Below are 243,339 nucleotides of genomic sequence, written 5' to 3' on the forward strand. Positions count from 1 at the left end.
AAGTTGCTCAAGATTCATATAAGCATAGCATATATTGGTACCATTTTATTAAAAATAATCCAACTGTTGGTTTTCATCTATTCACATCCATACATTTTCTATGCCATAATATTTGATATGGCATGAACAACTGCTAACTTCTTCTACATTCAAATATGTTTAAACTAATAAAGAACATCTGCTTTCAAAAATAGGTCAGCAAAGCCAACTTTAAACAGAATAGACTATCACATCGTTTCAAGTGTCTAACTGAAAGAGAGGGCTTTTAGATGCAAATAAATCTAGAGATGTTTGTAAACATTTATTGAGGAATGATAGTGATGTATTGATAATGTCACAAAACTGGTAATCCAGAGGCTAAATCTCTAAGGATATAGATCGAATCCCATCACAAGTGCTGATGCAATTTAATTTCAATTAGAATTGAAAACTAGTCAATAGTTCAGCAAGAAATTGCTGATGGTCAAAAATCCATCTGGTTCACCGGTGCTCTCTAGAGCAGAAATCTGTTGTTCTTCCTGGTCTGGCCTACACTTGACTCCAAACTGCTCTCTGCCCCTGTAATCCACCTCGGTCAAGGTGGGCAATAAATGTTGGCTCAGATAGCAATGCCCAGATACCAGAAAAGAATAGAAAAACTACACTATATTGGAAACATCTTCTCTCACCAGATTATTTAAAGAGGGTTGGCAGTGGAACAGTGCAGGAAAAGATCAAAGTGTTAGGATATTACCTCAGGAAAGAAGAGGGTATTATCATAACATTTAACAATGCAATGACAAGGAGAGGTTAATTAATGCATTATTTCAGACTGGCTTACCAAAATCAAAAACAGGCCTTATCAATGCATTATTTAAGAAAGCTCAATAAAATGGACTGTCATTTGATATAGGGCTGAGGAAGTAAAGATGCCATAGAAAGAAACAGTCTTGATTTTTGGAAGAGGTCAAAGTCATGACCAATTACCTTGTATAGGCAGTCTAAATTTGCAGGCAGTTTTCTGATAGTTTATTGAGCATCTTATGCAGCTTAGAAATGATATATTAGTAAACTAGACAAAGGCAGATATACAACCATGACTACTGGGGATGGTTTATTGATATCAGAAGATTAACAGGCTGTTAGTATGTCTATGGTTGCGGAGGCAGTATCCTGCTCTCCTGCCGAGGTGTTAGGGAACTCATCCGAGTCTTCCTCTGGTCCATCTTCCAGCTGATGAAGACAGCTGAGGACCACTGCCGACAAGGTTTGCCTGAAGAGAACTGCCCTCTTGATTAAATTAGATTACTTACAAGTCCACACCAATCCTCCGAAGAGCAACCCATCCAGACCCATTCCCCGACATTTACCTAACACTACGGCCTAATCTGCACATTTTTGGACTGAGGGGGGAAACCGGAGCAGACACAGGGAGAATATGCAAACTCCACACAGAGTTGCCTGAGGTGGGAATTGAACCCGGGTCTCTGGTGCTGTGAGGCAGCAGTGCCAACCACTGTGCCACCATGCCGCCCACTTGTGACAATATTCCCTTTTGATTTTCATTACAGCTACATAGGTTCAGAGTGGCAGGAACCAGAAGACAATACCATAATCAGAATGCATCAGAACTGCTGTGCACATGCATCCATGCAGCTTAGAGGGAACATTTCTATTTCTACATTTACTCTGTCAATCAATTGTTTGAATTCTTTTGGCCAATGACCATGGGACAGCTACTTGTGATGCTTGCATAACCATTGTCTCCTTGCCCACCTTCATCTGGGCATCAGTTTACCATTCTAAGAACAAATATTTATTTTTCCCAAACAGTACACTTATAATAGGGTATTACTGGATGCCAGCTGAAATTGTTGACTCTAGTTCAAAGGGCATAGTGACCTTACTGCTCCTTGTAATTCTTCACATTTTAAAAAAAATGCTAAAAAGCTTGGAAAAGTTATTGCTGCTGTAATAGCTGTAAATGAAAATTTCCAACTTCACAGTAAATACTAGGTAAATTCAGTTTTTAAAGGACTCTAATTTCCAAAACGATTTAACTAAATAGCATGATAAACTGCATTTTAAAAAAAAAACTTATTCATGGAATGTATAGGTCAGCATTTATTGAAGACAGCTGAGGACCACTGCCAACAAGGTTTGCCTGGAGAGAACTGCCCTCTTAGAGTCATAGAGATGTACATTCATAATTGCCCTTTATCCAATAAAGATCTTGTATTCCTGATCAACCTCTGAAGCCAAAGACACTTACTACAGATCTCAGAAATGATACTACAGTTACAGTTTCCTTTGCTATTCCATTATACTTCAGTTGCTCCATGGCTGCTGGCGCCACCCCATCCCATTCCATCTGTTCACTTTAGCTCTGTGGCTTCCCACTAGATTGAAAAAGACATGCCACTGCAACTCACTAACCTTTCCATCATGCTTGAGGAACCTGACTTATACTCTCTATCCCCTTTCTAAAACTGAGATGGGTAATCTCAGTCTGGAAATTGTAACCTACAAATCATTGTACAATTTGTTTGTTCTTTAAAAAACAACATCCTTTTACAAGCTGAATTTTGTGATTTCTACTTACCCATGTGGTATGTACATATTTTCAGAGCGGTTGGTTTTGCATTGAAGACAGTGGTATGAAGCAACCCTGGTGTTGTGAAATAGCCGGATCGTAGCAGTTGCTTTTTACCGGCCTGATTCACAACACCAGCTGCTGCACCGATACCAAGTTTCGCATGGCAATGGCACGTCATCCAGCTATCCTGACACTTCCACAAGTCTCTCCCAAGGCGGCTATAAAACTGGGGTTATCTAAATACACATTTTATTTGAACAAAATTTATTTATTCACTTAAAGATAAAAGGGCAAAAAAAAATTTCTAAATGTAAGAAAAATACAATCAAATACATCCCTCCAGATTACTAAAATACACAACTGAATTCAAGTTAAAAAGCAGTTTCCATTTAACAGTCTTTAGTTTATCAGATCTAGTTTACAGCTTAGTTTAATGTTCTTCAGCACTAGGCCAGTTTAACGCAGGATCTTACCTTGAAAGGTTGAAACCAAGATATTCTTCATAATACTAATTGACACTTCGCAGATAACTTTGAAGTTTGTACAGTGAGTTCCTGCACTCTACAACTCGGGAAAATTCTGAGCTTTCGTTCCAGTTTAAGGTATTGTAATTTGAAGCTCTAGTAAGGTGCAAAATGATCTTTGGCATCCCAGTTTGGAAGACAGTGGTGGAGGAGATTTGTGGGGGGTGCAAGTATAGGCATGGTTTCTGCTCCTATTGTCTATTCAGTGAATCCTGTGCAGGGGCACACTGCACATGCCCTATTAGCCAGACATTTATTCTCAAAGCACAAATAATAACCACCCAAGCGTGGGACCAAAGGAGAAGTTGCAAAGATTGCAAGGTTCACCACTGTGTAGATTTGTCAGCAAGGAGTCAAAGCATTCAGGAAGGCAAGGGAAATGAACTGACAATGAAAGTTGACAGAAATAAGAACCCTCACAAGTAAATTTCCAAATTGTAGTAGCATCCCAGCAGAAGCAAAGGTGGCAGTACAGGACAGATGCCAAGCTTCTGCCAGCCACTCTTGTTCAATCTGCATCTAAACACAAATATAATAAGAGCATTAAGACTGCTCCTTGTCTAACCAGAGGGGAAATTAGGAGAAATCTCACTTAAAAGCTTGTTTTTGAAATGAGTCATGTTAATTCAACATGCACTGTTATAAACGACGATGAAACATTTGGACACATTTGAATAGTAAATATCCACAATAGTCATGGGGAATAAGCAAGGAAGTGGGACTAATTGGATTTTTTTTCGAACTGTTGGGCAAGATGACAGGCTGAATAGCCTGCTTCTGTGTCAAAAGGTTTATAGGAATGTATGAAATTCCTGAAGAAAATCAGTTTCTTACAGGAGGCATATTAGTGCTTTTATAAGATCAAGGGGCAAAGAAATATTATTGACCCTATTAGACAGCACTGAAATTTCATATCCAACTCACCCAAGAAGGCTAACTTTCGTTTTAATAAACAAAATTAGACAGAATAGCAGTCACCCAATTTTCATAGACAAATTCTCAGGTAGATAATCCCATTTCTTTCTGCCAATTTGGTCAGAGTTAAATGATCCACAAAAACCAACAGCTGATCAAAGAAGTGATAAAAAAAACGACAATTACATTTTTGATCAAAAAACATTATATCACAAGAGTTGATGACACTTTCATGAAACAATTCAGAGCTGTGTGTAATTTAATAAAATTAATCACAGTTTCTTGGTTTGCATTATTGAGATAACAAAATTCAAACCAAATGTTTCTGATTCACCTCCAGGTATTTAAATGAAAATGAACAAAATATTCCAAAAATCATGTTAAGCAGGAAAGATAATTTTATTTCCAATTTGAAACATACAAAAAAGAATTCTGAATATAAAAATCTATTATTACACCACCGGGTTACTGCTCCAATATTAGAATTCCACACAATTGTCAGTTCATGAGGACTTCCATCTGTACTAGGCGTGCATTTGTATCACCAGCCATTCTATATGGTATCATTCCAGCAAATGTTATCAGGGCACGTGCCTGGCTTCGGAGTTGCTGACAAAAAAACAAATCAAACTGTTAGAGATACTCCATCAAGGCATCAAGCAAAATGAAACAAAAACAGCAAGATGGACTTTTTTATTTGTTACTGCAAATACAATTCACTAATTTCAATCAAAAGAAAGTTTTACATCTACAAAAATATTACTTTCAGCACCACACAGACAATACTGTGAGATACTATTTCTTGTGTTCTTTTGAAATGACACTCAAACTGTCTGCTTCCCTGTATTGAAATGCAAGTACCAATGGCTGTTAGGTTTGTGGTACATGTTTCCACACATTGTCTTTTCCTAGCCATAATTGGCATAGTAGTGGTATCTACTCTCATGAAAGGTCAAAATTAACATATAATACTCTCAAAATGTCATCTAATTATCTAAATAGGTATACTGATGGAGAAAGAAGATTTTCTTCTGGAATTCTATTCCTCAGTCTGCAATTTCTGTTCAATTCAGTTATGTCTCACAAAAAGTTTAGCCTCCCTCTATTTCTTTTATGAATTGTGAAGCTTACAAAAGAAAGTTCTATTTTGCTTATGAAAATGAAACTTTGACATCATGTCATTTAAATTGTTTAACATTTCTCAACAGCTCAATCACATCCTAAAGCTCTCTAATGAAATCTTACCGAGTCTCTATCCTCCATTGCACGCTGAGGTCTGGTTGGGGTGGCTGGGCTTTTGCCCTTCAATCTCTTGTACTGGGTATACAGAATATTCATGGTGGCAAGCAGCACTTCTGACAAGTTGTGTCGAATCTGTATAGAAGAGATTTGCTCATTAGCAATGCCATTTGTTGCTGTACAAATGTTATCAGCAAGAATACTGTCCTGCTCCTCGGATGCTGCCTGACCTGCTGTCCTTTTCCAGCACTACTCCAATCTAGACTCTGGGGCCCAGCATCTGCTGTCCTCACTTTTGCCTAGATACAAATGGCAGCCATTCAGATTTTACTTTTCTCGTAACAGATTTCTTAATGTCAATAGTATTGAAGATTAAATTGTTTAAAAAGAACTGCTACCATCACAGGCTGTTAACGACCAAGCTCAATTGAGAGCTTTTCGTAATAGTGGGTCAAACGGAAAGATAGAAGAGTGAGCAGTGAAGGGGTTTACCGGAGAATGCAGCAAAGAACAATGTCATTGCCCTATCCTGTCTGTGAGCTTCAAACAAGCTTACTTAATCAGTCCCACTCTGTCCTTTACCACCTACTGCTGTGCAGTATGCTACCCAAGTATTTCTCTAATTTCCATTTGAAAGTTATTAAATGGGCTTCCACTGCCCTTTTACAAACAGTACTAGGATAAATGCATTTTTAAAAATCTTTTAGTGCATATTAAACATGTACTGCTTGGATCTAAGAGAAGCCCCCTCAAAAAGAACTTAATTTTCCCCCATTTCTCTTATTTGGTGTCAGTTTGCCTCAACAACAATGTCCAAATGGTAGGTAAATTAATGCTACAATCCTTTGCCGGAGAGGAAAGCTCAAGTTTATTTCATACAGGGCCTTTACAACTAGCAGACTGGAGATTCTTTCTGAATTTAGACACGTGTCCCAGAACAGAATGGACAATGGATAACAGCATTAATCCAGTCATAATCATTGCAATCTTTTACTATTCTGGATATCACAAATAAGGTGGAGTCTCTCCATCAAAAACAAATATAACTGAATTCTATGCCATGTTAAATTCAGACCCTTCTCAAATATCTCCGAAACAGCTACAGAAATTCGGACTTTGAATTTATTATGCATAGCTTTTGCAACATAATCCCAATGACAGGCCAGAAATTTCACATCATTTTAAGGATCATGCACAGTTATATTAAAGGAAACTACCCCCAACAAAAGATTTTCACCTCATCACTGAAATTTCTGAAAGCTGCCACTCTCTCCTCAACACATTCTTGACTGAGAGGCACAAGTTTCAGTCTCTCCATGACCTATAGGGGAAAAAGGGCAAACGCAGTTAGGCAGAACATTAAAATCAAACATGACAAAGTTGATAGAAAAAACAGCAAGATTCATAAAACAGGACTGGATAATCAAGGAGTGGTTACAGGTCGCTTAAAACGGTATTTTAACTAGAGGTTCAACATTAGAGAGAGTAAGAGAAGTATGAGTTTGTGTTATAATTTAAATGAAAAAATACCCAGTGAAATCAACCTGATCAACATTACAGAAAATGCAACAAGAAACTTGCTAGTATGAGAGTCTATGGAATTAATCAGAACTCAGGGAGAAAGAGCAGCATGTTACTGCTGCCCTCCTTAGGCTGCTGTTGAAATTACTGCTTAACTTATGTTTCAACTACAAGAGAGCATCCAGTGTGAGGGCAGAAATAGCTTGTAGTGATAAATCTTTACCCTCTTGTTGGTTTATGGAAGGGGAATTGGGGGAAAAATGGCTTGTATTTGTATAGCTGTTTTCGCACCATCAGTTGTTTCAAAGTGCTTCACATAGTTAGTTAAGGAATCTTTGAAGAGCTAGTCACTTGTAATTTAAGAAACACAAGGAACTCACATCGATTGCTCTGTCAATATTGCCAGAATGGTACTCATCAAAAAAGGTAATTAGGTCCAGAAGGAGATAGAAAGTGCTGTCAACTGACTTTTCTGCAGCAACACCCCGATTCCGATACCTACCGAAAAAGGAAAATGTAATCATTATCTGGACGCTAGTGTTTCATAGATCACTACTGTGCTGTCTGTGCCAGCTTATCTTGCCTAAATTCTCCAAAGCATCACATAATCTCCTTGCCTCCAACAACAACCCAAATACTTTTACTGACATCCGACGGTGCTTTACAGAATAGTTCCAAAATAAAATTTGACTCCAAGCCACAAGAGGTTTTAGAACCACTTGTTGATCAAAGAAGCAGGTTCTAAAAAATACTTTAAGTGGAGGAGGACTGAGGAGGGACAGAGGTAGACACATTTAGGAAGGGAATTTCAGAGCTCAGGCCTTAGCAGCTAAAAGACTAGTTGTCAATGGGATGATCAAGCATCCAGAATTGAAGGAACACAGATAGCTTACTGGATTGTGGAATGGAAGGACATTAGAGTTAGGGAGGGGAGATGTCATGAAGGATTTGAAAACAGATCAGAATTCTAAATTTGAGGTATTCCTTAAATGGGAGCCAATGTAGATTAGTGAGCACAGGAATAATATGCAAATGGAGTTGGGCATTAGATACAACAGAATTAGTGGGTTAATTCAAGTTTGCAAGAGTAGACCATGGAAGGTTAACCAGCAGCAGTGTGTTAACTAGGCAGGTCTAGAAGTTAAAAAAAAAACGATGCAGGCTTTTGTACCTGGAAATGGATCATGTTAACAGAGTAGAAACCAATGATTTTAGTGATGGTGTAGAAGTGGGCTCAGAACCACATTTTGAGATTAAAGGATGCCAAGATTACCCACAATTTAGTTTAGCCTCAGACATTTGCTTGGGAAAAGGATGGTGTGTGTGGTTTAGACTAATGACAGCACTGATACAGTTGGAAGAAGAAACTTGTGCTCATTCAGTACTGGATACAGCTAAGCAGTCTTTTAATTTAGAGACAGCGAAAAGAGGTGGAGGGGTGATGAGGAAAAATCTGACATCATCAGCATACATGTAGAAAAAGATGGCATGCTTTTTGATGGTGTCATTGAGGAGCAGCATGTCTGTAAGAAATGAGAGAACAAAGAATAGATCCTTGGGCCACATCTGAACCAACAAGTTGGAAGAGATATTATAGAAGCAATTTCATCCATAGAAATAGAATCACAGTCCAAGCGCAGAGTCCCAGACAGCTGGATGACAGTAAAAAGGGCATTGGAAGAAAATTATATGCACAAACATCAAAAGTTGGAGACTAGCTGGTAGTTTGCAGAGACAGAATTAGTCAAAAAGGTAGGCACTATCCTACAACCCACAGAAACCCCTCAATTCTTTTGTGCACCTGACTCTAGCCACTCCTACCAGGAGCGGAGAGAAGTGTCTAAGCCATGCTTTCAAACACTCAGACCTTCTTCTGCAGAATTCAAGTCAATAAACCCGTTCACCCCTCATTCCTCCTCTTAAGCCTTTGCAATCCTACCTTTCTAAACAAGTCCTGGATTTACCACTACTGCATAGCTAGCCTGCACATAGCCATGTGAACAAGCTCCTGTTCTCCAGAAGGATCTATCAAAACAATTTTATACTCTGTTTCTCAAAATTATTTTTGATGCTTTTCTTTATGCAACAAACAATCTGGAAATGTAAATTAACTTTGGAAAAATTAAAGAAATATATTCTGTGTGGAAACAAATTATTTTCATATACACAAGCACTGCCATGAACTGTTTGAAAAATTACTGCAATTACTGAATGTAGTTAGTTTACTGGTATGTTATAAAATCTAGAATTGCTTAGCAATTAAGCTTTACCACAGGTCAATATAGAGCCCAAGCTATTGACTGTTCTAAAAGTGGTCTATATTGACAAGTCAAGCATTCAGAAGAACAACGTGACATTTCATTCTAGTCACCTTATTTTAAAACAAAAATCGATTCTTAGCCATTTTAAATCAGATAAGTTTTAAATTGCTGAAAACTCAACTCAAAATATGCTTATGAGCTGCTTGAGACAATTAAACCCAACTGAACAAGCATGCAATGCATTTTCAATGGGACATTGGAGAAAAAGTTATAATGCATTGGTAAATAATTTACACTCTACTTTTAAATAGGCATTTTCCATTACCTTGACACAGGAGTTACAGTAAAGACAGAATTATCCATAGAACCTACAACTCTTACCTCTCAGCTACTAAAAGTGCCATGTTTTTCAATCGTTCTTTATTAGACTGGGGTGCGCTGATTTGTGGTATCACAGGGCTCAACAGTTTGTTCATTAGCTCCAGGACCTTGTCTGGATTCTACAGACAGAATGTTAACAAAATATTAATCTACTGGTTAAAAGCTTCTGTACATATAAAATTGTGATAGATAATTTTGCTCTATTGGTTGACTAGGCTCTCGAGCTGTGCCTGCCACAGATGATAAATATGGCAGAATGCTCTTACCTTAACATAAAACGACAGAATGTTCTAGTGATATGGAATACTGAGGTGACCAGTTTTACAGTCCAGCCATAAGCCCTAAAGGCTTGTACAATTGTGCCCTGTAACATCCACTGGAACTTTGCAACATCATAAAAGTATTTTCACTTTTAACAAACAGTGGTAAACCGGAGCAGGAGACTAGTCATGACTTGAATTTCCATCCAGATCAAGGAGGTCACTATCACTGGTTTTCCACAAAATGGAAGTGAAAATTTTACCCCATCAGCTGCCGACATTGATAAAGATAAACTGACTCCAAGAGTGGTGATTGGCCAGTTTTAGAATGCAGAGTTTTGTTTTTATCTTTCCATTTCACCAGCAGACGAGAGCAAACTGACTCCAGTTTCTTACTGCCAGTGACAAACAGATACCAGGATAATTTGTGGTAATTCCTTCACCTTGCCCACTTGCACAATCAGTCCACAGCAGTATGGGGAAAATTGAGAGCTGGGAATAGCCAAGTCCAGGCACAAAACTATGTTCTGATATCCTTTGGCACAATGCACAGAGGCTCCAACAGTCCGCTGTTTGAGTATGGCTCACATGTGCTTAACAACCTCATGGATCTTGCTGCACAAATGTAAAACATGCTTTCTCTACGGGTCACAAAAGAAGAATGATTGCAGATGCCTGTAACCAACTGAAGAAACTCTTATTATAGTAATTCACAAATAGCAGACTCAGTGCTTTAGCACTTTACTAAAGCTGATGGAACCTTCCTGGTGAAAAGGACTGAAATAAATGTGCAGCTATATACAGCGAAGGAACTGATCCGCTCTTAGAAAACAATTACAGCCTATTCCAAAGTTCAGGGACACAAGAAACATCAGAGTCAGCTCTGCCAAGGATATCTACCTTTAATGATCATTTGTGAGATTTAGATCCTTATGCCTGGGAAAATTAAAGGCTGCAAAAACTGATGTCAGTGAAGCATACAGACTGCACTATTAAAATTAAATGAACTGGAGAGTCACTAGTAAATTATGTCTGTCTGTGTCTCCATTCAAAATGGTGAGATGCCAATGATAATTATTTTAATCAGGCCAAGCACCCAAATAAATGTCAGGGAGAGTACTGGTGGACTAGATTACCTTGTTAGAAAAACGAGAAGACAAATCAAAAAATATGTCCGATTGATGAAAACTGAGATCAGTCAGTTATAATTTAAAATGTGTTTTAAATACTCTTAAAATTGATTCTGTATCAGAACGTTTTCAGTATTTTCAACATATAGTACACAGGGCATTAGATGGACAACAAACTAGTTCACCAGTAGGCAAGGACACAGTCAGATAGAACAGTTCACTTATTCTCAGAGCTTTTGTATAAAAATCTACAAGATCCTATCACTGTGTTATTGAATAGTAAGAAGGACCAATAAAATTAATTCTCACTGCAAGACATACTGCACAGTTAGTGGCTGAGCCTTCAGAATTTACCCACTCATTCTCCATTCCAATACCTCACTCCCAAGCTGGGAAAAACTGACATAAGGCACCCAACAGAGCATAGAGAGTTAAATCAAAATATCTGGGGAATTCTAAACTGGAAAGGATAGCAAAACAAAACAAAAAAATTCCAAAAAGTTAGAAAATACAAATTGCACACTGCACATTTATCCCAACAATTTTAAACAGTTATAAAATCTATACTATACCACTATAGATTGAATGCAGTTTGGCAGACATCTCATTTATTTCACATATAGTACACTTCGATACTTTGTAGGTCCTGCCTACCTGAGCCAAGTCGTAAAGCTTCACAGCCTCCTCGAATAGGCCTTTATTTTCAGCCACTGAAGCTACTTTACTGATGACAGCTCTTGTGTCACCAGCAAACTTGTCAATTACACCAGGCTGTGCAAGGAAACAAAATTGAAGAGGTGAGAAATGACATTCTGTAATTTGCTTCAAGTATTTACATAAATCTGTTGAATATTCCACAGCAACCAGGTACCAAAGCTAGATAAGAAACCGCATTTGGGATAGTAACTGAAAATCTACCCCAGGAAATGAAAATATTGTGATCTCTGCTGCTGCACTGTTCATCTTCTGAGACTGGGGGTAAACAGATTGAAGTGAGAATGAAGCAAATACTGCTTTACATCTAAGCCTTGCTAATTGCTTAACTCAATCACTGGGGGACTGAATACAAATCAATTCCAATAAAGCATTTTCAGAGTGCAAAAAAAATTATACATTTTTAAAAAGAGTTCAAGTAAAATATGAAACTTTTCTCACAACCACTTCACAATACTATTACTGAAGAAACAGTTTAGCTCCAACACCTAATTAAACACTTGGGATTCTGCGAAAGTTGTACTCAGGCATTTCTTGAAAATAGGTTTACTAAGCAAGTTTTTTGGTCAACCATATATATGGTTGAAACACATCAACTTGCTAAGCAGTCTCTAAAATAAACAATGGAGAAATCTACAGAGCTAGAATTCCTGTTTAGTCAACAATTTTACCCAGAGGATGCTTCACACTTACTGCAGAGTAGTACAGGTGTGCAAGGTTTAAGACTGATGCATTACAATACAAAGAATATTCAGTTTACCAGTAAAGAAAACTGGACAACTTAAAATATCTATCAACCATGATATCTTCCAAGATAAATAACTCCAAATTAAAGCTCTGGCCAAAGTTATTTTGACAAAACTATATTGATCCTATAATAGTGCAATATCAATACATAACAGGATAAGGTTTTTTGTTACACAGAATAGGGTTTCTTAATAGGATTAAAGTTTACATTAATAGCCATTCGACAATACAAAAATACTACATTTTTATTGATTATAGGCACACTGGTGCAATGGTTAGCACTGATGCCTCACAGCGCCAGGCACCTGGGTTTGATTCCACCCTTGGGACAACTGTGTGTGGAGTTTGCATGTTCTCCCTGTGTCTGCGTGAGTTCCCTCCGGATGCTCTGGCTTCCTCCCACAATCCAAAGGTGAACAGGTTAGATGGACTAGCCAAACTAAATTGCCCACAGTGTTCAGGGATGTGTGGGTTAGGTGTGTTAGCCACGGGAAATACAAGGTTACAGGGAAAAAGGTGGATGGGATGGTGTGGACTTGTCAGGCCAAATGACTTGCCTCCACACTTAGGGATTCTATGAAAATAAAGCAGCAAATAACATTTTCTCCATAAAGTTGATCACCTGATATAAATGCATATTCAGTGAGAATTCCCTTTCCCTTGCAACTTCATCTTGTAATAATAGATCACAAAGTACATTAATGGTTCAACAGATTCATACCAATCGATATGTTACTGAGCCATTAAGCCAGGCTTCTATTTCTATTCAATGTTGAATTAGAATGGCGACATGCATGTCAGTCCTGAGTCTCCTTATACACTGTTTTGTAAAGTGCAGAGGGTAGTAGGAAGGTTTGCACAGTGGCAACAAAAATCCATGGCCCTTCTGGTACTGAGCAAACACCACTGCACGAGTGCGAGAAGGTCAGAAGACTCGGTAGTAATGTCTAAACTCTCTGACTAGACCTGCCACATCTGCTTGGACATGCAGCCTTAATGCTGCCAATATCCATAGGTTTGTATTGAGCATTAGTTGCTGCCCTCTGAAAAATCATAAAGGCAGGAAACGGGAAGGGAAAGAAGCAACAGAACAAGCACCACCAATGTGAACCAATGATGGAACTACAGGCAACTTTTATATCTATGTTACGCAGTAGGATGCAGCAAAACTGACCAGTCTAAACACCTTCTTACACATCAATAACACATTTAAAGACAGCAAGGGAAAAAGAAAGGAATATCCTGCGCCATAGTAAAACTCATCTCACCTTTCGACTGCCATCCTTTTCTAATCGCCCAAGCAGCATGTCAAACTAGAAACAAGGGATAAAAAAAAGTTGATTAAAATAAGGAATCTCCCATATAATGCAGGGATAAGGAAAATATTTTTCTCAGTGGGTTGCAAGCCCTTGGAACTCTTCCTCAAAAGGTGAGGAAAGCAGAGTCTTTGAATATTTTAAAGTCAGAGGTAGGTAGATCCTTAACAAGCAAGAGAGTAAAAGGTTGTCGGGAGTATCAGGAATGTAGAGTGATCAGGTCATTCATGATTTTAATGCAAGGTAGAACAGCTTCAAGAGACTGAGTGGCCTATATCTGCTTCAAATTCGTGTGTACACATGCATGCAATTAAAGAAACAAAATGCACCATGCTACAATTTTTTGCAGTACGTCTCAGTAGGTGCATTACTTACCTCTCGACTTTCAATGACAAGCTCACTGACACATCTCATGAACATGTTTTCTCCTTGACTGTCTTTCTCATTCCTGTTAGAAACAGCAAACAGAGTTAAATAAGCGTCGATCCAATGTGACAGTTGAGTTAAGAGCGAATTGTTCAGGTTCAAAAGCCAATTTCTAGCTTCTCTCTCCCTTTGTCTTCAGCATTTTAGTTTATTCTGATTTACCATTGGCTATGGAGTGCAACTGATCAAACCCCAACAACGATCTTTAGCAACTTAACATGCAGGTTCAGTCATGTGACTTGAGGTTGCTTCTCAATTTATATTCAATTCTCAAATCAAATAGAAACATCTGCAACAACTGCATGCTCAAAATTTACAAACGTGACACCCAAAGAGCTATATGCTTATTCCATAATTCCACAACCATATCAAATCCTGTGGAAATTCTCTGTAGGGTGAACATTATTGAGCAACAGATGGTCATTTTCCAACCAACTTGCAGTAATGATACCACTAATGATCGCCTTCTGTGACCATCAATTTAAGCCAAGGACAAGAAGCTCAAATAATTAATATCTGCACCTTTTATTATTTTTTTGGCCCCAAATCTTCCTCTAAAAATGAAGATATGGTATAAATAGACACTAAGGCCATAATGGCTTTCAAAGCTGTTGAGTTACTGTAAACTTCAAAACTTTTAACAACTGTTCACAGATTGCAAGGATCAATAATAACACTGTCTGGAATACACTGTAAAAGGGACAAGGACAAATTGTTATCCAGGAACTGAAAGCAATTGGTCATGCCTGGGAAAGAGAGACAAAACGACATGAACAAAACTGTTTTGACATCTGCTTCATGACTGGCTGCCTTATATCATAAGGACAAATTATTGCCCTGCTAAAGAATTTAAGGAGCTAATCTCGGAAGACTTGTGTGTCTTCAAACAGATGGTTAATGCCGAATGTAACAAGAAACAGGGAAGCTACTTCTGATAAGAAGGCAAGCTGCAGATTTGATAGTTCCAGAGGAGTAGTCAATATTGTGGATGAAAGAGTCAAAAGGATCGTCACTAATGTCACACAGTAAACTTGAAGGACAGAAATCTGTATAAAAATTCATGTCTAAGAATCTTTAGCAGCAGAACTTTGAAGTACACCTCTCCACAAGGATTGAACCTGGACTCATCTAGACTCAGCTGTTGGCTGAAATCGTACATTCCACCTTCAACTGGGGAATCATCAAGTTAGGTTGTGGGGCTTAACTTGCTTAGTTGAGGAGTCATATTTGGTTTGCTACATTCAATATTGTTTAAATAATTGTTTCAGTATTTGGTTGTCTGAGAAACTTATTAAGAAGTAGCTGAATTAAAAAGGTAGCTTGTGGTATCTTAGACACAACATTGTTAGGCCAGTTTAACAATAATGGTTTACTATTCCAAAAGCCTTGGTTTTAGTTTATTCCTGACTAGGTTAGGTGTTTTTTAAATACACATTTGGATTTCCACAATTGAAACTGTCCCAAATGAATTAAAAATTGTTTTGCTGTTTAAGCATTTCATAACTTGCTTAAAGGAATAGAGCATAAATTATGCCCCTGAGTTTTCCTTAGATTGCAATAGATAAATATGAAGGAATATTACCTGAGGAAATAGAAATATTGGAGTGCTTCTCTAGGATCAGTGGGTTCAAATTTTCTGGTGTACAGCATTAGCAGACGGATGAAATTAAGGCGTCGTATTGGACGGGGATCAGCAGCGTCCTGACTCACTGTTAGAAGATTACAAATTTCAAATATAAAAGACTGAAAATAATAACATAGAAACAGAAAAGAATTTTAAAAAGTGAAATTCAGTATTCTCACTGAAAAAGTATATGACTGGTCAGTAAAATCTCAAGAGAACATGAAATGCCAGCTACAAACTAGTATAAATTAGACAGCACGGTGGCTCAGTGGTTAGCACTGCTGCCTCAGTGCCAAGGACCTTGGTTCAATTCCACCCTCGTGCGACTGTCTGTGTGGAATCTGCATTCTTGTAGTGTCCTTCTGGGTTTTTCTACATTCTCTGGTTTCCTCTCACAATTTAAAGATATGTAGATTAGATGGATTGGCCATGCCAAATTGCCCATAGTGTCGAGGGATGCACAGGTTATGTGGATTAGCCATGGGATATGCAGGGTTACAGGGATAAAAGGGTGTGGGAGTGGGTCTGGGTGGGGCACTCTTCAGAGGTTCAGTGAGGACTCGATGGATCGAATGGCCGGCTTCCATGCTATAGGGATTCTATGACTCTAAACATTAGGAAATCAAACTCAAGGTATACCATTGTTTGCATTTTGAAAGATTAAGTTGAGATAATATGACTTTCTCCACATCATAAATTATAGGAAATATTGTACTGAGTAGAGTCATACGATATGAAATCGACCATTAGAACAAAATTTTATGGTTTTCAAAGCACCAAGAGAAAGTTAAATGATGGAATAAACAGTTTTGCTTCATGTTACAAAGACATCTGCAAACAATATAGGATTTTTTCCAACAAGAGTTGGAAAAAATCCTAAGTTACAATAATGCTGAAAATTTTATTATTGAGCTTTTGAGCAAATGAAACATACACAATGATTCTTGAACAAACTAGACTAATTGTATAAGGATTAAGTTGGTTCAGGACTTCTTTAGTTCCTAAATCATTTGACTGCGAAGAGATATCCAGCCAGATCACTGGATTGATAAACTGGAGAAATAGCACATTATTTTGTACCTGAAATTTAAACTGGGACACCTCTAGTTTCAAGTCATGTAAAGAATAAGGAGATAAAACTGTTTTGACTGTATTCAAGTGTTTTGTGATTTTATCATTTTCCCCCTTTGGCAGTAACATACATGTCATTATACTAAGAAATCTCCAAAACTATTCAAATGATTAAAGCAATAAGGGGTGAGCCACACAAAGCATGAAGAACCCAAGATCAATACCAAGGTCTATACCAAGTCACTGAACCCGAATATGGTCAATCCAATTAGCCTCAACACACAAGTTAGAAACGTGATAAACTGATAAGTGTTTTAAATCCAGCAACACTCACCTACTGTCAAATTACTACAAACTGTCACCATACAGACTCGAATATCCAATGGCCAGTTGAATAAAATACTCAAGTGTGCTTCGAGTACCAATCCCCAAGTGAGCATAAAAAGCAGCGATAGGAAAAGAGTGACAAATTGGACCAGAACTAAACTGCCTGTGTCCAAATACTTGAGCCAAAGCTTCATTTCTATGATAATTCTCTGCTTCTTTTACACAGAGCCTGGGGAGTTCTTTTCAAGATAAGTATAGTGACCTCAGATAGTGCAGAGTCACTACACTGATACCACAGTTTAAAAGGTGTAAGTTAGGATAACAGATTCAAGTCTACAAAATTGAAGGGTGATCTAATTAAGATCTCAAGAATAATAATCTACTATAAATGGTGCTCATGTGTGGGGAAGGCATGCACCTTGCATTTTTTTTAAAATGGTGTTCTACTGGAGCATTCTGATGTACAGTGTACAAATGATCATTACGACTCCTGAGTTGGTTAAGCTAATTACAATTCAGCTACCATAATCCTCCAAATAAAAGGAACTGCAAAAACAGTTTAGGTATCTGAGTACAGGTTTTTAACTGGGGCTTTCCAAAGGGGAAAGTGGTACACCAAACTGATCAACTTGAGCTTCAACATTGATTAGGCTAATAAAAAATTTAGCGATCATAATCCCTGGATGAAAAATAATTTTCTTTGTGTCAGTATCTTAGCACTGCATTAGCTACTGTCCTGCACTTAGGAATAGTGACAAGTGCAGGAGTGGTTTAGGGGATTGAAAAATTGAACTATTTCATAATTGTTAACATGCAAAAAGCTGAGGAAAGAGTAGATAATTTGCTTCTCCCAATCGAAGGCTCTTTTCAATCAACATTGGAAGAAAGTGGAGCAGACTTGAAAACTTAAAAAAAGGTGCGGGAATATCTATGACAACCTGGGACTGTATAGCATGATGCTGTTCCTTTGTTACAACATCCAGATTTTCAGGTTACACATGTGGATAATTTGACTTTTTCTTTTAACCTGGCCTGCACTTCTGTGGCCATGATGTGGGCAGCTTTTAGTGGTGCATGACTAGACACTATTCTCAGTAAATGATGATCCCTGACAGCTGTCTGATCAATGGAGTTCTCATTCACTATAAACATCAACACCATAACTTTGGTCCAGTGGATCAACAGGCCAACTAGTGGATCGTTTTAAGTAATAATTCTGTCATTCAAAGGAAAAAGCACAAGGTCTTTTTCTACATAAAGTATAGTGGAAATTTGAAACTCTGCCCCCCAAAAACTGCTTATTGCCATTTTTAAGTGAGATTTTTGTTATGAAAGAGCATGAAGGTATTAGATTAAAGGTGCAAAATGCAGTTTCAGTAGAATCTCAAGGGTCTGATTGGACTAAACTGCTCATATGTTCAATTATCACAATCCTGTTATTAAGTATGCTGAATTCTGAAACTTAAAATATTAACTGGAGAATCACAATGAAGAAAACCACAAAATAGTTAAAGGGCCTATTGAAGACAGTTCTAGCATTGTACTTACACAGCTGTGCACTCTGAGCAGAGGATTTCAGAAGTAGTTTTAACTCATAAAGAACCAGGGCCACTTGCACTGCATGACAACGCAGTCTTTCCATACGGAAGAGAAAGGCAATAGCTGCCTCAAATTGGGCTGTAAGGAAAAGGACTTGGAAGTACAGGAAAGGATGCCGGTTGGCTGCAAAGTGGGTTTCACCTGGAGGAAGAACAATACATTCAGGAGCATGATCATAATAAAAGGTTTGAATGACTGCAGCTTTGTGGATCTACAATTAACAGAACATTGAAAATTAATACAGAAGTTGAATAATGCATTTATTTCTATAATTCACTTACTGTAGTTGATATAATAATCGAATCACCCTAAATAGAAACACAGTAAAGCTGTAATTGAGAGATGGCATGAATAAATAGTTACATCAATAAAAATTATATGAACTGTTTAAAGACCCAAAATCCTTGCAACTGTCAAGAACACCTTACAGCAAGCATTCACTTTCTAGTTATCTGACAAATGAATTTTGCTGCAGGTGATATCTACCTTCCCTGTAGAAGCAACAGAATATTAATTTACAGAAGTTAGACATTTCCTACAAAAAAATACAAATCACTTACCAAACAATATTTTAAAGTTACAGCATTTGGTATACTGACCAACACAGAGACTTAAGTAAACCAATCACCAGAATTGTTCAGGACCAATAAACAGCTGGGTTGATAATTGTTTAGCGCCGGAAGCTTACCATATTCTTCCAGCAGCTGACTCTGCAATTGTGGTAGGGTTTGCCTGTCCTGCGGAGAGCTGCTACCATCATCGTCAAAACATACTTGATTAAGCTGAAAGCGTAACGAAAGGACACAATTAATGCATCATACAAAAGTTCCAGCCGAAATCGGAAATTTACTCACTGGATAACACATGTAGGGAATAGAAACCTTTATTTACCTCTGGAGCAGGTAGAAATGGAGCCTGGGCCTTCTGGCCCCAAGTAGGATAATTCTCCAGATACAACAGCCCAACAATAAAACCAAACCCGTAAGAGTATTGTCATATTTCTTGTATTGTGCACTAAATAACCAGTTTGGTGAAAAATAAGCAAGCTGTGCTCAAAAAACTAGATCAACACTGCACAAGTCAAAAGCACTCAGGATCTTTTATAATTGTGCTCCAATACATCTTTAATTCCTGTATTTATTTGAAAGCAAGCTTCAAATGATTGTGTAAGATATTTCAGATATCTCTTTTCACTGCCTAAGTCAATCAAAAGTAACTTTGTTTTTAAAAAAATATCGCAAGCAAAGCTGCACTTCCAATTTCCATTGCTTGTTCCAGGTTATTAATACTTCAGATTCTTGGTGTGCCTAAATTAAGCTTTCTGCTGTTGGTACCAAGCATAATAAATTGGTTCATTTTCCAAAATTGAAACTATTTTAATAAACAATTTAACTCAAACAAGCATTCAAGGTGCATATAAAGATTTGTAACTCATTATGCTGGTAGTCATGGTTGTGGGTATATTTGCTGAACTGGGAAGTTGATTTGCAGGCATTTCACCCCTCATCTTGGTGACACCTTCAGTGCATTGGAGCCTCCTGTGAAGTGCTGAACTGCGACTTCTGGAATTTATTTGGTTCCGATCTTGCTGCTTCCGGTTGTTCATTGCAATGGTTGGCATGTTGGATCGGTATAATAGGGCAAGCACGCAGACAACTAGCAATCCGTATCCATGACCACCAACTTTCCACTAAGCACCATGACCAGCTGTCCAAATTGGCAATACACACAGATGACAAGGACCAAAAATTCGACTGGGTCAACACAACGATATTAGGACAAGCTAAACAGGGGACAGCCAGAGAATTACTAGAAGCATGGCACTCAGCCATTGACTCCAACAACAAACACATTGACTTAGACCCCAATATACCAGCCACTACAATGAACAACCAGAAGCAGCAGAAACAGAACCAAATAAATTCCAGAAGACACAATACAACAGCTCTTCACAGGAGGTGCCAAAGCACTGACGATGCCACCTAAACAGGGGACAAAATGCCTGCAAATCAACTTCCCAGCTCAGCAAACATACCCACAATCACATCAAACATTATAGTTGAAATTGAAACATTGTTGTCTCCATATTTTCCACAGTCCAATAATACTTTACAAGGCTGCAATGAAAATACAGATCCTGCATATATCCAACAATTTTGAACTAAGTAGTCACAGGGCCAATGGTCATAAGCCTTGAAGGAGGGGAACTGATCAGGTAATACCAAAGTAAAACCTGTGACACCAGGATAGTCAACACTTCAGCCACATGAGAACGATAGGGAAAGAATGAAGTGAGTGCCTTTACCTTTAACCAGAGATAGTCGTCTGTTTTATCAGCTATTTCACTGTGGTTGTCAGTAACATCACATCGACCAATCAGACAATAAACTGCTCTTTTATATGGATCTGTGCTGTTCCGCAAAGCACGTCGGTAATGTAGCCGAAGTTTATTCTCTGTTGTGGGAGGCAATCTAGGATACACAATGTAAGTTCAAACAGAAAGCTAAGCCTAGAGGCAGAACAACATTTTGAGTGTGTGTAAGTAAATACACATTAAACCTTCAACCTCGTCATTCATATGCAAAAATATTCAATCATTTTAGCTGAGCTATATAGTATTTTTCCTCCTGACTTTTCCATCACGCTGTTGAAATATAAATGGGGAAAACTATTCCAATTCAAGTTAATGCTGGTCTACAAAGGGTCACTCTCCACCCTGGATTTATCCCCTACAGACTCACAGAGAAGGTGTCTGCAAAGAATTAGTTATATTGTGTACCCAACACCCTTTCAGCTTTTAATAAATGGATCTAGGTCAAAAGAAATTTAAATCTGGGTAAATGCATCTTTGCATACTGCACGTTAAAAATCTTTTGTTTTAAAAGTAGCCCCCTCACAATTCCACTAGGTAGGTAGCAAGCATCAATTTCAAAATGTACTTTTCAAGAATGATTGTTAGAAATTGGTACTTGCCTCCGGTCATCACTCTGAACGTACTCTTGGAACCAGTTGCTAAACTCCCCCAGCTGATGCTGTGCACGGTTCACCACCTGCAGTGCTGCCATTAAGTCTCCACAACGTAAACAGTAGTAAATGAGGGCCCAGACTGGCTGGCCTTCAACCTCACCATCCTAGATTTGAAAATAAAAAAATATTTTAGAATGATGTACACTAAAATTTCTGATCCTGAGTTTTTATAATACAAACATTACAGCCATCAATAAGTATTGTTATCACTGGATTCTATCCAACAACCTACAAAATGTACCAACATATGAATTAGTAACAGGGAAAGGCTACTTGATCCATTGAGCTTGCTCTGCCATTCAATAAGGTCATTGCTGATCTGACCATGGCCTCACCATGAGATTCCTCCTCACCTCCACAATATCTTTCAATGCCTTTGTTAATCAAAAATCGTCTTACCTCTGCCTTAGAAATATTGAATGTCTCGGTTATCACAGTTCCCTGGAGGAGAATTCTAAAGATTTGTTACCGTCAAAAAGAAAAAAATCTCAATATTAAATGCAAGTGCCTTTATTTTCCAAACTATATGCCCCAGTTCTGGTTTCTTCTGCAGGGGGAGCATCCTTTTACAATCCATTCTATCAACTCCTCTCAGAATCTTAATGTCTCAATAAGATCACTTCTTATTCATTTCAGCTCCGAGAAATACAGGAGCAGTCTGTCCAACGTTTCCTCAAGGCCTCCTCATCCTATGAGCCAGTCAGATGAACTTTGAGTTTTATTTTAGGTTAAACTGGCTCAGCTAACTTCAAAATGGTAAGGCGCCGGGCCCAGATGGTTTTCAAGCTGAATTCTATAAAGAATTTACAGAAATACTGGCTGGCCCACTTATGGATATGTATAACTATGCATATAGTCAGGGCTGTCTCCCGCCTTCGCTGAAAGAGGCAAATATCTCTCTTATCCTTAAAAAAGGAAAGGACCCAGAAGATTGTACATCATACAGACCAATATCCTTGCTAAATGTAGATTTTAAAATCTTCTCTAAAACGTTAGCACTGAGACTAGAAAGGATACTGCCACATATTATAAAGGAGGAGCAGACGGGGTTTATTAATGGCCGTAGATCATCCAATAATGTTAGAAGGGCTCTGAATATGATTCAAGCTTGTCATCAGGGAAAGATACCAGGAGTAGTGGTTTCATTAGACGCGGAAAAGGCATTTGATAGGGTCGAATGGTCATATTTGTTTTACACATTGGAGAGGTTTGGCATTGGACAGGTGTTTACCAAATGGGTCTCAACATTGTATAGTGATCCCAAAGCAGTTGTGGTTACCAATGGATTAGGTTCGGATAGCTTCAGTGTGGGTTGGGGCTGGCGTCAGGGATGTCCCCTCTCGCCATTGTTATTCACGCTAATAATTGAACCACTAGCAGAAGCTATACGAGCTGATCCTAATATAGTGGCCCCAAGGATTGGTACAGGTAAACATAAAATTACCCTTTATGCAGATGACGTTCTTCTATTCCTCAGTAACCCTTTGATGTCCATACCTCGCTTAATCCAAGTTATTAATACATTTAGTGCATTCTCAGGCTATAAAATTAATTTTTCAAAATCGGAGGCTATGCCAATGGGTGGCCTTGCTATGATACCCCGCTTAGCGGACGGATCCCTTTTTCCCTTTCGCTGGTCCCTGGAGGGCTTCTTATATTTAGGCATTTTTATTACTCCAGTATTTGGTCAGTTGTAGAAGGCTAATTTTGTGTATTTATTGGAAAAGATAAGGCAGGACCTCCAGCGATGGGGAGACCTACCAATTTCCTGGTTGGGTAGAATAGCACTAATCAAAATGAATGTCCTGCCCCGTCTCCTATATCCTATGAGAATGCTTCCGGTGATGCTGCCGAGGACGGCTTTATGTAAATTATATGGCTGGCTGGGTTCCTTTATCTGGAATCATAGGCGACCCCTCATTAAGCTGAAGAAGCTACAGCTTCCACAGGCAAGGGGAGGATTGGACTTCCCAGACTTTAGGAAATATCAGTTAAGTTCCCTACTAAGTTACATAGCTGATTGGGTCTTGTCTGATCCACAATCAATCTGGTTGGACATCAAAGCTTCTCAAGTAAAATACCCACTTATTAACCTTTTATTCTCAGACAAGAGGAAAATGATTACAGATCACTGTAAAAACCCTATAATACTAAATACAATCAAGGCTTGGAATATAATGCAGCAAAATGAGGGCAATTCACATAAAACATCCCCCTATGCACCGATAGTGGGAGCATGGGGATTCCAACCGGGGTTAACAGATGCCACTTTCAAACTCTGGAGATCCAGGGGTATCTCATGTCTAGGGGATTTATTTAAAGATGGGGTCCTGATGTCTTTCGAACAGCTGCGTCAGAAATTCGGATTACCCAATGGAGACCTCTTTCGATACTTCCAAATTCTAGATTATATACAGAAGAAGACTACGTTATTAGATAGTCTTTATAAATCCGATAGAGAATGTAGTATCCTACGACGAGTGGGGGTATCTTCCGTCAGTACTATTTATCATTAACTACATGATGAAGTATCGGGAGATATGGATAATCTGCTTAAAACATGGGATCAGGATCTGGGACTAGAAATCTCCACAGAAACGTGGAATGATATTTGGGAAAATGCTAGAAGAATTACTATTTGTAACAGAACCCAGGCTATCCAGCTGAAGATACTTCATAGCGCCCATATAGCACCGGTTCGATTGGCAAAATTTAAGGCAGGAGTATCTCCAATGTGTCCTAAATGCAAAATAGAGGTGGGCACTCTTGTACATTGCTTATGGACCTGTCATAAGATCCGTAGATATTGGACTAAAGTAGCAAGTACCCTGACAGAAATTTTAGGAACTGAAATTAAAGTGGACCCTGTATCTCTCCTCTTGGGCTTTTCGAACTTTCCCTCCCTGGACACGTACGGGAAGAGACTATTTTCTATTCTTTCTTTCTGTGCAAGGAAAAATATTTTGGTGAACTGGGCGGCTGAGGGTCCCCCTGGACTTTCAAATTGGCACAGACTAATTATGGAATGTATTCCCCTTGACTTCCTTACAAATATGGTGCACCGAAAGACCGAATTATTTTATAAAATATGGCAGCCCTTTTTGAATTACATAAATACAGATATTTCGGCTATCCTAACAAGGGCTTTTATTTAATTGAGATTACAAACCTGGCTGGTCCGGGGCCCCTCGGGGGAGGAATCCCGCACGAATACGGGTTTTATTATATCTGAGGCTAACACATCCCGAGCATGTAAGAGACTTAAATATACACTCTGGTTAGTTGTAGGTTAGATTAGTAGATAGTTGAGTTGTGTTTGTTTTTTTTTCTTTTTTTCGGGTTTTTTTTGTTTTGTTTTTTTGTTAAATTTTGGCTATTGTATATTTGAGCTAATTGTATATCAATGTTTATAGCTGAGAGTTTTTTTTATTTTTGTAAACTTGTAAAAATGTTAAATTTCTAATAAAAATATCTATATAAAACTGGCTCAGCTTTCCAGCTCAGCACCGTTCCAATGACCTGTCCTACCTCCCCATCCTCCTTTCCACCTATCCACTCCACCCTCCTCTCTGACCTATCACCTCCATTCCCCACCGCCATTCACCTATTGTACTTTATGCTACTTTCTCCCCACCCCCAACCCCCTCTCATTTATCTTCCACTCTGCAGGCACCCTGCCTCTATTCCTGATGAAGGGCTTTTGCCCAAAACGTCGATTTTCCTGCTCCTCGGATGCTGCCTGACCTGCTGTGCTTTTCGAGCACCACTCTAATCTAGACTTTGCTTATATGGTGCAATTCCATCTTCACAGATTCTTGTATCACTGTATTAAATGTTAAGTGTGTCAAGTAACCCCAATGCAGACTCAAATTCTCTTCAACCTCAAATTAATTCAAATACACAACAATTATTTCAGTTTGTGTGTGTTTAAAAACTTGAATACTTAAAAGCATCACAGGATAGAAGCAAATTTTTTAAAACTGGTTATATATTGTCTATGGACACAGGACCAAAGTCAATGTTTCAGATGTCATTTTGGCAGAACTGGAAAATTTTAAGAGCTGAAACTGGTTTAAGCAAATGTGGGCAGGGGGGGGTGGGGGGGTGGGAAAACAAAAGGGATAAAATGACAAAGGGGTGCTTGTGCATCTGTAATAAGGAGGTGCGCATCTTCAAGCTTACTTTGAACTTAACTTGAACAGCAAAGGAAGCAGAGTCAATGATGACAAAGTGTAAGTGAGGCAGTAAATTACAATAAGTGACTGGATTCTCAAGGTCTCCCTTGTGGGCTGAATTCAAGTATTCCTAAAAACAGCCACCCAACGGATGGTGTCCCCAGTGTACAGATCTATCAGGAATGGCAGTTCAGGATTGCCTATAATTTAAATTTATAATTTAAGATAAGTAAATGGTTATTCCAACTGGATGGGATATTTGAAATCCTGAGTAGTCATAGAGATGTACAGCACGGAAACAGATGCTTCGGTCCAACTTGTCTGTGCCGACTAGATATCCCAACCCATTCGAGTCCCACCTGCCAGCACCCAGCCCATATCCCTCTAAACTCTTCCTATTCATATACCCATCCAGATGCCTTTTAAATGTTACAATAGTACCAGCCTCCACTACTTCCTCCGGCAGCTCATTCCATACACGTACCACCCTCTGTATGAAAAAATTGCCCCTCAGGTCTCTTTTATATCTTTCCCCACTCAATCTAAACTTATGCCCTCTCATTCTGGACTCCACTATCCCAGGGAAGAGACTTTGTCTGTCTATTTATCCTATCCATACTCCTCATGACTTTATAAACCTCTAAGATCACCCTTTAGCCTCCGACACTCCAGGGAAAATAGCCCCAGCCTATTCAACCTCTCCCTATAGCTCAAAACCTCCAACTCTGGCAACATCCTTGTTAATCTTTTCTGAACCCTTTCAAGTTTCACAATATCTTTCTGATAGGAAGGAGACCAGAATTGCATGCAATATTCCAACAGTGGCCTAACCAATGTCCTGTACAGCCGCAACATGACCTCCCAACTCCTGTACTCAATACTCTGACCAATAAAGGAAAGCATACCAAACGCCGCCTTCACTATCCTATCTACCTGCAACTCCACTTTCAAGGAGCTATGAACCTGCACTCCAAGGTCTCTTTGTTCAGCAACACTCCCTAGGACCTTACCAGTAAGTGTAGGAGTCCTGGTAAGATTTGCTTTCCCAAAATGCAGCACCTTGCATTTATCTGAATTAAACTCCATCTGCCACTTCTCAGCCCCAAGACCCCAAATATTGACAAAAGTGCTAGAACAGCAGCTGCAACAACTCAATTTGCACTGGAAGGTGCTGTGATTGGGAGTGGGACAGGAGATCATTGCAGGCGTTTAAGGAATGGGCTGGGTATCTTGGACGGGACTGCCTCATGAAACTACTGCAAAGGGCAAGGTGTGTATCTGAGTGCCATCATGCTGGGAAGGGGTGCAAATGACAATCCACTGAATGTACAGATTGGTGGAGTGGGAAGTGAGGAAGAGAAGGGTTACTCCTGTATTTGGGGGGGGGGGGGGGGGCAGGGTAAGAAAGAGAGCAGAAAGGAAATCAAAAGACCATGATCAAAGCCCTTATCAACCGCACTGAAATAAATCCTTGGTTAAAAGAAAAATAGAAGCTTTTTGAGGTACTGCTATGGAAGATGGCATTGCCAGAACAGATGCAGCAGAGAAACTGGACAAATGAAATAGAGTTCTCAGAGGAAGCATAGTAAGGAGTGTAGTCAAGGTACTTAAGGGAATCAGAGAGTTTAGTCGAAAACTAATTGAGGTATGGAGAGAGATTAGGGATAGTCAGCATGGCTTTGTGAGGGGGTAATTGTTTCACAAACTTGATTTGAGGTTTTTAAGGCAGTAACCAAGAAGATTGAGGACGGTAGAGCAATAGATATAGTCTGCTTGGATTTTAGTAAAGCCTTTGACAAAGTTCCGCATTGGAGACTAATTAGTAAAGTTAGATCACATGGGTTTCAGGGCGAGCTTGCCAATTGGATACAAAATTGGCTTTTGGTAGGAGGCAGAGGGTGGGGGAGGATTTTGTTCAGATTGGAGGCCTGTGACCAGTGAGGTTCCACAGGGATCAGTACTGGGTCCACTTTTGTTCTTCATTTATATAAATTACTTGGATATGAATATAGGTGGCATGGTTAGTAAAAATTGGTGGTACAGCGAACAGTGAGGAAGGTTATCTAAGATTACAAAGAGATCTTAATTAATTGGGTCAATTGGCTCAGCAGTGGCAGATGGGAGCTTAATTTGGATAAATGCAAGGTATTGCATTTTGGTAAAATAAACAAGGACAGGACTTAATTGTAGGGCCCTGGGCAATGTTGGTGAACAGAGAGACCCAGGGGTTTAGATACATCATTCTTTAAATTTTTGGCACTGGTCGGTAGGGTGGTTAAAGTGTTTGCCTTCATTGATCTGACCTTTGAGTATAGGAGTTGGGACGTCATGTTGAGGATAGTGATGCCTATTCTGGTGAGAGTTCAGAAAAGATTTCTAAGGATGTTTCTGGGAATGGAAGGTTCAGGATATTAAAAAAATAGACTGGAAAGGCTGGAGCCTTTTTCACTGGAGCATAACAGGTTGAGGAGTGACCTTATTGAGGCTTATAAGGTCATGAGAGGCATAGATAAAGTGAATGACAAGGGTCTTTGCCCTAGGGTGAAAAAGGAGTTCAAAACTAGAGGGCATATTATGAGGAGAAAGATTTAAAAAGGACACAAGGGGCAACATGTTTTTATAACACAGAGTGGTTAGTGTATAGAATGAATTGTCAGAGAAAATGGTTGATGCAGGTCCAAAGTTTAAAAGACATTTGGGTAAGTACACGAATAAGGAAGGTTTGGAGGGATATGGGCCAATCTCCGGCAGGTTGGACTAGTTTAGTTTGGGAACATGGTCGGCATGGACTGTTTGGACTGAAAGGTCTGTTTCCATGCTGTATGACTGTATGACTCTAATGGATTCATCCTCCAGCCAAAAATGTGCACTAACTGGAAGTGGTAATGGCCATCACACTCATGTAGCTTGCAGAACCATCAGCAGCAATCTCTATTTTTATATTAAGTCTATGTCACAGATGCTTACGAATATCCTAAAGATCTTTAAATTTAGATGTTATTGTCATGTGCACCTGAGTACAGTGACAAAAGCGTCAAATCGCCATTCTCTAGCACCATCTTAGTATACAAAAGACGGGATTAAAAACACAAGCAGAAATAAAAGAAACATCCAAGAGAAAAAGGAAACGTCCAGATCACTCCCATGCCTCTGGCAGGAGTCTTCGTCACCAGAACAACAAAGCTACAAAGCCTATCCCTCAAATCAGGTGTTCCAAGTTCCCACATGCTGCCACCTCAGCAGTCAGGTAGCTGGGCCATGCCATATCCTGGAGCCTCGCCATATCCTGGAGCCTCGCCACCGTGCTGTAACCATGTCAGCTTTCATCGGCGCCATCTTGAACCCACTGACGTGATTGCTGTCATGAGTCCGTGGTGGGCCGATCGCGGCAATACAGCCACAGCTGAAGACGCAGTGTCCCAAACTGGGCTCAAACCCAACACCAAAGCCACCAGTGCTTCATTTTGGCTTACATTGCAGCCACTACTGCCTCCTAGGACCGTCATTTTAGCAAAGGAACCTGCCACTGCCGACACTCTGGGAAAGAGACCGAAACAGCCAAGAAAGGCAAAAGTAAAAAGAAAGTGTGGGAAGAAAGAAAAAAGAAAGGCAGACGAACCCCAGGCATGAACTTTGATACTCTGCTGCTATCTTAAAATATTTTATCATAAGATCTTTTATCATCAGCAACAAATAAAAGGAAAATGATTCGGAAATTTAAAAAATCTTGAACCTTAAAATGCATGATTTCTGGTTATGTTTTAATACTGAACAAAATACAGAAAGGATTACCATTTGAGAATAAATACCTGAAGCCCTTGCAAGGGAGCTGGCAGTTTAATATTAAGAAAGCTACGGACTAGTTGGTAAGTTCCGGGTACACCACCTAATTGAGCCTGGTGCAGGTTTCCATAGACAGTTGCCATTACATAATTCTTGTAGCTATCAATGGGAACAAAGAAAATAAGTCAGGCAACGGGTGGCACTGAAGCTTAAGTTCCAACTCTTTCATAAGACCTTAGAGAAAGAGTAATCAAATTAAGCTAGTTTGTCACAAATTAATAATCAACAACTACAAAATAGTTCTTAGAACTGCTTCTAATTAGTAATCCTAAGAGATAACATAAACAGGCACATGTCAAATTAGCAACAAGATGTTAACCATTCCTCAATATGCTCTCTCTCACCTCTGCTCCAGAAAATTTAGGGCCTGCCGTACAAACGCCATTTGCATTTCCAAACTGGTCCGGCTCTTCAGTGCATCAGCAGCAGGTACCAACAGCACATCAGTCATTTGCTTCACCATCGCCCACAGTTCAGAAACATTCTGCAATCAAGAAAGTAGTCAAATGAGTACCAAAGTCTTTGATCGCTTCAGAAATAATGAGCTTGAGGCAGATACATTATTTTCCAAGAATGTATCATCATTTCTTCCTGGAAACTTTATATTATCCTAGCAGGTGTTTGTATTGAATTATGTATATCATACCCAAAAGATGTTTTTCATTACATGCCCAGATTTTTGCAATGTTGCACAATTACAGAAAAAATCAATTTCAAGAACAGGCAAAATAATACCTTCCCCAGTTCCAGGTTTTAAAATCTATTTTTATAACTTTTTAAACTCCTTTACATAGCATTTGATTTTATTCTCTAAGCAAAGGGGAAGAATAGCAACCTCTTAAATCAACAACTAGGATACAATGGTACAAAGGGTTGGTAATGGGATTATTCTGTCTTCACTATCTAAGATGCAACAAAATTCAAACACAAATTCATTCCACGGTTGGAACTCTGAGCCATTAAGTGGACTTGTGTAACCAAAACACAAACAAGCTATTTCAAGAGCTTATATTTATACAGGTTATGCTTTTAATGGAATAAAAGGTCTTAAGGTCCAAGACATTGCAGAGAGGGTGAATAACTCAAACAGCACAATTGTAAGCTAAATCAAGCAGTCTCTAAAAGGTTAAAAGATTCTGAGGTTGTAATGAATCATATGAAAGGAAGTGCAATAAAGCTACTGCATTCCTTCAGGTTTGGAAAAGATCTATTATCTCGAAGTCTCAGTGACACCAATCTTTAAAAACATGAATAATAAAGTTTGGAAATCTACGACTGCTTAAAGCAAGCCAATTTGTGGGTATTGTTTAACTATGAATCGCAAAATGTAAATTAATATGATAGCTTAAAGTTTTATATTTGGGTACCTTGTCATCCAAAGATTCAGCTACAGTGCTGCAAAGGTCTCCTAAGTTTGGTTGTAGATGTCCATTCACCACTTTCTCATTATATATATAGATCTACAATAAGCAAAAGAATTTTTCCACATGTTTAAATGCAGTTTTAAGGCGGGTGAATTTTGTTTATTTTTACATTTAAAACGTACAGAATTACACACTGTTTATAGCTGCAGATTATATTTTAGCCTGGATTTTTTTTCTGTTCATTTACAGCATGTGGACATCGCTGACCAGGCCCATCCCTAAATACCCACAGGCCAGTTAAGAGTCAACCACATTGGTATTGATCTGGAATCACACAAAGGCCAGACAAGTAAGAACAACAGTCACCTTCCTGACTTTTTCCAGGTTTCATGATCATCGTTGTATTCTCACTTTTATTGAATTCAAATTTCACCATCTGTCACAGTGAGATTTAAATCTGGGTTTCCATATTAATAGTCCATGATAATATCACAAAGCTATCACCTCTTGAATGCATTTGTAGTGACAGTGAAATTATCAATGTTTACTAGTATTAATAGAATCAGCGGCACAGTGGCTCAGTGGTTAGCACCGCTGCCTCACAGCACCAGGGTCCCAGGTTCAATTCTAGCCTTGGGTGATTGTGCAAACTCCACACTGACATTCTCCCAGTGTCTGCGTGGGTTTCCTCCAGGTGCTCCAGTTTCCTCCCACAGTCCAAAGATGTGCAGGCAGGTAAATTGGCCATGCTAAAGTGCCCATTGTGTTAGGTGCATTTGACAGAGGGAAATGGGTCTGGGTGGGTTACTCTTCGGAGGGTCAGTGTGGACTGGTTGGGCTGAAGGGCCTGCTTCCACACTGTAGGAAATCTAATCTAATCTAATCATGCACAGTTAATGACAGAAATCCAGAAGCTTCTGTCAGTGCATCCTTCTTTCTGCACAGGGTGCACCAATGCAGTCCCCACAATTGGAAACACTTTCAAATCATTGATTTGACACTTCTCCACTATGCAAAGTTTCTTTTTAACAAATCATAAAGTACGCCTTGTTGAATAAGGTGAGATAGAGTTTTTAAAAATAGTGTACCGCGTCATGAATTTTGCTGATCAATCTCTTAGACCTTGAAAAGCTAATTTTATATTTAGTGGATTAATAAAGCTCTGCACTCAGTGATATGTTTTAGTAAATCTTGAAAGCAATCACTTTGCTTTTAAAAAAAGTGTTTTGATGGTTCACCTTCTACCTTGAACTTGTATTTCAAACATTCACTGCATTTTCTACAAAACGTTTGCTTTTTTCCAAACGTATTTCTTACAACGTCCTAGGCCACTTTTTAAAGTTTAGCACATATCACACTGGATCTGAAAAGACTACATGCATCTGAAGAAACATCTGTAGACATATCTCAAGACAAATTTAAACCATGTGAAAATTACTAAGTTAATTGCAAACTTTCCTTTTAGCAAAGACTAGTGCGAACCTTCAAACATGTTCCTGACATTAAAAGTGAATATTTGCACATATAAATAACGTATACACACCTGCCGTGCATATGCCACTTCCACACTGTCCATTGCACTCCGTCCTGGTGGTCCCATTTCACTGACAAAACTTGGCTGTTAATAAAAAATAAGAAACATAAACAAAGCTTTACTAAAGCAAAACAAGTTTTTCATCACCAACCAGAAACATTTTTTTTTAAATGAATGAATTCTTATTCTGTCCTCTTAATTTTGGATTAATAAATGAGAGCCTTTTCTAAGATTAGCAATAATGTATCACTACACTGCTCTTGTAGGTCATCACCTTTTATTGTTGACCGTCATTGCTCCTCTCCAAATCTAAGTAATCTTTGAGGCAAATCTCACAGAAATGAGCAAAAGCATGAAAACTGATCCACACTTCATGTTTACATAAACTGTAAGATGCAAGATACAAGACACTGCAACTTAGCTCAAAACATCACCTAACATCCACACATTTGTTAACAAAAGGTCACTTGATAGGCAACAGAGGTACAGGATGTTGGGCAATTATCTTTCCTTTCATAGCCAGAACATAGCGTCATCCACTATAGCAATTTAGTGGTGGCCGCAGGAGATACCAGCTTGCTCGTCACAAGCAGGGAATTGATGTGATGTCTACAGTTCACTGCTACCTTTATTTACTCTTATTAGGAAGGATTTGCTTAATTAGCATTTTAGCTGCTTAAACAAATTCAATGTGAAAAGAAGAGGTAAATACCTTTGTTACAATTTTACGTGAAGGATTTGCACACAAATGTATTATTAATATCAATTCAATTTTGACATAACAGATGCAAAGAGTTAGCTAGATGCATTATTTTCAATATATCGTAAATGAGATTTTCTTGCCTATCTTCATTTTTGTGTGGATGTATCATAAAAGCAGAACGACACAGCTTCGGGGACAAAATACTTTATCACAATAAATTGTTTAAAAGTATACCTGAAGATTATCAAAAATGAGAAGAATGGCTCAGAGAGTATTAATTTTGCAACAAGTAACTTATCGCCAATCTCCCAGTGCTTTTCCACCATCGACAAGGCACAAGTCAGGAGTGTGATGGAATATTCTCATCTTGTCTGGTTGGATGCAACTCCAATAACACCACCAAGGACCAAACCATCTGCTTGATTGGCATCCGATCCGCAAACATTCCAGCTCATTACTTCCACTATCAACGCACAGCGGATACCATCAGCAAACAGCTTCGATTTTGAACTACATCAACGTTTCTTCACAGTCATTGGGTCAAAATCATGGAAACTCCTTTCTTAACAACATAGTAGGTATATCTATATCCAAAGAACTACAGCAATTCAAGGCGGCAGCTAGCCACCACCTTCGCCCAGGCAATTAGGAATAGGCCCAGCCAGATGAATGCCCTCATCCCATGTAGGAATAAATAAGTAAACAAAATCATGACTCTTAGTGTGGAATTAAAAGCATCTCTTACTTTACGTCCTAAATTTCTCAAGCTACCTCTCAACTTACCTCTGCTTCCTGAGTGAAGTCAAGAGCATCCTCCCCTGATGTCAGAAGTGTATGGAGGATCTTCTGTTTCTCATGTTCCCATTCCACCAGCATGGACTCCCAGTGATACTTCTCTGCCATTGCAAACGTCTGTCAAAATATATATGCAGTCAACCTACAGGTGTGATTTCAAGTTAAACTTGAACAGTAAAACCCAATTTCCACTTATGATTTTCCAACCTTTAAGCACAATTTATGAGAAATTGCAGCAGAATAATACTCAATCGTAGGAAGTTATTTTTCACGGAAGTTGGAAATCTGTGCAAGTACATTTAACCTGCAAGATTGAGACGTTCAAACTCCTGAAATGAAGTGAGAACCAGACCAATGTTGTCCGCTTCATAAAAATCTAAAAACCATAAACATAACAATTTAGAAGACCTACAGAATTAAAACATAATAGCAATGCAGTATCAAATTTCAAAGTTGGATTTTAAAATAAATCTGTTTGAATGAATGTTTTGGTTCAATGATAACCTCATTGGGACACATTTAACTACCATCAGTAACCTTGCTGGCATGTCAGAAAAATTAGTCATTGATCGGACAGTGAAAATCTAGTTGAATGGTGAAGCAGGCTTGAGGGACTGAACAGCCTACTCCTGTTCCCAACCTCCTGGGAAGTACGTCTTCACAATCAGAATACAGAATAACTTTCGGGAGACAGTAGTAATGTAAAAGCCTGGAGTAATTAAAGAGGCAGTTGGATGCAGCAAGATTGCGGATTCTTCAGGAAGGCAGGGTGAGCTAGATGGGCTAAATATTGAATCCAGTCATTCAAAAACAAATATTTCTCTTTTTACACTAACAAATATTTTGATCTATGAGTTTTAACAAGATATTTCCTCTTAGCATTTCTTTTTATCTCAAAGCAGAATGAGTTCATTGAAGAAAATACCAGTACACCGTCATAATGCTCAAAAAGATTTTTTTGAGCTTTTCCATTCACCCATGCTTCTACAAACTTCAAAAATATAAATCACAGCCAGGGGTTTTCTTACAACTGTTCTATTTTATTTAATTTAGTTGGCCAATAGGTTTTGCACACCTGCTATCCTCCAAATTTGATAGAAAAACCGAGCTGTTATCCATTTACATCAAATACGCCCTAACTTCTCTCTCTCTGGTTATTGTAGAGAAAATTCTGCATAGATTGCATCAGTAGTGAAAATACCCAAATAGTGCAGCAAAAACTGATTATTCCTTTACCAAACGAAGTAGTTATGTTTTTTTAAAAAAATCACAAATTCAGCACATTTTACTTTCCATTCATTTTACTTCATTTGCAATTCTCAATTTCTGCTATTTTCTGGTTTGAAAGCTACAGTTTTAGTACAGGGATGCTAATCTGAATAGTAGAATTAGAATTCAGAGATACATTATAAAATATGATAAAAGTCTACAGTTCTAACCTGGTTGAGTCAAGAAACAACTTGTGGTGAGCATTTTGGATTTCTCCACTGCTGTGATCTATTCATATTAAAGTTGTGCAGTAAACATAATTTAACCCAACAAACCAGACGCTACATCAAATTTTAATTTATGTGATCAATAAACTAATTTTTACAGTTGGATTAATGATTCCAGGACACAAAACTTCAACTTAAATGTTCTGAGGAAGGATCACTTGACCTCAACTCCAATTTCTCTCTACAGATGCAGCCAGATCTGCTGAGTTTTTGCAGAAATTTCTGTTTTTTTTTCTGATTTAGAGCATCCACAATTCTTTTGGTTTTTATTCAATTTAAATGTTAATTTATTCACAAACCAGTTTCCACACACCAAGCACTGTTACCGTCAGTGTCAGAAAGCAAGGATTCTTGACAATATGAGCTTCAATCCTACAAACATTTGTGACTAATACCAAAGGGTACATATATGTGTGAGGAGTGCTGGGAGCACCCTTTTAACTATATGATCCATTAAAAAAAAGAAACAGCACCCTTCTCAGGGAGATGGTAGTGTAGTGATAATACAACTAGACTAGTGACTCAGAGGGCTAGGTTAATACTCTGAGAACAGGGATTCAAATGCCACCATGGCAGCTAATAAATCTGGTTTTGAAACCTAGTCTCAGTAATGGAACTATAAATGATTATTACAACCCATTTAGTTCACTATCCTTTAGGGAAGGAAATCTGCTATCCTTGTCCTGTCTGTCCTAGGTCTGGAACAGCAGCATTATGGTCAACGTTCAACTCCAAGCCACTCTGTTATAAAGGGTGATAAATACGGTCTTTGCCGATGATGCTCACATCATCTCAAAAGAACAACAAAAATTTTAAATGCCTAAAGTATACTATTTAACATTTTAGTGACAATGTCAAAACCCTGGATTTCATATTAAAATCAAAATTTAACTCAAATTAGTTCATACTTTAGCATGGAGATGATTTGTGGCCACATTTCAATCTGATACCCAAAACAAACTTTGTCTCTAAATTAGATGAACCAGACTGCATGTCAATACAGAGAATTATAAACGCAGGCTCTCCAAATGGATTTTATAAAGTTATTTAATTGCTGTCTTAGCAAATATATGTGGTTAGTGGTCCTGCAGGTGGTGAATGAATTGTTCCATTTAAACCTCAAATTGCTCTGCACGTCTTTAAAGATCAATTAGAAATATTAAAAGTAAAATAGTCAACCAACCTTGACACCAAATTGACAATTCAACAGGAATGCCTGATTTTTATTCTTGCACTTCTAACAGTATTTTACTGATCAACTTGCTTTCTAACTTGGAGAAAATTAGGTTCAAAGCCTGTTGGAGTTTTGATCAGCATGATGCCACCATATTTCTATGCAAAACTGGTGTTCTTATGAATTGCCCATTATGAATATTCCAATAACTTTAATATTCAATAGAATTGTTACATTTTATTTGGTGTTGCTCTCAAATACTCCACTATTGACAAAGTTCAGTTACCATTACAGACATAACCAATGCAAAACTCTGAAGGACACACATTACAGCCCTGGAAATATTCAACATTTCTGTAGAGGGAGAAACATACAATAGTCTAAACTGTCTCTTTTGTTTTGCTAAGTGTCATTTTCAGAGAGCTGTATGAAAAATGTCCTCTCATGGCCTCTAGTCATTTAATATTTCAGTGGCCATCTCGTTCTTTACTCATCAAGGCTCCACTTTCAATTGTGTAGTCATTGTCGTGAGAGCTCTCACCACTGCTGGCATCTTTCTGTGTTCACATTGTGACAGCTATTTTGAAAACCCAGCTCCACAGCATTTAGCCACTGCAAGCAGGAACTGGCCTTCACACACTATGCTACTCTAACATTATTAGCAGGGGTGTGGCTGCGAAAGGGCAAGTTGACACCATGCTTTGCCAACCGGGACCCGGAGTCCTTGCTGGACTAGGTGGTGGAGAGGAGAGCCATACCTTCTCCTCCAGACTTCCAAAGAAACCTACACCAAACTCGCTCAGCTTGGAGATAGCCAGCCACTCTAGTAAATGCAGTCTCTACAGTGAAAGAACACCCAGCAATGTCTAAAAAGGATCACTGACTTTCTGTGTTCTCCAAGTGTAAATGCCACCATCCTCTCTGCCGTTTCACATTCATTAAAGCACGGTCACTGCACACACTTCCCATCTAAGGTGAACAGTTTGCTGCTCATAATTGCATGTAGCATCTCCATTTTACAGCTCTCACCTACCTCAGCCACTCTGTTGTACCTCAACACTGGAAATGTTAAAACATTCTCCCCAAAAATTCTGTCAGACAGGCGGAGTTTTGCCAGCGTTCTCGTTTGTTGCTGCTATACTTCCTACACACTCACTGGCAACAACTCATCACCGTTCCTGCTGTTGCATTATCATGAACTACTCTTTCAGCCACTTTCATTTCACTCAATTCCTCTTCTCGTCTCATTCCAGGAGGCAATGCTGCACTATAGAGTGGAGAGAGTAGGCTGGGTGATATTAGCATCCTCACCCTCCACAAGGAAATCCCTGAAGTGGATCAGGACCACTATTTTCTCTTCCCTTATTCTCTTGCATAAGTGAGTGCCCTCTGTTCTCTTGTGCAGGTGCTAGCACAGCTTCAACCACAAAGAAGCTAGCTCCTTACCCCCATCAGTTTCTCTTCCACCTCAGAGAAAACAGCAACAGATCCTGCAGCCTCCATTAGTTCAGATACGTTCAACTCGCTGAGGTCCCTGGCCGAGTTGGATTCGGGGGCAGGTTCTGGTGAGCACACCTCTGGCTTGGTCCTGCAGCTGGAGGGTTACATTGACGCTGGAGGTCAGGCACTTGCTCAGGCCCAGGCCATCAATGTCCTGTGGCAGTAGTCTTTAATGACTTTGTGCAAGTGTGCAGACAGATTGTCACAGGTACAGCAGGCAGGTTTGTTGGAGATATTCTGTAAACTGGACCAATGTCTGGAGGAAGTGGGTACTGCAGATGCTGGAGATTAGAGTCAAGATTAGAGTGGTGGTGGAAAAGCACAGGTCAGGCAAAAGTCCTTCATCAGGAGTTTCTGATGAAGGGCTTTTGCCCGAAACGTTGATTTCCCTGCTCCTCAGATGCTGCCTGACCTGCTGTGCTATTCCACCACCACTCTGATCCTGACACCAAAGTCTGGAGGAGTCCACCAATGTTATCAGTACCAAACTGACTGGTACCAACCAGGCAGGCATATATCCTAACATCTCTATAAAGGGTGGTAGCTGCCATGTCAAGTCAGGTCCTGCAAAATGCGTAATGGCTGCCAGAAATGTACAGAGGAACCTTGATTATTCGGCATTCGATTAACCAAATTTCAGATTATCCGAACAAGATCACATGGTCCCGATGCGTGGCTAGGTTATCTGGCATTTGATTAACTGAATGAAATACTCCCTTCCCCTGTCCTTCAGAAAACTGAGGTTCCTCTGTACACAGAACTGCATTCCATTGCTCTAATCAATGGTACTCAGCATCAACAGCAAGTTGAAAGGGGCGACGAGGGACTTTAACCACATTCTAGGTGGCCCTTTATCTTGAGCTAAGGTGATTTCAGCAGACACTAGGACAGAGTAGGAAGCTCACACAGGCCCTTTCCAGAAGCCTTTTCTCAGAACATTCTAGATGAGTCACATCTCTCCATGTGAACCCTAACTGCAAACCCCAATCCTGTAGAAGTCACCAAGGAAACTAAGCCTGCATCTGTACAGAACATTCTCAGTGTCCACTAGCCACAAATGCCATGGGGCTGTTCACCCAAACCTTTCATGTCTCCGCCCCAGCTAGATGCAGCAGGATGGCAAGGGAAAAAAAAGCCCTCTGAAGACACACAGACAGCATGGGGATAGTTCTTATCTCTAGAAATATATATGCAGCTTAGTCACTGTGTGACGGACTGTCATTTTAGCTTAAGGACCTGGTTAACTAGATTCTATATCACCGTTGAACCAGATGATCGCACATCCCATTGAGGATAGAAGTTATAGTGGTAAGATGTTGCTCATCTCTGAACAGCATTCTGGACAGCAGCAGATATTATACATCTTACATCCCACATCCCTTACGTTCACAATACTGCCAAGACCTAGCAATTTTAACAAGGAGACACCAATATCAAAGTTAACTTGAACACCTTGTAATAGGCCCTTGCCTCCATTTGTTGCTTGGTTGGGATTTGGTGGAAGAGTGCATGTTGTCCAGGTCACATTCTTGTGTGCGAGTCCCAATCTCCACCTTCAAGTCAAGAGTCCCCACCCACCCTTCATGCCAATCTTATATTTGCAGTTGCTACTTCACAGTCATTATCGCCTCCACTTCAGAGTGTAACAACACTAATTCCCACACTTGAATTTCCTACTTCCTGCTACAAAGCATGGACTTGACCCCGATAATTCCTCCTGACATGTGCTACCCAAACCAAATGGCCATGGCTTAGCTCTGAGACATCTCAGAGGGACTGCCCTGACTGACCACTGACTGGCGACTCTAATACTCCTCAGACTGACTGGGCCTGATTCGCAGGTCAGATCATGGCCCAAACTATGGACTAGAAAATATTAGGATCCTGATCAGATCAAACACCACATTAACAGCAGCAAAACCCCTGGGTGGAATTCAACTGAGTGTAGCCACACCCTCAAATGATCACAGTCCCCATCACTCAATTAAGGACTGCTCCTTTACAACTTTCAGTCATGCCCCTTTAGCTAAAGCACATGCAGAGCATTTATTATGGAAGCAGCAGGCACATGTTGTAAGTGTGATATCTTTCCTGAAGAAGGGCCTGTGCCCGAAACGTCGAATCTCCTGTTCCCTGGATGCTGCCTGACCTGCTGTGCTGTTCCAGCAATAAAGTTTCAACTTTGATATCGATGTAAGACTGTGCCATATAGCAACATGGTCACTCTCTTGACTACTTGGTGATATCAATCACAACAAGGCAGCTGCCTTTCTACCTGTGCTAAGAAGCAAGTTAATGCAGAAATAGTGAGCCTCTATGTTCTGAAATGAAGCAGCAATGTGCTAAAAGATAAGGTAGACATGATGAGAATTTCCAAGTGCAGAGTCAATGATTACTAAGAAAGCCAGCTACGATGTGCCCTGTTCAGGTGCACAAGATGGCCATGTGTGTGGAGTGGCCTGGCTGGAACTCTGCAAGATGAGTGCCCATGGGCTTCAAAATGCAGTGGTGACATGCTGAAGTGCCTCGAGTTAATCCAAGACAATGATGTAGGAAGGCTGGCGATTTGCTACGGCCGACTTCTGTGAACAAAGAGTACAGACAGTCAATGGCCATGGAGATACTGCTGAACAAAGCTGAAGATGGAAATCCAGAAGGGCAAGCAGTCAGCTGCATCTTGAAGGTAACCAGTCTGACTTTCCAAGTTGAAAATTACTGCCATCTAGTTTCTCACCAGCGCCCTGAGACAACTGCAAATTACATATAAATGAGGTGGGAATGCAGATGAGATATAAATACTTGAAATAAGGACCTTGTCACTAATGAGTAAAATTCTCACCTCGTCATTAAAACCTGAAGGGAAAAATGAGACTATTGCTGTTGAGGATTGGCGTTTTCCCAATCTCAGTTCTTCCTGTAGCCCAAGCCTTCTAGAGCTGGGGATACTTGATCAAATGTTTCAAATTGAACATGACTCTCTCCCTCCATCACAAATGATATCCAGCCCAACTATTCCTTTCACTGTGGTGTCACATCGTCTAAGACTAACTTTTATTTTTGACTTTTCAAAAGTAAAAATGAGTACCATTGATCACATAACCTTCCGATGGTACTCAAAACAAGGTGAAAATCTGGCTACACTTGGAAGTAAACCAAAGGACAACAATGCTCATCCTTACAATAGGCCATGAACATGCAGAAAATGAGAAGTAGCACTAATCAATATTAACATATCCTTTCAACATCATAGCTGTGTGCATTCAGCTCACAGTATTAGGAAGGGCACTAATTAAATTGCGGTGAAAATTACATCATCTGCTAAACTACATAATGGGAGGTTGTTCAAGTTGAATCATTTTCAAAAAAGTCAAACCCTGAAAGACGTGACTCGGCGACAGCCAATAATCCCATTTTTGGGAAAGATTGTTTTTTGCAGTTATCAGGGCATGACTTCCAATCACAGTTGCACTGCAGACCCACAGCTGCTAAATTAGGATTGGGACGCTAACAGATTCCAATACAAATAATATTGGCTGTAATAACTCAGGAAGCCTGACTGGAAAGGATTTTTTTTGTAGAACACCAAAATAGAGATACTATTTATGGCATACACAAGCTAGTCGCTGAGTGGGACAGACAGTTCTGTAGACCCATAGCTGGGTCTGCTTAATAGTTTTTTAAAATCAATTGGTTTACAGACGTTATTACACACTGCAGGAGCAGGTGGGACTTGAACCCAGGCTTCCTGATTCAGGTGTATGAACACCACCACTGCACCACAAGAACCCACTGTGTCAGCTTCATATTCCTTTTTTTCCTCAAAAGATCTGGAAGTATTATCACACAAAACCAAACAACTTCCCACCACCAAAACATTTTTGTTTGTTTTTAATTATTAACCATCACTAATAATCACCCGTGCAGCCAATTAGAAGTTTACATGCAAAGGCAATTATGGGCAATGCAGGCCATCAAAAGTGAGGGGGAAACTGCTAAGGAGAGCAGGAAGGGACTAAACCAAAATGGAATTCGAGTGGGAAGTAAAGCACTGTATCCCCTGTAGTGCCCACCTTGCTGTAAAGACATCAAGAACACTAATGGATATTGCATGCTCCCTCTCCAGGGACACCCATGTATAAACATAACTGCAAAACAGGAGCAGTCACTGGGTCTGTTTTTTTTTAAATCAATGTTTCTAATCAATTTGTTCACAAATGTTATTACACACCTCTGGAGCAGGTGGAACTTGAACCCAGGCCTCCTGACTCAAAAGGTAGGGAGACTACCATTGTACCACAAAGGATTCAAGTAACAAGTTATAGCAGGGCTGCTGCCAAGGGAACTCACTAACAAGCTCCAGAAGGACATTAATTAGCGACCCTCCTTATAGGAATCATCATGACCCTCTTGTGGCATGGTATCATCCCTATCCCTGGACTGGGAGGCCCATGTTCAGGTCCCACCTGCCCAAGAGTTCAAGAGTATCTCTGATAAGTTGATTCGAAAAACAGGTTAAATTAAAACTGTCAGGGTTATCACAAAGATTCCCATTGGAATCAAATCTGAAGACTGGCTAGCTAATTCAAGCACTTACAAAGCAATGAGCTCCAGCTCTTTATGAATGAGAAACAATGATCACAATATTGGAGATCAGATTTACACGAGTACCTTTTGAAACTGCTCCCAAGCACATGAACTCTGAAGCCAATCACAGGGCACCCCAGATCTTCTTAAAACTTTGGGTCAACTGCATTAATTGCCTCTTGGATTGTCATACAATTTTCACCTGCAAGATACTGGACTTCCATTCAATTATTTCAAAACCACATCACAGAATCCCCATAGGATGGAAACAGGCCATTTGGCCCAATATGTCCACACCGACCCTCCGAAGAGTATCCTACCCATTCCCCGACCTATGCACATTCCTGAACACAATGGGCAATTTAGCATGGCCAATTCACCCAACCAACACATCTTTGGACTGTGGAAGGAAACCGGAGCACCCGGAGAAAACCCATGCAGACACGGGGAGAAGGTGCAAACTCCACACAGACAGTCGCCTGAGGCTGGAATCGAACCCGGGTCCCTGTGAGGCAGCAATGCTAACCACTGAGCCACCATGTTGACCTGATGGTATTCCAAAGAAAGATCACCGGTCTGAACCATGAACTCTCTTGCCCTCACTGCAGTTACTGCCAATTCATGGTAATTACATTTTCTGTTTTTATTGATGAAATCATGGTGAATAAAAGCTTTTCTTTTACATCTTGTGGAGCATGGCAAAAATATATTCCTTTCTGTTTTAACTTCCACTCCAATACCCATCGGTCTCCAGTTATCTATTAAAGACATAAAACGGTGATACTCTATGCATCTTCTACTGGAGGATGAGATTTACGATGTGCAGCTTCAGGAAATCTAACATCAGTCTACAGTTGAGCACTGCCATCACAGATCTACTGAAAAACAATTTATTTCAACTTCATGAAGGAACAGTGCAGCCCATTGGGTGTCCTTTATTCCCAAATTTTACACAGCACAAATTTATTGTTCAGCAAAAGTGCTGAATCTGAAATGGTAATAAGGACAGATTACAGATCAATGGTATAGAGTTACTACATGAAGGATATAACACCCACTAAAGTTCTGGTTAATTAATCTGATATTTTATTGCTTATCCGTTCACGCATGCTCATAAGCTGCTTAAAAATAAACATGATTTGGAGATGCCGGTGTTGGACTGGGGTGTACAAAGTTAAAAATCACACAATACCACGTTATAGTCCAACAGGTTTAATTGGAAGCACACTAGCTTTCGGAGCGACGCTCCTTCATCAGGTGATTGTCACCTGATGAAGGAACGTCGCTCCAAAAGCTAGTGTGCTTCCAATTAAACCTGTTGGACTATAACCTGGTGTTGTGTGATTTTTAAAAATAAATATTCCATTTAATTGAAATAAATAAAACCCACTTTTAATCCATTGTATCACAACCCATCAACATTTGTTGAGACAATATTAAAAAATCCCCATTTCTTAGAACAGGACTTTTTGTTGAGGGATGATTCCATGGGTGGTGAAGGGATGTAGCCATTTGTCAGGTGAAGGTTGTGACTGTCAGTGTTAGTATTTAGAAGGACATGTTAACATAGAGGGATTAGTTAAGTACCTTTGATCTAAACTTTCAAAAAAGAATTTAAAGTCATTGCCTAGATACTTATGCGGGTTTTTTTAAAAAAAATAATTATATGTAGTAACATTAGAAGATTAGCAGGAGGAGGCTTGGACCATTCAGTCCTTTGAGCTCACTCCACCATTCAATAAAATGACAGCTGATCTGAACGTGATTTTAAACATCCACTTTTACACTTTTCCCCCATACCCCTGGACTCCACTGTAAATTAAATATCTATCCAATTCAACCTTGAACATATTGAAGGTTCCACTGTTCACTGGGGAACAGAATTCCAAGCACCAAATCCACAAAGAAAACCTTCTCATCTCAGCATTAAATGGATGACTATTTTGTTTTAAATTGTGCCCCGCCTAGTTCTAGACTTTTCTGAAAAAAAAAAATGCTCTCAGCATTTAGCCTGTCAAGCCTCCTCAGAATTGTGTGTTTCATGAAGATGATCTTTCATTCTTCTAAACTCCAACAGGTAAAGGATCAACCTGTTCAACCTTTCCCTACAAGTCAACCTAATGAACCTTTTCTGAACTGATTTCAATGCAATTATACATGTCAGAAGTAAGGAGACTAAAGACTGCCCGTGATAGTCTAGAGTTCAGTCCCAACACTGCCCTTTACAGATATTGCAGGACTTCCAGACTTTTATATTCCACTTCCTCCTAATAAAGGCCAACATCGCATTAATGACTCACCTACATGCTGACTTTTTGAGATTCACGTTCAAGGACACCCATATCTATAGAACACTGTGATAGTTTCCAGTTCAATAATATTCTACTTTCTTATTCTTCCTGCCAAAAAGTGAATAACTAACCACATTTGCCCACATTATATGCCATCTGGCAATTTTTTTCCCATTCACTTAACCTATCTATATCTCTTTGCAGACTCTTTATAAGCTCACAACAAGTACTGCTGCATATCTTCGTAACATTAGCAAATATGGTTAGAATACAATCAGGTTCCTTTATCCAAGTCATTAATGGAGATCAAATAGTTGATGCCCAGCATGGACACTTTGGCTCATCATTACTAACAGCTTGCCTTCCTCAAAGTAACCCATTTACTCCAATTTCACGTACTAAAGCAAATTCTGCAGATTTCAGAAATCTGAAACAAACATGGAGAATGCTGAGCATCTCAACAGGTCTGCAGCATCTGGGTAAAGTACAACTATTCTTACATTAACCGGACTTAAAACTATAACAATTTTTCAACACAGATACTGCCAGATCTGCTGAGTTTCTCCAGCATGCTCTACGTTTACCCTAATTGCTTCCTGTATTCTATTGAGTCCTCCATCTAGAGTAACATATCACCCACAACATGCTGAGCTCAATGTATGCTGTAACCCTTTATCTGGAACCTTACCAAATTACTTTTGCAAATCAAATTGACAACAGTTACTGGCTGCTCTATCCAGCCTGCATATTACATCCTCAAAGAATTACAATAAACTTGTCAAACAATTACCCCTTCATAAAATGTGTTGCCTCTGATTATATTATGATCTTCCAAATGTCGTGTTACTACCTCTTTAATAATGGATGCCAGTATTTCCCCAATCATATATGTTAAGCTAATATAAATGTTAAAGTAGCATAAAATGCATATGTAATATAAGACAGGGATATCATGCTAAAACTATAGAAGACATTAGTTAGATCACAGCTAGAATATTGTCAACAGTTCTGGTTCCTTTATCCAAGGGAAGATACACTGGTATTGGAGATAATTCAGGAGAGGTTCACTGGGTTGACCTGGGGAATTTTCTTACGAGGTGAGATGGAGTAAGTCGGGCCTGTACTCATTGGATTTTAGAAGAATTGATAGGGATGATACAGAAGAGTTGTTTCCCCATTGGGAGAATCTAGGGCCACAGGGCATAATTTCAGAATATGGGACTGCCCGTTTAAAACAGAGACAAAGGGGATTTTATTTCTCTCAAACAGTAGTGAATCAGCATAATTATTCACTGCAGAATTCGGCAGAGGCTGTACATTCTAGATGGAGGTTGATTCCTTTACTGATTAAAAATCTAAGGTTATGGGATGAAGACTGGAAAGTGGAGTTGACTGTTTTATGGAAAGCCAATTCTATGATCTCTGCCAGCATAATTTCAATGAACGTGCACTGTTGGTTGACTGAGCATTATTTCTTATTCTAATTTTGTGCCAAGTAAAGGGGCTGCATTTATAGAAGGTCTCAATAGTATCTGATGCCAAGTCAACTGATAGGGTTTCTCCTCCACCCTGCTTTACTTTCTTTTTTTTTAAAAAAATTGTGTATAGCTCAGCGAGGGCTCCTGCGTGTTCAAGCAGCTAAGGTGTTGTCAATCAGTCTCAGCAGCACCTACCTCTCCCCATAGGGCTGCTGAGGTCACAAATCAGCTGATCCTCTAATTAGACTGCCAGCAATGGGAGCTCACCCAGAGTCTTTAATAGGACCATAAGCACAAACAAGGTGCTGGCTAATCAGGAGGCTGTGGCTTGGATGATGATTACACTGATCTTGCTGGTGTCTGGCATGGGTTTGGAATACCCTTTTGGTCATGACTTCAAGGTCCCAACGTCCAAGGAAAGATGCAATATTGGTAAGAAACACAAAATTGTTGTGTTCTACTAAAAACGTGCTGACAAAATAAATGAGACAAATTGAAAAAGGCCAAACAGGTTTTTATTAAAAACAAATCTTAAATTTTTAGCATCTTTGACACTGAACCTAGTCATGGCAGCAAGAGTTCTGCAACTGACTTGAAAATGTTTAAAGACCGGGAATGAGAAAGACTTCAAGACAAGTCAATAGCTTTTAGCTCTCTGGCGACCCCTGCTGGAAAGTACACTTGCATGGATGCATGAAATAAGGAAACACTGGGCTTAGTTACGATGCCACTCAGCGGATCAATATTTTCTCTGCACACAAGAATGACAACTTGACTCAGCTTTCAAAAGGCTAACAAGTGCCAGTCAAAGCATGCCAGTAAGAGCAAGACAGCTGTTGGAGAGGAAGGATCAGAAATATTCTGCTTTAACACAGCCATGCCAGTAACAAAATGAGGCCATTAAAGATATTTCAAATCCTGTGTCTATAATTTGGAAAATGAAAATATCAAACAACAAAATTCAGCTAAATTTGATTTCATTGAATTATTAAATGTTTAAAAATCAGCAAAGTTCACTAAACTTTACTTAATACTTAAATTTCACAATTTTATTAACAGAGACTGAACTGAAGTGTTAAAGAATGTGGCAATATTCACTTTCAAACATTACCACGTTCCAACCTGTTGTCTCTTTCATACACTGTATTACAAGTGGTTTTGAATATCTCCAAAGATTTTCAGACTCAATGTATTAAATTTAGTGAAAGGAAACAGAATTCATCCCTTAAATGAAGATGTCTAGGCCTTTGGCCCAACCAACTTCAACAACAACAATGTTACCTGAATGGAGCATTTCATCTATGAACAGCCTGATCAGCTTGGGTTGTTTTCTTTAAAGTAGTGATTGGAGGTTATAAAATTATAGACAAGGTGGATTGAAAGGAGCTGTTCCCCTTAGTTGAAGGCTTAAGAGAAAAGAGGCATACTTTTAAAAGTGTAAGGAAGAAAGTTTAAAGGAACGTGACGTACATAGATTCAACTGAAGGGCCTCTTCTCTACTTTATGATTTTATGAACAGTATAATTGTGTTGAATTAACAATTTACAATGCAGCAAGGACTTCATTTGCCAGCTCAAGTACAATATGGTGAGCCACCTAGAGACTTTATACAGAACTGAATGCTGCTGCCATAGACTAGACCGTGAGCTCATGCGCCACCAACCGCAGACACTCAAATCTTCAATCCTGCTGCTGTAATAGGATGTATCCATTATCATTCTACCAACACTGCCATTGTGTACAGTTTTAGATCTTCAAAATGGTTGCACACTGCATAACACAAGAATATAGCTCAGTTTGCAAAAAAAAGGGCCAAATCTTTTGATTCAAAAGTAAACCAAAATCAAGTTTATTTTGACATTACTATGAAAGATATTCAAGCTTAATCTTTTGAATGTAAGCCAAAACATTGTTATTTTATCAGAGGCCGAGAATAATTGAAAACATACATGGCACATATGTAGCCTCAAATTGTTTTGTTTTGACAGGTTGATCAATTCCAACAAAGTAGCATTTTGCAGTCTGATCGCCTTAATATACAGTATTAAAATGTTATAGCCAAATTTTATTTACCCTCTTCCTGGACTCTTCAATGGCTGACAGCAGTGCATTATCACGCTCATTCTTCAGAAAACCCTAGAGGGTAAAGAAAGTCACATCAATGCCAGTGCTTGAAATGCTGTCACACTAGGTTTCACCACGGTATGAACTAACAGCACATTGCTGCACAGTCTGCATAATTAGTAAATCCAGAGAAAGGTCTTAAAAAATCCATAGCATATTATCAACCTGCTGAAAGCAGTTATCCACAAACGCCTTGAACAATCTATTTCGTACACATTCTGCACAACGATGAAAAATTTAAAATTATATTCTGCTAAATCATTATTATTTGATAATGTAGCCCAATAGGAATGCTGAAATACCTTAAGAATTTAATCAGGGGTGCTTACCATTAAATTTATATCAGAGAGTTGTGAATTCAGTCTATTTAGACAACATATTCTGATCTATCACTTCATATTTGTAACAAAGTCATTCTGGCATGCACAAAATATTATTATGGAAAAATGAGGAGAAATGGCAGTTTCCCACAGCCCCTCTCTCTCTCTGCAGGCATCTCCTTAACCTGCATGAAAATATACTGTCAATGACAAGCGAAAAATAATTCTAATTAAATCTATCTTCTTCTTTGTCGTTTTTCACCCCGAAACTGTGCAGGGTGTCTTCATTCACTGTCCCCATTTCTTTGCAGCATGTGCTCAATGGTGCAGCAATCATTCAAAAGACCCCACCCCATCTCAGAAGTCTGTTGGACAATGACTTATGGCTTTGAATAGCAATTATAAAGGATAACACTGCAAAATTGTGGGATTTAAATTTACTGAAGGAAATGGTGATTTTAAATGACCACTTCTTCCATTTCAAAATATTAAGCACCAGATAAAATAACTTTAGTGCTCCATATCTTTATCAGTTTTGTACATTTCTAGGAAAATTGCAATGTGGAAATGCAAAAAAAAAAGTATTGGGTTAATAATTAATATAATTGCATGTTCTCCAAAAAAAATTTATCTACTCTAGTTCTTCCTTCATACAGAGGTAGTTTTTCTTTCTTAATCTTCCTAATATACTGGAAGCAAGAATGGAGAAATGGGTTCAAACTGCAAACAGGCAATATATGACGCAGTTACTTGACACACCCATGTCTTCAGAGTCAAGTCCTTTGAAACAATGGATAATTAGAATATGTTTGAATGGATACATTTTAAAACAAAAGGGAAGAGTGCAGACAAGACACAGAAGACAGTCACAATGCACAATCATATGTAGGCAAATAAAAGTTAATTACAAGCTTTAAATGACCATTTTACAAGCCCATACGCTAACAGTAATATTTTGTAATTCACATTTATAACCAACTAAATGGAGAACAAATTCAATTCAATTATTTCTTGCAGATGACTAAATGACACCAAGATTAATCAACTCTAAGTTATTGTCCATTTGATTATAATAAAAAATTGCCAAACATTTGCATTTGATTTTTCTAAATTATAAAAACATCTGAAACTGTTCAAACCTTGCATATTGTAACTCAATAATTAAAGTGAGATGATGCATTTCACACAGCTATTTCTTTGCAGAGTGCTGTTAAAATTAGAATTTTCACTGATGAACTTAAAGCTTAGGCAAATTTAAGAAACATCTTCCCGTTAGCTTTCCTAATTTACTAAACTGGGGAAAATAGTTCAGTACTAAAAATAAGAAACAAGCGACCACAGAGGAGAGCAAATTCAGCATTAGCAGTCTGAGCCTTCGGTACAGTTTACTTCTGTCCATTGGGGAAGACTGAGAAACAGGGAGAAAGTGAACAGATCACTTGAAGTGTATTAGGGAGCAGGATTAACACGACTGGTCTAGCATCCATACAGCTGCCATTTCCAGTTGTGAACAAGGTCGGACAAAGAATTGCTTTTAAAAGCTCTCAAAAGAATATGTCCCAGTGTTAAGCAGTTTAAAAATACTTAATTCAATTAGCCCATTATACTTATTAGTGAGTAAACTTCACGAAACAGAACAATTGAAAATGGAAACTGATAAGCATACGCATTACGAAGCTTGCGAATTCAGGCGCAGCATGACCCCACCCTAAATTAGCCATACATTGGTTCTTCGATGGTCAGAGCATAACTAAATACATTTAAAAATCAATTTCCTTACCTGGAGAATGAGACCGCTGTTTACATATATAAAGAAAAGGAATGTAAATGGGTTCAATGGATGCACCTGATGGAGTTTGTTCGCTCAGATATACTGCAATGCTCTACTTAATAATATATCTAAAGTACTCAAGGTTTTCTGGGATGCTTCATACTCCTGATCAATTTCTGATACTGTGTAACGTACATCTCATTGCTATAGATTCCCTTGTACAGCAAAAAGAGCACAAAGATTCTTAGAACTGTTGATACAGTCAACAGTCCAGGAGCATAAATAACAAGCAGCTCAGTGTCTAGGGAGCTGAAAATCAGCTGAGTCTATTTCAGGAGTGCATGCACCGCAGTTCACCCATTCCACAGCAGTGAAAAACATGCATTCTATAACCATCCAAGCAGTCTGAAGCTGGCTGCTCTGATGTGTGCTATGATTTTAGGGTTACACTGGATTTTTTTTTATTGTTAAAGGACTGTACCATATCAATTTGATGTGGGGGGGGGGGGGGGGGAAAAGAGGAGAGAGAGAGAGAGAGAGAGAGAGAATGTGGTGCGGGGAGGGGGGGGGGGGGGGGGAGGGAAAGAGGAGATGGAAAGATGATTCAAGCTTTTTCCCTCCTTTGGCCCACTGCAATTTATGCTAATGGGAATTTTTGATGACTTCCGACATCCTGCCTTGAAATCAGGCTAATAATCCTTTTAGCTGTCATGTTTTGTTAATGAGGTAAATGCGGCTGCAAAAATGAAGCAACACTGGGAGCTGTGCAATTTAATCACAGATGTGAAGCTATTTTCTTAAGCTAGCGTCCTTTATTAGCATATGTCATGAAGCACGGAGAGAAAATGTAGTGTTTTCTCCCTTCCCTTATCCAGTGGGAAGACTTACCAGCTTCCGCCATTTAAACAAGCAATATCACAAAAGTGTCGTTTCTAACTGCTAAGTGCAGACGAGAATCGCAGCAGAATTAATAGTCACTGCCCAAGTATGATACAGAGCACATTAATATGTTGTCATATGAGAACTTGATTGTGATTCCTTGCTAAAAAATAAATCAGCAGGGCACGCCACATTAAAATAACTGCACATTCTTGCGTTCGGTCTGCAATGATATTCTTTCTAATACTGCGGATATTGCAAAAATTAACCTTTATCATCAATGATAGATGACTGTACATTATTACACCAGATGCCTCAAGATAAACACAGTTATGTCAACATTTAAATTATGAATCAAAATTAAATATAAACTAAATCGGTAGTTTTATTTAGTGTAGATGCACATTACTTAGTATAACAAAAGGATCTCAGAGTACAGTCAAATTGCAGGTTGTCAATAGCCTAAATAGTGTCAATCAGGCTATTAAATGCTAATAAGAGTTTTTCAGGTCAAATGTGATATTTATGCTGAATCAGTTCGGGTTTAGCCAATAAAGCTGCAATTTTCCCAGTTACCCATTACTGGAATATTTTTATATAATGGTATTGTGGAAAGGTAAATAATAATGTCTTACATATCAAATGGAGGGTTGCATCTGGATCCAAAGCTATAGTGTCAAGATGCAAATTAAGAGCTAGTCTCAAATGACCAAAATTAGGTCAGGTTATTTGACACAAATCATGCAATGGCACTGTCAAATTGCAGAGAGCTACAGAAACTTCTACAGACAGCAGCACTCATTCAATGAAATCAAAATGAAGCAACTAACTACTGTACAGAGCTGGTAGAAGTCTTTTTTTAAGGTTGAAATTTACAATATTTATTTTAACCACTGAACTACTTCCGAGGTGAATGTCATGTTTTTAAAATTTGTGGAAAATGATACAACTCTCTTTTTGGTGTGAAATGTATTAACAATAATCTATTTTGATTTCCAGAAACTAGTGCAACTTAAAAATGTCCTGTAATTTGTGTATACTTTCTCATTCTCCATTAATTTGCAACAGCCAAACTAATTTTATTTATTAAATTATACTGTGAATCTTGCTGTGCAATTATTATGCAATGTCAGCAGTTTCTCAACTATGAAACCAGCAGCAAAGCCAGAATAATAGGTTTACTTTCCTAAAGACAGATTCAGAGTAAAAACTCAACAGGATTGGTTTCTGGGAGCATTAGGCACCAATTTAATATTAGGGTTCAGTTGCCAATGAATAGGACTTGCTTTCAGAATTGATGAAGTCATCTGAACCCTTGGTTTAAAATACAGCTTCACTATTTAATCCTCAAACAGCCAGAGCATGCAGTTCTCATTGTGCTTTGCTACAGACACAAAAATTCCTTTCATCCAAATCAACAGGCCAATTTGGAAGACTAGACTAACAGAATTTCTGCAAATAATTACAACTGTTCTAACATCATACCACCTTCTCAGTCTGTACAATCTCAAAATCAAGTACTTATATTAGGGTATCATTCAGCTGTTTATGAATTCACAATACATCAGAAATATATTCACAAATATGAAAGCCTGTTTTATCCCCAAAAGAAAAGTTAAGCTGAAATTAGCTTCAATTTTAAACATATGCCATTCCGAAACGTTCTATATTCTCAAACTCCAGAAAAATGCAACTTTAGAACCTGCATAGGAACCAGCAAATCTAACATTTATAGCGTGGGTTGATTGGAGAGATGGAGGCGCATAAGAGACTGGGTGATGCCAGCTAACATAGTGCTTCTTCAGCTTTAAAAAGTGTGATTTGTACCTCGTCAACTCTAATGAAATATATCTTCTCACAGAAAATTGCCTATAGTTCTTCTTCACTTCTTCATGAGATGGTGTTGTGCAAGAGTTGTCACACCAACATAGTAGATGGTCCACCGCAGTTTTCTAGGACAGCCTCAGTAATCTTCACCTATTAGTACTCAGTAATGACACTGGGCATCCAAAAAAAACTAATAATGGAGGTCAGGGGCCCCTCATCTCAAATGGCAAAAAACCTCATCAGTATCCCAATCAGATTCAGAGGTCAGTAGTAAGAGTAAAACGTTTCTGGTAAAGCTGCTTTCCAGGTTACAATTTCAATGGTGATGAGGATTAGTATTAACTTTACAGTCTGTAAGAGAAGAGTAACCCTGGCCTCCATTCTAACAACTAGCCGAAGCAATCCTGAGTTTAAAGGAGGTGGGTGCACAGTGTGATATGGGTTTCTGTGCTGTCTTGTCAACCCTATAACCTAGCAAAGAGAAGCGTGCGGAAATGATTAACCTGGGCAATTTCATACTCCTATTACACATGGACCAGCACAAGGCAGGAGACATTAAAATAATGTATTAAAAAAGCTAGGCTCAACAATTCCCGCCTCAGGCGACTGACTGTGTGGAGTTTGCACGTTCTCCCCGTGTCTGCGTGGGTTTCCTCCGGGTGCTCCGGTTTCCTTCCACAGTCCAAAGATGTGCAGGTCAGGTGAATTGGCCATGTTAAATTGCCCGTAGTGTTAGGCAAGGGGTACATGTAGGGGTATGGGTGGGTTGCGCTTCGGCGGGGCGGTGTGGACTTGTTGGGCCGAAGGGCCTGTTTCCACACTGTAAGTAATCTAATCTAATCTAACAAGTTACTTGAAGGGACACCAATTCAAAAAAGTCTGGCTTCAAGGAGGCAAGAATTTGTTCCTTCTTTGCCCTCTCTACTACTCAGGTCTGACAGCATTTGGAAACTGAATAATAAGTATTTAGGCTCAATTCAATAAAGCTTTGAAGGCAAGACAAAGATCATGAGAATGCATTCAAAAACCACTGCATCTCTTTGAAATTAAAGGAAGCCTATTAAATTTAAGAAAGTATGTATAATATACTAAAGTTGACTGTCATCGGTTTATTCCTGTTTCTATCTTCAATGCCAATGACACAACAACTTTTGTCATGCTTCAATCGAGCAACTACATGCTCCAGCTCAAAGTGAGCTTGTCTGCACATCCACATCAGCAACTAATGAATCTGACCTGGCAGCAGCTTGAGGCTACTATTAAGTTATTAGTGTTAATGTAAATCCTCCCCACCCCCCAACCCAACCCAACCACTCCAACTCAATTTTCTCCATATACTGTGGGTAATACTATCCTTCCGGCTTTTTCCACCATCTCCGATGCATCATCTGCCTCTTTCCCTATTAGAAAGGCTTTTTCATCCCTAGTGGTTTATTAAAGGCTCGAGGGCGAGGTCGATGCAGCCACTCTGTGTGTGACCTGCTGAACGTCTTTTCACTATTATAAATCCCACAATTATACCAAGTGATCTAAGGTAGTTTACTTAAGAAACAGAAAAAAGGCCGACATCCCATTTGCAATCTACTCTGGAGATGCAGCCCATTATAAACATCAGCAACCACACCATATCCAGTTACTATTTCCCTTGCTGTTTTTAAAATTCGGTCAAGAGGAGACTGCTGTTTGCAAATGGTTGAAGACGCCATATAAAGTCAAAACTCATATCTAAACAACAACCGCCATCTTGTTGATTAGGCAGACCAGAGTAAGATGTACAGCAGTGCAACACTGGAGTTTCAGCAAAAGACTTCTATACCTTTAAAATTAATGAGCATGAGCAAAGACTTGCACTAAACCTGGAATCAGATGGTTTGTTTTTGGAAAGAACTATTGTATAAAAACCAAAATCACAGAAATATATGGAAGAACATGTTGAAGGTTTTGCAGACATGGCCGCAATGAACACGAGGAACTGCCATTGCTGCAGCAGCAGCTGCCCGAAATATTCTTGCTCCACCTCCATCGATCTCGTCTCCACTAGTGTAGCAGCTGATACTGAGTCCCAGTGTTTGCTCTTCTCCTAGCCCCTGTCTCTTCAGTCATCTAACACCACCCTATAAGTCAAAAGGGAGACTGAAACATTGCCAGTGACTCCACAATTTCCATTTTCACTTTCCTCAGCGTGAGACAGCTCAACCTGTACCAGTGCCTGGTCAACATTAAGTACAGATAGACAAATAAATCATGAATTTTGAACTCTTTTAACCCTTCTTGAATTTCCATCTCTTTCATAATGACCTCTTTCACAATGGTTTTTTGTTCTCTTTGGTAAAGACACATGCACAGTCAGCCCTCTCTTCTGCCTGGGTGTGTAAATCGTCTTTTTACCACCTTTGATAATTAACATGTCAAGAACTCTTTGGAATATTTCATATTCAGCCTGATTCTCAATTGTATTTTCCAGCCAACATCTGTTATAAGCTTACTTTTTCTTCTTTAACATAAATCTCTATCTCATTTGGAAAGCTCTGGGAATTTATTTGTCCTACCTTTCCCTTTTGACGAGATTTTCCTTGACTGTACCCAGATACAGGTGGCTCATTGTTTAGCTCTCGCATCTTCAACCAGACCAAACCCCCTCAAAACATAGGAGATAGCATAACCCTAACTTGTAGCTCATTTAAAGGCAAGTGTATGGTGCTGCATTCCAGCTGTGATTTGATTGGTCAAGCTACTAGACTTGAAGCAAAACACTAATTCTTACACAACAGTTAAATGACAAAACAAATTAGCATAACGTTAACTCTATCAAAATACTTAAAATATGATTTAACTACTCATCAACTGTTCCAATATAGCTACATCCCATAAACACACTCTTAGCAGAGGCAAATTCAGTAAAATAGATTTCCTTCACTTGTGATTGTCTTCAGTCCAGAAGAAAGGAAAATCAGAAAGCATGAATCTAGCAGCAGAGAGAGGACGCAAACTGTTGCAGCAGTAAAGAGAACTGTAGTTTGCAGTTAACTAAACCTTAACTTCAACACCCGAAAGCATAGCTAAAACCCTGGGCCTACCTGAGCCTGATTCCACTGACTCATTCTTTTTTGTCTAATTTACTCTGCTTTCCACGAAGTAGGCACCTCAGCACCTGGGTTACAATACCCCTTCATCAAGAGAAGCCGAACAGAACAAATCCCTCTTGAAGGTGCATATCGTCACAAACCTACGACTGGAATTTGTTCCATCCCCCAGATCCATTCTTACCCCAGTAAAGTGAATTTTCCTTCAATTAATTATTTGCACTCTGGATTTCTCATTATCCTTTTCCATAGTCACCATAATCCTTCTGACGGAGTGATCACTATCACCTAAATATTCTCCCACTAATATTTTGTCTATTTGGTCCACTACATTGCCAAGAAAAAGTTGAGCAGTGCTTCCTTTCTCACTTAACTAATAATATACGGCTATGGAAAAGTCCTCTGCACAAACTCTAGGAACTCTTGCCCCTCCCTGCCCTTTACGCTACTACTATTGGAGTCTACACTCAGATAATCAAAGTCCCTCATTATAACTGCTCTAGTTTTTGCACCTCTGCAATTGCCTTGTAGATTTGTTCCTCTACAACCTTCTCAGAGTTACTGGTTTATAAGACTATCCCGAACCATTTAATTGCACTTCCGTTTGTTTTTTGCTCTGAATTAGATCTGTCCATGATCATTTTGTGACCTTTTCTCCAGAAATGTAATGATCTCCTTAGTCAATGCCACCACACCCCCCGCCCCCTTTTAATTCTCTTTTCTTTCTTGAACATCTTATATCCGTGAATATTTAACAACCACCCTGCTTTCCAAGAAGCAGGTGCGTGCTATAGCCACAATTTTAACATGACCCCTTAGCAATTACCTGCAAAACAGAAATCGTATTAACCATTCTGCATGCAATCATTTACCTGCAAAGCAACCGGAGTTAAAGCTTCCTTACTCTGACCCCATCTGTTAACTTATTAATTATTCTAGAGCTCTATCTCCACCAGTATTATGGACCTAGTGTATCAGTAAATTCCTTCTATATCTCCAGGAAAGGAGTGGTCAGGAGCACAGAGAATAATACTGAACAGAATAGGAGCCAAGACAGTCCTTTTCATTCTATTCAGCACTTTTAAACTGTCAGAAATGGAGGCAATGTACACGCCGTCATGGAAGGAATGGATGAAACAGGAGGAGCTTTGCTGGCTGGCCTACCTTTGCCAAAATCTTGCAGAGCTCTCCTTCTGTGAACTCTGTTGAATGCCTGTGTGGGATCTTAAGAGAGGTACACCTGATTTCTTACAATTTTTCTTGTAGCCAAAATATGAAGATGATCATGTCCACATCACACAAACTGGACTCCACTTTTCAGTAGCAAGTAAATGGGAGCCTTTTGAGTAAAACCCTCATTAAAAAAAGGTCATCCACATGATACTATAAAGAGTGAAATATCCCTGTAGTTAATGCAGTCTATTCTTTTGTTTCCAATGTGATGATTTTGGTGTCCCGCGGGTCCTGACTTCGAGCAGATGTTTATTTTAATACATTGTTCATGGGATGTGGGTGATACCTGCTCCACCAGAATTTATTGTTCAATCTTAATTCTCTCTTGATTTGACAACAAAGAGGAGCAGAAATACATTTCCAAGTCAGACTGGTTTGAGGTTTGGAGAGGACCTTGCAGTTGAAGTGCTTCCGTGCATCTGCTTCCCCTGTCCTTCTAGTCGATACAGTTGGAAGGTTTGGAAGATGCCGTCAGATGAGCCTCGACGAGCATCTTGTAGATGAAACACACCTCTATTACTGTGCATTGCTGGTGGAAGAAATGAATGCACAATGTGATTGACAGGATGTCAGTTAAGTGGAATGCTTTATCCTGGATCACACAGAGCTTTAAGCGCTGTCAGAGCTGCCCAGGCAAGTGGAGAATATTCCAACAGACTCCTCATTTGTGCCTTGTGGATGGTGGGCAGACTTTGGAAAAGACAGGCAGCAAGTTACTCACTGCAGGATTCTGAGTGTTAAACTGCTCTTGCAGCCAGACGTTTTATATGGCTAGCTCAGTTCAGAGTCAAAAAGTGTGGTGCTGGAAAAACACAGCCAGTCAGGCAGTATCCAAGGAGCAGGAGAGTCGTTGTTTTGAACATAAGCTCATCAGTTCAGATTCTGGTAAATGGCAATACCCATGGTGTTGATTGCTGAATTCCCCCACTATGTTAATGCCATTGAAAATCAAGAACTGATGGTTAGAATCTCTCATTGAAAATGGCCACTGCCTGGTATTTGAATCACAAATACCACTTTTTAGTCCAAGTTTGGTTATTGCCCAGGTCTTGCTGTATGAGATTACCAATGAAGCAGCTGAAAATGTTTGGGCCTAAGCATTTCCAAGGAACCCCTGCACTATTGTACTATGAATGAGATGATTGAATTCCAACAACCACAACAGATTCCTTTTGTGTCAGACTCCAACCAGCAGGGATTATCTTATGACGAGGAAGTGAGTAACTACCTACATACTCCCTAGATATTAGAAGGCGATTGCATTGGAATATATGAAGTTCTTGAAGGGCTCAAAAGGAAAGACAAGAGGAGAATATTTCCTCTAATTGGGTGGTTGAGAACCAAGTCTTTGGGTTATAGGCTCAGAATAAGGGATCAGCCATTTAAGACTGAGATTATGAGAAATTTTATACAACAGGCTGTGGACCTTTAGTTAAAGGAATTGAGGGATAGGAATTGTGCAGGAAAGTGGATTTGACATAAAAGATCAGCCATGATCTTGCTGTTTGGCATCTTGAGCAGGCTCAGAAGGTCTATACCTATTCTTTTTCCTGTGTTGCATTCCATTATGCAATCCTACGATTATTTGAAACAGAAATGGCATTGCCATAATTGAGGTCTGTCTTCTAGGCAGCTATACAGGTTGTGCTTCAGGACTTGAACAGATTTCTGAAACAGGATCTTTGATCTGAAACAAGTTGTCCATAGCTGAGCCCATCCCACTACGACATATTAATAATGACCGGAACAGAGGGACTTCGATTGAAACTGAAATGAAATTTAATTTTCACTTTGCAGATGTAAGCATTGTTGTTTTCAGGTGAATGTCTACCAATTTCCAACTAGCACTCAACAGTCTTACATTTGTGGGTTTTCATCTTGAGCATCTACCAGTATAATGTAAGTTCCAGAATTCAAGCACTATAAAGCTGGTGCTTAATATGGCAACCACAAACAACTGCTGTGATGAACTACAATGACAATACTAGCTAATCAACCAATGATGACGTGCATTGGGAAGGCAGTGGAATGGCAATGTCACTAGACTAATAATCTAGAGCCACTGGCGACTGTGGTGGGGACAAAGGTTTGAATGCCACCATGGCAAATATTGGGAATTTTAATTCAATAAAATTAAATAGAACTAAAAGCTAGCCTAATAGGCAATCACTTGAATATTTAGGTTCATCTTTAGGAGAGAATTCGGCCAACCTTATCCTGGTTGGGTCTACATGTGAACTCCAGACTCTCAGTAATGCGGTTGACTATTAAATAAGGTGGGTGATAAATACTTGCCTTGCCAGCAATACCCACATAGTGTGAACAAAAATGAAAATTTGACTTTACACTGCATGGGTAGTGCCGTATCTATGACAGGGTGAATGGGCACTAACTTTCTCCCACTGAACAAATTGTGAATTGTGGGTTTGTAGAGAATGGATAAGGAAATTACATTAAATCATATAACTCCTGGAAAAAAAAAGAAAGGACCACACAGACAAGTAAGATTGAAAGGAAGAAACAGGCAGTAAGAGAGATAAATTACAGATAGTAATTGAAGTTTATTAAAGATGACTCAGTGAGTAATTCGAAATTTTATTTTTCACCCTTTGGTAAAGAACAAGATGTATTTTGCTCTGGTTCCAGCTCGCCTAAACCATTTACGTTTGGCTTCAAAAAGGATCAACTGAAGGTTGTGTCCCAAGCTCAATGAGAGGATTCTGAAGATGGCGGAGAAAATATGAGTGTGGCTGGACCTTACACGCACCTCGTAAAGTAACACATTGGCTTTTACTGAGTGCCTTCTTAGGCATGATTAATTGCAATAAGGATGGGACAAAACTAATCACTTCAAAAGGCGAGATGATCAAAATGTTCAAACCACAACCACCTTCAAAATACCCTGCCTTCATAATTTTTTTTTATTCTAACATGAAGAAGGAAAATGAATACAAATCTACAAGTGCTCAGAGCCCAATGTACTCTGGAGTAGTGGCAAACATTTTCTGCATCAAAAATTTAGGAGAAATTGGATCGACAATGGTTTTAAAGCTTCTTAAAGGAACAGTTCTGTCAGAAACTGTTGTGAAAAGGTGCAGCTTGAGAGTCTTCAACAGAATGTAACCTTGCAGATTCTGTGCATATCAGTGTCCAAAATTGGAACTGCATCCTGCTTATGAAGAGTCAATGTTGACTAAGTCTAATCCTAAGACTAAGTGAAACTAATATTGGATTTTCCATTTCTGAAAACTTCCAGTTTATCAAAACCCAAAGAAAAAGAGCACAATTGTTTGCTGTGAATACAAATATATTGCTTGATGGCTAGAATCCATACTTGAATTGTACAACAGTCACAAAAGAAACTTCCTCATCAAACTTTTAAATACTTTATTCTTGGATGGGTGCGTCGGTGGTGGTGGTGGGGGAGGGGGGGGAAACATAATATTGACAACACTACCTTAGATTTAAAATCAATTCAATGTTAACACAAACAGAATAATTAATTCATTACGCTGGCTAATTTGAAATAATTTCAGATGATTCAGCAATAGTTATGACTAGTTTATCTCAAAATAATAGGTCTCATAGGTAATTGTAACAACACTGCTATTTAAAATATTGTCCTGTAACCTCTGTGAACCAGATTTCAATCCAGCGCAGTCTAGTGGAAATAAAATCCTGCGTCCCTCAGCTGTAAGGATTTCATAGAACATAAACAAACGAGAACACTTCAGCAGAGGTACAGGCACTTTGGCCCACCATGTCTATGCTGACCATGTCACCATTCTAAACTGATCCCCTCTGCCATGTGAAATCAGCTATTGCAGGCTCAAACCTTACTCTGTATTGTCGACCAGACTTGTTTTGCTCCATCAACTTCACTCAAAGATTACTAAATAGTTATTGTCAAAATTGTAAAATGTCATACCAGCGCAATGGGGAGTGCTTTTTTGGAAATCAAAAGCAAACTGAAACTTTAAACTAGGGCAAGTACAGAGCCCGTCTGTCTGCATCTGTAAAGAAAAGGATTAATCAAAATTTCAGGCATAGACCTTTCATGAGAAGTGAAGTTCATTGCAATAAAAAAAGTCACTGCAAACTGACCCAAAAGAAAGCACATAGCAAAGGCTGGAGGAACACAATAATTCAGCCAGCATTGATAAAGATGTGGGGCTACATTTCCATTACATACCCTTCTTTAGAAGAAGGAAACAGCATTCAAAAACAAATCAGGAAAAACAAAAAGAGAAGGGTGAATGCATATTCAAAATTACAAATTCCTACATAGCAAGGACAATTAAATTACATGTCACTGAACAGAGCTACTGAAGAAATTAATAACTACAAAATAAAAATGAGCAAACTACTGTGCATGAGGGGGATCTGGAATCCTTTTCTTGCTCATTTACATCCTCAGAGGCAAGGTTCACCTTTCACTGGCAGCACAGCTTCATGTCTCCAAACAGTGCTCTTGACACCTCCAAGGACACCGTACAACCAGATTGTTCATTCAAAAATTGCATAAGTACCAGCCTACAGTTCTTCTTAAATCCCAGTACAAAGGATGTAGTTGATTAGATTAGATTTCCTCCAGAATGGAAACAGACCCTTTGGCCCAACAAGTCCACACCGCCTCCCCGAAGAGTAACCCACTCAGACCTCAACCCTATGTTTATTCCTGACTAAGCCACCTAACACTATGGGTAATTTAGCATGGCCAATTCACCTGACCTGCACATCTTTGGATGGTGGGAGGAAACCGGAGTACCCGGAGGAAATGTGCAAACTCCACAACAGCCAGTTACCCAAGGCAGGAATTGAACCCAGGTGCCATCCCTGATGATGTAGTTGATAGCATGCTTGCTAACTACATCATCTCATGATCAATGTTTTAATCTGTGTGCATATTTGCAACACCAGTCAACCCCCAAACTAAGTTTCCAGCATCATTCTTTCAATCACAAAAAAAACTTCTTCCTCCTCCATAACATCTCCGTCCCCAACTTCCACCTCAGACCATCCACCACTCAAATCTGCTTTCACATCTTAGAGTTTGACAATTTTCATGCTTTTCCTGGCAGGTTTGCCAATCACCAATTTAGATGAGTTCCAACCATTCAAAAATTCCATCACTAGTTTGTCTCAGATCTACACCAATTCAATTTAAAACCTGTGAGTTGAAATCTCTTCTTGCCTTCATTGCTCCCATTATTATAATCTCCTCCAGCACCACAGCCTGAAACGTGTCCTTCTTGGCACCCCTGGCTGCCTTATAGCCCATCTCCTTTGCTCCATCACAGATAGCCGAGACTTCAGTGGGCTGATCCATTGTTGTTTTCAGAGCTTTCTCAGAGACCATCCCTTTTGGAGATTCCGAAAGCTAGCCCTTTGACTGATCTTGTGGTCATGTGACTTAACCTTTTGCCTTTTGGTTCAGCACCTTTTTCTTCTGACATTTGAAACACTTTATAATGTCTTTCTCAATTACATGCACTAAATATGCAAGGTGTTATTGCCACAAGCAGGTAACAGAAAAGGCAGGAGATGAAGAAAGCAAGCATGAGAGTTAGAGATAAAATAAATGTGGGACTTGTTACTATAGTGTGCCTGAATAAAGTAGTATGGGTGCAAGTCTACCACCAACTGATTTATAAACTTAATTCCGGTTCACACAAATATAATTGAGTTTGATTTTATTGACATCATTCGTCCACTTGCGTCATCTGATTTTAATATCAGAGATCAGCATGGACCGAACTGGTCCATATTTCATCAGTTTCTGAAACATGGTCTTAGGATGGCCACTGTGGTGCCTTGACCAGGTTGAGCCAAGCTCATGAAATTAAAGATAAACAATGATCAATGACAGTCCAAGCCAAAATTAAATTTTATCAAAAGGCACTGAAACTCTGTCAGAAGTGAAGAAATCCTCATCTCTTTTTGATTTCTACTTCCATAGTGTGGACTGCAGCAGTTCACTGCCTTCTCAAGGGACAGTCATTAAATGCTGGCCAGCTCATGATACCCATGTGCCATGAGTGAATTTAAAAATTTACATTTTCCTGGAAGTTTCACATTGTAGGGTACAAGTCATCTGTGGATTATTCAACTTGAAAAAGTAATGATACCAGGTGTGGGAATATGCCAGCGAACTGCATTTCACAAAGCCAGCTTTTGGGCAGAAGTGATTTTTAAAAATTGATACGTAAAGAATCAAAAGACTGACTTCTTGCCCCATTTCCTCCTCAAGATCTTGAATGCCAGCATTGGTGATAGAAAGCTGAAACTTTATTGCTGGAACAGCACAGCAGGTCAGGCAGCATCTAGGGAACAGAAGATTCGACGTTTCGGGCACATGCCCTTCCTGAAGAAGGGCATGTTCCAGCAATAAAGTTTCAGCTTTGATCTCCAGCGTCTGCAGACCTCACTTTCTCCTTGGTGATAGAAAGAAAAAGAAACATCTATTCACTAACAACTCAAGGATTCTACAATTTTCAATATTGCTGAGGCTACGAGACATCTATTAAACAGCCAGGTTCTCAGGTTTAAACGCAATAACTCAAGTGCTCCAAGAACCTTTAAAACTGCATTTTTTCCATCTTTCTACTGTAATAGATACTCCGCTCTTTAAAACTTTATGCCTCCAAAAGTCTGATGTTACATTTATTTTTTGCCATGTTACTAAGTATTAAAATTCCTCTTTCTTTCACTCAAGAAAACCTTGCAACGGGTACTTTAATTTTGACTAGTATAACATTTTAACTGAAGTGTGGTATAGCTGTTGGCTACTTTTATTTTAATATTTGTTACAACTGACTGAAGAGGTTAAGAGGAGAGCTGATTCATCCCTCCTCACTTGGTCATGATAAAAACAAAACTTTCCAATTCCAAAATTAAGCCATATCCAAAGGGGATACAACACCACAGATTTTAAAGCTAAAGCGACAGGCATTGCTTATTATTTGGTTTTCTCCACCCACTTAAGATTCAATAAAAAATGCTTTATCTGCAATGTTACCATGATCAACTTGGGCCTATACAGGCAAACATACCAAATTCAGGCACCTACTATCCAGCTGACTGAAATGTTGAGAGATGAGCTAATTGGGAAAAAAATTGACTGCAGTGGCATCTACACAATAAGCATCAAGAATTAATTAACATAACAAGGCAATAAAATGCTAATTTTAAAATTTGTGCAATGGCACATATTTTTAGTCAGCATAGTCACTGACTTGTGCAAGAGTAGAAGCATCACCTCAGATCATATTCTGGCTAAGTCAGTATTAGTTATGTAGAGACATTCAACTTGCATTGACCTAGCAACTGATTATTGATTGCAATTTACTGAACTTGGGAGAACAGACGCTTAAATTGTTGATTAAGACTTGTGCACTTTAAAAGGTGACTTTGCCACCATGGGAATGGAAAACAATCAAGTCACATGTTTGGGTATAATGAAAACCCACTGGGCAAAAGTGAGAACTGCAGATGCTGGAGATCAGAGTTTAGATTAGAGTGGTGCTGGAAAAGCACAGCAGGTCAGGCAGCATCCAAGGAGCAGGAAAATTGACATTTCGGGCAAAAGCCCTTCATCAAGAACCTGATGAACTTCCTGATTAACCTTCCTGATGAAAGGCTTTTGTCCTAAATGTCGATTTTCCTGTTCCTTGGATGCTGCCTGACCTGCTGTGCTTTTCCAGCACCACTTTAATCTGGATAATGAAAATGCAACCTAGCCAAACAAAATAGCAAGGTGGATCAATTATTTTGTGATCTCAGCAGTATCATTTAACTCTTGCCCAGCAGAGAGTTTATTGCAGTATACCAAGGAATACTGAGTCCAGTAACTTGACAGGTTGCTGACAGTGCACTTATCTGGATATTAGAACTGCAGATTTTCATAATGCACCAACCTATTAATAAATAAACAATTCAGGGCTTAAGAGTTGCACTCAGTTGAAATGCCCCTCCCCTATATTAAGCTAAATACTTTGGGAGTAAGAGATCATCAAAATGCATTTAAAATAACCTTGAATGATAGCACAGAAAAATTATTCACTCAAGAGGCATTATCTTAGATTTAAGATTATGCTCCCCGATCAAGATCACTATACTGCAAAATACTGTGTAATAGCATTTTCGTTTTGATTCCATATATTAGAAGAAGCATTTCCATACCTTATTTCTGAAACAATTATTAGTCCTGTTCAACAATAGGCCAAGATCCTTTGAACTATACTGTATTGGTTTTTAAAACCAGGTATAAGTAGTGTAAATATTTCCTTTTGATCATTAATGCTTTCCTGTTATTGGCAAACTTTGAAAGTCAATTATGTAGAATGTATCGTGAGGATTACTAGCTGTAGTCAGCATGCATTTGTAAAACAAAGGTCAATCTTGATGAACTTAAAGGGAGGGTAGATAGATTTAAGATGACAGATGTCAAGATATCACTAAGGCGGTTGGTTACAAAAATTATAGAAGTATTAAAGAAAATGCAGTGACATGAAAAGAAGTGACAAAGAAACAAAAGGCAAAGATTTAGACAAGTGGACAGCTTTCAAATTGCAAAATCTTCATAGAAGTTTGCCTCAAAAATCACACTAAACAGACATTTGGTTTGAGATAACAGAATTGAATAGGATATAGATTTTTTTTAAATCAACTTGTTCAGTTGCGTCATGAGACACCTGTGGAACAGGTGGGATTTGAACTCAGGCCTTCTGGCTCAGAGATAGGTGCTCTTATGGTACAGTGTCAGTGACCCTAAGAAATAATGAAACAGAATCAACCTGCAGGTAAGAATCACATCAATAGGTATAGTGATAACAAATGAAGATGCTTGCTGAACTGAAGGTGTCAATCTTGGGCCAAATAGACTCTGAGACATGAAGATGGATGACAGGCGTGATTCAAATGGAGAGAAATTACAGGTAGTACATTTGGAGGAAGACATGAAACAACTAACAGCTTAAAGAAAATTCTCAAAAATGGGGCCAGAGAAATCTCAGGATAAAGGTGGAAAAATAAGAGCCAACTCAGAAACATATTCTAGAGAATCTTTACTATTAGGAGCAAGTGGTTGTGATCTTTTTAAAATCGCAAAAGCAAAAATACTCAAATTCAAATTCAACAGATTGCATAAAAGTTGCCATCTTAAATAACAAATTATATATTAGACTTAGAGGTGCAGGATCCTAAAGGAGAGGAAAACGAGAGACCCCAATATTTGGGAAATTTTAAACTACAGTTAGATTGAGCAAAAAAGTACAGCTAGAAGGGAATAGGTTTATAAAAAACAGTAAAGATAGTTTCTTAAAGCAGCCAGTGAGGAAGATGATTGATTGTTTGCTGTCACATGTACCAACGTACTGTGAAAAGAGTGCTGTTTTGTGTGCTATGCAGGCAGATTGTACCACACAAAGTGCATCAGGATAGCAGAATACAGTGCAGAATACAGTGTTAGCTGCTTTCCTGAGGCAGTGGGAAGTAGAGATGGAGTCAACGGATGAAAGGCTGGTTTGTGTGATGGACTGGGCTGTATTACCACTCTGTAGTTTCTTGTGGTCTTGGGAACAACAACTGTCAAACTACGCTGTGGTGCACCTGTAAAAATTGGTAAGAGTCCTTATTGGCATGCCAAATTTTCTTAGCCTCCTGAGGAAGCAAAGATATTGTCATGCCGCCTTGACCATTACATCGGTGTGGGTAGACCAGAACAGGTTGTTAGTGATCAGCACTCCCAGGAACTTGACACTGTCAACTATCTCCACCTCAACACCAGTGATGCAGACAGGTACACGCTCTCCACTCTGCTTCCTGAAGTCAATGATCAGCTCCTTCATTTTGCTGACATTGGAGAGATTGTCATCTTTGCACTATGCCAGGAAACACTCTCTTTGCTATATTCCAACTTATCATTGTTTGAGATCTGACCTACAATGGTGGCATCATCAGCAAACTTGTAAATGGAGTTGGGGAGGAATTTGGTCACATAGTCGTGCATGTACAAGGAGTATAGTAGGGGTTGAGTGTGCAGACTTGCAGGGTACCAGTATTGAGGACTATGGTGGAGTAGGTGCTATTGCCTATTCTTACTGATTGCTGTCTGTGGGTCAGGAAGTCAAGGATCCAGTTAGAGATTTTTGATTTAATTATAACTAATAAACCAGAAATAATAACACCTTACCTTAGATTTTCAGTGTGCCCATGAAGTAGCTCTAAAATGTTCCACGAACATTCATCCAGGCCAACAGGCAAATTATTGCTTGGGATTTGGTGGGGGTTGGCAAGCGATGTATTTGTTTTGTGTGAGGCAGGATTTGAAGTATATGATTTAAAATGTTAATTAGAAATCCTAGACTCCAGAGAATGAAACAAACGAACTAAAAAAGGGATAGGTGCTCACAAAAGTATGAAATTGGGAATCATATAAAGCTTGAAACACAGATTCTGTTAGGAAGATTATTCTACAGAGCAAACCTAAAATATAAAATTACTAGAATTAAATTATTCCTTTATATCAATGAATACAAAATATTTCTCAATGTTGATCATATGAATCTCCAAATTCTTCAGAAATTGGTGGACCTTTTGAGTTTAGCTGCACCACTACCCAGTCTCTCATGATTAAATTGCTGAAACATTTTTAAGCTCTCAAATTTCTTTTAACAAGTGTCCCTTTTCACTGACAATATTTTGACAAACAAAATTTAATCTTGTTATTTGTATGCATAATATTAACATTTTGATGACCGTGATACTGATATGCGCCATTCATAGAATTTAAAAAATGTCATGCTTGTAATCCTTATAAAGTTTCGGTTTTTGAAACAGATGTCTCAGTTTGGTTAATTACCCCAAGAGATTTAATTTGTGTTGGAGACCTAAGTTAACAATTCTCCACATCAGCAGCTCCAAAATGTAGGGAAAGCCAAAGGTTAAAAACGGTTACATACCAAGTGATATATGGTAACTAACAGTTCATAAAACTCAATCACCAACTTTTATCAAAGATCGTGGAGATTGGGAGGTTGGAGGAAGAGAAGGGGAGGAGGAGTTGTCATTAGATCACACATTGGTTCAAAAGGGTAAGTTTTCTTCTGGCAGCTCCAAGAATTCTATTGAAGTTCTAAAAATATATGATTCATATATGTGACATTTTATACTTTTTTGATCTTTTGTATTTATCTTAAAGCACTAGGTTAGATGTAAGTTTGAAATTGCATGGGACAACATTCACATCGGCTCATGTTCCAGACAAAAACATGAAACTGCAGTTTTCTGAAATCTTGCTTTATCAAATAACTTTGCTGTCACCCAAAACTCTCCCTCGCTAACCCAGATGCTGGATTTTCTCCCCCACCACAGCCCCATTTAACATGTTTGATGGAGACTGCAAAGAAAATTATTAGACACATGCTGAGCATTCCCAGGGTGCAAAGCAAAATATGGGGCTAGCATGAAATGCCATACGTTTTTTTTAAAAAAAAACACCAATGGACACACACTTGAACATATATTTTTGCTTCCTGGGCAGATCTGATGCATATTTACATGTTGTGCACTTGGGTTTCAGAATCAACTTTGAAGAACCATTTGTTGTCTTAAAGCCATCTCAAGATCACTACTTCCACACCAAATTCTACAAAAATGTAAAACTTATAGAAGGGGTTTCCAATGCTCAGCACAACAACTTAAGCAAACTGAACCACATCTTTTGAATTAGGGCAATTTTGCACTTAACTTTGCACATTTTTTTTCCAAAAGGCAAATCACCTGCCTTGCATACATGTATAATTCTCTACTACATGTGCAATGTCTCAACAAGTTTTGGCTCTTACCTTCTCAGATTTGCATGGAATTAATAGTGTTAAAACAGTGGCCCTGTAGTTTAAGGCTGGTCGTCATGCTAATAACTGGTGAGAAAATGTAATGTTTCTCAAAACAAAAACCAAAACTGTCAGAACAGTACACTTTACAATGTCAATGCCAGGACTCCACCATGGGGGACACAGACTTTTAGTGCCTGGCAACAAAAACATTTAATAAAAACTAATCCATGACATCTTTAAAAGTACTAGAAGTATACTTGACATCAGTTTAGCTGCAGAAATATTGGTTATTAAATAGCGAAACCACTGAAATTTATGAGAGAAACTGAGGACCGCAGATGCTGGAGAGTCAGTCAAAAAGAATAGCAGCATCCGAGGAAGAGAGTCGACGTTTCGGACACAAGCCTTTCATCAGGAACGAAGGGCTTATGCCCGAAATGTAGACTCTCCTGCTCCTCGGATACTGCCTGACCTGCTGTGGTTTTCATGTGACTTACTTGAACACTAAGATTTATGAAACTCGTGACAATTATAGCATACATACTTGAGTAAAAGATTTGTTAAGATCATTTTTTTAGGCCAAATGTCTTGGGGCTATCTTTCATATGTGCAATGGTTTGAAAGGACGGTGTGCAAATTTGATTCGGGCCTAAAAGGGAGAGTTGCAATTCAAAAAAGTTTTCTTTTTAAAAATCATATTAAATAAGCATTAGCAATAAATTTAATAATTTGAACAAATAAAAAATGTACTAATGCTTTAGGTTTTTACTTACGAGTTTCATTTTCATTCATTTGCAATGAAGTCATTAATATCTCTAGGATTATTCTTTGGTTCTGCATTCTTATCCCTGATATACTGCATATAGATGATCACCCTAATTTAATGAAAAATGACAGTGGTTTAAGTCAAAAACCATGGGATCAACTTCTACAGGATTGACTTTCAGATGAATAAATATGGCAAATGGTCAAATTGAACATCTGCATTTTGCCACCTATGAAGGTGGCAACTATCTGCTAACAGCAATGAGATACATTTACAATACAGAGAGTGTGCAGTAATCATCACCAAGCTTCCAATGATGCCAGATCAGCAAGCAAATTAGCAGAATATCTGAATCACAGTGTCTATAGTTCTTTCAGTTTTTAATTAGCAGAATATCAATGTTCACTAACTGAGCAGCTGTAGCTCTCCCAACCAGAATTTGGAGTTCTTTTTGCTTTTGACGATGTATAGACCTTTCACAGTTTTTGAAGGGGTTAGCTGGACCCAACAAAATTGGTACCATTTATGCAAACTGCAATTTCAATAACAGAGCCAGTGGGAGCCAGAAGTACATCTCTATTAGAAAAACAGCATCAATTCAAGCAGCACACACCATATACTCACTAGGACATCATTGTGACTGCTTAGAATCTTTTATTTATAAAAGGACTTGACAACAGTAACCTAGTTAAGAAATTCAATCTCATTTACAAGTTTCAAATGAGGATCATAAAAATTACTCATCGAATCATTCTGGTCTGGCAGAACTGAAGATAATTTTTGAAATGCACCTCAACAGCTGAGACACAGCCAGCAATTTGCAATGCTAATGACGCCACTGGTCACACCATCGCAACAGCCAAATAAACAAGGAGATCAGCCACACGGGGACCACATAGCACTCACATGATTCATGGCCACCTTCCTGGAAATGCAAGTGATTCATCTGTCAAGAGTCATAAACTCAGCAAGCTGCTCTGAATGTTCAAGCCGCTTTGAATGCGCAATGCAAAGAACGCTTCTGCAGCCTATGCAGGCTCGCTAAATTAAAAATTGTCATAATCAGACATCATAGTGAAGCTCTAATTTTTGGGTCTCCAAAGCACACTATCGTGCACTTCAGAACTATTCAAAATATTTATATTCTGGCACCTCGTACATGAAAACAGCAAGGTCCACTGATTGCGCCTGCAGTGAAAAAAAGGAAGCGGAATTAAAGATGTAAGCTGAAAAAAAAAAATGTGCCTCTTCTGCAATTGAAAGGTAACTAGAAAATGAAATGGTAAATATGCTAAATATTCCCATTTTGTGCATACTTGTTTCTTTATAATAAATCAAAATTCAGTCACAATCTGTCATTTTGAAAAGAAGCATATTTCAAACAGCAATTGGAAATATAATATCAGTCTGTGGTTTTCAAAGAAACACAAATGTTTGTGCCAAAATACACCTGTTATCTTTGATATCAAAGAGGGACAAGAAAAAGCCATTTTAAGAGTGCACATATCTTGCTCATTATTAATCCCATTAACACTTGTCACAATGCTGCCTTTAGGATGACGATACAAGGAAGAGAATTATATGGTGAACCAGTCGCAGGAATTCTAGTTTTACTGCACTCCAATGTGTTAGTGTATAAATATTATAAACCATCAATGTCCACATAAAATAGTGCCACTGTATGGAAAGACAACTGCATTGTCATTATATCCCATGTTATTTTCATAATGTATAAATAGATATTAAAAACAGAATAAACTTCTAATAGATTCTTTCTTTGCTCATCCTTGCGATGAGATTAGCAACAGCACCAGAAGTGTCTGCATGGGTTTCCTCCGGGTACTCCGGTTTCCTCCCACATTCCAAAGATGTGTAGGTCAGGTGAATTAGCCATGCTAAATTGCCCATAATGCTAGGTGCATTAGTCAGATGGAAATGAGTCTGGGTGGGTTACTCTTCGGAGGGTCGGTGTGTACTGGTTGGACCGAAAAGCCTGTTTCCACACTGTAGGGAATCTAATCTAATCTAATCAAATCAAAGTTGATCCTACCTTGTTCTCCATCTGGTTGTGGAAAGATGAACAATACTGGGAGGGGAATAAGTGACAAAGTAAACACTCACCTGGATACATTTGGTTCACAGTAAGAATCTATGTTGTATTATTTAGTTTCAATAATCTTAAGTCATTTTTGGAAGCAATCCTTCGTATTTCCAAATAGTTTCGTTTGTGGTGGAAGAAAACCAGAGTCTCCCTGCTATTGTTTCCTCTAAGATTTCTTTTCCTGTCCTTAACCTACCCCTTGTGGCTCAGGCCAGAGTACAATATCAATGAAACCAAAAGACAAAGTTCACAGTTCAAGTGAAACCTTTTTTTGGAATGACAAACCATTGTTGGACAAAAAGAAAGGACAAATTAAAAAAGCAGAATGAAATATCCCAGGCAAAATGCACAAGAGGAAAATAAGTTAGTCATGTCACTGCAGTAATAATATTAAACAATAGGAAAAATATAACTTGTGGGACACAGGGATAAAACAAAAACAGTTGAGCCAATTTTGCAGGGACTGGTGAGTGTGACAGGGAAGTTTTGAAATGGAAAGAAGTGCTAATAAGTGGAATAAAATCCAACAACCAAAGAGAAAATGAGAGAGAAACATTGGAGAGTGAAGACCAGCAGTGTATGATTGCCAGTCCAATGATCAAAGATTCATGTGATGTCAAACTTGTTTGCTCCCTCTAAAAGGTGTCAGCTGCTGTGCTTCCAGAATTTAAAAATTCAGCTCAGCTATTCAACCATGAGAAAAGAGATTACCACAGTCAAATATGATCTCATCCTTGTTTGATAACTGCATAATTATATTTCCTTCAGCCATCATTGTACAGTTGCAAGAAGGGGTAAAAAGCCTTCTTCAACCTTAACATCTGCAAATCATAGAAAATGAAGCCAATTATACCACTCCAATGTTGCCTTGGTTAACAGAGCAAAGAATACATTTGGGATCTGCTTCATCTGAAGCTTGTTATGGTATAGTCCTGCAGCTACAATTATTTACCAGTTCTTTGAAAAGCATCTCACTTGCAGAAAACTCTGCATGTTATTTTCCTTTATGGATGCGCAAAATAAAGTATTTGAAATTATTTAAGTTTCAAGCATTTGTATCATATATGTAAAAAACACAAAACTGCAAGTCCATTCACATGATGCCACCAATTATAACCTAACAGCAATAAATAAACTGAATCAACTCTGAACAAACTATATTTGTGCTGACACACAAAGATTAGAAAATTTTATCCCAATTTCAATTTTCCCTTTCTGCAATTACCAGTTTGCATGAATAAATAAAGGTATTAGATAACATCTCTATCCAAGTTTCATCACCAGATTTCAGATTTTCAGAGCTAAGTAAGGTGTATTCATTATGCAGCCTAACAGCAACTTTTTAAATCTTCCAATACACAGCAATGCTGGTGAAAAGGTGGGAGAGATTCCTGGTCAGCCATGTGACAGAAAGAAATTGGAACTTCTACCATCACAATGCATAGCACCAGCTTACATGTTGCCACACAAACTCAAAAAGGTTCGGTGACTCAGTTGGCTGGATAGCTGGTGTGGATCTGATTAGCATCTTTAGTTTGATCTCCACTGTGGCTGTGCTGAATTCAGGACGCCTCAGTTTTCCTTATCAGTGGTTGATATCATTGCAGTGGGACGGAAGTGGCTTCACACATAAATCTCAAAAAGAAGCCTTTTATAAAAAAAGTAATTGTGCATTACATGAAGCACTTGCATCTCCGGTATAAATTAATCTTATAACATCAGCACTGTTGTACAACAATGTACACAGGAAAAGTGAAAATGACTCACCACTTCACATGGCATTGCCTCCAACTGTTAATACAAATTCCTCCAGAGTCATGGAAACCAGTTCAAATAGCTATGTTTCCAAGGACTTCCAGAAAAAAACAGATATCACAACCTCTGTTGCTGAACATAACTGACTGTCTTTGTTTTAAAAACAAACTCTCAGCACAAACTCAAGGCTTTGATCATTGGTTTATTGGTCCCTCGGAAATATGGAAGAAAAAACTGCAGCCTGAAAATCTCAATTGCAGCTTTTCAGCAACTGATCATTTTAAAAATGGTGCACATGCAGTTGCTCAAACAATATTGCTGTTCCAAGCACAATTCTCCATTAGAATCACTGTATTATATCAAAGAGTAACAATGCTATGTTTTAAATATACGAATGACAATATTTTTAAGATGAGGACAACCCAAGCTGCCCAACAGTAAATTTTTCATTATATGAGGCTATTCAACTCATATTTATTGAAATTAAATATCTCCAGAACTAAACTATATACTTCCAAAATTCTCCCAACTTAATGAAACTGCGATTGAATGTCACAGATCCTTAAATAGCAAGCAGACGTTTGTCATTGTCTGGGATTCCATGGGTTTTCACCATAAGGAATGCTCGGCCATGTCTTATCAAAGTATAGTCCAACAGGTCTATTTGGAAATACAAGCTTTCAGAGCACTTCTGCTTCAAGTAACTAGTGGGGCAGTATCATTGGGCACAGAATTTATAGTAAAAAGACCAAAGTGTCATACAACTGATGCAAAGTATCATACAAATAATGTGCTCCAAAAGCTTGTACTCCCAAATAAATCTGTTGGACTATAACCAGGTGTTATTTAATTTTAAAACTTCATATCATGGCTACCATCGACACCAGCAAGAAGGTCATACATATCGACATGGACACCAAGTTGTTGTGGTTCTGTTCGCCGAGCTGGAATTTTTTGTTGCAAACGTTTCGTCCCCTGGCTAGGCGACATCAGTGCTTGGGAGCCTCCTGTGAAGCGCTTCTTTGATGTTTCCTCCGGTGTTTATAGTGGTCTGTCCCTGCCGCTTCCGGTTGTCAGTTTCAGCTGTCCGCTGTAGTGGTTGGTATATTGGGTCCAGGTCGATGTGTTTGTTGATGGAGTTTGTGGATGAATGCCATACCTCTAGAGGCATGGCATTCATCCACAAACTCCATCAACAAACACATTGACCTGGACCCAATATACCAACCACTACAGCGGACAGCTGAAACTGACAACCGGAAGCGGCAGGGACAGACCACTATAAACACCGGAGGAAACATCAAAGAAGCGCTTCGCAGGAGGCTCCCAAGCACTGATGATGTCGCCTAGCCAGGGGATGAAACGTTTGCAACAAAAACTTCCAGCTCGGCGAACAGAACCACAACAATGAGCACCCGAGCTACAAATCTTCGCACAAACCATGGACACCAAGTTTCTGCAGAAATGCAAGAAAGTAGGAAAGATCCTAAAAGGACGACAGATCACGAACACATTCATGTCGACCTACAACACAAACTAGCTGAGAGACTTTGTTGTCACACATCCTGGAAACTCCTCAATCATCTTGCACAACAACTCTACAGCAGGCATCATAACCGTGAAATCGAGATACAGTCCATACTCTCAGCTTGCACTCAAGATACAGCAGCACAGTTACGAGACACTGCCAAGCAGACAAGGCAACAGAACTGCACCACCTACATTCACACCAAGAACAAGCAACTTGGCATCACCACCAGCAGTAGCCAAGCCTCCCTGGCACCACAGTTGAAAAATTGTACCACCACGGGGAAATTGATCGTTCACTTAATCGGACCACACCCTTCAACCAGAAGAGATTAAAGTTCTCAGCCGAGGGCTCAATTCTGTCCCACCACCAATGTGGACCCCTTTGGTCTTGTGCTAGACACTGAGGAATTCTTCACACGAATGAGATTCTGGGTGTTCTTCCAAGATGTCAGCAGCGAGCCCAATGAGACAACTGACAAACCAGAACAGTCGTCAGAGAGATCCGTAGTGGAGCGACCAAAGTAGTGGTCGATTTGGACCCCTTGGGAGAGCCGCTGCCCTGGGTTTGACACATATGCTCAGACCATCAGGAAATGTGTATATGCCCGATTCATCAGCCACACCCACAACGTAGGGCAAAACATCACCCGGTCACAATGCAACCAATTGCAACATTGTCATCAAACCAGCAGACAAAGGAGGAGCTATTGTAATTTAGATTGGAACTGACTACTGCAAGTGTACCAACAACTGAACAACCAGGAACACTACAGACCAAACCAAAGAACACACCCGTGAACTAAACAGATGCTTAGCAATGAAGACGTTTGACCCAGTCCTCGAGGACCCTACCACTCTCATCCCATATACATCTTGCGTAGGGGACTTCTACTGCCTTCCAAAGATACACAAAGCCACCACACCTGGGCATTCATCGTATCAGGCAATGGGGCCCTTCTTAAGAATCTCTTTGGCTATGTCAAGGGTATCTTGAAATCCAGCTCCTGTCGCAACTCTACATATTTCTTACAGATACACAGTACCCACGGACCAGGTGAACCAGGAACATTCCTCCACACCAGCATCCCCCACGACAACAGCATCATGGCAACAACCTCCGCACTCAATACCAACAACTGTCAGTCTCCAGGCACCATCCTACAACTCATCTGCTTCATCCTCGACCACAACACCTTCACCTTTGACAACCAGTTCTTCATCCAGATACATGAACAGCCACAGGGAATGTGCACCCCAATATGCCAACATTTTCATGCACAAGTTCGAACAAGACTGCTTTACTGCACAGGACCTCCAACAAACACTATACACCAGATATAGTGATGGCATTTTCTTCCTCTGGACCCGTGACAAGGAATCACTGAAACAGCTACACAGTAATATCAATAAGTTTCATCCCACTATCAGACTTACCATGGACTACTCTTTAAAATCAGTCTCATTCTTGGACATGCGCATCTTCAACAAGGATGGGCACCTCAGTACCTCAGTCTACTGCAAGCTCACTGATAAGCTCAACATGCTTCTCTTCGAGCTTCCACCCAAAACATATTAAAACAGCCATTCCCAACAGACAAGCCCTAGGCATACACAGGACCTGTTCAGATTAGGAGGAACGTGACGGACACCTGAAGGTGCTGAAGGACGCCTCGTAGGAACAGGATATGATGCCCAACTCATCGATCACCAGTTCTGACGTGCCACAGTGAGAAACAATGATGATTCCCCCTGGAGACAGGCACTGGAAGTCCGCCTTGGAGGATCTTCAGGTAACTGCCCTCCAAGGCTGACCTCAGGATACGTAACAACGCAGATTTGCCAAGCAGAGGCTGATAACCAGGTTCTGTACCCATGAGGATAGCCTCAACTGAGATCTTGTGCTCATGTCACACTTCAAGTGATCCCACTACACCACAGACACACTCCGTCACTCACACAGACTCACACTCCGTCACTCACACAGACTCACACTCCGTCACTCACACAGACTCACACTCCGTCACTCACACAGACTCACACTCCGTCACTCACACAGACTCACACTCCGTCACTCACACAGACTCACACTCCGTCACTCACACAGACTCACACAGACTCACACAGACTCACACAGACTCACACAGACTCACACAGACTCACACAGACTCACACAGACTCACACAGACTCACACAGACTCACACAGACTCACACAGACTCACACAGACTCACACAGACTCACACAGACTCACACAGACTCACACAGACTCACCCTCACACACATGTGCACACAAGTCTATGGGTGAATTTGTATTTGCAGATTGTGCTTTTTGAACAAAATACACTGTCAGTCCATGTGACATTTTATAAATTGCCGTTTTGGAAATAGAACCAGTCTGACTCAAGGTTGGAATACAGAAAGACTCTAATCTCACACCTTTGATGTATTGTATTAGCTGAGCTGTCACTTTTTTTTTAAAACCTGAATGTTATCTTGGGAATGTGACTTGAAAGTAGTTCTGAGATTTACATATTAATGCATCAAAACCCACAACCCATTCTAAGTGATTAAAGACTTAACAGCCACCTAGTATTGTTCAATACATCGCATCAGTTGTATGACACTTTGATCTTTTACTGTAAATTGTGTGTCCTATGATCCTGTTCACTAGCTCCCTGATGAAGGAGCAGTACTTGGAAAACTAGTGCTTCTAAATAAACCTGTTGGACTATAACCTGGTGTTGTGTGATTTTTTTTAAACTTTGTCCACCCCAGTCCAACATCAGCACCTCCACATGTCTTAACAAATGTGAGACTAAAATCCATATAGATAACATCAAACGCACTATTAACTTTCGTTACCTTCTCCCAAAACTCAAAATTAGTCAGACTTAACTATCCCTTAATAAGTTGGCATTTAGAGTCTGTGATTAGATTAATCAGTGCCTTTCTCAATTATAATCTCAATCTTTTCCAATAATTTTTGCAGTTTGCTTGCAAAGTTTGAAATGGTTCTCCCAATCAAGCATCTGGCTCCCCTTGTGCTCAACTCATACATTTCCACAACAGTCATTCTGAACTCTGTCAAAAGTTTCAACTGCAATGGCTTTAGTTGAAGTGCTATTTTTATGTTGGCTTTTAAATCTAGTTGTAATACAATCTATTATGATGACCTCCTGAAGCATGTAATCCACACAAAAAAGTCAGTCCAACTATGGGATAGAATCAGTATATTGGTACTCATGTCTTCTATGTGCAGCATCCTTTCCACATCCACCTTAAAGTCTCCTCAGGATCTTACATGCTTCAATCAAGTCATCTCTCACTTGTCTAAACTTTATCAGATACAAGCTGAACCTGTTCAACTCTTCATTAGGATAACAACCTCTTCTTTCTCTCCCCCTCCTTCAAAGTGAAAGAGAACTGCAATCTCTCACCATTCAATGATGCTTCTTTATGTTCTCTACCAAAATAGCAAATTTCACATTTTCCCACATTATACTCCATTTGCCACATGTTTGCTCATTCACCTCACATAACTATATTCTTTTGTAGCTTACTTTTCTACCTATGTTTGTGTTATCAGCAAATTTTGCAACAATACCATTGACCCTATTATTCAAGTCCCGTGTAAATTGTAGAGTTGAGGGCCAGGCACTGATCCCTGCAGCATACCATCAACCAGATTCATTCATGTGCCTACTCTACTTCCTGTCAGTTAGCCAATTTTGAACTTTTATTTCCCACAATAACCGTTGTGGCACCTTATCAAATTCCTTTTGTAAACCTATGTACATCAATTAGTTCCCCTTTATCCACAACAGATACCACTTCCTCAAAGAGCTCCACAGTTGGGTTAAACAGGATTTCCACTTAAAAAAAAAGCCAGCTTTCCCTCTAATAATAGCTTGTAGTGTTTTCACTAATTCAGATCTCACCAGCCTGCTTCCCTTTTTGAATATAGGAATTAATTATCTACTTTCTAATCTAAAGGAACCTTCCCTGAATCTTATGACTTTAAAAAAGTTAATTCAATATAATTATCTCTCAAGCCACTTTTGAGATCTCAGGATGAAAACCATCAGGACCCAGGGATATATCAGCCCATGGTTTCAACAATTTGCTAATTACTTCCTCCTTGGTGACTAATTTTCTAGAGTTTCTCCCTTGCTTCCAATTTCTTTGGACAGCTTTTTCTGGGATGTTTCACAGTCTACAGAGACAACCAAATCAAAATACCTTTTCTCATTATTAATTTCCCAGAGTCAGCTTTTATCCGACCACTCACTTTGTTAACACTGTTTCTCTTTAAACAGCTATAGTAACTCTTACGGTGTTTAAATTGCTGGCTACCACACACATTGTCAATTTTTCCTCCTTAATCATTTAGTCATTCTTTGCTATTTTTAAATTCTGTCCAATTTTCTGACCTGTCACCCATCTTTGAGGGATTATATTCCTTTTCTTTAAATTAATACTAACTAACCTTTTTCAATTAATTGTGGATAGTAGGCAACAGCCTTGGAACTTTTCTCACTTTTTGGAATGTATCTATTCAGTGGATTCTGAAATATTAAAGTGTATGCCACTGTGTTTCTATTGATCTGTCCGTTAACCTGAACTGCCAGTTAGTTTCCACTAGCTTAGTTTCCATGCCCTCATAATAACTCTTATCCAAGTTCAAAATATCATATTAGAGCCACTGTCCCTTCCCTCAAACTGTACTTAAAATGAATTCATATTATGTTCACTGCACTTAGGGGTGCTTTCATTGTGAAGTCATTAAGGATTCCTACCTGATTGGTCAATACCAGTTTTAGTCTAGCCCATTCTCTGCGTCTGGTTGGCAGCAGAGCATGCTGTACCAAGAAACTATCCTAAAGACATTTTAAGAAATCATCTCAGCTACTATTGCCCTCCAGTTTCTAAGAAGATCAAAATCACCACGATAACTATTGTACCTTTTGACAAACTTCCATTGTTGCTTCTTTGATAGCCCGTCCAATCATGTAGTTAATGTTAAGTGGCCTCCGCACCATTCCCACAAGTTGTTTGCTTTTATCATGCCTTCTCTCTATTCAAACAGTTTAAATGAATTCAAATCAAGCCATCTCTATTATGTTAAAAATAATCACTTATTAACTTTTATCTGTTTTCACTCAGGAAGATATCAGCAATCAACCTGAAGATATGGGCGGCACGCTAACTCAGAGGGCTAGGGACCCGGGTTCGATTCAAGCATTTGGTTACTGTCTGTGTGGAGTTTGCACATTCTCCCTGTATCTGCATGAATTTCCTCTGGGTACTCCAGTTTCCTCTAACAATTCAAAGACACGCAGACTATGTGAATTGGCCATGCTGAATTGCCCCATCATGTTCAGGGTGTGTAGGTTAGGTGCATTAATGAGGGGTAAATGTAGAGTAATAGGGTAGGGGAATGGGTCTGGGTGGGTTACTCTACAGAGGGTTGGTGTGGACTTGTTGGGCCAAATAGCCAGTTTCCACACTGTAGGGATTCTATGAGGATCTGTGGCTAGGAAGAAGGAGAAGCTGAAGGAAATTAGCATCAGTAAGAAGATTGTACTGGAGAAATTAATGTGATTGAAAATTGATAAATCCTCAGGAGCTGATGGCCTACACCCCACAGCAATTGAGATAGTGAATGCTTTGATGATTAACTTCCAAAATGATTCCAGCGGATTGGAAAGGCACAAATACACTCTCACATTTAAAGAAGCAAGAGGGAAAACGGGCAACTGTAGCCCCGTTGGCCTTATATTAGTAATAGGGAAAATGCCAGAAACTACTACGAAATATGGGATAATCCAACTCCTTGTTGATAATGATCTGATACACGGATCAGTGAATGGGAAATTGAGTTTATGAATTGGGAGGTTTTCCTTTGAAGATGCCCCGAACAAAACTGATAAAAAGAAAACCAATAGATGTAGTATATTTTTTAGAAGGTTTTTGATAAAATCTCCCACCAGTGGCTAGTTAGAAAAATTAAAGTAGTGGATAAGTGGTGATATACTGGCATTGATTAATCATTGGCTAACTAGCAGAATACAACGTAGGAATACACAAGTCATTCTCGCATTGGCAGGTTATAATTAGCAGGATGGCACAAGGTTCAACACTTGGACCCAGCTACAAATCTATGTTGTGAAGACCAAATGTAACATCTCCAAATTTGCAGATGATACAAAGCTAAGAGGGAATGGGTGTTGCGAGGAAGATGTAAAGTGTCTGCAGAAGTTGGATATACTTAGTAAATGAGCAAGAACATAGCAGCTGGAATACAATATGGAAAAATGTGAAGCTATTCATTTTGTTAGGAGAAACAAATGTGCACAGTATTCTTAAAAGGTAAGGAGGTTGGAAAATGTAGATGTACAAAAGGTACCAATGGTTCCGGTCGTTAAATGTGTAGATCGAAGACGTTATTGGGAAGGCAAATGGAATGTCAACATTTTTCCCCAAGAGGACTGGAGTACAGGAGTAGTCTTGCTTAATTACACAGGAGCTTGTTAGACAGCACCTGAAGCATTGTGTACAGTTTTGCATTCTTTATCTTACAGAAGATATTATTGCCATTGAGGAAGTGCATCGAAGGTTCATCAGACTTGCCCCCAGGATTTTGGGTGGGAAGGATCACTGAACCTAAAACATTAATACTGATTTCTCTCTGCGGATGCTGTCAAACCTGCTGAGATTTTCCAGCAATTTCTGTTTTTGTTTCAAATCTCCAGTATCTGCAGTTCTTTTAGTTTTTTTTGTCCAAGTATTATCTTAGCTCATCTGTTTTATTTTAAATGCGGACTGCAATCAGTTTTACAGCCTGAAACCTTTTCTTATTACGATTTCTGTAATCTTTAGTCCTATTGCTGATTCACTCTTGAATTTGTACTACTTGCACCATTTTATCTGCTTTTGATTTCCTGCATTAATGCCTTCAATTACTAGTGGTGTACTGCAAGGATCTCAGTTACTAGTTGTGTACCGCAAGGATCTGTTTTGGGTGCACTGCTGTTTGCCATTTTTATAAGTGACCTACATAAGGGCTTAGGAAGATGGGTTAGTCAATTTGTGACTCAAACTAATGTCAGTGGAATTGTGGATAGTGCCAAAGGATGTTGCAGGTTACAGAGGGACACATAAGCTGCAGAGCTGGGCTGAGAGGTGGCAAATGGAGTTTAAATGTGGAAAAGTGTGAGGGGATTAATTTTGGAAGGTGCAGCAGGAATAAAGAATTTGAGCTAATGGTAAGATTCTTGGCAGTGTAGATGAGCAGAGAGATCTCAGTGTCCATGTACATAGACTCCTCAAAGTTGCCACCCAGGTTGATAGGGTTGTTAAGGCAGCATACAGTGTGTTAGCTTTTATTGGTACAGGGATTGAGTTGGGTTTCGGAGCCACAAGGTAATGTTTCAGCTGTACAAAACTGTGATGTGGCCGCACTTGGAGTACTGTGCACAGTTCTGGACACTGCATTACACGAAGGACGTGGAAGCGGCAGAAAGGATTCAGAGGAGAATTACTGGGAGGTTGCCTGGTATGGAAACAATATGAAGAAAGGCTGAGGGACTGGAGGCTGTTTTTGTTGGAGAGAAGTTTGAGAGGTGACTTAATTGAGACATATAAAGTAATCAGAGGGTTAGACAGCGTGGACAGTGAGAGCCTTTTTCCTCGGATGGTGATGGCTAGCACGAGGGGACACAGCTTTAAATGGAGGGGTGATAGATATAGGACAGATGTCAGAAGTAGCTTCTTTACTCAGAGTAGGAGGGGGATGGAACACCCTGCCTCCAACAGTAGTAGACTTGCCAACTTTAAAGATATTTAAATGGTCATTGGATAAACATACTGATGAATGTGGAATAATGAAGGATAGATAGGCATCAGATTGGTTTTACAGGTCAGCACAACATTGAGGGCCGAAGGGTCAATACTGCGCTGCAATGTTCTATGTTCTCTCTTGCCTTGTCCCTACTCTTTGATTTACTACATCTTCCCAAATTTGATCCCTTGTTCCTTTGGGATGCTACAAAATATTGCAATAATAAAACTAAATGAGTGAACAATTTAGTTATCAAAAAACTATTCCCACAGGTTTACTATGATGAAGTGAGTCATCTGAAAGTTGTGAGAAACTGCAGCTGGAGTAAGGAAAGAAATTATGTTCAGGGACTCCACTATACCATCAGATAGGCATCAGGTTGGTTTTACAGGTCAGCACAACATTGAGGGCCGAATGCATTTCAGTTGTGTTTATATTGGAGGATATTTATAATCAGTTCCCTTCAGCGCACACAAAAGTAATTCACTAGGAACTGGGTTTGCTTTGTGAATCTTGGAAAACAAAAGCAACATGGGGTTTGACGGAAGGGGAGGGTTTGAGTGGGTAGAAGATAAGGAACCCAGAAACAAAAGTAGCACTGGACCTGATGATTTCTCTCCCTTCCCTTTAAGAAATCAATTTTTTAAAATGAGAAACTAGACTGCGTGTACCCTCTAAGCAAGTAGTCTTAAATGGAAATCTTCAGTGTGTAACAGTCACTCAGAATATTTGCTTTACTGTACTTCATGTTATATCAATTAAGTAGAATAAGTGGAGAAGTAACTACAATAAAATTTTTAACATGAGGAACGGCTCCTTTCATTCATTGCTTAAGAGGCTAAAATCTATTTTCAAGTGTAACTTTGCCTGCAGTCCAAAAAGGAACTTAAAAATCAAATGTAAAATCGAAGATCAAAATCAAAAAATTAAAATGCCACAAGGTGTTCTATTGGAAGACACATGGAGCAAAAGATTCAGAATTGGTTTAAGTTCACAGTTAAAGGAGGCAAGAGTGGATGTACATTGTGCCATATTGTAACACTATTGTCACGTTAAACCTATGCACATTGCAATTAAATGAAGTGTTAAAACAGAGACAAAACTATGCCAGGATACACAGTAAGAAGTGTCTTTAGATGCTAATAAAGCCTCAGGGTATCATTGTGGTTATTAGAAGAGGAAGTGAGCAACTATTAGGACACAATTTTAAACAGCAACTAATGTAACAGTACACACATGTGGGCAGTTCGGACACCACAACACCCATTAGCAGTTGCTTTGGCTTACGTGAATTGAACATTAAGGTCAATGCACTTCCCCCATTAGTAAACTCCTGAGCACCATTCATTTCTATCTAGGATATACTGTTCCCCCCACCCTCCCTTTATTTTATCCTCTCATTCACTAATGAGACTTTAGTCCAGGCTTTGTAGCCACTTATGCTTCATTAACAATGAGCAAACTGGGGAAACTGATATTACATTAGGCTGTAAATCACTATGACAGTGTCTGTGATTTAGTTGATTTAAGAACACCCTAGGAAGGAGAATTTAGGATAAAGGCAGTTTAAACTTGAAAGTGACCTTTAGCTAATCAGACACCAAATGCAAATATGATTTTGATCAGAAAAGGAATGAATGAATTGGTGATAGCACAGAAAAATAGGCACGCTTAATTAACAAGTAGAAATATGAGAACATCCCTTGGACAGGCAAGAGGTAGATGAGGAGGAGTAGAAGTCTTACGTTGCTTATGTAAATCACTGTAGAATTTTGATTTTTAACTCTGGTGACTTGTCAATTATTGACAACCATTTTACTGAAAAGTTTTTCCACGTTGAGAAGTTTGTGTCATTTTCATGGCAGCTGGAATTTTCTAGCTCAGAAGTAGGGACACTATCACTTCACCACAAGATCCCTTTGATGACCAGCGTATGTTAAATTGTCAATTTCTTCACAACACCCTTGTACAGTGAACTTGGTTTTGATGAATACGTTCGACTCCTCGCTCTCTAAGCGCGTTTGCATTCTGACCAGTCTAAGAAAAGGTTAGGGCACTAGCTAGGCCAGCACAAGATTTAAGCCAGTCCTCAGTGCTTTTGGGGCTGAATTCTAGCATACCTCAACAGTACTCATTGAAGAGTTCCATGAAAAGCCTTCAGGCATCACTTGGGACAGCATGGTTACCAACATCTTTGGTCAAACAGACAACGGATGGAAGCGTATAAAAGTGTAGTTACAGGCATATCTTTTCATCAGTTTCAACAGCCTGAACGCAATCAAGGTCCTTTCAAAAAGCACACTAGGGTTTGTAATGAAAAATTATCCATTTACTGTGTAATTATCCATTTATTTGTAATTAATTATACATTTATTGTGAAATTTAAAGAGGTGATCACCTGATGAAGGAGCGTCACTCCGAAAGCTAGTGTGCTTCCAATTAAACCTGTTGGACTATAATCTGGTGTTATGTGATTTTTAACTTTGTACACCCCAGTCCAACACCGGCATCTCCGAATCATTTAAATTTCCTGTACAACACTAACAGGCCAGTTGATTCTTGCTATCCCCATTCCCGATCACCTCATAAGCACCATCAGGAAAGAAACATTTTTGCACTGAACATGCAGAGAACATTGGTTGAAGAACAAGTATACATTTAGTTTAATCCCTCAGCATATTCTAATCAGTACATTTGAAAACACAGCAGTGCAGCAACTTCTTACTGAATGCTTTTGTTTGCTGCTAATTAGCACGGACGCACTCTAAATGAGAGGAAAAAAAAAGTGTCTTAAAGACCAAGCTTTGAACCAGCCTATTGAATTCTGGGAATTCCAGAGGGTTAGTATCCAGAATGGAGAGAAGTCCAGAAACCACCCTTAGAACAAGGGTTCTTACATGATGGCTGGGTTGTACTCAACGCAGGGTAAAAACAAGGACTGCAGATGCTTCCTGATGAAGGGCTTTTGCTGCTCCTCGGATGCTGCTGACCTGCTGTGCTTTTCCAGCACCACCCTAACCTAGACTCTTGTACTCAACACAGTTAATAACAAATATCAGAGAATTTCTTGAAAGGAAGGCAAATGTTATCTTATGCTGTGTTCTATTAACGGCTGAAAATTTAAAGTGGCTACACAAACTAACATTTTTCTTTCATTCAATAACTAAGGTTTGGTTTATTACAAGTCCCCAACATCCATCTGTTTAAGATGAGTTAAACCTAAAGTGAATCTGTGAAATGGGGGTGAGTCACCTTGGTGTGAACTTTTATGGAACCAAAAGATAAATATATGCAAGGTTTCACTTAACAGGTCAAAAACATGTTAGAGAACAGAGAAGCAAGAACTAGGAGCAAGGGTAGGAAAAAGTGAGGACTGCGGATGCTGGAGATCAGAGCTGAAGAGTGTGGTGCAGGAAAAGCACAGCCGGGCAGGCAGCATCTGAGGAGCAGGACAGTCGACGTTTCGGGCATGAACTCTTCATCAGGAATGTCAGAAGCAAGGGTAGGCAATTCATCCCTTCAGCCTTCTCCGCCATTTAATATCACTATGTCTGATCTCATCTTAGCCTCAACTCCACTTTCCTGCCCACTCTCCATAAATCTAAAAACCCATTACTAATTAAAAGTGTTGATCTGCTCCTTAAATTGACTCAGGTGTTGCAGCATCCACCAAACTCTGGGGTGGTGAATTTCAAAGATTCACGACCCATTGAGAGAAGTAATTCCTCTTCAGCTATGTTTAAAATCTGCCACTGCTTAAGCTAAAACTATCATCTCTTATTTAAGATTACCCCACAAGGAAACATTCACTCTACATTTACTTTAATCAATTCCCTCAATTAGATCTCTCATCCTTCTAAACTCTAGTAAGTAAAGGCCTAAACCACTCAATCTATCCGGAGATCAGACTCCTATTTCTGGAGTGAATCTACTGAACCTTCTCTGAACCGCATTATCATCCTTCGAGTAAGGGGACCAAAATCGTAAACAGATGTGGTCTCACTAATGCCTCCAACCATTACTACAATACTTTCCTACTTTTTGCTCTATTCCTTTAACAATAAATGCCAAATTTCCATTTGCATTCTTTCTTACCTGCTATATCCGCATACTAGCTTCCTGCGATTCATACCAGAACCCTCTGACCCCTGTGCACCAAAGCATTGTAAAGTTTCGCTCATTTGGAGAACGAGTTGCCTCTTTATTCTTCTGATTAAAATGGACAACCTCACACTTATCCAGATTAAACTCTATCTGCCAAATTTTGGTCCATTCACCTAGCCTATTCATATCCATTTGTAAATTTCTTATTTCTTCACTGCAACTTGAATTCCCATTTGCTTTGGCTATATCACATACTATGCCTGCACCCAAGTCATGATATTGATTGTAAACAGTTGGTGCCCTGAGGATCAAACCCTATGACACCTCATATATATCTGCATATATACACAGTTTCCCTATTTTTCATCCCTTCCTTCCCCCACCTACCTTTGGCCCCAGCATATTCTTCAGTGATCATTTAAGGTTAAGCTTTCAACTATCATAAGTACACTGGTGACACCAAGCTCAACATCACCAGCAGCTCTTGACATGTCCACTGTTACTAAACCATCACCGTATCTGTCAAGCATCCAGAACTGAATCAGCAGAACTTTCCTTCAATAAACGTCCTCCAGGGAAAGAAACTGCCATCCTTACCCAGTCTGGCCTACATGTTACTCCAAATGCACAGCAATGTGGTTTACTCTTAACTGCCCTCTGGGCAATTAGCGATGGACAATAAATGCTGCCTAGTCAGCGACATCCTCATCCCATGAATGAATTTGTAAAAAAAAAACTGGAAAGTGTGAAGCCATTGTTCTTGAATCCCATCCATGACCCATTTCCTCGCTGCCCATTCCATTCTTCTCCCTAGCAACAATCTATAATTATAATCAGTCAGTTGGTGTCACACTTGATCCAAGAGATGAACCCTACCCCATAATCTCAATTTACACTGTCACTAATAGCCTATTTCTACCTCCTTTTAAGCCTTCATGTATACCTTCATTATTTATATATTCATCACTATTTCAGCACATCACTAGCTGGTTTTTCACATTCTGTCTCAAGGTCATCCAAAACTTTGCTGCCTCATTCCAATCACCTATCATCCCTTGCTTGCTGGCATGCATTGGTATAGATCTTGGAATTCATTTTAAATTCTTGTCCTTGTTTACTGATCTTTACATAGCTCCACCTCTCCCAATTTCTATTCTCCTCCAGCACCACAGCCCACAAATATCTGCAGTCCAATTCTGGGCTTGAACATCCCCAACTTTACTTTAAACCTATGGCGGCTGCAGCTTCAGTTAATTGGATCCAAAAGGTCTAGAATATCCCTGCTACACCTCTGTCTTTCTATCACACTATCCTCCCTTGAAGACTTGTCTAAACCTACAACTGACCAAAAATTTAAAGCTGGCTCTTAAAAGACAACCTGTATTTTCCATGACAACACCTCCATTAATTGAAATCCACTTACCGACTAGTATTCGCCTCTCATGCAAATTTATGTTTTTGCAAAATGTCCTGATGAATGAAAGTTAAAAGGTTTTTTCAAAATGTCTTTTTTTTTTAAGCAATTTTCAAGTTCTGCACGACCAAACAAAAGTAAGGACTTTATTGTTTCTGCAGATACTTGCTGGCTTGAACTCTCAGAACACCGAGATTGGAGTTAACTAACATGGTCAAATTCAGAGTGCTCTCCATGAAATGCATGTCTTCCAGCATTTAATATACAGTTGCAACAAAAGCATAATACATCAACCTTTAGGTATCAGTGCCTCAAATTACACTGAACCTACTACATAGTGGTAGTTTTGGCTATATTAAAATGCATAAACTATACATTTCTCAATGTGTAAATCATTATAAATAAAATGCTAAAATATAATCAAAACAAGCCAGATAAGAACAGAAGAAATTCTAAAGGGTCACTGAACTCAACATGTTCCTGCTGATTCCTCTCCACAGAGGCTGCTAGACTTCCTGAGTTTTCCCAGCAATTTTTGTTTCTGTTTCACTGTTAATGGTTAAGTCCTATGATCAAGGTTGCTACATTTCAAATTACATTGGAGCTCAACAGTAAACATTAATTTCTATATTCAAGCAGAACATACTCAACCTAACCAAATCAATAGGCTATGGTCTCAATGTGCTGGTAGTTGGGGTTGATTGACTCTGACCTTGTTTTGCTGAAAAAAAAACTTTTATAAGAAGATGCTGACCAAAAGATTTCTTCACTTGATTACTAAAAATAAATCTACTGCAGAAGCCATGGAGTCACAGCACAGAAACAGACCCTTTGGTCCAACCAGTCCATGCAGACCATAATCCCAAAGTAAACTAGTCCCACCTGACTGTACCTGTCCCCTATCCCTCCAAACATTTCTTATTCGCATGCTTATCTAAATGTCTTTTCAATGTGCAAACATCTGATTTCCTGACAATTCACCTTTAACATGATAGCAAATGCCTGGTTTTCCCGAGATAGCTTAGCTCCGCAGGAAAATAAGAGCATGACAATTGTGTTAATAAGTTTGAACTATGGAATTATTCCTGCCAGCCAGCATGTAACCTTGAAAGCAAAAGGTATACGTTGCAACTAGAAATATTCTAAATACTTTGTTTTGGTCACTGCTTTTTATCAGTTACAGATGTTAATACATTTCTAAAAGTATCTAACTGGAAAGTACTCGTGTGTTGTGAAGACATAATCTGGCTCAAGTGAAGTGAATATTGATATCTCAAGTCTACTATACTGGTGATTCTCTACCTTGAAAAATGTCTACTTGAGCAAGATACAAGATGAAAATACCACAAGTGCCAGTAACTTAACCAGTTTATAATACTGTTACATCTCACTGGAATAATGTGCTGGAAATCAAGCTCCACTATTCCCAAAGTCATCACAAAAATTAAAGAATTTAAGAAGTGTGCAGAATTCTCCAATTTACTGGTCTTCTCAACCCAGGTTGACAGAAAACACAACCTTTTCCATTATACTTAGCAATTTATGTTACAAATAAATTGATTCTAGGTGCAGGTAAACAATTATGAACCATGAGCATATAGTCTTACTAGTTAGAACTCTAACCTGCTCATAACTTTCCAAAACACTTGACAAAAAAAAGCCAAGGGCAGAGGAAAAGACTGGGGAGGAATTCAGTGGTCCTTGTGCTCAGGGTTTAGCTGAGACACTCCTTTAGCTGATCAGAACACTGCTTCTTGATCTATCTTCTCCAGATGCTTTTAATTGTTTATAGGAGACACAAGAAGGCAGGTTTACATTTATAAAAGGTCTCTGGCATGCTAATTAAAATTCACAGCTTACAACAAGAGATGAGAAGAAACAAACTGGCAATCTTTTGACTCAAGATGGTTTTAATGGAAAATAAACAGGTCCTTCCCTCCCAGATGTCTAATGGCTTCTGACTTGAACACTCCCCAACTTGAGCTATCTGGGAGCCAACCACATAGCTGTCAGGAGGCAGGAGCCCTTTGTCACAAACAAGTCACTGTTTCCTAGACCGATCAGATACTTGCTGCCAGCCAAAACTCTAATCATACATCCTCCCTGCACCATGCACATATGCTCCAGTTCATCTATAACAGGACGTTCCCCATAGCTTGTACCCAAGGCTTTGTAAAAAGCACTGACGATGAGTATCAGGTAGCTTGCTTTTTTAAAAAACAATAATCCAACAACTATCCTTGACTTATAAAGCAGTCTATAAACAATCATACAGAAAAATACAAAGATTCATCTTACTATACCTAGGCACAATATTGGACTCTGGGCAAAACACATCACAACACAAACCATACCACCATAAAAATTAAGTAATATAATTCATTCTTCCATTATCTACGAAATTAAGTCATGGTTCATAGATTGTACAGCACAGAAGCAGACACTTTGGCCCATGCCGACTCAACCATGCCGACAAGATATCTTAAAATTCATCTCGTCCTATTTACCAGTACTTGGCCCATATCCCTCAAAACCTTTCCTATTTATATACCCATCCAGATGCCTTTTAAACTGCTGCCTCATAGCGCCAGGGACCTGGGTTCGACCTCCTGCCTCAGGCAACTTGTGTGTGGAGTTTGCACGTCCTCCCCGTGTCTGCGTGGGTTCCCTCCGGGTGCTCCGGTTTCCTCCCACAGTCCAAAGATGTGCAGGTTTGGTGAATTAGCCATGCTAAATTGCCCACAGTGTAAGGTGCATTAGTCAGGAGTAAATATAGGGTAAGGGAATGGGTCTGGGTGGGTTACTCTTCAGTGGGTCGGTGCGGACTTCTTGGGCGAAATGGCCTTTTCCAAAATGTAGGAAATCTAATCTAAATGTTGTCATTGTACCAGCCTCCACCATTTCATCTGGCAGCTCATTCTGTACATACACCATCCTCTGAGAAAAAATTGCCCCATAGGTCCCTTTTAAATCTTTCCCTTCTCACCCTACAGCCATGCCCACTAGCTCACAATTGATCTAAATTAAAGCAATTGTAAAAAAAATCCAGAAAGTAGAGACTAAATTTAAAGAATAATGCAGTCCCAGTTGTAAGTTTTTAAAGCATAAAAACATTAGTGACTGATCTAACATATGCTCAATATACCTGCAGCACATGATGAGTTTAACATTAAATACCAGCTTTTCCAAGCTATTTACAGTTCTGATGAAGTGTCATTGAGCTTGAAGCATTAATGCTGCTCTCTTCTTACAGATGCTGTGCGAGCTACTGAGCTTCTCCAGTAATTTTTATTTCCAATCTCCAGCACCTGCAACTCTTTGCTTTCAGTTCCATCGGATATACTTGAATTCACCATCAAGAAGGCATTCCAATTGCTTGACACCCCACTCATTGCATCAGATATCACTCCTTTATCACCAGCACAAACTGCCTGTCGTATATACTAATTACCAGGTGCATCTCAACACCATCTGTCTTCTTTCACAGCACCTCCTGAAATCTACAACCTCTACTGACTATAAAATGAGGGCAGAAGCTGTTAGCGAACATTCCTGTTGCCATTTCCCATCCAGTTGCACACATTCTGACTGAGAAAAAGACACTCTAGACGGGTCAAAAATTTTGGAACTTCCTCCCTTAAAAACAACATGGATTTGACCGCTGTGCATGACTACAGTGGTTTAAAGGTGACAGTCCTCCACCTCCTTCTCACAAGGTAATTAGGAAAGAGCAGTAAATTGATGCCCACATCCCACAAACAAAGTAATATACAAATATAGAAAACAACTGAGCAGAGTTGCAAGTCAATGCAAGAGTTTAGGGAGCAGAATTAGACTGAATTGGAAAATAACAGTTATTTTTACTCACTGTGATAAACTCAAGTTTTCCTTTCCATCATAATATGGCACAAATGTCAGTGACAAGGGGCCAAATCTGACTTTTGGGATTTCAGTAAATTAATGTCTGAGAGAATTTAACACAAAACATTCTCCAAGGATTGACTGAAAAAGCTAAACATTCCTGCTTTGTAACAACAAGGTGCATGCTGTATATACAACACTTGCATCTTACTTCAGAATTAATTCACCTCAAGTACATATCTCCGACTCCAACTTTATAAAATTCAGCACGAGTTCATTCTTTGCTGTACTCCACAGTCAGCTCAAATGCTTTTAGCACTCAGGCCAGGCTTTTTGGAGTTGAAATTTTATAGAATTAACCAAACAAAATCCCCAGTGTAAAGGAATAACAAGTTTACATGGATGATCTGAAAGATACAGTTTCAGTTGAAGGAGAGTGAGCAACACAAGAGAACACATCCTCCAAGCAAATGTAATTTAGCTTTGTGCTTAATTTTTAAAAAACTAACATAGTTAATGCTGCTAAATGGAAGGGAAAAAAAAGTTTTTTTTTAATTATTACAACAAGATATTTAAAATACAACTTCCCCAATATAGCAATTCAAAACTGTTCCTGGATGCAACGCAAAGAAATTCATTTTTGGGAAAGTTTTGAAAATAAGTGCCAATACAACTGCATTCCTATTCTCAATAACGTACAGCCAGAAAATGGAAAAGCTGCATGTCTGAAGTCTTTTTAATGCATTTATCTACAATTTAGAGATCATGTCAGATGGCACTCAAGTCATTGCTGATTCCTGAACAACATGGTTGCACTACACTTCTGTACACCAACTTAAAGGTTCTTTGCTTCACACATTTTTACAGTGAAGGAAAGCCAACCAAAAAAACTAAATAAGTTAGGAAAGAAACCTAATGGATTTAATGATTTATAAGTTGCAATGGAGAAAATACTGGGGTTTAATTTTGAACAAAGGTAAAGAAATTTAAGACAGTTATTCATAAACTTACAAGCTCTCTAGATTCAGGAATGCACCAACTGATCGGAAAATTGTGAATTTGGGAAAATCAAACAAAGTGACTCTAAGAATATCAGCTGATCAAATCAGCACAGATCTGTAAAAGGAAGGTCATACCTGACTAATTTCTAGTTGATTGTTTTTGAAGGCATAGGCACAGTAGATATGGAAATATCTACAAGACCTTGAACTAATTAAGAAGGACTTTAATGTTAACTATTACCTTATTTCTTTATTTTCTACTTTCTGTATGATGGTCTGTAAATTTTAAAATTTTGTTTCTCTCTTCTACTACTTTGCACCCCTAAGACGGTGTCATGTGTGGCAACATTGCACACTTTGCACTGCACTCCTGTACTTGAGTACAGATGATAATAAAGTCTAAATCTAAAATATTGTTAAACATTAAAAGCGCATTTGGAAATAATCTTGGTTTTCAGGTCAGAGAGAGACATTATAAATAGAGGTAGAGGTAAATCAGTTGACCTTCCCAACCCGCTCGCAATTGAGATCCTTAAAATGATGAAGGAGCACAAATGGCATCACCATACCACAGCTGGGGCAGATAAGGCCTGCCACTATTCTGCCATCTTGTCAGCTCTGGGAAGGTATGCTGAAGGAAGGAGGGAGACAGTACAGGAAGGCTCCCTCAATAAAAGGTACTTGATACCCAATTTATGGACAGGATGTTGGGAAGGACTATGGGCTTGCTGAGAATCCTCCACTCCACAAACCCAAAAATAATTCAGCAGTGCCACAGGTGCTTCCCCAGTCCTAAGATTGCAACAGCAGCTTTACTCCCGCTGTGATGCTGCTGTGTAAGAGTGTTGTCAGGTAGCCAATCAGGAGAGACTGCAGCCCCTCATGCGACTGCATGCCTCACTGGCTTGTGGTTTGACCAGGCTTCCTGAAAGAGGGGCAGCTCAGGTCTCTGAGAGCACCCCCCTCCGCCCCTCCCATGCCTCAATGAGATTCTACCCAACATTTTTGCATTTTCTGTTGTTTTTTACTTTAGACATAGGAGGGATGTTAAGCTGGAGAGGGTTTAGAAGAGATTTACTAGATATTGCCAGATATGGAAGGGCAGGGTTATAAAGAAAGGCTGGGACATTTTTCAATGGAACGTAGGAGATTGAGAAACAACCTTAAGAGAAGTTTATAAAATAATGAGGGGCATAGACAAGGTTAATGAAACTTGTAGGAGACAGTGAAAGTTATCTTTTCCATAGGATGGGGAATTTCAAGACAAGGGGATGCATTTATAGAGTGAGGAGAGAAAGACAGAGGGTGGTTCATGTGTGGAATGAACTTCCTAAGGAAGTGGTGGATGTGGGTACAACTACAGCCTTTAAACAATATTTGGATAAGTCCATGAATAGAAAAGGTTTGAAGGGATATGGGCCAGCATCACAGGTGGGATTAGTTTAGTTTGGAATTAAGTTTGGCACGGGCTAGGGGAACCGAAGGGCCTGTTTCTGTACTGTATGACTATTAACATTCAGATTTTAATCAAGGATCCAACCTTGAGAAGTACTTTCTTTTATTAAACAGGAAAGGAAACATTGAGGTATACAATATTCAAAGGTTATAACATCGTCAAGGAACACTGCACTTTATAAGAATTATTTTCAGATACCATGTGCCTCCTCCTCCACTGTATCAGAACAGAGAATTAAGACAGCGAATAATATGTGGCAAATATTTTACATTGAATAGACTCTCCACCAAGCTTTAAACGTGTAAATTTTAGCATTCTTTGTTTCAAGCTATTTGCTACTGCCACGTTGCCTCCTTCAGTTACTAACTGAAATTACTGGAGTTCAGGTTTCTCAATATTAATCAATTTCAATCTGGTCAGCTGATTTAAAGTATTTTGCAGCGAGGAGTGTCTTCTCCCCCCATTAAAAAAAATCACTTAGCTACTTTTCACTAACTGACTAATCAGAAGCACGAGGTGCTCCTTCAATAGTCATTACGCCAATTGAGACTGCTAACTTTCTGGTTCCAAATTAAAACATCACCACCATCAGAATAATCAAAGTGCAACATGAAAATGGGTATTCAGAGTTAGAACTAAAATCAACAGTTACAAGACCACAAAGCGTTCAATAAATTTGGATTACACCAGGATATTGATGCCATTTTAACAATGGATTAAGCCATACTACAGCATTCAAACATGCGCCAGGGATAAAGCTCCAACTCAACTTAGAAACTGAAGACAAATGTTAACTCCAAGCATTGTAAAATGGCAACAACATTTTGATAGTTGACTACTGACTATTTTGAAGTCAATGAAACTCCATTTTAATTGAAAACTGCTTATTTCAGGAACAGTGGAGAGTTGATTAGAATTAGAGTGCAAGAGCTTGGAAACTTTTCCTTAGTTATTATCACCTGCCACCTATAGGACTCTGGCCCCTCCACCCTACCTTACCCAATCCCACAACAGTAAAACTGCTCTTTGGTTTGCCATGTTAATCTGCTGACTCAAGTGATGCAAGGTGCATCAGGAATAAAAATATGGCCTTGTCGTCTTAAGTCATCACACTGAAACAGTTTCATTCATTGAAACTATTAAAAGATGTATTTTATATACTATATTAAAATAATTTCCTTCAATTACAATTGGCCAAGGAAGAAGCTGGTGAAGGCAAGTTATAGGTGTCATACATCATGCTAGTATGGCACATTTCTGCACAAAGGAAATGGCAGTACCAAATCAGTCCAAGTTCAATTCAGTATACAATTGGACATTTAGCTGCAGAATTGATGGAACACCATTCAAAAGAATAAAACATGCATTTCCAGAGTATAAAGTTGACCTTCACTAGATTAGTCATCATTATAATAGTACTGAAGGGGCCAAATTCCACTCCATATTTTGCAGATTGTCGTACTAATAGACAACCAAGAAACAGTTACATTGTTTGATATTCTACCAAATTGTTATTTTAATGTCACAATGATGATGCTTTTATGGGGGTTGGAAGCACAGTGGCTGTTACATGGCTAGTAATCTAAATGTCTGCATTAATGATCTGTAAACTAACTCCAATCCTACCAGTGTAATTGTGGGAAAGCTGGAAAATAATTTGCTGAGCATATCTACTCTTCTTTTAATAAATACTGGATTTGAGCGGTCATCAACTCCTGTAGTGTCATTTTAACAGATGGGAATTCAAAGCCTATAGATTCAAAACTCCATGATGTTCAGACCTGATCTCTTATCCTTTAACCTATGCATCCACGTAGAGCAGGCTGCCCAGTAAGCACAATATTAAATGTAAAATGAATTTATTACTACTAGAAGCTAAAAAGCGTCTCAGTTACAGAAATTCAACAATTATTTGGCTCCCAGATTGTTGTAATTGCCAGGTGGTTGACTAATACACTTTGGAAAAGGAAATTTGTCATTTTTCTTCCTTCTGAGCCTCAGCAATGTGGATTGCCTCATACCTGCTCTCTGAAATGACCCAAGCCACTCAAATTAACTGATAGATATCAGTAGTGCACAATAAACTCTGGCCTCACCAGTGACACATAAACCTGATTAAAAAAATTCTATAAAATCCATATATTTTTATATATTTCCACAACCAGTGGTCACAATATGGGAAACAGACAGTTTACTTCGCCTCACTGAAATCCATGAAAGATTAGGACAGGCCTCTGATTCACTGTTATCAGTACATTATTACTTTAGGATATTCAAATAAGACTTAAAGCTACTCCTTTTGTAGCAGTTTTATTTCATTTTCCATAAGTCAGAAACCCAGTTGCTCATTGCAACGAACTTCTGTCCAAGAAACTTCATGCTTATTATTAGTACATCATACATGTGCAGAGTTATTTCTGGATTAGCCAAATTTAAAAAATTAAACTATAGGTAGACAACAATAAAAGCACGATCCTTAATGCTTCTAAAAGCATAAATCATCTTACCGATAATATGCAATGGATTTCAACAAGACCACAAACATGATTAAGTCTTAACTTTCTGTTTCTCTGGAGTATCAATTCGGTCTCCCACCCACACACAGTGAGTGTGAAACACCTCACTGAACTACCATGCAGTGTTATAAACTCAGCTAATTTTGAATTAACAATCCATAGACTGAACTAAAAGCATTTCTCAAAATTGACTTTTCATCTTAACATATTTATCATAACTACTACAGAAACTAGGAGCTTCAAGAAAGAAGTTCTTGATCATTTTAGACATAAGATTTCTATTCAAACCTGCAATAAATCTATACATACAAGTCAACATTTGATGAAAATCCAAATAAAACTGTCCATAAAAAGCAGCAATACATACTAAATGCGTAAAGTTTTTAATAGAACTTTCACTGTAGTTAAGGACATTGTTTAAACACTTAGATTACTGCTTTGTAATTCCAATGAACATTTTCATTTAACAATATATCCACATTCCGAATTACATTTTTCATAAGAATTAATTGAAAATGAAAAATATGCCAACTTTGTGGTTGATTGATAAAAAGTTATGTTTAAGTGTTAACACCAAAGCTAAAATTGATTTTAAAAAACAAATAAAGATGACTTGGTCCAAAGGAAATTTTGGATCTATGATCAAATAAAAAAAGCAGTGGAAGGGGTGCCCAAAACCACAGACTAAAACAGATATTGCTGAAAAAGCTCAGTAGGTCTGGCAGCATCTGTGGAGAGAACTCAGTTCTCAGTGAGGGTCACCCGAACAGAAACATTAATTCTGCTTTCTCTCCACAGATGCTGCCAGAACGGCTCAGCTTCTCTAACAATTACACGGTTTTTGTCTCTGGTCTATAGCATTCGCAGTTCTTTCAGTTTTCATTTAGTATTGCCCAATATCAGACTTTGCTTCTCGGCTAATGTTTTACTAATTCTCAGCCTAACGAAAATGGATCAAATGACAAACATCAGCAGGGTTTTCTACCACAGTGGAAAAGCTAAAACTAATGATAGCCACACAAGTTCATAATCAGAACTGGTAACAGTGGACACTGGCCAGTATGGAAAGAATTTCTATTGCATATTTCAATTCCATCTACTTTTCTTGTCGATGTATAATTTATTTTGCAAACATTTTATACTCTATATTTGCAGTCACATCTCATTTACCCAAGACAGCAAACTGACAGGATTCCATTTACCTGTATATCTGTGTCCTTCACTGGTTCAAGAGGCTCAAATGTTGTAGCTGCACTGAGACTTTCCAAGCGTTGAGAAATGTGAGAGATGTCTAATCCTTTAGAACTTAGCAGAATGGACCTGTTTAAAGAAAAAGAGGGGAGGGAAAAAACTCAGCATTTGCAAAGTTTACTTATCGACAATTATTGCAACTTTACATGGGCTGGTTTTAGGCATTGACAATTATGTTGCAATCAACCTTATGTTCTGTAAATCTTTTCCAATTCAACAAACTATCAAAAGAATATTACATGCTGTTAAAATAGAGTAAAAAGAAAAACACGATTGCACTGCTTTGACACAATATGGAGAATATTAGCATGTGGCCACATTTTCCCAATTTCAGCCACAGCCGCAGAAGCAGCTAACTCTCATTTGCTAATTGAGAATGGATTATGGAGCAGCACTAAAAGAAACCAAGGTATAGAACTGCTTGTCTGCTATCATAGCATTAGATTGTTACTCGCGACAGGTGACACAGAAGTGAAAAAACAGGTTATTTTAAAAATTCAGGTAACATTCAAGATAAAACAACAAACCTTCATTAAAAACTGAAATTTAGCATCTAAATATTTCTTTCATGTGGTTTGGTACTTTCAGTAAAAGGAATCCAATGAATCTCACAAGAACCTATTAACTAATGAAGTGAGGACTTTCTTCCAGTTTAGTTACGCGTGGTTTTCTCACATCCATTACACAATTAAAGGCACACTTTGCGAAAAACAAATCAATTAGAAAGAGAAAAAGGTCTATCGTTCCTGACAAATAACAGGGACTTTCCCATCTCCAATTTTCCCTCACCAAACAAATTAAACTACGATCAAACAAGGAATTTACTTGACTTTGTAGCAGTGGTGGGGAAAGCCATTTAGCTCAGTTAGCTATCCAGCTAGATGATCGAATTAGTGCCTCCAGTCTGTTTGATCTGCTGTGACTGAAGTAGATTTTGTAGATCACCCTACAGTTTAAAAAAAAAATGGTGCTGTACTGAGGATTGGTGAATAATCATCAAGGTCTTGCCTTTAGGCAGAGAGCTCAGAAGAAACCTTAAAAGCTCATGTTTCCATCTTAACAGCAAAAATCAATCAAAACATGCCATCACTGCACAATCAAAATGTGTCATCAAAAACAACAGATTGCCTGACTTAACATAAGCATCACAGGAGAACTGGTCAAATTTTATACAAATTGATTCACTGGTAAAGTAATTAGTGCGCTGCTTCAGTTCATGTTAAGTAATCCTACAATAAAGTGATGAAACATCAGTGATAAAGTAAAATCATTCTCATAAGGTATCTACGGTAAGAATTCAATATATTCCGCATGGAAGTCAGCACTTCTACTCACGCTTTGACATCTGCTGTCTCCTGTGATGTGCGTGTCAGGGTCCTTGAGCGCAAGACCTCTCCAGCCTGCTGAATCTCCTGTAGGTTTCTTTCTACATGGGGAAGCTCAGACACACCTTCAGTTTCTGCTGCAAGCTGCTCAGCTTGCTGTAACAGCTCGCCGAAACCTTCCATATCCATAATAAACACTGAACAGATTCTGCAGAAAGGAAACAAAAGGAGAGGCATACTGGGAGACAGCTTACACATAAAATCTTTCACTTACATGGTGCTTTTTATATGGAAAGACCACTGTAGATGCTTCAGACACAATGCAAAAATAGGTAACAAGCTCAAAACTTTTCAGAGAGACGGGCTTCAAGAAGGAAACGCTACACCTTAGATTAATGAAAGTCTGGAGGACACAGACACCTGAGAGAGAAGAGATGGTTTAGAGGAGTGGTGAGGCTGAAGATGGGGAGACACACGATAAAATAACTGAGCATGAAAATAAGAATTTTAAATTGATGGGAGTTGGATCAGGAATATGATGGATGAGTGGAATGTTGTATTGGTTACCACATGAGCCACTGAGCCTCCAACGATCTGAAACAGCCTTGACGAAAGTCTAGAAAGGCCAGACTATTTGTTCTGGAGTTTAGAAGAGTCAGAGGTGACTATATTGAAACATAGAAGATGATGGTTTCTCTAATGGGGTGATCTAGAACTAGGAGCTGTAGTTTAAATGTAAGGCGACATCCTTTCAAAACAGAAATGAGTGAACATTTTCTCTCTCAGGATTGAGTGTCTTTGGAATTCTCTTCAGCAAAATACAGTATCTTTAATTATTTTAAGGCAGAGGTAGATTGACTCAATTACCAAGGGAATGAGAGATTATTGGGGATAAGCAAGAATGTAGAGTGGAGGTTAAAATCAGATCAGCCATGAACTTATCAAATACAGTGGAGTCTGAAAGGGCCAAGAGACCTGCTGCTTTGTTCGTACGTTGGCAATTTACACAGGGTGGAGAATGAGGCGTTAGCCTGGTGACCATTGGAATAGTCTAGTTTGGGAGTACCAATTCCAATGGATTTGTTCTGGCAATCAATAGAGAGGGAGGTAATAGTGGAGGCAGGTTAGAAGCAGGCAATCTTTGTGGCAGCTATAGAAGTCATTGTTTAGCTCAGGATCAAATAGGATCCCAACATCTTAAACAGCTCATTTTAGCCCAGTAAGTGGCTAGGGAGCTATCTGGAATCAGTGGCATGAGTCAGGACTTTCAGGCAATGGCCTGAATGACCAGTGTTTTCTCCGTTTAACTATAGCTCATCCAACACCAGGTATTGGACAAATAATCTGGCAACCAAGCAATGCTGCCTATTACAGAGCTGCACAAATGTAAAAAACAAACTGCACTTCATTTCCAATTCAAATCCTTTAATAAGATCTGCTAGATATTAACAGTGATTGCTGTGATACAGAATGTCACAGGTCAGAAGAGTCACCAAAATTGCAAGCATTCTTATGGGCAAGAACATCATGTTAAGTCATGGAAGTAAGTTCAAGCCACAAAAGCACTCAAGCCTGTTATGCCATTAAATAAATCAAGTATGATTTACAGCCTTTCTAAAATGCTTCCAAGTGAATTGCAACCGATACACAGATATTAAAAAATATAAAGAGAATGCCAGTCCAGGGAAAGTGCCGTCTAGTGCATTGGAATGAATAAGAACGCTCAGAAAACAAAATGGCTGCCTTCTATGTGGATCGCTTGTGCCCGTGTCATTGGGAAGATTGCAATCACAAAGTATTTATTTTGATTAACTGGCCCCTAAGCAACTACCTACTAAATGTCTAGAAATCCTACAGTGGCGATTCTCCAGGGTCTACTTTTAAAATCACTGCTTTGTTTTTCCATATAAATGATTTAGGAAATTGAATTCTATAAATTAATTCTATCAGGAAACTTAAAATGTAATAAAAGAGCAATAAATAGTACGGATGAAACACGCAGACTGGTGAAGTCGATTGATGCGTGCAGCTGAAATGTAATGCAGTGAAATGTGGAACAATACATTTTGATGGGAAGATTAAGACAAATAATACAAACCGAAAAGTACAATTTTAATGGGATGCAGAATCAGATACATGGAGGTGTATGTATACATATGCTTGAAGATGGCAGGTAAAAGAAAAGAGCCTCCATAATTGTTGGACTTGTTAATTAAAAAGCCTTAAATAAATATACGCAAGGCTATGCTAACCTTTTATAAATCATTGAATTGGCTCCAGTTGGAGTAGTGTATTCAATTCTGATCAACCTTTTGGGAGGATGTCAAGGTCATATGATGTTAATTGCATATTAATTGGTGTTTCAATGCATTCATTCATAACTTGTCTATCCCTACCTCTAGGCCAGAAAGTCTAGGTTCAATTCTCACTTCCCCTAGACTATTGTCATTACAGGTCCAACTGACAGTTTGGTTAAAAGATGTAAAATATGTAAGCAGATTGAAAGGGAGGTTGTCAGATTGGAAGTACTTGAAATATAAACATGTTGCCTTTGTAATTAAAAGTTTATAATTCCCTGACTCAGAGTCAGAGTTACAAGTTACCAAAGAAATTGACTGTAATGGCAACAGGGATGTGAGGTCCTTCAGTTATGTGGTCAGCCTGGAGATGTGTTCTGCACCACAAATAGGTTGAGAAGATCTGGTAGAGATATTCAGAGTTTTGAGACAGCAGCTATCCATAAACTGTTAGGAATGGCATGAATAATTCAATAACACAGATTGAAGGATTTTGGCAAAAAAAAAGGTGACATCAGGAAACTGTTTTTTTTAAAAAGGCAGCGAGATGCTATGATCTGAGAAACACTGCTTGAAAGAATTGTGAGAATAGACAACAGTGACTATCAAAACAAAACAGTGAAAATTGGAAAATACTTGACAGCATGGAAAAATTAAGGAGTGCGAAGAAAGAGCAGAGGAGTTAGGTATAATTGGTTAGAATTGTCAAGCAACTGACAAAAGACACAGCAGGCCAATTGCTATGATTCTATGAATCCACTACCTAATCTTATCAAGAGACAATGTCAGCTACACGATGGAAAAGTGTTGGTATTCAAGAAACAAACCAAAACAGGAAATTGCTAGAGAAATTCAGCACATTTGGCAGCGTCAGTGGGGAGGAAACAGTTAACGTTTAGAGTTTGGTGACCCTTCTTCAGAACGGCTACACTGGGCTAAAGCTAACTCAGTTTTCTCTCCACAGATGCTGCCAAACGTGCTGAATTTCTCCAGCAATTTCTGTTTTGGTTTGTTCCAAATGTCCAGCATCCACAGTTCTTTGCTCTATTATTTCAGGAAGTGTTTTCTCAACAGACAATGGAAATAGCATGCTCTGAAGTCAAAACATTGAAATCTGATGGTACCTGGGTTCTCTTCCCTGATTCGGATTTAAAAAAAAATCTTAAACTTCAGATTTGAAAATGCCAGCTTTATTATAACAAAAACTGGGCAAACCCAACACCTGCCAGCTCTTCCAATTTACAGTGCAGCTACAATATATCCCTGTTCCTTCGGCGTCACTGGGTCAAAATCCTGGAATTCCTTCCCTAATGGTATTGTGGGTCAGCTCACAGAAGGAAGGTGGACTGCAGCGGTTCAAGAAGGCAGCTCACACCACCTTCTCAAGGGGAGCTAGGGACAAACAATAAATGCTGGCCAGCCAGCAATGCCCACATCCCATAACTGGATGAAAAGAAATTATATTGTGAATAGAAGTCATCAACAATTGACTTTTAAAGAAACATAAATGCAATCAACAACACAATACTTGATCAGGACATGTAGCACAGAAATTCCTGAATAAATGCTTGTAATGGAGTTTGAAAACAATTTGCTCAGTGCATCCACTCTTTTAATAAATATAGGATATGAAGCTGTCAACTCCTGTATCCTCATTTTCACAGACTGGATTCAAAGCCTTTAGATTCAAAACTCCAATATGAACAGATATGATCTCTTGTGCTCTAACCTGTGCCATCCAGAATTATAGATTAGGCTGCCCAGTAAAATAGATTGATGATTACTTGAGAAGCTTTAGAGCTTCAGTCACCATTTAATTTTCAAAGTTAAAAAAAGCCAGAAAAGCAAAACAAGTTAAGAGCAAGCTTAGTTCAACATCTTAACAATATAAAATGCAAAGGATTGATGCAGCTAGGTAATATACAAGTAAAATGATGATGCAAAATACTATAACACAAATTCAATGATCATTTGGCAACCACATTTTTACATGGTGCAGGAATCTGGATCTATCTTAAAGTAGACATCAAAATCAAAACTAGCTTTTAAACAAAAACAAAAAAGGCAGATGGTGAAAATCAGAAATTAAAGAAAAATGACTGAAAAACTCAGCAAGTCCAGATTAAGAAAAACATCTTTGGACTCAGAACTAACTGTTTCTCTTTACACAGCTGCTGCCAGACCTGTAGAGTTTTCCAGCACTTTCAGTTTTTATTTCCTAAAGTAGATGTGTTCCACACCACTTACGCAATAACAAATCAGATTTCTGAAGAATGGATTTGCACTTTTATAACATCTTAACCTCACCTCCCAAACATCACAAAATATTTCATATACAATGAATTACTTTAATATGTAACACTCTTACTTTGTAGCAGAATCTAAAGTTCCGAATCATATTGCAAGAAATGTAGCTGATGTGAAACTCTGAACATTGAGAGCACCCGAAATATGTTTCTAAACAGTATAAATCAGTGTAGGTGCAGATTCAATTTCTGTGGCATGCGGAGTTACCAACTGGGTAAATAAATGGATGGGATAATTAACCTAGGGCTAGGAAAATCAGCTGCAGTATCTGTGGCCAAATATTATATATTCAGTTTTACTTGAAAGAAACATCTGGACATGTCAGTCAGTCAGGTGAAAGCAGGATCAGAACTGGGTTTACAAAACAGAAATTACTGGAAAAACTCAGCAGTCCTGGTAGCATCTGTGGAGAGAAATCAGATTTAGCATTTCAGATCCAGTGACCCTTCCTCAGACCCTCTGAGGCAGGGTCACTCGACTCAAAATGTTGACTCTTGATTTCTCTCCACAGATGCTGCCAGATCTGCTGAGCTTTTCCAGCAATTTTTTTTTCTGATTTACAACATCCACAGTTCTTTCAGTTTTTATTCAAAACTGGGTTTGGCTGTGACTAAATTCAGAATTAAATCATCAATACATACTCACTGTTAAATCACACATGAAACTTTGTTATTTGAGTGAAATCCTAGATTCAAGCACCTATTGAACTATGCTCCAATATGAATCTGTAGCCTGTGAAGTGAGAGGGCAGGAGAGTGAAGTAATGCTGGAGAGTGCTGTAGCCTGTGAAGTAATGCTGGAGAGTGAGAGGGCAGGAGCACTAGTGAAATGTGAAACACAAAGCTTAATCTATTTAATATTTTTAATCCACGAGCTGTGGCTTTCAAATAAATTTTTGTTATCGGACTTTGCACCAGACAACATAATGGGATCATTGCATCTTTGTCTTGGCACAGTCTGTCATTAGAACGAGCAAACAACAGGCTTTCAACTAAATTGCCTCTGAAGCTAAAGTGTCTTTCTGCAAGGGAATCATGTGTTTCTTATATCCCAAACAACTTCTACTTACACTGCCCTTTAATGTTTAAGCTCCGAAAATGCATAATGGGAAGATTTAGAATCAAGTTACAGCAACTAAAATTTGACAACGTAATGAAAATCTCGACCACCAAATAGATGGGTTCTGACAATTGATTTTTAAAACATGAAATGAGGAAGAGATTCTCGGCAGGGAGCTCCCAGAATAGGATTGAAGTAGCTAAACAATGCTAATCAGGAGTTGTAGAGTCAGCTGTACAGCACGGAAAGAGACCTTTCAGTCCATACCAACCAGATTTCCCAAACCAATCCAGTCCCACCTGCCAGCACCCAGCCCATATCCCTCCAAACCCTTCCTTTTCATATACCCTTACAAATTCCTTTTAAAATGTTGCAATTGTATTAGCCCCCACCACTTCCTCTGACAGCTCATTCCATACACGTATCACCCTCTACATGGAAAAGTTGCCCCGCAGGTCTCTTTTATATCTTTCCCCTTTCACCCTAAACCTATGCCCTCCAGTTCTGGATTCCCCCACCCCAGGGAAGAGAATTTGTCTATTAATCCTATCCACACCCCTCATGATTTTGTAAACATCTATAAGGTCATCCCTCAGCCTCCGACACTACAAGGAAAACAGCACCAGCCTGTTCAGCCTGTCCCTATAGCTCAAATCCTCCAACCCTAGCAATATCCTTGTAAATCTTTTCTGAACCCTTTCAAGTTTCACATCATCTCTCTGATAGGAAGGAGAACAGAATTGCATGCAATATTCTAAAAGTGGTCTAACCAATGTCCTGTACAGCCACAACATGACCTCCCAACTCCTGTACTCAGTACTCTGACCAATAAAGGAAAGCATACCAAACGCCTTCTTCACTACCCTATCCACTTGCAACTCCGCTTTCAAGAAGCTACGAACCTGCACTCCAAGGTCTCTTTGTTGAGCAACACTCTCTAGGACCTTACCATTAAGTGCATAAGTCCTGCTAAGATTTGCTTTTCCAAAATGCAGCACCTTGCATTTACCCGAATTAAACTCCATCTGCCACTTCTCAGCCCATTGGCCCATCTGGTCCAGATCCCATTGTAATCAGAGGTAACTTTCTTCACTGTTCACTGCACCTCCAAGTTTGATGTCATCTGCAAATTTACTAACTATACCTCTTATTCTCACATCAAATCATTTCTATAAAAATGATGAAAAGTAGTGAACCCAGCACCGATCCTTGTGGCACTCCACTGGTTACAGGCCTCCAGTCTGAAAAACAACAGTCCAACACCACCCTCTGTCTTCTTTGAGCCAGTTTTGTATCCAAATGGCTAGTTCTCCCTGTATTCCATGAGATCTAATCTTGCTAACCAGTCTCCCATGGAGAACCTTGTCGAACGCCTTACTGAAGTCCATTTTGATCACATCCACCACTCTGCCCTCATCAATCCTCTGTTACTTCTTCAAAAACCTCAATCAAGTTTGTGAGACATGATTTCCCACACACAAAGCCATGTTGACAATCCCTAAATCAGTCCTTGCCTTTCCAAATACATGTACATCCTGTCCCTCAGGATTCCCTCCAACAATTTGCCCACCACCGAGGTCAGGCTCACCGGTCTATAGTCCCCTGGCTTGTCCTTACTACCCTTCTTAAACAGTGGCACCATGTTAGCCAACTTCCAGTCTTCTGGCACCTCACCTGTGACCATCTCCCCCTCCTTTCATGCCTCCCTTTCTGTCCTTCCTGTAGTAGCATTCCTTAACACCATTTTTGTGCAATATCATTGTATACATGACATCTTTAACAAATAGAAATCTATCAGTCTTCAACATACCTCTTTAAACAGTATCATGGTGACCTACTATCCATATGACAGGACAAAATCTTTGATTAAAATCTCACCCAAAATGCAGCACTTCCAATAGCCCAGAGTCTTGGAAGTACTACATTGGAATTTTATCATTGACTTCAAATCCTGGACTGGGGCTTGAATCCACAACCTTCTTGACTTGAGATAGGAATGAATTTCAAGTGAGCAACACGGATAGATGGAAAATAACAAATCAGACGAATGAAGAACAATAAAAGGAGATCAAGGCTGCAGAAGATGACAGGGCATAACAAGAGCATGGAGGAGTTAAGGATGAAACAGCCAGGAAGAAGCAACTTAACACCGTGCCATCAGGAGTTTCCATTTAAAAATGTGGAAACAGGAACTGCTGCCAACTTTCTGCCACATTGCGAGTTCCAAGCAAACAGAAGATTTTACTTTAATATAAAAGAGCTATTGCCAGGTAGTTAGGAGAAACCATTTTTTCCTATTTGTGTTTATTATTACACCATCTGTGCAAGTGTCTTGCTTTTGCTTTTCTTGCCTCAATTCTTTTTGTACTTCCTTCTGTCACAGTCTGTTTTTAAATTTTCCTTTCAGATGGAGAGGAGAGGTAGCAGTGTGCTCAGTAAGGCAGTTCCCGACCTACAGAATGATTTTTGTAGAGGTAATGGGAAAACTAATGCTGTCTCCCTTCTTATCCCTACCAGGCCCCAGTAACCAATTACCATTATCGCTACACTATCACTTCTCAACAATCCATTCACTTCTATCAATATTATCACAACTGCTTAACAACTGAAAATGCCCTTAGTTTGTCCTTTAACCCTGGACTCACTTAATTCTTTCCAGTCTGTTAGCTCCCGAAAATCTAAGGGTCACCTTCATTTTGCTCCATGCTTTCCTCCTGTTTCAAAGTGAATCAATTTTTTTGCCTTTCAAAATTAAGGAAACTCCTTTTCTCTTTCAAGGTCAGGCTTTATCCGCATTTCAAACTATTTTTCTTTCTTTCCATCCCTCCCTCCCTAAACCTTGATCATAACCCCTTAAAAAAATGTCAATATCACCACCCTTCAATAGAGTTCTTCTGTTCAATTCTTCTTTCTTTATTCAGTTTGCCCAAATTCAGCTCAATTCACACCTGCAAATGAAGAATATATCAGCACAGTACTTCATTAAATTTATTGGGAGTAGACTTTGCAGCCTGGATTGCGCAGGAAAGCATTATAGAACACGCGGGACTGAAGTGGTCCTTGGCCGTAAAGACCAACAGGGGACATCAAAACACCACAAAGCTTGATTTTAACCAGGCTCTTGGGCATTATCAGATCAGGTTAAATCAATCATTTGGCTACATTTATGGCTGCTAAATTTGCCAAGAGTACCGATACATCCTCTGCAATTATGGTAGTCTGGTAATGAAGCTTACCCCATATTTGCACACCAGAGAACACATCAAAAATGGCCAAGATCCACAATTTTCCAATTCTATGAAATTATTATAGAATCCAGTTCATCTACAATGTGTTGTAGTGACAAGGTAGCTGGAATTGATTTGGCACTGGAGAGCACACTTTTGTAATTAATATTAGGCACTCAGAAGAGAGTCAACACTCTTTTGCAAGAATCTGCAATGGAGCACAATCTAGCCAGTGTACTTCCCAGCCCAACCTGGATATTAAATTTGGTATTGATCTGGTTGTACAATACACTTCCTGCGTAGCACATTCACACTTGCCCAGAGCAAAATAAGCACTAAAAGTTCTGATCCAAAGCTGATCTTTGACAGACTGTAACAAAAATCTGAAACATAAATTTTGGTTTTTTTTTGCAACAACTGCTCTGCAATAGCCTCTTTCTAGTCAAGAAGTGGAGAAACTAAGAGCAAATAACAGCAAGAACTGTTCAAAGCAATCATTTAAAGGGGAGTGATTTTTGTTGACATCAAGCCAATTTTTACTCTAAAGTTTATAGGAAAGGTCAAAATAAAGGTGACTATAGTGAGTTCTGTTAATCTGTCAATTAATGACGTAGCTTCTTGTGCGCATGGGTTCTTGGGGCACGGTTGTAGTGTCCGTACCTCTGAACCATCAAGTCACACTTAAGTTCAGTGGGACACGAACAGGCTGAAATGATGGGTCTACCAGGACAGTCCTGTTTGTGGATTTGAAATGACGGCAAAGTGTGCGAAAATTTGGCTGGAATTATGCCTGGATCAGTTGATTTTTCAGCTTTAAATTCTCAAGAGATGTCAAAAGACTTCCTATTGCTGCATTACAGCAGGCTCACTTGTTGATAAAAACTTTTGAAACAGAGGTGTCATATCACTGACAATATCTGTAAAATATCTATAAATGACATTGGAGTGTGGCAGGTACTGAACTCCAGTTAAAAAAAATGCAACAATCTGAGGGAACTGGGAAGATAGCATCATTAGGTTAACAGGACAAGTTATACCAAAGGGTCTGTTTCTGTGCTGTACATCTCTATGACTCTATGTTGATCTGACAGTGGATTATCCAGTTTGAACTGGTCATGGTAGAAACTTTGGGCTTGCAATTACATTCTAGACCTTGTGATGATGATCGCGCCACTTTGGAAAAGCCTTTGATGTACATACAAAAGAAACCTCATCAGAAGGGTGATTCAAGCTTTTGTCACTTTTATGACTATGAATATTGTTACAAGAGTGAATTCAAGCTGATAGCAAGGAGCTGAAATTGCATCACATTTAGTAAAAATAGCAGAAGCATTGGGCACTTCAGGCCAAAAGTGGAAGATACCCTGCAGCTTAAAGCTTAGGAATTGATGTCCCCAATCATCCCTGTCACACACTGTGTTGATATGTTAATGTCATGCAGAATTAGCAATTAGAGAAATCAGAATAAAGTTGTGATTGCTATCAAGAAGGCACATGATTCCCACTTTCTTAGTAGAGACACAGTTTGGTTAAAAATCTTATCCAAATCTACTGTTAAAGAGAGTCAGGTTGGTGTTCATTTGATTGAAATCCCACAAATAGAGATATCTTCCTTTCAGTTTGATTCCTTATTGCAGAGTAGAGGATGAGTATGTGGCAGCGATGTAGTTCCCCGTGACACTAGGTAAATAAGGGCAGCATAGGTAATGCCATGCAATATTATAGGATGTGCTGGAAGTTCTGAAGTAGTGCCATACTGGATACTCAACATCAATTTTATCTCTCTCTCCACAGATGCTGCCAGACCTGCTAAGTTTCTCCAGCACTTCCTGGTTATAATTCAGATTTCCAGCATCAACAACATTTTGCTTTTAACTGCTGAAGTTGTAATTTTGTTGACAGAAGTTGGAGACTTCCCTTTAGAAAGCATCAATGCACAGACACCTTTTTAAACTGATCAATATCTTGAGAAATTAAGAGACTCCGATTGAAAAATTGAGACCTGAGATACAAAACGTCTTTACTCAGCAGGTTTTGAATACTTGAAATTCTCGACAAGAGTGCAGAGGATGCCAGATCTGCATATACTCAAAACAGGATTGGTAGAACTTTGAATATTAAGGAGATGGAGGGTTGTGTGGACATTTGGGAAGGTGGAGTTGAAGAAAGAGATCAGCTGTGACCTTATTAAAAAGCAGAGTAGGGCAAATGCCTTTCTTATAAGCATATACAAAAGCATATCTTCATTGCATCTTAATTTTCTATAAATCCAGTCTCTTGCCTTTGTCTGTTTCTACAGATCATTCACACCGGTTAGTCACCATTAATTAAAAACAGACAACATCAGGTCACCTTGACAACTGAAAAACATTAGCATTTGGCCAAGGAGGAATTTACTCCTCCTCCCTCTTCACCAAGTAAAATTATAAAGCACTGGGACACCTACAAACAGGTGTGAAGTTAACATCCTGAACCTAGACAATTTTCACTCCCCCTAACCTGGGGGTGCTGAGCCCAATCATGGCACAGTGATAAAGATGAGCTATTAAGCGCAATGCTGTAACTTAAAGTGGAAGCTTCCTCCTTCACACTCACTCAGCTGCCCAAAAAAGAAAGGATTTGTGAATCAAGGTATTTCCAGCTTTGGAAAAGACAGAGGAAAGGAATAAAAGCATCATTGCAGCTTGGAAGGAGGCAGAAAGTATGACATTGACAGGGGTAGTAATGGTGCAACTGAATTGAGCTGCACAAGCCTGGAAAACCGTGCAATAACTGACTTGCACTCATTTTTCGAGCTAATCCCTATTCTGAGCATCTAAATACACGATCCATTCATTTTTGTCTTCTCCATCAGAACTGCACCACATCAAATCAGGAAGGACTCTTGTTAAGCGTATTTTGAAATGACAACCTCCAGGTCTACACAAGTAAAGTGTTCATTTATTATGTCAAAAAAAATACTGGTCAGCTCAATGAGAAAAATCAAAGCTAATATGAAAACTCTCAAAATATACATTGTAAAATACCAGGTTTAAATTTAGAATCTTACTATGAGCGCCCTTTCGGTGATGCTGACCATGGGTTGTATCCTTGTTGTTCTAGCTTTCGGCTTCCCTGAAGCAACGTCTCCTGTGACCTAAGAGATCAATACTGGAGTGACAGACCTAGTCACAAAGGTCACATCTGTATGCAATTGTTGATCTGCTGCACTCTATCCTGCGTGCCCGCTTGTCTGCTGCAGTGCTCCTCAGTTTCTTTTCCCCTGGTTTGAGGTGTTGGTTCAGGGTGTTTCTCCATCTGGTGTGGTCAGCTACAAGCCTTTCTTAGGACCCTGTAATGATATCAAGTGCCTTCATGCCCCTCATGCAGACATTCTTGTAGCACAGCTGGGGACGCCCAGTGGGTCTCTTCCCGGATGCAAGCTCTCCATAGAGAATATCCTCTGGGATGCGGACATCCTCCATGCGGTGGATGTGGCCCAGCCAGCGCAGTCTCCACTGCCTGAGCAGAGTGTACATGTGGAGAAGGCCAGCACGAGATAGGATTGCTACATTGGACATGGTCTTGCCAGAATATGCCCAGGATATAGCAAATATTCCTCAAGTGGAAGTCTTCTCTCCTGTCTGGCATATGTAGTCCATGTTTCACTGCTGTACAGCAATGTGCTTATGATGGAGGCATTGTAGACTGACGTTTGTCTTCACTGTCAGCTTGGGATTTGTCCATACTCAAGTCGTGAGGCGAGCAAGAGTGGAGACTGCTTTCCTGATCTTCTTGTCGAAGGAGGGGTTGTCAGTGATGGTAGAACCATGGTATGTAAACTGATAGACGACACTGGTGATGACTGGTGGTGCTTTTGTGTCCTGTCCCAGGATGCTTGACTTCTTCAGACTGATAGTCAGCCTGAAATCCTTGCAAGCATGAGAGGGGCGGTGTGTCAGTGGCTGGAGTTCCTACTGAGTGTGTGTTGCAAACACAGCATTGTCGGCAAACAGCATGTCCCTAATGTGCACCGCACGCACTTTAGTCTTGGCTCTGAGGCAGGTCAGGTTGAAGAGCCTGCCATCTGATCTAGTGCGTAGGTAAATCCCCTCCGCTGTGGTGCCAAAGGCATGTTTCAGGCGCACAGCAAAAAAAAGTCCCAAAGAGTGTGGAAGCAAGAATGCAGCCTTTTTTGACACCACTGTGGATGCCGAAGGGCTCAGTCAGACTGCACTGTCCCCTTCATGTTACTGCAGAATGATTCAGTCATGCTTAGCTGTTTTGGTGAGCAGCCGATCTTCAGGAGAACCTTGAAAAGGCCATTTCTTCTGACCAGGTCAAATGCCTTGGTGGGGTCGATGAAGGCGACAGACAGGGGCATTTTCTGTTCTCTGCACTTCGCCTGCAGTTGGCGAAGGAAGATCATGTCTATTGTTGTCCTTTTAACTCAAAAGGTGCACTGTGACTGGTTACACACATTCTGCCAGTTTCCGCAAGCGAGTCAAGATGACCCAAGAAAAGGCTTTGCCAACAGTGTTGAGGAGAGAGAGATGCCCCTGTAGTTGTTGCAGTCACTTTTCTCACCCTTATTCTTGTACAGGGCAATGATCTTAGCATCCCTCATGGCCTATGGTACAGGTTCTTCTTGCCAGCACTGGCAGAGGACACTGGCAATGGGAGCAGAACACTGGCCTTGCAACACCTGATCAGATCAGGAGGAATCCTGTCACCACCCGGGGCCTTACCAGAGACCAGGCTGTCAATGGCCTTGTTGAGCTCTTCTATTGACGGCTCTGCGTCTTGCTCGTCCATGGTTGGCAAGCACGTGAAGGCATCAAATACTGAAGCAAACACTGTATGCTCTCTGGAGTAGAGATCAGAGTAGTGTTTAACCCACCTCGCTACCTGCTGGCCTTTGGATAGTAGTAACAGGATAGGTCAGAGTCAGCATGGATTTAAGAAGGGGAAATCATGCTTGACTAATCTTCTGCAATTTTTTGAGGATGTAACGCTGAAGATGGACGAGGGAGATCCAGTAGATGTAGTGTATTTGGACTTTCAGAAAGCTTTTGATAAAGTCCCACATAGGAGGTTAGTGAGCAAAATTAGGGCACATGGTATTGGGGGCAAAGTACTAACTTGGATTGAAAGTTGGTTGGCTGATAGGAAACAAAGAGTAGTGATAAATGGCTCCATTTCGGAATGGTAGGAAGTGACCAGTGGGGTACCGCAAGGATCAGTGCTGGGACTGCAGCTTTTTACAATATATGTTAATGATATAGAAAATGGTATTAGTAATAACATTAGCAAATTTGCTGATGATACTAAGCTGGGTGGCAGGGTGAAATATGAGGAGGATGTTAGGAGATTACAGGGTGACCTGGACAGGTTAGGTGAGTGGTCAGATGCAGTTTAATGTGGATAAATGTATGGTTATCCACTTTGGTGGCAAGAACAGGAAGGCAGATTACTACCTAAATGGAATCAATTTAGGTAAAGGGGCAGTACAGAGAGATCTGGGTGTTCTTGTACACCAGTCAATGAAGGTAAGCATGCAGATACAGCAGGTAGTGAAGGTGGCTAATAGCATGCTGGCCTTCATAACAAGAGGGATTGAGTATAGAAGCAAAGAGGTTCTTCTGCAGCTGTACAGGGCCCTGGTGAGACCATACCTAGAGTACTGTGTGCAGTTCTGGTCTCCAAATTTGAGGAAAGACATTCTGGCTATTGAGGGAGTGCAGCGTAGGTTCACAAGGTCAATTCCTGGAATGGCGGGACTACCTTAAGCTGAAAGACTGGAGCGACTGGGCTTGTATACCCTTGAGTTTATAAGACTGAGAGGGGATCTGATTGAGGCATAAGAATATTAAAGGATTGGACACTCTGGAGGCAAGAAACATGTTTCCGCTGATGGGGGAGTGCCAAACCAAAGGACACAGCTTAAAAATACGGGGTAGACCATTTAGGACAGAGATGAGGAGGAGAAACTTCTTCACCCAGAGAGTAGTGGCTGTGTGGAATGCTCTGCCCCAGAGGGCAGTGGAGGACCACTCTCTGGATTCATTTAAGAAAGAGTTGGATAGAGCTCTCAAGGACAGTGGAATCAAGGGTTATGGAGTTAAGGCAGGAACAGGATACTGATTAAGGATGATCAGCCATGATCATATTGAATGGTGGTGCAGGCTCGAAGGGCAGAATGGCCTACTCCTGCACCTACTGTCTATTGTGTGTGTGATTACTTCCCCAATAGAGGATTTGAGGGGAGCTGTCTTGCTCTGAGCTGGTCCTAGTGCCTTCTTGATGCCTTCATACATTCCCCTAATGTTCCCCATTATAAGGGCCATCTGAATTTCCTCACATAGCTGTGTCCAGTACTCGTTAGTGCATTGCATGGCGGTCTGCTGAACCTTGTTCCTGGTAGACCGAGAATCTGCAGGTACTTCCCACTAGCTGACCGCTTGTACTCAGCTTGGGCAACACGCTTGGCTTCAACAATGGGGGTCATCTGGGTTGCCTTAGCCTCAAACCAGTCACGTGTCTTGCAGGTCTTCTTCCCAAAAATAACCAGGGATGTGTGGTGCATGGGATCCCACAAGGTTTCCCACTTCTCTGTGGTGGAGTCTCTGTTTTGTGAGGCGCTGAGTTCTCTCTTGAAAACCTCAGAAATGTTGCACAAGGTCTGGCTGGGACATCTTGCTGACTTTGATGGGAAAGTTCCCCTGTTACTTGGTGCGATGGAATCTCTTAGGTTGCAGCCTGATCTTGCAACACACTAAGGAGTGGTTTATGTTACAGTCCACACTATGATAAGAGCCTGCGTGGAGAACATGTTTGATGGCAGCACGTCTAACTAGGATCAGATCGAGTTGGTGCCAATGCTTTGAGCATGGATGTCTCCAGGAAACCTTTGTCTGGAAGCAGGAGTTGGTGATGCACAAACCGTAGTAAGTGCACAGCTCAACCAGTCGCTGTCTGTTCTCATTCATTTTTGCCCACACCAAAATGCCCAAGGCAGGAGGGCCACGAGTTGTGGTCTGCACCCACTCTGGTATTGAAGTTGCCTAGAAGAACAAGTTGCTCCTTCCTAGGGATGCTGCTAATGAGACGTACAAGTTGGACATAAAACTCATCCTTTGTGTCTGGCGTAGAGGACAGTGTCAGGGCATACACGCTGACAAGGGTGACTGGGCCTGCAGTGGTGTTGGGGTGAAGAGTCAGGAGTCACTCTGAGCCATTGCTGCCTGGCTCTGTGTTCATCAGGCTGTCCTTTACTGCGAAGCTAACATCATGCGCTCTAGGCTCATGAGAGCCGTTCCACAGCCAGTAAAATGTGTAGTCCTTCTTTCAGTGAGCACGCCTATTCCAGCCTTGTTTCCTGGAGGGCAGCTATGCCCACATTGAATCTTTTGAGTTTGTTATTTATGAGAGCTGATTTCCTAGAGTCGCTGTCGTCCTGGAGGTTTTCTAAGAGGCTGGTCATCATTGCCTGGGATGTTCCAACTTCCCAGTTTTAGAGCAGCACTCTTCGGTTGCTTGGTGCTGTGATTGCAATCTGCTGTTCGGATAATTTCTAATCCCCATGCACCCGATGAGGATAGCAGATTGCAGCAGGACGATAGCTGTCCAGTGGGATCCGACAATCCTTCCCACCATCAGGAGCAACCCCTGGCGTCGCGCACTATGCCAATCTAGCGATGACTTAAAACTGCTGGGCGATGGTGATGGCCGAGTTCTGGGAGCACGGCCAAATCATGCTTTAATAAGGACATGCAGCTGTAAATGAGTGTATAGCTATGGACTTTGAAACTGATCATTAAAAATAATGAATCTGTCTATTTAAAAGGCTGGCAAGTAGGTTAATTTTCCAGACAGGAGCAAAATGTCTGCAGTTTTACCAAGGACAGAATTTACATTTAAATACAAAGCATTGAGTTAGGGAAAGGTTTGCAGAGTATGGGCCAAACAAAGACAGTTCCTGCTCACACTGAAGTATTAAGAGTTCCAAATTTTAATAATGAAAATCAGAATTTAAAATTGGTGCGAATGGAGGATGTTGCATTGCATCTGAATTGCATCCCCAAGCTTCTCACTATAAAAAGCAAGGGACTTAGCCATTTTTTGCAGTAGATCTTTCTGTCCACAGAAAAATTGCTCCATAAATCAGGCTACATAATACTAATCCTATACTTCATCACAAGTACGTGTAAAACTGGGTCACTAACTTAATGTGCATTTTTGGCTACATAGTCACTTAGGCTAAAGCCATGTAGTATAACTAATAAATAGGAGATCATAGAGAGATGGATCTACCATTGCAGTGGCTTGCATTTGAAGGTGTGGCGAACTCACACTGACTGTAAAACATATTGCCTGCATCTCCACAACGCAATAACTGCTGTGATTTCAACATCACAACTAGAGTGTTTAAAAATGTTATTTACGTTTGTGACATTGCCAACCATCTGGTCTTATAAGTGGACCGCTGAAAACGTTACCTTCAAATTCAATATGTGCATCTTGCATCAATACAAAAATTGCTGCTACTCAATTCTCACTTCAGAACTTTACAAAGAAGGAGACATTTCAAACAGGTTGAAAAATAAGCCTATTCTGATTGTTTGAAGGTAGTTGTGGTTTGAAACCAGGTTTACTGCATGCAAGGCAGCTTTATAGTGATTTAATTCAGAATTCAAGTCCAGAAAATACGATTACTATGAAAATTTAAAGTATATTTCAAAGGCTGGTTCCTGCAGATGATAGAGCTGTTTGTCTCCCCGGAGACAACAGTTACATTGTGAAAGTGACAGTATAAAAATAATCAAAACAGCAGCCTGTGATTGCTCCCATTTCTACCAGAGCAGAAGTGGCTGAACATCATTGCGTTCAACACTCATCCTACACATATCACATGTAGGTAAAAGCCTGAAAAATCAAACAGGGTCCTGAGCAACCTTTTTTAAGAGTAACAGTATCAAATACATGAAGGCAAAGATGTGCCGATTGAAAAATGATATCACATAATTGTGGGTTCACCACCTCAACTGCAAATTTCACCAACATCCTTCTCCTTTGTTCCTTTCCATAAGTTTAAATTGCATTATTTATGCATTCAAATTTTGCCAATGATAGTCATCGTTATAACTGCCCTTTTCATGTTCGGTACACGAAAGATCTTCAAGCCATCTTGAATGGGGATTTGTTCCTTCCTCTTGTTAGGTTACTCACTAGCCATGCTGCCTTACCTAAAAACTGTCTTGGAACTGACAGCCAGACTTCTCCAACCACTGGGATCCATGACAGTCCATAAACTGACAGCCACGCTCAGACAACAACTTACCAGGAGAAAAGACCCTATACCCAGCATCTGCGTGGCTAATGTAATTTACAGGATTCCATGCAAAGACTGCATGAAGCACCATTTAGGTCAAACAGGCAGACAACTAGCAATCCACATCCATGAACAGCAACTAGCCAGTAAACACCACGACCAGCTGTCCCTAGTAGCCATACACACAGGTGACAAGGACCACAAATTCGACTGGGACAACACAACAATAATAGGACAAGCTAAACCGAGGACAGCTAGAGAATTTCGAGAAGCATGGCACTCAGCTATGGATTCCATCAACAAGCACATTGATCTAGACCTAATATACTAGTCACTACAACGAACGACCAGAACCAGCAACTGGAAGCAGCAGGAACGAAACCATATACATTCCAGACAACACAGTACAGCAGCACTTCACAGGAGGCTCCAAAGCACTGAAGGTGTCACCTAGACAGGGGACAAACGTCTGCAAATCAGCTTTCCAGCTCGGTGAACATACCCACAACCAGAAGTACAGAATTCTGGAGAAACCCTTAACATTGAGTCCACTTCAACTTCAGGTTCAATTGTTTAACATTTGCTGAAATTTTACCAATCTACAACTGGGCCCCTTCTCCCCTCAAACTCTCTGAACATCAAATAGTACCATTATGAACAAAAATAGGTCCCACAGATCAGGGCCTCTCCCACTCAAAAGTGAGTTAAGTCTTAAAGCACTGGCATTTGAAACTCTTCCATTTCATGTAATATTTACAGTATGATCCAAAATAAAGGTCAGGAATAAAACATTTTTGATGACAAGTTACATTAAACCTTTAGAAGTCACTGGTTAGACCTCAACTCTGTTCAATTCTGGAAACCACATTCAAGTGCCTTATTAAACTACCAAATATTTTGACACTATTTAGTAGTGGCTTTCGGCTGAAATGAAATTTTTGCACACAGGATAAACATGCACTCTCAAAAAGATTCCTGCCAGGTCATAGATCATTCATGTTCTTACAATCAGGATGAGACAACAAAATTTTAATGCTTGCATGAAATCAATTAGAAGAGTGATGGGCTGGCATACAGACAGAAATTCTATTAGTGCTTAGGGCTGAAGTGCAAGCCATCAGGGAAATAACTGTTCAACTGCAAAGTGTTCAATCACTGACAGCTCAATTTACATTTGCTGAATTTCCTGTCAAATGCTGGATTGACTTCAACTGGCGTATTGTGTCTAGTTGTGGCCACCACACTTTAGTACGAATGTCAAGGCTTTCAAAACGGTGCAGAAAAGATTTACAAGAATGGTTTTGTGGATGAGGTACTTCAGTTTTGAAGATTAATTGGAAAGGTTGGAACTGTTCTCCTTCAAGAGGAGAAGTTTCAGAAGAGATGTAATGGAGGCATTCAAAATGGAGGGGTCAGGAAAAGGTAGACAGAAAAAACGGTTTTCACTGACAGATGAGAACAAGGCACCAAATTATGGTGACAGCTTAAGAAAAACATAGACAAGAAGGAAGTTTGTTCCGTGCAATAACTGGTCAGGATCTGGACTGCATTGCCCAAATGTGGTAGAAGCAGGTTCATTTGAGACATTTAGGAAGGCATTATCCAAAGCAAGGTACGCAGGAAGAGGTCCAGGGTATCATATACTCAGTAAATTGCTCCATCAGAGAACATACATGGTGATCGGAATCGCCGTCTGTAACCATCCTGTGATGCAAAGGAATGCACATCATTTACATGTTTTATTATTTATCAACACAAATTCATTCATTGAAGGGCTGAAAGTCTCATTGTAAGCAGATGATCTCAACATACTACGCAAGCACGGCATGTATCTTTATTCAAGAGCAAAATTAAGTAATTTAGAGCATTCTTGTATTGAACACTTATAGTAACTATAATAATATGAAATCTTTAAGACAAGTTTGAAATATTGTAATAATCCTTAAATGCATTAAGTGGCAACACAATCTTTACAAAGAAGAAATTTCTGGGTTTATAAGAAATAGCTGACAAATTTGCTGTATCCTGAGTAAACATCATTACTGGTACTAGCACCACTCATCTCTCAAGGGAGCAGTGCAGTGAAATGAAACTTTCACAAAAAGGTCTAGATCCAAAACCTCCATTGAAGAATACTTGAATATTTTAAACACAGGTAGTCAGTAACTTGTCAAGAAGACAGGGCTACCGTTGGGTACAAAAATACAAGGAATGACTGGCAGAATTCTGTCAATAGGAAGATAAAACTGAGCCAAATGCAACAATTAGTAACTTTCTCTGAAATGCAACATTAACTCCAAAAACACAGCCACATGCAGAAAGCAATAATTTAACTGCAGTTTCAACATTCTGCAGTTGGTATTATGACTCAGCAGTCTAGTTTAGTTAGTCTTTCATTAATCAACAGTAACTGGAAAAGCTCATGACCACTTTTGAATGCATACTACACAAACAGTTGCCTGCACCCATTACAAACAAGAGTTAAAGGAATGAGGAGGCAGCATGCTCACAGATTACTTTCCTGTCATAATCTAATAATATTAGGCAACCTGATACAAAGATGACTTTTCAGCAAACATTAATTTTGAACACTAATAATTCAATGGGCTTTCAACTAATTTAAAAAGATTGCAAGTGATTCAAGATCCTAAAGCTCATGTAGAAGAGATCACAAGAGATAATCTTGTGTTATAAGGGAATGGCGAGACAAAATGGCTATCTGGATCATCTAGAAACTTCTCAAAGCAGTTATATCCTGAAATACTTTGAAGTATAGTAACATATGGGAAAACATGGCAACAGTTCTACAAATGACATCCAACAACATGAATAAACTATTGACTATCAGTAATGTAAACCCTGAAAATGTGTAACCCCAAGGTGAGGGGTTACAATTTCAGGTTATCGCACCTTTTGGCTGTTGAAAAGTGAGTGTAACAACTATTCAGAATTCCTAGTAACACACAAGTGATCCAAGTGCATATATTCAGTACAAGTTTTCGGCATTGCTAAGTGTGAACAATGCATGATATAAAGCAGAAAATAATCTTCCTCACAATTCTCAATTATTTGAGCCAAATCATACGTAGATCTTGATACGAGAGAGCCAAGATTGCATAAATGTGGAAGAAGACACTTTGTCCTAGATGAATTATATAAGCTCAATAACTTAAATAAATGCCAGCTTACATTGGTACATCACATTGTATCACCAGAATTAACTTAACAAAATAGTTCTCTCCTAAAACCAAACAAACAGTTTCTTGTCTCGTACATGACATGTCCCACAACGTAATGTTTTAAAGGAACGCATGCAGATGGAAACAAAAACAGAAATCGCTTGAAAAACTCAGCAGTTTTTGGCAGCACCTGTGGAGAGAAATCACAGTTAACGTTTTGGGTCCAGTGACCCTTCCTCAGAACTGGCAAAGCATGAAGGATGAATCTGGAGTTGGAATCCAAAAGGGTGAGTCTGAGCCAGAGGCACTGAGGAATGTGGAAACAAATCTTAGCAAATACCTGATCAGATACCAATAGCAACAGTGAAATTAATGACGGTAGACAAGAGAAAAGATTTGAACAGAAATGTGATCAGAGAAGGTAGCAAGATTTCTTCAAGGTGGGCATGCCAAGAAGAAATGAGTTAAACACGAAATAAAAACCGAAAGATCCGTGGATACTGTTAATCATTTACAACATCCACAGTTCTGTTTTATTTAGTGTGTAGATTGAGTTAGTTTAACTACACTAGTTTTTTGTTCCTGAAATGTTTTCAAATCAAATCCAGGATATAATTTATGCAAAGATTCTAATCATGGCACTAATCCAGCATGGGTGATATGCCATATTTTGATTACATTTCAGGCAATTCAGGTCTGGCAATAAAAATGGTTCAAATAACATAAGATTCTAATAACAAACATGCAAGATTAACACCCTATTGACAAAAAGGGGCAAGAATTACAAAACCCATAGTAAACAGTAAGACATAGTCGGGCAAGTTTGAAAATCAATGTATATTCTGAAAGTTTACAAAAATACATTTAGAATGGTTGGTTCCGAGAGCATTCAGTTAAATCATTTAAAGTATTTGATTTGGTTTCAGTAATTGAACTGTTCCAGCATAAACGGCAAAACTAGGGTTGAAAATTGTCTAGGTATATCACATCCTGTCCACAAAAAGTAAGACAAATCCAACCTGATTAACACCCGTCACACCAGTATATGCTCAATCAGCAGCAAAGTGTATGAAGGTATCAACAACAGTTCTATAAAGCTGCACCTGCTCCCTAATGCTCACAATCAATACATGTGAAGCTGGAAAAGCATAGCAGGTCAGACAGTGTCCAAGGAGCAGGAAAGTCAACATTTCAGGCTAAACCCTTTGATAGGGAGCTTTTGTCACGGTCACTTAGTTCCTGAGCTCATTATAGCCTTAGTCCAAATAAGGGCAAAATGGTTGAACTGCAGGGGAGAGACAAAAGTGCATTTGACCTAGCATGGTATTTAGGAGCCCACACAAAATTGAAGTAAACAGGAAATAGGGAATAAATTGCTATCCGTAGGGAAAAAAACCTAGCACACGGAAAAATGGAAAATGGCCGTAATTGTTGGAGGTCCTGGGATTGAGATGATTGACATCTCTGCAGGAGTTCCTCAGGGTAGTATTCCAAGCCGAATTTTCTTCAGATGCTCCATCAATGACGCTCCCTCTGTCATAAGAGCAGAGATGGACATGTTCACTGATAATTGCACAATGTTCAGCACCATTCATGATGCCTCAGATACTGAAGCAGTTTGTATTCAAATACAGCAAAATCTGGTCAGAATTCAAGCTTGGGCTGATAATTGGAAAGATGTTTGAGCCATACAAGTGCCAGGCAATCACCATCTTCAACAAGAGAGAATCCAACAATGGTCCCTTGACATTCAATGGCATCACCATCACTGAATGCCCTATTAGCATCAGTCAGGGAGTTACCATTGACCAAAAACTGAACTGGAGCCACCATATAAATACTGAGTACAAGAACAGTCAGAGACTAAGAATTCTGCATCAGGTAACTCATCTCCTCAAAACCTTGCCGCCATCTCCAAGGTACAAGTCAAGAGTGTGAATACTCTCCACTTGCTTGCAGGAGTGCAGCTCCAACAACACGCAAGAAGCTCTACATTTTCTCAGACAGAGCATTCCATTTGAAAGGCACCACATTTACTACCTTAAACATTCACCATCTCCACCAATGACACCCACTGGAAACAGCATGTATGATCGACAAGATGCACCATGAAAGCTCACTAAGGTTCCTTAGCCAGCACCCCTATGCTATCTAGAAGGAGAAGGGCAGCAAATGCAAAGGAACATCACCACTTGCATCATCCCGCCCAAACAGAGGGCTACAGAGGCCAAGATATTGAGTATATTTAATACAGAAGTGGATAAGTTCTTGAATAGTAAATGGATCAAGGGTTACAGGGAGAAGGCAGGAGAATGAGGTTGAGAAACAAATCCCCTACACCTATATATCTTATGATCTTATAATACGCCATTTAATCCCTCCTAACAATCTGTATAGCTACACCTCTACTTCTTCAACTCTTAAGAATTTTACTAATTATTACATATCTAAACTCAGATGTTTTTCTGAGTAAGATGTTGCTTTACAATTCTCTACTATGAATGCATTTACATCAAATCTTCCTAATTCACCAATCTGCCTACATCCTTAAGTCTTTCAAATACATCCACAGATTCTCATACTCTTTAATTTTCCACTATCATACAAAACATAACACAGGGGACCCTCACTGCAGCTATCATGCCAATGTTAAGTTTCCAAATGACGCTAAACTATTCTAATCTCAATTTACTGGCAATTATATTATTCCTTTCTTAAAATCATGGTTTCAAGAACATGTTACCATCTTTGTCAGAAACAAGCCTCCCAATGTATACCACTCTGAAGAAACTTTGCTGAAAATTTCTAGGCAGTGAGACACCCGGAGTGATGTGTACAATCTTGATTTCTTCAATCAAAGAAGGATTTTCCACCTTCAAAAAGGAATGAAATAAGGGCTTGTTAGATTTATTGTTGCAATGAAGGGACTGCCTCAGAAGAGATCATGTTGATAGGCTACATTCTCTAAAGATTAGAAGAATGACAGGAGATCTCCTTGAATCATGCAACACTCTTCAAAAGCATGATACAGACAGATATTGGGAGGATGCTTCCATTGGCTTTATAATCTAGAACTAAAGGGTCAAGGTCAAAGGTCAAAAGTTGGACATTAGGCACCAAGGAGAAATTGATCTTTGGGAGTTTCTACCTTAGGCACCACTAAAAGATCAGTCAGAATGAATTCAAGGAAGAGATCATTAGGTTTTGAATACTTAAGAAGATTAAAGAATATGGAGACACAGCAGGAAAGCAGAATTGAGTTAGATCAGTTCCAATCGTACTGAATGGTGGAAAAGGTTCAAATAATCTAGAGTCTTCACTTCCTGTTTCTTAAGTAGCGATAACCCTGGTCTATTTATCATTGCTAACATGTCTATCACGGATATGTCTTCACTTAATTATCTTCTGAAAATTTCAATACTTAAAACTTCAATTTGACCTCTCCACTTAGCTTCAATTCCAATGAAAACAGCTGCATTCGTTCATAATCTCTCATGTGATGCCATTCTATCAAAGCTTCACTATCTTTTACATGGCTTGAATATCAATGCTAAACTTGGATGCCCACGTATGCACATTATACCCCAACAGTAACAACTGTTCCCTTGGGAAAAAAAATCAATATTGCTTCCAAATGTTTACATTTTTCAATATTTCTAGAATATTAATCTAAAAATATTTTTATATGACCATACTTAAATTATTGCATATAGACCTTCAAAGATCAACATATGTATGACCCGAGATCTCTCGCTGACCCCCAGTGCTGTTAAGACACTACTTAGACATTCTCCAATGATAAACAATCATTCTCCAATTCTCTTTCAGAAGAGACTGACATCATTTTAAAAGCTTGTCTCCAGTTTCCTGCAATCTACCTCAGAAAATGATTCCCTCAAACACAGTTATCAGACACTTTTTGCTTCCCAGTTGCGATCATGGATGGTTCAGCTAACTCGGTAGATCAGGGAATAACATCAATATCTGTTTGAAAGTGTGCTTAAGCAATTTTAACAATGTCTAACAGTGGGGGTTTTCAGGCTTGATTTTACAGACAGTATTGTAAAATGCTGGAGATGACAGATTATTTGCTGTTGCAAGTTAAATACTTTTGAAAGCAAGTGTGCAATTGAAGTAGCATACTTTCAAATTCAGGAAGGAAATTCAATTCCTTGCATAAGGTCAGGACCTCTGTTCAACATCTCATCCAAAATATAACTGCAACACAAGTGATCAGAAACATAGCTACGCTGGCAGTATGGTGGTCCCTCAGCATCATTACAACAACCCACCCCTTCTCAATCACTGCACTCTAACTCTGCACCTTCTCCAGCACCTCAACATTCATAGTAGGGTGCTTTGATAATACTTTTCTATCTCACACAATAATGCTACTCTGACCATGTGAAGCTCCTTCTGCAGTACTGCCCCCAGCACTGACTGACAGTGGGATGAATGGGGGCCCAGCAACACCTGCCTTGGCTGCACAGCACTCACTTGGCACCAGGGACTGACAGCATACCAAGCCACTTTAAGAGCTTGGATCTCCCTGAACGCTGTACTGGGATTGCCAGCCTGGAACTATATGGCTCTGGAGGGGGCCTTCAACCCAGACTCTGAGAAGATAGAGACACTACCTGATCCAGGGATGGCTGGCACAACTGTTCCAGGGGATGAAACAGGCCACCCCCTGCCCAGAGACTGAGAGTATGCACCTGGACTGGGATCCCCCTGCTCCTGGCGGGGGTAGGGGAGCACCAAGAGGATCCCCAATGCCCAACCTTGCCATCACCTGTCCATAATTGACGTTACCTCTCACTCCGGCCTGTCTCCACCATGATCCTCGGATACCCCTATCACCAGTTCAGCACCGCCCCCCCGTTACCCCTCTGTCTCTCCTGTGTCTGTCCCTCACCCCCCTCTGTTATTACCTCTCTCCCAGACCACGGCCTGCTTTCTCCGTCAACCGGCTGCCGCCTGCTCCTGGACCGATACCCAGGCTGCACCGCGGGCCGCTCTCCCATTGGCAGCCCGGAACACACATCCGCCTTCTCATTGGTCCGTCTCCGCGCCACGTGCGGCTGCTGGCGGTTCCATTAGCGGAGGGTCCCGGCGGGCTGGCCGCAGCAACCAATCACAGAGCCTTAATTCATTAGACTGTAACCTCAGGAGCTGGTGTTTAAATGAAATTAACGAGTGTGACCGACAATGTAGTGAAATAAACTAGTATAAAAGATAATCCAGTGAAATAAACCAGTGTAACAGACAATATAGTGAACTAAACCAATATAGTAGATAATCGAGTGAAATGAACCAGTATAATAGAAATCCAATTAACTAAACCAATGTACCACAAGATAGCGAGATAAATGAGTGTAAAATCTTGTGAAATAAACAAATGTAGCAGATAATATAGTGAAATAAACCAGTGTAACAGACAATAAAGCGAAATAAACTTGTAGAAAAGATAATCCAATGAAATAAACGAGTGTAGCAGACAATATAGAGAAATAAACCAGTGTAACAGACAATATAATGAAATAAACTTGTATAATAGATCATCCAGTGAAATAAACCAGTGTAACTGATAATCCAGTGAAATAAACCAGTGTGACATATATAGTGAAATAAACAAGTGGAACAGACAATTTAGTGAAATAAACCCGTGTCGTAGGTAACCCAGTAAAATAGACCAGTGTAACAGACAATATAATAAAATAAATTAACATCATCGAAAATCCACTGAAATCTAACTAGTGTAACAGACAATCCAGTGAAATAAACCCTGGTAACAGGTAATCCAGTGAAATAAACTAGTTTCATTGATAATCCAAAGAAATAAAACTAGTGTTAACAGACAATATAGTGAAATAAATCAGTATAACAGACAATATAGTGAACTAAACCCATGAATAGATGTTCCAGTGAAATAAACCAGTGTGACAGATAATATGGGGAAATAAACAAGTGTGACATACAATATATTGAAATAAACCCATGTTGTAGATTACCCAGTAAAATGAAGCAGTGTAACAGACAATACAATGAAATAAACTAGTATCATAGATAATCCAAAGAAATAAACCAGTGTAACATAAAATAGAGTGAAATAAACCTGTGCAATAAATAATCCAGTGAAATAGACCAGTGTAACACACAATACAGTATAGTGATATAATATATGTTGTAGATAATGCAACAAAACAAAGCAGTGTAATAAATAATACTTTGAAATAAGCCCATGTAATAGATAATCCAGTGAAAAACTGATGTAAAACTTAATATATTGAAATAAACCAATGTAATAGATAATGTAATTATCTATATAGATCACCTTGATAATGTGGTAAGTGAATGTTAACATGTTGCTTTTGATAGTATGAGAATCTAAGAGCTTTCACTCTGACTTATTTCATGTCTTCGCCCTCCTTCTCTTCATTAATCAGGTTTGTCCAAATGAGAAATCCATAAGAGGTCAAATCTGTGCTTTGACTAAAGCTAATAAAAGACAAATAACTTTTAAAAGTTAATTACAAGTTTGGTACATGTAAAAGTAAGCTTATTTGTGGGAACAAAATGTCTTAACTAAAAATATAGCTATAAGCCACCAGCAAAACAGAGCTTGCAAGAACAACATCACCATCTAGTGCTGACATGACTGAAAACCAAGGATACAGGTAATTAATCATGATGAAAGTAGTGTCAAGATCTCACCTGCAGCTGTGTCAAAATCATGATGGGGAAGTAAATAAGCACAAGAAAAAAAGCATGCTGGACAAAAGACATTTAATAAACAATGGATATATATATAAATCCTGAGAGATTCACTTGTTTCACATGGAATCACATGGTGAGGCCATTAGAGAGGGAGAGAGAGAGAGAGAGAGAAAGAAAACCTGCACTGTTACTGCCTTTACTGTTTGAATTCATGTATCGTTGGACATCGGAGTGCATCTGGGGAAATTAAAAAACAGTGAAATTCACAACTGATCTTGGAGGAACTGTTGGGCGAAGTTCACAGCACAGAATCAGATAAGTTCATCGCTGTTTTAAATGTGGCCAACAGAGAATCTGCAGTAGGGAGTACAGTGAGTTCTTTCTTGATTAAATGTTTTTGGAGATATGTCTCTTGATTAAACTTAAAATATAAGCCATAACTATTAATTTAACCTGGGGCAGTGTTTGTAGAGAAATAAGACAATGTTAATTTATGGGTCTGTAGATTGTGAAGGAGCAAAAATGGCCTTTAATAGAGTGATATGTACTTCTTGTCAGATGTGGGAGTTTAAAGGGAGTTTAAGGGTTACTGCGGATAATATCTGTCATAAATGCTGTTGGCCACAAATTTTATCAGATCGAATGGATCGGTTGTAGAGACAGTTAGAAGCAATGAGGAATTTGCAACATGTGATGGATGGCAGTTACAGGAAGGGGGAAAGTCTCAGATACAGGCACATAGATGGGTTAACTCCAGGAAAGGTTATAGAGGTAGGTAGCTAGTGCAAGAGTCTTTTGTAGATATACCCATTTCAAACAGGTACGCTATTTTGGAAAATGTAGGGGGTGATGGATTCTCAGGGGAATGTAGCATGAACAGCCAAGTTTCTGGTATTGAGACTGGCTCTAATGCAACGAGGGATACGTCGGGTTCCAAGAGACTGATTGTGTTAGGGGATTCTCTAGTCCGAGGTACAGACAGAGGTTTCTGTGGCCAGCACTGAAAAAGCAGAATGGTATGTTGCTTCCCTGGTGCCAGGATCAAGGATGTCTCAGAGAGGGTGCAGAATGTTCTCACAGGGGAGAGGGTCCAGCACAAGGTCATTGTCCACATTGGAACTAACGACATAGGAAGGGAAAAGGTTGAGATTCTGAAGGGAGATTACAGAGGGTTAGGCAGAAATTTAAAAAGGAGGTCCTCGAGAGTAGTAATATCTGGATTGCGCCCAGTGCTATGAGCTAGTGAGGGCAGAAATAAGAGGATAGAGCAGATGAATGCATGGCTGAGAAGCTGGTGTCTGGGAGAAGGATTCACATTTTTGGTTCATTGGAATCTCTTTTGGGGTAGAAGTGACCTATACAAGAAGGATGGATTGCAGCTAAATTGGAAGGGGACAAATATCCTGGCAGGGAAATTTGCTAGAACTGCATGGGAGGATTGAAACTAGTAAGGTTGGGGGGAATGGTTGGTGAGACACAGGGAGATAGTGAGGAAAGAGATCAATCTGATACTGGTACAGTTGAGAACAGAGGTGAGTCAAACAGTCAGGGCAGGCAGGGACAAGGTAACACGAATCAATTAAACTGCATTTATTTCAATGCAAGGAGCCTAACAGGGAGGGCAGATGAACTCAGGGTATGGTTAGGAACATTGGACTGGGATATCATAGCAATTACAGAAACATGGCTCAGGGATGGGCAGGACTGGCAGTTTAATGTTCCAGGATACAAATGCTACAGAAAGGATAGAAAGGGAGGAAAGGAAGGGAGGGGAGGGGAGGGGGGGTGGCATTTTTGATATAGGATAGCATTACAGCTGTACTGAGGGAGGATATTCCCGGAAATACATCCAGGGAAGTTATTTGGGTGGAACTGATAAATAAGAAAGGGATGATCACCTTATTGGGATTGCATTATAGACCCCCCAATAGTCAGAGGGAAATTGAGAAACAAACTTGTAAGGAGATCTCAGCTATCTGTAAGAATAATAGGGTGGTTATGGTCGGGGATTTTAACTTTCCAAATATAGACTGGGACGCCATTGTGTTAAGGGTTTAGATGGAGAGGAATTTGTTAAGTGTGTACAAAACAATTTTCTGATTCAGTATGTGGATGTACCTACTAGAGAAGGTGCAAAACTTGACCTTCTCTTGGGAAATAAGGCAGGCCAGGTGAGTGAGGTGTCAGGGGGGAGCACTTTGGGGCTAGCGACCATAATTCTATTAGATTTAAAATAATGATGGAAAAGGATAGATCAAATCTAAAACTTGAAGTTCTAAATTGGAGAAAGGCCAATTTTGACAGTATGATGCAAGAACTTTCGAAAACTGATTGGGGGCAGATCTTCGCAGGTAAAGGGACGGCTGGAAAATGGGAAGCCTTCAGAAATGAGATAACGACAATCCAGCGAACGTATATTCCTGTCAGGGTGAAAGGGAAGGCTGGTACGTATAGGGAATGCTGGATGACTGAAGAAATTGAGGGTTTGGTTAAGAAAAAGAAGGAAGCATATGTAAGGTATAGACAGGATAGATCAAGTGAATCCTTAGAAGAGTATAAAGGAAGTAGGAGTATACTTAAGAGGGAAATCAGGAGGGCTAAAAGGGGACATGAGATAGCTTTGGCAAATAGAATTAAGGAGAATCCAAAGAGTTTTTACAAATACATGAAGGACAAAAGGCTAACTGGGGAGAGAATAGGGCCCCTCAAAGATCAGCAAGGTGGCCTTTGTGTGGATCCGCAGAAAACAGGGGAGTACTAAATGAGTGTTTTGCAGCAGTATTTACTGTGTAAAAGGATATGGAAGATATAGACTGTAGGGAAATAGACGGTGACATCTTGCAAAATGTCCAAATTACAGAGGAGCAAATGCTGGATGTCTTGAAACGCACAAAAGTGGCTAAATCCCCAGGACCTGATCAGGTGTACCCTAGAACTCTGTGGGAAGCTAGAGAAGTGATTGCTGGGCCTCTTGCTGAGATGTTTGTATCACCGATAGTCATAGGTGAGGTGCCGGAAGACTGGAGGTTGGCTAATCTGGTGCCACTGTTTAAGAAGGGTGGTATGGACAAGCCAGGGAACTGTAGACCAGTGACCCTGATGTCGGTGGTGGGCAAGTTGTTGGAGCGAATCCTGAGGGACAGGATGTACATGTATTTGGAAAGGCAAGGACTGATTTGGGATAGTGAACATGGTTTTGTGCATGGGAAATCTTATCTCACAAACTTGATTGAGTTTTTTGATGAAGTAACGAAAAAGATTAATGAGGGCAGTAGATGTGATCTATATGAACTTCAGTAAGGCATTCAACAAGGTTCCCTATGGGAGACTGATTAGCAAGGTTAGATCTCATGGAATACAGGGAGAACTAGCCAGGTGGATACAGAACTGGCTCAATGGTAGAAGACAGAGGGTGGTGGTGGAGGGTTGTTTTTCAGACTGGAGGCCTGTGACCAGTGGAGTGCCACAAGTATCAGTGCTGGGTCCTCTACTTTTCGTCATTTACATAAATGATTTGGATGCGAGCATAAGAGGTATGGTTAGTAAGTTTGCAGATAACACCAAAATTGGAGGTGTAGTGGACAGCGAAGAGGGCTACCTCAGATTACAACAGGGCTGAAAATGTGTTTCTGGAAAAGCGCAGCAGGTCAGGCAGCATCCAAGGAGCAGGAGAATCGATGTTTCGGGCATGAGCCCACAACAGGATTTTGACCAGATGGGCCAATGGGCTGAGAAGTGGCAGATGGAGTTTAATTCAGATAAATGCGAGGTGCTGCATTTTGGGAAAGCAAATCTTAGCAGGACTTGTACACTTAATGGTAAGGTCCTAGGGAGTGTTGCTGAACAAAGAGACCTTGGAATGCAGGTTCATAGCTCCTTGAAAGTGGAGTCGCAGGTAGATAGGATAGTGAAGAAGGCGTTTGGTATGCTTTCCTTTATTGGTCAGAGTATTGAGTACAGGAGTTGGGAGGTCATATTGCGGCTGTACAGGACATTGGTTAGGCCACTGTTGGAATATTGCATGCAATTCTGGTCTCCTTCTTATCGGAAAGATGTTGTGAAACTTGAAAGGGTTCAGAAAAGATTTACAAGGATGTTGCCAGGGTTGAACTATAGGAAGAGCTGGACAGGCTGGGGCTGTTTTCCTTGGAGCGTCGGAGGCTGAGGGATAACCTTATAGATGTTTACAAAATTATGAGGGGCATGGGTAGGGTAAATAGGCAAGGTCTTTTCCCTGGGGTTGGGGAGTCCTGAACTAGAGGGCATAGGTTTAGGGTGAGAGAGGAAAGATATAAAAGAGACCTAAGGGGCGACTTTTTCATGCAGAGGATGGTACATGTATGGAATGAGCTGCCAGAGGAAGTGGTGGAGGCTGATACAATTACAACATTTAAGAGGCATCTGGATGGGTATATGAATAGGAAAGGTTTGGAGGGATATGGGCCGGGTGCTGGCAGGTGGGACTAGATTGAGTTGGGATATCTGGTCGGCATGGACGGGTTGGACTGAAGGGTCTGATTCCATGCTGTACATCTCTATGAGTATGACTCAATGACTCTATGACAGGCCAATATTCAGCACGTTTTCATTGTATAATGACAGCAATATGGATTGGTGTCTGGGAAGTAGATTTAGAACATTCACTAATATACACTTATACAAATTAGAAGCAGGATTGTGCCAAACAACTCCTCAGGCCAGCTCTGCCCATTCAATGAGATTATGCCTGATCTGATTGTAACCACACTCCTACCTCACCCTGATAAACTTTCAACCCTTGCTTAACAAGAATCCATCTATCTCTGGCTTAAAACATATTCACAGACTCTGCTTCCACCATTTTTTCTGGAAAAGACATATAAGCTAATCTCACCTGTAAATAGATGACCACTAACTTTTAAACAACAGTAACACCTCGTTCTAGATTGTTCCATAAGAGGAACCACCTCTTCCTCATCTACTACATTGAGTCCTCTCTGGATTACATATGTTTCAAACAAATCACCTTACTGTTCTAAAGTTCAGCAGCAGACAGAAGCTTTGCACATTCATATTCAAGTTCTCCTCATAAGGCAACCCACGAATTCCAGGTATTATCTGGTAACCAGACTCTGAATTGTCTCCAACATATTGACATCCTTCCTTAAACAAAGTGACTAATGCCATGCACAGTATTTCAAATGCAGTCTGATCTGTGCCCTGTATAACTGAAGAATGACCTCCCTAATTTTATACTCAATTCCCCTTAGGGTAGCTGATCATATCCTATTAGTTTTCCTAATTACTTGCTGTACCTGCATATTAATCTTTTGCCATTCATACAAGGACACCCTCTGCATCTCAGAGTTCTGTAATCTCTCATTTATTTAATATTTTATATTCTTCCAACCAAAATGAACAATTACACATTTTCCTACATTATACTCAAGTTGCAATATCATTGCCCATTCACTTAACCAATTAGCACCTTTTTGTAACATCCCTGTGTACCACTTGCAACTTACTTTCCTACCTATCCACGTGTCATCAATTAATTTTCCAACCATACAATCCATCTTTTAAGTCCTTCGTATAAATTGTAAACAGTTGAGATCTGAGCATTGATCCCTGTTGGACACCACACATTATGCAAGGTTTGTGAAGGTTTGTAGCTCAGGTTGAGGTTTAGTGAGTAGGTTTGCTCGCTGAGCTGTAGGTTTGATATCCAGATGTTTCATTACTTGGCTTGGTAACATTATCAGTGGCGACCTCCAAGTGAAGCGAAGCTGTTGTCTCCTGCTTTCTATTTATATGTTTGTCCTGGATGGGGTTCCTGGGGTTTGTGGTGATGTCATTTCCTGTTCGTATTCTGAGGGGTTGATAGATGGCATCTAGATCTATGTGTTTGTTTATGGCATTGTGGTTGGAGTGCCAGGCCTCTAGGAATTCTCTGACACGTCTTTGCTTAGTCTGTCCCAGGATAGATATGTTGTCCCAGTCGAAATGGTTGTTTTTTCCCTCCGTGTGTAGGGCTACGAGGGAGAGAGGGTCGTGTCTTTTTGTGGCTAGCTAGTGTTCATGTATCCTGGTGGCTAACTTTCTTCCTGTTTGTCCTATATAGTGTTTGTGGCAGTCCTTGCATGGAATTTTGTAGACGACGTTGGTTTTGTCCATGGGTTGTACTGGGTCTTTTAAGTTTGTTAGTTTTTGTTTGAGAGTGTTGGTGGGTTTGTGTGCTACTAGGATTCCGAGGGGTCTTAGTAGTCTGGCTGTCATTTCTGAAACTTCTTTGATGTATGGTAAGGTGGTTAGGGTTTCTGGCTGTGTTAGATCTGCTTGTTGGGGTTTGTTCTTGAGGAATATGCGGACTGTATGTTTTGAGTAACCGTTCTTCTTGAATACGTGGTATAGGTGGTTCTCCTCTGTTTTCCGAAGTTCGTCTGTGCTGCAGTGTGAGGTGGCTCGTTGGAATAGTGTTCTGATACAGCTTTGTTTGTGTGTGTTGGGATGGTTGCTGGTGTAGTTAAGTATTTGGTCAGTGTTTGTCGGTTTTCTGTATACGCAGGTTTGTAGTTCTCCGTTGTCTGTTCTTTCGACTGTGACGTCCAGGAATGCGAGTTTGTTGTCAGTTTTTCCTCCTTGTTGAAGTTTATGCTGGTGAGGGTGTTGTTGATGATGTTAAATGTCTCTTCTATCTTGTTTCGTTTTGTGATGACAAAGGTGTCATCTACATAGTGGACCCAGATTTTTGGTTTGATGGTTGGTAGGGCTGTTTGTTCTAGTCTTTGCATTACCACTTCTGCTATGAATCCTGATAGCGGAGATCCAATGGGTGTGCCGTTGGTTTGTTTGTAGACTATGTTGTTGAAGGTGAAGTGGGTGGTGAGGCACAGGTCCACTAGCTTCATGATGTTTTCGCTGGTAATGTGATTGATGGTGGTTGGGATGTGTGATGGTCTCTTCTAAAAGTGTGGTAAGTGTTTCCTTTGCCAGCTCGATGTTGATGGAGATTAACAGTGCTGTACATCGAATGAGATCATTGTTTCATCTTCGGCCGTCACACACACCCCAACCACCATCAATCACATTACCAACGAAAACATCATGAAGCTAGTGGACCTGTGCCTCACCACCCACTTCACCTTCAACAACATAGTCTACAAACAAATCAACGGCACACCCATGGGATCTCCGCTATCAGGATTCATAGCAGAAGTGGTAATGCAAAGACTAGAACAAACAGCCCTACCAACCATCAAACCAAAAATCTGGGTCCGCTATGTAGATGACATCTTTGTCAGCACAAAACGAAACAAGATAGAAGAGATATTTAACGTCATCAACAACACCCTCACAGGCATAAAGTTCACCAAGGAGGAAGAAACTGACAACAAACTCGCATTCCTGGACGTCACAGTCGAGAGAAAGGACAACGGAGAACTACAAACCTGCGTATACAGAAAACCGACAAACACTGACCAAATACTTAACTACACCAGCAACCATCCCAACACACACAAACAAAGCTGTATCAGAACACTATTCCAACGAGCCACCTCACACTGCAGCACAGACGAACTTCGGAAAACAGAGGAGAACCACCTATACAACGTATTCAAGAAGAACGGTTACTCAAAAAATACAATCCGCAGATTCCTCAAGAACAAACCACAACAAGCAGACCTAACACAGCCAGAAACCCTAACCACCTTACCATACATCAAAGAAGTTTCAGAAATGACAGCCAGACTACTAAGACCCCTTGGAATCCTAGTAGCACACAAACTCACCAACACTCTCAAACAAAAACTAACAAACTTAAAAGCCTCAGTACAACCCATGGACAAAACCAACGTCGTCTACAAAATTCCATGCAAGGACTGCCACAAACACTATATAGGACAAACAGGAAGAAAGTTTGTCACCAGGATACACAAACACCAGCTAGCCACAAAAAGACATGACCCTCTCTCCCTCATAGCCCTACACACGGAGGAAAAAAAAACACCATTTCGACTGGGACAACATATCTATCCTGGGACAGACTAAGCAAAGACATGGCAGAGAATTCCTAGAGGCTTGGCACTCCAACCACAACGCCATAAACAAACACATAGATCTAGATACCATCTATCAACCCCTCAGAAAACGAACAGGAAATGACATCACCACAAACCCCAGGAACCCCATCCAGGACAAATATATAAATAGAAAGCAGGAGACAACAGCTTCGCTTCACTTGGAGGTCGCCACTGATGATGTTACCTAGCCAGGTAATGAAATGTCTGGATATCAAACCTACAGCTCAGCGAGCAAACCTATACCCTAAACCACACATTATATATTGCTAACTTGAAAAAAAAGTTTTACATCTGCTCTCTGCATCTTGTTAGTCAGACACGTTTCTATCTATGCCAATATTCTACCCTCTACATCCAGAGTTTATATTTTCTGCATTAACCTTAATAAATCCTTTCTGGAAATCTAAGTATTATACATCCACTGGTTCCTCTTATGCACAACGTGGGTAACCTCCTCAAGTATTTCCAATAAACTATTCAAACATAATTTCCTTTTCACAGAATTCTGCCTGATTAACTTGACATTATCAAAATGCCCGATTGTAACCTGTTTATAGTAGCTTCTAACATCTTCCCTATGATAGATGTTCAGGTAACTAAGCCTGTAGCTTCTTGCTTTCTGCTTCCCTCTTTTTTCAATAGAAGAGTTACGTTTGCTATCTCCCAAACAAGTGGGACTGTCCCTGAAACAAAGAAGATTTGGAAAATTGAAATCAATGCATCAACGATCGCACTAGCCACTGGAATTCGCTTGGTCAGGAACCAGGTACTTATCAGCCCGCATCTCCACAATGAACTCAGTACCATTTCCCTGGTTTTCCTGGGTTTCTCCCTCATTTCCATTTTCTGATTTATAGTTGGTTCTGGGAAGTTACTTATATCATCTATAATAAAGACTGATGCAAAATACCCAATCAATTCATCTGTCATTTCCTTACTTTCCATCATTAATACATCAGTCTCACTTTCCTTAGGACTAACACTCACTTTATTAACTCCTTCCTTCTTTAAGTATTTCTTGAAACCTTACTTGTTTGTTTTTGCCTAACTTTCTCACATACTCCATTTTTCCCTCTTCATCATTTTTTGATCATTCTTTGGTTTGTTACATTCTGTCCAATCATCTGATCTGCCACCTGTCATTGCTTTTTCCTTTAGTTTGACATTATCTTTGACATTTCCAGTTAATCACATTTGGTGGGTCTGTACCTTAGAATTTTTCTTACCCTTTGAAATGTGTCCATTCTGTATTTTCTGAAATATTCCATTACACTTTTATAGACCTACCCTTTAACTTAATTTGCCAATTCTCTCTAGCTATTCCTCCTTTAAGACCTCATATCTGCCCTTATCCATTTTTTAAAAAATTGTGTCAGACACTTCCACTGTTCCTTAAACTGAATGTGAAGCTCAGCCATGTTATGAACACTGATACCAGAGGCATTTTCACTGTGTGATAATGAATGAATACTATCTCATTGCATGATATCAGGTCTAGTATAGCCTGCCCCAGTAGGTTGGCTCCAATACATTTGGTTCTAAGGAAACATTCTCATCTACCCACCTTAGCCCATATGACTTTTCCAAGAGAAATTAACATCACTCATCATTATCACCATGCCTTTTTAACAAACTCACATTATTTCTTCCTTTATGCCTCACCCTACTGTGTCGTTTCTGATAAGAGGTGAGTACTTCACTCCCACAAGTGAACTCTTGCCTTTACTATTTCTTATTTCCACGCAAAATGTTTCCACATTTGATTTCTCAATCTTAGCTCACCCTTCTATTAGGCTAATACTGTCCTTAACCAACAGAACCATACCTCCATGTTTTCCTATTTCTCTGTTATTTCTAAAGGGTAGGTCTATAAAAGTGTACCTTTCAAGATTTAGGTCTAATCCATATCATCCATGGCTCACAGATAGTATTTCTTCACTTCTATTTGCACTCTCAGTTTATCTATTTTGTTTCAAATGCTATGTGGTTTCAGATGTAGAGCTGTTAGTTTTACCCTTTCAACTTCTTTGTAAACTCTAAACTGTTTGTTGACCATTCAATTTATCCTTCTATCCCTTCCTGTCAGGGCCTGTTTATCAATTTTGGGATCAATAACTTTCTCTTTGACCTTGACTGTACTCATTGATTAACCATATTGTCCCAAATGTGATTCTTTGCCCTACTGTTCAGTTTAAAACTCTTTCTATTTCTCTAGTTATGCAGTCAGCAAGAACACTGGTCCCAGAATTATTCAGATGGAGGCTGTCCCATTGGTACAGATCCCACTTTCACCAGTACTGGTGCCAGTGTCCTATGACACTAACCCACTTCTCCCAGTCTTTCAGGCTGGCATTCATCTCTTTAATCTGATTTTCCCTGTGCCAACTTTGCTCAGGTGATAATAGAGAGACTATTACCTTTGACGTCTTTCTTCTTACTGTGTCGCCTTCCTCCCTGTACTGCAATATACAGAACCCCCTTCTTTCTCCTGCCTATGTCATTGAAACCGTCATGGATTACCGTCATGGATCTGGGAATACCTCTCCAGCTCTGAACAGGAGTCCTGAACCATGGCATCAGGCAGATAGCACAGCCATGTGGACCATGTGCTTTGTTACAAAGAAAAATATCAATCTCTCTGAGTATACTGTTCCCCCCGCCACTTGAATGGTTTCCTGTTTATCTCTGGACTGGGGTTTCTTTCAACCTACAGCAAGGGATTTTCATATTTATGGAGGAAGACTTTCTTCGGAAAACTCAATGAAAATGAAGATGTCAGTAAATGTGTACTGTTTCTGTAACTTCTAATGAAAGTAGGAAAGTTTAGACAACATTAGTTATAATTGACTCACCTACGGAAGTTCTCCAGAGAGTAGACCAGTAATACAATCGTGGAATTAGTTAAGAGAGTGGTCATTCAGAGTTCACATCCCAGAATTAATGCATCAGGTAAAATTCACACCCCTCATCCAGAGATTTCTGTCGTCCAAAACAAGTTTTTCTTTAAAGAATAGTTAATACATGGATGTTGGAAGCATTAGAAACGGCAATTTTCAAGGGATTGGTTTTAGTTCAGGATTGAAGTTTTTGCTCTTGTAAGATACATTGTCTGCCAGTAGGTGGCACTGTCAGACAGTGTTAATCGCTTTCTTTTGGCAGGTTCTGTAAAATGGGTTCTAAAGCTTTCTTCAGTGGTACAAATTCCGAGCAACATCCTTTGCTGATCTCCAAATTCACAAACTTGGAAAATATTAACAGACCCAACAAACCTCACTGAGCTAAATGACAAGTTTCCCTGCATTAGGGATGTTGATTGAGGAAGAACTGCTGTTGAGTAAAATTCACTCTATGAACAGTTCTTTAAATCTTACCTAGCCAGCGGATCACAGTCATCTACAGCATAATAAGCCATTCGGCCCATAGTGTCTCTGATAGTCAACAATATCTGATTATACTAATCCTAATTTCCAGCTCTTGGCCCTGGAGGTGATGGAAATGCAAGTGAATATCTAAACTGCATAAACATTTGACACTCACTTTATCAAGCATTGAATTCCAGGTTCCTGCTACTCTCTAGGTAAAAGATTTATTCTCAAATCTCCGTTTAGCCCCTACCTCTTACCTTACATCTTATTAATTCATCTACTAATGGGAAAACCACCCATCTATGCCCCTCATAATCTTATACACTTTCGTCAAGTCTCTTCTCAACCTTTCCTACACCAAGGAAAACAAGCCCAGTCCAAACAATCTTTCCTCATGGCCCAAACCCCGTAGCCTAAGCAACATCCCAGTAAATCTAAAAAAGAGGTTACTGGAAAAGCTCAGCAGATCTGGTAGCATCTGTGAAGAGAAATCAGAATTCAGGCAGGGTCATTGGACCCAAAACATTAACTCTGATTTCTCTTCACAGATGTTGCCAGACCTGCGAGCTTTTCTAGCAATTCTGTTTTTGTTTCTGATTTACAGCATCTGCAGATCTTTCCATTTTTCTCTTGGTAAATCCCCTGTGCAATCACACCCTTCCTATAATACGGTGACTAGACTGCATGCTGTATTGCATTCTGTGATGTAACTGTGGCCCAACCAGCAATTTTTACATTTGCACCACCCTCTCTTGTAGTCTATACTCTGGCTAATATAGGTAGGTATCCTATATGCCTCCTTAACCACCTTATCTACCTTCAGGGATCTGTGGACATACACACCAAGGTTCGTATGATCTTCAGACCTTTCCAGCTTCCTATCATTCATTCTGATACCCTTCGACCTGTTTAGCCCTCCCCAAATGTATTACCTTACACTTTTTGAAGTTGAATTCCATTTGTCACTGCTCTGTCCAGCTGACTAGTCTTGATATTCTTCTATAGTTTAGAAATATCCAAACTATTTACTACTGTACCAATTTTCATGTCATCTGCAAATTTTTTGATCATACCCTCTATAATTAATTCCAAATCATTAATGTACACCTTAAATAACAGTGTGAAACAACAGAATTCCAGTTAGAAAAACATCCCTTACTGTCACTATCTGCTTCCTGCCTTCAAACCAGTTTTTGATCCAATGTACTACTTTGCCTTAGATCCTATGGCCTTTTACTTTTTTGACCAGTCTAGCATGAGGGACCTGATCAAAAGCTTTGCTGGGTTCAGTGTAAACCACATCAAATACACCACACTTATCATTAGTCTTGGTTACCTTCCCAAACAATTCAACCAAATTTCTCAAACATGAGCATCCCTTAACATGCTGAATGTCCCTGCTTAATCCCTGTCTCTCTAAAAGCAGATATATCCTGTTCTTCAGAATTCTTTCTAATAACTTTCCCGCCATTGAAGTTACACTTGCTTATAATTTCTGGTCTATATTTTCTTTCTTTTTCTATTAATGGAACATCATTATCAGTCTTCCAGTCCACTGATACCTCATCTGTGGCCAGAGAGGATTTGAAAATTATTACTGCAGACTCAGACATTTCCTCCATTGCCTCCCACAGCCGCAACCTAGATTGTACATTTCAGTTGAATAGAAAAACAATAACTTGCATTTATATAGCACCTTTAGCAAAGTAGGATATTCCAAGGCATTTCACGTGACCACGGCTAAACAAACTTTCATACCTAGCCACAGGTAAGGTGACAAAAGGCTCGTTCAGATAATTAGCCATTCAGCAGTTTCTAAAAGGAGGTTTACAAGGGAACTTGGGAGTACTGTATAAGGATTTGTCAGCTGAAGGCACAGCTACCAATTTGTTGCAAATAAAACTGAAAACTAAAATTTGGATTGTATAGCTTTTTCAGAGGGTTGTAGGATAGAGATAGAAGGAAACAATTTGTAATGTAGGTAACCCCCTGAATGTTGATCAATGTGGGATCCAGTGATGGTAATGCCGTTGAATGTCAAGAGTAATGACTAAATTCTCCAGTGATGGCCATTTCCTGGCATTTAAAATATTTTGATTCCAAAAACAGAAACCACTATCCTTGAATCAAGCACTAGACCATGATCCATTAGCAGAGGTGCACTTTCTAATGTTGGGTTCTCCTGAAATTTTGTTTTGCTACTGACCTCATTTACATTTAAAACTAACACATCCCAGAGTTCATTGTGAACTAGGTCTCTAGTACATTTTAAGAATTTGATTTCCAGACTTTAGTAGCTCTCTTTGCCACATTCACAGTGAAAAACCATTTCATCCCAAACCTATTCATAAATCCTGAAGTGCAGATGTCATCAGTGTGGTCGAGCATGTATCTCCTTCACTTTCCTCTTTCCTATGTCTATTGAGATTTTTCATTGATTTAGCTGTCCCAGGATATCTTCTCAATAGCCATTGGAAAGTGGAGTTATACCAATTAGCAAGCACACATTCCTAAAGTAGTCTTCCTCTTTATCATCTACATTATCAAACCAACATGGTCATTCTAAAAGATGAGAGACTTAACAAACAACCCAGGTCCTTTTCAATATATAATTTCAGTTACATCACACTGTAAACTTATGCTATAAATTCTGTGTCTTACGATCTTATACTCCACATCCACCTGATGAAGGAGCAGCGCTCCGAAAGTTAGTGCTTCCAAATAAACCTGTTGGACTATAACCTGGTGTTGTGTGATTTTTAACTTTGTACATTAGCAAACAATATTATCAGGAGTCAATTCTCTATGGAAGTTTAAATTTGTCTTTAAATATTGTACACTTTACCTCTGATATTTATCTTTCAGTTTTAAAAACTTGTTTGTTTCTCTGTTTGATTTCTGTTGCCCTCTCTACAGACTGCTTTGAGTTCTGGATTCTTTCCCTTACCTTCTCCCAAAGCTTTATGCTCACATATGAACCTTGACATCATTGCTGACAGACCATTAAATCGCAAGTGGCAAGGCACCATGGGCAAACCCAGGACTGTCTTCATCCAACATTTAAAACTGGTCAAGTGAGTGACTGAGTATGGGGAAGTTCATAGCCACACTTAACAGCTCCTAGTTCCACACAAGTAGGTGGCCTCTAAATTCACAGAGCTTGTTAAAAGCAAAGACTTGGGGATTGTAAAGAACGTATGGAATACATTCAATAATGATCAGACACCTGGCCTGCTTAAAGAATTAATAACAATCCCACTTCTTGATCACCCACAACCAGGATTTTCCAAAACCAATGGAAAAATCCCAAGTTCTGGCAACAAGTCTAATCTTTCAGGTCTGAGTAATGACCCAGAAAGCTCTGGAACACTGTGAACTTCACTGACTCAGTTACGGCTCTGCACTTGATGACCCAAATGACATCCTTTCGCGCTGTAGTGATTCTTTGACTTTACGGCCAATGCTTGCATGAAACATTGAATCAATTCCAATCTTCTATTGATAGACATGTTGCTCTGATATTAATGGAGGGGGCAGGATGGGTGTGAGGGGACTTGGTAGTGAGTGGACAAACTGACTCATCTGGATTGTTGAACCTCCTTTAGGAAGGAGAAATTAAAATCAGCACCAGAACCTTGAAGGCACACAAACTCTAAAGGACCTTGTTTAATTTCTTTCCCAGGCAGGCAGTCTGCTCACCTGATATCCAGAGGAATCCCTTCTGGAAACATGAATGTCTAGACCATATCTCTGAACAGGAGACGGAGTTTGAGGGAAAGCCTCTGAATATGGGACATGGTGGGAATTGTCTCTGAATAATAATTTGGGGTTGTACCTCTAAACAGGATTGATAGAGAATAGAAGTGAAAAATCATGAGGACTGAGGGATTATGGGGGAGACTCCTTCTGTAACCTAGAGTCGAAAATGTGGTGCTGGAAAAGCATAGCCTGCTCCTCGGATGCTGCCTGACCTGCTGTGCTTTTCCAGCACCACACTCTTGACTCTGACCTCCAGCATCTGCAGTCCTCACTTTCTCCATTTCTGTAAACTAGACAGGTTTAAGGGTGGTGTACTTTCCAAGGCATTATAGCATCTTTGAAGGAGAGGATCAACCATTATTTTAAAGATTTAGTTGATACTGCTGATAACAAAGAAACACAAATGCCCCTTATTCTTTCCTATATGTAATATTTCTGAATTACAAATGTATCAATTGTCAACTAAGAGTATCTAAAGTGCAAGTTGAATAAAATGATAACACGAAGGGCCTGTTTCCATACTGTAGGGAACCTAATCTAATCTAATTACATGAACTTTCTGAAGAATATATCCTGGGAGCTCCCAAAATTGTACATTAATATATTTGATGAAACAAGACTACAGGTCTGGGGCCGTGTGTGTATGTATGTAGGGATTGGTGGTTGCAGTGATTGCAAAGGGTGCAAATGTTTTTAAATCTTTTCTTTTGTTTAGTTAACAATTTAATATGGAAACAGGTTGAATCAATTCCAATTTTGGGTGACAAGATTTGCAGTGAATTTTTTTTTAATGTTAAGATGGACTGAGGCAAATTGGAATAAATGCTCTTTCCCTCCAATGTATTTTGTGGTTTTCTGTATATCAGTCCAAATATATAAACCAGGCTGTTGTTGAGACAGAAGTCTTGAATTTTATTAACAACAATAATTATTTACACAGCCACAAGATCAGACTCACATAGTCTCAACACAATGTTTACTGGTGTTATTTTATATTACATACACATAAATGACAGACTGAAAACATCTAAATAACTTTACAAAGAGCCACTGAAGGTGGGGACAGGTACCTTTATGCTGAAACGTCATATATTGCAATGGGATTTAACACTTTTATCTCTCCACGCTTCAGGCTCTCTGCCTTTATTCCTGATGAAGGGCTTTTGCCCGAAACGTCGATTTCGCTGCTCCTTGGATGCTGCCTGAACTGCTGTGCTCTTCCAGCACCACTGATCCAGAATCTGGTTTCCAGCATCTGCAGTCATTGTTTTTACCTCACTAAAGTTACAGGTCTGTCCAGTCAAGCACATATGCTACAGTACACCACACCCCCCTTCCCCCACCCCCGTTTGACTTGTGGATCAGTTTAAGAGAAACAGAGCGAGGAGTATTCAGCCCATCAAACCTGACCATCCCCTCCCCCTCACCCAAACACACACTCATGGTTATTGTGCGTGCCCCGATCACCTTGCCAATTTAAAATCTGTAAAACTCAGCCTTTCCGTGAGACAGACGTCAGTGCTCTGAGAGACAACTCGAAAGACGGCGAGAGAAGAAATTTCTCTGTCATAAAATGGGAGAGCCCCTTCCCTTCCAAAGGTGTTCTCTCATTCCAGAGGCCTGCCCCCCGGAGAAAAAAAAAGCATCTTCCCTCAGAATTGGGTACATTTTGTTCGGGCCTTGCGACACCGTGACACGTTGCAATGTTCCGTCTCACGTTGAAAACAAACTGACCAGTTGTAGTCATGCTTCCTGTGGGGGGGGGGGGGGGGGGGGTGTTGTAGATCGAGTATCAGTGAGTCACGGGACTGTTCTCAAAACATTCCTGTTTTTGTTCGGTGTGTTTCTCTGGTGGTTGGAAGTTCCCATTGTGAGCACAGTCCCGTGTGGAAAGGGCTGGCGCTGCGCTCGGACTGAATTCTCGAGGTGTGGCCTCAGGCTGGGTCGTGTGCAGCAGTAGCGCTGACGAGCCCGTATGGGATATCGGGCAAAGGCTGGCGAGTGTGGAACCTTCTCTTCAGAGCGGCTTGCAGCAACTCTCGATGACACGGGATTGGGAAGCGCCTGGATGAACATTTCACTCACACTCATTCAGAGAGCCTTCTGCTCAAACGCATCAATTGATAATAAATAGCGATACAAAGTTGCAGCTGATGACACTGAAAAAAGAGGGACCAACAGTGAGAGAGTTGGTAAAGGGAGAGGGATCTCCTTTTCAGAATGGGTAGGGGAATGCCTATGGCCCACTAAGATGTGGAATCATCCCCCCTCCCCTGTGGATGCCTCCTATCCCTTCAGATGCTGGGAGCGTCGGCGTTTGTTAAATATGTATCTATGATATGGGTATACGGGGCAGTTTCTAAACTGTAGTACTGCTGACTGCACAGTTTGCAATAGCGGCTGCAGAAACAGTGTAACTGAAAGTTGGAAGTACAGTTAATCGAAGGTCAGTCACCAAGGCTACCGGCTGGAATAAACTGATTCCCAGACTGCTCTATCTCTCTCCTCCCCCTTCATTGCTTGGCTGTACGCTCTGCTTATGTTTTGCACACAGCGCCCAAGTTGACACCGTGTGCATCACCGCCCCAGCTTTGCGCTGGGTTTTCAGTTTGCACTCGGTCTTAGAGTTCGCCTATCACTCTATAAATGTAGAGCAGCAAGCACTCGCCGTGATTCAACAGCTGGGACTGAAGAGAGAGGTATCGCTAGACAACAGCAACAAGAAACAGCACCAGAGCAAGCTGACAGGATGTCTGACACTCCTTGCACGTGTAACCTGGGTAAATGATGGAATCTCATCGTAGAGACGGCCTTGCATTTCTGTTTCTCTGTCATTTGCAGTTTGTAATTCTCTTTTTTTAACATTAACAGGAGGCACTTGTAACTGCGGGGACAATTGTAAATGTAAAGACTGCAAGTGTACATCATGCAAGAAGAGTAAGTATTGACTGAAACAAAAAAATACACAAACAACTCTCCACCTTCCAGACCTGTTGAATTTCTCCAGCGTAGTGTTTTCTTTTCAACTCTCCAGCGTCTGCTATGCTTTATATATCCCGACAGAACTGCGGATGCTGTAAATCAGAAACAAAAACAGAAGTTGCTGGAAAAGCTCAGCAGGTCTCAGGCAACCAGACCCTTCCTCAGGACGCGTCACCGAACCCCAAACGTTAACTTTGATTTCCCATCACTGATGCTGCCAGACTTGCAGAGCTTTTTCAGCAACTTATGTTTTTGTTTCTGCTGTACTTTTTATATTGTATTATTCGCTGACTCCGAAAGTCTAGTTCTGTGGGAGGGATTGTCTTTGGGAATGCTAACGTTTTATCTTTGGATGGGATAATTTCATGCAATTGAAGCTACTGTTGTTTTTAAAAAAAACTGTTTTCCCATAATGTTGGTCGTAATCGGTTTACCATTGGATCATTGAATTGTTTCTGGATAATCCATATGTTTGTCCAGTGGCGGTTAGCGGGCTCCCCACTGCATTCACAGTCAGGGGCTGATGGGTCGCTGCCGTCTCTGTGTGCGACTGTGGAAATGTGGATGTTGAATGTTCGGCCTTCATCTCTCTCTCTCTCTCTCCATCCAGGCTGCTGTGCATGTTGTCCACCTGGCTGCAGCAAATGTGCTCAGGGTTGTGTGTGCAAAGGTGCCAGCGACAAATGCAGCTGCTGTCAGTGAAAATCTTCAACGTGGACTGTTTTAATTTTATGATGTGAACGACTTTTTTTTTTAATCCTTTTTGTGTGACCCAATCATATGTAAAGGAGTAATTGCTAATACTTTTTTTTTACTTTGTTTTATGTTGAATGGCATCTGATTAATAAAATCTATTTACAAAATAATCACCTTTGGACTGTTGGTTTGTGCTGGGAGCAACATTAACACTGCTAAGATGCTCCACTGGTTGCAAAATTGACACTTTAAGGCAATATTTTCATTCAAATTCCCACCAATAGTGCCACAGCAAAAATAGGAATCCCACCACACCAAGTTTTAGTGGAACAGGATTATTTGAAATCACAAGCTTTCCGAGCCCTGTTCCTTCGTCAGAAGAAGCTAAAGAATTCCCCACTTCAATTTACTGCACTAATAACTTTATTTAAGAACAGGGGCTTCTGTCAAAAAATCTGATCAAGTCACCAGTAAGTTTGGAAAGGATCGCTCACTTTAAAGAATGAAATGTTCTCAAGTTTTTTCTGAACTGGAGTTAAGCAATTGTAAGAATCATTTATTATTTTCTAGTTGACCTCACCATGTTTTAGGTTGTTTCTCTTCACCAGATGAGTTTTTAGGTGAACAACCCAGTTTAGCAACTAACATCCTGCCCATTTCTGAATGCAGCAAGGGAGACCAGCTAATATAGTACTGTAGTTACATGCTGCTTTTAAAAATTGGGCAGTTATAATATTGTACTGAAGTTCTATTATCAAGGGACATGCATGGTACAGTAATTGAATGTGGAGCCACCAGTTGCCAACTCTTTTATCCAACATGTGCAAGCCAATTCATGTTCTTGCACATTTGTATATTTAAAATTACATCAATATTTACAATATTAATTACATGTCAAACATATATCCAGAGGGGTTTTACAGAGGTTTCAACTGCATCCAACTCCAGTTCTCTAATGAGAGGGATTTCCACAGAGGTACTTTCCCATTGAGCCTTTACAGTAGATGCTCCAAGTTTTATTCTGTGTTAACCCAGTATGAGGTTCTGGTCCTTGGAATGTGTCAGACTGTTACACAGAGTCATCAACAACTCTGAAAGACCAACACATTTGGGACAGATCAAATAATGTATTTCACGCAGTTCCTGTTCCCCCAACTGCAGGTGGTGTTTGACTGGGTCTGTTCCTGAGAGCAACCTGGACAGCATTGAGTGCTGCATCATGCAAGTGTTTGGGTTGAACCTATTCAAAAAAAAAGTTACACTTTTACCACACTGCTTTGCAAAATCAAATTCCTGGCGAGGATGGATGTTTGCTTCTTTTCCCTATTGTAGCCACCTGAAGAACCAAGAATTCAGATGAAGAGACTCCTAAATTTCAGAAGGAATCTGATAAAGTGAGCATTTCCCATCTAGCTATTTTATGTTGCTTGTTTGAAGTAGAGGGTAAACTAGCAGCTAAAAAGGAAATTAGGATGATATCAGCAGAGATATGATAAAGCCCTGAGATTCTAAAAGCAATAACAGTAAACATAGTGACTGTACTAACTATGATCTTTCAGAACTTCTTAGGTATGGGAACATCAAATCAGATTGGAAGTCAGTAAATGTTACACATCTCAGGAAAGAAAGGAAATGAAAAACAATGAACTACAGGCCAGTTAACCAGATATTAGTTGTTAGGAAAATGATGGAACTTATTATTATTAATACCTTATGCACTTAGTCAACTATAGATTAGAATAAACCAAGACAGGTTGATAAAAGGAAAATTCCTGTAAGTTATTTTCAGGATGTAACAAGAGATAAAGGAGATCCAGTAAATGTAATATGCCTGGATTTCCAAAAGGCAATCAATGAGGTGATATGCAAAACATTAGTAGGCATGATAAGGGCTCAATGAATGGGATAGAATATTAGCATGGACAGAGGATTATTTAATGGGCAGGAATCAAGGATTTTGTATGAATGGTCCCTATTCTAAACTAATTTGGGAATATTTGCTGGCTTATTGTGCTGTATCACCCCATTGTCGGGATGGGGGGGGGGGGGGGGGGGGGGGTTTGGGGGGGCCACGGAGGGAGGGGAAACACATGAAGTATAAATTGCTTCCCGAAGGAAGTGCTGCAGAAAGCTGATGTAGTCTTGGAGTTTGAGTTTGAGCTCTGCACTGAGGGGTTTGTAAAATGTCATTATCTTTACTACAATGTAAAAGCCTTTGAAATCGTCTATTCACTCATAAAATGAATAACTCTTTGGCAATTATTTCTTTGTTATGCTGATAAAAGAACAACTTGTACTAAATTTTGTGGGGGGTGGGACAATATCCTTACAATTTTCAAAAGTAGTTTCTAACACATTGAGTACTTGGAATTACTGGCACAAAGCCTCAAGTGTCGGTAGCACTGAGTACCTGTCTGTAATTACACAATGGGGAACAGAATATCACTGACATTTTTTACAAACCCACCGACTCCCACAGCTACCTGGATTACACCTCTTCCCACCCTATCTCTTGCAAAAATGCCATCCCGTACTTCCAATTCCTCCGCCTCCGGCGTATCTGCTCCCAGGGGGACCAGTTCCACCATAGAACACACCAGATGGCCTCCTTCTTTAGAGACCGCAATTTCCCTTCCCAAATGGTTAAAGATGCCCTCCAACGCATCTCATCCACATCCCGCACCTCCGCCCTCAGACCCCACCCCTCCAACCGTAACAAGGACAGAACACCCCTGGTGCTCACCTTCCACCCTACAAACCTCCGCATAAACCAAATCATCCACCGACATTTCCGCCACCTCCAAAAAGACCCCACCACCAGGGATATATTTCCCTCCCCACCCCTTTCCGCCTTCCGCAAAGACTGTTCCCTCCGTGACTACTTGGTCAGGTCCACGCCCCCCCTACGACCCACCCTCCCATCCTGGCACTTTCCCCTGCCACCGCAGGAACTGTAAAACCTGTGCCCACACCTCCTCCCTCACCTCTATCCATCAAAGTTTTACCTGCACATCCACTAATATCATTTATTGTATCCGTTGCTCCCGATGCGGTCTCCTCTACATTGGGGAGACTGGGCGCCTCCTAGCAGAGCGCTTTAAGAAACATCTCTGAGACCTGCACCAAGCAACCAAACCGCCTTATGGCCCAACATTTCAACTCCCCCTCCCACTCTGCCGAGGACATGGAGGTCCTGGCCCTCCTTCACCACTGCTCCCTCACCACCAGACGCCTGGAGGAAGAACGCCTCATCTTCCGCCTCGGAACGCTTCAACCCCAGGGCATCAATGTGGACTTCAACAGCTTCCTCATTTCCCCTTCCCCCACCTCATCCTAGTTTCAAACTTCTAGCTCCGCACTGTCCCCTTGACTTGTCCGGACTTGTCCGACCTGCCTAGCTCCTTTTCCACCTATCCACTCCACCCTCTCCTCCCTGACCTATCACCTTCATCTCCTCCCCCACTTACCTATTGTACTCTATGCTACTTTCTCCCCACCCACACCCTCCTCTAGCTTATCTCTCCACGCTTATTCCTGATGAAGGGCTTTTGCCCGAAACGTCGGTTTTGCTGCTCATCGGATGCTGCCTGAATTGCTGTGCTCTTCCAGCACCACTGATCCAGAACAGAATATCAATCACGAGTCTGATCATGTGTTGTGGTAAATCAGTACTGAAATGGAAGAACACTAATTAAATGCAGGTTAAGAGATGTTTTTAAAATCTTGGCAGCTGACTTCAACCAATCAGCATTTGTTGAGAAATAATAACTTGTATTTATAAAGTGCCTTTCAGGGCTTCAGGATATTTCAAAGTGCTTTACAGGCAATTAAATTCTTGTTGAAACACAGTCACTATTGTCATCTGGGGCGGGGAAAGCAACAGCCAATTTGAATGTAAACAGCAAAGTGATAATTACTACATAATCTGTCAGTAGCTGGTAGTTGAGGGATAAATATTGGCCAGGATAGATGAGACAACTCCTTTTCCCTTTGGTGAAATGGTGTCATGCAATCTTTTACACTTAGCTGAGTGAGCATATATTTTATCCAGAACAACAAAAACAGAAATTTCTGGAAAAGCTCAACAGGTCTGGCAGTATCTGTGGAGAGAATTTGGGTTCAGTCACCCTTCCTCAGAATTGATGGTAGCTAGGAAGAAGTTGTACTTTTTATGCAGAAGATAGGTTAGGGGGTAGAAAGCAAGGAGTAAACAATAGGTCGAGATAGAATCCAAAGAGAGAGAAGAACAGTTGGACAGACAAAGGAGTGGATAATGATCTGGCTAGGAAGGTGAATAGCTATTAATGCAGACAGTTAGTGACTAACAATGGTTTGTGTTTAATAGCAGGCCATGTGATAACAAAGCCTGATGTGTGGGGGTTGGGGTAAGGATACGGGAGAGGGTGCTCCCATCAAAAACCCAAAAATTGTTGAACTCAATAGTGAGTCCTGAAGGCTGCAGGGTCCCCAAGTGGAAAATGAGATACTGTTCTTCCAGCTTGTGCTGAGCTTCCATGGAGCACTGCAGCAAGCCTGAGACAGAGATGTTGGCCAGGGAACAGGGTGGTGTGTTGAAGTGGCAGGCAACTGGAAGGTCAGGGTCTTTTTAGTGGACTGAACATAGGTGTCCAGTGAAGCTGTCAGCCTGTCTACCCTTTGTTTCCCCAGTGTAAAGGAGACTATATTGTAAGCAGCAATGCAGTAGATTAGATTGTGTGAATTGCAGGTAAAGCACTGTTTCACCTGGAAGTTGTGTTTGGCTCCTTGGATATGGACGAGAGAAGAAGTAAGCAGCCAATTGTTACACCTTCTGCAGTTGAAGGAAAGGTGCCAAGAGGCTGTGGGAAGGGTGGGCAGTGCTGGGAATGAAGAAGAAGTGGACCAGAGTGGACCCAGAGAGAATGGTCCTTGCAGAAAGCTGACAGGGGAGGTGAGGGCAATATGTATCTGGTGGTAGCATCCTGCTAAAGGTGGCAGAAATGGAGGTTAATGGTCCTGTGAATGTGGATGCTAGTGGGATAGTAGGTGAGGACAAGAGGGACCCCATCACTGTTGTGGGCAGGAAGAGAGTGGGCGAGAGCTAGGTCACACCCAGCTGAGGGTCCTGTTAATTATGTTGCTGGGGTATCTGCAGTTGAGGAAGCATGTGGACATTTCAGAGACTCTCTTGTCAAAGTTGGCTTCACTGGAACAGATGGGGCAGAGACAGAGGAACTGGGAGAGTGGAACAGAGTATTTACAGGACACAGGGTGTGAGGATGTATAGTCAAGGTAACTGTGGGAGTTTGCAGGTTTGTAGTGGATATTGGTGGCCTGCCCATCCTCAGAAATGGAAATAGCGATGTTGAGGAAAGGAAGGGAGGAGTCCAAAATGGACCAGGTGAAGGTGAGTGCAGAGTAGAAATTAGAAGTGAAATTGATTAACTTACCTAATTCTGGACAAGAATGGGAAGCAGCACCGATGATATCATCGATATGGCAGAGAAAATGTTGTGAGTGGTGGTTTGAAATAGGACTGGAACAAGAAACGTTCCACATACCCCACAAAAAGAAAACATAACTGGGGCCCATGAGGGCAGCAATGGCCACCCCTTTGACCTGAAGACAGTAAGAGGACTTGAAAGAGAAATTGTTCAGGGTAAGGACGAGCCCGACCAGGCAGGGGAGGGTCATGGAGGATGGGGACAGTTCAGGCCTTTTTTCCAACAAAACTTAGAGAGTCCTGAGACCTTCCTAATGGGGGATGGATGGGTAAAGGGAAGGTCAAGTGCAGGTGGAAATTATACAATGAATGGCAGAACCCTTAAGAGTATTGATATGCAGAGGGATCTGGGTGTTCAGGTCCACAGATCACTGAAGGTGGAATCTCAGGTCAATAAGGTAGTGAAAAAAGTCGATGGCATGTTTGCCTTGATTGGAAGGGGCATTCAGTATAAGGATAGACAAGTTATGCTGTGACCTTATAAAACTTTAATTAGGCCACACTTGGAATATTGCATACCGTCTGATCACCTCACTATGAGAAGGATGTGGATGCCTTAGGGAGGGTACATAACTTTTTACCAGCATGTTACCTGGTATGGGGGTAGTTTAGCTATGAAGAAAGGTTGGATAGACTGGGTTTGTTGTCACTGGAACGCACAAGGTTGAGGGGTGACCAATTAGAAGTTTATAAGGTTGTGAATGGCACGGATAGAGTGGGAAGTATAAGGCTTTTTCCCAGAGTGGAGGAGTCAATTACCGGAGGACACGGGTTTAAGGTGCAAGGGAAGTTGGATTTTAAAAGAGATATGCATGGTTAGTTTTTCACACACAGATTGGTGAGTGCCAGAGGAAATGGTGGAAGCAGACACAATTATAGCATTCAAGAGGTACCTGTCCAAATACATGAATAGGAAGGGAATAAGAGGGGTACGGATCCTGTAAGTGAAGACAGTTTTTACATGGAAGGGCGAGATGTGTCAGCACAGGCTTGAAGGGCTGAAGGGTCTGTTCTTGTACTGGATTGTTCTTTGTTCTTTGTAGTAAAGAGGGGGAAGCTGGAGCCCCCAAACTAAAAATTCTGAAACTTGTGTAAATTGTCAGAGAAAGTTTGGATTTAAGGGGGAAGGGATTGGACAAGGGGAGGAAAAAAATCAAGTTAATGTAGGAAGAGATGAGTTCTGTGGGGAAGGAGCAGACTAAGACAATAGGTTGGCCCAGACAGTCCTGTTTGTGGAATTTGGGAAGGTGGTAGAAGTGAGTGGTGTGGGGTTGCGGGTTTATCAACCTGGAGACAGTGCAGGGGAGAGGACACCTAATGAAATGAGATTAGTGACCATAGTAAACACAATGTTCCATTGTGAGGTCATGTTCAGGGGAGATATGTTTTATCTGTCTCTTGAAAGGCAAGGCAGCACCTATTGTCCATCACTAAGATATCTGAGAAGATGGTAATGAGGGATCAGCTTGAACTCCTGCAGTTTTGTATTGTGGTTACCCCCACAATGCCGTTCAAAATTTTGACTTGGGAACAGAAATGGACTGGTGATATAATTCCAAGTGAGGATGCTGTGGTGGGAGCGGTTTGGCGTGATAGGCCCAGTGTTGAGTTTGTGCCCAGGTCTGGACCCAGCAGCTTCAGCGACAGCTGCACTGCTGGGATTGGCCCAACACAGACTGACGGTGACACCGATGTCAGTGGGGGCAAGATGGCATCGAGGAATGGCGACATGGTTCCAACTGCAGTGGCACTGCTCCAGGCAACAGCTGGGCATGGTATCTGATGGCAAAGGTGGTGGCATTCTGGCTGCTGTGTTGGGACTCAGAGCCCTGAGTGCTCGCAGACTGAGGGATGGATTTTTTAACTTGCTTTATCTGGTGGTGAGGCAAGGGAATGATCTGATCATTTCTTTTCGTTTGGATGTTTCTTTTATTTCTGCTTATGTTTTTAATCCTGTCCTATGTATACTGGGATGGCGCCGGAGAATGGTGACTTTCTACATTGTTTTCTCTGTACTTCTGAACTCTGATACATGTGACAATAAAATTGAAATTGAAATTTAAATCTGTGCAATTTGAAGGGCAAGCTGCAGGTTCCAATGTATCTACTGCCCTTATTCTAGTCGTTGGTAGAGATTGCAAACTTTGTAAGGTGCTATCAAAGGAAGCTTGGTGAGCTGTTGACACCTAGTAGATAACATGCAGTACACTGTTGCAACTATGCACTGGCATTGGAGGGGATGAATATTTAGGGTTACGCATGAGATGGTGATCAAGCGTTGTTTTGGATTGTGTTGAGTTTTTGAGTGCTGTTGAAGCTGAAGATGGTCACTGTCATGCATGTGTAATGCAAATGGTACTTACCAGTGTTCAGCCCAAAACTGAATGTTGTACAGGTTTTGCTGCAAACAATCATGGATCATGTTCATATCTGAGGAACTGTGAATGGTCCTTTAATGCTGAGCTGGGATAGAAGCTTCAAAGCTGGCTATAAGGTTAATATTTTATATGATTGAAATGACAGGAAAACAGAAATGTGCAATCAGAAAGCAAACTTAAACATAAGCCAATCCAATGCTTTTATCAAGAATTTAATATTGTGAATATTATTGCATTTATATTGAATTACATAGAATATGCAACACAGAAAAAGGTCCAGTTGATCCAGGACCGTGTTTATGCTCTACATTTGCTTCCTCCCTCTCAAAACCTTCATATCATCCATTACCAGAATAATATTTAATCCCTTTATTCCATGTGTACTAATCTAGCTTCTCCTTTGTGCTATATCCTTAATTAGGAAATGTCTGCTATGAGTCAGATATTTGTGAGTTCAAGCCTCACTTCAGTAATTGATCATATAGGCTGCTGTTAAGATGTGAGAGATATAATCTAAGACCACATATCTTTTAAAAGAGCCCCATGAATTTTTAAACAAAAAATTCACAGTGAGATGTTTTAACTGACACTCTTCAGCAATCAGAGGAGTTCTAACTGATGGGGAGGCACGGTGGCACAGTGGTTAGCACTGCTGCCTCACAGCGCTAGAGACCTGGGTTCAATTCCCGCCTCAGGCGACTGTCTGCGTGGGTTTCCTCCGGGTGCTCCGGTTTCCTCCCACAGTCACAAAGATGTGCAGGTCAGGTGAATTGGCCATGCTAAATTGCCCGTAGTGTTAGGTAAGGGGTAAATGTAGGGGTATGGGTGGGTTGCGCTTCGGCGGGGCAGTGTGGACTTGTTGGGCTGAAGGGCCTGTTTTCACACTATAAGTAATCTAATCTAATCTAACTGGTCATTTATTTTACTTGCTGTAGAAAGGGTCTTGCTATACAAATTGGCTACTGTGGTTACCTACATAGCAAAAATACACCGGGTTAGTTCATTAAATGAAAAGAGATCAGCAGCAACCTGAGGAAAAGATATAATGATTTTGAAATGTTTGTTCCTTACCACGTCCTTACTTTGGCTGAAAGAACAAATGAGATTCATGGCAAAAGATCAGAACAAACAGGAACAAGAGTGCACCATTCAGCCTCTCCAGCCTGTTCTTTCATTCAATAGGATCATGGCTGATCTTTCATTCCTCAAGCTTTTTTCTTGCCCTTTCCTTATATCTATTGATTCCCTTACTGATCAAAAACCTGTGTATCTTAATATTAAATATACACAAATATACTCTGCCCCCACAGTTCTCTGTGGCAGGGAGTTCCTAAAGATTCTCAGCCCTCTGAGAGAAGATATTCTTCCTCATCTGTCTTAAATCAGCACCCTTTTATTCTGAGACCACGATCTTTGGCCTTAAACTCTTCCATGAATGGAAACATGCTATCAGCATTTACAATGTCAAGCCCCTTAAGAGTCCTATATGTTTCAAATTAGATAATCTCTCACTCTTCTAAATTTCAGTGAGTAGAGTCTTTACTCATTAGACAATCCCTCCACACAAGGAATCATCCTAGTGAACCTACTCTGATCAGCCTTCAATCAAATAATACCTTTCCTTAAATAAGGGAATGAAAACTGCTCACAGTACTTCAGATGTGGTCTCACCAGCATCTTGTACAGTTGTAGTAAGATTTAGAGTCACAGAATCATAGAGATGTACAGCACAGAAACAGACCCATCGGTCCAATTTAACCATGCTGACCAGATATCCCAATCCAATCTAGTCCCACATGCCAGCATCCGGCCCACTTCCCTCCAAACCTTTCCTATTCATATACCCATCCAGATGACTTTTAAATGTTGCAATTGTACCAGTCTCCACCACTTCCTCTGACGGCTCATTCCATACACATACCACCCTCTGCATGAAAACGTTTCCCCTTGGGTCTCTTTTTATATATTTCCCCTCTCTCCCTAAACCTATGCCCTCTAGTTCTGGATTCCTCTACCCCAGGGAAAAGACTTTGTCTATTTACCCTATCCATGCCCCTCATGATTTTGTAAACCTCTTTAAGGTCACCCCTCAGCTTCTGAGGCTGTAGGGAAAACAGCCCCAGCCTATGCAACCTCTTCCTATAGCTCAAACCCTCCAACCCTGGCAAGATCTTTGGAAATCTTTTCTGAACCCTTTCAAGTTTCACAACATCTTCCTTACTCTTATACTCCAACCCCCTTGAAATAAGAGTCAACATTCCATTGACTTTCCAAATTACCTGGCATCCCTGTGAGCTAGTTTTCTTTGTTTCGTGCACTAGTACCTTAAAGTCCTTTTGTGTTGCAGCCTTCTGCAATTTTTCTCCACTTAAATAATGAAAGGTTGCCTGTATCCCCAAGCATCCCCAAGAAGGAAATTTAAATAGTCAACTACTTTTGAAAGCTGTGTTAATCTCCTCTGAAGCATCCAGAGCAGGACTGTTATAGTGCATCAAACATTGTTCCAATATTATCACATGCTACCATTTCTAGGCTGCATGAGCTGTTGATTTTTGTTAGTGTTCATTATTGCAACATGATACAGTTTACCTCTGGAGTTTACCTATACTTTGGATAAGCTCTGGAGTTTACCCACACTGTATATGGATATTTTGTACAGAATGTTCTCAGATATGGTTGAAAACTGTCCTACCCCAATTATACAATACCCTCTTCCCTCACCAAACAGAAAATTCCACTCCACTCCCATTCTCATGTCATTTTCCATCAACTGCACCTTTGTAATCTTTCGGGCTCCATCACCCAGTGCTTTTTGCCTAAATCCCCTCCACACCAACTTCTTTGTTCTTACTAAACAGATAAAATGAGGAGAATATAACATTTTCATACCTTAACATATCCCAAGACACATCACTGCCCAATCTATCCACATAACTAAAATACTTTATTCCTGCAACCATTTTCATAAATCTTTACTGCAATGTTTTTTAACCTTTCACTTTTCCTGAAGTGCTCATAATTATGAAATACTCCGGTTGACGGTGAATCAGAGTTTTATCATCATAACCTCCATGCTTTTGTATTCTATACCTCTATTCGTAGAGTACAGGATCCTGAATGAGTATGCACTGCCATAATCAGTGATCTGTGTGCATACAATCCCAAGACTCTGTCCTAAAAATTCCTTTAGAATTGTTTGATATTGCCTGTCCTCATTATTTCTTATCAATATGTATCAATAAACACTTCTCTGCATTAAGTTTTGTCTGGCACGATGCTGCCCACTCTATCACTCTGTCTATGCCATCTTGAAGTTTATCAGTATCCACATATATTTTTGTGCTTGAACACTGAGTGGGACTTGAGCAAAAAGCTTAGTATCAGAGGAGAATGGATCACCAACTGAGACACAGTTGGTATTCAAGGTGGTGAAAGCCATTGCATAAATGCATAAATATTCTTTTATTGAATATATTTCATCATGTCATATTCATTAAGGAGGAAACATAAATCAGGATGTGTGAGAACTTGCTGCTCTATTAAAATAGTTCTGTCTCATCTTACATAGTTCCCTGAGCAGCCAAACAAAGACTTGGTTTAAATTGGGATCTCTGACAGGGCGAAAGTGAGTACTGCAGATGCTGCATATCAGAGTCTAGATTAGAGCGGTGCTGGAAAAGCACAGCAGATCAGTCAGCATCTGAGGAGCAGGAAAGTGTTGGAGGCAGGTGAAAGGGTCCTCGGAAGGTGGGCGGGAGTCCTGCTTGAAAAAAGTAAGATCGGAGGCGGAGGCAGCGGAAGGAGTGTTTGACGTCACGACATGTATTGAATTCATTGATGCATGGGCAGATGGGGATTCCTGATGAAGGGCTTTTGCCTGAAACATCAATTTTCCTGCTCCTCGGATGCTGCCTGACCTGCTGTGCTTTTCCAGCACCACTCTAATCTAGACTGGGACCTCTGACAGTTGCAGCACCCCAATAACATTGCACTGAAATGTCAATTTCGAGTATAAGATCAGATGCTGGAACAGGCACTTAGTCATGCCCCTCTCAATTTGAGCCAAGAATGCTATACCTTAAAACACACTTGCACCAAAAACTTCAAAGAAATCAATTTACCTTTGCTTTTACCAAACTTCCCCTTTTGTTTTAACCTGCACAGTGTCATCCTTTTCTTCTTCTTGTGGTCTAATAAACTCTGTAACATTGCATTTTGCATGGAACATATTGGGGATTGTAATGCGTTGAGGAAATCTGCAAACCCTAATAATAACAAAGAACATGTATTTACATTGCACCTTTCCTTACCTCAGTACCTTTCTAAGATAATCACTAAAAGGAAACACTGGCGACAATTTGCACACTGTAAACTCTTACAAACAACTGTGATATAATAGCCTGTCTTGGCAGTGATGGTTGAAAGATAAATGACAGTCTCGGCACCAGGAGATTTTCTTGCACTTCTGTGGCACGTTCAACAATGCAACATTCCCTTACTGCAGTGTAGTTAATGTGAATAAATAAGCATCTGATTCTGAGGCAAGAGTACTAGTTAAGATTACCCACTTTTAAGTTGTCAAAAGGAACTGAGAGTCATAGAGATGTACAGCATGGAAACAGACCGTTCGGTCCAACCCGTCCATGCCGACCAGATATCCCAACCCAATCTAGTTCCATCTGCCACCACCCGGCCCATATCCCTCCAAACCCATCCTATTCATATACCCATCCAAATGCCTCTTAAATGTTGCAATTGTACCAGCCTCCACCACATCCTCTGGCAGCTCATTCCATACACGTACCACCCTCTGCGTGAAAAAGTTGCCACTTAGGTCTCTTTTATATCTTTCCTCTCGCACCCTAAACCTATGCCCTCTAGTTCTGGACTCCCCAACCCCAGGGAAAAGACTTTGCCTATTTGTCCTATCCATGCCCCTAATAATTTTGTAAACCTCTATAAGGTTACCCCTCAGCCTCCGATGCTCCAGGGAAAACAGCCCCAGCCTGTTCAGCCTCTCCCTGTAACTCAGATTCTCCAACCGTGGCAACATCCTTGTAAATCTTTTCTGAACCCTTTCAACTTTCACAACATCTTTCCGATAGGATGGAGAACAGAATTGCACGCCATATTCCAACAGTGGCCTAACAATGTCCTGTACGGCCGCAACACGACCTCCCAACTCCTGTACTCAATACTCTGACCAATAAAGGAAAGCATACCAAACGCCTTCTTCACTATCCTATCTACCTGCGACTCCACTTTCAAGGAGCTATGAACCTGCACTCCAAGGTCTCTTTGTTCAGCAACACTCTGTAGGACCTTACCATTAAGTGTATAAGTGCTGCTAAGATTTGCTTTCCCAAAATGCAGCACCTCGCATTTATCTGAATTAAACTCCATCTGCCACTTCTCAGCCCATTGGCCCATCTGGTCAAGATCCTGTTGTAATCTGAGGTAACCCTCTTCGCTGTCCACTACACCTCCAATTTTGGTGTCATCTACAAACTTACTAACTGTACCTCTTATGCTCACATCCAAATCATTTATGTAAATGACAAAAAGTAAAGGGCCCAGCACCGATCCTTGTGGCACTTCACTGGTCACAGGCCTCCAGTCTGAAAAACAACCCTCCACCACCACCCTCTGTCTTCTACCTTTGAGCCAGTTCTGTATCCAAATGGCTAGTTCTCCCTGTATTCCATGAGATCTAAACTTGCTAATCAGTCTCCCATGGGGAACCTTGTCAAATGCCTTGCTGAATTCCATATAGATCACATCTACTGCTCTGCCCTCATCAATCTTCTTTGTTACTTCATCAAAAAACTCAATCAAGTTTGTGAGACATGATTTCCCACGCACAAAGCCATGTTGACTATCCCTAATCAGTCCTTGCCTTTCCAAATACATGTACATCCTGTCCCTCAGGATTCCCTCCAACAACTTGCCCACCACTGAGGTCAGGCTCACTGGTCTACAGTTCCCTGGCTTGTCCATACCACCCTTCTTAAACAGTGGCACCACATTTGCCAACCTCCAGTCTTCCGGCACCTCATCTGTGACTATCGATGATACAAACATCTCAGCAAGAGGCCCAGCAATCACTTCTCTACCTTCCCACAGTTTTCTCCGTTACACCTGATCAGGTCCTGGGGATTTATCCACCTTTAACCATTTCAAGACATCCAGCACTTCCTTCTCTGTAATCTGGACATTTTGCAAGATGTCACCATCTATTTCCCTACAGTCTATGTCTTCCATATCCTTTTCCACAGTAAATACTGATGCAAAATATTCATTTAGTACCTCTCCCATTTTCTGGGGCTCCACACAAAGGCTGCCTTGCTGATCTTTGAGGGGCCCTATTCTCTCCCTAGTTACCCTTTTGTCCTTAATATATTTGTAAAACCCCTTTGGATTCTCCTTAATTCTATTTGCCAAAGCTATCTCATGTCCCCGTTTTGCCCTCCTGATTTCCCTCTTAAATATACTCCTACTTTCTTTATACTCTTCTAAGGATTCACTCGATCTATCCTGTCTGTACCTGACAAATGCTTCCTTCTTTTTCTTAACCAAACCCTCAATTTCTTTAGTCATCCAGCATTCCCTATAGTTACCAGCCTTCCCTTTCACCCAGACAGGAATATACTTTCCTGGATTCTTGTTATCTCATTTCTGAAGGCTTCCCATTTTCCAACCGTCCCTTTACCTGCGAACATCTGCCTCCAATCAGCTTTTGAAAATTCTTGCCTATTATCGTCACAATTGGCCTTTCTCCAATTTAGAACATCAACATTTAGATCTGGTCTATCCTTTTCCATCACTATTTTAAAACTAATAGAATTATGGTCACTGGCCCCAAAGTGCTCCCTCACTGACACCTCAGTCACCTGCCCTGCCTTATTTCCCAAGAGTAGGTCAAGTTTTGCACCTTCTCTAGTAGGTACATCCACATGCTGAATCAGAAAATTGTCTTGTACACACTTAACAAATTCCTCTCCATCTGAACCTTTCACACTATGGCAGTCCCAGTTGATGTTTGGAAAGTTAAAATCCCCTACCATAACCACCCTATTATTCTTACAGATAGATGAGATCTCCTTACAAGTTTGTTTCTCAATTTCCCTCTATAATACAATCCCAATAAGGTGATCATCCCTTTCTTATTTCTCAGTTCCATCCAAAAAACGTCCCTGGATGTATTTCCAGGAATATCCTCCCTTAGCACAGCTGTAATGCTATCCCTTATCAAAAATGCCACTCCCCCTCCTCTTTGGCCTCCCTTTCTATCCTTCCTGTAGCATTTGTATCCTGGAACATTCAGCTGCCAGTCCTGCCCATCCTTGAGCCATGTTTCCGCAATTGCTATGATATCCCAGTCCCAAGTTCCTAACCATGCCCTGAGTTCATCTGCCTTCCCTGTTAGGTCCCTTGCATTGAAATAAATGCAGTTTAATTTATTAGTCCTACCTTGTCCCTGCCAGCCCTGACTGTTTGACTCACTTCTGTTCTCAGCTGTACCCATCTCAGATCGATCTCTTTCCTCACTATCTCCCTGGGTCCCACTCCTCCACCTTACTAGTTTAAATTCTCCCAAGCAGTTCTAGCAAATTTCCCTGCCAGTATATTAGTCTCCTTCCAATTTAGGTGCAATCCGTCCTTCTTGTAAAGGGAACTTCTACCCCAAAAGAGATTCCAATGATCCAAAAATGTGAATCCTTCTCCCAGTCACCAGCTCCTCAGCCATGCATTCATCTGCTCTATCCTCCTATACCTGCCATCACTAGCTCACAGCACTGGGAGTAATCCAGATATTACTACCCTTGAGGACCTCCTTTGTTAAAATTCTACCTAACTCTCTGTAATCTCCCTTCAGAGTCTCAACCTTTCTCCTTCCAATGTCGTTGGTTCCAATGTGGACAATGACCTCCTGCTGCCTCTCTCCCATCGTGAGAACATTCTGCACCGTCTCTGAGACATCCTTTATCCTGGCACCAGGGAAACAACACACCATCCTGCTTTTTCTCTGCTGGTCACAGAAACGTCTGTCTGTACCTCTGACTACAGAATCCCCTAACACAATTGATCTCTTGGCAGCCGACGTACCCCTCGTTGCATTAGAGCCAGTCTCAATACCAGAAACTTGGCTGTTTGTGCTACTTTCCCCTGAGAATCCATCACCCCCTACATTTTCCAAAACAGCTTACTTGTTTGAAATTGGCATATCCACAAAATACTCCTGTACTAGCTGCCTACCTCTCTTACCCTTCCTGGAGTTAACCCATCTATGTGACTGTATCTAAGACTTTCCCCCCTTTCTATAACTGCCATCCATCACATACTGTTGCTGTTGCAAATTTCTCATTGCTTCTATTTGTCTCTCCAACCGATCTACTCGATCTGATAAGATTTGCATCCAACAGCATTTATGGCAGATATAATCCGCAATAACCCTTAAACTCTCTTTAAACTCCCACATCTGCCAAGAAGTACATATCACAGCAAAGGCCATTTTTGCTCCTTCACAATCTACAGACCCAGAAAATAGCACCGTCTTATTCCTCTACAAACACTGCCAACTTGATTTATTCATAGAGTTTCACTATTTATGATAAATTATTTTGAAATGATTTTTCACAGGATTATAATCTGAAACTAAAGATCAATATGTACACATGTAGTCCTTAATAACATCCCAGTGACTGCACCTCAAAATGACTTGAAAATGGCTTGGGATAAGCTGAGGATGTGTTAGGTCCTGTGTAAATGTCCATTATTCTTTGTCTGAGCTGTCCCATCCCCTGGGTATTTTAATTTATGCCTGCTAATATTGGCAGAGTGCCAGCCAATTCAGAACATTCACTGGCATCACCATGGAGCTTTAGTCGTCTTTGTGACAACTTTAATTCAATTGGAATAAATATAAAGTATTATTCTGTTTTTAACCATTCCTACATGTTGTGGGTGTAGTATCCTGTTTGTTGTGACTGACCAGTTCCTTCCTAATATTCCTTTATTTAAACAAGCAAAGGAATTCGATTTGCTTATATTAGTATTCACATTGCATCATTTCAAAACAAAAGTATTTGTTCCTATTGCCTGAGTGACGAATACAGAATGTGAACTCCAGTCACATGAAAAAGGATTCTCTTAAGCACAAAAGACTATTTTGTTGTGCATCATTCTTAGGCTAAAAGGGTATCCTGGAAACTAAGCATTTACCAATACCAATCTTTATGCTGACACTGTATTGTCGCTTACAGCAACCTGACTTAAGCTGCAAAACAAACAAAAAGATGTTGAGAACCATCTCAGGAAGTAAGTATAAATATTGGAACCTGAAGAAAATGCCACTCCCCCTCCACTTTGGCCTCTCTTTCTATCCTTCCTGTAGCATTTCTATCCTGAAACATTCAGCTACCAGTCCTGCCCATCCCTGAGCCATGTTTCCGTAATTGCTATGGTATCCCAGTCCCATGTTCCTAACCATGCCCTGAGTTCATCTACATTTTAATTTGGGTAATGAATGAGACCAACAATCCAACTATTTAAATAGGAAAATAATGCAATTTCACTCTTGCCACCCTATAAAGTGTTCAGCATTTATTGTCATTCACTATTCTTCAGCTATTGAAATTGATTGTTCCTGTATACAGCTGAAAATGTGTTGCTGGAAAAGCGCAGCAGGACAGGCAGCATCCAAAGAGCAGGAGAATCGACGTTTCGGGCATAAGCCCTTCTTCAGGAATGTTCCTGTATACAGCAAGACCTCAATAACATTCAGGCTTGGGCTGCTAAGAGGCAAGTTAACATTCACACCACTCAGGTCCCAGGTAATGACTATCTTTAAGAAAGGAGAATCTAATCAACTCATGTTGGCATTGAACAGCATTATCATTGTTGAATTCTCCATGATAAACATCCTGGGGTTATCATTGACCAAACTCTTAGTTACAATATTTTTTTAAAATCATTGATCATGGCTTATAAGTTCATATCTGAAGCCTAGAAAAATCTTTCCAAAACTGAGTGCCATAGTGGGCCCTGAGTCATTGAGGTATCATGCTACCATAAATCCTCCTGCCTGTGATATCATAGAATCCCATCAGTGCAGACAGAAGCAATTCAGCCCATCGAGTCCTCACCAATCCTCTGAAGTATATCCTAACCCAACGCAGCCCTCACCCTATCCCTATTAGCATATTAAATAGTCTGCACATCCCTGGACACGACAGGGCAATTTTTAGCATGGCCAATGCACCTAACCTGCACATCTTTGGACTGTGGGAGGAAACCAGAGCAGCCGGCAGAAACTCATGCAGACAAGGGGAGAATATGCGAACTCCATATAAGGAGTCACCCAAGGCTGGACTCGAACCCGGGGGCTATCTAAGGGCCTGTCTAATTATAGAGCATTGGTGAGTCTTAACAGGAAGAGACACTTGTCCTACAAAGAAGAAGTTGTTTACTGCATGATAGCATATGTACAAGACGCAATGATTACACAGGAAAACTTGTTCAAGAATACCTGGATCCAGAGGGGAAGTGATGCTAGATATCTGATTCTCTTCCCAAAAACAATGCCACATCATCAAATAGAATGGTGATTAGTAAGACTTCAACATGAACTTTTTCAGAATTAAATCTGAAAGGGTTCAGAAAAGATTTGCAAGGATGTTGCCAGGGTTGGAGGAATTGAGCTAGAGGGAGAGGCTGAATAGGCTGGGGCTGTCTTTCCTGGAGTATTGGAGGCTGAGGGGTGACCTTATAGAGGTTTATAAAATCATGAGGGGCATGGATAGGGCAAATAGACAAAGACTTTTCCCTGGGGCCGGGGAGTCCAGAACTAGAGGGCATAGGCTTAGGGTGAGAGGGGAAAGATATAAAAGAGACCTAAGGGGTAACGTTTTCATGCAGAGGGTGGTATGTGTATGGAATGAGCCGTCGGAGGAAGTGGTGGAGGCTGGTACAATTGCAACATTTAAAAGGCATCTGGATGGGTATATGAATAGAAAGGGTTTGAAGGGATATAGGCCGGGTGCTGGCAAGTGGGACTAGATTGGGTTGGGATATCTGGTCAGCATGGATGAGTTGGACTGAAAGGTCTGTTTCCATGTTGTACATCTCTATGATTCTATGACTGTACTACCTGAAGCACTATCTTCTCCAAACCTTTGCACCGATAGTTAACATATGTTCACAGAATAACCTCTTTTACATTTGGTACCAATCATCTATTCCCAAGTCTCTGACTTAACACATAACAGTCATCTGAAGATTGCACAATTCTTCCAGAATAGATTGCTGTTTGATGTGTAAGATTAGTAAGTCTTTAGCTTGAGGACTGTTGACTTTGATTCTGATCTTGAGCTCAATTGGTCTGTAAAACATTTCTCCTCTACAGAATGTTTTATTTCTTGAATGCCTTTCATGAAGGATGTTGTTCCTCTTCAAGTCCATACATTAGTCCATTATCTTAACTAGACCACCCTTATTCTCTTGCTGACTCATGGAGTTAGGCCATAAGCACACAGGAGAAAGTGAGGACTGCAGGTGCTGGAGATCAGAGTCAAGAGTGTGTTGCTGGGAAGGCACATCAGGTCAAACAGCATGCGAGGAGTAGGAGAATTGATGGTTTGGGTATAAGCCCTTCATCAGGAACGAAATGTCAATTCTCCTGCTCCTGTTCCTCGGATGTTGCCTGACCTTCATAAGCACATAGGAAATAGAAGCTGGAATCAGTCAATGAGCCCCTCAAACATGCTACGCCATTCAATTGCATCATAGCTGATCTGAGGAGAAAGTGAGGTCTGCAGATGCTGGAGATCAAAGTTGAAACTTTATTGCTGGAACAGCACAGCAGGTCAGGCAGCATCCAGGGAACAGGAGATTCGACGTTTCGGGCACAGGCCCTTTCCTGAAGAAGGGCCTGTGCCCGAAACGTCGAATCTCCTGTTCCCTGGATGCTGCCTGACCTGCTGTGCTGTTCCAGCAATAAAGTTTCAACTCATAGCTGATCTGACACTTGTCATGTCCACTTTCTTGCCCTTTCCCCATAACCCCCTATGATCAGCTTTCAATACACACAAGGACTGTGCCCCCAAGCCCTCTGTGGCAAGGGGTTCCAAAGACTTACAACACTCTGAGAGAAGAAATTCCTGCTCATCTCAGTCTTAAGTCAGTACCTCTTTATTCCGCGATTACGCCCTTTGGCCCTGGACTCTCCCTTAAAAGGAGCCATCTTATCAGCATTTATCCTGCCAGGCCCCTTAAAGATCCTATTCATTTCAATGAGATTACCTTGCATTCTTCTAAATCTAATGTGTGGAGTCTCAGTCTGTTTAACCTTTACTCATAAGACAGTCCCTCCAAACCAGGAATTATCCAAGCAAACCTTCTCTGAACTGTCTCCAATGAAATAAGATCTTTCCTCAAATAAGGGGATGAAAACTGCTCACAGTACTCCAGATGTGGTCTCACCAGCATCTTGTACAGTTGCAGGAAGACTTCCCTATTCTTAAACTCCATCATTCCATTAACCTTCCTGAATACTTGCTGCATGTGTCTGCTAACTTCCTATGCTTCATAGACAAGTACCCCCATGTCCCTTTGTGTTGCAGCTTTCTGCAGTTTCTCCTTTTTAATAATACCGTCATTTCCAAAATGAACGACTTCACATTTTCCCACATTAGACTGCATTTGCCAACTGCTTGCTGTTTCATCTTTTTGTGTCATCTGCAAGTTTGGCTACAGTACATTCATACCTTTGTCCAAGTTATGAACAAATATTGGAAACAGTTGTGGTCACTGCATTGATCCCTGTGGAACCCCACTACCAACCTGAAAAAGAAACCCTTATCCCCACTAGCTCTTTCCTATCCATTAGCTAATTCTCTATCCATGCCAATAAGCTACCTCCAGCAGCATGGGCTTTTATCGTATTACCTAATATTTTGTAAGGTACATTGTCAAATGCTTTCTGGGAGTCAAAATAACCACATATACTGTCACCCTCTAACCACTCTGGTAGAGACTTCCTAAAAAGAACTATTAAACTAGTCAGCCATGATTTCCCTTTCATGAATCCATGCTTGGCTCTGCTTGATTTGATTATGATTTTCCAAATGTGCTGCTCGTACTTTCTTACGACTGATTCCAATACTTTTCCAACAATAGATGTTATGCTAATCAGCCTATGGTTACCTGCTTAATGCCTCCCTCCCTTTTTGAATAGGGCTGTCACATTAGCAGTTCCATGCTACAGTACTTCTAGAAAATCCAAAGATTTCTAGACAATTACAACTAATGAATCAACTACTACTTCTTTGAAGATCTGAGAATGCAAGCAGTCAGGTCCAGGGGACTTAGACGATGGTCAAATGGTTTCCTTCTGCACTGGAACAGTTCTGAGAATTTATGACTGTGTGATATTGTGCCTTTTACCCCCACCTCTAGGTGATTAATCTTTATTGTTATGAAGATGTGTCACCTGAAATATTAATTCATAATATTGATGATTAGACAACTCGATATATCTTGAATGTTTGTAAACAACATTTTACAAAGCAAAGCAGATGGGTTGCAGCAAAAACTGAGCTGTATTGGTTTATGGTTTACTTGACTGGACTTACTGAGTCTTCAGTATTTTCCAACGGAGGTTACATGAGACTGGCTATGCATATGTAGAATCTACTGAATTTGAACATATTCTGAGAAATCTTTCCTCAGAAACAACATCTTTCCCACTTTTCCAAACACTCTTTCGTCAATGTTTATAAGTTGAGAATCAACAAGGTTTGATAATCTCAAGTGGGATCTTCCAAAAGATGAGATTGGAATCTATCACTACTGTCTCCAGAAAAATATTACATCAGCAAACCATTATTGATACAGAAAGAAATATCAGCAACAACAACTTGTGTGGAAATTGACTTTGGCTGCAGACCAATATTTTGGGACAATCTGTGATTAGTTGTTTTCTTCAATTTAACCATTATTTTGCCAAAATACTTAAAGATAACCCTATGAAAGTTGAACATTTTCTCCCTAAGCATTTGTTTTCACACAGCATGGTTTTATATAGTTGCATGGTTTAAATATCTTGTGAATGATCTTTATATGTTTACTTGACTAAGTTTTATTTGTGATACATGAGTTCATTACTTTATACTGAAGCAATCTGACTGACTTGTTTCTAATACTCAGCTGAAAAGAGTATAAAATATATATAATTAGCAATATCACCACCATCCACTTTTCAAATTCAAACTTTATTATGACAAGTGAAGTTGTGGGATAAGAAAAGGGAACAGTTCACAATTTTTATTTCAGACATAACAGTATCAGAAATACTATAATCAAAACTATTGACTGCAGGATATCATTACTGTATACCTCTCTTCTTCTGAAAAACTGTTCACCAGTACACTCTCTGTATTCTGTTCCATGAGCCATTTTTGTGTTAATGTTTCCATGTCCCTTCAGGATCAGATGATTTAATTTCACTGACATACAGATTAGTTGGGACTTTGTCAAATAATTTTTGCAAAGTCAAGATACACAACGTCACCTGCACTGCTGTCAATAATACAGACTTTTGAAAGTCTATAAGCAGCATCTCAACCACACTGCCCCCATCAACATATTCAAGTGTTCATAAAAAGCATGCTGATTTTTCTTTCAAAATGTGTATTAAGTTTTAGTGATAAAACACATGATTTTTTTAAGTGCCAATTAATTTTGCCAGGGACTATTTCCCAATTACCAGTGTTAAAAGTAGCTAGACTGTAGTTACTGGGTTTTTCTCTGAACTCTTTCTTCAAACGTTTTGTAAGAGCTGCAATTCTTCAGGCCTCCAGCATAAAAACATAAGAACTAGGAGCAGGAGGAAGCTACTCAGTCCCTTCAGTCAGGTCTACCTTTTAATAAGATCATGGCTGACCACATCTTGACCACAACTCCATTTTCCTGTCTGCTCCCCATTTCCCTTCAACACACAATTTATTAAAAATCTATCTCCTCCTTAATTTTACTCAATGTCCCAGCATCCACTGCCCTCTGGGATGGTGAATTTAGATGGTCGAGACCCTTTCAGAGAAGGGGTTTCTCCTCATCTCTGTTTTAAATCTGCTACCCTTCATTTTCAAATTTTGACTGCTAAATTGCTCTGTACGAGGAAACATTCTGTCTCTGTCAGCTTTATCAATCCCCTTTGTCATCTCATATACCTCAATTAGATCTCCTCTCATTCTTCTGAACTCTCGAGAGTACAGGCCTAAACTGTCATAAGACAAACCACTCATTCCATGGAGTCAAGACAGTAAAGCATAGGATCAGAATATTGTGGCTGAATCTACCATTATTTCTGTCTGTACTATATTAAACATGGATGCATCCCATGTCAATTCTCTTGACTTTTCTGTCTTGATGGTGATCAGCAATTGAAATCCCTGTTATCTAAATAGTCCAACCTACTTTGAACTCCTCCATAATTGTGACTTCAACAACATCCTCTTCCTTAGAGAAGTACATGATCAAAATAAACTTCATCCAGGACTATAATCATAGTGCCTCATTCCAAAGTAAGGTTCCTTGTCGGTTCCTAATCAGCATCAATTCCTCCTTTGACTACGATGTTAATCCTTATGCGTTTACCGGGAAAGTCTGCAGTCTAAAGTCCTCTCAAAAGAGTGCAGTGAAGGGATCAAATCCAGAAAAGACTTTTGAGTTGGATGCAGCGCAAATTCTTCTCATCAAATGTCTCTTGTAAATACAACACAAAATTCTAAATGTTATGATACATGTCAGATTCTCTTGAATGAAAATGATTGCATAAAGATTTAATTAAAGCAACATTTTCCAGGAGTATATTTGTACGAAAACATATTTCTGGAGTTGTAGCTCTTTTTATGCTATAATTCACTGAATTATTTTGCATAATGTTATTAATTATTGTGTATTGACCAGTAGCATTATTGTCTATGAGTTACAAAATTGTGGATGTAAGTCCCATGCCAGGACCTCATCCCAAATGTCAAGAGTGACACTGCAGTGCTGTATTGACATAGTAGCACCCAAGGTGCCATCTTCCAGATTAGAAACTAAGCTGAAGTGCCATGTCCATGCTTGGGTGAATGTTAAAGATCTCATGACAATATTTTAATTACAATCAGGGAATTTATCTCCATGAGCCAGCTACTATTTATCCTTCAAACAGCATCAGGAAGGCAGATCGTCTGACCATGGTTACTTTGTAATTTGTGGTGCCTACAAATTGGTCCCATGTTTCTGATATGCTAACAATGCATTTCAAAAATTATTGCATTCTCTGAATGCACTTTCAGATATGCTGTAGTTGTGAAAAGTGCTATAACATTGAAAGTCATTTTTACTGTTGGCACTGGGCTGTGGGGTTCCTTGTCAATGTGATGGAGTACTACACTTCATCACAACTGGGAATATCTTTCTCTCTGTCTTCCATGCCCAGACCATCACAACTTGAAAACTTCAACCACATTTCTCTGTGGACTTCTCCTTTCCAAGAAAATCAGTCTCACCACTACCAATCATATCTTCAAAACTGGACAAAATATCCCAGCTGTAGTGTAATAGGTGTCTGATAAAGATTTAGTGTGTCCTCCCGACTTCTGCAATCTACATCACTATTAATAAATAGTGGGAATCGCACATTGACTCAGAGGTTAGCAATGCTGCCTCATAGTGCCAGAGACCCTGGTTCAATTCCAGCCTCAGGTGACTATCTGTGTGGTGGTTGCATGTTCCACTGTGTCTGCTCCGGTTTCCTCCCACAGTCCAAAGATGTGCAGGTTAGGTGGACTGGCTATGCGAAATTGCCCTTGGAGTCCAGGGATGTCTTGGCTTGGTGGGTTAGCCACGTAAGATGCAGAGTTATAGGGATGGGAAGGGTATGGGAATTGACTTTCAGAGGGTCAGTGTTCACTCAATGGGTCAAATGGCTGCTTCCACATTGTCGGGATAACAAAGCCTAGAATATTGTATTATTGTGCTCTGTACCTGTTATTAATGCACGATGCATAAATACTACCAGATCCCTTGGTAATGCATACTCTTTACATTCAATTCCTTTAATTTATACCACCTCACCGTGTTTTTGAACCAAACGCATCTTGTCAACATTTGTGGGTCTCTGTAAAATTAGTCATGTCTTTCTGAAATGCCAACTATGCATTTCAAAAGCATTGTCTGAGTGCACTTTCTGTGGTTGGAAAAAGTGCCATGTCATTGAATATCATTCTTTACAGTTGGCACAGCAATGTGGGTTCCTAATCAGTGTTAAACTGCATCACAATTGGGAAACATAAACACGATTATTCCCAATACTCAACTTTTCATGTCATGGTGATGGAGATGCAGGCACTCTCCTGACTGACATGAAACTTAAAATTTAAGCAATGACACTTTGGAGGCGTTCACTCCACCTTTCCTCACAGTGGTCCATCAACACCTGGGTTCACTGCTTCCACCAGACTGCGCCAAATGGCAATGTGGTTTCAAGCTACCTTCGACGGGTAGTGGACTGTTGAGGTTTAAATATATTCCACACAGGTTACATTACGATGGTAAATATCATGTCAGTAATGAAAAGACTTGCACATATCATAGCAACTGTGAGAATTTGCTTTATTCATTGATACATAATGTAAATTTTAAAAAAACCATTCACACATTTCATTAGTTTATACTAAAATACAACTCTGGATCTACATAGTGAGAACATACACCTTGGGGAATACAGTACAACTGGACAATCTTTCAGAGATTGTGTCTGAAGAGCGTGTTGTTCAGGAGCAGCAGGTACATTTCTCAGAGGTATTCCCTTTACACACACAGCCATTGGCACAGTTGGTGCATGCTGCAGGACAGCAAGAGCAGCAACCTGAGAGGAGAGGACAAAGACACAAATCACTCACAATCAATTCGTTCACTGAAAGCTCCCACAGCCTCCCATGACAGCACCCAGTTCCTCCCTCACAAACCCATCAGTCTCCCATCTCCCAGTCACCCCCCTGAAGAGGCTCAGCAGCACATCCCAGTGAGAGACATTTTGAGGGAAGATATTCCTGTCACTATCTCCACAACACGGTTTCTAATGAGAAGTCTATAAGATCAGCGCTTTCCGATGGGAACCTCAGACATTGCTTTAAGCAGCAGCTTCTGGTCTGGAGATTCTTCCGATTGGACATTGTAGAAATCGGATGGCAATTCAATCCGGTGTAATCCCGGATCATGTATGTGTCTGTGGTATCCCTGTGTGAGTTGTGCCCAGGACTATGTGTCACACCAATAGAACGGGAGCAGTTTGAAAGCCTGTCCCAGTGACTCACTTTTCTGGCAGCGTCCAGCTTTGCTGGTGGCACATTGACAGTTGGAGCATCTGCAGGTGTTTTCACAGGAGCAGGATCCTGAAAAGAGGAAAAACACAGAGAGTGAGTGGTGTGCACCGCCCAGCAATGGCCCCAGGCACGGGCTAGGCACGGGGCCCGGCTCTTTGTGCCATTGCCCTGGGCTGCAGTGAGTTGAAGAAGCAGCCTGGTCTGCACTCTGTCCATCGCCTCACTTATCATTTCCTTCTTCCCAGATTAAAGACTTTTACGATTTAAAATGAATTAGTTTCACAAGATTTCTGGGCTAATACGAGGTTGAATTGATTGGTTATGAAAAAAATAATGAAAGAACATACAAACACAGAGAATCGAAATATAGGACAAATTATCAGTATCTGAGCTGTGTCTGTGTTGGAGGTGATGTGTCTCACAACCTACATACAGGAGTGGGTCAGTCTTTGTTGCTTGTCCACCTTTCTGTGTGTAAAAGGGATCCGGAACCTCCCCAACTATGAACACAGACAGGGCTCGGGGGTGGGGTGTGTATTTTACGCACTGTCTTCTCTGTATTTGGACTGTCTTATGTACATGTCATTGTCACTGTTTTGTGAGTGAAAGTGGATTTGAGGTTTGTCCACATTTCCCTGAAAACTGGTTGAACGGGAGGGTTTGGGGCCTGGCTTTGCCATTCCTCTCCCTTGTAAATTTGCTGTTATCTCCGTTTACATCTGTTAGTGGTGACTGTTTTGTAAACTGTGGATTGTTTTATAAACTAAAAAAAGGAAAAGAAAAACAGAGTCCGGGTGAATGACGTAAACCTCGACAAATCGATTTTGTCCATTGTATCATTCCCAGCTCTGTGTGTCCCTGTTCTTTGGTTTCACTTAATTGTCACGTGTCTGCCCATTTCCCCCTTCTCCTTTTCTGAGCCGTTTATTATCTCCCTCATTGCTCACTACTTCCTGATCTCCCATTCCTGAGCAAACCTGGAGACCTCCCTCAAGTTAGTACCAGAAGATGGGAGAATTACAAAATTACCCCCTTGTTCAAAAAGGGTATGCCCAGCAATTACAAACCAATCAGTTCAACTTTGGTCGTGAGGAAACTTCTGGTAATGACAATTTGCGAGAAAATTAATACGAATATGGACAAATATCAGTTAATCAGGTCGAGTCGGAATTGCACCCTGTGGGAAGGTGATGCTTAACTAACTTGGTGCACTTTTATAAAGACATAAAAGAGAGGGTGGCTATGGTTAATGCAATCAATAACATGTACAAGAACACACTAGTTAGCACTGCTGCCTCACAGCGCCAGAGACCCGGGTTCAATTCCCGCCTCGGACAACTGTCTGTGTGGAGTTTGCACATTCTCCCCATGTCTGTGTGGGTTTCCTCCAGGTGCTCTGGTTCCCTCCCACCGTCCAAAAATGTGCAGGTCAGGTGAATTGGCCATGCTAAATTGCCAGTAGTGTTAGGTGAAGGGGTAAATGTAGGGGACTGGGTCTGGGTGGGTTGCTCTTCGGAGGGTCAGTGTGGACTTGTTGGGCCGAAGAGCCTGTCTCCTACCTTCCAGTCAATCTGTGCCCAAATGGCCAGCTCTCCCTCTATTCCATGTGATCTATCCATGTTAAACAGTCGACAATGCAGAACCTTTTTGAATATCTTGATGAAGTCCATATTGACAGTATCCACTGCCTTGCCTTCATTAATCTTCTTTGTCACTTCTTCAAAAAACTCAATCGTTATTGAGACACGATTTCCCACAAGCAAAGCCAAGTTAATGATGCTTCATCATTCCTTGCCTTTCTAAGTACATGCAAAACCTGCCTCTTAGAATGACGTCCAACAACTTTCCCACCACTGACACCAGGCTCACCAGTCTACAGTTCCCTGACATTTCCTTACCACCTTTCTTCAATAATGGTACCACACAAGCCAACCTCCAATCTCCAGCTCCTCACTTATAGCTAGTGATGATACATATATCTCAGCAAGGGGCTCAGAAGTCACTTCCCTAACTTCCCACAAAGTTCTGGAGTGCACCTGAGCAGGTCCTGGGAATTTATTTATGGATTTTAAGAAGTCCAGTGCTTCATCTGCAACATGGACATTTTTCAAGGATTCAAGATTTCCTTGTAAACGTTTTCTACCTTCCATATCCTTCCCCACACTAAATACGAATGTGAAGTGTTCTTCTAATATTTCACCCATCTTTTGCGGTTCCACCCACAACCAGCCTTGTTGATCTTTAAGGCGCTGCATTTACACACTAATTACTCATTTGGCATTAATGTAATTGTAGAATCTTATTGGATTCTCCTTTAGCCTATTTTACAAAGCTATCTCTCATGTTCTCTTTTTGCGCTCCTGGTTTCCCTCTTGAGTCTACTCCTCCTTCCCTTATGCTCCTGTCTATATCTATCACATGTCTCCTTATTTCTTGACCAGGCCTCAATTTTGCTAGTTATCCAGCATTCCCTACACCTTGAGCTTCATTCTAACAGTAACATACTGTGCCTGGATTTTCATTACCTCATTTTTCAAGGCCTCCCACTTCCCAGCCGTCCTGCGAATATCCGCCCCAATCAAATTCTGAAAGCTCTTGCTGAACACCATAGCATTGGCTCTCTTCCAATTTCGAACTTAAACTTTCAGATCAGGTTAACGATTTTCCTTAACTATTTTAAAACTAATACAATCAAGATGACTGGCCAAAAAGCTCTCCCCCACTGACACCTCAGTCACTTGCCTATGAGCATGTGATACGGTAGGAATGGTGTCGAGTCCAGGAATAGGGAGATTACATTAAACCTGTATAAAACACCAGTCACAAAGCAGCTGGAGTATTGTCTTCAGTTTAGAAGATAGATTGGAAATGGTGAGACAGTCTGTGGGGAATCTGTGGAAAGCATTGCCACAGAAGGCTGTCGAGGGCAAGTCGTTGAGTGTCTCTGAGAGAAACAGATTTTTGAAGAACAAGGTGCTTGAAGGATATGGGGAGAAGGCAGGAGAATAGACACACAGCCATTGGCACAGTTGGTGCATGCTGCAGGACAGCAAGAGCAGCAACCTGAGAGGAGAGGACAAAGACACAAATCACTCACAATCCATTATCCAGATATTTTGGCACAGTGTTTTAGCCCAAAGCGTCGATTCTCCTGCTCCTTTGATGCTGCCTGACCTGCTGCACTTTTCCAGCAACACATTTTTCAACAATCCAATATTGTCAAGTTCTATTCTTGTTTTAAAACTCATCAGTAACTGAGATTCTTATTGCCTCTCTAGCATCCACTAAGATAACACTCTAACAACTCTACACTCTTTAATATCTGTCCTCTCATATATTTCTGCAATTGATGGTCATATCTATGGCTGTCAGACCATAATCTTTCAAACTTGATCCTTAAATCTTTCCATCTGTCGAGTTATTTGTACTCTTTAAGATACTTGTTCGTTGGCTTGCCTTTATGCTACCCTAGGTAGTTTGGTGTTTGTTTGATGTCACTCCTGTGAAGTACATATGGCATTTTACTCAATGTAAACTGTGATGTAATTGCAAGTTGTGGACGCTACTGAGAAAAGGAGATTAATTCTTGTCAGAAAACAGAATCAGAACCAGAAATTGTTTGTTGTGCTCAAGTTTACTTGTGATTGATCACTTGTCTCCCTGGACTGTATTAGTTGCTTTCATGCATTGTCTGTTATCACTACATTTGACAACATCAATAAACTGAAGATATCATATGAAATTAACTTTTGGGCATGGGGGAACATCACCCCAGTGGACACGGGTGCAAATTTTGTCATTGAGGTGCCAATCCAACTTACATCACCCTTATTTTCAAATGTAAGTTGATGTTCATGACACCATGATTTTACAAAAGTTGTAAGATGCCACTGCCCAACTCAACGTGCTGAAACTGCAGTTGGTCAGCATCGCTTATGTGTGTGTAAGTTACTCCTTGAAATCATTGGTTGAGAGGTCAGATTTGGCTTGCCAAAACTGGAATATTGCAAGAACGTGAAGATGCATAAGTTAAACGGTATTATCTTAGAGATCGCTTTGTAAAGCACACAAGGTGCTGAAGCAGAAAGATGTCACTGAAGTTCTCAACGTGACAGAACTAAACTTGTGGAAAGTATTGACAATTTTAGTGAGTATTTTTCAATGTGGGAGTTAAAAACAAATGATCTCGGGAATGACAAGTATGGAGTTTTAGTTAATGTTGGACAACTCAGAGGAAGACAATGATCAGACAGCAACAAACTATAGACATCTCCAAATGTGAAGCTGAGCATTCCAGACTGAGTAATCAGATTTACTGCGTCAAGAACTAAGCCACGAGACAACCAGTGTTCAGAGCCTGCATGTACCTCACATAGGGATAACCGTAATATTGAAAACTCATTATTTATTAATGACATGTGAAAGGTCAACTGCAATAATCGTGATTACCTTAAACAACTCAACCCCACACAAACATACACATCCACAAAACTAACATTCAATTTCTATGTCTGAAGAGCTCAGCAATCCTATCTGTGGTCAATTTCATTGAAGATTTTGCATCTTACACTGTTCAATCTCCACAGAACACCTCTTCCACCAGATCACACCAGATGGCACTGTGGTTTAAAACATAATCTGATGAAACGTTCCATGATTGTCCAGGGATGTGCAGGCAAGGTGGACGAGACATTGGAAATGCTGGGTGACAGGGATAGGGTATATGGGTGGGTGGATGTGTTTGGCATGCTATTTTGATGGTTGGTGTGGAGTTGAAGGGCTGAATGCTTCAACACTGTTGGGATTCTATAATTCTATGATGCCAGCTCATTCCCTAAACATCCAGATCTCTTTAGAACTATCATTTATTAAATAAAGTGAATGAGACTACCATAGCACAATGAAATAGGTTTTCTTTTGCTGATACAAAGACGGCCATTTCAAAAGCAGTTCATTCACATGGTGAACTGTTGCCTGGGATGCAGATCAAGATGCTGGTGAAGAACAATCAATTTGATGAAATGTGCTCTATGTTTTGCCACGCTGTCAAAATGAAATGCTCAGAGACTGCTGAAGCTTGAAACAGCTGCTGCAAAGGCCCAATATAATAAAGCTACCATTTAAGGCCCTCCCACGTTAGTACAATGTTGGACTCAAACCCATGGACAAAGCTCTCAACCTCTATGGACCAGAAAACATTTGGTGTGAAATGTAACTGCTGTATCTTGTAAATGTAATATGTAATTTTAAGTGTAGCATGGCACCATAACGTTTAAGTGTTGAATGGAAATGAAAAACGCCACACTTTATGTAATATCAGATTTAAATTGTTAGTTATTGCACTTTTACAAGTTTAATGAATGGAGCATCTTTCTTCTGAGTTAGTTGACTGGACTTTATGAATGATTGTGCTTTAATACACTGAAGTGTTTAAATTGATGCGTTACGCCAGCATTTATTGTGCAATGGTTGACAGCAATCTTGCATCTGAGTCAGAAAAATCCATGTTCAAATCCAACTCCTGGGTTTCCACAAGAATTCAGGCTAACACTCCAGAGCTGAAGAAGTGCCACACTGCCAGAGGTGTTTTTACATTCTCTCAAGCAGCCAGCTCAGGCAGCAGTTTAGCATTCAAAAGATCTTATGTCCCTATTTCAAAAGAGGGTGGAGGAATAATCCATGGCCGATATTTAACCTTCAAGAACACAAAACAGATTGACTGGTCACTATGATATTGCTGCTTGTGAGAGCTTGCTGAATGCAAATTGCCTATAGTTCTAAAGTGCTATGAGACATGCAAGGGTAACGAAAAGTACTTTAAGAATGCAAATCTTTCTTTTCCTTTCATTTAATTGTCCCATGTTCTGTATGATTTTATCTTAATGTAACACCCAACTCATGCTATCGAAATAATTTGGACCATTTGAAAACTTAATGATGAAGCTGTAAGCGACTAACTGACAAGAATCTTCATGCTGAACTATATTCTCAAGGGCAACAGTTGGTTCAAATAATGATTGTTTAATCCCAATTAATTATGTGTGTTGACATCAAAATTCCAAAGAGGATTTTCAAAATAATCTCTTAATTCTACAGCAATTTTACAAATTTCTGCCTCCTCCATGAATTTTCAGCAGAGGGAACCATTCTTTGAGAGTTCACTGGTATTGAGAATTTTGGTGTGGAAATGAGTGAATGGATGGTTCACACCTAAATTCTCAATACCAGTGAAGCATTCTCAAATAATGGTTCCCAAAGGTGAATATTCATGGAGGAGGCAGAAACTTGTGAAATCATTCTCTAATTAAGAAATAATTTGGAAAGTGCTGTTTTGAAATTTGATGTCACCACATGTAATTAATTGGGATTAAATAATTATTATTTGAACTCACTGTTGATTGCATAAAATTAACTGTTTGTTCACTACTGACTTCTGCTCCATTTTGGCATTTGCTGTTGTAATACTAGATATCAAAAGGATTGCTAGATATCAATAGCTCATAGAGATAGTGGTTGAACTTTCTTAAATCTGAATCTAAAATAAGTTTTCATGTATTTCACTCTCCATCAGGCTAGACTGATACTGTTTGCAGTAGGAGTTGGCGATTTGGCCGGTAGGGGTCTGTGGCCATTGAATAAAGCATGCCTGATCTGGTTGTTCACACAACTCCACATTACAGCTATAACCGTCCTGAATATCTTTGATTTCCATAAGACCATAAGGCCATAAGACATGGAAGTGGAAGTAAGGCCATTTGGCCCGTCCAGTCCACTCCGCCACATTATCGTGGTTGATGGGCATTTCAACTCCACTTACCCACACTCTCCCTGTAGCCCTTAATTCATTGCAAGGGCAAGAATTTATCAATCTCTGCTTTTGAAGACATTTAACATCCTGGCCTTCACTGCAATGAAATACACAGGCACACTGATCTCATTTACATTCTAAATTGACCCCCTCTGATTCTCAGGCGGTGCCCACAATCCCAGTCTCCACAGCTAATGGCAACAAATTCTCCCCAATCAAATTGAAACATTTGGATTTTGAGGATAACCTTGTCTATGTTTCCCAGTTATGATACAGTTTAACACTGCGTCACATTCATAAGGAACCCCACTGTGCGGTATCAAAGAATGATTTTTAAAGTTATAGCCCAATTACAGGACTTCTGAAAGTGCACTCAGACAATGCAGTAATTTCAAATTACACAGTTGACATTTTTGAAACACAGGATCCATTTTGCAAACTTATAACCAGTTGACATGATCGATTTGGTATGAAAATATGGAGAGGCGACATAAATTAAAGCAATTGAATGTAAAGGTTATGCATTAGCAGAGGGACCTGGCAGTAATTGTACATCACCTATGAACGATGGCAGGACAAGTGAAGAGCACAATTGGTGCCTTATTCTATGCTTTATTAATAGTGATGCAGAGTACAGTAGTAAGTCGGATACACTAAGCATTTGTTAGACACTCATCACACCTCAGCTAGAATATTGGCAGCAAGGTGGCTCAGTGATCAGCACTGCTGCCTGACCATTCCAGGGAACTGGGTTCAATCCCACCCTCAGCTGACTGTCTGTGTGGAGTTTGTATGTTCTGCCAAAAGACCTGCTTCCACACCATAGGAATTCTATGATTGCTTCCAGTCTTGAAGATGGATTGTAAATGGTGAGACTGATTTACTTGGAGAGGAAAAGGCCAAGGGGAAGTTTGCTTGAAGTTTTCAAAGTCGTGAAGGCCTGGGCATGAAAGAGAGGCAGAATGATATTCCAACTCACTAAAGGATGATGAAGAAGAAGGCACATGTTTAAAACAATGTATAAAAGAAGACATTATGAAAGGAGACAAAAATATTTTCATAGAGCAAGATGTAGGCTTTATTAAGGTATTCAAAAGAACTTTACATCACTATTTGATGAATGTAATGAGCAAGGTTAGAGGAAAAGGGTTGGGATATGGCACTAAGGGATGATGGTCACCTAAAGAGCTGATGCATAAATAATGGTTAAATGGTCTCCTCGTGCACTGTAACAATTCTGAGAATCTGAGACTGTCTATTATTCTGCCTTGTATCTCCACATCCAGGTGAATAATATTTATTGTCTGTCTCCCACTATAAACCCAATTTTGTGTCCATTTGGCAAGTTCACCCTGAAGCCTATCTGATCTAACTTTATAAATTAGTCTACCATGCTGATCCTTGTCAAACACTTTATTGATGTCCAAATAAACAACCTCTATGGCTCTGCCCTCAACAATCATTTGGGTTACTTCATTAAAAAAATTCAATCAATTTTCTGAGACAAGCTTCTCCTTGTACAAAGCCAGGCTGACTATCCCGAATCAGTCCTTGCCTCTCCAAACGCCTGAACATTCAATCTTTCAGATTCAGCTCCACAAATTACCCACCATTGATGTCAGACTCACAGGTCTCTATTTTCCAGTTTTCTCCTGACAGCCTTCCTTAAACAACGGCACAACGTTAGCCACTCTCCAGTCCTCCAATACTTCACCTCTGTTTGTACATAATGCAAGCAGTTCAGCTAGGGGCCCTATAATTTCCTCAACAACTTCCTACAACATGCTGGGATACACCATCAGTTCCTGGAGATTTATCTCCCCTTATGTTTACTAAGACCTCTAGCATAATTCTCAGAAGATTAGAATGTTGTTGCCACATCCACTACTATTCCTGCCCAAATTCAAACTCATTCGTCCTGAGTACATCTCATCTCCATGGGTTGAGTTTTCGACTTGGATGGCAGTCAACACTTGAAGTCCTTGTTATATAAAGTATCAAATCCACTTTCAACTCCTCCATTACTGTTATTTAAACAACATTCACTTCCCTAGAGAACGGAGGATGAAAATATATTTCATCAAGTACTTTATGCAAGTTGTCTGCCTCCAGAGGAAGGTTATTTGCTGTGTCCAAATCAGCACCACATCCTCCTTTGACTTTTATTTTCCTACTTTGAGGTAAGGCCCACAGTTTGAGGTCCTCTCAACAGAGAACACCAGAGGGATAACATCCAAGCAAGATTCTGACACTACCTAATTCATCAACATCTCTCTCATTTTATTTAATTTTTCTTGTTTCCTTCTTCTTTTTTCTTTTTTCTTTTTTATTTCTTTACCCCCACACTACCATTGAACTGCGGTAGTGATTATATTTTCCCCAGCACCCATGTTGTGTGAGGCATTTGACTCATACACTGACCAATTAATACACTTCAGAGCGGGAGAAACATTGCCTGGAATACAGGAACACATGTCTGGTCTTTTTCAAATTCCTTTAAGCAATCTGTTTCATAAACTTGAGTATGCACAATAAGCTGACAGATGGAACAGGCTAAAATCCAATTTATGGTAAAGTTCATAATGGGATGCTGAATCACTCTTGCATACGAGCATTAGCCGAACTGCCAATGAATTCCCCACACCACCATTCCTGAAACTGGTCCGCCTGCAGAGAGTTGAACCTCATTTCTCCCGCTCTGAAGTGTATGAATTGGTCAGTATATGAGTCAAATGCCTCTGTAAGCATTAGCAGAGATTTAATGAATAATGCCAACCTAAAGAATGCGATTTCATCCATTGTGCCATTACCAGCTCTTCCTATCATTTTTATTGTGTTTCATCTGTCACGTGTCTGTTCACTTTCCCATTCCCATTTACAGGCAACAATCTGGCTTCAAAGTTTAATAGTATGCAATGCGGGATCTGTATAGATCGCTCAATGGCATTTCCGATTTGTTGCATCGTCGCTCATTTAAGAAAAAAAGAGGACTTTTCAAATGTATCCCAGAGTGGAATTTTATTCAGGTACTTATATCAAAAGACAAGCAAAACAACATTCAATAAACGTGTAATGATTCACAATAATACACAAATCCTCCGGAGCTACATAACGAAAATATGCAGCTTGGGGAATACAGTACAAATGGACAATCTTTCAGAGATTGTGTCTGAAGAGCGTGTTGTTCAGGAGCAGCAGGTACATTTCTCAGAGGTTTTCCCTTTACACACACAGCCATTGGCACAGTTGGTGCATGCTGCAGGACAGCAAGAGCAGCAACCTGAGAGGAGAGGACAAAGACACAAATCACTCACAATCAATTCGTTCACTGAAAGCTCCCACAGCCTCCCATGACAGCACCCAGCTCCTCCCTCACAAACCCATCTGTCTCCCATCTCCCAGTCACCCCCCTGAAGAGGCTCAGCAGCACATCCCAGTGAGAGACAGTTTGAGGGAAGATATTCCTGTCACTATCTCCACAACACGGTTTCTAATGAGAAGTCAAGAAGATCAGCGCTTTCCGATGGGAACCTCAGACATTGCTTTAAGCAGCAGCTTCTGGTCTGGAGATTCTTCCGATTGGACATTGTAGAAATCGGATGGCAATTCAATCCGGTGTAATCCCGGATCATGTGTGTCCCTGTGTGAGTTGTGCCCAGGACTATGTGCCACACCAATAGAACGGGAGCAGTTTGAAAGCCTGTCCCAGTGACTCACTTTTCTGGCAGCGTCCAGCTTTGCTGGTGGCACATTGACAGTTGGAGCATCTGCAGGTGTTTTCACAGGAGCAGGATCCTGAAAAGAGGAAAAACACAGAGAGTGAGTGGTGTGCACCGCCCAGCAATGGCCCCAGGCACGGGCTGGGCACGGGGCCCGGCTCTTTGTGCCATTGCCCTGGGCTGCAGTGAGTTGAAGAAGCAGCCTGGCCTCCCTGCAATGCTGCTGGCTCCCAGTCAGACTGAGGTCCCGCACTGGGACACTGTGCTGAAAGCACTGCACCAAGCCCCACTCACCATCCAGGCACACACAGGGCTTCGGGTCCGACATCTCACCAACTTCTTCTGCAGCTTCGAGCCGGCTCTAATCCGCGCTTCTCGACCTTGTGCCGTTTGCTGAAGCCGAGCCGAGCTTTATGAGCTTGTGATGGGAGGCGAACCGGCCGCAAAACCGGGCAACGGGCGGCTCGGCGCTACCTGAATGCACACGGCCCTTCGGAGTGAGTCAGCGGCTGGAGGTTTGAATTGCAGCCGCTTCCTTCATTCACAACACGGCCCGAAGGGATTTCTCAATCAGTGTCATATAGAGATCCTGTGATGGGAAATATTTGGACAGTGAGTGAAACACACTGCAGGGCTCAGGGTAGGCACGGTCTGCACTCTGTCCATCGCCTCACTTATCATTTCCTTTCTCCCAGATGAAAGACTTTTACGATTTAAAATGAATTCGTTTCACAAGTTTTCTGGGCTAATAAGAGGTTGAATTGATTGGTTATGAAAAAAATAATGAAAGAACATACAAACACAGAGAATCGAAATATAGGACAAATTATCAGTATCTGAGCTGTGTTTGTGTTGGAGGCGATGTGTCTCACAACCAACATACAGGAGTGGGTCAGTCTTTGTTGCTTGTCCACCTTTCTGTGTGTAAAAGGGATCCGGAACCTCCCCAACAATTAACAGAGACAGGGCTCGGGGGTGGGGTGTGTATTTTACGCACTGTCTTCTCTGTGTTTGGACTGTCTTATGTACATGTCATTGTCACTGTTTTGTGAGTGAAAGTGGATTTGAGGTTTGTCCTCATTTCCCTGAAAACTGGTTGAACGGGAGGGTTTGGGGCCTGGCTTTGCCATTCCTCTCCCTTGTAAAATTGCTGTTATCTCCGTTTACATCTGTTAGTGTTGACTGTTTTGTAACTGTGGATTGTTTTATAAACTAAAAAAAGGAAAAGAAAAACAGAGTCCGGGTGAATGACGTGAACCTCGACAAATCGATTTCGTCCATTGTATCATTCCCAGCTCTGTGTGTCCCTGTTCTTTGGTTTCACTTAATTGTCACGTGTCTGCCCATTTCCCCCTTCTCCTTTTCTGAGCCGTTTATTATCTCCCTCATTGCTCACTACTTCCTGATCTCCCATTCCTGAGCAAACCTGGAGACCTCCCTCAAGTTGGGGTCAGTACCAGAGGATGGGAGAATTACAAAATTACCCCCTTGTTCAAAAAGGGTATGCCCAGCAATTACAGACCAATCAGTTCAACTTTGGTCGTGAGGAAACTTCTGGTAATAACAATTTGCAATAAAATTAATACGAATATGGACAAATATCAGTTAATCAGGTCGAGTCAGAATTGCACCCTGTGGAAAGGTGATGCTTAACTAACTTGGTGCAATTTTATAAAGACATAAAAGAGAGGGTGGCTATGGTTAATGCAATCAATAACATGTACAAGAACACAGTGGTTAGCACTGCTGCCTCACAGCGCCAGAGACCCGGGTTCAATTCCCGCCCCAGACAACTGTCAGTGTGGAGTTTGCACATTCTCCCCATGTCTGTGTGGGTTTCCTCCAGCTGCTCCGGTTCCCTCCCACGGTCCAAAAATGTGCAGGTCAGGTGAATTGGCCATGCTAAATTGCCCGTAGTGTTAGGTGAAGGGGTAAATGTAGGGGACTGGGTCTGGGTGGGTTGCTCTTCGGAGGGTCGGTGTGGACTTGTTGGGCCGAAGAGCCTGTCTCCTACCTTCCAGTCAATCTGTGCCAGCTCTCCCTCTATTCCATGTGATCTATCCATGTTAAACAGTCGACAATGCAGAACCTTTTTGAATATCTTGATGAAGTCCATATTGACAGTATCCACTGCCTTGCCTTCATTAATCTTCTTTGTCACTTCTTCAAAAAACTCAATCGTTATTGAGACACGATTTCCCACAAGCAAAGCCAAGTTAATGATGCTTCATCATTCCTTGCCTTTCTAAGTACATGCAAAACCTGCCTCTTAGAATGACCTCCAACAACTTTCCCACCACTGACACCAGGCTCGCCAGTCTACAGTTCCCTGACATTTCCTTACCACCTTTCTTCAATAATGGTACCACACAAGCCAACCTCCAATCTCCAGCTCCTCACTTATAGCTAGTGATGATACATATATCTCAGCAAGGGGCTCAGAAGTAACTTCCCTAACTTCCCACAAAGTTCTGGAGTGCACCTGAGCAGGTCCTGGGCATTTATTTATGGATTTTAAGAAGTCCAGTGCTTCATCTGCAACATGAACATTTTTCAAGGATTCAAGATTTCCTTGTAAACGTTCTCTACCTTCCATATCCTTCCCCACACTCAATACGAATGTGAAGTGTTCTTCTAATATTTCACCCATCTTTTGCGGTTCCACCCACAACCAGCCTTGTTGATCTTTAAGGGGCTGCATTTACACACTAGTTACTCATTTGGCATTAATGTAATTGTAGAATCTTATTGGATTCTCCTTCAGCGTATTTTACAAAGCTATCTCTCATGTTCTCTTTTTGCCCTCCTGGTTTCCCTCTTGAGTCTACTCCTTCCCTTATGCTCCTGTCTATATCTATCACACGTATCCTTATTTCTTGACCAGGCCTCAATTTTGCTAGTTCTCCAGCATTCCCTACACCTAACAACCTTGAGCTTCATTCTATCAGTAACATACTGTACCTGGACTTTCATTACCTCATTTTTCAAGGCCTCCCACTTCCCAGCCGTCCTGCGAATATCCGCCCCAATCAAATTCTGAAAGCTCTTGCTGAACACCATAGCATTGGCTCTCTTCCAATTTCGAACTTAAACTTTCAGATCAGGTTAACGATTTTCCTTAACTATTTTAAAACTAATACAATCAAGATGACTGGCCACAAAGCTCTCCCCCACTGACACCTCAGTCACTTCCCTATGAGCATGTGATACGGTAGGAATGGTGTCGAGTCCAGGAATAGGGAGATTACATCAATCCTGTATAAAACACCAGTCACAAAGCAGCTGGAGTGTTGTCTTCAGTTTAGAAGATAGATTGGAAATGGTGAGACAGTCTGTGGGGAATCTGTGGAAAGCATGGCCACAGAAGTCCGATGAGGGCAAGTCGTTGAGTGTCTCTGAGAGAAACAGATTTTTGACGAACAAGGTGCTTGAAGGATATGGGGAGAAGGCAGGAGAATAGAGTTAATAAACATATCAGCCATGATCTAACGGCGGAGTAGACTCGGTGGAGGAAAGGTGACTCTGTCCTGTATGATTCGATGATTCTATGAGCTGGGAGAGCGATTGGAAAGCAGCAAATATCCCGAGTGGAGACAGAAAATGTCAGGTCAAACAGAAAGTGCTGTCCCTGCCTCCCCCAGACCGTGACGGGGAATCGTGTTCCAGACGCTCGGACACTGGCTGATCCCACAGGAAATGCTGACACATTACACTGATTGAGAAATCCCTTCGGGCCGTGTTGTGAATGAAGGAAGCGGCTGCAATTCAAACCTCCAGCCGCTGACTCACTCCGAAGGGCCGTGTGCATTCAGGTAGCGCCGAGCCGCCCGTTGCCCGGTTTTGCAGCCGGTTCGCCTCCCATCACAAGCTCATAAAGCTCGGCTCGGCTTCAGCAAACGGCGCAAGGTCGAGAAGCGCGGATTGGAGCCGGCTCGAAGCTGCAGAAGAAGTTGGTGAGATGTCGGACCCGAAGCCCTGTGTGTGCCTGGATGGTGAGTGGGGCTTGGTGCAGTGCTTTCAGCACAGTGTCCCAGTGCGGGGCCTCAGTCTGACTGGGAGCCAGCAGCATTGCAGGGAGGCCAGGCTGCTTCTTCAACTCACTGCAGCCCAGGGCAATGGCACAAAGAGCCGGGCCCCGTGCCCAGCCCGTGCCTGGGGCCATTGCTGGGCGGTGCACACCACTCACTCTCTGTGTTTTTCCTCTTTTCAGGATCCTGCTCCTGTGAAAACACCTGCAGATACTCCAACTGTCAATGTGCCACCAGCAAAGCTGGACGCTGCCAGAAAAGTGAGTCACTGGGACAGGCTTTCAAACTGCTCCCGTTCTATTGGTGTGACACATAGTCCTGGGCACAACTCACACAGGGACACCACAGACACATACATGATCCGGGATTACACCGGATTGAATTGCCATCCGATTTCTACAATGTCCAATCGGAAGAATCTCCAGACCAGAAGCTGCTGCTGAAAGCAATGTCTGAGGTTCCCATCGGAAAGCGTTGATCTTATAGACTTCTCATTAGAAACCGTGTTGTGGAGATAGTGACAGGAACATCTTCCCTCAAACTGTCTCTCACTGGGATGTGCTGCTGAGCCTCTTCAGGGGGGTGACTGGGAGATGGGAGACCGATGGGTTTGTGATGGAGGAGCTGGGTGCTGTCATGGGAGGCTGTGGGAGCTTTCAGTGAACGAATTGATTGTGAGTGATTTGTGTCTTTGTCCTCTCCTCTCAGGTTGCTGCTCTTGCTGTCCTGCAGCATGCACCAACTGTGCCAATGGCTGTGTGTGTAAAGGGAAAACCTCTGAGAAATGTACCTGCTGCTCCTAAACAACACGCTCTTCAGACACAATCTCTGAAAGATTGTCAATTGTACTGTATTCCCCAAGCTGTATGTCCTCACTATGTAGATCCAGAGTTTTATTTCAGTATAAACTGATGAATTGCATGTGAATTGATTTTGTAAATTTGTGTTTCGTATCAGTTACTAAAATAAATTCTTCTCTTTGCTTGATAACTGCAATTCTGTTCATCAATGAAGTGATATTTACAATCTTAATGTAACCTGCAATGAACAAGTTCAAACCTGAACAGTCCACAGTAGATAAAAGGTCATTAGAAGTCACAGTGCAGTCTGGTGTAGTTTGGTGGATGTGGTGAAACCAGGTGGTGATGGGGCAGTATCAGGGATGGTGGAGTGAATGGTTCCATGGTGTCACTGCTTCAATGTTAAGATTCCTGTCAGTGAGGAGAGTACTTGCATGTCTGTCACCATGTCACCAAAATGTGAGTCTTGGGGATAATCGTGTTTGTGTTTCCCAGTTGTGATGCAGCTTAACACTGTATCCTACTGATAGGAAACCCCAGAGTGGAGTGCCAACTGTAAAGAATAATTTTCAATAAAATAGCATTTCCCAACTACAGGACATCTGAAAGCCCACACAGACATTGCAGTAATTTTGAAATGAAATGTTGATAGTTCAGCAACACACAGGTAATTTTGCAGTGACCCAGAAATGGTTGACATGATCCATTTGGTACAAAAATATCAGGAGGCAATATGAATTAAAGGCATTGAATGGAAGGGGCATACACCTGGCAGTATTCCCACATCACCCATGAATGATGGTAGGAGAGGGAAAGAGTGCAAATGATGCAATATTCTCAGCTTTATTAGTAGTGGTGTAGATTAGAGAAGTAGGGAGGAGGCACTAAACCTTTACCAGATGCTCATCAGACCTCAGTTGGAATATAGTGTTCAGTTTTGAAGATAGATTGGAAATGGTGAGGCTGAGTGAGGAAACGACAAAGGGCAATGTGATTGAAGGTTTCAAGGTTGTGAAAGGTGTGAGTATGGGAGATAGGGAGAATGATATTCCAGCTCATAAATAATGAAAAAGAGGGTACAGGTTTAAAGCAATCTGTAAAAGAAGTAATTGTGATACAAGTCAAAAATGGTTTCACAGAGTGAGAGGAATGTATTGCATGGAAGTGTTGTTGAGATAAATTTAAGTGAGACACTCAAAAGATGATACATTATCGAACTCCTACAGAGTGGAAACAGGCCCTTCGGCCCAACAAGTCCACACTGATCGTCCAAAGTATTCCCCTACTAATTTCCATTTACCCCTGACTTAGTGCACCCTTCACATCCCTGAACACTATGGGCAATGTAGCATGGCCAATTCACCTAACCTGCACATTTTTGGAATGTGGGAGTACCTGGAGGAAACCCACACAGGGGAGAATGTGCAAATTCCACACAGACAATAACCTGAGGCTGGAATCAAACCCATGTCCCTGGTGCTATGAGGCAGCAGTGCTAACCACTGAGCTACTATGCCACCCCGTCAGTAATTGATTAACATAATGTGTAGAGTTACAGGAGACTGGTGGGGCTTTTGCACTAAGTGATCATGGTAACTCAAAGAACTGATACAGAAACTCCAGTCAAATGGTCTGCTACTGTACTGTAACAATTCTTAGATTGTCTAATATCACGCCTTGTATCCTCACATCCAGGTAATTAATCTTTATTGTGATGAAAATGTGTTATCTCAAATCTAAATTTGTAATATTGACACATATATAAAACAAATAGTTTGGATACAACAACTTGCAGAGCTTCCCATAACTGAAGGGTGAAAAGTGTTTGTTTTCATTGTGGGTAGTTTTAAATAATCACATGTTTCATGATTTTGTGAATAATCTTTACATCTTTGTTTGAATAAATGTTACTTGCAGTGCATGACTTAGGGACAGTGTCACTGAAGCAACCTGATTGACTTGTTTCAGATACACAACTGAATTGAGTCTAAAATCTGTATAATTAGTAATATCACCATCACTCCCTTTTTAAATTCAAACTTCGAAGTGACATGAAAACAGATCAGTTCACACTTTCCCCTTTTAGTTCTAACATGACACTATATACATATCAAACATATTGTCTGCAGTATATGACTACAACATACTTCTCTCCAATTTAAAAAAATAAATGTTAACCATTACACACAGTCACCAGTCCCGGAGCCACATTTCTGTTGGTGCTCCCATGTCTGATTAATATCAGGCGGTTCCATTTCACTGACATGCAGATTTATTTGACAGTGTTGAAACGACTTTTGCAAGTCCAGATGGGAACATCACCTGCATTCCTGCCCACAATCCTGCTACTTGTAAATCCACAGAGTGTACATCAAGTGTCCTGTTGTTGGATTATCAATCTTCTTGAAAGAACTTTATCAAGTTTGATTAACATGACTATATGGTATCTTTAATTTATAAAACTATTTATTCTTTCAATGCCAATCAATTTTATCCAGGAATATTGCATGCAAAATGATCCCCAGTACAAATGTTTAACTGACTGACCTGTAGTTCCAAGATTTGCAGTTCAACATTTTATTTCTAAATGGGTGTGCAACATTTGCAATTAGAGACCTCGAGTCAGAACATGGAAACTCAGGCCACCCTCAGTCATGTTTCCAAACTTAACGAGTCCCATCTCCCTGCACTTGGCTCACATCCCACCAACTCTTTCCCATTTATAATTGCATCCAAATTTCTTTTAAGTGTTGGAACTGTCCCTGCATCCATCACTTTCTCTGGCAATTTATTCCACACACGAACCGCTCTCTGTGGGGAAAAAAAATTGCTCTTCATTTCCTTTTTAAATCATTTTTGTCTCACCATAAAAATTAGCCCCCTAGTTTTGAACTCCCTCAATAAACCTGAATGCATCCCATGTTGATTGGTTGAGTTGTATGATTTGATGGTCGTCAACAGGTGAAGTCCTCATTATCCAAATTGTCCAATCAACTTTCAACTCCTTTCGACTCCTCCATTACTATTACATCAGCAACGTTCTGTTCCCGAGAGAAGAAGGTGATCAAAATGAACATCATCCAGTACTTTCAGCATGTTGTCTGCACACAGAGTGAGTCTCCTTGCCAGTTCCAAATCAGCACCGCATCCTCCTTTGACTATTGTTTTCTTACTTATGTGTTTATTGGGTAAACGTCCAGAGTCTGAGGTCCTTTCAACAGACAGCACAGAAGGGATGAAATCCAGGCTCGATGCTGCATATACCTAATTAATCAACAGCTGTCCGTGTGACAATTTTATACCAAGTTATTATTTCTAGAAGTTTCTCCACTACCAAAGTTGAACTGACAGGTCGATACTTACTGAGCACTTCCTTGCAACCTGTGTTTGAATTGTCGTAAGCAATGAGGTGGATAATAAAAGGCTCAAGTAAATAGAATGATGAAGTGAGCAGATACATGACAGATGAAATGCCAGGAAAGAACAGTGATAGAAAGAGCCGGTAATACCAAGGTGGCTGAAATAACCTCCTTTATGTTTGTATCATTCATTAAATCTCTGTTAATGGTTACAGAGGCATGGGATTCATTTTACACAGAAAGATGGACAGACAGCAAAGACTGACCTTTTCACCCATTTTGGATCATGAGAAAGATTGTCTGGAACACTTAAAACCTTGTGCCTGTTTTTCTTCAAACGCCTTTAAAGACTATGATTCAGAAACCTGAGGGTACAGAATAAGCTGACAGATAGAATAGGCTAATATCCAACTTATAGTATAGCTCTGAATGGAATGTTGCTTCATTTCTGTACAAGAACAACAACAGAACTACCACTGAATTTTCAATCCATTATTCCTGAAAGTGGGTCAGCAGCACAGAGTTTAACCTCATTTACCAAGCTGTCACAGACATTAATGTGGCTTCACAGTTTGATATTATGCAATGTGGTTTGTTCATGCAATGATGGCTCAATGTCATTTCCTATGTATTATATGGTCGCTCATTTCAGAGAAAGATATGACTTTTCAAGTGTTTCAAAGATTGAAATTTTATTGAAGTATTCATACAAAAACAAAACAAATTGAACACATTCAATAAACTTGGAATGGGTCACAAACATACACAAATCCTCAGGGCATAGACAGTGAGGACATGCAGCTTGGGGAATACAGTACAAATGGACAATCTTTCAGAGACTGTGTCTGAAGAACGTGTTGTTCAGGAGCAGCAGGTACATTTCTCAGAGGTATTCCCTTTACACACACAGCCACTGGCACAGTTGGTGCATGCTGCAGGACAGCAAGAGCAGCAACCTGAGAGGAGAGGACAAAGACACAAATCACTCACAATCCATTATCCAGATATTTTGGCACAGTGTTTTAGCCCAAAGCGTCGATTCTCCTGCTCCTTTGATGCTGCCTGACCTGCTGCACTTTTCCAGCAACACATTTTTCAACAATGTTTTAGCTGCCAATATTGTCAAATTCTATTCTTGTTTCAAAAACTCATCAGTAACTGAGATTCTTATTGCCTCTCTAGTGTCCAATGTGATAACACTCCAACAACTCTGCACTCTTTAATATCTGTCCTCTCATATATTTCTGCAATTGATGGTTATATCTATGGCTGTCAGACCATAATCTTTCAAACTTGATCCTTAAATCTTTCCATCTGTCGATTTATTTGTACTCTTTTAGATACTTGTTCGTTGGCTTGCCTTTATGCTACCCTAGGTAGTTTGGTGTTTGTTTGATGTCACTCCTGTGAAGTACATTTGGCATTTTACTCAATGTAAACTGTGATGTAATTGCAAGTTGTGGACGCTACTGAGAAAAGGAGATTAATTCTTGTCAGAAAACAGAATCAGAACCAGAAATTGTTTGTAGGTGCTCAAGTTTACTTGTGATTGATCACTTGTCTCCCTGGACTGTATTAGTTGCTTTCATGCATTGTCTGTTATCACTACATTTGACAACATCAATAAACTGAAGATATCATATGGAATTAACTTTTGGGCATGGGGGAACACCACCCCAGTGGACACAGGTGCAAAATTTGTCATTGAGGTGCCAATCCAACTTACATCACCCTTTATTTTCAAATGTAAGTTGATGGTCATGACACCATGATTTTACGAAAGTTGTAAGATGCCACTGCCCACCTCAACGTGCTGAAACTGCAGTTGGTCAGGATCGGTTATGTGTGTGTAAGTTACTCCTTGAAATCATTGGTTGAGAGTCAGATTTGGCTTGCCAAAACTGGAATATTGCAAGAACTTGAAGATGCATAAGTTAAACGGTATTATCTTAGTGAACGGTTTGTCAAGCATACAACGTGCTGAAGCAGAAAGATGTCACTGAAGTTCTCAACGTGACAGAACTAAACTTGTGGAAAGTATTGACAATTTTAGTGAGTATTTTTCAATGCGGGAGTTAAAAACAAATGATCTAGGGAATGACAATTATGGAGTTTTAGTTAATGTTGGACAACTCAGAGGAAGACAATGATCAGACAGCAACAAACTATAGACATCTCCAAATGTGAAGCTGAGCATTCCAGACTGAGTAATCAGATTTACTGCGTCAAGAACTAAGCCACGAGACAACCAGTGTTAAGAGCCTGCATGTACCTCACATAGGGATAACCGTAATATTGAAAACTCAGTATTTATTAATGACGTGGGAAAGGTAAACTGCAATAATCGTGATTACCTTAAACAACTCCACCCCACACAAACATACACATCCACAAAACTATCATTCAATTTCTATGTTATGTCTGAGGAGCTCAGCAATCCTATCTGTGGTCAATTTCATTGAAGATTTTGCATCTTACACTGTTCAATCTCCACAGAACACCTCTTCCACCAGATCACACCAGATGGCACTGTGGTTTAAAACATAATCTGATGAAACATTCCATGATTGTCCAGGGATGTGCAGGCAAGGTGGGCGAGACATTGGAAATGCTGGGTTATAGGGATAGGGTGTATGGGTGGGTGGATGTGTTTGGCATGCTATTTTGATGGTTGGTGTGGAGTTGATGGGCTGAATGCTTCAACACTGTTGGGATTCTATAATTCTATGATGCCAGCTCATTCCCTAAACATCCAGATCTCTTCACAACTATCATTTATTAATTAAAGTGAATGAGACTACCATAGCACAATGAAATAGGTTTTCTTTTGCTAATACAAAGAGGGCCATTTCAAAAACAATTCATTCACATGGTGAACTGTTGCCTGGGATGCAGAGCAAGATGCTGGTGAAGAACAATCAATTTGATGAAATGTGCTCTACCTTTTGCACTGTGTTCCTGATGAAGGGTTACGCATCAAAATGAAATGCTCAGAGACTCCTGAAGCTTGAAACAGCTGCTGCAAAGGCCCAATATATTAAAGCTACCATTTAAGGCCCTCCCACGTTAGTACAATGTTGGACTCAAACCCATGGATAAAGCTCTCAACCTCTATGGACCAGAAAACATTTGGTGTGAAATATAACTGCTGTATCTTGTAAATGTAATATGTAATTTTAAGTGTAGCATGGCACCATAATGTTGACGTCTTGCATTGAATGGAAATGAAAAATGCCACACTTTATGTAATATCAGATTTAAATTGTTAGTTACTGCACTTTTACAAGTTTAATGAATGGAGCATCTTTCTTCTGAGTTAGTTGACTGGACTTTATGAATGATTGTGCTTTAATACACTGAAGTGTTTAAATTGATGCGTTACGCCAGCATTTATTGTGCAATGGTTGACAGCAATCTTGCATCAGAATCAGAAAAATCCATGTTCAAATCCCACTCCTTGGTTTCCACAAGAATTCAGGCTCACACTCCAGAGCTGAAGAAGTGCCACACTGCTAGAGGTATTTTTACATTCTCTCAAGCAGCCAGCTCAGGCAGCAGTTTAGCATTCAAAAGATCTTATGTCCCTATTTCAAAAGAGGGTGGAGGAATAATCCATGGCCAATATTTAACCTTCAAGTACACAAAACAGATTGACTGGTCACTATGATATTGCTGCTTGTGAGAGCTTGCTGAATGCAAATTGCCTATAATTCTAAAGTGCTGTGAGACATGCAAGGTAACGAAAAGTACTTTAAGAATGCAAATCTTTCTTTTCCTTTCTTTTAATTATCCCATGTTCTGTATGATTTTATCTTAATGTAACACCCAACTCATGCTATGGAAATAATTTGGACCATTTGAAAACTTAATGATGAAGCTGTAAGCGACTAACTGACAAGAATCTTCATGCTGAACTATATTCTCAAGGGCAACAGTTGGTTCAAATAATGATTGTTTAATCCCAATTAATTATGTGTGTTGACATCAAAATTCCAAAGAGAATTTTCAAAATATTCTCTTAATTCTACAGCAATTTTACAAATTTCTGCCTCCTCCATGAATTTTCAGCAGAGGGAACCATTCTTTGAGAGTTCACTGGTATTGAGAATTTCGGTGTGGAAATGAGTGAATGGATGGTTCACACCTGAATTCTAAATACCAGTGAAGCATTCTCAAACAATGGTTCCCAAAGGTGAATATTGATGGAGGAGGCAGAAACTTGTGAAATCATTCTCTAATTAAGAAATAATTTGGAAAGTGCTGTTTTGAAATTTGATGTCACCACATGTAATTAATTGGGATTAAATAATCATTATTTGAACTCACTGTTGATTGCATAAAATTAACTGTTTGTTCACTACTGACTTCTGCTCCATTTTGGCATTTGCTGTTGTAATACTAGATATCAAAAGGATTGCTAGATATCAATAGCTCATAGAGATAGTGGTTGAACGTTCTTAAATCTGAATCTATAATAAGTTTTCATGTATTTCACCCTCCATCAGGCTGGACTGATACTGTGCCAGACCGGCTCTGCTGATCATTAAGGAGAAACAAGTGGAACGATAGAATTAGCTTCTCTCTCCCATATCAGCAATTCAAAGCAGCAGTTACATCTGTGTTGAAGGGCCTCTTAGTGGACTTCCACCTTTGAAAATTTTACACCAACCAACACTCCCTTGTCCCCACTCAATTCAAGTTTGCAGTAGGAGTCGGCGATTTGGCTGGTAGGGGTCTGTGGCCATTGAATAAAGCATGCCTGATTTGGTTGTTCACACAACTCCACTTTACAGCTATAACCGTCCTGAATATCTTTGATTTCCATAAGACCATAAGGCCATATGACATGGAAGTGGAAGTAAGGCCATTTGGCCCATCCAGTCCACTCCGCCACATTATCATGGTTGATGGGCATTTCAACTCCACTTACCCACACTCTCCCTGTAGCCCTTAATTCATTGCAAGGTCAAGAATTTATCAATCTCTGCTTTTGAAGACATTTAACATCCTGGCCTTCACTGCAATGAATTCCACAGGCCCACCGATCTCATTTCCATTCTAAATTGAACCCCTCTGATTCTCAGGCGGTGCCCACAATCCCAGTCTCCCCAGCTAATGGAAACAAATTCTCCCCAATCAAACTGGAACATTTTGATTTTGAGGATAACCTTGTCTATGTTTCCCATTTATGATACAGTTTAACACTGTGTCACATTCATAAGGAACCCCACTGTGCGGTATCAACTCTAAAGAATGATTTTCAAAGTTATACCCAATTACAGGTCTCAGACAATGCAGTAATTTCAAAATACACAGTTGACATTTTTGAAACACTGGGTCAATTTTGCAAAATTATAACCAGTTGACATGATCGATTTGGTATGAAAATATGGAGAGGTGACATAAATTAAAGCAATTGAATGTAAATGGTATGCATTAGCAGAGGGACCTGGCAGTAATTGTACATCACCTATGAATGATGGCAGGACAGATGAAGAGCACAATTCGTGCCTTATTCTATGCTTTATTAATAGTGATGCAGAGTACAGTAGTAGGGAGGGTACACTAAACATTTGTCAGACAGTCATCACACCTCAGCTAGAATATTGGCAGCAAGGTGGCTCAGTGGTCAGCACTGCTGCCTGACCGTTCCAGGGAACTGGGTTCAATCCCACCCTCAGCTGACTGTCTGTGTGGAGTTTGTATGTTCTGCCCGTAGCTGAATGGGTTTCCTCCTGGTTCTTTCCATGATCCAAAATGTGCAGGTTAGCTGTATTTGGCCATGCATAATACAGGGTGACAGTGATAGGATAAGGAGGTGGGAATGGGTGGGAAGCTCTTCAGAGGGCCAGTGTGAACTCAATGGGCCAAAAGACCTGCTTCCACATCATAGGAATTCTATGATTGCTTCCAGTCTTGAAGATGGATTGTAAATGGTGAGACTGATTTACTTGGAGAGGAAAAGGCCAATGGGAAGTATGATTGAAGTTTTCAAAGTCGTGAAGGCCTGGGCATGAAAGAGAGGCAGAATGATATTCCAACTCACTAAAGGATGATGAAGAAGAAGGCACATGTTTAAAACAATGTATAAGAGAAGACATTATGAAAGGAGACAAAAATATTTTCATAGAGCAGGATGAAGGCTTTATTAAAGTATTCAAAAGAACTTTACATCACTATTTGATGAATGTAATGAGCAGGGTTAGAGGAAAAGGGTTGGGATATGGCACTAAGGGATGATGGTCACCTATAGAGCTGATGCATAAATAATGGTTAAATGGTCTCCTAGTGCACTGTAACAATTCTGAGAATCTGAGACTGTCTATTATTCTGCCTTGTATCTCCACATCCAGGCAATTAATATTTAATGTCTGTCTCCCACCATAAACCCAATTTTGTATCCAGTTGGCAAGTTCACCCTTAAGCCTATGTGATCTAACTTTTTAAATTAGTCTACAGTGCTGATCCTTGTCAAACACTTTATTGATGTCCAAATAAACAACCTCTATGGCTCTGCCCTCAACAATCATTTGGGTTACTTCATTAAAACAATTCAATCAATTTTCTGAGACAAGCTTCTCCTTGTACAAAGCCAGGCTGACTATCCCGAATCAGTCCTTGCCTCTCCAAACACATGAACATTCAATCTTTCAGATTCAACTCCAACAAATTACCCACCATTGATGTCAGACTCACAGGTCTCTATTTTCCAGGCTTCTCCTTACAGCCTTCCTTAAACAATGGCACAACGTTAGCCACTCTCCAGTCCTCCAGTACATAATACAAGCAGTTCAGCTAGGGGCCCTATAATTTCCTCAACAACTTCCTACAACATGCTGGGATACACTTCATCAGTTCCTGGAGATTTATCTCCCCTTATGTTTTCTAAGACCTCTAGCATAATTCTCAGAAGATTAGAATGTTGTTGCCACATCCACTACTATTCCTGCCCAAATTCAAACTCATTCATCCTGAGTACATCTCATCTCCATGGGTTGAGTTTTTGACTTGGATGGCAGATGACACTTGAAGTCCTTGTTATATAAGGTATCAAATCCACTTTCAACTCCTCCATTACTGTTACTTAAACAACATTCTCTTCCCTAGAGAACGGAGGGTGAAAATATATTTCATCGAGTACTTTACGCAAGTTGTCTGTCTCCAGAGGAAGGTTATTTGCTGTGTCCAAATCAGCACCACATCCTCCTTTGACTTTTATTTTCCTACTTTGAGGTAAGGCCCACAGTCTGAGGTCCTCTCAACAGAGAACACCAGAGGGATAACATCCAGGCAAGATTCTGACACTACCTAATTCATCAACATCTCTCTCATTTTATTTAATTTTTCTTGTTTCCATCTTTTTTCTTTTTTCTTTTTTATTTCTTTACCCCCACACTACCATTGAACTGCGGTAGTGATTATATTTTCCCCAGCACCCATGTTGTGTGAGGCATTTGACTCATACACTGACCAATTAATACACTTCAGAGCGGGAGAAATGAGATTCAACTCTCTGCAGGCGGACCAGTTTCAGGAATGGTGGTGTGGTGAATTCATTGGCAGTTCGGCTAATGCTCGTATGCAAGAGTGATGCAGCATCCCATTATGAACTTTACCATAAATTGGATATTAGCCTGTTCCATCTGTCAGCTTATTGTGCATACTCAAGTTTATGAAACAGATTGCTTGAAGGAATTTGAAAAAGACCAGACATGTGTTCCTGTATTCCAGGTAATGTTTCTCCCGCTCTGAAGTGTATGAATTGGTCAGTGTATGAGTCAAATGCCTCTGTAAGCATTAGCAGAGATTTAATGAATAATGCCAACCTAAAGAATGCGATTTCATCCATTGTGCCATTACCAGCTCTTCCTATCATTTTTATTGTGTTGCATCTGTCATGTGTCTGTTCACTTTCCCATTCCCATTAACAGGCAACAATCTGGCTTCAAAGTTTAATAGTATACAATGCGGGTTCTGTACAGATCGCTCAATGGCATTTCCGATTTGTTGCATCGTCGCTCATTTAAGAAAAAAAGAGGACTTTTCAAATGTATCCCAGAGTGGAATTTTATTCAGGTACTTATATCAAAAGACAAGCAAAACAACATTCAATAAACTTGTAATGATTCACAATAATACACAAATCCTCCGGAGCTACATAACGAAAATATGCAGCTTGGGGAATACAGTACAAATGGACAATATTTCAGAGATTGTGTCTGAAGAGCGTGTTGTTCAGGAGCAGCAGGTACATTTCTCAGAGGTTTTCCCTTTACACACACAGCCACTGGCACAGTTAGTGCATGCTGCAGGACAGCAAGAGCAGCAACCTGAGAGGAGAGGACAAAGACACAAATCACTCACAATCAATTCGTTCACTGAAAGCTCCCACAGCCTCCCATGACAGCAACCAGCTCCTCCATCACAAACCCGTCGGTCTCCCATCTCCCAGTCACCCCCCTGAAGAGGCTCAGCAGCACATCCCAGTGAGAGACAATTTGAGGGAAGATGTTCCTGTCACTATCTCCACAACACGGTTTCTAATGAGAAGTCTATAAGATCAGCGCTTTCCGATGGGAACCTCAGACATTGCTTTAAGCAGCAGCTTCTGGTCTGGAGATTCTTCCAATTGGACATTTTAGAAATCGGATGGCAATTCAATCCGGTGTAATCCCGGATCATGTATGTGTCTGTGGTGTCCCTGTGTGAGTTGTGCCCAGGACTATGTGTCACACCAATAGAACGGGAGCAGTTTGAAAGCCTGTCCCAGTGACTCACTTTTCTGGCAGCGTCCAGCTTTGCTGGTGGCACATTGACAGTTGGAGCATCTGCAGGTGTTTTCACAGGAGCAGGATCCTGAAAAGAGGAAAAACACAGAGAGTGAGTGGTGTGCACCGCCCAGCAATGGCCCCAGGCACGGGCTGGGCACGGGGCCCGGCTCTTTGTGCCATTGCCCTGGGCTGCAGTGAGTTGAAGAAGCAGCCTGACCTCCCTGCAATGCTGCTGGCTCCCAGTCAGACTGAGGTCCCGCACTGGGACACTGTGCTGAAAGCACTGCACCAAGCCCCACTCACCATCCAGGCACACACAGGGCTTCGGGTCCGACATCTCACCAACTTCTTCTGCAGCTTCGAGCCGGCTCCAATCCGCGCTTCTCGACCTTGTGCCGTTTGCTGAAGCCGAGCCGAGCTTTATGAGCTTGTGATGGGAGGCGAACCGGCTGCAAAACCGGGCAACAGGCGGCTCGGCGCTACCTGAATGCACACGACCCTTCGGAGTGAGTCAGCGGCTGGAGGTTTGAATTGCAGCCGCTTCCTTCATTCACAACACGGCCCGAAGGGATTTCTCAATCAGTGTCATATAGAGATCCTGTGATGGGAAATATTTGGAGAGTGAGTGAAACACACTGCAGGGCTCAGGGTAGACATGCTCTGCACTCTGTCCATCGCCTCACTTATCATTTCCTTTCTCCCAGATGAAAGACTTTTACGATTTAAAATGAATTCGTTTCACAAGATTTCTGTGCTAATAAGAAGTTGAATTGATTGGTTATGAAAAAAATAATGAAAGAACATACAAACACAGAGAATCGAAATATAGGACAAATTATCAGTATCTGAGCTGTGTCTGTGTTGGTGGTGATGTGTCTCACAACCTACATACAGGAGTGGGTCAGTCTTTGTTGCTTGTCCACCTTTCTGTGTGTAAAAGGGATCCGGAACCTCCCCAACTATGAACACAGACAGGGCTCGGGGGTGGGGTGTGTATTTTACGCACTGTCTTCTCTGTGTTTGGACTGTCTTATGTACATGTCATTGTCACTGTTTTATGAGTGAAAGTGGATATGAGGTTTGTCCTCATTTCCCTGAAAACTGGTTGAACGGGAGGGTTTGGGGCCTGGCTTTGCCATTCCTCTCCCTTGTAAAATTGCTGTTATCTCCGTTTACATCTGTTAGTGTTGACTGTTTTGTAAACTGTGGATTGTTTTATAAACTAACAAAAGGAAAAGAAAAACAGAGTCCGGGTGAATGACGTAAACCTCGACAAATCGATTTTGTCCATTGTATCATTCCCAGCTCTGTGTGTCCCTGTTCTTTGGTTTCACTTAATTGTCACGTGTCTGCCCATTTCCCCCTTCTCCTTTTCTGAGCCGTTTATTATCTCCCTCATTGCTCACTACTTCCTGATTTCCCATTCCTGAGCAAACCTGGAGACCTCCCTCAAGTTGGGGTTAGTACCAGAGGATGGGAGAATTACAAAATTACCCCCTTGTTCAAAAAGGTTATGCCCAGCAATTACAGATTAATCAGTTCAACTTTGGTCGTGTGGAAACTTCTGGTAATGACAATTTGCGATAAAATTAATACGAATATGGACAAATATCAGTTAATCAGGTCGAGTCAGAATTGCACCCTATGGGAAGGTGATGCTTAATTAACTTGGTGCACTTTTATAAAGACATAAAAGAGAGGGTGGCTATGGTTAATGCAATCAATAACATGTACAAGAACACAGTGGTTAGCACTGCTGCCTCACAGCGCCAGAGACCCGGGTTCAATTCCCGCCCCAGACAACTGTCAGTGTGGAGTTTGCACATTCTCCCCATGTCTGTGTGGGTTTCCTCCAGGTGCTCCGGTTCCCTCCCACCATCCAAAAATGTGCAGGTCAGGTGAATTGGCCATGCTAAATTGCCCGTAGTGTTAGGTGAAGGGGGAAATGTTGGGGAATGGGTCTGGATGGGTTGCTCTTCGGAGGGTCAGTGTGGACCTGTTGGGCCGAAGAGCCTGTCTCCTACCTTCCAGTTAATCTGTACCCAAATGACCAGCTCTCCCTCTATTCCATGTGATCTATCCATGTTAAACAGTCGACAATGCAGAACCTTTTTGAATATCTTGATGAAGTCCATATTGACAGTATCCACTGCCTTGCCTTCATTAATCTTCTTTGTCACTTCTTCAAAAAACTCAATCGTTATTGAGACACGATTTCCCACAAGCAAGGCCAAGTTAATGATGCTTCATCATTCCTTGCCTTTCTAAGTACATGCAAAACCTGCCTCTTAGAATGACGTCCAACAACTTTCCCACCACTGACACCAGGCTCACCAGTCTACAGTTCCCTGACATTTCCTTACCACCTTTCTTCAATAATGGTACCACACAAGCCAACCTCCAATCTCCAGCTCCTCACTTATAGCTAGTGATGATACATATATCTCAGCAAGGGGCTCAGGAGTCACTTCCCTAACTTCCCACAAAGTTCTGGAGTGCACCTGAGCAGGTCCTGGGAATTTATTTATGGATTTTAAGAAGTCCAGTGCTTCATCTGCAACATGAACATTTTTCACGGCTTCAAGATTTCCTTGTAAACGTTCTCTACCTTCCAAATCCTTCCCCACACTCAATACGAATGTGAAGTGTTCTTCTAATATTTCACCCATCTTTTGCAGTTCCACCCACAACCAGCCTTGTTGATCTTTAAGGGGCTGCATTTACACACTAGTTACTCATTTGGCATTAATGTAATTGTAGAATCTTATTGGATTCTCCTTTAGCCTATTTTACAAAGCTATCTCTCATGTTCTCTTTTTGCCCTCCTGATTTCCCTCTTGAGTCTACTCCTCCTTCCCTTATGCTCCTGTCTATATCTATCACACGTATCCTTCTTTCTTGACCAGGCCTCAATTTTGCTCGTTCTCCAGCATTCCCTACACCTAACAACCTTGAGCTTCATTCTAACAGGAACAGACTGTACCTGGACTTTCATTACCTCATTTTTCAAGCCCTCCCACTTCCCAGCCGTCCTGCGAATATCCGCCCCAATCAAATTCTGAAAGCTCTTGTTGAACACCATAGCATTGGCTCTCTTCCAATTTCGAACTTAAACTTTCAGATCAGGTTAACGATTTTCCTTAACTATTTTAAAACTAATACAATCAAGATGACTGGCCACAAAGCTCTCCCCCACTGACATCGCAGTCACTTGCCTATGAGCATGTGATACGGTAGGAATGGTGTCGAGTCCAGGAATAGGGAGATTACATTAAACCTGTATAAAACACCAGTCACAAAGCAGCTGGAGTGTTGTCTTCAGTTTAGAAGATAGATTGGAAATGGTGAGACAGTCTGTGGGGAATCTGTGGAAAGCATGGCCACAGAAGGCTGTCGAGGGCAAGTCGTTGAGTATCTCTGAGAGAAACAGATTCTCGACAAACAAGGTGCTTGAAGGATATGGGGAGAAGGCAGGAGAATAGAGTTAATAAACATATCAGCCATGATCTAACGGCGGAGTAGACTCGGTGGAGGAAAGGTGACTCTGTCCTGTATGATTCGATGATTCTATGAGCTGGGAGAGCGACTGGAAAGCAGCAAATATCCCGAGTGGAAAGAGGAAAGGACAGGTCAAACAGAAAGTGCTGTCCCTGCCTCCCCCAGACCGTGACGGGGAATCGTGTTCCAGACGCTCGGACACTGGCTGATCCCACAGGAAATGCTGACACATTACACTGATTGAGAAATCCCTTCGGGCCGTGTTGTGAATGAAGGAAGCGGCTGCAATTCAAACCTCCAGCCGCTGACTCACTCCGAAGGGCCGTGTGCATTCAGGTAGCGCCGAGCCGCCCGTTGCCCGGTTTTGCAGCCGGTTCGCCTCCCATCACAAGCTCATAAAGCTCGGCTCGGCTTCAGCAAACGGCACAAGGTCGAGAAGCGCGGATTGGAGCCGGCTCGAAGCTGCAGAAGAAGTTGGTGAGATGTCGGACCCGAAGCCCTGTGTGTGCCTGGATGGTGAGTGGGGCTTGGTGCAGTGCTTTCAGCACAGTGTCCCAGTGCGGGGCCTCAGTCTGACTGGGAGCCAGCAGCATTGCAGGGAGGCCAGGCTGCTTCTTCAACTCACTGCAGCCCAGGGCAATGGCACAAAGAGCCGGGCCCCGTGCCCAGCCCGTGCCTGGGGCCATTGCTGGGCGGTGCACACCACTCACTCTCTGTGTTTTTCCTCTTTTCAGGATCCTGCTCCTGTGAAAACACCTGCAGATGCTCCAACTGTCAATGTGCCACCAGCAAAGCTGGACGCTGCCAGAAAAGTGAGTCACTGGGACAGGCTTTCAAACTGCTCCCGTTCTATTGGTGTGACACATAGTCCTGGGCACAACTCACACAGGGACTCCACAGACACATACATGATCCGGGATTACACCGGATTGAATTGCCATCCGATTTCTACAATGTCCAATCGGAAGAATCTTCAGACCAGAAGCTGCTGCTTAAAGCAATGTCTGAGGTTCCCATCGGAAAGGGCTGATCTTATAGACTTCGCATTAGAAACCGTGTTGTGGAGATAGTGACAGGAATATCTTCCCTCAAACTGTCTCTCACTGGGATGTGCTGCTGAGCCTCTTCAGGGGGGTGACTGGGAGATGGGAGACAGATGGGTTTGTGAGGGAGGAGCTGGGTGCTGTCATGGGAGGCTGTGGGAGCTTTCAGTGAACGAATTGATTGTGAGTGATTTGTGTCTTTGTCCTCTCCTCTCAGGTTGCTGCTCTTGCTGTCCTGCATCATGCACCAACTGTGCCAATGGCTGTGTGTGTAAAGGGAATACCTCTGAGAAATGTACCTGCTGCTCCTGAACAACACGCTCTTCAGACACAATCTCTGCAAGATTGTCCATTTGTACTGTATTCCCCAAGCTGTATGTCCTCACTATGTAGATCCAGAGTTTTATTTTAGTATAAACTGATGAATTGCATGTGAATTGATTTTGTAAATTTGTGTTTCGTATCAGTTACTAAAATAAATTCTTCTATTTTCTTGATAACTGCAATTCTGTTCATTAGTGAAGTGATATTTACAATCTTAATGTAACCTGCAATGAACAAGTTCAAACCTGAACAGTCCACAGTAGATAAAAGGTAATTAGAAGTCACAGTGCAGTCCGGTGTCGTTTGGTGGATGTGGTGAAACCAGGTGGTGATGGGGCAGTATCAGGGATGGATCAGTGGTGCTGGAAGGGCACAGCAATTCAGGCAGCATCCGACGAGCAGCAAAATCGACGTTTCGGGCAAAAGCCCTTCATCAGGAATACTGGTTTCCAGCAGTCATTGTTTTTACCTCAGTATCAGGGATGGTGGAGTGAATGGTTCCATGGTGTCACTGCTTCAATGTTAAGATTCCTGTCAGTGAGGAGAGTACTTGCATGTCTGTCACCATGTCACCAAAATGTGAGTATTGGGGATAATCGTGTTTGTGTTTCCCAGTTGTGATGCAGCTAAACGCTGTATCCCATTGATAAGAAACCCCAGAGTGGAGTGCCAACTGTAAAGAATAATTTTCAATAATATAGCATTTCCCAACTACAGGACATCTGAAAGCCCACACAGACATTGCAGTAATTTTGAAATGAAATGTTGATATTTCAGCAACACACAGGTAATTTTGCAGTGACCCAGAAATGGTTGACATGATCCATTTGGTACAAAAATATCAAGAGGCAATATGAATTAAAGGCATTGAATGGAAGGGGCGTACATTTGCAAAGGGACCTGGCAATCTTCCCACATCACCCATTAATGATGGTAGGAGAGGGAAAGAATGCAAATGATGCAATATTCTCAGCTTTATTAGTAGTGGTGAAGATTAGAGAAGTAGGGAGGAGGCACTAAACCTTTACCAGACGCTCATCAGACCTCAGTTGGAATATAGTGTTCAGTTTTGAAGATAGATTGGAAATGGTGAGGCTGAGTGAGGAAAAGACAAAGGGCAATGTGATTGAAGGTTTCAAGGTTGTGAAAGGTGTGAGTATGGGAGATAGGGAGAATGATATTCCAGCTCATAAATAATGAAAAAGAGGGTACAGATTCAAAGCAATCTGTAAAAGAAGTAATTGCGATACAAGTCAAAAATGGTTTCACAGAGCGAGAGAAATTTTCTGCATGCAAGTGTTGTTGAGATAAATTTAAGTGAGGCACAACTGAATTGAGTCTAACATATGTATAATTAATAATATCACCATCACTCCCTTTTTAAATTCAAACTTCGAGGTGACATGAAAACAGATCAGTTCACACTTTCCCCTTTTGGTTCTAACATGACCAGAAACACTATATACATATCAAAAATATTGTCTGCAGTATATGACTACTACATACTTCTCTCCAATTTAAAAAAAAACATGTTCACCACTACACACAGTCACCAGTCCCGGAGCCACATTTCTGATGGTGCTCCCATGTCTGACTAATATCAGGCGGTTCCATTTCACTGACATGCAGATTTATTTGAAGTGTTGAAACTACTTTTGCAAGTCCAGATGGGAACATCACCTGCATTCCTGCCCCCAATCCTGCTACTTGTAAATCCACAGAGCGTACATCAAGTGTACTGTTATTGGATTATCAATCTTCTTGGAAGAACTTTATCAAGTTTGATTAACATGACTATATGGTATCTTTAATTTATAAAACAATTTATTCTTTCAATGCCAATCAATTTTGACCAGGAATATTGCATCCAAAATGATCCCCAGTACAAATGTTTAACTGACTGACCTGTCGTTCCAAGATTTGCAAATCAACATTTTATTTCTAAATGGGTGTGCAACATTTGCAATTAGAGACCTCGAGTCATAGAACATGGAAACTCAGGCCACCGTCAGTCATGTTTCCAAACTTAACGAGTCCCATCTCCCTGCACTTGGCTCACATCCCACCAAATCTTTCCCATTTATAATTGCATCCAAATGTCTTTTAAGTGTTGGAACTGTCCCTGCATCCATCACTTTCTCTGGCAATTTATTCCACACATGAATAAATTGTGGAAAAAAAAATTGCGCTTCATTTCCTTTTTAAATCATTTTCGTCTCACCATAAAAATTAGCCCCCGAGTTTTGAACTCCCTCAATAAACCTGAATGCATCCCATGTTGATTGGTTGAGTTGTATGATTTGATGGTCGTCAACATGTGAAGTCCTCATTATCCAAATTGTCCAATCAACTTTCAACTCCTTTCAACTCCTCCATTCCTATTACATCAGCAACGTTCTGTTCCCGAGAGAAGAAAGTGATCAAAATGAACATCATCCAGTACTTTCAGCATGTTGTCTGCACACAGAGTGAGTCTCCTTGCCAGTTCCAAATCAGCACCGCATCCTCCTTTGACTATTGTTTTGTGACTTATGTGTTAATTGGGTAAACGTCCAGAGTCTGAGGTCCTTTCAACAGACAGTACAGAAGGGATGAAATCCAGGCTCGATGCTGAATATACCTAATTAATCAGCAGCTGTCCGTGTGACAATTTTATACCAAGTTATTATTTCTAGAAGTTTCTCCACTACCAAAGTTGAACTGACAGGTCGATACTTACTGAGCACTTCCTTGCAACCTGTGGAATGCTGCTTCATTTCTGTATAAGAACAACAACAGAACTACCACTGAATTTTCAATCCATTATTCCTGAAAGTGGGTCAGCAGCACAGAGTTTAACCTCATTTACCAAGCTGACACAGACATTAATGTGGCTTCACAGTTTGATATTATGCAATGTGGTTTGTTCATGCAATGATGGCTCAATGTCATTTCCTATGTATTATATGGTCGCTCATTTCAGAAAAAGAGATGACTTTTCAAGTGTTTCAAAGATTGAAATTTTATTGAAGTATTCATACAAAAACAAAACAAATTGAACACATTCAATGAACGTGGAATGGGTCACAAACATTCACAAATCCTCAGGGCAGAGACAGTGAGGACATGCAGCTTGGGGAATACAGTACAAATGGACAATCTTTCAGAGACTGTGTCTGAAGAGCGTGTTGTTCAGGAGCAGCAGGTACATTTCTCAGAGGTTTTCCCTTTCCACACACAGCCATTGGCACAGTTGGTGCATGCTGCAGGACAGCAAGAGCAGCAACCTGACAGGAGAGGACAAAGACACAAATCACTCACAATCCATTATCCAGATATTTTGGCACAGTGTTTTAGCCCAAAGCGTCGATTCTCCTGCTCCTTTGATACTGCCTGACCTGCTGCAATTTTCCAGCAACACATTTTTCAACAATGTTTTAGCTGCCAATATTGTCAAATTCTATTCTTGTTTTAAAACTCATCATTAACTGAGATTCTTATTGCCTCTCTCGCATCCACTAAGATAACACTCCAACAACTCTGCACTCTTTAATATCTGTCCTCTCATATATTTCTGCAATTGATGGTTATATCTATGGCTGTCAGACCATAATCTTTCAAACTTGATCCTTAAATCTTTCCATCTGTCGATTTATTTGTACTCTTTAAGATACTTGTTCATTGGCTTGCCTTTATGCTACCCTAGGTAGTTTGGTGTTTGTTTGATGTCACTCTTGTGAAGTACATTTGGCATTTGACTCAATGTAAACTGTGATGTAATTGCAAGTTGTGGACGCTACTGAGAAAAGGAGATTAATTCTTGTCAGAAAACAGAATCAGAACCAGAAATTGTTTGTAGGTGCTCAAGTTTACTTGTGATTGATCACTTGTCTCCCTGGACTGTGTTAGTTGCTTTCATGCATTGTCTGTTATCACTACATTTGACCACATCAATAAACTGAAGATATCATATGAAATTAACGTTTGGGCATGGGGGAACATCACCCTAGTGGACACAGGTGCAAAATTTGTCATTGAGGTGCCAATCCAACTTACATCACCCTTTATTTTCAAATGTAAGTTGATGGTCATGACATCATGATTTTACAAGAGTTGTAAGATGCCACTGCCCACCTCAACGTGCTGAAACTGCAGTTGGTCAGGATCGGTTATGTTTGTGTAAGTTACTCCTTGAAATCATTGGTTGAGAGGCCAGATTTGACTTGCTAAAACTGGAATATTGCAAGAACTTGAAGATGCATAAGTTAAACAGTATTATCTTAGAGAACGGGTTTGTAAAGCACACAAGGTGCTGAAGCAGAAAGATGTCACTGAAGTTCTCAATGTGACAGAACTAAACTTGTGGACAGTATTGACAATTTTAGTGATTATTTTTCAATGCGGGAGTTAAAAACAAATGATCTAGGGAATGACAAGTATGGAGTTTTAGTTAATGTTGGACAACTCAGAGGAAGACAATGATCAGACAGCAACAAACTATAGACATCTCCACATGTGAAGCTGAGCATTCCAGACTGAGTAATCAGATTGACTGCATCAAGAACTAAGCCACGAGACAACCAGTGTTAAGAGCCTGCATGTACCTCACATAGGGAGAACCGTAATATTGAAAACTCAGTATTTATTAATGACGTGTGAAAGGTAAACTGCAATAATCGTGATTACCTTAAACACCTCCACCCCACACAAACATACACATCCACAAAACTATCATTCAATTTCTATGTTATGTCTGAAGAGCTCAGCAATCCTATCTGTGTCAATTTCATTGAAGATTTTGCATCTTACACTGTTCAAGCTCCACAGAACACCTCTTCCACCAGATCACACCAGATGGCACTGTGGTTTAAAACATAATCTGATGAAACATTCCATGATTGTCCAGGGATGTGCAGGCAAGGTGGACTCGACAATGGAAATGCTAGCTTACAGGGATAGTGTGTATGGGTGGGTGTATGTGTTTGGCATGCTATTTTGATGTTTTGTGTGGAGTTGATGGGCTGAATGCTTCAACACTGTTGGGATTCTATAATTCTATGATGCCAGCTCATTCCCTAAACATCCAGATCTCTTCACAACAATCATTTATTAAATAAAGTGAATGAGACTACCATAGCACAATGAAATAGGTTTTCTTTTGCTGATACAAAGACGGCCATTTCAAAAGCAGTTCATTCACATGGTGAACTGTTGCCTGGGATGCAGAGCAAGATGCTGGTGAAGAACAATCAATTTGATGAAATGTGCTCTACCTTTTGCCACTGTGTTCCTGATGAAGGGTTACGCATCAAAATGAAATGCTCAGAGACTCCTGAAGCTTGAAACAGCTGCTGCAAAGGCCCAATATATTAAAGCTACCATTTAAGGCCCTCCCACGTTAGTACAATGTTGGACTCAAACCCATGGATAAAGCTCTCAACCTCTATGGACCAGAAAACATTTGGTGTGAAATGTAACTGCTGTATCTTGTAAATGTAATATGTAATTTTAAGTGTAGCATGGCACCGTAACGTTTAAGTGTTACGTTGAATGGAAATGAAAAATACCACACTTTATGTAATATCAGATTCAAATTGTTAGTTATTGCACTTTTACAACTTTAATGAATGGAGCATCTTTCTTCTGAGTTAGTTGACTGGACTTTATGAATGATTGTGCTTTAATACACTGAAGTGTTTAAATTGCTGCATTACGCCAGCATTTATTGTGCAATGGTTGACAGCAATCTTGCATCTGAGTCAGAAAATTCCATGTTCAAATCCCACTCCTGGCTTTCCACAAGAATTCAGGCTCACACTCCAGAGCTGAAGAAGTGCCACACTGCCAGAGGTGTTTTTACATTCTCTCAAGCAGCCAGCTCAAGCAGCAGTTAAGCATTCAAAAGATCTTATGTCCCTATTTCAAAAGAGAATGGACGAATAATCCATGGCCGATATTTAACCTTCAAGAACACAAAACAGATTGACTGGTCACTATGATATTGCTGCTTGTGAGAGCTTGCTGAATGCAAATTGCCTATAGTTCTAAAGTGCTATGAGACATGCAAGGGTAACGAAAAGTGCTTTAAGAATGCAAATCTTTCTTTTCCTTTCTTTTAATTGTCCCATGTTCTGTATGATTATTTCTTAATGTAACACCCAACTCATGCTATTGAAATAATTTGGACCATTTGAAAACTTAATGATGAAGCTGTAAGCGACTAACTGACAAGAATCTTCATGCTGAACTCATGCAACTCATGCAACAGTTGGTTCTAATAATGATTGTTTAATCCCAATTAATTATGTGTGTTGACATCAAAATTCCAAAGAGGATTTTCAAAATAATCTCTTAATTCTACAGCAATTTTATAAATTTCTGCCTCCTCCATGAATTTTCAGCAGAGAGACCATTCTTTGAGAGTTCACTGGTATTGAGAATTTCGGTGTGGAAATGAGTGAATGGATGATTCACACCTGAATTCTCAATACCAGGGAAGCATTCTCAAAGAATGGTTCCCAAAGGTGTATATTGATGAAGGAGGCAGAAACTTGTGAAATCATTCTCTAATTAAGAAATAATTTGGAAAGTGCTGTTTTGAAATTTGATGTCACCACATGTAATTAATTGGGATTAAATAATCATTATTTGAACTCACTGTTGATTGCATAAAATTAACTGTTTGTACACTACTGACTTCTGCTCCATTTTGGCATTTGCTGTTGTAATACTAGATATCAAAAGGATTGCTAGATATCAATAGCTCAGAGAGAAGGTGGTTGAACTTTCTTAGATCTGAATCGAAAATAAGTTTTCATGTATTTCACCCTCCATCAGGCTGGACTGATACTGTGCCAGGCCGGCTCTGCTATTCATTCAGGAGAAACAAGTGGAAAGATAGAATTAGTTTCTCTCTCCCATACCTGTAATTCAAAGCAGCAGTTACATCTGTGTTGAAGGGCCTCTTATTGGACTTCCACCTTTGAAAATTATACACCAACTAACACTCCCGTCCCCCCACTCCATTCAAGTTTGCAGTAGGAGTCGGCGATTTGGCCGGTAGGGGTATGTGGCCATTGAATAAAGCATGCCTGATCCGGTTGTTCACACAACTCCACTTTACAGCTATAACCGTCCTGAATATCTTTGATTTCCATAAGACCATAAGGCCATAGGACATGGAATTGGAAGTAAGGCCATTTTTCCCATCCAGTCCACTCCACCACGTTATCGTGGTTGATGGGCATTTCAACTCCACTTACCCACACTCTCCCTGTAGTCCTTAATCCATTGCAAGGTCAAGAATTTATCAATCTCTGCTTTTGAAGACATTTAACATCCTGGCCTTCACTGCAATGAATTCCACAGGCCCACCGATCTCATTTCCATTCTAAATTGACCCCCTCTGACTCTCAGGCGGTGCCCACAATCCCAGTCTCCCCAGCTAATGGAAACAAATTCTCCCCAATCAAACTGGAACATTTGGATTTTGAGGATAACCTTGTCTATGTTTCCCAGTTATGATACATTTTAACACTGTGTCACATTCATAAGGAACCCCACTGTGCGATATCAACTGTAAAGAATGATTTTCAAAGTTAAACCCAAGTACAGGACTTCTGAAAGTGCACTCAGACAATGTAGTAATTTCAAAATACACAGTTGACATTTTTGAAACACAGGGTCCATTTTGCAAACTTATAACCAGTTGACATGATCGATTTGGTATGAAAATATGGAGAGGCGACATAAATTAAAGCAAATGAATGTAAAGGGTTTGTTTTAGCAGAGGGACCTGGCAGTAATTCTACATCACCTATGAACGATGGCAGGACGTGAAGAGCACAATTGGTGCCTTATTCTATGCTTTATTAATAGTGATGCAGAGTACAGTAGTAGGTAGGATACACTAAGCATTTGTTAGACACTCATCACACCTCAGCTAGAATATTGGTAGCAAGGTGGCTCAGTGGTCAGCACTGCTGCCTGACCATTCCAGGGAACTGGGTTCAATCCCACCCTCAGCTGACTGTCTGTGTGGAGTTTGTATGTTCTGCCCGTAGCTGAATGGGTTTCCTCCTGGTTCTTTCCATGATCCAAAATGTGCAGGTTAGCTGTATTTGGCCATGCATAATACAGGGTGACAGTGATAGGATAAGGAGGTGGGAATGGGTGGGAAGCTCTTCAGAGGGCCAGTGTGGACTCAATGGGCCAAAAGACCTGCTTCCACACCATAGGAATTCTATGATTGCTTCTAGTCTTGAAGATGGATTGTAAATGGTGAGACTGATTTACTTGGAGAGGAAAAGGCCAAGGGGAAGTATGATTGAAGTTTTCAAAGTCGTGAAGGCCTGGGCATGAAAGAGAGGCAGAATGATATTCCAACTCACTAAAGGATGAAGAAGAAGAAGGCACATGTTTAAAACAATGTATAAGAGAAGACATTATGAAAGGAGACAAAAATATTTTCATAGAGCAAGATGAAGACTTTATTAAGGTATTCAAAAGAACTTCACATCACTATCTGATGAATGTAATGAGCAGGGTTAGAGGAAAAGGGTTGGGATATGGCACTAAGGGATGATGGTCACCTATTGAGCTGATGCATAAATAATGGTTAAATGGTCTCCTAGTGCACTGTAACAATTCTGAGAATCTGAGACTGTCTATTATTCTGCCTTGTATCTCCATATCCAGGTGATTAATATTTAATGTCTGTCTCCCACCATAAACCCAATTTTGTGTCCAGTTGGCAAGTTCACCCTTAAGCCTATCTGATCTAACTTTATAAATTAGTCTACAATGCTGATCCTTGTCAAACACTTTATTGATGTCCAAATAAACAACCTATATGGCTCTGCCCTCAACAATCATTTGGGTTACTTCATTAAAAAAATTCAATCAATTTTCTGAAACAAGCTTCTCCTTGTACAAAGTCAGGCTGACTATCCCGAATCAGTCCTTGCCTCTCCAAACGCATGAACATTCAATCTTTCAGATTCAGCTCCAACAAATTAGCCACCATTGATGTCAGACTCACAGGTCTCTATTTTCCAGTTTTCTCCTGACAGCCTTCCTTAAACAATGGCACAACGTTAGCCACTCTCCAGTCCTCCAATACTTCACCTGTGTTCGTACATAATGCAAGCAGTTCAGCTAGGGGCCCTATAATTTCCTCAACAACTTCCTACAACATGCTGGGATACACATCATCAGTTCCTGGAGATTTATTTCCCCTTATGTTTACTAAGACCTCTAGCATAATTCTCAGAAGATTAGAATGTTGTTGCCACATCCACTACTATTCCTGCCCAAATTCAAACTCATTCATCCTGAGTACATCTCATCTCCATGGGTTGAGTTTTCGACTTGGATGGCAGTCAACACTTGAAGTCCTTGTTATATAAGGTATCAAATCCACTTTCAACTCCTCCATTACTGTGACTTAAACAACATTCTCTTCCCTAGAGAACAGAGGATGAAAATATATTTCATCAAGTACTTTACGCAAGTTGTCTGCCTCCAGAGGAAGGTTATTTGCTGTGTCCAAATCAGCACCACATCCTCCTTTGACTTTTATTTTCCTACTTTGAGGTATGGCCCACAGTCTGAGGTCCTCTCAACAGAGAACACCAGAGGGATAACATCCAGGCAAGATTCTGACACTACCTAATTCATCAACATCTCTCTCATTTTATTTAATTTTTCTTATTTCCTTCTTTTTTCTTTTTTATTTCGTTACCCACACACTACCATCAAACTGCGGTAGTGATTATATTTTCCCCAGCACCCATGTTGTGTGTGTGCAGGTGTGAGACACAGTGAAAGACAACAGGCGTACAAACCTTTATTCAATTTCCACCACCAGGAAATCTTTCTAATTTTATAGCAGCATTTTTTTACTCAAAGTATCTCTACTACCAAGGTTGAGATAACTGGTCTGTAATTACTGGGCTTCACCTTACAACTTGCTTTTGAACAAGCGGACAATTCTGTAATTCTCTCCCTGTCTTAATTTGACTCCAAGCCCAGGGGAATTTCTGGTTTGCTTCAAATTTGACCAACACAATATTTGTAAACAATGAGACGGATGACAAGAGGCTGAAGAGAACAGAATGGGAAAGTGAACAGACACGTGACAGATGAAACACAATAAAAATGATAGGAAGAGCTGGTAATGGCACAATGGATGAAATCGCATTCTTTAGGTTGGTATTATTCATGAAATCTGCTAATGCTTACAGAGGCATTTGACTCATACACTGACCAATTCATACACTTCAGAGCGGGAGAAACATTGCCTGGAATACAGGAACACATGTATGGTCTTTTTCAAATTGATTCAAGCAATCTGTTTCATAAACTTGAGTATGCACAATAAGCTGACAGATGGAACAGACTAATATCCAATTTATGGTAAAGTTCATAATGGGATGCTGCATCACTCTTGCATACGAGCATTAGCCGAACTGCCAATGAATTCCCCACACCACCATTCCTGAAACTGGTCCGCCTGCAGAGAGTTGAACCTCATTTCTCCCGCTCTGAAGTGTATGAATTGGTCAGTGTATGAGTCAAATGCCTCTGTAAGCATTAGCAGAGATTTTAATGAATAATGCCAACCTAAAGAATGCGATTTCATCCATTGTGCCATTCCCAGCTCTTCCTATCATTTTTATTGTGTTTCATCTGTCATGTGTCTGTTCACTTTCCCATTCCCATTTACGGGCAACAATCTGGCTTCAAAGTTTAATAGTATGCAATGCGGGTTCTGTACAGATCGTTCAATGGCATTTCCGATTTGTTGCATCGACGGTCATTTAAGAAAAAAAGAGGACTTTTTAAATGTATCACAGAGTGGAATTTTATTCAGGCACTTATATAAAAAGACAAGCAAAACAACATTCAATAAACGTGTAATGATTCACAATAATACACAAATCCTCCGGAGCTACATAACGAAAATATGCAGCTTGGGGAATACAGTACAAATGGACAATATTTCAGAGATTGTGTCTGAAGAGCGTGTTGTTCAGGAGCAGCAGGTACATTTCTCAGAGGTATCCCCTTTACACACACAGCCATTGGCACAGTTGGTGCATGCTGCAGGACAGCAAGAGCAGCAACCTGAGAGGAGAGGACAAAGACACAAATCACTCACAATCAATTCGTTCACTGAAAGCTCCCACAGCCTCCCATGACAGCACCCAGCTCCTCCCTCACAAACCCATCTGTCTCCCATCTCCCAGTCACCCCCCTGAACAGGCTCAGCAGCACATCCCAGTGAGAGACAGTTTGAGGCAAGATGTTCCTGTCACTATCTCCACAACACGGTTTCTAATCAGAAGTCAAGAAGATCAGCGCTTTCCGATGGCAACCTCAAAGATTGCTTTAAGCAGCAGCTTCTGGTCTGAAGATTCTTCCGATTGGACATTGTAGAAATCGGATGGCAATTCAATCCGGTGTAATCCCGGATCATGTATGTGTCTGTGGAGTCCCTGTGTGAATTGTGCCCAGGACTATGTGTCACACCAATACAACGGGAGCAGTTTGAAAGCCTGTCCCAGTGACTCACTTTTCTGGCAGCGTCCAGCTTTGCTGGTGACACATTGATAGTTGGAGCATCTGCAGGTGTTTTCACAGGAGCAGGATCCTGAAAAGAGGAAAAACACAGAGAGTGAGTGGTGTGCACCGCCCAGCAATGGCCCCAGGCACGGGCTGGGCACGGGGCCCGGCTCTTTGTGCCATTGCCCTGGGCTGCAGTGAGTTGAAGAAGCAGCCTGACCTCCCTGCAATGTTGCTGGCTCCCAGTCAGACTGAGGCCCCGCACTGGGACACTGTGCTGAAAGCACTGCACCAAGCCCCACTCACCATCCAGGCACACACAGGGCTTCGGGTCCGACATCTCACCAACTTCTTCTGCAGCTTCGAGCCGGCTCCAATCCGCGCTTCTCGACCTTGTGCCGTTTGCTGAAGCCGAGCCGAGCTTTATGAGCTTGTGATGGGAGGCGAACCGGCTGCAAAACCGGGCAACGGGCGGCTCGGCGCTACCTGAATGCACACGGCCCTTCGGAGTGAGTCAGCGGCTGGAGGTTTGAATTGCAGCCGCTTCCTTCATTCACAACACGGCCCGAAGGGATTTCTCAATCAGTGTCATATAGAGATCCTGTGATGGGAAATATTTGGAGAGTGAGTGAAACACACTGCAGGGCTCAGGGTAGGCACGGTCTGCACTCTGTCCATCGCCTCACTTATCATTTCCTTTCTCCCAGATGAAAGACTTTTACGATTTAAAATGAATTAGTTTCACAAGTTTTCTGGGCTAATAAGAGGTTGAATTGATTGGTTATGAAAAAAATAATGAAAGAACATACAAACACAGAGAATCGAAATATAGGACAAATTATCAGTATCTGAGCTGTGTCTGTGTTGGAGGTGATGTGTCTCACAACCTACATACAGGAGTGGGTCAGTCTTTGTTGCTTGTCCACCTTTCTGTGTGTAAAAGGGATCCGGAACCTCCCCAACAATTAACAGAGACAGGGCTCGGGGGTGGGGTGTGTATTTTACGCACTGTCTTCTCTGTGTTTGGACTGTCTTATGTACATGTCATTGTCACTGTTTTGTGAGTGAAAGTGGATTTGAGGTTTGTCCTCATTTCCCTGAAAACTGGTTGAACGGGAGGGTTTGGGGCCTGGCTTTGCCATTCCTCTCCCTTGTAAAATTGCTGTTATCTCCGTTTACATCTGTTAGTGTTGACTGTTTTGTAACTGTGGATTGTTTTATAAACTAAAAAAAGGAAAAGAAAAACAGAGTCCGGGTGAATGACGTGAACCTCGACAAATCGATTTCGTCCATTGTATCATTCCCAGCTCTGTGTGTCCCTGTTCTTTGGTTTCACTTAATTGTCACGTGTCTGCCCATTTCCCCCTTCTCCTTTTCTGAGCCGTTTATTATCTCCCTCATTGCTCACTACTTCCTGATTTCCCATTCCTGAGCAAACCTGGAGACCTCCCTCAAGTTGGGGTCAGTACCAGAGGATGGGAGAATTACAAAATTACCCCCTTGTTCAAAAAGGGTATGCCCAGCAATTACAGACCAATCAGTTCAACTTTGGTCGTGAGGAAACTTCTGGTAATAACAATTTGCAATAAAATTAATACGAATATGGACAAATATCAGTTAATCAGGTCGAGTCAGAATTGCACCCTGTGGAAAGGTGATGCTTAACTAACTTGGTGCAATTTTATAAAGACATAAAAGAGAGGGTGGCTATGGTTAATGCAATCAATAACATGTACAAGAACACAGTGGTTAGCACTGCTGCCTCACAGCGCCAGAGACCCGGGATCAATTCCCGCCTCAGGCAACTGTCTGTGTGGAGTTTGCACATTCTCCCCGTGGTTGTGTGGGTTTCCTCCAGCTGCTCCGGTTCCCTCCCACGGTCCAAAAATGTGCAGGTCAGGTGAATTGGCCATGCTAAATTGCCCGTAGTGTTAGGTGAAGGGGTAAATGTAGGGGACTGGGTCTGGGTGGGTTGCTCTTCGGAGGGTCGGTGTGGACTTGTTGGGCCGAAGAGCCTGTCTCCTACCTTCCAGTCAATCTGTGCCAGCTCTCCCTCTATTCCATGTTATCTATCCATGTTAAACAGTCGACAATGCAGAACCTTTTTGAATATCTTGATGAAGTCCATATTGACAGTATCCACTGCCTTGCCTTCATTAATCTTCTTTGTCACTTCTTCAAAAAACTCAATCGTTATTGAGACACGATTTCCCACAAGCAAAGCCAAGTTAATGATGCTTCATCATTCCTTGCCTTTCTAAGTACATGCAAAACCTGCCTCTTAGAATGACCTTCAACAACTTTCCCACCACTGACACCAGGCTCACCAGTCTACAGTTCCCTGACATTTCCTTACCACCTTTCTTCAATAATGGTACCACACAAGCCAACCTCCAATCTCCAGCTCCTCACTGAAAGCTAGTGATGATACATATATCTCAGCAAGGGGCTCAGAAGTAACTTCCCTAACTTCCCACAAAGTTCTGGAGTGCACCTGAGCAGGTCCTGGGCATTTATTTATGGATTTTAAGAAGTCCAGTGCTTCATCTGCAACATGAACATTTTTCAAGGATTCAAGATTTCCTTGTAAACGTTCTCTACCTTCCATATCCTTCCCCACACTCAATACGAATGTGAAGTGTTCTTCTAATATTTCACCCATCTTTTGCGGTTCCACCCACAACCAGCCTTGTTGATCTTTAAGGGGCTGCATTTACACACTAGTTACTCATTTGGCATTAATGTTATTGTAGAATCTTATTGGATTCTCCTTCAGCCTATTTTACAAAGCTATCTCTCATGTTCTCTTTTTGCCCTCCTGGTTTCCCTCTTGAGTCTACTCCTTCCCTTATGCTCCTGTCTATATCTATCACACGTATCCTTATTTCTTGACCAGGCCTCAATTTTGCTAGTTCTCCAGCATTCCCTACACCTAACAACCTTGAGCTTCATTCTATCAGTAACATACTGTGCCTGGACTTTCATTACCTCATTTTTCAAGGCCTCCCACTTCCCAGCCGTCCTGCGAATATCCGCCCCAATCAAATTCTGAAAGCTCTTGCTGAACACCATAGCATTGGCTCTCTTCCAATTTCGAACTTAAACTTTCAGATCAGGTTAACGATTTTCCTTAACTATTTTAAAACTAATACAATCAAGATGACTGGCCACAAAGCTCTCCCCCACTGACATCTCAGTCACTTCCCTATGAGCATGTGATACGGTAGGAATGGTGTCGAGTCCAGGAATAGGGAGATTACATTAATCCTGTATAAAACACCAGTCACAAAGCAGCTGGAGTATTGTCTTCAGTTTAGAAGATAGATTGGAAATGGTGAGACAGTCTGTGGGGAATCTGTGGAAAGCATGGCCACAGACGTCTGTCGAGGGCAAGTCGTTGAGTGTCTCTGAGAGAAACAGATTTTTGACGAACAAGGTGCTTGAAGGATATGGGGAGAAGGCAGGAGAATAGAGTTAATAAACATATCAGCCATGATCTAACGGCGGAGTAGACTCGGTGGAGGAAAGGTGACTCTGTCCTGTATGATTCGATGATTCTATGAGCTGGGAGAGCGACTGGAAAGCAGCAAATATCCCGAGTGGAGACAGGAAATGTCAGGTCAAACAGAAAGTGTTGTCCCTGCCTCCCCCAGACCGTGACGGGGAATCGTGTTCCAGACGCTCGGACACTGGCTGATCCCACAGGAAATGCTGACACATTACACTGATTGAGAAATCCCTTCGGGCCGTGTTGTGAATGAAGGAAGCGGCTGCAATTCAAACCTCCAGCCGCTGACTCACTCCGGTGGGCCGTGTGCATTCAGGTAGCGCCGAGCCGCCCGTTGCCCGGTTTTGCAGCCGGTTCGCCTCCCATCACAAGCTCATAAAGCTCGGCTCGGCTTCAGCAAACGGCACAAGGTCGAGAAGCGCGGATTGGAGCCGGCTCGAAGCTGCAGAAGAAGTTGGTGAGATGTCGGACCCGAAGCCCTGTGTGTGCCTGGATGGTGAGTGGGGCTTGGTGCAGTGCTTTCAGCACAGTGTCCCAGTGCGGGACCTCAGTCTGACTGGGAGCCAGCAGCATTGCAGGGAGGTCAGGCTGCTTCTTCAACTCACTGCAGCCCAGGGCAATGGCACAAAGAGCCGGGCCCCGTGCCCAGCCCGTGCCTGGGGCCATTGCTGGGCGGTGCACACCACTCACTCTCTGTGTTTTTCCTCTTTTCAGGATCCTGCTCCTGTGAAAACACCTGCAGATGCTCCAACTGTCAATGTGCCACCAGCAAAGCTGGACGCTGCCAGAAAAGTGAGTCACTGGGACAGGCTTTCAAACTGCTCCCGTTCTATTGGTGTGACACATAGTCCTGGGCACAACTCACACAGGGACCCCACAGACACATACATGATCCGGGATTACACCGGATTGAATTGCCATCCGATTTCTACAATGTCCAATCGGAAGAATCTCCAGACCAGAAGCTGCTGCTTAAAGCAATGTCTGAGGTTCCCATCGGAAAGCGTTGATCTTATAGACTTCTCATTAGAAACCGTGTTGTGGAGATAGTGACAGGAACATCTTCCCTCAAACTGTCTCTCACTGGAATGTGCTGCTGAGCCTGTTCAGGGGGGTGACTGGGAGATGGGAGACCGATGGGTTTGTGAGGGAGGAGCTGGGTGCTGTCATGGGAGGCTGTGGGAGCTTTCAGTGAACGAATTGATTGTGAGTGATTTGTGTCTTTGTCCTCTCCTCTCAGGTTGCTGCTCTTGCTGTCCTGCAGCATGCACCAACTGTGCCAATGGCTGTGTGTGTAAAGGGAAAACCTCTGAGAAATGTACCTGCTGCTCCTGAACAACACGCTCTTCAGACACAATCTCTGAAAGATTGTCCAGTTGTACTGTATTCCCCAAGGTGTATGTCCTCACTATGTAGATCCAGAGTTTTATTTCGGTATAAACTGATGAATTGCATGTGAATTGATTTTGTAAATTTGTGTTTTGTATCAGTTACTGAAATAAATTCTTCTATTTGTTTCATAACTGCAATTCTGTTCATCAATGAAGTGATATTTACAATCCTAATGCAACCTGCAATGAACAAGTTCAAACCTGAACAGTCCACAGTAGATAAAAGGTCATTAGAAGTCACAGTGCAGTCTGGTGTAGTTTGGTGGATGTGGTGAAACCAGGTGGTGATGGGGCAGTATCAGGGATGGTGGAGTGAATGGTTCCATGGTGTCACTGCTTCAATGTTAAGATTCCTGTCAGTGAGGAGAGTACTTGCATGTCTGTCACCATGTCACCAAAATGTGAGTATTGGAGATAATCGTGTTTGTGTTTCCCAGTTGTGATGCAGATTAACACTGTATCCCATTAATATGAAACCCCAGAGTGGAATGCCAACTGTAAGGAATAATTTTCAATAATATAGCATTTCCCAACTACAGGACATCTGAAAGCCCACACAGACATTGCAGTAATTTTGAAATGAAGTGTTGATATTTCAGCAACACACATGTAATGTTGCAGTGACCCAGAAATGGTTGACATGATCCATTTGGTACAAAAATATCAGGAGGCAATATGAATTAAAGGCATTGAATGGAAGGGGCATACATTTGCAGAGGGACCTGGCAGTATTCCCACATCACCCATTAATGATGGTAGGAGAGGGAAAGAGTGCAAATGATGCAATATTCTCAGCTTTATTAGTAGTGGTGTAGATTAGAGAAGTAGGGAGGATGCACTAAACCTTTACCAGACGCTCATCAGACCTCAGTTGGAATATAGTATTCAGTTTTGAAGATAGTTTGGAAATGGTGAGGCTGAGTGAGGAAAAGACAAAGGGCAATGTGATTGAAGGTTTCAAGGTTGTGAAAGGTGTGAGTATGGGAGATAGGGAGAATGATATTCCAGCTCATAAACAATGAAAAAGAGGGTACAGGTTTAAAGCAATCTGTAAAAGAAGTAATTGTGATACAAGTCAAAAATGGTTTCACAGAGCGAGAGGAATGTATTGCATGAAAGTGTTGTTGACATAAATTTAAGTGAGGCACTCAAAAGATGATACATTATAGAACTCCTACAGTGTGGAAACAGGCCCAACAAGTCCACACTGATCGTCCAAAGTATTCCCCTACTAATTTCCATTTCCCCCTGACTAAGTGCAGCCTACACATCCCTGAACACTATGGGCAATTTAGCATGGCCAATTCACCTAACCTGCACATTTTTGGAATGTGGGAGTTCCTGGAGGAAACCCACACAGGTGAGAATATGCAAATTCCACACATTCTCCTGAGGCTGGAATCAAACCAATGTCCCTGGTGCTATGAGGCAGCAGTGCTAACCACTGAGCCACTATGCCACCCAGTCAGGAATTGATTAACATAATATGTAGAGTTACAAGAGACTGGCGGGGTTTTTGCACTAAGTGATCATGGTAACTCAAAGAACTGATACAGAAACTCCAGACAAATGGTCTGTTACTGTACTGTAACAATTCTTAGATTGTCTAATATCACGCCTTGTATCCTCACATCCAGGTGATTAATCTTTATTGTGATGAAAATGTGTTATCTGAAATATAAATTTGTAATATTGACACATATGTACAACAAATAGTTTGGATACAACAACTTGCAGAGCTTCCCATAACTGAAGGATGAAAAGTGTTTGTTTTCATTGTGGGTAGTTTTAAATAATCACATGTTTCATGATTTTGTGAATAATCGTTACATCTTTGTTTGAATAAATGTTACTTGCAGTGCATGACTTAGGGTCAGTGTCACTGAAGCAACCTGATTAACCTGTTGCAGATACACAACTGAATTGAGTCCTAAATATGTATAATTAGTAATATCACCATCACTCCCTTTTTAAATTCAAACTTCGAGGTGAGATAAAAACAGATCAGTTCACACTTTCCCCTTTTGGTTCTAACATGACCAGAAACACTATATACATATCAAAAATATTGTCTGCAGTATATGACTACGACATACTTCTCTCCAATTTAAAAAAATAAATGTTCACCATTGCACACAGTCACCAGTCCCGGAGCCACATTTCTGTTGATGCTCCCATGCCTGATTAATATCAGGCGGTCCATTTCACTGACATGCAGATTTATTTGAAGTGTTAAAACTACTTTTGCAAGTCCAGATGGGAACATCACCTGCATTCCTGCCCACAATCCTGCTTCTTGTAAATCCACACAGCGTCCATCAAGTGTACTGTTAGTGGATTATCAATCTCCTTGAAAGAACTTTATCAAGTTTGATTAACATGACTATATGGTATCTTTAATTTATAAAACTATTTATTCTTTCAATGCCAATCAATTTTGTCCAGGAATATTGCATCCAAAGTGATCCCCAGTACAAATGTTTAACTGACTGACCTGTCGTTACAAGAGTTGCAGTTCAACATTTTATTTCTAAATGGGTGTGCAACATTTGCAATGAGAGACCTCGAGTCATAGAACATGGAAACTCAGGCCACCGTCAGTCATGTTTCCAAACTTAACGAGTCCCATCTCCCTGAACTTGGCTCACATCCCACCAAATCTTTCCCATTTATAATTGCATCCAAATTTATTTTAAGTGTTGGAACTGTCCCTGCGTCCATCACTTTCTCTGGCAATTTATTCCACACACGAACCGCTCTCTGTGGGAAAAAAAAATGCTCTTCATTTCCTTTTTAAATCTTTTTCGTCTCACCATAAAAAGTAGCCCCCGAGTTTTGAACTCCCTCAATAAACTTGAATGCATCCCATGTTGATTGGTTGAGTTGTATGATTTGATGGTCGTCAACAGGTGAAGTCCTCATTATCCAAATTGTCCAATCAACTTTCAACTCCTTTCGACTCCTCCATTCCTATTACATCAGCAACGTTCTGTTCCCGAGAGAAGAAGGTGATCAAAATGAACATCATCCAGTACTTTCAGCATGTTGTCTGCACACAGAGTGAGTCTCCTTGCCAGTTCCAAATCAGCACCGCATCCTCCTTTGACTATTGTTTTCTTACTTATGTGTTTATTGGGTAAACGTCCTGAGTCTGAGGTCCTTTCAACAGACAGCACAGAAGGGATGAAATCCAGGCTCGATGCTGCATATACCTAATTAATCAACAGCTGTCCGTGTGACAATTTTATACCAAGTTATTATTTCTAGAAGTTTCTCCACTACCAAAGTTGAACTGACAGGTCGATACTTACTGAGCACTTCCTTGCAATCTGTGTTTGAATTGTCGCAAGCAATGAGGTGGATAATAAAAGGCTCAAGTAAATAGAATGATGAAGTGAGCAGATACATGACAGATGAAATGCCAGGAAAGAACAGTGATAGAAAGAGCCGGTAATACCAAGGTGGCTGAAATAACCTCCTTTATGTTTGTATCATTCATTAAATCTCTGTTAATGGTTACAGAGGCATGGGATTCATTTTACACAGAAAGATGGACAGACAGCAAAGACTGACCTTTTCACCCATTTTGGATCATGAGAAAGATTGTCTGGAACACTTAAAACCTTGTGCCTGTTTTTCTTCAAACGCCTTTAAAGACTATGATTCAGAAACCTGAGGGTACAGAATAAGCTGACAGATAGAATAGGCTAATATCCAACTTATAGTATAGCTCTGAATGGAATGTTGCTTCATTTCTGTACAAGAACAACAACAGAACTACCACTGAATTTTCAATCCATTATTCCTGAAAGTGGGTCAGCAGCACAGAGTTTAACCTCATTTACCAAGCTGTCACAGACATTAATGTGGCTTCACAGTTTGATATTATGCAATGTGGTTTGTTCATGCAATGATGGCTCAATGTCATTTCCTATGTATTATATGGTCGCTCATTTCAGAGAAAGATATGACTTTTCAAGTGTTTCAAAGATTGAAATTTTATTGAAGTATTCATACAAAAACAAAACAAATTGAACACATTCAATAAACTTGGAATGGGTCACAAACATACACAAATCCTCAGGGCATAGACAGTGAGGACATGCAGCTTGGGGAATACAGTACAAATGGACAATCTTTCAGAGACTGTGTCTGAAGAGCGTGTTATTCAGGAGCAGCAGGTACATTTCTCAGAGGTATTCCCTTTACACACACAGCCACTGGCACAGTTGGTGCATGCTGCAGGACAGCAAGAGCAGCAACCTGAGAGGAGAGGACAAAGACACAAATCACTCACAATCTATTATCCAGATATTTTGGCACAGTGTTTTAGCCCAAAGCGTCGATTCTCCTGCTCCTTTGATGCTGCCTGACCTGCTGCACTTTTCCAGCAACACATTTTTCAACAATGTTTTAGCTGCCAATATTGTCAAATTCTATTCTTGTTTCAAAAACTCATCAGTAACTGAGATTCTTATTGCCTCTCTAGTGTCCAATGTGATAACACTCCAACAACTCTGCACTCTTTAATATCTGTCCTCTCATATATTTCTGCAATTGATGGTTATATCTATGGCTGTCAGACCATAATCTTTCAAACTTGATCCTTAAATCTTTCCATCTGTCGATTTATTTGTACTCTTTTAGATACTTGTTCGTTGGCTTGCCTTTATGCTACCCTAGGTAGTTTGGTGTTTGTTTGATGTCACTCCTGTGAAGTACATTTGGCATTTTACTCAATGTAAACTGTGATGTAATTGCAAGTTGTGGACGCTACTGAGAAAAGGAGATTAATTCTTGTCAGAAAACAGAATCAGAACCAGAAATTGTTTGTAGGTGCTCAAGTTTACTTGTGATTGATCACTTGTCTCCCTGGACTGTATTAGTTGCTTTCATGCATTGTCTGTTATCACTACATTTGACAACATCAATAAACTGAAGATATCATATGAAATTAACTTTTGGGCATGGGGGAACACCACCCCAGTGGACACAGGTGCAAAATTTGTCATTGAGGTGCCAATCCAACTTACATCACCCTTTATTTTCAAATGTAAGTTGATGGTCATGACACCATGATTTTACGAAAGTTGTAAGATGCCACTGCCCACCTCAACGTGCTGAAACTGCAGTTGGTCAGGATCGGTTATGTGTGTGTAAGTTACTCCTTGAAATCATTGGTTGAGAGTCAGAATTGGCTTGCCAAAACTGGAATATTGCAAGAACTTGAAGATGCATAAGTTAAACGGTATTATCTTAGAGAACGGGTTGTCAAGCATACAACGTGCTGAAGCAGAAAGATGTCACTGAAGTTCTCAACGTGACAGAACTAAACTTGTGGAAAGTATTGACAATTTTAGTGAGTATATTTTTCAATGTGGGAGTTAAAAACAAATGATCTAGGGAATGACAAGTATGGAGTTTTAGTTAATGTTGGACAACTCAGAGGAAGACAATGATCAGACAGCAACAAACTATAGACATCTCCAAATGTGAAGCTGAGCATTCCAGACTGAGTAATCAGATTTACTGCGTCAAGAACTAAGCCACGAGACAACCAGTGTTAAGAGCCTGCATGTACCTCACATAGGGATAACCGTAATATTGAAAACTCAGTATTTATTAATGACGTGTGAAAGGTAAACTGCAATAATCGTGATTCCCTTAAACAACTCCACCCCACACAAACATACACATCCACAAAACTAACATTCAATTTCTATGTTATGTCTGAGGAGCTCAGCAATCCTATCTGTGGTCAATTTCATTGAAGATTTTGCATCTTACACTGTTCAATCTCCACACAACACCTCTTCCACCAGATCACACCAGATGGCACTGTGGTTTAAAACATAATCTGATGAAACATTCCATGATTGTCCAGGGATGTGCAGGCAAGGTGGGCGAGACATTGGAAATGCTGGGTTATAGGGATAGGGTGTATGGGTGGGTGGATGTGTTTGGCATGCTATTTTGATGGTTGGTGTGGAGTTGATGGGCTGAATGCTTCAACACTGTTGGGATTCTATAATTCTATGATGCCAGCTCATTCCCTAAACATCCAGATCTCTTCACAACTATCATTTATTAATTAAAGTGAATGAGACTACCATAGCACAATGAAATAGGTTTTCTTTTGCTAATACAAAGAGGGCCATTTCAAAAACAATTCATTCACATGGTGAACTGTTGCCTGGGATGCAGAGCAAGATGCTGGTGAAGAACAATCAATTTGATGAAATGTGCTCTACCTTTTGCACTGTGTTCCTGATGAAGGGTTACGCATCAAAATGAAATGCTCAGAGACTCCTGAAGCTTGAAACAGCTGCTGCAAAGGCCCAATATATTAAAGCTACCATTTAAGGCCCTCCCACGTTAGTACAATGTTGGACTCAAACCCATGGATAAAGCTCTCAACCTCTATGGACCAGAAAACATTTGGTGTGAAATATAACTGCTGTATCTTGTAAATGTAATATGTAATTTTAAGTGTAGCATGGCACCATAACGTTGACGTCTTGCATTGAATGGAAATGAAAAATGCCACACTTTATGTAATATCAGATTTAAATTGTTAGTTACTGCACTTTTACAAGTTTAATGAATGGAGCATCTTTCTTCTGAGTTAGTTGACTGGACTTTATGAATGATTGTGCTTTAATACACTGAAGTGTTTAAATTGATGCGTTACGCCAGCATTTATTGTGCAATGGTTGACAGCAATCTTGCATCAGAATCAGAAAAATCCATGTTCAAATCCCACTCCTTGGTTTCCACAAGAATTCAGGCTCACACTCCAGAGCTGAAGAAGTGCCACACTGCTAGAGGTGTTTTTACATTCTCTCAAGCAGCCAGCTCAGGCAGCAGTTTAGCATTCAAAAGATCTTATGTCCCTATTTCAAAAGAGGGTGGAGGAATAATCCATGGCCGATATTTAACCTTCAAGTACACAGAACAGATTGACTGGTCACAATGATATTGCTGCTTGTGAGAGCTTGCTGAATGCAAATTGCCTATAATTCTAAAGTGCTGTGAGACATGCAAGGTAACGAAAAGTACTTTAAGAATGCAAATCTTTCTTTTCCTTTCTTTTAATTATCCCATGTTCTGTATGATTTTATCTTAATGTAACACCCAACTCATGCTATCGAAATAATTTGGTCCATTTGAAAACTTAATGATGAAGCTGTAAGCGACTAACTGACAAGAATCTTCATGCTGAACTATATTCTCAAGGGCAACAGTTGGTTCAAATAATGATTGTTTAATCCCAATTAATTATGTGTGTTGACATCAAAATTCCAAAGAGAATTTTCAAAATATTCTCTTAATTCTACAGCAATTTTACAAATTTCTGCCTCCTCCATGAATTTTCAGCAGAGGGAACCATTCTTTGAGAGTTCACTGGTATTGAGAATTTCGGTGTGGAAATGAGTGAATGGATGGTTCACACCTGAATTCTAAATACCAGTGAAGCATTCTCAAACAATGGTTCCCAAAGGTGAATATTGATGGAGGAGGCAGAATCTTGTGAAATCATTCTCTAATTAAGAAATAATTTGGAAAGTGCTGTTTTGAAATTTGATGTCACCACATGTAATTAATTGGGATTAAATAATCATTATTTGAACTCACTGTTGATTGCATAAAATTAACTGTTTGTTCACTACTGACTTCTGCTCCATTTTGGCATTTGCTGTTGTAATACTAGATATCAAAAGGATTGCTAGATATCAATAGCTCATAGAGATAGTGGTTGAACGTTCTTAAATCTGAATCTATAATAAGTTTTCATGTATTTCACCCTCCATCAGGCTGGACTGATACTGTGCCAGACCGGCTCTGCTGATCATTAAGGAGAAACAAGTGGAACGATAGAATTAGCTTCTCTCTCCCATATCAGCAATTCAAAGCAGCAGTTACATCTGTGTTGAAGGGCCTCTTAGTGGACTTCCACCTTTGAAAATTTTACACCAACCAACACTCCCTTGTCCCCACTCAATTCAAGTTTGCAGTAGGAGTCGGCGATTTGGCTGGTAGGGGTCTGTGGCCATTGAATAAAGCATGCCTGATTTGGTTGTTCACACAACTCCACTTTACAGCTATAACCGTCCTGAATATCTTTGATTTCCATAAGACCATAAGGCCATATGACATGGAAGTGGAAGTAAGGCCATTTGGCCCATCCAGTCCACTCCGCCACATTATCATGGTTGATGGGCATTTCAACTCCACTTACCCACACTCTCCCTGTAGCCCTTAATTCATTGCAAGGTCAAGAATTTATCAATCTCTGCTTTTGAAGACATTTAACATCCTGGCCTTCACTGCAATGAATTCCACAGGCCCACCGATCTCATTTCCATTCTAAATTGAACCCCTCTGATTCTCAGGCGGTGCCCACAATCCCAGTCTCCCCAGCTAATGGAAACAAATTCTCCCCAATCAAACTGGAACATTTTGATTTCGAGGATAACCTTGTCTATGTTTCCCATTTATGATACAGTTTAACACTGTGTCACATTCATAAGGAACCCCACTGTGCGGTATCAACTCTAAAGAATGATTTTCAAAGTTATACCCAATTACAGGTCTCAGACAATGCAGTAATTTCAAAATACACAGTTGACATTTTTGAAACACTGGGTCAATTTTGCAAAATTATAACCAGTTGACATGATCGATTTGGTATGAAAATATGGAGAGGCGACATAAATTAAAGCAATTGAATGTAAATGGTATGCATTAGCAGAGGGACCTGGCAGTAATTGTACATCACCTATGAATGATGGCAGGACAGGTGAAGAGCACAATTGGTGCCTTATTCTATGCTTTATTAATAGTGATGCAGAGTACAGTAGTAGGGAGGGTACACTAAACATTTGTCAGACAGTCATCACACCTCAGCTAGAATATTGGCAGCAAGGTGGCTCAGTGGTCAGCACTGCTGCCTGACCGTTCCAGGGAACTGGGTTCAATCCCACCCTCAGCTGACTGTCTGTGTGGAGTTTGTATGTTCTGCCCGTAGCTGAATGGGTTTCCTCCTGGTTCTTTCCATGATCCAAAATGTGCAGGTTAGCTGTATTTGGCCATGCATAATACAGGGTGACAGTGATAGGATAAGGAGGTGGGAATGGGTGGGAAGCTCTTCAGAGGGCCAGTGTGAACTCAATGGGCCAAAAGACCTGCTTCCACACCATAGGAATTCTATGATTGCTTCCAGTCTTGAAGATGGATTGTAAATGGTGAGACTGATTTACTTGGAGAGGAAAAGGCCAATGAGAAGTATGATTGAAGTTTTCAAAGTCGTGAAGGCCTGGGCATGAAAGAGAGGCAGAATGATATTCCAACTCACTAAAGGATGATGAAGAAGAAGGCACATGTTTAAAACAATGTATAAGAGAAGACATTATGAAAGGAGACAAAAATATTTTCATAGAGCAGGATGAAGGCTTTATTAAGGTATTCAAAAGAACTTTACATCACTATTTGATGAATGTAATGAGCAGGGTTAGAGGAAAAGGGTTGGGATATGGCACTAAGGGATGATGGTCACCTATAGAGCTGATGCATAAATAATAGTTAAATGGTCTCCTAGTGCACTGTAACAATTCTGAGAATCTGAGACTGTCGATTATTCTGCCTTGTATCTCCACATCCAGGTGATTAATATTTAATGTCTGTCTCCCACCATAAACCCAATTTTGTGTCCAGTTGGCAAGTTCACCCTTAAGCCTATGTGATCTAACTTTTTAAATTAGTCTACAATGCTGATCCTTGTCAAACACTTTATTGATGTCCAAATAAACAACCTCTATGGCTCTGCCCTCAACAATCATTTGGGTTACTTCATTAAAACAATTCAATCAATTTTCTGAGACAAGCTTCTCCTTGTACAAAGCCAGGCTGACTATCCCGAATCAGTCCTTGCCTCTCCAAACACATGAACATTCAATCTTTCAGATTCAACTCCAACAAATTACCCACCATTGATGTCAGACTCACAGGTCTCTATTTTCCAGGCTTCTCCTTACAGCCTTCCTTAAACAATGGCACAACGTTAGCCACTCTCCAGTCCTCCAGTACATAATACAAGCAGTTCAGCTAGGGGCCCTATAATTTCCTCAACAACTTCCTACAACATGCTGGGATACACTTCATCAGTTCCTGGAGATTTATCTCCCCTTATGTTTTCTAAGACCTCTAGCATAATTCTCAGAAGATTAGAATGTTGTTGCCACATCCACTACTATTCCTGCCCAAATTCAAACTCATTCATCCTGAGTACATCTCATCTCCATGGGTTGAGTTTTTGACTTGGATGGCAGATGACACTTGAAGTCCTTGTTATATAAGGTATCAAATCCACTTTCAACTCCTCCATTACTGTTACTTAAACAACATTCTCTTCCCTAGAGAACGGAGGGTGAAAATATATTTCATCGAGTACTTTTCGCAAGTTGTCTGTCTCCAGAGGAAGGTTATTTGCTGTGTCCAAATCAGCACCACATCCTCCTTTGACTTTTATTTTCCTACTTTGAGGTAAGGCCCACAGTCTGAGGTCCTCTCAACAGAGAACACCAGAGGGATAACATCCAGGCAAGATTCTGACACTACCTAATTCATCAACATCTCTCTCATTTTATTTAATTTTTCTTGTTTCCATCTTTTTTCTTTTTTCTTTTTTATTTCTTTACCCCCACACTACCATTGAACTGCGGTAGTGATTATATTTTCCCCAGCACCCATGTTGTGTGAGGCATTTGACTCATACACTGACCAATTAATACACTTCAGAGCGGGAGAAATGAGGTTCAACTCTCTGCAGGCGGACCACTTTCAGGAATGGTGGTGTGGTGAATTCATTGGCAGTTCGGCTAATGCTCGTATGCAAGAGTGATGCAGCATCCCATTATGAACTTTACCATAAATTGGATATTAGTCTGTTCCATCTGTCAGCTTATTGTGCATACTCAAGTTTATGAAACAGATTGCTTGAAGGAATTTGAAAAAGACCAGACATGTGTTCCTGTATTCCAGGTAATGTTTCTCCCGCTCTGAAGTGTATGAATTGGTCAGTGTATGAGTCAAATGCCTCTGTAAGCATTAGCAGAGATTTAATGAATAATGCCAACCTAAAGAATGCGATTTCATCCATTGTGCTATTACCAGCTCTTCCTATCATTTTTATTGTGTTGCATCTGTCATGTGTCTGTTCACTTTCCCATTCCCATTAACAGGCAACAATCTGGCTTCAAAGTTTAATAGTATACAATGCGGGTTCTGTACAGATCGCTCAATGGCATTTCCGATTTGTTGCATCGTCGCTCATTTAAGAAAAAAAGAGGACTTTTCAAATGTATCCCAGAGTGGAATTTTATTCAGGTACTTATATCAAAAGACAAGCAAAACAACATTCAATAAACTTGTAATGATTCACAATAATACACAAATCCTCCGGAGCTACATAACGAAAATATGCAGCTTGGGGAATACAGTACAAATGGACAATATTTCAGAGACTGTGTCTGAAGAGCGTGTTGTTCAGGAGCAGCAGGTACATTTCTCAGAGGTTTTCCCTTTACACACACAACCATTGGCACAGTTGGTGCATGCTGCAGGACAGCAAGAGCAGCAACCTGAGAGGAGAGGACAAAGACACAAATCACTCACAATCAATTCGTTCACTGAAAGCTCCCACAGCCTCCCATGCAGCAACCAGCTCCTCCATCACAAACCCGTCGGTCTCCCATCTCCCAGTCACCCCCCTGAAGAGGCTCAGCAGCACATCCCAGTGAGAGACAGTTTGAGGGAAGATGTTCCTGTCACTATCTCCACAACACGGTTTCTAATGAGAAGTCTATAAGATCAGCGCTTTCCGATGGGAACCTCAGACATTGCTTTAAGCAGCAGCTTCTGGTCTGGAGATTCTTCCAATTGGACATTTTAGAAATCGGATGGCAATTCAATCCGGTGTAATCCCGGATCATGTATGTGTCTGTGATGTCCCTGTGTGAGTTGTACCCAGGACTATGTGTCACACCAATAGAACGGGAGCAGTTTGAAAGCCTGTCCCAGTGACTCACTTTTCTGGCAGCGTCCAGCTTTGCTGGTGGCACATTGACAGTTGGAGCATCTGCAGGTGTTTTCACAGGAGCAGGATCCTGAAAAGAGGAAAAACACAGAGAGTGAGTGGTGTGCACCGCCCAGCAATGGCCCCAGGCACGGGCTGGGCACGGGGCCCGGCTCTTTGTGCCATTGCCCTGGGCTGCAGTGAGTTGAAGAAGCAGCCTGGCCTCCCTGCAATGCTGCTGGCTCCCAGTCAGACTGAGGTCCCGCACTGGGACACTGTGCTGAAAGCACTGCACCAAGCCCCACTCACCATCCAGGCACACACAGGGCTTCGGGTCCGACATCTCACCAACTTCTTCTGCAGCTTCGAGCCGGCTCCAATCCGCGCTTCTCGACCTTGTGCCGTTTGCTGAAGCCGAGCCGAGCTTTATGAGCTTGTGATGGGAGGCGAACCGGCTGCAAAACCGGGCAACGGGTGGCTCGGCGCTACCTGAATGCACACGGCCCTTCGGAGTGAGTCAGCGGCTGGAGGTTTGAATTGCAGCCGCTTCCTTCATTCACAACACGGCCCGAAGGGATTTCTCAATCAGTGTCATATCGAGATCCTGTGATGGGAAATATTTGGAGAGTGAGTGAAACCACACTGCAGGGCTCTGGGTAGACATGCTCTGCACTCTGTCCATCGCCTCACTTATCATTTCCTTTCTCCCAGATGAAAGACTTTTACGATTTAAAATGAATTAGTTTCACAAGTTTTCTGGGCTAATAAGAAGTTGAATTGATTGGTTATGAAAAAAATAATGAAAGAACATACAAACACAGAGAATCGAAATATAGGACAAATTATCAGTATCTGAGCTGTGTCTGTGTTGGAGGTGATGTGTCTCACAACCAACATACAGGAGTGGGTCAGTCTTTGTTGCTTGTCCACCTTTCTGTGTGTAAAAGGGATCCGGAACCTCCCCAACTATGAACACAGACAGGGCTCGGGGGTGGGGTGTGTATTTTACGCACTGTCTTCTCTGTGTTTGGACTGTCTTATGTACATGTCATTGTCACTGTTTTATGAGTGAAAGTGGATATGAGGTTTGTCCTCATTTCCCTGAAAACTGGTTGAACGGGAGGGTTTGGGGCCTGGCTTTGCCATTCCTCTCCCTTGTAAAATTGCTGTTATCTCCGTTTACATCTGTTAGTGGTGACTGTTTTGTAAACTGTGGATTGTTTTATAAACTAACAAATGGAAAAGAAAAACAGAGTCCGGGTGAATGACGTAAACCTCGACAAATCGATTTTGTCCATTGTATCATTCCCAGCTCTGTGTGTCCCTGTTCTTTGGTTTCACTTAATTGTCACGTGTCTGCCCATTTCCCCCTTCTCCTTTTCTGAGCCGTTTATTATCTCCCTCATTGCTCACTACTTCCTGATTTCCCATTCCTGAGCAAACCTGGAGACCTCCCTCAAGTTGGGGTTAGTACCAGAGGATGGGAGAATTACAAAATTACACCCTTGTTCAAAAAGGTTATGCCCAGCAATTACAGATTAATCAGTTCAACTTTGGTCGTGTGGAAACTTCTGGTAATAACAATTTGCGATAAAATTAATACGAATATGGACAAATATCAGTTAATCAGGTCGAGTCAGAATTGCACCCTGTGGGAAGGTGATGCTTAATTAACTTGGTGCAATTTTATAAAGACATAAAAGAGAGGGTGGCTATGGTTAATGCAATCAATAACATGTACAAGAACACAGTGGTTAGCACTGCTGCCTCACAGCGCCAGAGACCAGGGTTCAATTCCCGCCCCAGACAACTGTCAGTGTGGAGTTTGCACATTCTCCCCATGTCTGTGTGGGTTTCCTCCAGGTGCTCCGGTTCCCTCCCACCATCCAAAAATGTGCAGGTCAGGTGAATTGGCCATGCTAAATTGCCCGTAGTGTTAGGTGAAGGGGTAAATGTTGGGGAATGGGTCTGGATGGGTTGCTCTTCGGAGGGTCAGTGTGGACTTGTTGGGCCGAAGAGCCTGTCTCCTACCTTCCAGTTAATCTGTACCCAAATGACCAGCTCTCCCTCTATTCCATGTGATCTATCCATGTTAAACAGTCGACAATGCAGAACCTTTTTGAATATCTTGATGAAGTCCATATTGACAGTATCCACTGCCTTGCCTTCATTAATCTTCTTTGTCACTTCTTCAAAAAGCTCAATCGTTATTGAGACACGATTTCCCACAAGCAAAGCCAAGTTAATGATGCTTCATCATTCCTTGCCTTTCTAAGTACATGCAAAACCTGCCTCTTAGAATGACGTCCAACAACTTTCCCACCACTGTCACCAGGCTCACCAGTCTACAGTTCCCTGACATTTCCTTACCACCTTTCTTCAATAATGGTACCACACAAGCCAACCTCCAATCTCCAGCTCCTCACTTATACCTAGTGATGATACATATATCTCAGCAAGGGGCTCAGGAGTCACTTCCCTAACTTCCCACAAAGTTCTGGAGTGCACCTGAGCAGGTCCTGGGAATTTATTTATGGATTTTAAGAAGTCCAGTGCTTCATCTGCAACATGAACATTTTTCACGGCTTCAAGATTTCCTTGTAAACGTTCTCTACCTTCCATATCCTTCCCCACACTAAATACGAATGTGAAGTGTTCTTCTAATATTTCACCCATCTTTTGCAGTTCCACCCACAACCAGCCTTGTTGATCTTTAAGGGGCTGCATTTACACACTAGTTACTCATTTGGCATTAATGTAATTGTAGAATCTTATTGGATTCTCCTTTAGCCTATTTTACAAAGCTATCTCTCATGTTCTCTTTTTGCCCTCCTGATTTCCCTCTTGAGTCTACTCCTCCTTCCCTTATGCTCCTGTCTATATCTATCACACGTATCCTTATTTCTTGACCAGGCCTCAATTTTGCTCGTTCTCCAGCATTCCCTACACCTAACAACCTTGAGCTTCATTCTATCAGTAACATACTGTACCTGGACTTTCATTACCTCATTTTTCAAGCCTTCCCACTTCCCAGCCGTCCTGCGAATATCCGCCCCAATCAAATTCTGAAAGCTCTTGCTGAACACCATAGCATTGGCTCTCTTCCAATCTCGAACTTAAACTTTCAGATCAGGTTAACGATTTTCCTTAACTATTTTAAAACTAATACAATCAAGATGACTGGCCACAAAGCTCTCCCCCACTGACATCGCAGTCACTTGCGTATGAGCATGTGATACGGTAGGAATGGTGTCGAGTCCAGGAATAGGGAGATTACATTAAACCTGTATAAAACACCAGTCACAAAGCAGCTGGAGTGTTGTCTTCAGTTTAGAAGATAGATTGGAAATGGTGAGACAGTCTGTGGGGAATCTGTGGAAAGCATGGCCACAGAAGGCTGTCGAGGGCAAGTCGTTGAGTGTCTCTGAGAGAAACAGATTCTCGACAAACAAGGTGCTTGAAGGATATGGGGAGAAGGCAGGAGAATAGAGTTAATAAACATATCAGCCATGATCTAACGGCGGAGTAGACTCGGTGGAGGAAAGGTGACTCTGTCCTGTATGATTCGATGATTCTATGAGCTGGGAGAGCGATTGGAAAGCAGCAAATATCCCGAGTGGAGACAGGAAATGTCAGGTCAAACAGAACGTGCTGTCCCTGCCTCCCCCAGACCGAGACGGGGAATCGTGTTCCAGACGCTCGGACACTGGCTGATCCCACAGGAAATGCTGACACATTACACTGATTGAGAAATCCCTTCGGGCCGTGTTGTGAATGAAGGAAGCGGCTGCAATTCAAACCTCCAGCCGCTGACTCACTCCGAAGGGCCGTGTGCATTCAGGTAGCGCCGAGCCGCCCGTTGCCCGGTTTTGCAGCCGGTTCGCCTCCCATCACAAGCTCATAAAGCTCGGCTCGGCTTCAGCAAACGGCACAAGGTCGAGAAGCGCGGATTGGAGCCGGCTCGAAGCTGCAGAAGAAGTTGGTGAGATGTCGGACCCGAAGCCCTGTGTGTGCCTGGATGGTGAGTGGGGCTTGGTGCAGTGCTTTCAGCACAGTGTCCCAGTGCGGGGCCTCAGTCTGACTGGGAGCCAGCAGCATTGCAGGGAGGTCAGGCTGCTTCTTCAACTCACTGCAGCCCAGGGCAATGGCACAAAGAGCCGGGCCCCGTGCCCAGCCCGTGCCTGGGGCCATTGCTGGGCGGTGCACACCACTCACTCTCTGTGTTTTTCCTCTTTTCAGGATCCTGCTCCTGTGAAAACACCTGCAGATGCTCCAACTGTCAATGTGCCACCAGCAAAGCTGGACGCTGCCAGAAAAGTGAGTCACTGGGACAGGCTTTCAAACTGCTCCCGTTCCATTGGTGTGACACATAGTCCTGGGCACAACTCACACAGGGACACTACAGACACATACATGATCCGGGATTACACCGGATTGAATTGCCATCCGATTTCGACAATGTCCAATCGGAAGAATCTTCAGACCAGAAGCTGCTGCTTAAAGCAATGTCTGAGGTTCCCATCGGAAAGCGCTGATCTTATAGACTTCTCATTAGAAACCGTGTTGTGGAGATAGTGACAGGAACATCTTCCCTCAAACTGTCTCTCACTGGGATGTGCTGCTGAGCCTCTTCAGGGGGGTGACTGGGAGATGGGAGACAGACGGGTTTGTGAGGGAGGAACTGGGTGCTGTCATGGGAGGCTGTGGGAGCTTTCATTGAACGAATTGATTGTGAGTGATTTGTGTCTTTGTCCTCTCCTCTCAGGTTGCTGCTCTTGCTGTCCTGCAGCATGCACCAACTGTGCCAATGGCTGTGTGTGTAAAGGGGATACCTCTGAGAAATGTACCTGCTGCTCCTAAACAACACGCTCTTCAGACACAATCTCTGAAAGATTGTCCATTTGTACTGTATTCCCCAAGCTGCATATTTTCGTTATGTAGCTCCGGAGGATTTGTGTATTATTGTGAATCATTACAAGTTTATTGAATGTTGTTTTGCTTGTCTTTTGATATAAGTACCTGAATAAAATTCCACTCTGGGATACATTTAAAAAGTCCTCTTTTTTTCTTAAATGAGCGACGATGCAACAAATCGGAAATGCCATTGAGCGATCTGTACAGAACCCGCATTGCATACTATTAAACTTTGAAGCCAGATTGTTACCTGTGAATGGGAATGGAAAGTGAACAGACACATGACAGATGGAACACAATAAAAATGATAGGAAGAGCTGGTAATGGCACAATGGATGAAATCGCATTCTTTAGGTTGGCATAATTCATTAAATCTCTGCTAATGCTTACAGAGGCATTTGACTCATACACTGACCAATTAATACACTTCAGAGCGGGAGAAATGAGGTTCAACTCTCTGCAGGCGGACCACTTTCAGGAATGGTGGTGTGGGGAATTCATTGGCAATTCGGCTAATGCTCGTATGCAAGAGTGATGCAGCATCCCATTATGAACTTTACCATAAATTGGATATTAGCCTGTTCCATCTGTCAGCTTATTGTGCATACTCAAGTTTATGAAACAGATTGCTTGAAGGAATTTGAAACAGACCAGACATGTGTTCCTGTATTCCAGGCAATGTTTCTCCCACTCTGAAGTGTATGAATTGGTCAGTCTATGAGTCAAATGCCTCTGTAAGCATTAGCAGAGATTTAATGAATAATGCCAACCTAAAGAATGTGATTTCATCCATTGTGCCATTCCCAGCTCTTCCTATCATTTTTATTGTGTTTCATCTGTCATGTGTCTGTTCACTTTCCCATTCTGTTCTCTTCAGCCTCTTGTCATCCGTCTCATTGTTTACAACTATTGTGTTGGTCAAATTTGAAGCAAACCAGAAATTCCCCTGGGCTTGGAGTTAAATTAAGACAGGGAGAGAATTACAAAATTGTCCCCTTGTTCAAAAGCAAGTTGTAAGGTGAAGCCCAGTAATTACAGACCAGTTATCTCAACCTTGGTAGTAGAGAAACTTTGAGTAAGAAAATGCTGCTATAAAATTAGAAAGATTTCCTGGTGGTGGAAATTGAATAAAGATTTGTACGCCTGTTGTCTTTCACTGTGTCTCATACCTGCACACACACAACATGGGTGCTGGGGAAAATATAATCACTACCGCAGTTCGATGGTAGTGTGGGGGTAACGAAATAAAAATGAAAAAAGAAAAAAGAAGAAGGAAACAAGAAAAAATAAATAGAATGAGAGAGATATTGATGAATTAGGTAGTGTCAGAATCTTGCCTGGATGTTATCTCTCTGGTGTTCTCTGTTGAAAGGACCTCAGACTATGGGCCTTACCTCAAAGTAGGAAAATAAAAGTCAAAGGAGGATGTGGTGCTGATTTGGACACAGCAAATAACCTTCATCTGAAGGCAGACAACTTGCATAAAGTACTTGATGAAATATATTTTCATCCTCCGTTCTCTAGAGAAGAGAGTGTTTTTTTAAATAACAGTAATGGAGGAGTTGAAAGTGGATTTGATACCTTATATAACAAGGACTTCAAGTGTTGGCTGCCATCCAAGTCAAAAAACTCAACCCATGGAGATGAGATGTACTCAGGATGAATGAGTTTGAATTTGGGCAGGAATAGTAGTGGATGTGGCAACAACATTCTAATCTTCTGAGAATTATGCTAGAGGTCTTAGTTAACGTAAGGGGAGATAAATCTCCAGGAACTGATGAAGTGTATCCCAGCATGTTGTAGGAAGTTGTTGAGGAAATTATAGGGTCCCTAGCTGAACCGCTTGCATTATGTACGAACACAGGTGAAGTATTGGAGGACTGGAGAGTGGCTAACGTTGTGCCATTGTTTAAGGAAGGCTGTAAGGAGAAGTCTGGAAAATAGAGACCTGTGAGTCTGACATTAATGGTGGGTAATTTGTTGGAGCTGAATCTGAAAGATTGAATGTTCATGCGTTTGGAGAGGCAAGGACTGATTCGGGACAGTCAGCCTGGCTTTGTACAAGGAGAAGCTTGTCTCAGAAAATTGATTGAATTTTTTTAATGAAGTAACCCAAATGATTGTTGAGGGCAGAGCCACAGAGGTTGTTTATTTGGACATCAATAAAGTGTTTGACAAGGATCAGCATGGTAGACTAATTTATAAAGTTAGATCACATAGGCTTAAGGGTGAACTTGCCAACTAGACACAGAATTGGGTTTATGATGGGAGACAGACAATAAATATTATTCACCTGGATGTGGAGATACAAGGCAGAATAATAGACAGTCTCAGATTCTCAGAATTGTTACAGTGCACTAGGAGACCATTTAACCATTATTTATGCATCAGCTCTATAGGTGACCATCATCCCTTCGTGCCATATCCCAACCTTTTTCCTCGAACCCTGCTCATTACCTTCATCAGACAGTGATGTAAATACCTTATTAAGGTATTCTTTTGAATACCTTAATAAAGCCTCCATCTTGCTCTATGAAAATATTTTTGTCTCCTTTCATAATGTCTTCTTTTATACATTGTTTTAAACATGTGCCTTCTTCTTCATCATCCTTCAGTGAGTTGGAATATTATTCTGTCTCTCTTTCATGCCCAGTCCTTCAATAATTTGAAAACTTCAATCAAACTTCCCCTTGGCCTTATCCTCTCCAAGTAAATCAGTCTCACCATTTACAATCCATCTTCAAGACTAGAAGCAATCATAGAATTCCTATGGTGTGGAAGCAGGTATTTTGGCCCATTGAGTCCACACTGGTCCTCTGAAGAGCTTCCCACCCATTCCCACCTCCTTATCCTATCACTGTCACCCTGTATTATGCATGGCCAAATACAGCTAACCTGCACATTTTGGATCATGGAAAGAACCAGGAGGAAACCCATTCAGCTAAGGGAAGAACATACAAACTCCACACAGACAGTCAGCTGAGGGTGGGATTGAACCCAGTTCCCTGGAACGGTCAGGCAGCAGTGCTGACCACTGAGCCACCTTGCTGCCAATATTCTAGCTGAGGTGTGATGAGTGTCTGACAAATGCTTAGTGTATCCTACCTACTACTGTACTCTGCATCACTATTAATAAAGCATAGAATAAGGCACCAATTGTGCTCTTCACCTGTCCTGCCATCGTTCATAGGTGATGTACAATTACTGCCATGTCCCTCTGCTAATGCATACCCTTTACATTCAATTGCTTTAATTTATGTCGCCTCTCCATATTTTCATACCAAATCGATCATGTCAACTGGTTATAAGTTTGCAAAATGGACCCTGTGTTTCAAAAATGTTAGCTGTGTATTTTGAAATTACTGCATTGTCTGAGTGCACTTTCAGAAGTCCTGTACTTGGGCTATAACTTTGAAAATCATTCTTTACAGTTGATACCGCACAGTGGGGTTCCTTATGAATGTGACACAGTGTTAAACTGTATCATAACTGGGAAACATAGACAAGGTTATCCTCAAAATCCAAATGTTCCAGTTTGATTGGGGAGAATTTGTTTCCATTAGCTGGGGAGACTGGGATTGTGGGCACTGCCTGAGAATCAGAGGGGGTCAATTTAGAATGGAAATGAGATCGGTGGGCCTGTGGAATTCATTGCAGTGAAGGCCGGGATGTTAAATGTCTTCAAAACCAGAGATTGATAAATTCTTGACCTTGCAATGAATTAAGGGCTACAGGGAGAGTGTGGGTAAGTGGAGTTGAAATGCCCATCAACCATGATAA

General features: G+C 40.7%; 5 protein-coding genes, 1 long non-coding RNA gene and 4 pseudogenes across 13 annotated transcripts; 5 read left to right on the forward strand and 5 right to left on the reverse strand.

The window, feature by feature from the left end:
• Positions 1-4,389: 4,389 nt before the first annotated feature.
• nup93 (nucleoporin 93) lies at positions 4,390-145,262 on the reverse strand. Of its 4 annotated transcripts, none has more exons than XM_087995972.1 (22): positions 144,938-145,262; positions 100,598-100,795; positions 99,214-99,331; positions 48,668-48,730; positions 34,060-34,188; positions 32,583-32,657; positions 31,043-31,135; positions 30,020-30,159; positions 29,642-29,774; positions 21,604-21,761; positions 20,936-21,101; positions 19,319-19,412; positions 18,580-18,771; positions 15,592-15,718; positions 13,959-14,031; positions 13,536-13,580; positions 11,461-11,577; positions 9,417-9,535; positions 7,155-7,272; positions 6,491-6,574; positions 5,260-5,388; positions 4,390-4,623 (listed from the first exon to the last, which is right to left on the reverse strand). In XM_087995972.1, exons 2-22 carry the CDS (start codon positions 100,774-100,776, stop codon positions 4,513-4,515), a joined length of 2,463 nt encoding a protein of 820 aa, XP_087852098.1. In that variant the 5' UTR covers positions 100,777-100,795; positions 144,938-145,262; the 3' UTR covers positions 4,390-4,512. The 4 variants fall into 4 exon arrangements, with proteins under 4 accessions (XP_087852098.1, XP_043563098.2, XP_043563099.2 ...); XM_043707163.2 differs by lacking the exon at positions 144,938-145,262 and adding an exon at positions 126,898-127,002; XM_043707164.2 differs by lacking the exons at positions 99,214-99,331; positions 100,598-100,795; positions 144,938-145,262 and adding an exon at positions 50,819-51,207.
• A 1,209-nt stretch (positions 145,263-146,471) lies between these two features.
• On the forward strand, positions 146,472-147,715 carry LOC122558501 (metallothionein-1-like). Its single transcript, XM_043707165.2, has 3 exons — positions 146,472-146,647; positions 146,739-146,804; positions 147,460-147,715. Exons 1-3 carry the CDS (start codon positions 146,617-146,619, stop codon positions 147,549-147,551), a joined length of 189 nt encoding a protein of 62 aa, XP_043563100.1. The 5' UTR covers positions 146,472-146,616; the 3' UTR covers positions 147,552-147,715.
• A 25,334-nt stretch (positions 147,716-173,049) lies between these two features.
• On the reverse strand, positions 173,050-174,763 carry LOC122546229 (uncharacterized). Its single transcript, XR_015759884.1, has 2 exons — positions 173,771-174,763; positions 173,050-173,322 (listed from the first exon to the last, which is right to left on the reverse strand). It is a non-coding gene; the product is annotated as an uncharacterized LOC122546229 (long non-coding RNA).
• A 9,667-nt stretch (positions 174,764-184,430) lies between these two features.
• On the forward strand, positions 184,431-189,330 carry LOC148147355 (uncharacterized). Its single transcript, XM_087995591.1, has 4 exons — positions 184,431-184,694; positions 188,103-188,298; positions 188,517-188,594; positions 189,043-189,330. Exons 1-4 carry the CDS (start codon positions 184,431-184,433, stop codon positions 189,135-189,137), a joined length of 633 nt encoding a protein of 210 aa, XP_087851717.1. The 3' UTR covers positions 189,138-189,330.
• An 11,216-nt stretch (positions 189,331-200,546) lies between these two features.
• LOC148147356 (metallothionein pseudogene) lies at positions 200,547-201,775 on the reverse strand (annotated as a pseudogene). The gene is made up of 3 exons (XR_015759897.1): positions 201,568-201,775; positions 201,272-201,349; positions 200,547-200,823 (listed from the first exon to the last, which is right to left on the reverse strand). The product of XR_015759897.1 is annotated as a metallothionein pseudogene (transcript).
• A 3,298-nt stretch (positions 201,776-205,073) lies between these two features.
• Positions 205,074-206,311, forward strand: LOC148147357 (metallothionein pseudogene; annotated as a pseudogene). Its single transcript, XR_015759898.1, has 3 exons — positions 205,074-205,278; positions 205,497-205,574; positions 206,023-206,311. The product of XR_015759898.1 is annotated as a metallothionein pseudogene (transcript).
• Positions 206,312-216,953: 10,642 nt separating this feature from the next.
• LOC148147358 (uncharacterized) lies at positions 216,954-220,745 on the reverse strand. Its single transcript, XM_087995592.1, has 4 exons — positions 220,662-220,745; positions 217,980-218,184; positions 217,684-217,761; positions 216,954-217,235 (listed from the first exon to the last, which is right to left on the reverse strand). The coding sequence occupies exons 1-4, from the start codon at positions 220,743-220,745 to the stop codon at positions 217,141-217,143; spliced, it is 462 nt and encodes a 153-aa protein (XP_087851718.1). The 3' UTR covers positions 216,954-217,140.
• Positions 220,746-221,472: 727 nt separating this feature from the next.
• Positions 221,473-222,710, forward strand: LOC122545561 (metallothionein; the record flags this gene model as incomplete). The annotated part of the gene is made up of 3 exons (XM_087995593.1): positions 221,473-221,677; positions 221,896-221,973; positions 222,422-222,710. Coding segments are annotated over 3 exons (378 nt in total), but the record flags the coding sequence as incomplete, so codon positions are not given.
• Positions 222,711-233,934: 11,224 nt separating this feature from the next.
• LOC148147359 (metallothionein pseudogene) lies at positions 233,935-235,159 on the reverse strand (annotated as a pseudogene). Its single transcript, XR_015759978.1, has 3 exons — positions 234,955-235,159; positions 234,659-234,736; positions 233,935-234,211 (listed from the first exon to the last, which is right to left on the reverse strand). The product of XR_015759978.1 is annotated as a metallothionein pseudogene (transcript).
• A 3,302-nt stretch (positions 235,160-238,461) lies between these two features.
• LOC122562574 (metallothionein pseudogene) lies at positions 238,462-239,687 on the forward strand (annotated as a pseudogene). The gene is made up of 3 exons (XR_006315362.2): positions 238,462-238,666; positions 238,885-238,962; positions 239,411-239,687. The product of XR_006315362.2 is annotated as a metallothionein pseudogene (transcript).
• Positions 239,688-243,339: the final 3,652 nt, after the last annotated feature.

This window comes from Chiloscyllium plagiosum, unplaced genomic scaffold, assembly GCF_037043375.1.
Source record: "Chiloscyllium plagiosum isolate Xiang-an unplaced genomic scaffold, Cpla_swu_hap1 HiC_scaffold_17, whole genome shotgun sequence".
NCBI lineage: Eukaryota > Metazoa > Chordata > Chondrichthyes > Orectolobiformes > Hemiscylliidae > Chiloscyllium > Chiloscyllium plagiosum.

Coding starts and splice junctions, on each gene's coding strand:
- nup93 (XM_087995972.1), bottom strand. CDS start 100,776: ATGGATATGGAAGGTTTCGGCGAGCTGTTACAGCAAGCTGAGCAGCTT. Junction 32,658..34,059: donor ACTTCACTCAGGAAGCAGAG/GTAAGTTGAGAG, acceptor TTTTATTAACAG/CCAAGTTTTGTCAGTGAAAT. Junction 9,536..11,460: donor AGCTTTACGACTTGGCTCAG/GTAGGCAGGACC, acceptor TTCTGTCTGTAG/AATCCAGACAAGGTCCTGGA.
- LOC122558501 (XM_043707165.2), top strand. CDS start 146,617: ATGTCTGACACTCCTTGCACGTGTAACCTGG. Junction 146,648..146,738: donor TCCTTGCACGTGTAACCTGG/GTAAATGATGGA, acceptor TAACATTAACAG/GAGGCACTTGTAACTGCGGG. Junction 146,805..147,459: donor GTGTACATCATGCAAGAAGA/GTAAGTATTGAC, acceptor CTCTCCATCCAG/GCTGCTGTGCATGTTGTCCA.
- LOC148147355 (XM_087995591.1), top strand. CDS start 184,431: ATGGCCCCAGGCACGGGCTGGGCACGGGGCCCGGCTCTTTGTGCCATT. Junction 184,695..188,102: donor GCGCTTCTCGACCTTGTGCC/GTTTGCTGAAGC, acceptor CTCACTCCGAAG/GGCCGTGTGCATTCAGGTAG. Junction 188,595..189,042: donor AGCTGGACGCTGCCAGAAAA/GTGAGTCACTGG, acceptor CTCTCCTCTCAG/GTTGCTGCTCTTGCTGTCCT.
- LOC148147358 (XM_087995592.1), bottom strand. CDS start 220,745: ATGGTGTTCAGCAAGAGCTTTCAGAATTTGATTGGGGCGGATATTCGC. Junction 218,185..220,661: donor GGGAGGCCTTGAAAAATGAG/GTAATGAAAGTC, acceptor AGCCGCTGACTC/ACTCCGAAGGGCCGTGTGCA. Junction 217,236..217,683: donor AGCTGGACGCTGCCAGAAAA/GTGAGTCACTGG, acceptor CTCTCCTCTCAG/GTTGCTGCTCTTGCTGTCCT.